General features: G+C 44.0%; 2 protein-coding genes across 5 annotated transcripts in view; one reads left to right on the top strand and one right to left on the bottom strand.

Annotated features, from left to right (window-relative positions):
• Positions 1-44,908: 44,908 nt before the first annotated feature.
• NF2 (NF2, moesin-ezrin-radixin like (MERLIN) tumor suppressor) lies at positions 44,909-161,691 on the bottom strand. Of its 4 annotated transcripts, XM_088443531.1 has the most exons (18): positions 161,420-161,691; positions 160,066-160,384; positions 144,634-144,759; positions 142,642-142,764; positions 142,457-142,540; positions 140,657-140,725; positions 139,341-139,423; positions 139,153-139,228; positions 137,854-137,988; positions 127,437-127,511; positions 116,868-116,981; positions 86,255-86,377; positions 85,276-85,493; positions 76,348-76,453; positions 68,866-68,999; positions 59,572-59,719; positions 59,099-59,145; positions 44,909-46,426 (listed from the first exon to the last, which is right to left on the bottom strand). In XM_088443531.1, exons 2-17 carry the CDS (start codon positions 160,177-160,179, stop codon positions 59,122-59,124), a joined length of 1,752 nt encoding a protein of 583 aa, XP_088299657.1. In that variant the 5' UTR covers positions 160,180-160,384; positions 161,420-161,691; the 3' UTR covers positions 44,909-46,426; positions 59,099-59,121. The 4 variants fall into 4 exon arrangements, with proteins under 4 accessions (XP_088299657.1, XP_088299655.1, XP_088299656.1 ...); XM_088443529.1 differs by lacking the exon at positions 59,099-59,145 and having other exon boundaries at positions 161,420-161,690; XM_088443530.1 differs by lacking the exons at positions 59,099-59,145; positions 161,420-161,691 and adding an exon at positions 161,246-161,411.
• A 43,070-nt stretch (positions 161,692-204,761) lies between these two features.
• The window catches only part of NIPSNAP1 (nipsnap homolog 1), a 21,475-nt gene continuing 336 nt past the window's right edge, over positions 204,762-225,900 (top strand). Inside the window, exons 1-10 of the mRNA XM_088443528.1 lie at positions 204,762-204,926; positions 211,584-211,711; positions 212,574-212,619; positions 214,737-214,831; positions 214,897-214,967; positions 216,558-216,698; positions 217,172-217,203; positions 225,174-225,268; positions 225,515-225,598; positions 225,795-225,900. The exon at positions 225,795-225,900 is cut by the window's right edge and continues 336 nt beyond it. Coding sequence (XP_088299654.1) covers positions 204,844-204,926; positions 211,584-211,711; positions 212,574-212,619; positions 214,737-214,831; positions 214,897-214,967; positions 216,558-216,698; positions 217,172-217,203; positions 225,174-225,268; positions 225,515-225,598; positions 225,795-225,859 — 840 coding nt within the window. The 5' untranslated portion in view covers positions 204,762-204,843 and the 3' untranslated portion in view covers positions 225,860-225,900. The remainder of the gene's footprint in view (positions 204,927-211,583; positions 211,712-212,573; positions 212,620-214,736; positions 214,832-214,896; positions 214,968-216,557; positions 216,699-217,171; positions 217,204-225,173; positions 225,269-225,514; positions 225,599-225,794) is intronic.

Raw genomic sequence — 225,900 nt, 5'->3', positions numbered from 1 at the left:
TGAGTGCAGGGCTGGCTGAAACTTAAGAGATGCAAGGTCCAATCAAAGCAGCTTTTCCTAATTACAGGCTAGTGTGCACCTGAGCTCTGCACAGAGACAGATGATTAATTAGTGAGCACCTGAGATTTGCACACAAACAGGCAGGAATGACAGACTATGAGCTGCACATAGACAAGACAGGATTTCCAGCTGCCTGCAACAGCCGGAACATGGACAAGACATAATGCAGTGTCCCAGTCACAACTATGGCTGGGACCTGTCACCAAGATGATCAGCTACCCGCGGTTCCTAACAGCAGTCTGGTCAGAGGCGGGGGAGTTTAATGAACCACCATAAAGAGGTTTTACTGCAGAAGGCCCACAGGTGGCGGCCCTATGACATGCACTTTGGCTAGCTATCTGCCAAGTGAGGCTGGTAAGCTTAGATTGCTAGAAGGATCTGAGAAGCAAGTGCAAACCAAGCACAGGTCAAAGCCAGAAATCATGGTGCAAAGTGATAAATCAGAATGTGGCGTCAAGGTCTGGAGCATGCTGGAGTCAGAAATGCTCATAACCACATAAGAAAGCTACAACAGTACCTGGAAAACATGCACTCTTAGGGATCCCTGAGGACTATGGGCCTGATTCATTACGGATCGCAACTGTAACAGCGTATGCAGTCGGCCGATTGTTGCGTAATGTACATGCATATGCATCGCAGTGCGCGACGGCTACCCTGAGATCGCACTGCGAGCACGGTTAGCCATCACAGAGTGATTGACAGGTAGTCAGCATTTGGGGGTGGTGATGGGAGAGTGGTCGGAGAAACGCAGATGTGTCTGTCCGTTTGAACGCTGTTGCATGGGCGTGCATAAATTAGCCACTGCGACGGCATACGCAGCCTGTGTTATGAGCAAGGTCAAACCTGTTGTAATTGTGCGTGAGGGGCAGATGTTACTCAATGTTCCCGAAGTATACGCAGGACTGCAAGGTATTACGGATGTGAGACAGCAGTAGTGGGCCGCAGTGGGTGTCTCTTTGCTGGCTGCGCGATGGCATTGTGATAGCATTCATTAGCATATTTTCGCAGCGTGTCTGCATGCATAATCGCAGCTGCGATCGCAATAGCGATCCGTAGTGACTCAGGCCCTAAGTTTGAGAAACACTGCTATAGACCATCTATATTGTCAATTATTGATACTGTAAAAGAAGGCTGATGTTTGTGTGTATGATATATAAAGACATGGGGCTCCATTTACAAACGAGTTTCAGCTGTTAAAACTCATTGCACATGAAAAACAACACTTCGTCCTATCTAGTATTGCATGTTTAGGATTTGGGCATAGCAGTGCTATTTGTTAGCGTTTTATCATGAAAACAAATGGCAACCTTTATTTACTAACGAACAGTAATGATAACTTACCGTTCGTTTTCCTTAAATGAACTCTCCAGGTGCTGGCTTCTGTTAAACAGTGCTCACAAGCGCTGCGGTCCGTCCCATCCAATCAGTGTACAGCACCCGGCACCCGCCCCCTCTCCCCCCCCCCTCCACCCCCCCCCAAGTGTACTGCACTTGGCACCTGACCCCTCCCCCCCCCCCCCCCGTAGAGTGCACATCAGCCGGCACCCTCCCCCCATCAGTAACTGGTGGCCCCCCTTCCTCTCACAGCAGTCAGAAGCCTCCCTTCCACCCTCTCAGTGGGCCCCTTCCTCCCTCTCTTCCGGCAGCGGATAGTGGGCATCTGCATTGCAACTAACAGGTCTCCATTAATTTGTATCATTGATTGGTTTTATCAGTTGTTAAACACAAATGCTTCAAAATGCCCTGACAAGTGAAAAAAATGACACATCAAGGATTGACACTGTTACAGCATCTCTTCTGGGTTTTTATGGTGACCCAGTGTGTGCAGGGATTATTTTTTATTTTCTGATGATTTTAGAGACAGTACCCTACAGCTAGCTGCTTCAATGTATGGTTGGCAATGAGCTGTAAGGAGGCTATGGAACGATGTAAGATTATGGCTACCTGACTAATGTGCAAGGCTTAGTTGCAGGACATAACATGGCAAGTTATTTGTCATGGTTCTGCCTGGCAGTAACCACAAGATATTATCATTGTATGTAATAACTGTATTCTCTGTATTCTATTGACCTTTGTGTGACCTATTATGAGTTTGACCAGATGTACAGTTATTTGTCTGACTGTAAGCTACAGTATGGCAATCAGCGTGTCTCTAGGAACCAGCTCACCATCTATGACCCGTTGTAAGGGATTGTGCGGTCTATTTACTAAGCAGTGTTAGGAGACAGAGTGAAAAGTGATAAGGTGCCAGCCAATCAGCTCCCAACTGTCATTTTTCAAAACAGCCTGTGAGATGACAGTTGGGAGCTGATTGGCTGGCACCTTATCACTTTCTTATCACTTTTCACTCTGTCTCCTAATACTGCTTAGTAACCCGACCCTTGAGTGTGAAGTGACCACTGTCATGATACATACTTCAAAGTTCAAACAGCATTCTTTTTTAGATCGGAGGATCCTCAGATCCCCAAAATTGTATATTGAGAGAATCTGCCAGGAAACCCCCCAGGAACCTAAATAACCAAAACCCTATTTGAAGATCAATGTGTTCCATATTCCCTGACCAGGGGCGTATCTACCCATTGGCCAGGATGGCACTCGCCAATGGCGCGGCCAAAGGGGGGGTGCCGTCCGTCAGTGTCACCAGCAGCCAAAGGGTGGACTACACCGCTAGTCCCCTGGGCCGTAAATGTAGGGCAGACCGCAGTGAGAGCGGTCTGCCCTACACAGCTTACAGACACACAGCCGCCAGCGGCGGCTGTCTGTTTGTTATAGCAGCCAGCCAATGAGAGTCAGACAGACTTTCATTGGCTGCTGCGTCCACGGAGGGAGCCCGCTGGAGCTCACTCATGAGGTCCGCCGTCCGGCTCCCCCCCGCAGCGGGTGATGGGAGAGACGTCATGATGTCTATTCCATCCCATAGTGCAGAGCGAGACCGGGCCCGGAGGAGTGGACAGCGGCGGTCGTCGGCAGCAGTAGGGATCAGGTAAGTTGCTTTTTTTTTTTTGCTGGCACAGCACAGTGGGGGAGTGTGGCTACTAGGGGGCACTGTATAGGGGGTGCCCACTACTGGGGGAACATTATAGGGGAGATGGATGCTACTGGAGGCACTGTATTGTGGGGGCCGCTACTGAGGCCACGTTATGGGGGAGGGGGATAGACGCTACTGGGGGTACTGTATTGTGGGGGCCGGTACTGGGGGCATGTTATGGGGGGGATGGCCGCTACTGGGGGCACTGTATAGGAGGGACTACTACTGAGGGCAATGCATAAGGGGGACTACTATTGGGGTCACTGCATAGGGGGGGCTATTACTGGGGGCACTGCATAGCGGGGGCTACTACTGGGGGGCACTTCCTGAAATTATGTGGGGAGGGGGGAGCCAGTTCATTACCTTGCCAGGGGCGCTTGGATCCCTAGATACACCCCGTCCCTGACATATTGAAGACAATCTTCCTATGCTGGTAGAGATGTGGAACTTCTAATAATTCATTGAAGCTGTGTAAATCTGCACCAATATGCCCTCCCCACAGAAAACTATGTACTTAGCAGGGGGCCACTTTACATCCACACAGGCCAACCAAAGCCTGCGGAGGAGGGGGCTGCGATCCATGAGCCAGCCTAGAGTGGTAGGCATAAAATACAGTGGAAAACAATAATCTAAGTAGAGATGTGTGGTTCGGTTTTCCTGAAACACTAACACACCCGAACTTAGAGGTTCGAGTCGAATCAAGTCCCAGTTCAGAAGCACTTTGGGAGTCAAATGAGTCCCGGTACAGTCCTGTAGTCAGTTCAGAACTCAGATTTAAAAACTGAACTCAGGTTTTGGATTGCATGTAAACAGGTCCAAATTACACGATTGTTGCTATTTTATCGATTTTTTTAATACATTTTTTAACAGATTTTTATCCTTTTTTTTTTTTTTTATGGAATCCAAAGCCAAACCAAAACAATTGAGGGTGGTTTTGCTAAAACCAAAACAAAAAAACACGATGAATTAGAACCAAAACACAGGGGTCCGCATACATCTCTAATTTGTCCATTTCTGAGAAAAAACAGACTAGATTGAGATGCACAAAGGTGTTATGTTATGTTTAGAAGAAACTGAGATATTTACAGTTAAAGGTAAATTAGATTTTTTAACATGAATTGGGCATAGCAATTTTATCCAAAAAATATATCAGTAAATAGACTACCAACATATACAATAACATTGTTACTATGATCCCTAGGTCACGACACTTTCAGCCATTAAAAAAATGCATTTTTTTTTTTCTTCAGAAAATTGTTACATACAGTATAACCTTTATCAACTCACCTCTTCATTTCCTTTTTAAGCTGGCCATCCACTATACAATTTTCTGTCAGATATCTGTCCAATCTGGCTGGTTGAAATGAAATTGGTTAAATTTGTGTGTTTTAACCAATTTGTCTGAACAGCCATTTTTGGCTATTTTCCAGTGTTTGTGAGCAAATGTACGATTGTCCTTTGCTCCCATACATTAGCAGGTTTTCATTCCAACCAGCCAGATTGGACAGATATCTGATAGATAATTGTATATTGGATGCCCAGCTTTAGTTTCTGAAACTCATTTGTATATATATTAATGTGTGTCATTTTGTAAGTATTTTTTTTTTAACTGTTAAACATTGGAGTACTTTATTCTTGACTTAAAAATCCTTAATTCTAGTATGATCACTGAAGTTGTTGATGAACCTATACACCTATAGGATTGCTAAGGTCTATGCTATATACATACTGTATGTGTGACACTATTGTTTGAACGTAAGGGCTCCAAATTTAACCCTTCGTGGTGGCAGCTTGAATTGTGTTATTAACAGTGGGCCTGATTAACTACCGTACACCACTGCGATTATGCACGCAATCAGACGATTATTTTGCATGCGTATGAATCGCAGTGCAGGTCCACGAACAGGCCGCTGAGATTGGGACTGCGATTGCAGTGGCTACGCAGACCCACTGCAGAGTGATTGACAGGAAGAGCCTTTTGTGGTTGGTTATGGGGGTGGTCGGGGAAACGCAGGTGTGCCAGTGCGTTCGCACGATGTTGCAGGGGCGTGAATAAATTAGCCACTGCGATGCCATACACAGTCTGACGTCTCACAGCGTCCAAGGAAGTTAGCAATTTCTGAGTAAGGTCAGGGCTTTGTGTACTGCTGCGAGGGCATTACATACTATCGCAGTTGAACTGTTTGTTATTGCATACGCAGTTGTGTACGGTAGTGAATCAGGCCCACTGAGTGCTGGTGTAACCATAATCACTGACAGGGGTTCTAGATTAATGTATCTGGGAACCGGCTGATCGTGACATAATTGCTTTAGCTATGAACCACTCCTCCAACTTTTGGTGGTGACACACTTTACCAACCAACAACAGTACTCAGCCGTTACCATTAAAACTACTTGGTCCAACTGGAATTATTGTGTTCATCTTCTATGCAGGTGAACCTTAACTTAATATATAGCTTACAGCTTGGAAAACTTCCAAAGACAACCATGATCACAATCCAATTCATTTCAGCTTCCTGCTCTTAACCTGGGTTCTGTACCCCACTTTTTAATATACAGTATATAAAATTGATTTTAATAGTTTTGCCAGCACATTTATGAAATCACCCATCTGTCTACTTGAGGTAAAGAGCTGAATTTCCAGGCGGTGTTTCTAACAGCAATAACCTGCTTTATATTTATTATGTGACCAATTAGTAAATCTTCTGGTTTGGGCCATCCTAGATATCACTATTGATGTCCTTAGAAAAGTGAATGTGAGGCCTTGTTTTTATGTTTAATCAGTCTTACCAGTGATGTAAGTATGAACAATTAGAAAGCAACATCATTTTAAGACGTGTGATTAAGTTGAAGCATATTAATAGAATTATACTAATTATTGTGTATAAACAATAATGAAGCCGAGGTTGAAGATAAACAGCAGTTACATATGTTGGGAGAGTTGGCAGTATGTAGAGGGATGAAGACTGGCAGAGATTGGCATGAAGAAGAATATTAATGAGAGAAGAAAGACAGACATGTAGCTCATTCTGCTGGGGGGTTGGCGATATGATATATAATACATCCCACCCTCCTCCTCCATATGATCTAATATTTACCTCCCATACAAGAACATGCCAGATCTCAATAACTTTGAACATGTGCAAGTTCTGCAATAGACCTAAAAACTCCTCCCTCCTTGTGTTCTGTTCTTGTGCTATTTTTTACCACCTGTCATGAAACTGGTTTTATTGTAAAAGTGTCAAGTTAGGAATTGAATTGAAGTGTACTAACTATACTGTTTATAGTGGCGTTTGTTTCTTTTATAATGACCATATGATTGCAGATGAAGCCACATATTCTAATTATAGAGTTACTGAGGCTTTCACAGACTGGTGCTAAAGATGACAATGGATCATTGACATTGTGCTTGTTATATATAACCTCTTTCAACTGTAATTAATTCTCAATTTATACAATGTTTTTTTACCCAACAACTACTCTACACAGAAGTGTATATCAAATTGGAGGCGGGATTATGCCCACAACAAAAAAATTGCACCCAATTTTGAATTCTTGCTGGGATACGTGCTCTCGATTATTTTGCAGGCAAAAATCCTTGGGGGAAAATGCGGCCACCTACACCCTACTGGCCTACACTGCCTGTGTTCCGGTCAGGGGCTGGCTGGCAACTTTTAGCCTGGGGGGCAAATACATGCAGGTGGCCCTGGCAGAGGAGTAGCGTGTAGCCAGGTTGCCCGGAGCACATGCGTGCTTAGGCACCCCCCCCCCCTCAAGTGTTCCAGGGAGGAGGCAGCTTCATACGGAATTAATGTAAAGTAAAAATAAAGATATGGGGCAGCCCCCTGTAGTGGTGCCCATATGCAGTGCCCCCTATGCCCCAGGAGAGGACCCCCTTATGCAGGCCACCAGTAGTACCCCTAGTAGTGATCCTCCTATGCAGTGCCCCTTATACAGTGCCCCCAGTAGTGGTCCCCCCTGTGCAGTGCCCCTTGTGTCCCCAGTAGTAAGCCCCTTATATAGTGCCCCCAGTAGCGGTACCCCCTATGCAGTGCCCCCAGTAGTAGTCCCCCCCTTGTAGCTTGTAGTGCCCCCAATAGTAGTTCCCCCTTGTAGTGCCCCCAATAGTAGACCCCCCCCTTGTAGTGCCCCCAGTAGTAACCCCCCCTTGTAGTGCCGCCAGTAGAAATCCCCCCTTGTAGTTCCCCCCAGTAGTAGCCCCCCTTGTTGTGCCCCCAGTAGTAGTCCCCCCCTTGCAGTGCCCCCAGTAGTGCTCTCCCCCTTGTAGTGCCCCCAGTAGTAGACCCCCCTTGTAATGCCCCCAATAGTAATCCCCCCTTGTAATGCCCCCAGTAGTAATCCCCCTTGTAGTCCTCCCAGTAGAAGTCCCCCCTTGTAGTTCCCCCAATAGTAGTCCTCTCCTTGTAATGCCCCCAGTAGTAGTCCCTCCCTTGTAGTGCCCCCAGTAGTAGCCCTCCCCTTGTAGTGCCCCCAGTAGTAGTCCCCCCTTGTAATGCCCCCAGTAGTAGTCCCCCCTTGTAATGCCCCCAGTAGTAGCCCCCCCTTGTGCCCCCAGTAGTAGCCCTCCCTTGTTGTGCCCCCAGTAGTAGCCCTCCCCTTGTAGTGCCCCCAGTAGTAGTCTCCCCCTTGTAGTGCCCCCAGTAGTATACCCCCTTGTAATGCCCCTAGTAGTAATCCCCCCTTGTAATGCCCCCAGTAGTAATACCCCTTGTAGTGCCCCCAGTAGTAGTCCCCCCTTGTAGTGCCCCCAGTAGTAGTCCCCCCTTGTAATGCCCCCAGTAGTAATCCCCCGTATAGTGCCCCTAGTAGTAGTCCCCCCTTGTAGTGCCCCCAGTAGTAGTCCCCCCCCTTGTAATGCCCCCAGTAGTAATCCCCCCCTTGTTGTGCCCCCAGTAGTCCTCCCCCTTGTAATGCCCCCAGTAGTAATCCCCCTTGTAGTGCCCCCAGTAGTAGTCCCCTCCTTGTAGTGTACCCAGTAGTAGTCCCCCCTTGTAATGCCCCCAGTAGTAATCCCCCCCTTGTTGTGCCCCCAGTAGTAGTCCTCCCCCTTGTAATGCCCTCAGTAGGAGCTGGCGGCTGTGTGTTTGTCACTGTGTAGCGCTGACCGAACTCCGCCCGGTCAGCGCTACACGCGCGGAGCAGCTGTGTCACAGTGACACAGACTGCCAGCGGCCCGCATGGCGCTGTGGCCCAGGGGGTACATGGCACCCTGCCCCCCGGCCCAGCCCGCCACTGGTTCCGGTACTACTCTCCCGGCTGACACACTTCACAGACACTAGCAGCACCCCTCACACATTGACACTGGCATCACCCCTCACACTGACTCCAGCAGCACCCCTCACACACAGACACTGGCAGCATCCCTCACACACACAAACAGAGGTACACACACTGATACACCTCACAGACACGAGCAGCGCCCCTCACACACATACACACACACACACACAGAGGACACACACACACTGGCAGGGGTCACACACCGCTGCAGAAGACGGAGGCAGAAGACTTCAAAGCAGAGGAGGAAGACAGCACCACAGAAGGTGAATATTATTAACACTGACACTGGCAGCATCACACACACACACACACTGACACACCTCATAGACACCCAGCAGCTCCCCTCACAACACACTCACTCACACACACACACACACTGACACACCTCACAGACACCAGCAGCTCCACACACACACACACACACACACACACACACACACACACACACACACACACACACACACACACACACACACACACCTCACAGACACCAGCAGCTCCCCTCTGAATCAGGCCCAGAGTGAAAAGTGATAAGAAAGTGATAAGGTGCCAGCCAATCAGCTCCCAACTGTCATCTCACAGACTGTGTTTGAAAAATGACAGTTGGGAGCTGATTGGCTGGCACCTTATCACTTTCTTATCACTTTTCACTCTGTCTCCTAACACTGCTTAGTAAATAGACCTTAGTAACGAAAGTCTAAAGCTGGGTGCACATTGTACGATATATCGTACGATATATCATTCCGAAAGTGGATCTGAACGATACATCGTACACATCATATAGTGTGTACGCTCGATCTGTTGTTCACGATGGTCGTTCATTGCATTGTCCCATCTGCTGTTCTGCACAGTTGGGACGATGCAATAAACGATGCTGTGCTCTTACATGCAGCATGTGATGACACATTCGTTACATCATTTTGTTACATCATAATAATGGTATCGTACTGTCACGTGGTATAGTGTGTACCCAGCTTAAGAGTATAGAAAAATACATATGATTTAAAACTCCTGCAAACACAATTCACTTGTCTACATAAATATTTATGACACTTATGAAGCCTACGATATTTATGACACTGATGATAGGGGCCTGATGCAGCGCTGCACACAATTCAGAATGCGGACAGATCTCATTGATTACGTCATAACCTGCATAATCAACTTAGATAATTTATGAGCAATTCTGAGTCGGCTGCATCTTGGTCATTTCTAATTTATGGCTGAATGGGCATTATTGGGTGGTAATGGGGCAGCAAAGTGTGTGCGCACGTAGAAGAAGCATCCTGTAGGTATGTTGTGGACATGTAGAGTAAGGCTGGGTACACACGTAAAGATTTTCTGTCCAACCATCCAACTAGTTGATTGGTTGGAATCAGTGGCGTTAGTTCACCCCAAATGCCCGGAGGCAAGGAATAATTTGGTGGCCCCCTCCCCGTCAGCAATTCACATGCAGACAGGCTATAGATCAGGGATGGGGAACCTCAGGCCCTGGGGCTGTATAAGGCCCTCAGAGTCATTTGGTCTGGCTCACTGAGCTTTTTTCTGCTAGGCTCATCTGGCTAGCAAGGTGCCTAGAATTGCACCTTGCAGCCAGATCTATGCAGCAGTGCCATCTGGACGCTTCAGACGGTCACACCGCTGCCCTTACAGCTCCCCGATGTACAAAATATGGTAGTTGCTCAATCAGCTTACTAATATACTACAGGTGCTTGTAAAGGGCGGGGTTTACACTGAACACAGTGTGCTGGGGGGCAATTTTCTTTTTCTGTGTTCAGTGTAAACTCTGCCCTTTACAAGCGCCTGTAGTATATTATTAAGCTGATTGAGCAACTACCATATTTTGTGCTTGCAGTTTGGAGGCATGAAGGGAGTCGGCATTAGGAGGAGATGCTGATCCTTATAGTGCCATGTGGAGGTTTTTTGGGGTACCTCCAAGGTAAGTTAGCTCTCAGCTCATTCATGTACTGTTATCATGCAGTACATCAGTTTGTAATTATATGACCCAGAGTGGGTGCTACTATTATGTAGCAATAATTATTTTTGGGTGAGCGTTTGGGAGTGGGGCCCCCGAGGTTGTTCTGGCTGGACCTTGCTCATGGCATCACCACTTAATCCACATAGAATATTTTTTCACTTCTCTATTCGTTTGTATATTATTTATGTCATTTTAATTCTTTTACATTTCATTAACACTTATTGATTTATCTTTACACATCTATCCTTTTACACTTCACTACTTTTTTCCCCTTTTCATGTGATGCCCTGGAGGTGGTCCTTGGCTGGAATTTTTTGGGGTGCCTTGCTTCTCGGACATGAACCCCTTAATGTTAGGGACGCTGGTATAGAGGAGCCTTGACGTCGGCCCAGCGCTTATTCATATATTTGCAAATGTATGTAAACCAATACCTCTGAATTTCTATTATCATGTAGGATTCAAGTATTTTTGATTTATCTGCAGTGTGCTGGGGGGCAATTTTCTTTTTTCTGTGTTCAGTGTAAACCCCGCCCTATACAAGCACCTGTAGTATATTATTAAGCTGATTGAGCAACTACCATATTTTGCGCTTGCAGTTTGGAGGCATGAAGGGAGTCAGCATTAGGAGGAGATGCTGATCCTTATAGTGCCATGTGGAGGTTTTTTGGGGTACCTCCAAGGTAAGTTAGCTCTCAGCTCATTCATGTACTGTTATCATGCAGTATGTCAATTTGTAATTATATGACCCAGAGTGGGTGCTACTATTATGTAGCAATAATTATTTTGGGGTGAGCGTTTGGGAGTGGGGCCCCCGAGGTTGTTCTGGCTGGACCTTGCTCATGGCATCACCACTTAATCCACATAGAATATTTTTTCACTTCTCTATTTGCTCGCAAGCGGGTCGATGGTGCCCTAGTGCGCATGCGCACGACGGAGGGAGCTCCGTCGTGCGCATGCGCGACACCCGAATAGCGACGGCCAAGCCATCGCTATGGGTCTCGCACCAAAGGGGGCGTGCTGTCGATGGTGATTGACAGCACGCCCTTTTTGGTGGGCGTGCCGGGGGCGTGGCTGCCCAGACGGAGGCGTTCCCATGGGTACGCCTACCGTCTGGGGCCGGCCCCACTGACATCACTAGTGATGTCAATGGGAGTGCTTTTGGCTCTGATAGAGCCAAAAGCACTCCTGGTGTAAGAGCGTCCGGCTCTGAATCAGGCCCTGAATGCACACCTGTGAGTCTCTCTGTCTGTGAGAGCTGATGAGTTTAACCTGAGCTGCAGAGATCATGTGGATGTACCATTCCAGTGCTTTAGTGCTGATCATTATCCCTGCATGGCTCCAGTGTGCCGTATTGTCAAAGGAAGCAGGGTCTTCTCTGAGGTTGCCAGTGTTCGGCGCTCTGCATGTGCTCTGGAGACTGGGCGCCCAACTGACCCGCATTCAGAGGGACAGTCCCATTTTTCTGGGTCTGTCCCGCTTTCCCACCCGCGGGCCACAGTGTCCCGCGGTGGGAGGAAAGTTGGGGAGAGCACATACCGCTGCTCTGCATAGCAGAGCAGCGGGTGTGCAGAAGGTGAACAGATGCCGTGTGCATGTGCACGGCATCTTTCACCAGTGTAGGGAGAGCCTGGAGGCTGTCTAGCATCTCGGTGAGTGCTGGGCACGTCCTCTATAATGGCACAAATGGGGGTTGCCGCGAGGATCCGACCCGTTTCTGAGAAGCAACGCCCCTTCCAGGGCGTGCACGCCGGAGGCGCGCGAAGTGTCCCTCTTCGAGGTGTAGAAAAGTTTGGAGGTATGCTTTCAGTCAGCTGACCACTGATCTTCCAGTCTCTGGCTCTGCAGCTTATGCAGTACTATAAAGAGACTTCCTGCTTCACAGTCTGGTTGCCAGTGTAACATCTTCCACAGCCCTGCCTGAGTCCAGACTATTTGTGCTCCTCAGAGACCTGTTCCTGAGTCCCTTATAGTGGATGCTGCTACAGTTGATGTTGTCACAATTCAGCAAATCACCTGTACTATTCTTAAGTCCTAGTCCGGATCCAGTCCGATTCAGCCCAAGTTGCCTGAAGAAGCCAGAGTCTTCAAGCCTCGCACATTTGTCCTTCTCTCTGAACCCAGGCCGAAAAACATCAGAGCGTGACACAGCGCTTTGCATGGGGTTCTGATCACTGGCAGCAACCAAAATTGTCAGCGCTTTATGTGCCATGCAGAAACACGCCCAAATCCCTAATCTTTAAGTTCCCTCCTTCCCTACAGTCTTCCATAATGAATGAATCCTTAGAAGCGCACCCAATAGTGGTCTTACTCATAATCACTGCAACCACCACTGTTCCTAAAATCGCGTAGCCTCTTAGTTCCAAATACTACTTATTGCTCAAAATATACAGTAAAACCTATAAAGCAGCAATCATTGGAAAGGATACAGCAAGTGTAAAGTTTACATTGATAAATTACTTTCGAATATACAGTATTCTCTTTTACATAGGGCCTGATTCTGAGATGGACGGAATTGCACAGGCACACACAAGCGTCTGTGCAATTCCGTCCATGTAAAATGCAAATGCAGAAGAAGGTGTCACACACCTCCTTGCTGCATTTGCGTGATCCCAGCGCTGCGACCACCATCGGTTGACCCTCTAAACAATCGCGACCATCAATTGCGATTGTTGTCGATGTTCCATTGAGCAGGCTGTGGGAGCTAAATTTTCCCGCAGCCTGGCTGGGTCCTGGCAGCTTGCAAGGCCAGGAAGTCTGCTTGCACCCACGCAGACCCTGGCCTCGCCCCACCTGGAAACGCCCCCGTTTCCGGGAATGCTGCCAGGGAACGCCCCTGCTCCGCCTCCCAAACAATGCAGCCTGTCAATCAGGCTGTGGCTGGGACACACTGCGAGCGGGCTCTATACCAAGGTTTAATGTGGCTTATCTCCCACCCATGAATGTATATGCTGGGCCATAACTAGGGTAGTCCCACCTGTGCCATGGCACAGGGCACCGCAGGGCAGGGGGCGCTGTTCAGGGAATCAGTATGATTTACCGGCGGCAAGGGTGAAAATCCCGATCGTAAATTCCTGTAAGTATCGCTAACCTTTCTAACCCCTCTAACAGTAACCCTACCTTAAAGGTGCCTAACCCTAACCTCCCTCTAAGTGCCTAAACCTAACCCCCCTTCCCGGCAGCCTAACCCTAAGTCTCCCGGGGGGGTACTTAACCCTAACCTCCCCCCAGGGGTGCCTAACCCTAACCTCCCTTCCCCTAGCCTAACCCTCCCGGGGGGATGCCTAACCCTTAGAACCCCCAGGAGCCCCTAACCTAAATCTCCCCCCCCCTCGCGGCTGTCGGCGCCCGGCTTACCTTCGTAAGTCTAATGACAGGCGTCAGGATTTTGATGCTTATCATTAGTACCTTGCCGGGATTAGACAGTCGGGAAGCCGGCGGTCGGAATTTCGTCTGTCGGCTTCCCGACTGCTTCCCCTGTTCAGGCATGTCCATTTTCCTGTTTATTATTATTCTCATTTGTAGCTTCCTCTTTTATCCCCAGCATCTTCTGGCTGCCCCAGGAGTACCCCTATCTCTTCCCTGGCCCTTCCCCATGAGGCCATGGCCCTTTTTCTGGTGCACTATCTTATGTCCCTATTTAAAAAAATTAGTGGGGGGGGCGCCAATGCTCTCTCTGGCACAGGGCACCAAAAAAATCTAGTTACGGCTCTGTGTATATGTATAACAGTACAATATGTGGTTAAACCTCTCCCCTTTACTTTTTTTTCCCTACCATTAATGTTCCATAAAAAATCTGCCTACCTAGAAAATGTACTTAATTAGCTATTGTCTATTCAACCTGTTTTTGTTGTCAGCAAGCTCTGCAGCTCTTTACTTTGTTCAGTAGTAACTTGACCTAGTTTTTTCTTACTGAACCCAAGCATTGATGTTCCATTTATGATTTACTAAATGTTCCAAAAACAGACATTTCCATTTTATGTGCTTTCTGGATGGAAATATATTATAGCTTTTTCTGTTTGTTTATGGTTCTCAACAGTTGAAACATAAAAACGAGGTACACACTGTGCGATTTTTTTGGATCGGGACGACAAATGGGGTGATTTTTCAGCAAATTGAAAGCCCAAATATCTGTGCTACAAGCTATGTCATTTTTTATTAGAAGCTACCGATTTTCCACCACACCACACTCATTTTGCATATGTCCGTCCTCAAGGAGGATGACATACAGTAGTGACAGAAAAAAGCATAGAAAATATGGTCAGATTATCACACACTGCTAGATATAGGGAAATTGAGGTCGAGATTTTCTGTCTTGACCGACATCGGATAATGGAAGGAATGCATTTGTGGACGCTTTCTAACCGTTTTATCAGTGGAATTCTGAAACATTCCATTCATAAACACTATGCCAGTGGTTCCCACACTGGGTGCCTTGGGGCACTTGCAGGGGTGCCACAGGTTGGTGGTCCAGGACCTAATCAAATTATTAATGGTGAATGTTATAGGCAAAACCAGTGCTTGTGGCTGCCAAACAAAAATTAAGAACGAACACAGGCACAATCCTGTCCACCACCACCACTTAACTGAACCTAAGGGTGACATGTAAGCAAAATGTAATAGTTGTTTTGGGTTGGGTATGAGATCCTGGCGGTCGGGATGCCGCTGGTCAGAATGCTGACAGCGGCATCCCGACAGTCAGAATCCCGACACCCACAAGTAAAGAAGGTAAGACTAACCCTTACCCCTACCTCTAACCCTAACCTCCCCCTAGTGGCTAAACCTAACCTTCCCCTCCCCACACCCTAAATCTAACCCTCCCCCCTAGTACCTAACCCCGCACCCTGACCCTACCCCTATCGCCCAATACTTAGCTTCGGGATGCCGGCAGTCGAGATTCTGATGCTAGGATCCCGACGCTGTCGGGATTTTAGCGCCGCTATTTCGACCATCGACATCCCGCACGCCAGGATGTTGACCACATCCCGTTGTTTCAGATTTCTTTTCATTAATAAAAACTGAAATTATAGGCCGCCACGATTCAAGAAAGTTTGGGAACCACTGCACTATGGAATAAACAAGGCAGATCATCCAATTATTGGCAAATCAGCCCGATAATTGTAAAGTGTGTACCTAGCTTTACTCTCTACAGTGGTGATCTATAGTACACAGGGTTCCACAGGTGAGCCTCTTTCCAAGACTAATTTCCCACCTCTAGTCCTATTCCTAATTACATAGGGCCTGATTCAGAGGTGGACGCTAATGCGATCGCAGCTGCTATTTTGCACGGAACACAGCTGTGAATATATACTAATAGTTCTAAAGTTTACCAGAGCATAAGGACGCCCATTGCTGCCTTCTCATATGCGTACGTCGCCTACCAGCGTAAATATCTGTAGCATCAAAGCACATCAACCAGTAATGCATGCCTTGTGGCAGGTCTGACCTGTCTTAATGCCTGACATGCAGAGAGCTCCCAATGCTGCGTATGTGATCGCAATGGCTAATTTATGCACACCCATGTAAAGGTGTTTAAACGGTCAGACACACCTGCGTTCTCTATGCATGCAATAGACCAAGACAATCACAGGGCATGCGCAGTGCAGCTTATACACATGTGCAATGGCAAACAATTGCTCAATCTGCATAAAAATCGCCATTGCGTCCATCTCTGAAACAGGCCCTTAGATATAACAGAGCAAGTACATTAACAAGAGAATCCATGGTAAAAAAAAAAATATATGTAGATACTGTAGCTGACAAGCGACTACTTACAGTGCCTGCTACAGTATAAAGAATAGACTTTTTTTAGTACAGTACATAAAGACTGAAAATAATTAATCAGAACGATATGGACAAAGAATTTTGTTTTTGTGTTTGTTTCTTTTTCTCTCGCTCTCTCTTTCTGTCTCCCTCCCTCTTTTCTCCCCTCTCTCTCGCACTGTCCTGATGTGCTGCACTGTATGACCACTGCCAGCTCTCGTCTCTGCAGCTATTGTGTTTGTATAAGTTGTCTAGCATTCTAAAAAATAAACCAGACTATTACTCCAAAGTTACAGCGTGAGTGCTAATTTGAAGGGGTCAGTATCACAATAGGTAGATAGACAGTCAGACACATAGGGGTGTATTTACTAAAGTGTGATTTTTTAGAAGTAGAGATGTTACTCATAGCAACTAATCAGATTCTAGCTATTATCTTCAAGAAGGTGCTAGTTAAATGTTAAGTAGAATGTGATTGGTTGCTATGGGCAATATCTCCACTTCTAAAAACTGTCACTTTAAAAAATATACCCCATAAATTAGTATTTTCCAAAACATTAAGGTAAAAAAAAATGCCTCTCTAAGGGGTATATTTACTAAAGTGCGGGTTTTTAGAAGTGGAGATGTTGCCCTTAGCAGCCAATCAGATTCTAGCTATTATCTTCCAGAAGGTGCTAGACAAATGTTAAGTAGAATCTGATTGGATGCTATGGGCAACATCTCCATTTCTAAAAAACCTACACTTTAGTAAATATACCTCTAAGTGTTACATGTTAATAAGCATCTGCTTAGGATCAAAATGTCCCTGGAAATAATATTTCTATATTGGCCAGTACGTGGTTAATATAATACACAATACGACAAATTCCTTTACAGTTGGCTGTACTGTGTGGTTGTCAGTTAGAAGATGTTTGCAATGACCCACGGGTGTCACTTTGAAGTCAGACATCTTGCGGATTAGGTATTTTAGGAAAGCAAGGGAATTCCTCCTCCGCCTCTGCTCCTCATTAGATGAGATTCAGGCAGAGAGATCAGGGGAATATGTCCATCCCTCCACACTGCACAGGGATTCTAAAAGGTGAACTGAGCCAGACTTTTCCTCTGCATCTGACACTTTGACAGCTGTACTGGGGATTCACTACCGGCCATTAAATCAGTAGTAGCACTCTTACAAGACTTTTGTATAATTGGAGAGAGGGGACAAATATGGATTAGACAGTGTGTCCAGGAAAAATGGATGAAAAACAATGCAGATATTTATAGGAGAAAAGGCCTGATTTAGGGTTTTCCGTAAATCCAACTGCAGCCCTATAAATTACCTCAAATATGGCCATATTAAGAGTTTAGCGTAACGTGCACTTGGACCTTTATACCTTGGAGGGGCTGATTCAAGGCGTGCAAGTGCAAATTGAATACAGAAGAGGCAAGCACACATGTGTGTACAGGTCACCTTAGACATTAGTGAAACATGGCTGCATCTTCAGTTAGTCCTCGTAGAGGCAATCTAATGCGGGTCTTGACAGCCTACTGTAAAAACTCATGCAGATGGTGACAGCTTCAGCACATACCTCTACCGAGTTTATAAAAAGAAAAAAAAAGTGAAATAAAGGAAAAGCCTGGGTGCTTCTCCGCAAAATTTTACTTACATTCATCTCTGAATCAGCCCTTCTGAGACTATCTTAATGAGCCCTCATCTAATCACTAATTTGTCAGCTACACATATATTAACATACAGCCATGGACAAAAGTTTTGAGAATGACACAAGTCTTGCTTTTCACAAAGTTTGCTGCTTCTGTGTTTTTAGACCTTTATGTCAGATGTTACTATGGTATACTGAAGTAAAATTACAAACATTTCATAAGTGTCAAAGGCTTTTATTGGCAATTACATTAAGTTTAGGCAAAGAGTCAATATTTGCAGTGTTGACTCTTCTTTTTCAAGACCTCTGCAATTCGCCCTGGCATGCTGTCAATCACCTTCTGGGCTACATACTGACTGATGGCCGCCCATTCTTGCCTAATCAGTGCTTGGAGTTTGTTAGAATTTGTGGGTTTTTGTTTGTCCACCCGCCTCTTGAGGATTGACCACAAGTTCTCAATGGGATTAAGGCAGTGGCGTAACTAGGGTATTTGGAAACCCAGGGCAAATTTGAAAAGGGAGCCCCCCCACCCCCATGTGCGCGTGGCAAAAAATGGGCGTGGTCACTTAAAAATGGGGCGTGTCAACATGACACCTCTTTATTTTCAAACTGAACATTCCTATCCATATGCACCTTAACCCCAGTAGTACCCCTTATACAGTACCCCCAGTATGCAGTTGTGGTCCCTCTCATGCAGGCCCATAGTAGTGCCCCTTATACAGTATCCCCAGTAGTGGTCCCTCTTATACAGCCCCCAATTAGTTCCCCTTACTCAGTACCCCCAGTAGTGGCCCCCCCAAATGCAGTGCCCCACGTAGTGTTCCCCCTTATGCAGTGCCCCCAGTAGCAGTCCACACAATGCAGTGCGCCCAGTAGCAGTATCCCCTTATGCAGTGCCCTTTTATATAGTGCGGTGCCCCCAGCAGTAGTCCCCCCCCATGCAGTTTTCCCAGTAGTGGTCCCCTTATGCAGGCACCCTGGAGTGATCCCCCCTATCTAGTGCCCCCTGTAGTGGTCCCCGCAGTGCCCCTAGCAGTAAGCCCCTTATATAGTGCCCCCAGCAGTAGTATCCCCCCCTCCCATGCAGTGCCCCCAGTAGTGGTCCCCCTGATGCAGGCTCCCAGTAGTGACCCCCCCTATCCAGTGGTCCCTGTAGTGGCCCTTCCTATTATTGCCCCCAGTAGTGGTCCCCCGAGTGCAGTGCCTCTAGTAATACTAGGCCCCTTTTAGAATGCCCCCAGTGGTAGTCCCCCCCCAAGTAGTAGTCCCCAGTAGAGTAGCCCCCCCCCAGTAGAGGTCCTCCCAATGGCACCCCCAGTAGATGTCCCCCCCAGTAGTAGCCAACCCCTCCCCCGTTGTGCAGATAGGTTTAAAAATAAATAAATATATATAAAAATATACTTACCTGATTCCACGCTGTTCCTGTCCGCGATGCCGCTCCCGCCCTCCAGTCCGCCCGGGCTGGCGCGCTCAGCATTATGGGACTGACGTCATGACGTCAGTCCCATTACCCACTGCAGGAGCCGGACGGAAGTCCGGCTCTTGCAGTGGGTGCTGCAGCAGTCAATGAGAGTCTATCTGACTCTCATTGGCTGCTGTTTAACACACGCATGGCCGCCAGCGCTGGCGGCGATGCGTGTGTTATGCACAGCCTGAGCCTGCCTCCTGGCGCTATTGGGCAAGCGCTCAGGGGGAGGGAACGGGCTCAGGCGTGCAGCACAGGACCGGCGCTGGAAGCCTAGCGCTGGTCCTGTGCAAATGTGTAGCGCTGACCGCACTCATTGCGGTCGGCGCTACACTGGCTATCTAGGGCGGGTGGGCCGGTACCGTGGCCGGTGGCGCCCCCCCCATGCCGCCGGTCCAACGGCGCCCAGGGCACGAACCCCGCTCGCCCTGCCCTAGTTACGCCACTGGATTAAGGTCTGGGGAGTTTCCTGGCCATGGACCCAAAATTTCGATGTTTTGTTCCTGAGCCACTTAGTTATCACTTTGCCTTATGGCGAGGTGCTCCATCATGCTGGAAAAGGCATTGCTCATCACCAAACTGTTCTTGGATGGTTGGGAGAAGTTGCTCTTGGAGGATGTTTTGGTAACATTCTTACTGTAATTGTCAATAAAAGCCTTTGACACTTATGAAATGCTTGTAATGCTACTTCAGTATACCATAGTAACATCTGACAAAAAGGTCTTAAAACACTGCGCAGCAAAACTTTGTGAGAACCAATACTTGTGTCATTCTCAAAACTTTTGGCCATGGCTGTACACTCAACTCAAAATACATAATTGCAGCCGAATATAAATTAGGCTGTAAGTATTGAACTGTCTCATAATACACAATTGCAGCCTAATATAAATTAGGTCCCATATATAGAACTTTATATAATTATTTAAGATTAATAAGCTATGGCTCCAGGGAACCAACCGCCAGGCACCCCCTTCGATACAGAGACTTAGACCCATGAGGCGCACCGCTGGGTGTCTGGTCTTTGAGAGGGGGCCAAGTCCAAAGGGATACTCTAGTAGCCCAGCTCATAACCCCGAGAAGACCATCCCAGGCATGAACAACAGCAGGATAATTCCCATCTAATACTCACAGACTACTAGTTAGTGAGACTAGCGGGACGACGCAGTCTATATATATATATTGAATAAATTCTACAAGTTTCCTATGTGCACAAATACACCATCCATAGGGCTGTATTCATTCTAACAAGAAAGGTATTTACACATACTGGGCCTTGCATGATATATACTTGGAGGTGTGCAACTCAATGGGCACGAGCACATTGTGATGTTAAGACAGTCATCATGGCATTTTGCATCCTGTAACAATTCATGAACATTACATCATGGTGTTTGAGCTTTTTGTATAACATTGTTTTTACTGCATTTAATAATAAAATATAGTGACTCCATATATTGACTCCTCATATCACTTTAGGCTGAGCGCAGCACCATCCCCACTCCTATAAAAATAGACCTGTCCAACATTTGTGGGTTACATACAAAAGTTGCCTGTAATTATTGTACTTGGGTGTCCAGGTACACAGTTACTTGTTCTATCTTACTCTACTCTGAATCAGGCCCTATGTGGATTAATTGGAGTAAGAGCATCCAAGTAGGTTGTCCTTAGGAGCCAAGTGAATGTAAAACTGCCTGGTGCATTATGTAGTATGTCTATAAAATACTGATGTATGTTTGCAATGTGTAGCTATCTGGAATTTTGTGTGCCAGATAACTTTCTGAGTGTATTTTTGAACACCTGGTGTAGGCTGGGGGTGCAGAATAAGGCGGTATACATTGTTTCAAAGGGAAACTATTTTAGGACACTTTCACCAAATTTGGGACAGGGAGGACAGAAACTTCCTGTTGAGCAGAAGGGCACAAGATCGCCATCATTGATCAGGAATACTGTAAATGGGAATATCACATGTACATGCTTGGGAACCATATGAAATCTATAGAATAATGCATGTTTGTATATCTGGAAATGTTCATTGACTCTAATTTGTTACCACTCTTTGGGATGTATGATCTACCCTATGTCCTCCTTCTATTTTAACTCATGGGCATCCATTGGTGTTTGGTTGTTTGTGAGTAATGTAACACCCCGAAAGGTGTAGTAAAAGTGTGATATGAGGTGTTCTGATCTAACCGAATTGAAATGGTATGCTTGATTCCTCTTGGTTCAGAGAGGTATGGAGGGTTATCCACATACAAATAAAATGATTTAATTTGCAGGAACACTACAACTTAGGTTTGCAGGAGTAATGAATGATTAGTTATGCACAACCCTTACTAATATGAAAACACAGTAACACTTTACAACTTAACAGTTTATTGTACAAATCGACTCAAATCGAGCTGTAGTGAATATCCCCCCTAAGCCTTTAAGTAGTAGTGCAGAAATCAGGGAGGGAGGGAAGTGGGGAGAATTTTCAGTTACCAGCAGCAGACTGAACCAGCCAGGGCTAGTGACGCTATGGGGCTGATTCAAAAGGATGCGTGCAGTGTTTTCTACAAACTCGCCTGCCAGAGCCAGGTCATTTATCTGGGCATGTTAGGGAGCACTTTTCTGGCAGTTTAGCGGCAGGTTTGAAAATCAGCCCTTACTGCAGTAAATCTGGGGTTCCTTGCAATGGAGGTGCACCCATCTTCTATTGTAAAGGCGGAGTGTCATCAGTTTGGACTTTAGTACATCCCTGGATTGCAAAACCACTGGAAGACCATTGAAGTGAAAACCCAAAACTGCAGCTTAGTAAATATACACCCTAGTATCTTTCTTATTTTTCACATTTTATTAAATAAGATTATTTTAATTGTATTTCTCAATTGCACACTATAGTCATCACATACATTGGTAAATATGTATCTGACGTAAAAATAAAAGTGCAGCATATTAAAATGTCACATGTTGAAGATAAGGATGAGCGTGGATACACAATTGATGGATTTAAAACACAAATTAAATGTTATGGTAATTAAATGTGCAGTTTATCTCCATTGAATTGACTGTATAAGATATACACTTAGGGAATGATTGTAAATCAGATGCAGTGTCGTCCATGTCTGTGGCTTTTGTGGGTCAAACATCTGCGACTTTATGCAAATGCCAATACAAGCCCTTCCCTGGTGTACAGCTGTGCGTCTGACTGTGCAAGTTCCGAGACTCCCACTCTGAGCGTCCTTAGACGCTGAATTACCGCTTGGTGCATCCTTATACGCCACCATCGGTTGCATCAATGAAACTTGCACCAGTCCCATATTAGATCAGATTATTGCCTCCAGTGTGAGAGATTGTGCATCTGAAGTGACAAATACTACAGCAACACGTACACTACGCTCCCATAACACGCCCAGGGCTGGTGCTAGTTTCGATGATGCGACCATTGGTGGCGTATAAGGATGCACCAATCGGTAATGCAGATTGCATGGATGCTAAAAGTGGGCGTCTCAGACCTTGCACATTCGGCCGCATGGATGTACACAAGGGAAGATGTTTGTAGCAGCATTTGCATAACATCGCAGACGGGCGACTGCCAATAGACGCTGCTGCATACAACTCAGAATCAGGCCCATAAGGTGCAGTGTAAAGCAGAGGAGTGGGTTCCTCGCTATCCTTATGGGTCCTATAGAGGAGGCAACCGGGAGGAGAAGTTACTGATATGGGGCCTGATTCATTACGGATCACTATTGCGATCGCAGCTGTGATTACGCACGGAGGTCCACTGCAAAAAAATGCTAATGTTTGCTATCGCAGCCTAACATAAAGATGCCCACATCCCCTTACTCACTAGCGATACCATTGGTAACAGCGAGCACCATCATAGCCTCACGCACAGTTGCACAAGGTCTGACTTTGCTTAGAAATTGCTAACCTTGTTGCACGCAGCTGGAGCTCAAATTGCATATACCATCGCAGTGGCTAATTTATGCACACCCATGTAACGGCATTCAAACGCGCTGACATGCCTGCGTCTCGCCGACCACCCTCCCGTCACGCTCACTTCCAGTCAATCACACTGCGATGGGTCTGCATAGTGTCTGTGTTTGCAGTGAGCCCTTCGCGCACATGCATTGCGATACATACGCATGCGCAGAACACAATAATCATCTGTCTGTGTGCAGTATCGCAGTTGCTATCGGTAATGACTCAGGCTCATTGAATCCTGCACCACTTGAGAACTTTAATTAACCCCCAAAAATGTTGCTTACTCAGCAGATACTCTGGATGCAATAACCAGAGAACATCTGCAATGTATCCCAGTTTACTACTGATCATTCTTAATGACCATGAACTTTTACTTGATCAAGAGATGCAAATACTTTAAATGTACAATTTAATTCAAAGCAGAAAAGCACAGTCAATAATATCTTTGAAATAGGCTGTTAAATGACAGAGATCATGAACAAATCCTATTTACAAACAAGGTGGTTGGACCGTGCTTAAACGTCCAACTGGTCGGCAGCAGGTGCATTGTGTTAACTGTTGCTGCTTTGCAGAGCTAGCAGAGCCTCTAGGGATCCTCAATGCAGCACAATGCTCCTGAGCTGTGCTACGCTTTTCAGTCAAATTAAACCTGAAGTTACTGTAGCTGGTGTCCAGGACAGACCTCTTTTAGATTAGGGCCATTCATACAGCCACGACTGCCAATGATTAATTGAATTTATGACTCCTGTGAACTATAGTTTCCCTATGTTGCTAAGAGATACATTATTAAATGCCAGAAGGGCACCTGTGCTGAGAACGTTTGGCTGCTGAATGGGGTTGCCTTTAATTCTACTAATCAGAAAAAAACAGAGATTAATACTAGATTATATGTATTAGGAACCAGAAGAAAACATGCTATTGCATCTCATCTAATCTGAGTGTTAGGAAGAATATAGTAATGTGTACATGCTTATTAATGGTACCTTGAGTGGTGTTTCTATAATGGGTACAGGGTGTACACCACACACCCTGCACCCATTTTGAATACTTACTTCTCTGGATCCAACGTTGGCAGCGGCATGGTCAGTAGAAAAATCTCCAGGGACATGGCACAGCACCAGAGCCCATACTCTTTGCCGGCTAGAGAGGAAGGAGCTCGGACTGGCACATGGGCCCTCTTCTCTCTTAATACGCCCCTGAGTACCTAACAGAAAACGGCATGGGTATTTCTTCTGCAGCAAGAGTTATGTGGCCAGTGTTCAATGAAACTCTTTGTTTTCAGTATTTTTTTCACCAGGCAGTCTCTGAATCCTGCTAAATGTACTATAAACTATTCTATGCAGAGGTTAATCTTGGCAGACCTCTTTTCACCTCACAGATGCCCCTTCCTCATTTTCAGCATCACATATCAATGAAATGTTAACTTTAAAGCATACCCCCAACTGTCCTGTGGTTGAGGGAGCATTCTCTAACCAGTGTGGTGGAAACCCTGGGGGTGGCCCAGCAGCACTTGGCATGCCCCCAAGGGGTGTGATGTGAGGCCATGCCACTTGCAGTGAAGCATGACCTCTCATGCCATTGCCGAGGAGGGATCCTATGGATCTGTCTCCCTGTAAATGGTGCTGAATAGGCTACTTTCCTGTCATTGGATATCCCCACCCCTCCATCTGTAGCAAGGTCACTGTAATATCATGTAATGTTCCCACCTACTAGAAAAAAAAGAAAACAAATCCCCTAGCACACTGCAATGGGCCAGCAAAATCTTAATGATAATAAAATGCTGGAGGGTATGCTGATCCTTGTAGTGCCATATTAGAGGACCCTGGGGTGATCCAGGTGACTTAGCTCTCAATGTAGAACGACATAAAGACTGTATATGACCAAAGTGGTGCTATTATCATGTAGTGTAGGACCACCAGAGCAGAGATGCCTTGATGTGACTGGTGGCTTACCATATTTGTGCGCAAATATCTGTAACATTCAGAGGTGTACACAAATCCCATGCGGTGCAATTCCATACGCAGTTGTGCGAAAATATGTAGGTGCCTCAGTCCCTGGAAATTGTACTGAGACCCACTAGTGCTGTCTTAAATCTGCCGCTTGTGTATAAAGGCCGATTTTCTGAGCAAACCTATGGTCGTTCAGAATGTCCATTGTGCTGCCATTACCATGGAGTTTATCTAACTTTATCAGCAACTGAATCCTGATGACATCTGCATGTATAATAAGCACAGTTGATTGCAATATGAAAATGACACGTCTAACAGACCCAACAACTGCTTCTCAAACCAGTCCCATCTTGGATCTAATGTCCTCAAACTTTGGCCTTGGCTTTGCTAAAACATCCGGAGCCGATACAGATCAGCAGAATGGGGAAATCGGGCCATAGCTGTATGGCCCGCATTTACCCTGTAAGATCCCATGTCTGGAGCTGTTATATAGGGCGGAATGCATGACGCGTCGCTTTTGGGATGCGATGCATTCCGCCACCCTTTGCATGCAATGCATGCCGTCGTTCGTTACGCCAGTATGCATGAAGAAAATCACAAAGGATAGCTCTCATGCGCAGAATGACACACGCGCCGCGGGGGTGCTGTGTTTGACCGCATTTCTCCCGTTTCTGCATCCCGACCCCCATCTCTTAATCAGCAGCTTTAATCTATTTTTCCATTTCAATGGTAGGCAATTTCTGCATCAGCATATGGTGCTGTCTATAGGCGGGTTTATCCACTAGACCAGACCTGACCAGCCTGTGGCTCTCCAAGTCCCAGCATGCTTTACCAGCTGATCGGTCGGAGGGTATGCTGAGACTTGTGGTTTCACAACAGCTGGAGAGCCACAGGTTGGCCAGGCCTGCACTAGACGATATGTTCCATGAGCTAGCTCCCAGCAGCTGGGACAAAAGTATTCACTATTAGGATGGAGGGACAGTCCCATAAAAGCTGCATTTTTAGCTGAATGTATTTAGAAGTTATAATAAAACAGACAAAAATGAAAATGCAACAACTTTATTTTATAAATTTTTCATGTAAATAACACAAATAAAAATAAATATAATTCAATTTTTGTTTATATATATATATATATATATATATATATCAAGTTTATCAAAGCTTTCCAGCTCTCTTCCTAACCCACTACTCCATGTTTCTTCCTCACTATCTACATCATCTGTGTCACCCCTGTCTGTCTGCCTCTCCCCTTTAGTATGTATGCTATCACGAGCAGGGCCCTCTTCCCTCGCGTACTTCTCCTTCCCTTACTTATACTATCATTTACTCCTAACTCCCTAAACAGCACCTAACACTTGGTTGCTGACGCCCTGCTGCTTATTTCTGTGTTATGCAGCAATGTTTATAAACCATATCCTTGTCCTGCATACTTCTGTAGTGTTAAACAAATGAGCACACAAGAAAAATAGTTATTATGTACTTTGTAAGGTGCTCCGGAACCTATGTGACGCCATATAAAGAAGAATAATAATACATTTGTTTAGTGATGAACATCGAAAGATAGCATTGAATGGTTGCTGGGCTTCCGGCATCAAATACAGCAATGCGATGGCTACTAGCCATAGCAACTATTCGATGGTATATCCATTGATGTTTTTAGTGTGCGCATTGGCAGAAGCATTCAGAGTTTCGTGCATGCGCACATTAGCTGAGCCACGGACACAACTTCCAGATGTCTGCAGCTGCATAGAAGCAGCCAATCATCGGATGAGCATCGGAAAGCTACATCCGATGTCTGGCAACAACTGAATACACACAATTTGATGGAAGAAGTACTTCCGTCGAATTGGAAACATTGATGGTTGCTAAACATTGGCTTCCTATGTCCATCCCTACCTCTGAATTAGGTCTAGACTGCCGTTATTGGTTTATGGAAAGATTTTTCTTGCCATTTTTAATTTTAAACAGCTTACACATTTCATTACTTGGGTGCAGGGATCAATCTTTATACCATTTGCATGATGATCTTGGGCTAATAATATTATAGCTTCTGGATTTTTGTGCCCTAGACGATGGTGCCATACGTGAATACAGTTAATATGCTTAGCAATAATGCATTTTCAACTTTAAATAGCACAACATGTCCTTACTTGGTAATTTTTCACAGACTACAGATTGGTGTCAAGATTTTGCAGTGGAACTACAGGTACCAGCAGCCCTGTAATGCCCCGAATGCTGGTACTTGTGGTTCTCCATGTACCAGCATGCAGGGGAGGCTTGCTGGGACCTGTAGTTCCACTGCAAAAGATAATATTTTTAACACTTTCAATCACACTACACTTTATATAATCAACCCGGCACCCACCTCTCCAGGGGTGCCGGGGATAGCCCCAGGCTATCAGCTTAGGCCTGGGGTGCCTTGGAGAGGGTGACCCCTTTATTGAGGGGATCCCTGGGCTGACTAGTGGTCAGGGGTAATGCATTAGCTGGCGGACTCGGTGAAAGGGTTCCCCTGGCTGTGGCATTACCTCCCCCCCCCCCCCCGAGTAAAAAAGTTTGGCGCTGGTTATGGAAATTACAGGGGACCCCTACACTGTTTGTCCCCTGTATTTACAGAACCTGGACTGGATCAGAGCCCAGTGCTGGTTGCGCTAAATACAGGGTACCCCATCGTCATTTGTCCCCTGTATTTTTGCTGGTTCTGAATAGCCTGGTGCTGGTCGTGCATAATACAGAGACCCCTACGTTGTTTGTCCCCTGTATTGTTGCTGGTTGTTCTTTTTGGGGGGGGGGGCTCGCCGTTTTTTTTTTAAAACACAGAAGCACAGACGGATCTCACTGATCCGTTTTTGCATCTGTGTTTATTTTTTTTATGCACAAATGCATGTATCATGGATCTCCCTGTCACTGATGGTTAAGTATGTTCATATGTTAAACTCGAATTTAAATAGGTGTTCTATTTGAGATTTCTATTTCGCATATTTTGCAGATGATTTGCACTATATTTCGGCCGTTGTAACAAATACGAATCCTTAGACAGCAATAGGACATGGAAATGTACTATGGCAAAAGGCTGCCGAGTTGGACCGATGGTGTATGTGTCCGAAAAACATGTTACCGTCCGAGTTTTGGGTGTTTTCGACTGATTTTTCTTTTTCAAATGGAGCAAAGTCGACAGAGTTTAGCCTTTAGTAAATTCCGAATATGCAGTTCACGGCTGATATTATGTCATTCGAGCCTAGTAAATTTACCCCATAGTGTACAAAATTGCATTGCAACACTGCACCTCCCTCCACTGTATTTTATGACATCACATGTGACTGCACCTGTTTTCATGAAGAAGCGCATGAAATTTATAGATCACTTTGGCAGAGTGGAAGATTTTGCACGTTCTAATGGGAGTTAGGCTGATTAGGGCTCCCTTGATGAGAGCACATTAGGCATTTGAATGTCTATAGTTATGCTAGTATATGCAGGAGATTATTTAAATGAGATTCAGTATATATGTAAAAGTACGCAATACTTGCCCACTCCACTCTACCAAAATGTCTGTGAGACTCACACATTTTGGTGAATTACACCGGACTTTCCAGAAGAGTAGCAGAGCCTGGACACTTCCTCAGCAGCAAAAAGTAGGTAATAATGATGTATACAGGAAAACACATTCAAACACACAAATAGGCCACATCTTATTAGGGCAATTCTCCCTCTCATTATTAGTTTAATACACAAATCAGGCAAAGGAGAGCTGTACTTTAGGTGAAGACTGAGAAGTTAAACTAAATAAATGGGGTGGTCCTAAAGTGGTAATAATCTGGACATTATTACATGGGTATTTTCAAAACCTGTCATGTGCTGACGTGGAAAATTAGTCCCATTATGCAAATAGAAAAGTTTTAGCTGTCCACAAGATTTTACTTTTCAAATTAGTTTATTATAATAATTTTTTTTTTTTTCATACAATTTAACTTTTTGAGTATTATAATAACTATAGTGTCATTTTGTGGACATTACAGAGTCAATTCAACTAGCCTGAGGCGGTGTGCACAGCAGCAATATGCCACACTTACGGTAGCTCTGAACTCATGGCTTTTTGTACGGAAAACGCAAGGGTGGGATGAGATCAGTCCACGAGGGGGGCGAGTTGCCTTCATTTCCACACTGTTGCAATGCCAACTCCCCTCAAATGGCTAATTAAATTGACCTCTACATATGGAGAAAGAACAAAAACATATATTGATACGGAAAGTTTTTTTTTTTTACACTTTCTCCCCTACAACATGTACTATAGACCAGGGGTCTTCAACTCGTGGCCCGCAAAGCTGTTCCCTGTGGCGGGTGCGGTCTGCACTACACAGAAACAAAGGCTGCCGCCAGCTGGTATACTCGTACTACTCGGCGGCGGTGTGTTTGTCTGACTCTCATTGGCTGCTAAAACAAACTCTCATTGCCTGCTGCACCCACGACCGGAGCCGGGCTGGAGCTCACTCATGAGCTCCACCATCCGGCTCCTGCAGTGGGTGATGGGAGAGACGTCATGACGTCTCTCCCATGGTGCAGAGCGGGCCGAGAGGACGGAGGAGTGGGCAGCGCCAGGCGCGGGGATTCAAGTGTTTTATTTTATGCCTTTGTCCTATGTATGTAAGGGGTACTGCATAGTAGTGGTCCCCTGGAAGACTACTACTGGAGGCACTTCATAGAGGGCATTATATAAGGGGCACTGCAGAGGGGGCAGTTATGGGACAATTGTTTGAGGATGGGGGCAACTATCTGATATAATTAATGGAGGAGGAGGGACAGTTATGGGGCATAATTCTAATTGTGGGAGGAGGGGATCGTTCTGGGACGTAATTAGAATTGTACGAGGGGCAGTTATGGGACATAATTGTCTGAGCAGGGGGCAGAGTCTAAATACCGCAGTATAGCTTAGTGGCCCTCGGGCTTTGTTGAGTCTTAAAGGTTGAAGACCCCTGCTATAGACGATCTATAGTTTTAATTATTAATAATGAATTACATACATACTAGCCAGTGGATAAGGAGGCCAACGTGTACATATTACTCCAGACTTGCACCAATGCGCTGCAGAACAGTGGACATGGCTTATGAAATGGTGCCCAGATCTGGGAAAAACCCATAGCATTTGGCTCAGGAGGGCTGGCCCTACTGCTGCATTTAGTGGCTTACTGTGATCGCTGGCCCTGTATATGTCTTAAGTATTACATACACTGCACACAGTGGTATTACTAGGGGAGGGGGGGGGGGGCACAGACCAAACCAGGTGACACCAAAATAGCAGTGCTGCTCTGCTATTTTGGGGTCACTCTCTCAGATGGTTTTACCAAGCAAAGCTGCAGTGGTGATGGATAGTGCGAGCATGCACGTATTTCACACTGTGCTGAGAGGGGCTGGGTCATCCCAGCAGATCCCCGAGCACTGGGCAACCCCCCAGGGTGACGAGGACAGAGGATCACGCCCCCAAAATGGCATATATCAGGTGTCACCATTAGACGCCTCTGGCTGCACATTGTACGAGTCTGACAATAGCTTATTACATGCTATTATGCCCCCCAAATGCAGCAGTTACATATTATGTGGAGTGCACTGACTTACATGCACCGACCATCCTTTTGCTTTCTGAGCATGTGCTTCGCAAGCTGTCGTAGCACTCACACTACATCAACCTCTGGGTTTGCAACAGGACACCTATAGGTTCTTTATTTAAGGTAGCTGCTGGCACAATAAGAAGAACAGAAATCAATGTGTAGTCAGAGACAAGACAATGCATGATGTCAGGAAACAAAGCAAAGGTCAGAGTAACAAGCAAACCTTATTGGATGAAAGATAATGAGAGATCAATTCAGGCTAGCACACAATAGCCACAAAAAAGACCTATTGCACAAACACAGTTCCATTTGATTTCAAACCCAGTGACTGCTAAAGTCAGAATATGCTATATTTTGTGCCCTATATAGCAATAAGGATGTTGTGTGCATTCAGTAACTGACTGCTATCATTTGGCCCATTGATCCAGTAGTGAGAATCCATATTGGACAGTGGGGGTCATTCAGACCCGCTCGCGAGCGGACGCTCGCAAGTGGGTCGATGTTGGGCGAATGTGCATGCTCACGACGGAGGGAGCTCCGTCGTGCGCATGCGCGAGACCCGGCGAGCGATGAGGAATATGTCGCTCGGGGTCTCGCACCAAAGGGGGCGTGCTGTCGATGGTGAGTGACAGCACGCCTCCTTTGGTGGGCATCCCGGGGGCGTGGCTGCCAGATGGAGGCGTTCCCATGGGAACGCCTACCGTCTGAGTCCGGCCCCACTGACATCAGTAATGATGTCAGTGGGAGTGATTTTGGCTCTGATAGAGCCAAAATCACTCCTGGGCTTGCGGCAGCGAGACCCTACCGCAGGGTCTCGTCGCAAGCCCGATGGTCGCAATGGTCAAAGACCATCGCGACCATCATCATGGCCGCTCGCTATATCTGTGGGTGGTCACCCACAGCTATACGAGCGGCCAGGAGGCTGCTCCATTTTTTGGGAGGATGGCCCTGATTCAGAGCGAGCGCTCTAGTCAGAGCATCCGGCTCTGAATCAGGCCCAGTGATCCTGTCATTTGGCTATAAAGCTAAAAAAAAATTGAAAGGGACCCCTGAAGGAGTGTGAGCAAAAGATCTCTAACGATTAATACAGGAAGTTTGGAAAGTCCCTTCGCAAAGACTGTGGGCCTGATTCAGACCCGGATGCTAAGCCGTGATCGCTTGCTATGGCCAATAGTTGCCTGTCTGTGCGTCACAGTGCGTGTGCGCAAGCCAGTCACTGTGATCGGGAATCGTGCGCTCGTTGTACACAGACTGAGCGCTACTTTGAGTGACAGAAGGTGCCATTTGTGGGTGGTAACAGTGGAAGGTCCTTTAAAACGGGGGAGTGGTTGTGCAAACGCAGGTGTGTCTGAGCGCAAAACAGCGTTATTTGTGCGTATATAATTAATATGGAAGCATCATTGTACACGTCACCTGGTTGTATTTCAGCCTGCAGTGATCGCAGTGCTTGCGATGGGGTAGGGTCTACCTTAAGGTCTGCGAGCAGCTCCGATGGCTCTCGATGGTACTGATTAATCATAGACTTCCTGGAGATGACGTGTGCTAAGAAAGAAAAGTGGGCGTCATTACACCGGCGAGCGTTCACCCTGCCGTCTCTCTCTAAGACATAGAGGGCGTCCTTTTGCCTGGACGTGCGATTGTGGAATCTGCATACCCGGCCCCTGACGGCAGCGAAAGTGCGCAGCTTAGCGTCTAGGTCTGGTTCGCCCCCTGTGTTTTAAGTGTGTGACAGTGGCGACTTCAGGTGTGGCTGCAGCGCAGTCCAAAATTCAAATTCAAATTCAACAACTGCCACCCCAAAAGCTGCCAAACATCGCCGGCTGGGACTCACTGGCAGTTGGTGTAGCTTCCCTATTTGAATTTTAGACTGTCAGACACTTAGCACTCCCTCTATATATACATACATTTCAACAGGGCTAGATGAACAATTGGGCAGATGGAGCTACAGCTCCAGGCCTCCACATAAAAATAGGCCCATCAACATGATAATCACTAGTCGCTAAACTGGCCACACAGTCGGCCATAAATCAGAAGGATTAAAATTGTATTTCCATTTTCTTCACAAAATGATGCAATATTTACTTTTACATATTTAGGGATACATTGGGGCTGATAGTGTAGGGGAGCGGTTCCTAAACTCTGTCCTCAAGGCACCCTAACAGTCCAGGTTTTAGGGATTTCCATGCTTGACCACAGGTGACTTAATTATTACACTAAGCCTTAGGGGTGAAACGCACGTTGGTCGGAAGGGGATACCTGCGCTGGGCATACCGGGTCCCCACTTACAAACAGCAGCTCCTCACAATCCTCATTCTTGCAAGGTAACTTACACTACTAATTCACTATATCTCTTTAGATATAGTGAGATCGATCTCATCAAGGGAATCATTCCCTCATACCTCACTATAGGAGACTGTAGCTTTCATCTCCTAGTATTTCTTTTATCTTCTGCCACTGAGCATTCACTGCATAATGCACATGCCACATTAGAGCTGCCATATGAGAGAAGAACAGAGGTTGTTTCATTTTCATTATTTCCCCTTCTCTATTTTACACATTTTGCATACTCCACATGATCTTCTCCTGGAGTTGTTACCTGCTGTATAAGCATATTCAGGTTTTTGTAAATAAATGTTGAAGCTAGAACATTTTCCATTTTATGTTGTATGCTTCATGTTAACTTCCCAAGAAGAAGTAGTTAACTACTATATATATATATATATATATATATATATATATATATAAAACCAACATAGGGTTAATTGTAGATGTAAGGTTATAGCGCTGTCTAAAACGGTGTACATTATGTACCACACAAGTTTTTAAACAATTTTTGAATGCATAATTCTCACCCATAATTTATAAATATTTCCCAGTGACACTGACCAGATAATCCCAGTGGCTAACAATTTTATTTACTATCTGTACTCTCATCAGCCCAATCTTCTAGGGCTGAAAGCAGATGCAGGGGATCTTTATTAAACACATGCATTGGAGTCCGGGACTCTCATTGATCATTCTCTGTCGACGGGCACAAGATTAAAAGCAGATCCCTACATCAGCTATTTGCAAGTGTTTTTCTAAGCTGTCTGTCTACACATAAAAAGTTATCTTGATATATGGACCTATATGAATTTTTATACTGACGCACACTGAATAAGGAGAATATGTGTTGAAATATGATTGACAATATTGGTGGAAATAATACCCACACTGATGGTTATTTTGAGACCCTCCTTATATTATTATTGTATACCACCTACAGACCGAATACTCTGCCTTAGGCTGTTCAATATCTGTGACAATTATTTATCTGTATAAAAGATTTAAATTATTTGTGAGAAATACACCTCAATTAATTTTGAGACGGTAACTACCCTTTGTAGTGAAAGATTTTTGCCAAAAAGATAGCCCAGGAAGATAATGAAAGCTCCACCACCATTCTCCTGGACTCTATGGATGACTCTGCATTACACATCCTAGATGAACCAGAACAAGAGAGTGTGAGAGGATCATAAGCTATAAGCAGAAACTATTTGATATCAATAAAAAAAGATTTTAAAGTAAAATCGGACCTTTCCAATTAGTTTTAAAGTAGCTGTGTTGAGACTTTTTACAAAAATACCCTGAACAGTTTTAGAAATGTGTGTACCTCGACAAATAAATTGGGAACCAACAATCTTAATAAGAAGCAAAGGCCACAAACATGTTTTACAAAAGATACTTCAATGAAGGAAGCCGATAAAGGGTTAGTCGTGCAAAATGAAGATGATTACATCAAGAGGCACTAAGACAATTGGAGGATCCTAAATTTTATTCTGTGCTATTGAGGGTTCCCACTACCCAATTTCTTATAGAATTAGAGATATTATTGAATGGTACACTGGAAGAAGGGGTTATTTCTAAGGAAGAATTTAAATTCCTTCTGCCATCCTTTCCCACTATTCCTATCTACTATCACCTCCCTAAAGTCTACAAGCCCCTCACTTCACCCCCGGGACGTCCCATCATTTCTGGGGTAAATTCTCTAATCTCTTTTCTTTCTGCCTATATAGACAGTCATTTACAACCACGTGTCTCTCTGCTGAGGTCCCACAGACAGTGCATCCGGAAAGTATTCACAACAGTTCACTTTTTCCACATTTTGTTATGTTACAACCTTATTCCAAAATGGAATAAATTCATTTTTGTCCTCAAAATTCTACACACAATACCTCATAATGACAACATGTACATTTTTTTTTGAGATTTTTGCAAATTTATTTAAAAAAAAAAAAAAACCCACTAAGAAATCACATGTACATAAGTATTCATGGCCTTTGTCATGAAGCTCAAAATTGAGCTCAGGTGCATCCTGTTTCCGCTGATCATCCTTGAGATGTTCAGCTTAATTGGAGTCCACCTGTGGTAAATTCAGTTGTTTGGACATGATTTTGAAAGGCATACACTGTCTATATAAGGTCCCACACTTCACAGTGCATGTCAGAGCACAAACTAAGCATGAAGTCCAAGGAATTGTCTGTAGACCTCCGAGACAGGATTGTCTCAAGGCACAAATCTGGGGAAGGGTACAGAAAAATATCTGCTGGTTTGAAGATCCCAATGAGCACAGTGGCCTCCATCATCTGTAAATGGAAGAAGTTCGGAACCACCAGGACTCTTCCTAGAGTTGGCCGGCCATCTAAACTGAGCGATCGGGGGAGAAGGGCAGTAGTCAGGGAGGTGACCAAAAACCCGATGGTCTCTGTGGAGAGAGGAAACCTTCCAGAAAGACAACCATCTCTGCAGCAATCCACCAATCAGGCCTGTATGGTAGAGTGGCCAGATGGAAGCCACTCCTTAATAAAAAGCACATGGCAGCCCACCTGGAGTTTGCCAAAATGCACCTGAAGGACTCTCAGACCATGAGAGACAAAGATTGTACTCTTTGGCATGAATGCCAGGCGTTATGTTTGGAGGAAACCAGGTACCGCTCATCACCAGGCCAATACCATCCCTACAGTGAAGCATGGTGGTGGCAGCATCATGCTCTGGGGATATTTTTCAGCAGCAGGAACTGGGAGACTAGTCAGGATAGAGGGAAAGATGAATGCAGCAATGTACAGAGACATCCTGTATGAAAACCTGCTCCAGAGCGCTCTTGATCTCAGACTGGGGCTACGGTTCATCTTTCACCAGGACAACGACCCTAAGCACACAGCCAAGATATGGCTTCAGGACAACTCTGTGAATGTCCTCGAGTGGCCCAGCCAGAGCCCAGACTTGAATCCAATTGAACATCTCTGGAGAGATCTGAAAATGGCTGTGCACCGATGCTTCCCATCCAACCTGATGGAGCTTGAGAGGTGCTGCAAAGAGAAATGGGCGAAATTGCCCAAAGATAGGTGTGCCAAGCTTGTGGCATCATATTCATAAAGACCCGAGGCTGTAATTGCTGCCAAAGATGCATCAACAAAGTATTGAGAAAAGGTTGTGAATACTTATGTACATGTGATTTGCTAGGTTTATTTTTTTAATTAAATTTGCAAGAATCGTTAAACTTTTTACATATTGTCATTATGGGGTATTATGTGTAGAATTTTGAGGACAAAAATGAATTTATTCCATTTTGGAATAAGGCTGTAACATAACAAAATGTGGAAAAAGTGAACTGTTGTGAATGCTTTCCAGATGCACTATATTTGATTCTACCCATTTTGTACAACTTTTTCAGGGTATCCATTTTAAGTCTTCCTACGCCTTCCTTACCCTTGATGTCCAAAGCTTATACACCAACATTCCTCATATGTTGGGAGTTGAAGTCATCTGGGAAATTTTAGATCACGAAGGGGACTTGAGCAAGAGACACAGACTGTTTTTTATACTCTCTCAATTATTTTATTTTTTTCTAACACCTTTTATCTTCAAACTATGGGGACGGCCATGGGGACCAGATTTGCGTTGAGCTACACCAGCCTGGGGTGGCGGGCTCGGTGACCATCTGGTCCTCTATGGCCACTACATAGACCTGTTTATTATTTGGGAGGGATTCTGACATGGCTACTGATTTTGTTTCTTCTCTCAACACTAACACTTTTGATTTACTTAGTTTTTACGCACCAGTATGACAGGAGGAAAATAAACTTCTTAGATTTGATCGTAAAAGTAACAAATAACCAAATAACTTTGAATTATACCAAAGAGATAGGGAATAATTCATACCTACACTTTAACAGCGCACATTATGCACCCTGGAAATCGAATAGCCCAAAAGGGTCAACTGTTGCACCTTAGGAGAAATTGCTACACATTAGATACTTTTATTGAGCAGGCAAGGGGGTTGGTGGAGTCCTTTAGGAGTCGAGGGTTTATTATCACAAGATTATCACATCTTGAAATGTGACTGTTCTTAAACAATTCTTATCAGCTAAACCAGAATTCAACTTTAGAACAAATAGATCGTTAAGAAATATTCTAGCTCCAGAGAAGGGGAGAAGCAAGAACTTACTTCACGGTTACCGTCCAAAACCTCATATTTTTACAAAGGATGTAGGAATAAGTGTACTATATGTACACATGTTGTGAATAAAACGTTATCAATCCCCAACACAATGGGAGACATAACCCATAGGATGACTAGCTTTATAAATTGTAATACAAGTTGGGTATTTTACAATGTGGTTGCAATCGCAAATATGTTGGATGAACAACAAGAGCTCTAAGAATACACTTCATGGAGCACACTAGAAATATTCTGAAAAAATTAAAAAACCACAACATTCCAAAGCACTTTGCGGAATGTCACAATAGTGATCCAAGCACCCTGACTGTGATTGGTTTAGAACACATTTCACCTACCTAACGAGGGGGGAGATAGGTTCCAAAAACTATGCAGACAGGAGATACACTGGACTTTCCACCTGAACTACCTGTACCCCAGTGGACTTAAAGCAGTGGAGTTAAATGTTGTTCTATGAGATTTATTGTATTTTGTATGGGTAACTGTTCTTTAAACTATCTGCATAAACTAATCTTAACAGTTAATTATTTCTATATGTGCATAAAAATGATTAATAATGTTTTTAAATCTAAGACCATGGATAAGTAGTGAATCCTTCTAATAACTTTAGAGTATCGTCCCTACGGCTTATGTTTATGCTTACATAAATATACTAAAAAAATAGGGGGTTTTCTATAATTGACATCTTACTATTCATGTATAAGGCTAAAAAATGTATGGCTAAATTATCACGGAATTTGATTGAATAGAGTATTATGGCATTGATTGTTCTGCTAAACAACGGATATTAGATTAATAACTAAAAAGTTTCATTGTATCTCTAGCCCATCAGGGCTATGAGATCACATGACCCAAACAATCTCTGTGCTGGAGTGCTTATTGCACTCTATGACAATGCCTGTAGCCAAAACGAGACTTGAAATATCTACACGACGAGAGCGTTCCAAAACAAGCAATCCTGATCATGTGACGATGCTCTATGTCCAATGGATGATCGAGGAGATATAGGACAGTCACATGACCGGCATTTGTTCTCTGTTAGCTTTTCTTTTTTGGGACTTTGTGTGTTATAAAGTAAGTTTTTACTTAAGAATGTTAGTATAAATATATTAGGTTTGCCTCCTTTATGCATGTGTTGTTAATATTATGCAATTGTTTGATCAGTTATAAATGTAATTACTATGTCAAACAGCTGATCATGTTTTAGCACTAATGAGTAACCCTTATAAAGGCTGACTTGAGACACAGCCACATACCTTTGAAAAAGCTGCAGGCTAGCAGCAAAACATGTTAGGTGGCGATAGATAAGGACACCTGGATACTGGATGTTTCTATAGGAAGCTTCCCTTCTTTAAAATTGGGACATTTCCATGATTGAACTACCAGCTACTACCATCCGGGATCGTGGTCAGAGATACCACTAACTTGCGTTGGACTCTTAAGTGATTTTGGACTATCGCTAATTAAGGATCCTTTTTCATCGATGCCACAAGCCGGTAAGCATTATTATTATAAATAGTTGGATTCTTTGTTTTCACTGGAAAACTTTTATTTACCAAGAACTTTACAGTTATTTATTCCCAAACACCCAGGTGTCTCATGAACATTTCAATCAAAGTAAAAGCAGTGTAATTTATACATGTAAGCTGTTTTTTATATTATTTTATATTGCTTTTTATATGATTAAATGACCAATCAATTTTAATAGATATTGCTTGTAGCGTAGCGCTGTTTATCTTGTTGTATTATATTGTTACCAGGAGACTATCTCGTATTTTAACAGTTGCTTGGTTAGACAGCTTATAGCAGCACCCATACATACTTTTTTAGTATATTTCTTCCAATATGGGTATATGTCATTTTTCAGCTTCAGCTACTATGCCTACATAAATGACTGAGGATCTCATTCAGAGTCGCTCGCTAGCGCTGTGTGCTCGCATGCGCCCGATGGTTTGCGTACGCGCATGCTTCGTTCTGCGCATACGCGAACTACTCTGTGCGATCGCATGCCACTCGCTCGCCCAGCAAAAGACAGCCCAGAGAAATGAGTGACAGGAGAGGCCGTTTGTGGGTGGTAACAGGGGCAGGACACTAATAACGGGGGAGTGGATGTGCGGACGCAGGCGTGCCTGAGTGTTTCGATGCCGTTTTAGAGGCGTGCATAATTAACACGCAGCGTCATAGTACACGTCACATGCCTGTTTTTTACACTGAAGTCCTCGCAGTGCTTGGGGTAGGGTAAGGCAACCACAAGCGCTGCGATCGCTTCCGATTGTCCTCGATGTCCCAATGTTTTAATACACTTCCTGGAGATGACGTGTACTGGTGGGCGGCTCTGCCTGTGCGATTGGGCGTACACTGGCCGCTCACTAAGACATGGTGGGCGTGCTTATGCCTTGCCGAGCGTTCGCTTCCCGTGCCGTCACTTTGACAAATTTGCATACACTGGGGCGAGCGATCGCATCTAGCGAGAGACTCTGAATGAGGTCCTGAGTGTGTAATCTGATGAGATTTTACAACACATCATAGGTGTTACTGGGAAAATTTCCCTTTATTTAATACAATTTTAGAATGCATATGGTATTTATAGCATTGTAGAAAACTTCTTTGCATATGAATACTCTGGTTCTTACATTAATATGTATTTGTTTTGTTTGCGAAAGAATTTAATAAAAGTTAAGTTTCAAACTTTAATTTTCTTCCAGAGCATGCCCCAAACGTACGTCTCATTTTCTATTTTTCAATTGCCTTAACTACTACCTCAGTCAATTTGATTTAACCCCCTGTGCTCAACAATGGATCTCTCGAAAACCTGAACTTTTAAGGTTCCTTGAGAACAGCATTTGGGAGACACTGGTGTAGGGGGTAATATTTGCCCACATGGCACTGGCCACACAATACTTATCACACCTCCTCGGTTTTCATAACAGACCCTTGAACATTTCCAGCCCCAGAGCCATGTGGCCTTTAATCCGGGCCTGCATTTCAAGAATATCACACAGGGTTCATCATGCACGGTGAGCATACCTTGCACATGTATGGATTGTTCAAATTTGTTACTGTAAAGAAGATAATCCTCATCACTCAGTTTATACTGTTGGAGGTCTGAAAGGAATGGAATTTACAGAAATATAAATCCCATGTCCACTTCATTTATTTTTATTAGAAATGTTTAGTTAAACGTGTAGAAATAAGTCACACTGTATCAACATACCGATTTCTCCTCAATTATTAATATAAGCAGAGACTGTCATAATGGGTAATAGGTGGGAAATTGTGATCTTTTGAAAATAACCATATTTAAAACAGGATTTGCAATTACAGAGTAGTTCATATTCTTAGAATTAACACAAAAGTCATTTTACAGTTGCATCCAATCTATTCATCAGAACAAGAAAGGGTGACCCATCTAGTGTGAGCTATAGAGGACTAGTTTTTAATTATCAGGTTTTGACCCAATAATTAAGAGTTTCTTATTGCCGCTATTCGTGGCAATAAGAAATTCTGTACTGCCCATATGTATTAGGAAATACATCCAGGGACACGGGCTCCGAGAGTTGCCAGTCCCTGCGATGTGCAAAGTAAAGTGAACGCTGATACAATCCCTTTACTTTGTACTGAGGAACCCCTGGCGACCTACTGCGCACATGGGGTCATCAGACCACCCATGCGTGAGAGGCAGGCATATATACAATATATACATAACTAATACACAACAAATAACCTTTAGTCAACGCTATATATCAGGAAGAAATTAAATCACCAATAAACTCCATTATCAATACACATCGTATTCTTGGCAAAATCAGCAGTAATGATTGGGACAGGTTGGACATCATTGCATAAGTAATATATCAGGAGACAAACAAAACCATATCTGAGAATCAATATAATAATAATAGTAACCATCAGTATCTGAATTAGCACATAACATGCATGAATGAGAACATAGGACATAAGAATATACAAGTGCTGTAATTTATGCTGAAGTTATGCAGAAAAAACAGAATATATATGTATACTGAATGCTAAAGGGACACTAGGGAAAATTTTAATATCTTAAAGTTGTTACATTGAGATTAACCTACTAAATATTGATGAATCTGGAGTGTAGGGTGTTTCCTTCTAGCTCAGCTGTTGTACTGATTTGTTACACTGCACAAGTCCTGCCAACTTCCTTAGGTCACTTACATCTATGTACTGTGTCAGGGCAGAGAATCGCTAATCGCTGTTGGCTGCAAACCCTTCTACAATCCCTTGTTAACCGCTTTAAATAACATTGCCTGTACATAAATTTCTGTGACTGCTTGAGCAATTATTTAAAGGGAAAGGGCAAGGGGTATCTCTAATCGTGACCACTTGTATACAAACAGCTTGTGCAATTATTTAAAGGAAAGGGCAAGGGGTATCTAATCGTGACCACTTGTACACAAACTGGTAGAGCGAGCCTGCTTATACCAAACCTGTGTGCATGCCTTAGTTATATACCTGATGTTCCCAGATATTTTACGTTTTTGTCTACTGCCTGTATTTCTGTATATTACAGTTGATCAAATGTTCTCAGAAATAAGTTTATTTAAGATGATGTAACAGTATTTGGCTGTGTAATAACCTGCCATGTTTTTCTTAAGCTCATTAGGGATTCAACAGCAGAACCACTTTCCTGCAATAGAGAATCATGAAAATCTATTTGTAAGAAACAACGCAGGGAGATTTTACATTCTGCCCAGGAGCCACAGAGGAATTTATTCCAGGACATAAATTAGATTAAATAAGGGCTATTTATATGGTGATGAGGGGACCCCGTTACTTTGGGAGATTGGGCATTGGATGTCTCTCCTTCAAAGCTCCCTCACACACACACACACATGCTGGCTCACTCGCTCTCTCTTCTGTAACTACATGTTCAGCCTGCAGATTAAATAACCGACAAATGTCCCCATGAGGACATTTTAAGGTTAACTCCCTCCCATCCAGAATGAGACAAAGGTTTTTTTTATTCTTCAACCTTTTACAAGTGTAAGAGCCAGCAAAAAAAAAATAGGTCTGGTGGAATCCCCTCTGTGCGCTTGGCATAGAGCAGTAGCAGACAGCTAATTTCAACATGCAATAGACCATTATTATTAACTCAATTATATTTGGTTACTCTGGTTTACATTCTGTAATAGAATTATGATTAGGTAGGAAATTACATGATATAGCTATTAAGGTACCAGTAATCATTTGAAATTTTGTACAATCATATGTGCAGTGTTATAGGTCACAAATTGCATCTGCGCTTTTGGTTGTGACAGTATGATTTGTCACATTATCACGTGTGGTCTAATAAAGATGCTGCAAGCTGGGACATTATCAGTTGGTTGCAAAAAAGATTTATTCAATTACTAGTTAGTTCCATACATATGCAGGTTATCGGATATGCGACAAATCACTAGTGGAGCTTACAGTAGCTCTAAAAACTAAAACTGGAATTGCTAAGGAACATGCTGAACTAATATGTATTGTAAAATCGGAATATGTTTTGGAGGGGTTGGGTATGAAATGCTGAGTGTCAGGATCCCGACAAGGTTAACATATATGTTGATCTATATGTTAACCGTCCCTCTTTGGTGTCTAACCCTAACCCCACCCTTCCCTATTGTCTGAACCTAACCTCCCCCTCGCCACACCTTAAACCTAACTCTCCGCCCTTAGTGCCTAACCCCTAAAATCTAACCCTCCCCCCAACTTACCTTCGGCATCCCAACCGCTGCGATGCCGAACGCATCCAGTTTTGGGGAGCTTTGTTGAATAAAGCAAGTGGTCTCCCCATTTTAATACATATTTAAAAATGTATTGTATGGTAAACTCAATCAAGTATTGCACTAATCGCTACCCATAAATCTACCTATATTGTGTTAAGCTGGGTACACACTGACAGATCTATCTGTCCAATCTGTCTGGTGGGAAGGAAATTCTGGTAATGTATGGGAGCAAATACCAATAGAAATTTGCTCCAAAACCCTGGAAGACTGACCAGATTTTCCTTTCCACCAGACAGATTGGACAGATATATCTGTCAGTGTGCAACAAATGGCTAAAGCTTGGTACAAACATGACTTCTTTGTTTTAGTTGATCTCCTTTGACAGCCCTTCCCTGATGCCAGTGGCATTGTATGCAGGAGAAGAGACTATCAGAGCCCCATTACACTGAACTGGTGACCTTGTGAAGCCCTTTCTAGCTCTAATACACATTGGTCTGTGATGATGTAATAATTGTTCATTCACGGTGTATTATAAAATCCAGAAATGGTTTGGTGTTATTTCGGCACCAATATACGTCTATTTAGAAGTTTACTGGCATTTTACATATGTAGTTTGTCTTAGAGCTTGCAAATATCTTCAAAATAATATACAGCCATATTATATAATCTACTATAAATTACATTATCTGAGTAATACGTTAACCTGCAGTTCTTTAAAAATGTATTATTAAATGCATAATATATCCATTAAATATAACCAATAGACCTATATAACTTTTTATTTATACAACCATCTATTCATATGTATATGCAGTACACTGTTCACAGATCTATCGCCAGGTGCCCGTGTCTGGCACAATATACAAGATGGAAGAAGGACTGTTAAATTAACGTGAACAAATAAAACAAATAAATATTAGATGACACTCCTGCCAACCCAGCTGTGTGACTTACTCTCATTGTTGGGCGTCTTGTCTCACTGTCACCATTCCAGTAGTAGCAATACACCCTGGCTTACATCTACATTATTATACATAATATACTTTGTAACATAACTATGGCTGACACCCTTTCTGTGAAACATTTGTTATTAGATATATAGTGAACACTAGCATTATTGATACGCCAATAACTCAGGTGCTTCTGACATTAGGCAAATATTAGCAACTGTGTGCTACATACTCCTGTACCATTAACCTTTGAAATTCAAAGGAAGTGATCAGGAAAATGTTCTACTTGGACATACATAAAGATGGATCCACTGACTGCACACCCCTAGCACCTACTGGGTTAAACTAGTTACTCCTTGTAATTTCATTTTCCTGCTGTTTTCATGTCTCCTTTCCCGATGATAGATGATTTTCTGAATGGCTCCCTAAAACATTAATCCTTCATTTCATGCATCATGCCACCCCAACCTTAGATTTAAACCTATATTTTACATTTGCATACTTGTGTTAATTATGCTGTAGGTGTATGTGGTAAGATGGTTTATGAATTCAAGCATGTTATTTTGTGGCTCCAGAATTATGCTGCTACTAAATCTTCTCATATTTGCTATATCCACTTTCTTCTCCCTCTGCTGACAGATTAATCATCCACTGCAGTGTTGATCACGTCTCACCTGATATAAGTTTATGGTGATTATCTGGTACTGTAAGATGAAGCAATGGTGTTTCCTTCATCATGTTCAGTGTAAACCTTTTCCCTTCATCCTGTGTTACAGATTCTTTAAGGATTGTTTTCCACATATACTTAGGTTTTCTATAACTCGCAGGTTTTAGTTTCTTAGCTCTCAAGGGTTACCTTTCCAAAATGCACAGAATATGCTCAGTCTCCTGTGTCTTGTCCTTAAACATTTTTCCCAAACGCACTAGCCTCTATATGTCAAGTCAGTAATGGTCACACGCTGATCTTCAGTTGTTTTTTTTTATTTAAAATCAACACTTCTTCGTTTTAACAAAACAATACTGAAACACTTCCCGCATCAGTCACACAACTTTAAGACTGACAAGATGAAAGAGAATATATATAAAATATACATATAAAAATACTGCAGTTTCATTTTTAAAAACCATCAGCACAAACTGAATTAGGTCAGTACAATTTCATGGCAGCATCCTCTCTTCAAACAACTCCCTCCCTTCCCTTCAGTCCCCTGCCTCACTTGCAATGTCACAGATTTAGAAAATGTTAAACATGCCAAGTGTGTAAGGCGGGCGAAGAAGCAGAATAAACAGGAATTTGCAAACAAAGAGAGAGTCACTTGTCATTCATGTAGGAGCAAAGGCAAAAGTAACAGGTAGCGATGGTCAGTTTTGACCTTTTGCACAAGTTAAAATAACGACTGCAAAACTGTGTAAATATATATATGTACAATAACTTTGAGTAGTGTAAATGCAAGGCATTTTCTTTTGTGCAAAACACTTTTGCATCAAACAACACCTATGAATATATTTTAGTGTCCAAAATAAGTCCATTACCAATGGGTCAAGAACCAAAAATGAGTTGACATTGTTTTGAATGGGTGAAAGATGATTATCATTTTTGTGTTACCACAAAACAACTGATACTTAAGCATCATTGGGCAAGTCCCTAATTGCTAACTGTTTTAATCCAAATAATATTTAACTGTTGAGCAATTGTGATGAATTGCAACTGAAAAAGGCCATTAACTAATAAAACGTTCTATTTGCACAAAACATTTCAGTAGCAGTATATGCTCCATAAGTGTGTAAAAAAAAGCCTAAACTAAGGCTTCAAAGCTTGATGTAAGATAAAATTGTGAAATATATATCACCAACCAATCAGCTCCAAAGTATCATTTCTTAAACACAGCCTGCAAAATGTAAGTTAGAAGCTGATTGGTTGGTGATCTATATCTCACAATTTTATCTCCCATCAAGCTTTGATACATATGCCCCTAAGTGCGGGCAAGTAGAAGGCAATTCCTCACTTATAATTATAATTGATTCTGGAGCATAATCGCTCAGTGAGAAGTTAATTGCAATGAATCAGGTCCTTCAGCATATGTGAAATCTGCTGTAATCTCTGACCACCTTACTAAAGGTAACATTACCTTCCCCTCAAACAGAATGGAAAGAATCAGCATCTTTTTTTTCCTTCTTTGAACCACCATGCCAGTCCTTCAAAAATTTATAAGAATAAATTCAGACCAAATACATGAAAATCAATCACATTGTACCTTTCAGTGATAACGGTGTTATGTCTACATACACACAGAGTTGAATTGTTAGAATAAAATAAGGTAGTTATTCATGGACCACCCTTGTTACACTTGTGTTGATATCTCCGTACTTCATTGTGACCCTTGTGGATATCTCCAGAGAACTAGTGATGTCTGCAGCTGACAGGTAATGGATCACAATTCTTCAAAGAAGGCTACTCTGCACTGTGTGCTCTGCAATGTGAGCTGTTGGGAAACAGAGAACATTAGGAGTGTATAGTAAGAAACGTGGCTACATTAATTCAGAAGACCAACACTGAGCAAGTACAGAACCAAACACATTTTATGACATGCAGGACCAGGAACCATAAAGCCAAGTGTGGACAGTGCTCTTGTAGATTGTTAGTCATAATAGTACTATTACTGCATATTGTAACTGATGCAAATGCCTAACAATGACCTTACACTCTTACATTCTTAAAATGTATTATCACAGTATTAATGCCATTGCTACCTCTGTCTGCTTGTAGTGACATTAAAGCTGCAGATACAAGCCTGTGCTAGTCATACTTCAAAATACTTATGCAAGTCTTTACTAGCCTTATCCCCAGGGACTTTGTTCCTTATTTGAGTTAGTCCCATCTCAGTATCTTCTAGTCCTTTCTTCATATTAGCTGCACGACTCCACGGATGATTGTTATCCATGGCTATGGTAATACATATGCTAGGCAGACCACACTATGTTTTGTCTCTAGATGACAAGGTTAAGTAATATTTGTCAGACTCAATCAAGATTTTGTGAGCTCTATAATACAGTGTTGGGCACAGGATGTTAGTCTTGCATAGACTGCCAGTAGGCTAACAAAATAAGGTCTTTTTTTTTTTTCTAGCTTGCAAATGCTCACGTACAGTTCCCAATAAACAGTCAGTGTGTATAGATCTATGTCCTGCCAAGTGTTTCCCTGCTGAATAAAACAATTATATTGGTGTATTAGAGAGTGGCTGGCTGTGATGTCACCAGGAACAGCTGACTTAGTGTTGGTTTGTATGACTATGTATTGAATTGACTCAACTAACACATTAAAAACATCAGGAAACACAACTCCTATGCTCTCACAATAAGAGGCACACACAGAGTTTTACAGCAGACGGAAAGTATATAGGAGAGTTACTTTTTTAACACACAACAAGAACATGGCATTTTAGTATTGTACAACAAGCAATCAATATGGCTGGAAAGCACATGCACTAATCACAGAAGACATTATTTTGTAAAATGTTATTTCCATAGTATTGACTGCAACCTATTACACTTCTTCTCTATGTCCCACCCTTATGTTCCCAGAGGAAAACAAATGCAATTTTCGCAACACATTAACTACTCGTTACCTATAGAAGCACAAATGTGTTGCTTCTAACTACAAAATAAAAACAAACAAAATTGATTACAAAAAATTGTAATTAAAAACATTTGTAAATTCAATTATTTATATATAGATGAAAAGGAAGCTGCAGCTTTAGCATTCCAGGTTATGAAACAAAAGGGATGGAAATCTTTCAGTCAAGTTCTTTTTATGACCTGGTGTAAATGCTTTGTATATGCATTATTTATATGGTAGCGGTTCAGAGTGACTGTTGAACCAGTGTTCTACTGTACACAATCATGACAGAAACAATTTCACATAGCAAAAACATTACAGGCAGTGTATGGTATAGAATGTCTATTTTCTACCACACTGTAGATATAAACTGTGATGAATAAGACCGTTTACCAATGGTTATAGGGTTTACAAAATAGAATATACATTGCATCAGAGTTCCGTACTGCTCACACGAGTCAAAAAAAAAGCTGGTAAATTGACAACTAACAATACTTTTAGGGGCCTATATATCAAGTTTTTTTTTTTTTTTTAGACAATTATGTAGAAACTGCATTTTCTGGCTTAATATTATGGATTGTAGCAATGTACTAATAGCACGATGCAGGATGCAGGATGCAGGTAGATTTCACATAAATCTCCAGCAGAGTGCAGTTCTCACTATTCTCAATGCGACTACGATCTCTGCCCTATGTACAAACTTCAAAAAGCAATGCTGCAATTCCACAATTATTAGCACATAGGCCCCTTAGTCTTTATACGATGCACTGTGTGTACTGTCAATGCATTTCTCAAAAGGAATCTATGATTAACTGTTCACCTCCAGTACAACAATACAGGCTAACCAAGAAAACAGATAAAATGTTTTTCTTTCTACAGGTCGACTATAAAATTTTACTTTCTAAGGTAAAATATATAATACAATTTTTTTTTCCCTTTCTGTGTACAAATGGATTGATCAAACAAACAAAAAAAGACTAATGTAAATGTAACAGGGAACAGCATTCACCACAAAGAAAATGCAGAGCATACCACTGACCAATGAGCACATGTGAAGTCACCTGATACTGAAGGTTACTTCTCTAAAAATGATTAATGCAGCTTGTCCAAGTTATAGACATTACAAGGAGAGGGCATCCACAGAAATTGACAACTGGCAGGCCTGCATACAGTGTCCATTTACCGATGCCTTCCCTGACCTCAATTAATCTTTGCACATGCCAGATCGAATTAATCGAGACTCCCCCTATGACCTTCATTAAACAGGTAAGGGAACCTTCCACTGTAGTACTAGACTTTGTAATTCTATTTTCTGTATCTTACATACATGGAAAGCAATCAGCTACTGCTTATTTGTATGGCTGACTGGAATTTTTTTTTCATATACGACTACACCATGAAAAGTTACGTTATGGTGACAGTTATACATCGTGATCGCGAAATACGGGCTATAGTGTGTTTTTACGCGATACAGGAAGTGAGGGACTAAATTTTTTTTCAAAATGACTGGGTCCCATAGGACCTGGGTGCGAGTCCCCGACTTGTGTGCTCGCCGCAGAGCAGCCAATCACAGCCGGCAGTGATTGGTTGGGGAGATGCTGCCGGCGGTTACTGGTTACTGCAGCGCACACACAGCGGCAGCAGCAGCCAAATCACCATCAGCAGCACCTCGTTCAATCACCGCCGGCAGCATTCACCAACCCATCACTGCCAGCGGCGACTCATGATCAAATCGCTGCCGGCTGTGCGTTTTACCTGACCTCCACGCTGCTCTGGTTCGTGCTTCCTCCTAACTTACCCCAGGGGTAATGGATAGATCCCCTTCAGTAGAAGTACCCTGATGTCGTCCTTCGTCTGTGTGACTGCAGTATCACTGTAACTGGCAGCAGGTAAATGGTATTTATTATAGCACAGGAGGAGCACAGACTGTGTCCTAATGTCATTTTTATACAGGGGAGCATTCTCTAGTGCTCTGTAGTGCCCTGTTGATTATATGTGGAGACTGACTTGTGTCCCATTATAATAATAGTGGTGCAAACTATTGTACCCCTTCTGCTCTCCTGTGTAGTCTCCTCTCCCACCCCTGTGCCCCTTTCTGTACTCCTCCTGCTCTCTTGTGTACTCTCCAGCTCCACTATGCCCCGTTCCCCTCTCCCCATGTCTGTACCCTTCTGCACCCTCTCTCAATGTCTGTTCCGCTTCTGCTCTCCTGTGTAACCCCCCTCCCACCCCTGTGCCCCCTGTTCCCTTCTCCCCATGTAATTCTCAGTGCAAAATATGCGCTATAGCGCGGTTTTACACGCTACAGGCAGTGAGGCATAATTTGTTATAGGACCCAGAGACTGGAGTAGGACCCACATTTTTTTTTAAAGTGAGGGGTCCCTGGGACCCATATTTGTTTTATTCAGCGCGATCACTGATATAGGTCTTTCTAATTTATAATCAGGATTCAAAACACAAATATTATTGAGGAAAAGCCTTGCTGTAACCCAACTGTAATTGTGAGGCTACATCCAGCCTGAGAGACAACCCGGTGGCATTACACAACAGCATGGCAACCCTACTTCATACGTCGTAAAATTGGATGGAGAACAGCACAGTATTTCCCAGTGTCCCAATTTGATTACTACTCTAAATGTGAATTGTTTCATGTTAAGTAGGCTACATTTCAAATCTAAAAATTATATATATAATATATATATATCTGAAAGAGCGGCACTCCCAGTAAAAGCTCAATCAAAGGGTCCCAGACCACTAGGTGAGTTCAACATTTCAAATTTTTATACAAATTTTTCATCAGGATTTTGTATAAAAATTTGAAACGTTGAACTCACCTAGTGGTCTGGGGCCACTTAAATTGAGCTTTTGTTATACCGGAAGTGCCGCTCTTTCAGCACTATCTATTTGGACATCCTATGTGGGAAGGCACCCAGGATCGCGTTTTTTTTCTGAGTCAGAGTGCCAAGCAGGGCAATGTGTGTGTGCATAATATTATATATATATATATATATATATATATATATATATATATATATATATATATATATATATATATATATATATATATAAAAGTCACTGTAGCCGGCACTCCACAATAACCACAAATACTTGCCCAGGTGCCATCTGAGGTGGAGAAGACCTGTTGAATAAAAATGCAAAACAGCGGCACTCACGGGGCTGAATAAATAAGAGTCAGGTACACAATAGGTGTATGTGATTTGACGTTTCAGTTGGTGAAGACTTTCATCAAGAACGGTTCTTCACTGAAACGTCGAATCACATACACCTATTGTGTACCTGACTCTTCTTTATTCAGCCCCGTGAGTGCCGCTGTTTTACATTTATATATATATATATATATATATATATATATATATATATATATTATACACATACATATATATATCGTACATGGCCAAAATTTTGCGGACACCTGAATATCACACCCATATATGCTTTATAAACATCTCACTACAAAGCTAAGGGCATTTATATGGACTAGGCTCCCCCTTTGCTGCTATAACAGCCTCCACAGACCATTATTGTTCCCCAACAGAACTTTACATCAGGCTGTAGCATTCGGGCAGTAAGCGTTCTCCTGGCAGCCACCAAACCCAGATTCATCTGTCAGACTGCTAGATGGTGAAGAGTGATTTATCACTCCAAAATATGCAGATGATTTGGCATTATGCATGGCAATTAGGGACTTGTGTGTGGCTGCTTGAGGATAACCTAATCCATCAGACTCACAATGAACAGTTCTTTTGTTGAAATTGCTTTCAGAGACAGTTGTGCAGGGTTTAACTGGCCCACAGGGGTACAGGGGAAATCCCCGGGGGACCCCACCGACTGTGGGCCCACCTCTCTCTTCTAGGTGTCAGGTTCCAGATTATAAATGATAGTTTGTTACTCTATTAGATGTCAGTTACCTGGTGTAGCAGGACCACTGATCAACATGGGGGCTTTGTTCCCTTCTATAGATATGGTACCCCAGAACCAGGGGCGGGCTGGGCCGGGGGGCAGGGTGCCATGTAAAGTAGCGTCCTGGGCCGCCTCCTTTACAAACTTAGTAAAAAACAAAACAAAAAACACTGATACTGTCGCGCATAGACGGCCGTATTACAACTGAAGTCTGCTGTCTGTGGCTTTGCTCACTGCTCAGTGAGCCAGAGCTGACAGCCTGAGCATGCCAAGCAGGAGGAGAGGGGAGGGAGGAATCACCTGCTGGGCCTAGTAAACACATTCGGAGATCAAGGCTTCCAGACAGGAGGCGTGGTGTGGGCTGAGCCACTCGCGGCTGCTGACACGCCCACACCACGCACACAGTATGAAGGCACTGATTTCTCAATGTGTTAGAGCAGAGCGGTTGCTTAGTCTGCAGCGGCGCAAGAGGCGAGAGGGCAGCACTGCCACTGAGCTCCTCTGGGAGGCTCAGACGCGCCCGGGCCATGCCTAGACGCAGAGGGTTGACATCACAGGTCACGCCTGCCGCTTTGCCTGTGCTGGCGCCCCAACACTTTTTTTCAGCCCAAGACCCACGGAGGTGCTCTGACAGTGGAGCAGGAGCCGAGAAGACAGGGGAACATGTGAAGAGAGAAGGTTAGTGAAGGGGCTGGGGGACACACAATAACGGAAACTGATGTGTAAGGGGGGGGGGGGGGGGGGAGTGCAGAATAACAGACAACGATGGGGAGGAGGGGGGGAGGGAGCAGAACAGACAAACATGAGGAGGGGGAGGCACAATAACAGATGGGGAGAAGAGGGGTGTGCACAATAACAGTTGAGGAAGAGGAGGAAGGGGGGATACAACAACACAGATGGAAAGAAGGGGACGATGACACAATCACGCAGATGAGGAGGGGGAAGCACAATCACACAGATGAGGAGAATGGGGGACAATAACACAGATGGGGAGGAGGGGGGAGCAGAATAACACAGATGGGGAGGAGGGGGGAGCAGAATAACACAGACAGGGAAGTGAACCAGAGCAGGAACTGTACGGCTGCAGCCAGTGACCCCTTCACAGAGTGTAATCATTCTGAAAATATGGGGGGGGTCTCTCAAGAGGCTGAAAATCACTGTTAGAGGCCCAGCAGGTGATCCCCCCACAGCTTGGTAAGAGCTATAATAGTGAGGGAATGTGATCTGTGTTAGTGGGGGGATCTGTATAGGTGCAGCTCTGCATGTTTGTGAGGGGGTGATCTGAGTGAATGGGGATAGCTGGGTGGGGGTCTGTGAGGTGGGAGATCTGAGAGGGGAGAGATGTGTGGGAGGGGGGGATCTTTATGAGTTCAGTGCTGTATGTGTGTTGGGGGTGAGCTGTATCTACAGTTTTTCCTCTCACGTCAAAGCACTGTTGCATGGTATGCAAATACGTATCATGATGACCCGTAATATGCGTGACAATTGGGGTGATGCCCCTGGAAGGTTATCTGCCTGTCTATCTATAAGAATCTTTGGGTTAAGCAATACCATGTTTCGTTTTGTCTTCTAAATATTTGTTGTACATGAAAATCATTTTAGGATAGGCCGTCACTTATGGGCCAGTGCTCTGTACGCCCCCAGGCTAAAAAAGTTGCCAGCCAGCCCCTGCTGAGAAGAGAGGGCTGTCTGGCTTTTGGTGGTGCTGAACACAGAGATCTGTCAATGAGGAACAGGTCTGTCAGTATTACAAGTCACAGCAGCACACCATTCAGGTCTGTCAGTACACATGTCACAGCAGCACACCATTCACGTCTGTCAGTACACATGTCACAGCAGCACACCATTCAGGTCTGTCAATATACATGTCACAGTAGCACACCATTCAGCTACTGTCACAGGCACATTCTGCAGGAGACACGTAGTAGTGACTTTCCCTCCTCTTGGCGAGACAGCTGCAGCATCCAGACACATGTTCTAAGCCATAACCTCACCAGGACTAGTATAGGGGAGCTGACAATCCCGATGTTATATTAACATCAACATCTCCTTTATGAGGTGCAGTGACTTTTATTCTAACAGTCAAACGTCATGAGGCAATTGCCCTGTCAAGCTGTAAGATTTTGTCATAGAATAGAAGTGCTCAGGTTTGCAGCTCTTCCAGGTATCTGAGGAGAACTCAGCCCATATAAGTTGACTGCCCGAAACGGGGACTAAACATTTAATACCCCAAGCTATTAAGAGTTTTAGCTGCACCAGGATGGAAAACAAACCTAAGTAGTCTTCAGACTCTGCAGCTTACAAGTATTAGCACTTCCCAAATACTGTTTAAACTTTTCGGATCCTAAGACATGAATGGACTTAGTAAATTGCTATAGACACAGAACTGAGGTTTCCCCTGCAGTGACTGTACGGTTAAGGAATTCTGAAGGGGTTCAGTGCCCATCATTTAAGTCATCTTAAACAGCAGGGAAATAAGTATCTAACAAACCCGGGTTTGCACCATACAAGGGTCCAACATAGCAACAACAGTCTTGCTACAGCCAGGATTCAGCGTCAGTTTACAGCCTTCTTTAAGGAAATCAATTATCTAACTCTGTGCACCAACTTAAAAGTGTCTGGCCAGAATGCACCAATTTTCATATTTAACATTACAGTGGGTTACTAGTTCTTAGTGTAGGTAATGTTACAGTTAATGCAGAAGGACACTTACTTATGATTTAGGAAAGTATTTATGTTATAACTTGTGTATCTAATGTCAACTACTAAAGATGCCCACACACATGCCGATGTGCGCACGATCAGCCGATGTGTACGATTTCCCTTGAAAATCTCCCCGGCAGCTCTGCACACGATCTGCACATAATTTGTATCCAATCTTCATATGATCTCTCCTGCATGCAGACTTTTCACTGTGTATTGTATCCTAGATTGTCAGACCTGCCCTACAGCATGGCATATCTGACGATGCGATGTACGACCAAGCGTGGACGCGAATCGCATCTTGATCGTGAGTGGGGACTCACGATTTCGGCATATTTTACACGATCTGACATTCCAATGCGTCAGAATTGGCCAGATCGGGTAAAATATTGCTATGTGTGTGGGCAGCTTAACTCAATTTGCCCCTACAGTAAATGCACTGAAGAAGTTCCAGTTTAATAAATATTTTGTTTCTATTTGTAACTGAGTGTGTTATACAAGTGTGAAAAGTTTGCATTTAAATACTGGTGTATTGTGAAAACCCATCTATGTTAAACTTAATGTATTGTTCCATCGGAGAACTAAATTGTTCTTGAAAAGTAAAGAAAATTACTCTTTAAAAATAAAGTGTTGGTTATTGTACTAAGGACCACACCATACTCCTTACCTCTCGGTTGGAACTGAAAGAAACAATAGAAAACACAACAGTGCAGAGGAAAACACCCTTAACAGGTAACATACGTTAAAATTTGTGATTTCACCATCTACCCCACCTGACGGGTTATCACATAGAGACTACACTAAGATTTGCCTAATGGTTAGACAAGCATCTGTGGTGACTGGCCACACCCCTCTGGTGGATGACTATGCCCCTTAAGCATGGGCCCCTACCACTGCATTCCCCCTATGGTCTCTTCATGCCCCAGTCCGACTGCAGTTGTGAGTGATACAAATGAGGAGAGTATGTGTACATGCTGCATGCTTCAGCACCACTCTACAAGCTTGTGCGGCCTACCACATTGCAACTGTGCTGCTGCAGTTCTTTGATGAGACCACTTAACAGTGCCACAATGAAAATATATTAAAAAGTCCAGTACTCTTGTAGTACATGTGTGACATGGCATGGGCCCTGTACTGTACATCACAGAATAGTTTGCCCGGTGTAAATTTGCACTCTTTTGTCCGACAGTGTTACAGTCAACACTTTCTGTACTCTTCTGTTTATCTTCAGTAATAGCTAAAAATCCTCACTGCCTTTTGATACAGCAACCATTTCACATTGCCTGGTTAAAGGACTTTACAATGATCGCTGCATACACACAACTAACTTTAATCTAGTATAATCAGCATGTAATGTTACATAATATTGTGGGAAATGATCACACTTCATTCATCCACATCACCAGCATGTGGTTTATTACACTACGACAACTACACCAATACATGCTTTCCTCATTTAGGTTCTGTAACATTAGCATCCCATCAAAGGGATACCCTCAGTCTATGAAACTAAAACATCAAGGGAAGTGGTTGTACTGCAGCTGTATTATCAACAGGCCAAAATTAAATATTTAAGTGGTCAAACACAGACATGATACATATTTCAGGCAGTTCTCTGCTCAGGCCCATGTGACAGAAACGTGTTAAGGATTCTGAGTGGTTATTACAGGCAGCTGGAGCATACACTAGAATCTCAGAGTTTCCACTCTGGTGCACATCGCAATGTGAGCAGGGAAAGCAGGAGAGGGGAGGGGGATTCCCTAGGGGCGCCTCCAGCTGCCCCCATTCTCTGTCGGCCAGCTTTTGCTCTCGCATCCAATTAGGAGTGATGTGGGGCGGCTGGCTTCCCCTAGAATATGGAACACCTCGTGTGTGAGAAGATGAGGGCGGGGTGATGAGACAGAGCCGTGGTGGAGAGGAAAGCCCTGTATATAAGGGGAGGGGAGCGCACTGATTTATAATGCAGCTCTCAGTACTTCTTCTACCGCAATGTATAATCCACTGAACACTACATTTGGTGTACACAGGAATCAATCACTCTTTTTATTCAAGTGTAGGATATGAGCCTCACTATATTAGCCAGTAATACACAAATACTAAGATGCTGTAATGAAAAAAAACAAACCCCAGAAAAGATAATTAGGAGCAGCATTATTTTCTAGGATGCATCTGAGAGCCCGGAGGGGAAGAGCAGCAGCAGTGCAGAGGATTAGGAAGGAGAGAAGCAACGCTGGACGTGGAAACTTCAGAGGTAACGAATAAGAAGAAAAGGAGATAAATATGGTAAATGTAACGAGATCGGAAACCCACTTTGTGTGCAAAATTATGACAAACCCCCGTAGCAGGCACTGAGCAACTAGAACAGAATAAGTATGGTTAGAAAGTCAGAAACATGGCAAGACAGAAATACACAAAACAGTTAACCAAGATTTAATGAGGGCTTATCTCGGAGCTCAGGAAACAATAGTGTTATTAATACAGCAGTGCCTAGGTACAGTACAAGCAGCATCACAGAGAAACAGAAACAAGTATCTGCTGTACTATGACAAGAGATGCAGGAACCAAGAGGGAGGGATATTTACAACCCAAAATTATATTTGATTATATTATGGAGGTACAGTATCAGCGGTGACACTGTGGGGGCTGAGCTTTCCGCAAAGGGTACCTGCTGCTTCTGCAGTGCAGACACTGCAGGAAATGTGCAGAGAATTGTACATGCAAGGACCAGAACTAGCACCGCAGGGAACAGTCTTTAACAAAAGGACAGATGCAGACAGCAGTGTTCATTTCGCAGAGAGCAAGGTTACTGATAACAGATAAAATAAGCTTTAGGAAAAGGGGATGAGTACAGAGGAAACATCAGTGCTAGAATGCAGCGCTCACACACAGAAGATGTATGCGGCAGTGCCGACAGGACAGGGGGTGGGCTATCTGGAAACTGTGGGTGAATGCAGCAGTACTGACATGGAAGGGGCTGCAAACAGGTGCAGAGAAGCACAGTCTGATGACTCCTCTGTGCAGGACAAGTAGCACCATATGTTTTCATACAACACAATTTCAACTGTACCTTAGATGTCATGAGAGCCAGGACTGCACATTAAAAACCTTTTACAGTATATTGCAGCTGGTAGACTAGTCACACCACTTCTAATTCTCATTGCTCCCTAAGTACGTTTCAAAAGGTCTGATTCTGCAAAGAAAAGAGTAGATAGAGGGAGCAGTGCTGACAATGCAGAAGACTGGCTCAGAGAGCATTGTGCAGAAGAAGGGCTTAGAGAAGGGGTTCCCAAACTTTTCCGAATCCAGGCGCCCTAGTGTATCAGCATTAATTCCACGGCATCTCGGGGCCAAATGTTTCTTATTGAGAAATTCAGCAAAAATTAAATGAAGTACATTGTGCTCATATGTCACCCTTAGGTTTCAGTTATGTGGTGGTTGACAGGGCTGCTCTTCTTTATATATTTATTTTGATTGGCATCCATTAGTACTTGTTTTGCCTATCACACTGACTAATAATCATTGTATTTGGTTCTGGGACCACTGGCTTAAGAGGGAAAAACTTCTGTGTGGATAATGCATGGGGTATTCTAAAAAACAAACAAACACACACAAAACCCCCCAAAAAATGATAGGTTTAAATGTAAACGGGAAAGCTTATAATACTGTAGATGAGGCAAATTTTTCAACACTGCACATAAAGGAGGCATTAATAAAATCAAAGTACCATACAAAACCAAATAGGCTGGCAAGATAGGGCAAACACTGAACACGATGATAAAGCACCTCTGACCTTGACACTAAAGCATCACCAATTAAAGTCTGTCCATGAAAGTTAGCAAGTTCAGACAGTCATATTAATAACAAAGCAAAAAGGAAATAAGGTCTATAAGGGCAAAATCTGATCTTATAACCTGCAGGCTAGTTACTCTTTCTGGTGTCCCCTACTAAGGTGGCTATGTGGGTAATAATGATCACTCAGAGAACTCTTTGGGCTGATCATACCAGTGCAATGCAACCAACATATACAGTTGGTTCCACCATTTTCTTTCGCCCTACAACTGTTTAATTCTCACTAAGACCAAAGATATACGGCCTGATTCAGAGGACAACGTGTACGTGTCTTTTGGTAGTCCCGTCTGCGACTTTATGCAAATGCCACTAGAAAGCACTTCCCTGGATACAGCCATGCATATGATTGTACAAGGACTAATACGCCCACCTTGAGCATCTGTAGGCGCTGTAATACCGCCTGGTGCATCTTTAGACGCCATCATCGGTCGCACAGTCAAAACTTACACCTACCCTATGGCAGGTGCAGATTATTGCTCTGAGTATGGCTTCCTATGAGAACGATTCTGGTCTCTGTAAGCAACCACATGCCCATAAGACAGACCATCGCTGTGCGCCTGCTTCTCCCCACCCAGCACTATTCCAAGACATTCCTCATACTGTGCATCTCATTTACAAATGTGCCTGTGTGTATATACACTGTGTAATGCTTGCACCATAGAAGTTTTTAGGGATTTTTGCACACGCACAGTAGTAAAGAATTGTTCAACTACATGAACATCAGCATTCCACATGCTGCAAAATCAGCACCATAAAGTTTCAATTTGAAGGTTATTCTCTTGTTTAAATCTGAAAACCTACAGACCTTTATTACATATATGTTATTCATTTGGAGATCTGTATGATCTATTTATTTATTTTCACGGTTCGTTTACCTCCTCCCTTTGTAAATGCCCCTCGTTGTCAGCACATCGCACATAAACTAAAGAATCCCGAAAACAAGGACCACAATCTAATTTGTATTAACTAGCTACCCATACTGTTGGACAATTGCCCTCACATACACACACAGGTTAGTAACATTAGTGTTATTAACAGAACACGCACACACACATGTACACAATACCTGGCACACACTATGGATCACGCTCAGATGCAGACAGCTCTCCTCCCCTGACAGGAAAAAAGAAAAATGCCAGAGCATGTGAAGATGAATATATGAGAGTGGGTGAAAGCAGCATGGCAGATGTAGTATTCATCTCAAATAACTACTCATGGATCTGTCCTAGCAGCCATGAGTTTATCGCTACAACAAATTTGTATACCTATATGTTTCTCTGTGATATGCAAGCATATTAATTAAAAAATATTGTATATTGTCTACAGATGCATTGTTACATGCATGCATACATATTTAATAATGAATATGGACGCACTGCCCCACATACTAAACTTGACTGTTCAATAACTGAACCCACTTTGCCATGACCTGCTCAGATCCCACCGCTAAACTGGTTCACCCACAATAAGCCCCAGTATGCCCATGATCACAATCCACAGGCTTAATATCTGTTTGATGTGGTCCACTTTGTATCTCACCTTTTTGATTGTATTTTGTTTGCTGCCTGCATTCTCATGCATTATATCCATTGCGCTCTCACGCTCTTTGAGCTTGAGGGATTCTATTTCTGTTTTGAGCTCATTCAGCTGTTCTTGCAGGTGGCGGCTCTTCTCCATGTACTCTACCCTGTGGAAACAGAACAGGCACATGTGTGTAATAACTCTAAAAGCTGCCCATCCACTACTAGATGCGGGGACAATGGCACGATTACGACATCATAATCGTGCAGTCGTCCCCCTAGGGGTGAAGTGCATACTCTGAACGTTCAGTGTATGCAGATCAATCATCCCCGAACATGGCAACCTGACGGCGGTCGTCAGGTTGACCGCCATGTTTGGGCGATGATAGAAGTTAAAACGACCGGCGGGCACGAGCATCGCTGGTTGTTTTTAACATTTTACTGCCCGATTTGCGGGCGATTACCAAGCGATTGAGCGATAGCAACGATCGTTATCGCTCCATCGCTAGGTTTAGTCGCCTAGTGAATGGGCAGCATTGCATAAAAATAAAAAAACACCATTACCAGAAAACATATAGATGTCACCAAAATACCTTAATGGTCTGCATTTACCAAATTAAATACATTTAAATTTAACAAGTGTTATATTTACAGCATGGAAGACTAATTGCCAGCCACACATGGTGTTCTAAATGTAGAGCTATAGGATAGACCAGTAATTGTTGACCCACACACTATTATACTTTACATTGAAAATAAATTTAACTGGCTTAAGGCCGTATTCAATATGGGAGCGAAAAGTCCGTGCTGGACTTTTCGCTCCACATCGCAGGTTTTCCGGGGATAACGTATCGGGCGTGTGCCCGCTTTATCCCTGTATCCAATTAGGAATCAACGAAAACGGGAGCCGGCGGAAAGGCAAGTATCGCCAAAAAACAGGAATGTTCGGGAAATATTCCAGGGACCCCCCTAATGATGTCTAGACATGGGGGATCACTATGGGTACCCCCATTTTTACCTGCTGAAGGAAGTCGGGGTTTCTAACAGCCGCGGCAGATGCATATTTGCGGCTATGAAGAAGGGGTGAAGAATAGCACTTAGATTTTTTGTTTTGTAAAAATAACTTTTCCTATCAAATTTGGGGTACATGAAAATGGGGGTAAGTATATTTTTAAGTTCCTAAAATGATATTTTAAAAATTCTGCAAAAATGCACCTGCCGCTACTCCTGCAATGAAGAAAACACCTGCCGCATTTAAGGGAACCCCTTTGGAATCAATTTTGCTATTTTTGAACTGTGTTCCCTATTTATTTTTTACACCCCGAAATTAAACAATTTTTTTGGGGTGTCCCAATTTTTTTTTTTAAAAAAAAAATATATATTTTTTTTTTTACACAGATCTTTTCTATTGGTCATTCCTAGGGGTGCAGGCTATTTTTTTTAAGCCTGCACCCCTAAACCACAATTCAGCACTTTTTTTTCGCCATGTAAAACATGGTGAAAAGTTATCCCCGTTTTTTTACAAAGACTTTTCGCACCGGCGAAAAGTCTTTATAATTGAATACGGGGATAATTGAAACATGCGAAAATGACGTCATCGGCGATCAATTTGGCTGCGATAAATTAATACGGCCCTTAGACTTTAAAACTCAATAGTGTAAGACCCTGGTGGGGGGGTTGATGGTATTTAAGTAGCTGCTTGACTTGACTATTGGTTTTTAACTCCCAGGTTAATTGCCTGGAGCTATTCAATTACTGCTCGTGGTAATACCTCCACTAGCTTAACATGGATTTCTGCTCACACCCTCCTGAGGTTACCGCGGGAAATAATTAAAAGGCTCTGGACACTTAACCCCGGGGGAAAAAACCATGAGGTAAGTACCACGGCTAATTGAATCTGCCCCTTAGTATTAAATAGCCCTATACTGTATATAATTCAAGGTACAAGTGTCTTTGAAATTAATATAATGATGATCAGAAGAAAGAAGTTATCTTGTCTCTCCTGTGTATGGGCCATAGGAGAACATTATAGACAGATCACATTTCAGAAATTATTTAGATCTACACAATACGTCCAAACTTAATTCAGAGAGGTAATAAACTTCGGGGACTTTATGTCCCAATTACTAGGAAGGTGCTCTGCAGAGCAGAGGTGAGCGTCAGCTACGCACACTTACCACTTTGTAAGGGAGTTTTCAGGGAAGGCAATGGGGGCAGAGGGGTGGCTTAGAGATATTAGGCACACCATGGAGGGCATGGCCAAATCCTTATAGTGACGCGGTTATGCCCCTGACCAGCTTCCAAATATTGCAGTGTTGGCAGGCATTCTTACACTATTGAAATAAGTACATTTTTAAAAACTACACTAAGGGACACAATTTAAAAAAATCGTTCATACTTTCCGGGTCCAACTTGTTCAGTAAAGCTGGGCACACATCTAAAGATTATCTGTCCAACCAGCCAACTAGTTGATTGGTTGGAATGAAAATCTGGTAAGGTATGAAAGCAAATGACAATCAGCAATTTGCTCCCAAATGCCGGAAAAAGGACAAAAACTGTTGTTTGTTAAATGTTTGATTTAAATAATTTGTTCAAACTTGTCTGAACGACCATTTTCATCTGTTTTCTGGCATTTAGGAGCAAATTGCTGATCAGCATTAACTAGCACTATTTTTCCAGTGATAGATTTGGAAAGTTGGCACATGTGCAGATGAGAGCACAGTGCCAGAGTCTTTGCTAGCTCCTGTGCTGCACGGAAGGCACAGTGGTCGGTCCTGGGAACCATATGCACTGCACACCCTGTACCCATGATAGATATACCACTGAATGAGTGTTTAGAGGGGAGGGTGAGGAGCTGAACTCTCCGCCGTTCCCCTACTTCCTCCAGCAACTCAGTTTTTTATTTAGTGAATAAGGAGAGGCACAAAGATTTCTTGGGAGTGCTTGTTCATTTATAGTTTTTTTTTTTTAAATTATATTAGGAATCTCCTTCTGGGATCAGGCTTTTTGAGGAGCAGGTCTATGTCAGCGCTGGCAGCCTGCTCCTTAGGCACCCGTTCTAAACTGGGGGCGATTTTGGAGAGTGAAGCTTTACGTTGCCATCCGATTCCAGTTTCTTTTTTTTCCCAACCAGTTTTCAATAGGAGACACCATCTTGGGAGCAACCCTAGAGCAGGGGGAGGTCCATGCTATGAGATCCCTCCTGTCTGTTTTACTGGAACTGTGACGGCAGACGTCACTTGCTGTGACGTTCTCCAGAGTGCTGATAAGTAGCATCTGCCACATTCTGGGTAGGGCTGGATGGGTGGAAAAGCACTGATGGGGACTGAAGCTGGTTTCTGGTCCTACCCAGTCATTTTGTTTTGTCAATCTTTTAAATATAATGTGCATAATCGTTTGCTGACGTTTCTGAACGCCATCCTAGCTTGTATTGCACTAGAGGGGGGAAGTCTTAAACAGGTATACAGCAGGACCGCAAGAACACTATCATCCGACTGCGTGGCCTTCTAGACCTGACAACAATAGTGACTCCAAGATTGGAATTTACCCAGACAGTCTATGAGATTGCCCACCCCTCATCCCTAGCATTATCTTTAGTATACTTTCCCTCCTCTGGTAGAGGGTCATTGGAGGGTCCTTCCCATGATTCAACCACTTCATTGGCTCAGATAGTGAATTTTCACAGGTAGTCTCCCCACTTTCACATTTCTTAGGCCACTGTCACCTCTCACACAGTGTTGGTCTTGTGGCAGGCAAGGGTAGCATGTAGTCATTCCAAAGGATAAGGCTTCAGTTGCAAAGGTGTTTCTGCCCTCGATTTTTCAGTGTCCCTGAGACTGACTCACAGCATCTGTCTAGGTTTTGAACCTAACAAGGGGGTTGTGGTTCTGTCCTGGATGAGCATTGGCTGCTCTTCATTGTGGCTGTTGGACACAGGGCTCTTGCATCTAGCACGTGCTACCTGATGTTTACGGTTTTTGGTCTCTTGGGTACAACCTCTGCGCCTATCGAACCAGTTAAGCCATATGTTTATTTTTTGGATGCAGCCCAAACTGTTCATTTTCAAACCTAATGGGACCATTATTCCAGTACTTTTGGAGATTAGCTTCTTTCTCCAGGTCTGGGAAATCCTACCTGGTTTGTCAAATCTGCACCTTAGGTTGCTGAACTTTTCCTCACCTTTTTGGGGTTTGAGATTCTGTCTCCCTAAACTGGCCCTCTGAGGGAAGTCTGGGTACCTCCTTGAGATTGCGGTTATTGTCTGTCTGTAACGTGGGCCCGGATAGCTAGCCGGTATTTCCTATGCAGGGCTATCCCTCCTATTATGCTCCGTATTCTCGGAAGGTGCAGGTTTGGCTTTACATTTCTTAAGAGATGTTGGCCTGCCTTAATGCACATCCGTTTATGGTAGGGTGTTTCGATGTGCCCTTGAGGTTGCGCTCCTGGGTGCAGGTTATACTTGCAATGGTCGGGAACGTCCTCACATTCGCGTATGTACATGATGCTGACTTTTCTGTTTGGCTTCTGCAGTACTTGGGCACTGCTCAGGTTTGTGGGAATTTCCATTTTCTATCAGGGACTCTAGGTTGCAAATATGCAATATAGAGGTCAGGCCATCAAAGTCAAATTGCTTTTGGACATCATTCTTGGTTGTGCCATGTTGCGGCCATAGTTCTTGCAGCTCCGCCAGGGGTTCACGGGCTCTTGCTGTTTGATACAGCTATACTCAACTTTCACAGGATGGCTTTCTTTGGGGTTCTTAGTTAGCTCCTGGGCTTGGTAGTTATGCTTCCTGTGTACTTTTCCATAGTTCAGTCAATAGGCTGTTATATTGGGGACTAAGGGCCTGATTCAGAGCCGGACGCTCTGACCAGAGCGCTCACTCTGAATCAGGGCCCTCCTACCTAAAAATGGAGCGGCCTCCTGGCTGCTCGCATAGCTGTGGGTGACCACCCACAGCTTATGCGAGCGGCCAAAAAGATGGTCGCGATGGTCAAGACCATCGGGCTTGCGACGAGACCCTGCGGTAGGGTCTCGCTGCCGCAAGCCCAGGAGTGCTTTTGGCTCTATCAGAGCCAAAAGCACTCCCACTGACATCACTAGTGATGTCAGTGGGGCCGGCTCCAGACGGAAGGCATTCCCATGGGAACGCCTCCGTCTGGGCAGCAACGCCCCCGGCACGCCCACCAAAGGGGGCATGCTGTCAGTCACCATCGACAGCACGCCCCCTTTGGTGCGAGACCTATAGCAACAGCTTGGCTGTCGCTATGCGGGTCTCGCGCATGCGCACGACGGAGCTCCCTCCATCGTGCGCATGCGCAATAGGGCACCATCGACCCGCTTGCGAGCGCTCAGCGTTCGCGAGCGGGTCCGAATTAGGCCCTAAATTTGTTGCTTAACAGGGTGGGCCGTTAGTGTTCGATCCAACCCACTTTACAATTGCAGCTTGTAGTTCAGTGTGGGAATCTCAGCTTCACTTCAGTTGTCGCTTCTTTCTTTTTGTGGATCGGGCTGACTCAGTTTCCGTCTTTCTTTTCTGCAAGGGTAAGTTTCTCCCTTGTCTTTCCTGTTTCAGGAGCGTCTGACCTAGATTCTGGATGTTCAGGTGTTTATATGCTGGGGGTGCCGCATATACAGCCTCAGGTTCTGCCAGTCTCACTTTGGGACCTTAATTTGGTCTTGGTAGTGATTCCACGGGCTCCTTTGAGCCTCTAGAATCGGTGGCTCACTTAGCAGGTGGCTTATCTGCTGTCCATTGCTGCTGCTAGGGCGGTATAGGACAGGACTGTTCAACCAGTGGTTGTGAAACTACAAGTCCCTGCATGCTTTACCAGCCAGTCGGTGGGAGGGTATGCAGGGACTTGTAGTTACACAACAGCTCAAGAGTCATAGATTGGCCAAGCCTGGTCTAGGAGCTGACGGCTCCTTCTGCTAGTTCTCTTCTGCTGCTCTTTTTTTACTCTGACTGGGTGTTGCTCTGCAGTACGCAGTCTTTCCTGGCCACAGTAGTTTCTGGTTTCACCTGACCCAAGAGATGGTGTTCCCGGCTCTGCGAAGTGTGTGGCTCGCTTTTGCTTTTTAAGTAGACTTTTGTCTCTTTGGGTCAGCTGGTGTCTGACACTATCGGGATCATTCTACTCAGGCAGTGAGTGGTTCTCGGGCAACGTGGCTGGGTGCCTTGTTTGCGCAGCTATGCAGGGAGATTCCTTAGGGGTCTTCAACCCGTGGCCTGGCACGTGGAGCTGTTCCACGTGGCCACCGATTGTGTGCAGGCACACCCTACTGTCACCCCATCCAGGCCCATTTCAATACGTGTAGGGCAGACTGCAGTGAGTGCGGTACGCACTACACAATAATAAACACATCGCCGGCTGCGTCGGTGTGTTTGTTTTGGTAGCCAATGAGAGTCAGACAGGGCGCAGGAGCAGGGATTCAGGTGTTTTTTTTTTTTCTTGTGTCTTTGTCCTATATATGTTAGGGGCACTGGCCCTGGATGGGGGGGGGGGCGCTGCATAGGGGGGAGACCACTACTGGGGGCGCTGCATAGGGGGGAGACCACTACTGGGGGCGTTGCATAGGGGGGAGACCACTACTGGGGGCGCTGCATAGGGGGGAGACCACTACTGGGGGCGCTGCATAGGGGGGAGACCACTACTGGGGGCGCTGCATAGGGGGGAGACCACTACTGGGGGCGCTGCATAGGGGGGAGACCACTACTGGGGGCGCTGCATAGGGGGGAGACCACTACTGGGGGCGCTGCATAGGGGGGGGACCACTACTGGGGGCACTGCATAGGGGGGGACCACTACTGGGGGCACTGCATAGGGGGGGACCACTACTGGGGGCACTGCATAGGGGGGGACCACTACTGGGTGCACTGCATAGGGGGGGAAGTTATGGGATGTTTGAGGATGGGGGCAACTATCTGGCATAATGAATGGAGGAGAAGGGACACTCATGGGGAATAATTATAATTGTGGGAGGAGGGGGTACGTTCTGGGACCTAATTAAAATTGTAGATGGGGCCAGTTATGGGGCATAACTGTGTGAGGAGGGGGCAGAGTCTAAGTACTGCAGTATAGCTTAGTAGCCCTCGGGGGCTTCGTTGAATTTTTTAATGTGGCCCACACTGTCTTAAAGGTTGAAGATCCCTGCCGTAGTCCTTCATGCACTTCTTGATTCACTTTTCTCGGTTCAACACATTACGGCCCTGGCTGCCAGTTTTGGGTGTAATGTTTGGCTGCTGCGTAACCCACCCACCCTCTACTCCTCAAGACTTGCTTTGGAAATTCCCACAGTCTGCAGTAATCCCCAGATAGGACGGAAGGGGAAAGAAGATTTTTTTTGTTCTTCCTGTAAATTAATTCCTATGTCCATCTGGGGGACACTGCATATCCTCCCTCATTGTTTATTGTGTTGTTAAACATGGAGTTCTCCTTTTGACTTTGTTAGATACATTACGGAGTTGCTGGAGAAAGCGGGATGGCTCCAAAAGATTAACGATCTACTCCTCAGTCTCCACTCTAAATCCAAAGTTTGCAGTGTCCCCCAGATGGATTAGGAGGAATTCATTTTACGGTGAGTGCAAAAAAACCTTCAATTTTAAACCCAGGTCCAGAAGATGACTCTAAGCAAGTGTGTAAACTCATTTATGTGCCGCAATGCCAAAAAAAATTATTCAAACATCAGATCTGTGAATCATGAAAGTTCCCATTTTACTAGAAAAATGATCTGCAAGTCGGCTGATTGTTACCATACATTAATATACAACCCCGATTGGGCGGTGAAATCTAACATTTTGGATAACCTGATTCACCTATTCCGATCACTTTTTGGTCGGAATTGGAAATCTGTGACATTTTTTTTTACACAACCATCTGCAAAATGCAGAATTGCCTTAATTGATTGCTGATGTATGGGCCCCTTAACACGAATTACCTCCAAATGACATGTGTTTCCTAAAGACTGTATTATATTATAACATCCAGCCCAAGTTGATCTTGCACCCAGGGCAGACATGCACATGAGGAAGCTGATGTCACAGAATGGGAGGAGCCAATATAAAACGTATACATATACTATAACTAGCTGTTGCCCGCAGGCCCACAATGAAATCGCTTCTGCCAAAATGTATTTTTTATTCGGGGTGTTGTAGTTGTATTGCTTTGCCCACATGACCAGCAGTGCTATACAGACTGGTGGCAGCAGCACCTTCACCTACCACACACTAATGTCACTGTGTGCCCTATGCACAGACTGCTATGTAGCCTAGCCTATTCAAGTGAACGCGGGCCCAAAGCACCTCTTCCCCTCATCCCTTACTGGCGGTGCCATGGTGCCACACTTATCTCTTTTGTTTTTGTTATTACTCAGCTTTAACTTGAGGAATTGATACAAAACAAAGTGCAGGTTATGTCTAGGAGTTTCCACTACAAAATAATGCAGCTTTAATGAAAATAGGTTGAGTAGTTTTTGCGCTAACTTGGAACAGACACAATGTTCTTATTATATTAGTATAGATAAATACAAGAATATGCTATTTAGCACATACTGCATTACATTCCAGAAAGTTATTTTCCACACCTTACAAATCAGGCAGTATTTATTATATGACATAACAAGGCATGATTTTGGAACCCTATATAATCAGGCTACTACCTGGATACGCTGTAGCTAGCTTGGGACAGCACTGACAATAGTTTAACATTGGTGTGACACCATCTGTTTTGTAATTATAACATGGCAAATGTTTGAAACAATTGTCATACCCCATTATTAGTTATTTGTTTAGAAAAATTAAAATTTTTAATTTCAGCTTAAAATAAATAAAACTTTCAGAAAGTGCTATTAACCCTTTGGCTGCAGGGTAGCAATATATTGTCATTTGTTTGAGGAACTCTAAGTGCAAGCATGAGGGGACATTTTACACCAATGTGTTGGTAGCTACAGAGTATGTTGGCTGCTAGAAGTGTAATTCAGATAAAAATGCGGTGGTGAATCCAGCTGAAGCAAGTCTCAAATTATCTGAAAGTAATGTAATAAACCTAACTGTTAATGTCAGACAAAGATATTTTACCTTATTTAAATGCAATTAATAAGTATAATCACATGACAGGCATGATATCTGTATATCTATCAGTTCTATGCTATTTATAGTCTCACCTCATCTACAAAAAAAGTGCCTGGGTTTAGATTTAGGCTGTCATGCACAACGCCCTATGGCCCTATCATCACTTAACAGACAAACATGGCAACATACAGAGACTGAAAGCCTAATAAAAAATATTTGCTAAGCTATTGTTCACACTCTTACTTTTCTTTCTCAATTTCCATGGACAGGCGTTTCATATCAGTGTCCTTGAAATCATAGGGCAGGCTGTCACTGAACATGCTGAAGCTTGGCACATCTACAGGAGGCACAGAGCTGCTGCTGGTTCCTGCTGCTTGCTGGAAAGGTAATTACTTACTTTTAGAACAATTCCAAATTTTAGAAAAGAAGAAAATGAATAAATAAAATTATAAAATAATCCCAACGATAACAATGTTCTGGGGAAAAAAAATGCTATTCTCACAGTTGTTGAGCAGATAGATGCTAGGTCCAGGAAAGCTTGGCAAAAGTTCATCACCTTTGTAGACCAATGGCATTCTCAGGCCAGGTGATCACGTAATAACTACCCCATACTCATACAGTGCTAACATTATTAGCTGCGCACTAATATGTTACTCTCTGCACAGGCTACATAGTAATCAGAGAAATATCTGTATTACACTTAGCTATACTTATTGACAGGTTAGGTTAATGTTGAGTTTGTCTGTGGTTAATAGTAGCTGAAGGAAAAAGCTTATATCCCTGCATTCCCACGACTAGGCACAAGACAGAGAATGTCCTTGAAACAGCAATAATTATCTTCATCTATCCTTTTCATCAGTGTTCACTTCTATGAACTCGGTTTAAATTGTGCCCACACTTGAATACTGCTCAGTAAATATTATGTGTGGCACAATTGCTGCTTTAAAATGACATTTGAGGGCAAAGAATAAAATGCACTTTTCATACCCCAATCCCCTTTAGCACTGCACCCTAAAATTCACCAGGCATTGAATAAGTGATACAAGGCCAAATACAAAACTTTCTGCCAAACACTACGACTCTGTAAGGCAATGTTATCCAGTCTATAATGATTTATATAAGGTGTACTATGCTTGGGGTTTTTTACTGTGGCAAAGAAGGCCATTTATGCAATGGTACCAAAGTGAGGCGATGGAAACGATTAGCCCAAACGCCATGACGGCTGACTCATCAGCCATAGTATGCTCCTGACAAGGGTGCCTGAGTGCACGGAAACGTGTTGAGCCATTTCATCAATAATTATACTGAAGGGAATTTTTCAGCTGACAGCTACAGCACGGACCTTCAGCTCTCAACCATCCAGCTGCCAGTGTGGTCCGTGACTGCCTCCCTTACATTGCCTTATTCCAACTGCACCGGCAAAAGTTGTTCCAGATTGACCGGTGCACAGGCAGTCACACATCACAGCTTACATCTATGTGGTGATAGCGGAGGACCCACAGGATCCCAACTGCTTACTGCTTTTATTGAGTCTTTTTATGTGAGAGATTCACAATATATCACCTTATATGTACAAATAGTTGTATAAAATAGCATTTTTTTATATTAATAAATCACTTTTAAATTTTGCGGGACTACATGTGGTGACGATCGAGCAGCCAATTCCATTTTTGTAATATTTTTGACTTTTTTTCACTATATTCTTAATTGGCAGCAGCGCACCTCCACCCAGGTTACTCTGGGAGCGCCATTTTCTTTCTTATAGTATGGACCAGTTCATCAGCAGGCACTAAATACCAAGCTTGTGTGACCTTCCATAGACTTGCTATTTATGCATATATACAAGTATCTTTTGTCCAACTCACACATTTGCCAAGCTACTGAAATGATATACAATTTCTGAGTAAACACACACAAAAAACCATCTGAAATGATCTTTAGTCTGTAGACTATAATCTCCTTCTTTATAGGGATAACCCAATGTCAGGATTCAGTATCCCAACAGTCATTCAATTAACAATTATCTACAGCTATACAGAGAAGACAGTGAAGATAAATCAATGTCCACATTCTATAAAAAAATGATGTCCTTTATCAATGCTACTGTTATTTATAGCTCTTAACTATACTTCTATATTTTTAAAAAAAGTATTCTGCTGTTGCTCTTATTTCAAGAGTCATGCAGTGACTGGGACATAGTGGAGAACACAGGGTTGTTGACGGGATGTTATGTGTTTAGGATTTGGTTATGGCTATGTTTAGTGCGTCAGGAAGATTAAATTCAGCACATCTCCAGTATACCTATTTAGAGTTATTAGAATTTTTTATACATAACTTTTACCAATGTAATGTACAAAGTGACAATGAACAGGACATTGTAACTCAATAACTCATAATGAACTAAAGCTATTATGGTAAAGAATCACAGGGGTTAAAAGAAATACCAATTGCCCAGCCTTAGAAAAGAACCGGTCATCATGGATTGGATTCTAAGACTTAAATGGATGAGAACTTGGTGGCAGAATAGGAAACAGAGTTGTAGTAAATGGAATGCAGTCTCAGGAGGGAACTGTTACCAGTGGTGTACCCCAAGTTTCTGTACTTGGACAAGTACTTTTTAATATCTTTGTTGGTGACATCGCAAATGGTTTAAAGGGAAAGTATGTCTTTTTGCAGATGATACAAAAATATGCAACAGGGTAGACACACCAGGAGGGGTAAGATGGAGGATCTAGGTAGACTAGAGGAATGGTCAAGAACATGGCAACTACAGTTTAATGCTAAAACATGCAGAAACCATGCACTTGGGTCTCAAGAACCCAAAAGATAAATATAGTATTGAGGGTACTCTAATGGAAACTGCAGAGGAGGAAAGAGATCTAGGACTCACTATTTCAGGTGACTTAACCACTTAACTGACGAATTCTTTTTCCAAAAACTGCTCCAAAATTGTCGGTTTCTTTTGTGATTGAATTAGGTCACGAACATAATTTTAAACTTATCCATCACTATTTTATTTTTAAAAAATATTTTTTTAAAACACAGTATAACATAAAAATAGCAATTTTTATGTTATACTGTAGTGATGGCCACTGACGGCTGTAGCATCGATGGTTCAACCATCAATTGTTTCGCGATTGGTCGAGATCTGTGTAGACCACAACTGCCGATGTTTCCAAAACATCGTTTGAGGGTTACCATTGATGGTCAGTTGCCATCCTTAATCAGAGGCTCTGCGATATCCATCAAGAGATATATAGATATATATATATAAAAATCACAGGGGCTCTGCACTCACCATAATAACTAATAATAAACATTATAAACAGTGGGGTTTTAGTTCATGAATTGATCAATGCATTTAAGCTTGCAGCCCATCGTCACGGGACCCCACTTTACTGCAAGTCCCTACTCTATTGCTCAGAATTATAACATGGACACAGCCATCACATTAGTGTTAAACTCAGGGTATGCTATCAAGGTTTAAAGCTCATATTTAAACAATGTGGTCTAGGAATGGTGAGTGCCGTGGATTAGTGAGAGATAGATAGATATATATATATATATATATACACATACATACATACACACATATATATATTTATATACATACACACACACACACATATATATACACATACATACACACACATTATATATATATACATACATATATATATATATATATATATATATATATACACACACACACACACACACACACACACACATATATATATATATATATATACACACATTTTTTTTTTACAATTGTTTATATACAGTCAGGTCCATAAATATTGGGACATTGACACAATTTTCAGATTTTGTCCTCTATTCACCACCACAATGGCTTTGAAATGAAACAAACAAGATGTGATTTAACTGCAGACTTTCAGATTTAATTTGAGGGTAATTACATCCAAATCAGGTGAACGGTGTAGGAATTACAATGGTCAAAAGTAATGGGACAAACTAAACAATCCTTATGGTGCATACACATGGTCAGATTTTTCCTTCAGATATGAACGATAACGATTTAAAAATCGTTCAGTCGTTCATATCTGAAGGAAAATCTGACAAATCTGAAGTACCTGAACGATGGACGATGAACGATGCGCATTGCCGATGGTCAGATAACGATATCTGACATCTTATGTGTTTGCAGTCAGACTTGGACGATTCCATTCATTTTAATGCAGTCAAAAATCGTTCAAATCGTTCAATCGACAAATCTGACACATCTGAGAAATCTGACCGTGTGTATGCTCCATAAATCTAACTTTCACTTTTTATTACTTCGTTGCAAATCCTTTGTAGGCAATTACAGCCTGAAGTCTGGAACGCATAGACATCACCAGACGCTGGGTTTCATCGCTGGTGATGCTCTGCCAGGCCTCTACTGCAAATGTCTTCAGTTCCTGCTTGTTCTTGGGGCATTTTCCCTTCAGTTTTGTCTTCATCAAGTGAAATGCATGCTCAATCGGATTCACGTCAGGGGATTGACTTGGCCATTGAATAACATTCCACTTTTTAGCCTTAAAAAACTCTTTGGTTGCTTTTGCAGTATGCTTCGGGTCATTGTCCATCTGCACTGTGAAGCGCCGTCCAATGAGTTCTGAAGCATTTGACTGAATATGAGCATATAATATTGCCCGAAACACTTCAGAATTCATTCTGCTGCTTTTGTCAGCAGTCACATCATCAATAAATACAAGGGAACCAATTCCATTGGCAGCCATACATGCCCACGCCATGACACTACCACCACCATGCTTCACTGATGAGGTGGTATGTTTTGGATCATGAGCAGCTCCTTTCCTTCTCCATACTCTTCTCTTCCCATCACTCTGGTACAAGTTGATCTTTGTCTCATCTGTCAATAGGATGTTGTTCCAGAACTGTAATGGCTTTTTTAGATATTGTTTGGCAAACTCTAATCTGGTCTTCCTGTTTTTGTGGCTCACCAATGGTTTGCATCTTGTGGTGAACCCTCTATATTCACTCTTGTGAAGTCTTCTCTTGATTGTTGACTTTGACACATATACATCTACCTCCTGGAGAGTGTTCTTGATTTGGCCAACTGTTGTGAAGGGGTTTTTCTGCACCAGGGAAATAATTATTTTGTCATCCACCACAGTTGTTTTCCGTGGTCTTCCGGGTCTTTTGGTGTTGCTGAGCTCTCCGATGCGTTCTTTCTTTTTAAGAATGTTCCAACAGTTGATTTGGCCACACCTAATGTTTCTGCTATCTCTGTGATGGGTTTGTTTTGATTTTTCAGCCTAATGATGGCTTGCTTCACTGATAGTGACAGCTCTTTGGATCTCATATTGAGAGTTGACAGCAACTGATTCCAAATGCAAATGTCACACCTAGAATCAACTCCAGACCTTTTACCTGCTTAATTGATAATGAAATAACGAGGGAATAGCCCACACCTGTCCATGAAATAGCTTTTGAGTTGATAGTCCCATTACTTTTGGCCCCTTAAAAAGTGGGAGGCACATATTGAAACTGTTGTAATTCCTACACCATTCACCCGATTTGGATGTAATTACCCTCAAATTAAATCTGAAAGTCTGCAGTTAAAGCACATCTTGTTTGTTTCATTTCAAAACCATTGTGGTGGTGAATAGGCGACAAAATCTGAAAATTCTGTCAATGTCCCAATATTTATGGACCTGACTGTATATATTGGCCGATCACTGTGGCCAGCAGTGATCGGGACACATGGGCACTTGGGGAGGCGGAGCTGAGGCCGGAAAAGAGTGGGCGGGGGCGGCGGAGGACATGGCAGCAACCGCTGCTATCAGAGCCGCTGCTCCTGCTCCTACACAGTGATCTCACTGATCACTGTGACTGTATTCTGGAGCCGCAGCGGGTGGGTGTCCCGCTAGCGTCCCGGAGACATAGCAGCGGCGGCGGCTACCAGTGCCGCCGCTGCTGCTCGTACACAGTGATCTCACTGATCACTGTGTTCCGGAGCCGCAGCGGGTGGGTGTCCCGCTAGCGGCCCGGAGACATAGCAGCGGCTACCAGAGCCGCTGCTACGGCTTCTGACGGTCCGGCTGCCCGATCTCTGCTGGCCACAGTGATCGGGTCACAGCAGCAGCCACAGCTACATGAGCCGTGGCTGCTGCTTCTAGGGGGGTGCTGCCGGGGCCCGATCACTGTGTCCAGCAGTGATCGGGACACAAAGGAGGGGGAGCCGCAAATTGTAGAGGGACCAGCAGGTCCCTCTGAGGTGGGCGGCTGCTGGAAGTTAACTTCCAGCAAGCTGCCCACTGTGTGTTTCTGACTGGTCGTATCAGATACGACCATGTCAGGGAAAGCCCACTCTGGTATGGTCGTATCTGATATGACTGTGCCAGGCAAGTGGTTAAAGGAAGGTAAGCATTGTAACAAAGCAATGAGAAAGGCAAGTCAGATGCTTGGTTGCATAGGGAGAGGAATCAGTAGTAGGAAGAAAGAAGTAATAATGCCACTGTATAGGTCATTAGTACGGCCTCATCTACAATACTGTGTTCAGTTCTGAAGGCTGCATCTACAGAACAATATAAATACATCAGAGACTGTACAAAGAAGGGCAACTAAAATGGTGCATGGCCTACATCACAGAACTTACCAGGAAAGACTAAAATATCTCAATATGTATAGTCTGGAGCAGAGAAGGGTAATGGGGGGACATGATAAAAACTTTCAAACATATCCTGGGTTTTAACAAGGTGCTGGAGGGAGACATTCTTCAAAAGAAGAGAAGTACTAAAAACACGAGGACATTCACTGAGCCTGGAGGGCGGGAGGTTCTGAGGAAAAATTACCGTATATACTCGAGTATAAGCCGACTTTTTCAGCACATTTTTTGTGCTGAAAAAGTACCCCCTCGGCTTATACTCGAGTGAAGTGTAGCGCTGACCGGACGGAGTTCGATCAGCGCTACACAGCACAAACACACAGCCGCCGGAGCCGGCAGCTGTGTGTTTGCTGTAATCAGCAGCCGCTGAGAGTCTGTCAGACTCTCAGCGGCTGCTGCTGCTCCCTCTGCGGGAGCCATCTTCCGGCTCCCGCAGTGGGTAATGGGAGACACGTCGTCATGACGACGTCTCTCCCATGCAAAGCGGCCGGAGGAGCGGATAGCGGCGGGACCAGGAGCGGGAGTTTCAGGTAAGTGATTTTTTTTTTAAATTCTTATCACATCTCTCTCTACTGGGGGGGGGACTACAGGGGGCACTACCAGTGGGCGATTACTACAGGGGGCACTAAACGGGGGGATTACCACTGGGGGAACTACCAGGGGAGGATTACTACAGGGGGCACTACCACGGGGGGGATTACTACAGGGGACACTAAAAGGGGGGATCACCACTGGGGGTACTACCAGGGGGTGATTACTACTGGAGGCACTGAAAGGGGGGATTACCACTGGGTGCACTACCAGGAGGGATTACCACTGGGTGCACTACCAGGGGGAATTACTACTGGGGGCACTACCAGCTGCTGCCATTTCCCACACTAGGCTTATACTCGAGTCAATACGTTTTCCCAGTTTTTTTGGGTAAAAGTAGGTACCTCGGCTTATATTCGGGTCGGCTTATACTCGAGTATATACGGTACTTCACGGAAAGGGTAGTGGATAAGTGGAATAGCCTCCCAGGAGAGGTGGTAGAGGCTAAGACAGAAGAGCAATTTAAACACATTAAGATTTCCTATGCAGTAGTAAAGTACCGTAAAGGCTGTTTTGTTGGTAATTTCCAGAAGCTTTTGCTTGGCTCTGCGCTCAGACTCCCTGGCCTCTTGTAGATCTTGTTTCAGCTGTTCTGCTTCTTTGGATCTTGGAGAAAGGGAGAGAGTCAAGCATGAAAACTACTAAGCTAAATGCAAATGCAGAATTTTGTTCTAAACTTACTACCAAAACGGCAACTCACCCAGATTTTGGACCAAAAAGGGATATTACACATTCCAGATATTGTTTCCCCGATTGAAGCTTTCTTATAGGGGGAACTTAAATTCTCGGCTGCATCCGCAGAACAGTGGCAAGTCAGACACCAACAATGCTAATTTTACTGTACCCCATAGACCAAATAAGCAATGTGTGGCTACCATAGGGATGTGCAGAGCTAAACATCGCGTCTGCACATCGCTGAGTTAAATATCTCCCTTATACCACTTTCATACAGAAAAAAGCCAAAAAAATGTTTTTTTAGCTGGCTATTGATGCACAGGTTTTTTTGCAGGTCCCAGTCTGTATCCCCCTTGTCACAGAAAAGCAAATTCGCGGGTCAAGCATTTTGACCCGATAATTTGCGAATCAACATGGGTATTTCTTCTGTGTGAAAGGGTCAACCCGGATGGCAATTCCTGGGATTCAGACCCTGGTCTCTGTTGTGTCCAGTACAGGAAAAAAATTGTAAAGATACATCTTTATGAGGAAGAGGGGAAAAAAAACTCACACGACCAGGGTGGCAGCTCTGTCTGGTGCCGCAGGTTGTGCATGGCAGTTCTAAGAAGTGAGTACTTAAAAAAAAATAAACATATAATCATCTTTAAACAAATCTTTGCTCCTCCCCTTCTATATCTATTCCGCTATTTGTTTAATCAAGCCCCACAGGACAGAACCAGAGAATCTAAACCAAGACAGACAACACAACCATCCCCGAATATAAGTGACTTTGTTAGACTTAAGAAAAAAGTGGGTACTAAACCCAAAGCAGCAGACATGAACCACAATTAATGTTTTATTTTTACACATTCAGTTTATTTTTATTTTTCTACAGCACTTGGTTATCAGATACGGCATACTGTGACTCCTGTCCACTAAATTGGTTCTAATCATTTGTTTTACAAAAACAGAGATATGGAATAAAGTTTAAATTAATAAATATAATTGAGTTACAAAGTGAAGTAAAGTGACATAAAAACAAGAGATATGGTAAGAACTTACCTTTGTTATCTCTGTTTCTACGAAGTCCATAGGGTCCACAGGGTTGACCTTGGGGTTATAGCTGGAACAGGATCCATGGGCACCACACAGTTAAGCTTTTAGCTCCCAGGATGCACTTGGGTCCTCCTCTATACCCCACCCCCGAGCCACAGGCACCTCAGTTGGTAAGCAGCCTAGGCCGGAGGAGAATATGGAACAGAGAGAAGGAAGACTGGAACACACAAGAAACCATACTCACAGCAATAGGAGACGGAAAACCGGTGACCAGCCACACAGCCCATTTGAAGCCAGGTGCGTCAGGGCGGGCGCCCTGTGGACCCTATGGACTTCGTAGAAACAGAGATAACAAAGGTAAGTTCTTACCATATCTCTTGTTTTCTACTTTAGGGTCCATAGGGGGTCCACAGGGTTGACCTTGGGGATGTCCCAAAGCAGTTCAACTAAGGGCGGGGACGCTCCTGTGCTGAAAGGAGCACCCGGCGCCCAAAGGAAGCATCCTGAGAGGCGAAGGTGTCAAACGCATAGAACCTCAAAAACGTTTGAATAGAAGACCATGTGGCCGCCTTACACAGCTGAACAGCAGAAGCGCCACGTCTAGCAGCCCAAGAGGGACCCACAGAACGAGTGGAATGAGCCTTAACAGAGGCTGGCACAGGTAAACCCTCTTGTGCATAAGCCTCACAAATAACGGAACAAAGCCAACGGGCTAACGTTTGTTTGTTGGCAGGCCAACCCCTCTTGTGAAAACCAAAGAGGATAAACAAGGAATCAGACTTCCTAACCGAAGCCGTCCGGTCTACATAAATTCTAAGCGCCCGGACCACATCTAAGGAAGTCTCACCAGCTGAAAGATCAGGGGACTGAAAAGCTGGCACAACAAGTTCCTGATTAATGTGGAACTTCGAGACCACTTTGGGCAAAAACTCAGGACGAGTGCGGAGCACCGCTCTGTCCTGGTGAAAAATCAGGAAAGGAGGGCGACAGGAAAGCGCCCCCAATTCAGACACCCTCCTGGCCGAAGCAATTGCCAGGAGAAAAACCGTCTTAAATGTCAGCCACTGGAGCTCCACCGCCTCAAGAGGCTCAAACGGAGGACCCTGCAGGACCCGTAGCACCACCGTCAAGTCCCAAGGAGCCACAGGAGGCACAAAGGGAGGCTGGATCCTGAGAACACCCTGGAAAAAGGTGTGAACGTCTGGTAGTATTGCAATCCGCCGTTGAAACCACACGGACAAGGCGGACACATGAACCTTCAGAGATGCAAGGCGTAAGCCGAGATCCAATCCTGACTGAAGAAATTCCAAGATCCTAGAAACTCGGAACACCTGAGGATCATAATGTCTGGACTCACACCACTGAAAGTAAGTGTGCCACACTCTGTGATAAATCCGTGCTGAAGCAGGCTTGCGTGCCCGGAGCATGGTACCAATAACCGAACTGGAGAAGCCCCGAGACCTCAAGACGGCTGTCTCAAGAGCCACGCCGTCAAAGACAGCCGACCCAGATCCGGGTAAAGGCAGGGCCCCTGAGACAACAGGTCCCGACGCTGAGGAAGAAGGTACGGAGCGTCGATGGAGAGGCTCCTGAGATCGGAGTACCAAGGACGTCTGGGCCACGCCGGAGCTACCAGCACGAGCATGCCGCCGTCCTGCTTGAATTTCCGCAGAACCCGAGGAAGCAGGGATAGCGGAGGAAACAGATACGCCAGGTGAAACGTCCATTTCACCGACAGCGCGTCCACCAGACTTGCGCCTGCGTCTCTTGTCCTTGACCCGTAAACGGGCAACTTGTGATTGTGACGGGAGGCCATCAAGTCCAGCTCCGGCAGTCCCCACCTGTCCACGAGTAGCTGAAACACCTCTGGGTGAAGCGACCATTCCCTGGGATGCACGTCGTGACGGCTGAGGAAGTCCGCCTCCCAATTGAGGACTCCGGGGATGAAGATCGCCGAGATCGCCGGAATGTGACCCTCCGCCCAAGTCAGGATACGAGACACCTCCGACATCGCTGCCTGACTGCGAGTTCCGCCTTGGTGGTTGATATACGCCACCGTGGTGGCGTTGTCGGACTGCACCTGTACCGCCCTTCCGTGAAGAGCGGGGCCGGACGACTGCAGGGCCCTGTATACTGCCAGCAGTTCCAGGATGTTGATGGGGAGAAGTGCTTCTTCCGCTGACCAACGACCCTGAAGCGACAAAGAGCCAGTCACTGCCCCCCAACCCCGGAGACTGGCATCCGTCGTGAGCAGGACCCAGTCCGGGATCCAAAATGGGCGCCCCTCGACCAGATGAGCTGTCTGAAGCCACCAAGCCAAAGATTGCCGAACGTCCGGAGACAACACCAGCATCTGAGAGCGGATCCGGTGAGGTAACCCGTTCCATTCTGATAGAATCAGCCCCTGCAGGGGCCGGGAATGGAACTGGGCAAATTCCACCATGTCGAATGTCGACACCATGGACCCCAGAACTCTCATAGCCGAATGGACCGACAGGCGGCAACGGCTCAGGCAACTGTGTATCCGCAGCTGTAGGGAGGCGACCTTCTCCGGAGTCAGGAAGATCCTTTGCTGACGCGAATCCAGCAGGGCTCCCAAATGAACCATCCGCTGAGATGGAATCAGGGAGGACTTTTTCCAATTTATCAACCACCCGTGTGCTTGCAGGCAAGCGATCGTCAGGTGGAGATGTTGAAGCAGTACCTCCGGGGAGCTCGCCAGCAACAGGAGGTCGTCCAGATACGGCAGCAGCCGTACATTCTGGTTCCGAAGATGTGCGGCCATGACCGCCATAATCTTCGTGAACACCCTCGGTGCCGTGGAGAGACCAAAGGGTAGCGCCCGGAACTGATAGTGGTGTTGAAGGATAGCGAACCTCAGATACCGCTGGTGTGAAGATGCTATCGGAACATGGAGGTAGGCGTCCTGGATGTCCAGGGACACCATGTAATCCCCCGGTTCCATCGCCAGAATGATGGAACGTAACGTTTCCATCCTGAACTTGGGAACTCTGAGGAATTTGTTCAGAGACTTCAAGTTGAGGATAGGGCGATGAGAACCATTGGGTTTCTGCACCAGAAACAGTGACGAATAATACCCCGTCCCTTGTTGTGATAGAGGAACGGGAACAATGACCCCTGCTTTCAGCAAGGACTCTATAGCCTCCTGAACCTGTAACGCCTTGGTCTTGTCCGGAGAAGGACTTGTGCAGAAAAACTGGTGGGGTGGTCTGTGCCGAAAAGACAGGGCGTACCCCTGGGAGACCACTTGTCGAACCCAGGCATCCGTGGTGGTATTGTGCCAGCACTGGGCAAATAGAAGAAGTCGGCCTCCCACTCTGAGGTCCCCCAGAGGGAGGCCCGTCCCATCAGGCCGCAGGTTTATCTTCCTGCTTGGAAGAAGGGCGCCGAGCACTCCAGGCTTGCTTCTTGGGTTTAGAGGCAGTCTTACTCGCAGACTGTCTCGGGAAGGACTGACCTTTCGCCTTACCCTGAACCCGAAAGGAACGAAAAGCCGAACTCCGAACCTTAGCAGGCAGTGCCGCCGAAGGGAGGAAGGCAGACTTGGATTTAGCCAGGGTGTCCACTATTTTGTCCAAGTCCGGACCAAATAGTACTTCACCATTGAAAGGTAAGGCCTCCAGACCCTTCTTTGAATCAGAGTCCGCTCTCCAGGACCGCAACCACAAGGATCGGCGGCCAGACACCGCTGCAGTCGATACCCGCGAGGTCAGCAGACTAGCATCTAAAGAAGCTTCACCAATGTAAGAAGCAGCGTCCCTCATTTGTCCCAACAACGCCCGCTGGACATCCGGAGCGTCGTCTGGGAAGGTATCTTCCAATGCATTGGCCCACCCCTCAATGGCCTTGGCCACCCAGGAGATGGCCATGGACGGTCGGGCCACCGCTCCGGAGAGGGAGTAAATAGACTTTAAGCAAGTCTCAACTTTCCTGTCCGTGGGATCCTTCAGCGAGGATATTGACGGTAATGGTAAGGTGGCGCCCCGAGTTAAACGGGTGACATGGGAATCCACCGCCGGTGGAGTTTCCCATTTTTTACAATGTGCCTCAGGGAAGGGGTAATTAGAAGCCAACCGCTTCTGAGGAAGGAATCTCTTACTGGGCGCCTGCCAAGCTACCGCCATATGATCCGTCAACTGATCCGACAGGGGAAACACCGCAGAAGCCACCTTAGTTTTTTTGAAACTAGGAAACTTCGACTTAGGAACCGGTGCCTCATCCTCTATAAGAAGAATAGCTCGCACCGCCCTAACTAGTGCTCGCACATTAATGGACGACTTGGTATCCATTTCCTGGACCGAGGCGTCCGAGTCAGTGTCATCAGGGACCTCCCCATCATCTGAGGAACCCTCTGAGTCCGACACCTGAGCAGCCCGTGTCATGAGTGGGCGTTTAGAAATCCTAGAAGGCATGTCAGTCTGCAACATTGACTGAAAAGCCTAGGAAGCGGCCGCCAAATTTTGCACGGAGTTGGAGAGCACATCCACCCATGGTGGAGGCGTCGCCATAGGGGCCTGAAAAGGTACCACAGGCTGCTGCGGCACAGGGGAAGCCTGTATATACATAGGCAACCCCGCATAGGGACCTACTGATTGAGACCCAGGAGGACTCCGCAATAACTGCGGGACACCCGGGGAATGGGGGATGGTCGGCTGGGGCACCGCCCTAGTAGGGAGAGCAGTTGGGACCGACAGACGGTCCGCAATAGACACCAGCACTTGAGAAAACATCGCCCACGGTGGTTCCTGCGCCAGAGAAGGTCTGGATGGGCCAGGAGCCACCTGGCATCGACTACACAGGCCATCCTGTGACAAATCCTCCCTATCTACTCCTGCAGAACAGCGTCCGCAGGAGGCCAACACCGGAGCCACTGAGCGCTCAACCTCCTCGTCTGACATGACAGAATATATTATATATCTGGCACCAGGGTAGAAGTAAAACGCACTCACCGGTGTGCTGAACAACAGCCCACAATATGGCACTGAGTAGCACACAACTGTATGTGACGGACCTCACAAATACGTGATCTATATAAGTGAGGTCAGTAGAAACGCCCCTCCCCCACACACCTGTAGGGCTTGTAGGAGAAGTAAAGGGATAGGTATAAGCTGACAGTAAGCGGAAAATAAGCACAGACAGGCAGCACTAGCAAAAGTCACATACCATGCAGGAAGATATACTCACTGCACCTTTACACTACAATCAACCTGCCCAGATTCAGTGTCTGGGAGGGCTATAGTGCTGTGTACGCTGTCCTTAATCAGGGGAGAGGTACACAGGGGGACCGGTCCGCGTGCTCCCTGAGATCTGTGCTGCCACTGGGAAAATGGCCGCTGGAGACCTCAGAGGAGGAGTGGCCGAGTAGATGCAGCTCAGCGACGCCAGACTGCGTGCTGAAAGGCGCGCTGAGCTGAGGGGAGGAGCCGCTGAACAGGGAAGGCTTCCTCCCCTGGCTGGCCATAACCCCAGGGATGCTGGCTTCCCGCTTGCCCCTTTATCCCTGGTGGTCTAGTGGTCCCACGGGTTATGGGGGGGGCCCGCCGCCACTGCCAGCAGCCTCCGGTCTGTCCCCAGGACCGGAGGCTAAAGGACTGCATTTAAGGCATTCCGCGCGCCGCCGCTAGCCAGCGACGCGCGGCTTACCTGAATCCCCGGCGACTCCGGCAGCAGTCCTGGGAGGTAGACAGAGTCCGGCTAGTACGGACTCTGCCCTCCCGCCGCGATCCCCAGATCAGTACTGGCGTCGTGGCGCCAGTCGGGGATCAGAGCGGCAGCGTGGGCGTCTGTACAGACAGCCCTTCGCTGCCGTCTGTAGTAAAAAGAGATTAAAAATAAATAAAATCTAACTTCAAATAAAAAGCTTCTGGGGGCTGCTCCTGCAGCCCCCCTGCGCGGTGACCGACTCCGGCCGGGCACCAGCTTACACTGGGGTGCCTGTGGCTCGGGGGCGGGGTATAGAGGAGGACCCAAGTGCATCCTGGGAGCTAAAAGCTTAACTGTGTGGTGCCCATGGATCCTGTTCCAGCTATAACCCCAAGGTCAACCCTGTGGACCCCCTATGGACCCTGAAGTAGAAATAGAACATTTAGGGCCCGATTCAGATTTGGGAATAGAGTAAGAAAAAACAAGTAACTGTGCATCTTGGTAAAACCATGCAGGTGGGAAGATTTAAAACATGCATTCAGAGATTTATGCCGGCCATACACAGTGCGATATAGTAGCCGATCCGACAGATTGGCACGATATAGCTGCTATATCGTACCGTGTATGGGCATGATATCAGCCCGTGTGAGCTCCCGTGGGGTCGTACATCGCATCCCCAGATTTTACGGAATATTCACTCGATCAGGGGATGCGATGTACGACCCCATGTTGCGCTATGCAGGTTAGGGAGGGAGGTGCCGGCATATCGGGCGATATGTCGAGCATCGGATCGGCCGTCGTCATACATGGTGCATATCGCACCGTGTATGGGCTGCTTTAGATTTAGGAGGGGTGTGTGCAACAAACAAATATCAGTGTAAAAATAAAGCTGTCCAGCACTTGTGGGCTACATGCAACAGTTGCCAGCATTTACCCCACATGCAATAAAAATGTATGTATTTGCACCCCTTACAACATGGTTTGTCCAGGTACACAGTTACTTGCTTTACTTAACTCTGGGCCTGATTCAGAGCCGCTCGTAAGCGGACGCTCTTTCGTTCCGAGCGATGTTTGCACAACTGCGCATACGTACGGATCGTAATACGCATGCGCGAACCAGTCAGTGCACCCGAAAATCGTTTGTTCGCTAAATAGCGAATGCCTGCTATTTTGAGTGACATGAGGAGGCGTATGTGGGTGGTAACAGTGGAAGGTGCTTGAAAACGGGGAGTGGAGATCCGAACGCAGGCGTGCTGAAAGGTCAAAACGGGCGTTTTATGGGTGTGCAAAATTAATACAGCAGCGTCATTGACCACGTCACTGGGTTATTTTATTGTCAGAACTGCTCGCAATATAGCGGTAGGAAAAACCAACCACAAGAATACGCTGGTCGATGTACTCGATTAATCTAATAAATAGCGGACATGACGTCAGATGCGAGCGGCCAGGGGGCGTAGTTTCCCAAAAAACGACCGCAAGTTTTGTTCGCTCGTTCAGACATAGAGGCGTGAACAGACCGCAAGAGCGAACGGTTCATTTGAATAGCCATCCCTTTTTTCTGAACAAGCGAGCGCAAATAGCGTCCGGATCTGAATCAGGCCCCCTATTCCCAAATCTGAAGCAGACCCTTATTTCACAAATCTAAATGCAGAACATGTAATGTTAATGCAAGATCAGTAGCCGCAGAGGAAGCATACCTAGGAGTAATAATATCAGATGGTAAAATAGGAGATATATGGGGAAATGTAATAAAGTGCAATTTGTCAAAAACGCAGCTTTTCAGCGATTTTTACCACAAGTTTTAAACCGACAAGTTAATTAAAATCAAAAACCCTGATGTTTTGTTTTTTGTAAAAAAATAAATAAATAAAAAATTGCAGCTTTAAATCCTGTACCAAAAAGTGTAGAAAAGCTGTAATTTTGATAAATTGCACTGTATTCCATTTCCCCCTACAATACCTACTTTGTAGTCTGATATTATTACTCCTAAGTTCCTTTGCTTGGTTGCTGTTTTTACACCAACTATCTAGACAAGCACAGCTGGACACACTTACCTTCGTTCTGACTCTTCTGCCATCTTTAGTGCCAACATCTCTGTCTCTAGTACCTTCTGCTCCATTAGCCGCTTGTCCTCCTCGCTGCGAATGGCTGTGGCTTTGATTCTCTGCATCTCCTGCTCAGCCTCAGCAGCTTTCTGGGCCAGCAGCTTAGCCTCCTCCTCTGTGATTTGAGCCTTCTCGGCGAGCAGGTCGGCCGTTTCTTCTGATCTCATCTGGGTAGTGAAGAAAGTGGTTAACAGTTATATCTGTACTGTGGTCAATGAGGACATGGCACTTATTTTCTAAATATGTTAGACATACCCAGTGGTGTAACTATAGAGGGTGCGCTTGCTATGGGGCCCGGCGACTTAGGGAGCCCGCCAGCCCAGCAAGTGTCCCCCTGCACACTCTGTAGCACGGCCAGCCAAGTTGCTGGTGCAACTGGGAATGTTGGTCACTGAAGCGATCAGAGACTAACGACACCTCTGATCAGAGGCCAGCGTTCCCAGTGATGCAGTGCGCGATGAGAGGAGCCTGCGCCTGCTGCTGGATTTAGTTAGATCCAGTCAGCGGCAGCGCCTGTGCGGGAGAAGGCCTGACGGCGTGGACTGGAGCATTGCCCAGCAGCCAGCTTGAGAGGTAAGTACTGCATAGGAGAGGGGGACCACAGCATAAGTGGCACTACTAGGACATTACTGAGGACACAGCATAAGGGGCATTACTGAGGGCACAACATAAGGGGCACTACTGGGGGCACAACATAAGAGGCACTACTGGGGGCACAACATAAGGGGCTCTAATACAAGGGGAATTGCATAATGGACACAAATACAGGGGGCATTGCATAATGGGCACTGTACAGGTAGATCTATGGGAGCCCTGAGAAAATTTTGCAATGGGGCCCCCCGATAACGCTAGTTACACCCCTGGACATACCTATTTAAGTTACAAGACCTTGATGTTTAAAGGTTTCCAACTGATTTAGCGCACTCACCAGAGCATCATTGGCCATTTGTGCCTCCTCCTTCAGTTGTAACAGTCTCCTCTCCAGCTCATCTCGCGTTCTCTCCGCTTCCTCTCTCAGCTGCTTTTCCCGGGCCAGCCTCTGGCGCTCCATCTGTAAAGGGTTTAGTTTAAAAATGTTATATAAAAAGATGTAGATACACATGCACTTTAAATATATTTATATATTTTTGTTAAAATTGACATTTTGTTAATGTTTTGAGCTTGATAACAGAAGATTTACACACACTAACTAGTCTATAATAAGAACATGCTTATTCAAAGCCAGTTTTTTGGAAATTTGTAAGGTATTTCAGCACAAATAAATTACTTCACTAAAGTTAGTTACATTACAGTTTAACTGTATAATTTCATTGACTTGAATGGCTCTGTAGGCTTGCGATGCTGGATTCCATTTAACAAAGGAGAACGCCAAGCATTATACAGTGACACGGTCCCTGAGAATATTAAGCTGCCATTTGGCACTCAATGTATAAATGCTCGTGAGACTATCATCTATGTTTAGTAGCCATACAAATATTGTTCTCTTATTTAACTTTAATAACTGCGGTTAGGACGCCCTAACAACGGGTTTCTCGCACATTTTTGCAGGCACCCTCCTGAGGGTGCAAGCACAAATGATGGCCCTGACGGCTCAGACGGAGCAACAATTGAATTGCTCCGTTGGGCGACTTAAAAAAATAGGCGCCGGCTAAACAATTGAGAGCTTTAAAAGCCACAAACATAGAAGCATGCCAGCCAATTTGATTGGCTGCCTGTCACAGGCATGTCTCTGTCAAGTTCAGTGTCGATGAGTAATTTCTACCCATTTCCACAGTGTCGGGTGCAGAAAAAAAATGGTAAAGATAGATCTTTATTAGATAGGTGAAAAAAAAAACACCACCACCAGGGTGGCGGCCCCATCTGGTGCCGCAGGTTGTGCATAGCGGTTCTAAGAATTGGGTACTTAAAAAAACATTAACATACATACATAATCAGCTTTAAACAAATATTTGCTACTCCCCTTCTATATTCATTCCGCTATTTGTTTAATCAAGCCCCACAGGACAGAACCAGAGAATACTACCATCACCAAAAATAAGTGACTTTGCTAGGCTTAAGAAAGACAGTTGGTACTAATTTTCACCAATATAAAAAGCCAGTTTGCTCATTCAGCCTTTGGAATACACTGTACCATATAAAACAAACTAAAGCCATCAGGGTGTGTGGCCTGGCTGGCTCTGAGAACAGACATGCTGCTCTCTGGCTCCCACAGCTGGGTCCATTAAGACCTTAATTTGGGGACACATTATCCCTCAACAAGACTTCTACTGCCTGTTCTACTGTTAGGACAGCCCAGACAGCTGCACTCAGGCTCTCCCTGGACTGCCCTCCCACCCGCAGCCTACCTGTATCCTGAAGCAGTGCCCACTGATAGCTGCTCCGACCAAGCTGCTGCTGGACTTCTCCTCTGATGCTGGCTCACTTCTGGGGGACCTTGAGGTAGGTACTGTGACCTGGTGCATACTTTACAAGTCTGTGGGGTGATATCTATATTTTGTCAGGATTCTAGCTGATGCTTTTTCCCCTTCTCCTGCATCACTTTGGCTGCGCTCCATTCCACACAGTGTTCAGTGTACTCATACTCGTCAAGTAACCCCTGCCTTGTTGCCAGACATACAGAAACTGTTCTTATAATTATAGGACTTCCTGTCCTACTGCCAATTTCACACAGTGCCCAGATATTCTCATACTCACCAAGTCACTCCTGTCCTGTTGCCGGACATACAGAAAATGTTCCTATAACTATATGACGACCTGTCCTGCTGCCAACTTTACACAGTGTCCAGCTATACTAATACTCACCAAGTCACCCCTAGCCTGTTGCCAGACGTACAGAAAACGCTCCTATGATCATGTGAGGCCCTGTCTTGCTACCAATTCCACGCAGTGTCCAGCTATACTCATACCTGCCTAGCCACCCCTGCCTTGCCATCGGTTGTGCAGAAAATGTTCCTATAATTGTGTGAAGTCCTGTCCTATGATGCCGGCCTAGCCACTTTATAGGGGGTATGGACTAGCGACAACCTTACCTGCGCTACACGCTGTGTCGATTATTTCCTATTGATGCCTGCTTTACAAGTTTTTCACCTGTTTCACCTACCTTCTTCACGGGGAAAGATAAGAATTCCCAGAGAAGAGACTCTACTCCCCTGTTACTTCTATCCCCTGTCGCTTGGACCTGTGGCAGTTTCTCCTACCCTCTGGTACTACCCCGACTGGTGGAATCATCTCCACCTCCCTATCTCCAGCTCTCCCCTGCCTCTGGCTCATCTTCCTAGGCGGGTGAACCCCACCTGAGCCAGGACACAAAGACGGATGTTGGAAGTGTCTCAGATTTTACAACTATTGCAGTCTATGCCGAGCAAGCAGTACTCTGAGCAGTTGGAATGTAGTATTCAGGACACTGTCCGCACGGAAATAGCCACCATTCAGTCTGACATATCGCATCTTGGTACTAGGTTGGCATCTCTGGAAGACTTTACTGCTGACTTCATATCTCAATATGCGCTCCGGGAAACTGTAATCCGGCAAGCAACTGAATTCAGACTCCTCCAAAATCGTCTTGAAGACTTGGATAACAGAGGTAGGAGGAATAACCTTCGTGTCAGGGGTGTATCAGAGGACATACCGCCTCAAGGCCTCAGCAAAATCTTGGGGCAGGACCCTGGTTCCATCATTCTGTTTGACAGAGCTCATCATGCCCTCCGGCCTAGGGGTGCTCCGACTGAACGCCCATGAGACATCAAAGGTCGCCTACATTATTATAAACCGAAAGAGGACATTTTACATAAAATTGACATTAGATGACATTAATGTTGATGGCCAACGTATCCAAATCTTCCAGGACCTTTCATGGGCGACCCTTCAGAACCAATGATTGCTGCAGCCTTCAACCTTGGAGCTCCATAACGTAAGCTGAATATCAAATATCGCTGGGGCTTCCCGTTTAGCCTGCAGTTCATCCAAAATGGGAAATTAGTAGTTTTAAAAGAACCGGATGATCTCTCCTCCTTCTGCTCTGTCATAGGCATCCCACAGGTAGAACTTCCAGATTGGCGGAACTCTCCCCTGGGTAAAGTTCATCCTGAAGGCTCTTCCCATGAAGGCAGTTGGTAACCTGTGGGTCGACGTCCTAGGCCTCCCAGACATCATTGTGAGGTCTCAGATTCGATCCCACTATGATGAACCGTTTAACCTCTGCCTGGGCTTTATGGCTCCTTAAACGCATCGCTTTAAATTTTTTCCACAGCTACCCTTTCTGGAGGTTTTTTCTCAGGTTCTCTTTCATTGCATTTATGGGAGTGAAAGACTTGGTGGAGAATATAGAAAGGGTAATTATTAAAAAAAAAATAGGAAGAAAAAAAAAAAAAGAAGAAAAACTCCCTCTCCCTTGCTGACTTTTTCTCTATTTCGCTATTATAGTGTACCTTCATTTTCCTACTGTTGGGTAATTTTTTCTACTTAGGTTATAAGTTAAAGGTTGTCGATGTCACCAACCCCCGGTGACCCCTACACCGCCTAGATTCTCCCATGATCCCGGTCATGACTATCATGCCCGAGCTCCCAAGGCGTGGTTATTTTTTCCTCCGTTCATTATATTGTGATATTTTATATCTTATTGGGATCACTGTTTTTGCTGTCTGTCTCCCTCCCCTTCCCCTTTCTCCTATTGTGGTTTCCCTCCCCTAGTGCCTGATTTATGTGATGGCAGTTAACATGCAGGTGAAGACTATTAAAGTACTCTCCCTCAATGCCAAGAGGTTAAATATACCTGAGAAACATTCTAGGGCCCTTCGTGATTTCTTTGCCGCTAAAGCAGGAGTAGTATTTGTTCAGGAACCCATTTTTAAATAGGGGATTGCTCCGAAATTCACAGATCATAATTACCCCATCTCCTTCAGTAACAATAGTGATGCCAAAACATTGGAGGTCACTATACTGTTTTCCATATTGCTCCCATTTCAGGATTTTGTACAGATTGTTTTGGAGGAAGGTAGAGATATAATGGTTAAGTGTACCTTGTTTGGGCAATCGTATTCCTTTATTAACATTTATGCTCCCTTTTTTCGATAATGTTCTTGATCGTATGGAGCCTCTGGTAGATGGTATACCCATCTTCGGAGGTGACTTAAACTGAACTATCCAACCGGAGATAGACATCTCAGGCACCTCTGCTAGACACTCCAAGTGGCACAGTCAGGTAAGTCATTTGTTACATGAGCACAAGTTGGTCAAATCTTGGAGGCTTCAGCACCCAGGAGATAGAGATTACACATTCTTTTCTAGGCCTCATAACGTGTATTCTAGGATAGACTATCTCTTCTTGCCACATAGGTTCCTCCACCTTTTTCGGCATACTGATATTGGTCTCACCACTTGGTTAGATCATGCTCCTGTCGCTCTGACACTGTTGACCTCTTGTCCTTCTACCAAACAATGTGTGTGGTGACTTAATGAGCAAATCCTCGCTGACCCTCGTAAATCCCAGCTGGAGGCAGCACTTCATAATTATTTTTCCACTAATGAAACGTCTGAGGTCTCCAGTGTCACGGTATAGGAAGCCCACAAATGTGTGAGGGAGAGGGAAGGCCAAAAAACTTGCTCTTTACAAAAACTAAAGTCTCTAGAAACGTCACATAAGGCTCTCCCTTCTGCCCATATCTCATCTGACCTGACTGCTACCAGAGCAGAGTTAAATAAACTTCTCTTCGACAATGTCAGATGGGACTAATCAGAAATGCAGAAATCGTTTCTTTCCGTGGGGTAAAAAATCAGGTAAGTATTTGGCCAGAGCCATTAGGGCACAGAGAGCCTCTTTTTATATTCAGTCTGTTAGGGATTCTACGGACAACACTTGACAATGCACTTTTGATATTGCAGCTGCTTTTCGTTCCAACTATATTAAACTTTACAATTTATGTGGCCCTCAAACCCCAGAGCAAATAGCATCTTTTCAGGCTCTGGTTGCTGACTATCTTCACGAAGTCAGCTTTCCTATGCTCTCAAAAGGAAGATCGGACCTGGTTGGACTCTCCTTTTTCTCTTACTAAGCTTAGGAGGTCCTTAAGTCGACCCCCTCTGGGAAAAGTCCTGGCCCTAATGGCTTTCCCATCACATATTATAAGACCTTCCTAGCTCACCTACTACCTAAAATGCTTATGGTGTTTAACGCGATCACAGGTGACCAATATTTCACACCCCAATCCTTGGGAGGCCCATATTATGGTTATTCATAAGGCAGGTAAGGACCAAGCCCAATGTTCCAGCTACCGCCCAATTACCTTACTTAATACGGAAATTAAATTGTTTGCTAAACTTATAGCTAAATCGGCTTCAAATTTTACTTCCTATGGTTATACATTCGGACCAGGTGGGTTTTGTTTCTGGGAGGGAAGCCCGGGACAACACCACAAATGTTATAGACCTCATACACCTGGCTTCCGGTAGCTCTGTCCCAGTAATTTTACGCTCAACCTATGCAGAGACGGCGTTTGATAGGGTTGATTGTTCATGCAGGGGGTCCTGCTGCACTTGGGCTTGGATCCTGAGAACCTCCATAGGATTTTGGCGTTATATCACTTCCCATCGGCCCTGACAAGGATCAATGGCATTTTATCAGATTCGGTAAGGATTAGCAACGGCATCAGACAAGGTTATCCTCTCTCCCCTCTAATATTCGTCCTCTGCATGGAAGTACTGGCTCGCTCTATCAGCTCTAACTCTATTGTCACGGGTCTCCAGGTTGCGGCAGTGGAATATAAACTAGCATTATTTGCAGACGATCTCTTGGCAGGTCTCTCCAACCCGGTCCTCTCTGTCCCTAATCTTTTTGCGGAATTCCAGAGGTTTGGCGCGCTCTCTAATTTTAAAAGTAAACTACTCAAAATCAATTGCTGTAAACTTGACGACACCCTCGCACTCTGTAGATATGCGGAAATATTTTGCATGGCATGACACTAGCCTTAAGTACCTTGAGTTGTCCTTGGCAAAGACCTCTCCAGTCTGTTTGCGGACAACTTTAGGCCTTTACTCCAAAGTCTTCGTTCTGAGCTAAGAAATTGGAGTGCAAAATATTTTTCTTGGTTAGGACGGGTTAGTGTTGTGAAAATTAATTCTACCCAGAGTTTTATATTTACTGCAGGCTCTCCCTATTCTTGTCCCTAAGCAGTGGTTCCGTAAGTTACATAATTTGGTGTGAGAATTTATCTGGGGGAGGGGGGGGGCAGAAAACCTCGTTTTAAGCATGCCATTCTGTTCAGATGTAAGCATATGGGAGGACATCTATTCCCAAACTTTTCCATATATTACAATGCTATTATTGCTTGGTAGAATAATGGACTGGACGAGGGACGGTGATGCAAAACAGTGGGTTCAGTTGGAGAACCATTCCGCCTCTGCTGCTCTTTCACTATACCCGTGGAAATCCAAGGTGCCTACTTTAACGTATCCGACGATAGGATCTACCTTGGTGAGATGGAACCCAACTGAGGAGAGACACATGGATCACTTCTCCTTTTTCACCTTTAACCCCTCTCATCAGCAACACTGACTTCCCTCCAGGTGCTTCTGGGGTGCTTTTTCATATTTGGCCACAAGCAGGGTTTCTCACGGTTGGCTGGTGGATTCTGGGAGGATTTTGCCCTTTCATTCTCTACAGTCTAAATGGGCTTTACCATATGCTGAGGTCTGGCGTTATTTACAACTCAAGCACTTTGCTCAAAGCTGTGAAATACGATTGGCCTGCAGTGGACCATTGACCCTTTTTGCCTGGCACCTACACGCCCATCACATCACCTCTCTACATGTTATAAATTATTAATTGAACACATCTATTGGGAATGTCCAGCCCTACGCCATTTTGGGAGAAAGTTATTCTCCTCTCCGCATAGTTTTGGATTGTGAAGTCGAATCGGACACCTCGTTTTGGCTCTTAAATCTATACCTTGGCCCCCTAGCAACTTACAAAAAATCTCTAGTTAAAATTCCTCAATTGCGCTGCAAAGGCGGTTATCCCTGTCCATTGCAAGTCCATAGTACCACCCTCTTTGAAGGAATGGTTTACTAGACTAGATCTATATATGGATAAGGAGGATCTCCGTCTCTGAGTGGAGAAAACAAGGAATTCTGCTCTACCTGGTGCTCTTGGCTTGAGTTTAAATCATCTGCGGGTTATAAGTCAGAATTAGTTTGAGTTCTTGGTGCTATAGGCAAGTTATCTACCATCCTCCCGCCCTTTTCGCCCTTCTTAATTTGTGTTTTGTCCTTTCTGTATTTGTAGTCTTTTTTTTCTTCTTTGTTTTTATATTATATGTTGTCTAATTCATAATTATTTAGTTGCTAACAATTATTTTGATATCTATATTTGATTGCATTTACTATACAAGGTAACATGCTGATGATATTGGATGTTTGTCTGTTGCTAAGATATGCTTGCTTTAAAATCTCTCTCTCTCTCGAATGACAAACTTTTGTGGAAATACACAGTTGTACTTGAAAGTTTGTGAACCCCTGAGCATTTTCTATAATTTGACGTTTGACCTAAAATTACCTCAGATTTCCACACAAGTTCTAAAAGTAGATAAAAGAGAACCAAAATGAAACAAATGAGACAAAAAACATGCAAATTTTTTTTTTGAGGAAAATTATCCAATATCACATATCTGTGAGTGGCAAAAGTATGTGAACCCTTAGGCTTAGCAGATATTTTGAAAGCGAAATTACAGTCAGGTATGACAAGCAGGTGTCTGTGGGCAACCTGTCTTTTTAAAAGAACAGGGATCTATCAAAGTCTGATGTTCACAACACGTGTTTGTGGAAGTGTATTATGCAACGAGCAAAAGGAGATTCGGAGGACCTCAATAGAAGAGTTGTTGATGCGCATCAGGCTGGAAAAGGTTACAAAACCATCTCTAAAGAGTTTGGACTCCAACAATCAACAGTCAGTCAGACAGATTGTGAACAAATGGAGGAAATGCCAGACCATTATTACCCTCACCAGGAGTGGTCAACCAGCAAAAATCATGCCAAAAGCAAGGAGTCTATTAGTTTGCAAGGTAACCTCTAAGCAACTGAGCTAATGTTAATGTTCATGAGTCCACCATCCGGAGGACACTGAACAACAATATGGTGCATTGCAGAATTGCAAGGAGAAAGCCACTGCTCTCCAAAAAGAACATTGCTGCCCATCTGCAGTTTGCTAAAGATCACGTGGACAAGCCAGAAGACTATTGGAACAATGTTTTGTGGACAGATGAGTCCAAAATAAAGCTTTCTGGTTTAAATGAGACACATTATGTTTGGAGAAAGGAGAACCATGCATTCCAGCATAAAAACCTCATACCAGCTGTGAAACACGGTGGTGCTAGTATCATGGTTTGGCCCTGTTTTACTTAATCTGGCCCAGGACAACTTGTCATTATTGATGGGACAATGAATTCTGAATTATACCAGAATATTCTACAGGAAAATGTCAGGACATCTGTCCATGAGCCGCATCTCAAGAGAACGTGGGTCATGCAGCAAGACAACGACCCAAAGCACACAAGTCATTTGACCAAAGAATGGCTAAAGAATAAAATTCTAAGTTTTGGTATGGCCAAGTCAAAGTCCTGACCTTAATCCAATCAAAATGTTGTGGAAGGACCTGAAGCGAGCAGTTCATGGGAGGAAACCCACCAACATAACAGAGTTGAAGCTGTTTTGTACGGAGGAATGGGGTAAAATTCTTCCAAGCCAAAGTTCAGGACTAATCAACAATTATCGGAAACGTTTAGAAGCAGTCAAGAGGGTCATACCAGATACTGAAAGCAAAGGTTCACATACTTTTGCCACTCACAGATGTGCGATATTGGATCATTTTCCGCAATAAAAAAATTAACATGTCTAATTTTTTTGTCTCATTTGTTTGATTTGGTACTCTATCTACTTTTAGGACTTGTGTGAAAATCTGAGGTAGTTTTAGGCCAAGTTTCAGCAGAATATAGAAAATTCACAAACTTTCAAGCACCACTGTACATAGGACAATGTGACTGCCTAATACAGCTGGCTCAACATAGGCTACATTGCCACACAGTCCTCAAATTACTCACTGATCTGGTTGAATGAGCACTCAGATACTATGGAGCATTCACCGCCCCGACGTAAACATAATGAATCACAAAAGAGATCCATCTAGCTATTGTCTATTGGGAAGCGTGCCAAACTCTTATGGGCATCATAAGGACCATAAGAGCATACATTTTCCTATTTATCATGAATTCTCAATGCAGCTCTTACAAGCATCCAAAAGATTGAGAGATCCCACTTGCTCTGAAGATGTGGTGTAACCAGGGTGCCATTATGTTGATAGCTGAATGCAAGCATTTTTCCACAATTTACTGTAAGATGTCCAGATAAAGGGACCAGTCTTTTGGGATACAGATGTGTCTGCTTAGGTAATCAGCCTCCCTGTTTTCCACCACTTGAATGAATTTTCTGTGCTGCCTAGAGCATAATCTTGCTTAGGTCAATTTTATAACGTACTTTTCTTTTAATAAAATGTAAACTAAATACAACAAAATATATGCAATGGCAAATAAAATATTCAGAATATACCAAAACAAAATACATGGAGTTGCATATGAACATGAAGGTACAAGAAGCATATTAAAATAGACTACAAGTAACTATACCAAACAAAGTGAGAACAAATGGAAATCGAAAGAGCATGAGAGAAAGGAGGATAAAGAAATAGGAGGAAGAAAAAAAAAAAAGGGGAAAGAAGGCTGTGGGTGGAGAGTATGGAGAGTAGAGAAGAGGCCTAGTCCGAGTCAATGTTACAAATTAGGGGAGCCTAAGCATAGTTCCCCAAATTTTAAAAAAGGAAAAGGGAAATCACAATGGTAGAACGGAAGAAAAGTAACATCAAAGCAGGAGGTCTGAAAAGCCAAAGGGTAGAGTGCCATGTATATAAAAACCAGTCACTCCAGACCATTATGGGAGGTGTTGTGGAGGTAAGCTGATATTTTCTCCATGGCTGCCACATTCCAGATTTTATTGACAAGGTTGCTGGCGAGAAGGAGGATCAGTGCACTTCCATTGTCTTGCAATTAAAGCATCAAGCCACAATTAAAATATGGAAAAATAGAGCTTATCGGCATGCTTGGTAAGGCCCTCAATTGGACAGCCAAGGAGAAAAGACACTCCAAGAACCTCTGACAGAAGATGGGTAACCCCGTCCCAGAATAGAACTATCTTAGGGCAAGACCACCATATATGTAAGTGCCCACCTCTCCAACACTGATTTGAGGCATTCTGTGTAAACGGGAAGGTAATAGGTACCCATCTATAGTATATCTTGTATGCGTTTTATTTGATTGAGGAGGAAATAGAGGACCTAGATACCCTTTCCTGTACCACAGACCTTGTGTCCTCATCAGTGGGCTACCTAGATCCTATTTCCACTGGACTTCATGGCCCGGAATGTCTGGTAATTTAACATTAAGCAAGAGATTATAAAGACCAGATATGATACCCTTCATAAGAGGATTATGAAGACACAGACTCAAATGGATCGGTTTATAGAGCTAAGGGGGAGGGAGTTGATAAAATTTCAGACTTTAATTTATGTAAAAGAGTTAATAGAAGGTTTGCTAAATTTACTTTGTAAGCACCCTAGAGAGGCGCATCCATCCGTACCGAGGAGACATGATACCACTGAAACACCTACCTGAGGAGAAACAAATGGAATTGAAACCCAGAGAGAATACTGGGTTAAACCACACAGGAGTAATGGGGGTGGATAGGAAATTACTTCGTAGTGAGCTTTACAGTGATCCCAAACAGAGCATGTGAAGGTTATAACCGGGTGTGAACAAGCAGACTTGGGTTTAATAGACGCAACTAGTCCTACAATAGGAGACACAAAGGGGATACCGCACGAGTTAGCTACTGTTTAGGTGTTTAATCACAAGGGAGCTCTTTTGTGTTTCTCTGGTGACTCATATATGCCACAACTGTGGCACTGTCAGACCGAACAATGACCTTTATTCGAAACAGGAGGTGTCCCTGATCTAGGGCATCTAGCTTAGCTTCTGCTGTGGATCATCAAGAGCAAATGGGTGTCAACTGCCACTTCCCTCCCCTAGCTGACTTACATTTTCATAAATTGTCCAATCATACATGGACGGTCCTGTTGGGATTGTGATCTCTCAACTACCAAATAAGTTGTTTGTAGTCAGAAGGAAGAGCCTGAAACTGGACACCTTCTGACTGAACCGCAAATATAAAGAAATTGGTGATCCTCCAATACTGTTAAATGCAAATACGCATTCTTGATGTTTAAGGCAACAATGATCTTGTCCCATTCCATATAACTGAACATAAGTGTTGAGGGTCTTGAGGTTCAAGCTGGGTTGAAAGAAACCTATTTTTTAACAAAAAATAGGTTTGGAATAAAACCCGGTGTCCCTCTGTTTTGCTGCCACTGGGGTGAATATACTCACTATGAGTAAAGAATGGATAGCTTCTGACAAAGTTTGGCATTGTGCCTGCTCCATTTCAAGTCAAAACAAATTTAGGAGGTGCTCTGAGGTCACTAGGATGTATCCACAATCTATAACGCCACTCACCCAGGAACTTGAAGTGGAACTGACCCACTGATCACAGAAGAGAAACAGACAGGCTGCCAAATTTCAGAAGGTTTATGCCACTGATTACTTTGTAGACCGGGCCAGTTTACCTCTATATTATTTTCTCAACACTAAGCTTCACCTTATCTGTCAGAAAAGACTGAAAATGAGGACCTTGTACGCTTGCCAAAATAAAGCAATGGATGGGACAGTACTCTTCTTGTCCATTGCCTGGCAAATAATCTTATACAGCTCTGTCCCAAATAAGATATCACCAGAAAAAGACTAAACCCTCCAAGATCTTAGACTCTAAAAGCTGACCATACTCTAGACCAGGGATCTTCAAACTTGGCCCTCCAGATGCTGTGGAACTACACATCCCAGCATGCACTGCACATAGTTTTAGCATGCTGTTATATCAAAAAGGTGGCAGTGCATGCTGGGATGTGTAGTTCCACAGCAGCTGGAGGGACAAGTTTGAAGACCCCTGCTCTAGACAAACTTTCCTCCAACCAACTAGTTAGTTGGATTGGAATGAAAATCCGGTAATGCATGGAAGCAAATGACAAATCAGCCATTTGCTCCCAAACACAGTAAAACGAACGAAAGCTGTTCAGACAAGTTGTTTAAATAAAACGGATTTAACCAACTTGCCTGAATGACCTTTTTCGTGTTTTCTGGTGTTTGGGAGCTTGTATATTCTCCCTCTGCTTGCGTGGGTTTCCTCCCACACTCCAAAAATATACTGGTAGGGTAATTGGTTCCCAACACAAATTAACCCTAGTGTGTACGTGTGTGCGCATGTGATAGGGAATGTGGATTGTAAGCTCCACTGGGGCAGGGACTGATGTGAGTGGCCAAATATTATCTGTAAAGTGCTGCGGAATATGTGTGTGCTATATAAATAACTGGTAATAAATAAATAAAAACTGCTGACTGTCATTTGCTCCCATAAATTATCGGATTTTCATTCCAACCGACTAACTAGTTGGAGGAAAGTTGGTCTGGCGTATGGCCAGCTTAAGTCCACCTCACGATCTTTGAGTCAGAGAATACAGGTGAGTGTACAATACAGAAGCTGAAACTCTAGCCTTAATAAGGCCCATTTCTACAGCCAAGTTTCTCAGTTATTAAAATGCCTATTGGATGTGCTCAAACCAAGGTCACAAGATCAAACCTAGGGAATATATTTACTAAAGTGCAGGTTTTTAGTAGTGGAGATGTTGCCCATAGCAACCAGATTCTAGCCAATATATTCTAGAAGGTGCTAGATAAATGTTAAGTAAAATCTGATTGGTTGCTGAGCGCAAGATCTCTACTCCTAAAACCTGCACTTTAGTAAATATACCGCTAGGACTCCCAGACTGCAAACTATACAAAAGTTGCTCCGAATACACAGCCTTGTTTACCAAATACCTTTTTCAGATATAAAATCGCGGCTTCAACCGAGCTCGGACCCGGGACACCGAGCATGGGTTGAAGCCAGGATACCCCTTTCACACAAAGGGACATGACCTGGGTTATATCAGCTTGTTTAAGGAGCACCTATCACACTAGAGCCAGGCTCTCTACCCGGGTTGCAAGTCCCTGGAAAAACCCTGCTAGACCAGGGAATGTCAACCCAGGTAGCACCTTTCAGACTTACGCTAGAACCGGGCTGATGCACGTTCACGCGCAAAAACCTGGGTTTTTGATATAAGTCTGAAAGGGGTATTAGAAGGAGCCAAAATTAGTCTCAGAGAGGCACCAGCAGCTCTATAAACATACATAAAAAAAGTAAATCTTCCTATCTGTATGATCCTTAAATACTGTGGCTCTCAGAAACAGAATAGTTGAAGCCTAAGACAATCCTGCAATAAAAGTATTCACCTAAGGTGAATATTTCCATTTATACTGGTTAAGTGATCAAAGGTTTGTAATGTGGGTTTAATCCATACGTGTCAAACTCGCGGGCCACATGGGTTCCCTATTGCATATTTTTGAGGGCTGCTTTAGCTATACTAGTGAAAGTGCAATGTGGCACACCAAGTTAAGTTCCGGCTGCCGCGAATGCAGCTCCGCTCTGATTGGGCAGCATTCACTGTTCTGCACATGTACATTATGGCAGAGATGGGAAAATGTCTTCTGTGCATGCCCAGCTGCCTTGACTGTTCTAACTCTGCCCCCTGCCACATCCCGCCCGCTCAGGAGCACTGAAGACGTATGCAACCTCAGTGTGTGCCAGCTGCCCGCGAAGAGCAGGAGCTGGAAGATGAGCAGACGGATGTGTATGATTATGAAGAAGGTAAACTGGAAGGGGGTCACAAAGCAAGCGGGGACACAGGGGGCATGTGGCTGGACTGGAGGAGGGGACCATACAGTGATATATGAGGAGAATACCATAGCTTCCAGCACACACTGATATGCAGTATTATTATATAGGGGAGAGGGGACTGTATAGTAATATAGGAGTGGGAAAAACACAGCCCTCAGCTCACAATGATATGTGGTGTTATTATATAAATGAGATTATTTCTTAATAATAAACCTTTCAAAATTGCATACAAGACTTTTTCTTGCAGCCCACACACTCTTAGACCTTGAATATTCGGCCCTGTTGAGATTTTAAGTTTGGCATGCCTGGTATAATCTAAATCTTCCATTCAAGTTTAGTCCTTTCTTCACAAAGCAAATTATTCTATTGATGAGATAAAGGAAAAGAAAATGTGCTGCTTCATTCTCGTATTAATGTATTTTGACCACATTAAACATCATGCTGTCTGTAAAACAACCTCGGCAGGTTTGCTGGAATGCAGCAGACCTCAGGAGGAATCTGAGAGTTATGGTGAAGAGAAGGATAATAAGTATTCTGTGATATTAGGGTCTAATTTATGAAGATAAAGGGGTATGTACATAACGGGCAGGTCATAACCCGAGATCATTGGATTTTGACTTTGTTCATGCCGATTTAAATTAAACTTAAAAAATAACAGTACTCATAGCGTATACAAGAGCATCCATGATGCAAGGTACTGATTCACCTACAACCAAGTAAGAAATACCAGTTTATAAAATGTATGATACAATGTATGATACAATATAAAATGTATGATACAGATTTCTAAATTTACATTTTCCAGTGGCAAATATGAGTAAGAACCAAACAGGCCTATAAATAGTACTTTTCAATACACACGAGTTCTCTATTCTCATTCCTGTGCACATAACATACTTTGTTCTTTAGCTTCTCCAAGACTCAAGTCCTATAGTCTTGCATATTCTTGACTTTGGTTAACCCACAATGTGACTGCAATGCATGACCATTAGACTCATTGTCAGACTGAGTTGTGGTGATCCAGTACAAACTATTATAAACACAATCATATCTTTCCTTTACAAATTTTGGTTGATGAATGCAAAATTCTCTCCACAATGTTTTTCTTTTTCTTCTTCATATTAGACAATAACATCCATTTCTGCAATTTGTTTATGATTACAGATTTCCGTGCCTCTTAATTTATGGGGACCTGTCATCTACGTAAAGTAGAGACATCCATTTTGCGTTGCACCATAAATATTCAAGACCATGTAGATTAATCCATTCACTTGGATGCATGATAAATGTAAGTCAGGTCTCATGAATATTAGTCTGTTCCTCAGTAATGTCACCGTGCAAATGATTAGGCTGCTTATTGGTTCAGCCAACAAAATAGATGGCTTTATTGCTTAAAGCAGACTTGTTACCTATATACAATAATCTATGGGAATACCTTCGGGTGAATGGGACTATAGCAACAACATATGAATTCATCAATGGCATGTCTACATAGATAAAAAGCTATTGTATGTCTTCAAAAGAATAAAATAATTATAAGTGTAACATGCATACAACATTAAATGTGCTTTACAAATCAGAGCAGTGATATTTCATTGATTGCGCTGGAAGTGGAGTACACATTAAGGCAGTGGTTTTCAACTGCTGTGCCGTGGCCAGTTGTGAAGTGTGATGCGGCGGTCACAGCTGCCGGTCACACATTATAGTACTGCATGCTGGGCTGCCGCTGAGTTCCTCTGGGAGACTCAGGCACGCCCAGGCCGTGACCTGCCTAGCCGTGGCGGCGTGACATCACAGGTCACGCACGCCACAAACCCGCCTGCTCCGCCAGCTGGAATACAGCAGACATGTGTACATTGTCGTTTATTCAATTGCCCATATATACCCTCGCGTCCGCCTGCACACTGCTGACAGCTCTGCACTGTGTGAAGGACAGGTTTTGTTTTTTTAATTCAATACATTTTTATCAAGATTTTTAGTTACAAACAGAAAACATTAAAGAAAACAAACATAGCAAACAGTATATAAGAAATGTGGTATATAAAAAAGTACTTACACCAGTATAGCAGGCAAAATATAAAAAAAGACTTATGGATATATTCAAAACCCACTGACATAACAAAAACAAAAAACAAAAAAAAGTATACAAAAACCTGAAGGCGCCATTCGGAATATTATTATCCTTTATTTATATGGCGCTACAAATGTTCCGCAGCACCTTACAAAGTACATAAACAAATAATTTGACAACTGACTTACAGTACAAAATAAGACAAGGACATGGATAATATACGTTGCTACATTAGTGACCATAACACCTAGATGTGCAACAGAGCGTAAGCAACCAAGTGTGAGGTGCCCTGGTTGGGGGTAAGAAGTAGATGAAAGTAAAGTAAGGAGAAGCACAAGAGGTTAGAGACCCTGCTCGTAAGAGCTTACATTCTAAAGGGGAGGGACAGACAAACAGGTGTGACACAGATGGGGTAAACAGGGAGGAAGGAGCATGTTGCAGCAAGTTAGGATGGGAGCTGGAAGGCTTTGATGAAGTAGTGGGTCTTGAGAGCCCGTTTGAAGGATTGTAAAGAGGAGGAGAGCCTGATAGGGAGAGAAAGAGCGTTCCAAAGGTCGGGAGCAGCACAGGCAAAATCTTGGAGGCAGGAGTGGGTAAAAGTAATCAGTTGGCATGAGAGGCGGCATGCATTAGTTGAGCGAAGGGGGCGGTAAGGAGAGCGGAGGGAGATGAGGTCAGAGATGTAAATGGGAGAGGAATGGGTGAGGGCTTTGTAAGCGAGTGTGAGAACCTTGAATTGGATTCTAAAAGGGAAGGGGAGCCAGTGTAGGGCTTGTAGGAAAGGGGAGGCAGATGTAGAGCATTTGGAGAGGAAGATGAGTTGAGCACCAGCATTGAGAACAGACTGGAGAGGAGAGAGATGGGAGTTGGGGAGGCCAGATAGGAGAAAGTTACAGTAGTCCAATCTGGATATGTCAAGAGAGTATGAGGGTTTTGGTGGTATCCTGGGTGAGAAAGTGTCTAACCTTGGAAATATATTTGAGTTGGAAATGAGAGGACTGTGAGAGGCTCTAGATATGGGGTTTGTAGGAGAGGGAGTTCAGGATAACTCCAAGACAGCGCACTTTGGGCTAGAAGAGATAGTTTGCCATCAAAAAAAATAGTGGGAAGTGAGGTTGACTGATCTCAAAAACAAAAAAATTTGAGGAAGCAAAACAAAATATTTAAGTACATCACCAATGAAGTTGTAAATATATTAGCCAGATATCACAAATAAAAAATATACCCCAATATCTACCAAAATATTGAAATAAAACAAAAACATACACCCAAAGCAAACCTCCCCAGAGCCCCCCAACCCTGTGTAACCTAACCCAACCTGGTTATACCTGGATCCCCTAACATCCACCCCCTCTAGCTATAAATCCCCAACCCCCCCAAACCCAATTAGCGGATGGTAAACTTACATAAATGCCAAGGGCAATATAGTGAATGACATAAGCTTGGCTAGACCCAGCTCTCCCGCATTGTACAAAACTGGAGTACCTCCCATAGAAAAACATTGACCATATACAAATATTTATAGAGCACAGAGCATATAAACAATAGAAAAAGGAGAAAAACAGGGTATGTAAAAGACACGACAACATTAGCAATTAGTAATGTCTGATCATGGGCTGCACATTTTCAGACATTTGACATTAGTCTGGCCAGGCTTCATCCCCTTGAAAGGATATAAAGTAGAAGAACAGTCCCGTCCCAGCTCACTCTGGGAGAAACAGGAAAGCTCATATTGTACTTAAACAGTATATCCCACAATCTTGGTGAACCGAATAGAATTATAGAAGGAATCTGTTGACGACCCACAGCTACTTCAAACGAAACCAGGATGCAGACAAAGTCTCTGTGAGAACTGCACACTCAGAAATCAGACACGTGTCCAAATTGACACCTCCACAACACTTCCGAGCGGTACTACAGGAAGAAATATCCACTGGCTTAGTATCAAGCTTATGGTGATGTTTCTGTGTAGAGGCATTGACAGCCTGAAGGATTAGTTGCAGAGAACTATGCATGTTTGAGATATACATACAGCCACGGAGATTTATAGAACCACTATAAACAGAATAAATGTCCCAGAGTAGGAGCCTCAGCAAAGCAGGGAGAACAAGCCTGCTGCCTAGAGGAAGCCCCCGCGGCAAGATGGCGGTGGCTGGCACACCACCAGGACTCACCCGCAGGAGCCACCAAGGAGACATACAGACAAGTGCGCGTCACCAGGCTGCAGATACGCTGGGAAGTAACAAGGGAAAAGTTCCAATGGTCTGACAGGTTTGATTTTTGCTGGTTGATATTTTTCTGTGGGGGCCAGCCATGGTTAATTTTTTTCTGTAGGGAGCAATGTGTGGTAGTTGTTTTTTCTATGGGGAGCAATGTTAGTGGGTTTTTTTTTCTGTGGGGAGGAATGTATTTTTTGTTGTTATTTCTGTGGAAGCAGCTTATATTTTTTCTGTGGGGAGCAATTAAATTTTTTGTTTATTCTGTGGAGGCCACTGTAGAGTGTTTTATTCCTGTGAGGGCAAATGTGTTGTTTTTTTCTCTGGGGCCAACGTATGTGCATTTTATTCCTGTGCGGGCCAATGTATGCGTGTTTATTTCTCCCTTTGCCAATGTGTTTTGTTTTTTTTCCTGTGGAGGCCAATGTAGTGTGTTTTATTCCCGTGGAGGCCAATGTAGTGTGTTTTATTCCCGTGGAGGCCAATGTAGTGTGTTTTATTCCCGTGGAGGCCAATGTAGTGTGTTTTATTCCCGTGGAGGCCAATGTAGTGCGTTTTATTCCCGTGGAGGCCAATGGGTGTGTTTTTTTTATGTTGGAGCCAATGTGTAATTTTTTTCATAGGTCGCGCACGCCATATGGCCGGATGGTGTGCCTTGAATATTTTAAAATCTTGCATAGTGTGCCTTGAGTTGAAAAAGTTTTCAAATCACTGCATTAAGAGGTACATTCATTAAGTGACGCTTTTAAAACAGCTGCAGTGTTTAAAGGAGCAATAAAACAACACATGCCTGGTTCTGTAGTTCATGATTCTGTAGTTCATATTATTGCCCTTTTAAAGCCAGCACCTGAAACCGCCAAAAACACGGCTTAGTAAATCTACCCCTAAGTGGCGTTCATAGGTGGTGGTTAAGGATTCATTACACATGTCTAATAGGACAAATGTTGATGATTACAGTGGCTGTATGTCAATAAATATGGGAAGAGCCTAATGCTGGGTACGCACTTGCCGATGTGTACCCGGATATGTTGGCCCAACATATTGTACCGCGGATACACATTGAACGATGTAATAAATGGCAGAACAATCCTTTTTTCCATCCTTCATTACCTGCAATGGCTCCGCATGTGATATTGTCCGGTTTGCCATGCATCATGCGACCACGGCATAGTCCGTTCACTATGCAGTCAACAATATCTATTGTTCCAATCCGCGTCGGAATGATAGATCGTTCAATGAATCGCATAGTGTGTACCCGGCTTAAGAAATGGTGATACGCAAAATAAATACATTTTCTATATGCAACTGGCAAAATAAGCAAACGAAAAATAGTCTCTGAATGCAAATTTAAGAGTTTACCAATTGACTCTGCTTGCACGCCACGTAAAAGGTAAATGAGAAACATCTCTGTTCTCCACTTACATGTTAATAAGTAGAGAAATGCAAAGTGCACTTCTCTCCTGATTAGCTGCCAGCCGGTGTGTGAGGAAGATAAACTTTGTAACCTTCCTGCTGTAACAGTGCAAGTCAGACACACTGTAAGATGAAATCATAGCAGGTAATCTCTAGAGCTATATTCTTCACCCAATACACTCTAGTGCCTTTCTAACTCGGTTCCCAGGGTGTATACAATCCAATAAAAGAGACTATGCCAGACAACTTAAACTGGGTACACACCTGACAGATTTGCCAAATGATGCTAGGGACTAGACAATTTTTGGAGCTTAAAAACAAACCAGAGATCACTTGATTTTGAGTGTACACACTACACAATCATTGTGCCAAGAGAAGGCACGTCATTGCAGATTTAAATAAATACAGACAAAAGCGACGTTTTATCATGAGCTATCAGCAGGTTTCTAATCCGACAAATAAGTCAAAGAAAACTTTCCACATAAAAATTTGAGAATTTTAGTTATATCAAAGGGGCATATTCAATTAGACGCGAAAAGTCTGAAAGGTTTCGCCTGCTGTTCTTTTCGCCGATTTCGCATGTTTTGGAGGCAAAAACTTAAGTGTGTGGCCCTGCTATTTGCCCTATTCAGTCCAAAGGGCGCGAAAACAGGACCCGGCGAAACTCAAACAGGTGAAAAATGCTGTCAGATTTTGGGAAATCAGCCTGCCCCCCCCCAAAAGATGCACTAACATTGGGGATCAATGTAGATGCCCCTGAATAGACCTACTGAAGGTATTTGGGGTACTTAAATGCTCTAAATAGCTGCTAATTAGAGTCTCTGCACAAGTGGTGAAGAATAGCATTTATCAGTTTTTTTGGTGAAAATAACTAGTCCCATCAAATTTGGGGTACTTGAAAATGGGTGCAAGCATGGTTAAAAATCGCAAAAGTTAAGTTTTAAAAAAACCTTAAAAACGCACCTTCAGCAAGCAGCTGCAATAAAAAAAAAAAAAACACCCCCCATACTTGCAGACCCCCCCAAAAGCTTATTTCACTCGTTTTTAAGTTTGTACCCCAACTTTTTTTTTTTGCCCCCTTTTTCAATGTCTTTTTTTGGGGTGTTCCATTTTATTTTTTTTGGACACAGGTAACCTTTGGGGACCTGTGTCAAGGGTGCTGGGTGCTTTCCCCACCTTTGCACCCCAAAACCGCAAGTCTGCACTTTTTTCTGCCTGGTTGCATAGGCGAACCTTTTTCGCCTATGCCAATGCATTGACTTTCCGCATAGGTGAAAAGTCTTTGGAATTGAATAAGGGGATAAGTTTTCGCCTAGCGAAAGGACATCATTGGCAAAACTTTTTTGCAGAAAACGGCTTATCGCAGCTAATTGAATATGCCCCTTAGAGTGATTCATTGTCTTTCTTACTCTGCTGGTGTAATGGCTAAATATTATATGAATAGGACACCCAGATATGTGCCTGTAACAGTTGTGGGAAGATTGATAATAAAGTGCAAGATTCCATCGGGAACTTGGCATGATGTGCACATAGCTAGTAATTAAAGTATGAGAACTCTGCTAGTATTTTCTCGCCCCTCTATAGGTTGCAAGCAAGGTCTTTCTGCCCAGATACCCCAAGTAATATTTGTTTACGAGGCTCCGACAGTAAATTGCATCTAATGGAAACAGCCCCTTGGACTTTGTATTGCTAAGGTTGTGATTTGCAGAACACGTCCGTGTGACAGCATCCCATATTAGAGATGCATCTGTGTGTCTACTTGCTATCTATTGACTATATGACATTGTTGTAACCTTACTGCAGCCAGCCAGAATCCACACACTGAACAGTGACTGCTGTGGATACATACAGTAATGCCATAAACAAAATTAAAATATTTATTACAACAAGGTTAAAATGTTTTAGCATCCATAAATAACTGCTTTTAAGAAAAAATAAATAAATAAATGGCATAAAGTGGATTTTAGTATACGGTTAATAAATAGTGGCCCCTTGTGGGCAGGATTGGAAGTGCTGAAAAATGCAGTGAAACATATCTGTATGCTAGTCATGCAGAGTCAAATGGATGAGCAAGCGGAAGGAGATGAGTCAATGGCTTAGGCCGTGCGTTTGAATGCTAAGTGCTGCAGAGGCGTCATACTGCAACAGCCCAGTCCCTCTGATGGCATTAACATTCTTGTCCGGCTGTATCAACACTTAGTGCAGCTGTCATCAGGGGATTGGGTAATTGCGGAGCACATTAAGACGCGGTGTGTGGAAAGGACTGGACCAGCCATCTAATTGTGAATGTGCGATACCCTGCCGTTAACAGAAGACAGATTGGAGCAAGGGTTAAATGCAGCTACATTATGGAGAGGTGTCTAGAAATCCATCAAATTCCTGAACGGGAAATGCCACCATTTCCTTTTAATGGAGAAATGATGGATCACAAACACAGTTTTCAGTCTCTGAGTGGGTTTTTCATAAGGATCACTGGGTATTGTGAGCTGGAAGTATTCTGTCATTTGATTTGATTATGTTAATATTGTTAATGTGAAACATATGGAGTCCTGATTCCGCTATCTGAAACATAAGGCCACATGGCTTTTTCCTCTTTGACGATTTACTAAAAACCAAGTAATCTTATATTGCTGTCAAATTACACTGTAAGGAATTGCTACAATTCTGTCTCTTCAGTTATAGCCACCACTGACAGCAATAGTTGAAAATCAATAACTATTACTCAGAAAGCTCTCAACAACACTGTCACATCTTACATAAAGCCTAAATATGCCAGAAATGGCCATTCTGCTGTGCATGGGGCTGGTGAAGATATTCTTTTTGAGCAGTATCGCATTCTAGTGTGTCACCGATTTTATCGACCCACAGTATACGAGTCACAAATGTTAACCTTTCCTTGCCCAGCCCCCTACAATGTGTATCTGCGAACTGTAATATTTTTCTTTTTTAAATTGAGTTTATTTACAAAACTTTTTTCACATCAAAAACTCAATGCAAGAAACACAATCCCCCACCCCTATGAAACCCCCCCCCAAAAATAAATACATTAAAAAACAAAACAAAAAAAAAAACCCACAATAAACAGCCATTTACATATAGTCTCAATACCAATGCACAGTCAAATCCGATATATAAGTAATACAGAACAAAATATCTGCACAGAAGAAATCTCAGCTATTCAATGTAGCAGAAAAGTCATAAACAAAAAAACCCTCAGAATATCAAGACATTATTGTGCCGTCTCGCTGGTCGCTAACCCATCAGCATCTGAAATCACCCCACCTCCAGTAACATAATGGGAAGATGAGATCCATGGGCCCCAAATACGCTCATATTTGAGAATAGTTATGCTTAGTATATAAAAAACGTTCATGCCCCACCACTTCATTAATCAACCCACACCATTCAGCAAAAGTAGGGTCCCTAGATGCCATCCACGTATGGTCAATACAAACCTTTGCCAGAGTCATTGCATTAATCACATACTGGACCGTCAAACGATTAGCCCTGTCCACAAGACCCAATCCAAAAATACACACGAACTATAATATTTAATCCTTTCACTAACAGATGTTTTTTTTTTTTTTTATTATTATTATTATTATTATTTAAAGCCATATCCACGACACTATTTTTTTCTGGAAATAAAGAATACTTGTTTGTGTATGTCAGCTATTTCACTTGTTATCTGGATCAGCTGGTACTCAATATGTAGTCTCGTATTGTGTCACTGATTAAAAGGTTGCAGCTTTTGCTACACCTTGTGTATATATAGATGTATGTATGTGAGGAAGTAATCAGGTGATGATTGTTGTGTGAAAAATAAATACATTACCCAGGATGTGTGTGAAAACCGAATTTATTGCCAATTAGTGGGAGAGACAGTGCTCCTGAATTGATAATATGCTAATCAATTGAGTGAATTAGAAAACAGTAAGGGTGGTTGATAGTTTTCTGGATTGTAAATTAGCTTCATTACAGTGGCTCTTTTCCATGATACAGTGTATCTACATTTCCCTATACAACTGGATGCTTTAGGGCAATTAAAATTGATAGGTAATTAACTACTGCACCCAACATATACTGCTGCTTGGTTTTTCTATTGCACAACCTTTAAAATTGATAGGTAATTGACTATACAGTATTTCATATTATTTTAAAATCAGTATCAAGGCAGGAAATTACTCTGTGTTGGTATATTGTCCTCTCACCATTTATTTACTTGATTGCTGATACTTTGTTGTGTGAGGAGAGTGTTAGGGGTGGGGTGAAATCCGTGTGGACACCTGGTTTGAGCCATATTTATTAGTTAATGAGCAAACACACACAACGATTTAGGTAATGAACGATTTTAGTAAATGATTTTCTACCTTGAAAAAATGAACTAAAATCGTTTACTAAAGTTGTTCATTTACATGTAATGAACGATTTTTATGAACTACAAACGATTTTTGCATATTAACTTAATGAAAATAGTTGAGTTGACAAGTCTGACTGAACTACAAACGTGAACGCGCATGAACAATAATCGTTCGTTTGACTCAGAAAGTGAACGATTTTTTCAAACGATTATCGTTAAGCGATATAGTTTAACGATAATCGTTCAAAAAATCGTTGTGTGTGTGTGTACCTTTACTATTAGGCTGCCATAGACGAGGCTGCTCTAGCAACAGTTCTTAGATTTGAAGTGCTTAATTTAAAGTGTAAACAGAATATTTAAATTGAAGCAGGAGTTATTCAGGAATTAAACAGGAGGAGAAATTAATAAATGAGCAATTTCTGCTTTTAAGGACTGTATTTATCTACCACCACATTTCCACCATGCATATGGATTGTGCCTGCACCTGGATCCCCAATGCTGCCCGCATCCCTTCTGATCTCCCCATGCAATCTGCTTATCCACTCCATGCCATACCGAACGACGCAGCAAGATGACCCCTCAAATGGACTTTGGTTGTGGCCCCCATATCATGAGGCTTGGTGCAGTTCTGCTCAACTCATTCTCTTTTCCTATTAAGTTTAGACTAACCTTTCCATAGATGTTATATTACTTTGACCCTTGTATCCAGCCCATCTGTGTCACCCGTTTGTCTGCCCCTTCCCCCTTTAGAATGTAAGCTCTCACTAGCAGGGCCCTCTTCCCTCATGTGCTTCTCCTTCACGTAATTATACTTTCATTTACAACAGCTCCCAACCCTTGGTTGCTGACACCATGCTGCTTATTTAAGTGGTATGCAGCAATGTATAAATCATGTATTTGTCCTGCATTGTTTGTACTGTTAATAACTTTTCTTGTGTGCTTATTTGTCTATGTACTGTGTAAGGCGCTGCGGAACCCTTTTGGTGCCATATAAATAAAGGATAATAATAAATAAAGATACAACTACCAACCAACCCTCACCTTTTTCTAACCAACCCCCTCCACTATAATCTTATCTAAAATTAGAACAACATTGTGTCTGTTGGTATGGTCTAAATTGGAACAAAAACTACTACCGTATATACTCGAGTATAAGCCGACCCGAATATAAGCCGAGGTACCTACTTTTACCCCAAAAAACTGGGAAAACTTATTGACTCGAGTATAAGCCTAGTGTGGGAAATGGCAGCAGCTGGTAGTGCCCCCAGTAGTAATCCCCCTGATTGTGCCCCCAGTAGTAATCCCTCCTGGTAGTGCACCCAGTGGTAATCCCTCCTTTCAGTGCCTCCAGTGGTAAACCCCCCTTTCAGTGCCCCCAGTAGTAATCCCTCCTGGTAGTGCACCCTGTAGTAATCCCCCCTTTTAGTGCCCCCAGTAGTAATCCCCCCCTGGTAGTACCCCAGTGGTAATCACCCCTTATAGTGCCCCCTGTAGTAATCCCCCCTGGTAGTGCCCCCACTCAGTAGAGAGAGACGTGATAAGAATAAATAAAAAAAAATTAGTGACCTGAAACTCCTGCTCCTGGTCCCGCCGCTATCCGCTCCTCCGGCCGCTTTGCATGGGGGAGACGTCATCATGACAACGTGTCTCCCATTACCCACTGCGGGAGCCGGAAGATGGCTCCCGCAGTGGGAGCAGCAGCAGCTACACTTCACTCGAGTATAAGCCGAGGAGGTACTTTTTCAGCACAAAAAATGTGCTGAAAAAGTCGGCTTATACTCGAGTATATACGGTAAACTGATTTTCATGAAAACGGCATCATTTTGTAATGGAAACTCCTAGAAATAACCTGCAATTTGTTTCATCTCGATCCCTAAAATGTTAAAGTTGAGCAGTTGGCATCATCAATGCAAGAGTTAGGTGTGGTACCAAGCGCATGGCCAATATGGGGTTGGAGGAGAGGTGCTTTAGGCCCACATTCACTTGAATAGTATAGGTTATATAGCAGTCTGTACACAAAACACACAGTGACATTGGAGTGAGTGGTGGATGAAGGTGATGCTCCCAAAAGTCTGTATACCGCTGCTGGTCACATGGGCCACTCCCACGACAGTGCCCCTATGCAAAGCAATACGACTAGAACACCTCAAATAAAATTGAAAATAAAAAGCGTTGGCAGAAGCAACTTCATCATGAACGAAGTTGCGGGCAACTGCTAGTTGGCAATAAATTTGGCTTTTACACTTATCCTGATCCACATATTTTCTTTTCACACAATAATCATCACCTGATTACACCCACATACATCAACACTTACCCAAGGTATAACGCTGGGTACAACCTTCTAACCTATAGAAACTGGAGATTACCAACCCCTAACCTGGTCTCTGGCATCTCCATGGCAGCATACACAATGGTCTTTCCTTTCCTCAGTCTGGAAGAGGAATAGAGTAGAAGGTTTTATAGGACCACATCTCCCTACTTCCATATGTCTTCTGGTTCTCGATAAATTGTAAGATATTTTCTATTAGCAGTAATTGAAGTTATGGAGGGCAGCATACTACCATAGAGGAGTCAAGGAAATCAGATTAGCAGGTCATCTCTAATTTTCTCTTCCACTTCCATGGCAGCATACACAATATGGTGATGCCAAAACAGAACTTTGCTTAGGATAGGCCCCTTATGTACCTCAACTAAAGCTTAGTACTAAGCTTATATTCTATATTATTTTTTTATAGCAGCACAAAGCACTTTTCTTCCAAATTAGAATGTGTGTACAGAGGACAATACTGCAGATTTGCAGGGTTCTACAATGGATGCAGATTGTGTTTCTGCACGATCAGTAGGATGTGCATGCAGATGGGGTGTCTGTGCCAGATACAACAAGAACAATAGAAGGTGATAGAAGATGTTAGCTCTGCACTAGATACAACAAGATCAGGAGGATGCAGACACAGATTGGATCTCTGTACAAGATACAGTCATAGCTCTAGTAGGATGTGATACTTTATACTTTCTGGCACAGCTGCTTTCTTGACTCTGTATACTTCCTCAATGCAGGATATAATGCATTCTGCAAATGATGCTTTTGAGGCTGCTTCACCTTTATTTTTGCCATTAAAACAAAGAATTGCTTTTTCTTAATAGTTTTGTTCTATGTAAACACTCTTATAGTGCATACACACTTCGCAATTTTACCAATGACCAAACAATACAGTATATAGTTCGTCGTTAACGATTTCCAAATCATTAGATTGCCAGCCAAAACACCTAACAACCATCTTAAAGATTTCTGCTAAATTTAAATAGGGGGCTGTACTATGAGACACAGAAGCATATACAGATCAGTGAGATCTGTGCATGCATCTGTGTAAAAGCTTGTAAAGTGTTAAATAAATAAAAAAATTATGTTGGGTCCTCCCCAAAAAGCAGCCCCAGAATTTTCAGAGCCAGTCCTGGTCGTCTAAGTACGGGAGACAAAAGACATAGGAGTCCCCTGTATTTAGCAGAACCAGCACTGTGCTCAGTTAGCCGGTCCTGGTTTTGGAAATACAGGGGACAATATTTAGTGGAGAGGGTAATGCCACAGCCAGGGGAACCCTTTCTCCGGGACTCCCGGCCAAAGCTAGCTAGTCATCCCAGGCAGTGGATCACTGGGTAGGTGGGAATCGGCCAAATCGTTAAAGATATCGTCTAGTGTGTAGGGCCCTTTAGGAGCTGTAACCAAGTAGAAACAATGTAATAATTTTTTTCTTTTGGGTGTTTGGTTCAGTATATAATGAGGTGAGAACAATATCCTGGTTCATATGGGATTGAAAGACTACTTTAGGCAAAAATTAGAAATGGCTTCTCTGCCCGGAATGACTAATGACGATGAGGATATAACAGGAACCAGTGATATAACATTCATTGTAAGATACTTAAAAAAAAATGTCTTGTACAGGCTCAAATGGTGATTCTGAGAATGTCTTCGACAGTCTCCCATGGTGCTACAAGTAGGAGAAAGACCTTATTTTATTAACACATACCCATAACTGACCAGCTTTCCATGCGGAAGTGTTCCTAGAGTTGAAATTTGAACTTTGACAGTACTTACAGCCAAGCATTTATTAAGACTGAAGCTGCACAGTAGAACTACAAATATTCCCTGAAAATCCTTCAGACAGCTCCTTGTCACAGAAGGCATATTCAAGGTTACCAACATAACAGACGCCTCAACTGTGTCAAGTGAAGTCCAGTCTTTAGCCACAGACCTACAATCAATTAATAAAACAAGACTAAGCTGAAAAATGTAAATAAAATAATGCACTAAACTTTGCCTGGGGCTTACAAGGTTCTTGATTAGGACAGTTTTTCTATCAAAGTTCAAGCTACAGATCGTTCAAGTGAAGTTCATCTCAGAAGATTTCGACAATAGCTGACTGAGTATTATTCCCAAAGTTGCAGGAAACCCCTTGCCATAGAATTTTCTTTTAGCCATTCTAAAATGCTCCCAGTGTGCTCTGCACTGATGCTATGAACCATAATGCACCAGCCTTAAAAGTGGTAAGTTTACAGCAGTACAAATGTGTCCACATACACCTATCCTCAAACTGCGCCAAATTTTATTTATTAACACTTTCTTATATAGCGCAGCATATTTCATTGCACTTTACAACTGGGAACAGTAAAAGAACAAAACTGAGTAATAACAGACAGAGGCATGAAGGCCCATGCTCGGAAACTTACAATTTATAGGGAAATCGGCATTGATACACAAGGATAGGTGCTACCTATTGCATAATGTCCAGCCAGATTGCAAGGGTTCTTAATGGGCTGTATGATATAGTCACACAGGAATGTTGGCGAAGGGACAGCAGGAAGTGAAAAGAAAAAATAGCAAAACTAAGTAGAGTATGCACCACAGGAATCGCACCAGACATCTCAGTCCATATGGTGCAAAAAAAGGTATAGGTGAATGGGGACACATCTGTAATTATCGGAGGATGCAGTTCAAAGAAAAGGCCATGCTCTAAAAACAAGGCTGGCCCCACCACCTTCCCCCATTACTGATGTAGGTACATGTGCTTAATGCAGGAAAAGAGCCTAACAATCCATAGCTTTTCCTGGCAGCGTCACAGCCACGGGTAAGCCCCACATCCTAGACATGGTTATTTTTTTGTTTGACTCAAGAATGAAAGGACAAGAAAGAATACACAGGAAGGAGTGAAGGTGTAGTCCAATATACCCTTCAGGTGTGTGCCCTCACTCTGGAGGTGGAATAATCCCAATGTGTATGCGGTCTTGAATTAGACAGAGGAAACATAAATTTGATATATCTATTCACATCTACACATTAGTTAATATGATATACTTTTACGTATACGGCAGCTTGGATAACTGCTCAGCCCTTCAATAAAGTAGTTGAAATAAAAAAATATCATCAATGTTCACATGATAAGATGTTATTACAATTCAGCTTCACAATGCAATGGCTGACTGATTTCACCATCATCCAGAGAAATTTACACCTTGTATCCATCAATTAAAACAATTAATAAAAGAATCCAGATTTTTACAGGTTAATAAAACGTAGAAAACTGATAGCAGACCAACACCATTAGACTAGACTAAGAAGTACCCTGCCACGGGTTTGGTACGGAATGCCAGCGCTCGGAATCCCGGCGCCGGTATCCTGACTAGGTTAGAATGCCGACGCCCCCAGGTAAGTATCCTAACCTAACCTAACCCTCCCCAGTGCCTAAACCTATCCTCCCCCTAGTGCCTAAACCTCTCTCCCCACAGCCTAATTCCAACACCCCCCCTCACCCCACGCAGCCAAAGCCCAATTCTCCCCCTAGTGCCTAACCCTAGCCCCTTACACTCCCCCTAATCCCAGTACTTACCTTCGGGATTCTGGTGGTCGGGATGCCGGCGTCGGCATTCTGACTGCCAAAATCCCAGCAGTCGGCATTCTGACCGCATTCCCCCCTGCCAATTGTTTCCGTACTGTACAGCATTGTCAACGCCTATAATCCCAGATAAACTTCAATATTTCACTTTTAGAGGGGAAAAAAAAACAGTAAATTATATTAAATTTGTCTCACATGTAAATAATTGATCAATTTAAAAAGTTTAGTAACACTGGCTTCAGTTTCATTATATCTATAAACTCTTGCAAGCACTGCCCTGGTTATAAACTGCATCAGGGTTCTCCGTTGAACCACCTGCTTTTCCATAGCACTAATATGTTATGCTGGCTATGTTACAAATAGGTGATGCTTGAAAATTATTATATATGCTTTTACAGCCTATCAGGAGACAAGCTAAGGAAGTCATTTGGGCTCATGCTGCACCCAAGCTTTTTCTTAACAACAGGGTCAAGGGGAAATTATCAGTATAACAAGAGTATACCCACCAGAGACACCCTCAACCATCATTGTAAGCCATACTTTAGTAACAGCGACACAGACCAGGTAATACTGCTAGTTTTATAGAACTTCAGTGCCTTGCTTGCTAGAGTTTACAATCTCACATTACCTATAGTATCTGGAGGTGACAGCAACAACTCATGATTCACCTGCTTTCTAGCCTTCTCTTCCCGTGCCTGTGCTTTCATTTGCTGCACCTCAAGGGAGTCTGCTTTTCTTCTGCGCATGAACAAGTCATGGTTCCCTATACAGAGCTGTAGAATCTGGAAACAAAGATCTACATTATAACATATATCATGCAGCGAGAACATAGATCTAGTTTAAAAGAAAATACTGTGCCTTCTCCTTGTACAGTACTACCTACTAGGACCAAGGAGTGCCCAGTTGAACTTACTGTAATTTGAAAGGACTTGCAAACCCAAGTTAGGTACAAATATGCTTCTATATTCTTGACAGGGTTGTTCTGCATCTTCATAAGCAGAGTGGATGACTTTCTTCTTAAGCATACCAGTGAAAATATAAGTATACTCATTTTTATTTTGGCTTGATATTGTGGTGCATGGCCGCAGAAATGAATGCAGTGTCTTAGAATGATCCTATACAGATATAGGGTCTCCTATGCCAAAGGTCAGACCCGCTGCAGCCTGCAGACGATGGTCGTTCAGTGTGTATGAACGACCATCATCGACAGATCACCCAATCTGCAGATATATATCGCTATAGTGTGTACCCACCACATTGACGAGCAGAAAAACTGAAGGGAGCTAGCGGGGTTTCTAATGGTGCATACACACGGTCAGATTTTTCTTCAGGTCTGAACGATAATGATTTAAAAAATCATTCATGTCTGAAGGAAAATCTGACATATTACGACATGTTTGACGATGCGCGTTCCCGCTTGTCAGATAACGATATGTGACATCTGATGTGTTTGCAGTCAGATTTGGACGATTCCATTCATTTTAATGCAGTCAAAAATTGTTTGTAGTTCAAATCGTTCAAATAGTTGGTCAGATCGTTCATCTGACTGTGTTTATACACCTTAAGGGGTTGGATGCTGAAGTGGTCACATATGTGCCCAAAAAAGCTGCATGTAAAAATTGTCTATTTACATACAAGATAAATCTAGCTCTGCATTAACATGTGTCAGATTTACGTCAGGCTTATATACTCCCATACACACTGCTGTCATAAGGACAAGAAAAGTTTTTTTAACAATTGTTTTGTTAACAAAAAAAGTGTCACTATTTTGTCTCCTTTACATAAAAAAACCCACTGTAGTACAACAGCTATAATATTGCATATGAATTAAAGTAGCTAAAAATTTGTTTGGGAAATATACAAACAAAATCATAATATATGCACGATAAATGTAGAAAGCACCCATCAGCTTCAGGGGTAAGTCATCATCAGTGTGTATTTGCACCTGCCCTCACACACCTGCAGTTTATAAGGATACACACTTACTGTGCCCGGCCTATGTTAAACCGCCACCCCATATATATGTCCTGTATTTTTTTGTGGGCATGCACAGTTCAAATTCCAACTTAGGGCGGTATCCTATTAACCGCAGCGGCAAATTACCGCCGACGGGCTATCCAATTATCCTCGATGCCGGCACTTAATGGGGGTTTTGTTTCGCTTGATAAAAGCCCCCTTTTTTTAATGAGGAAAATGACCACAGGTAATAGGATACCCCCCTTAGCATGAGGCCCTATGTGTCCAACATTTTACTAGAGACAAAATGGATTTATCATTTGAAAACTCTGCCACCTAATGGTCTCAACATTCAATTTGAACTACGATCATTTTTTTTAAAAATCTTCAAAAATGTAGTATCAATTACATTTCGATTTTCTTAAAAAGACAATATTTATGCAGCAGACATAAGTAAATAGACCAGCAATACAAGTAAAACATTAGGAAGCAGGTACACACAGGAATTCCCGAACACTAAGAACAGGAGACACAAATTGCAGGCCTAACAAGTTGTTACAGTGTTTAAAATTTTTACTGAAAGAAGAGAAAGAGCAGGAGTGGCGGACTGGCACTCTGCATGATGGAAAATAGGGGAGAGGGAGGCAGAGAAAATGGAGGACTAAAGTTGCAGATGGGGAAATACAAAGTCCAGGGGACCCACTTTATACAGAAAGTTAAGGACTAGTTTACAATACTAGACGTAACTTACATTTTATTAACATGCCAAATCCTGAGAAGAGTCGCTTGCCAGGGCCGTAACTAGGATGGTGCGACATGTGCCACAGGCCGGTCAATTTACTGTTTATAATCATTCTCACTTGTAGCTCCCTCTTTTTTTATCTACAGCAACTCCTGGCAGCCCCCGTCTCCTCCCTGGCTGACTCCCCCTCCGTCTGGTCACCTCTCCAAGTACCCTCAGTCACATCCTCTTTTATTTACCACACATTTCAAAACACTGTCATACCCGGAACTCAAACCGGCTGCCATGTGAGAAGTTATCTGCCCCATAATTTCTCAAGGTAGCCCTGAACACAGCCACAGATTGCCGATTCAGGTGTTGCCAGCACACCTCAAATAACTTAGCCGGCAAGTTCAGCTGCCAGGGCAGGGTACATATACAGATCTCCCCTAAGCTGTTATTTGCTGCATATACACTACAAGAACAACTCTTTCTATAACTTCAGTCAGTGATCTACACTGCCAGCTCCAGGCTTGTGCATGGCTGTTCAGATTAACAAATCCTGCTGCAGGTGCAGCTTCACCAATGCTCTCCTACATCTAGAGATGGTGAGTTATACTGTATAATTATCGTATATCATCACTGCAGCCACTGGATTCAGTGTATTTGGCAGTGACACCTGGATAACAGTGGTACAAAAGGTATCGGTACCCCTTCATCATCGTACAGGACAAATCAGATTTGTCATGGCCCCTCCCCATTAGGCCATGCCTCTATTCAGGCAAGCGTCTTATATGTCCCTTGAAAAATAGTGTGTGTGAGAGAGGGGGGCTTCAATGTTCTTTCTGCCCCAGGCCACCAAAATGTCTAGTTAAGGATTTGAAACGAGCAAAAAAATTCCTCCTGTCAGCTGCGATTTGGCATGTGTGGGCTGTCATCAGGTTCCTGATGTCTGTCCAGAAAGGGCAGAGCTTGGGGCAGTGCCACCATATGGGAAGGAAAGAGTCCTTCCATGTACAACCCCTACAGCAGCAATTAGGCATATATAGATTCATTTTATTGAGACAAGTTGGTACATAGCGCCACCTGTAAAGTTTTCCATGATACATACCCAAATGGAGCTGCAGACAGCACAAGCCTGGATCTGCCCCCATTTGTCCCCATCTAGAGACCATCTCCAAGGTCCACCACCCTTATACATTCATTAGAGTGCATGCTATCTGAGAGCGAGGATTGAAGTTCTGAGTATAGTATAGACAATAGGCCCTTGGTAGAGATGTGTGTGTTGTATGCAGTCTAATGACACTATGCAAAGGTCTCATTTGAAGGTATTGTTAAAGGGATAGGAAATGTCTTGTAGTTCCGAAGAGGTACCTACTAGTCATTTCATTTAGAAATCTAATTCCATCTCCAAGCTTGGGCCCGAAAGACATTAAGTAGTGGCTCAAAGAAAAATCTGAGTGGTTAAAAAGTGACACGAGTGGACTTAGAAAGAGAGCTATGCCAAAACTTTGAATGACAAAGTCCCATATTGCTAAAGAATGCTGAATAATCAGATGTTTGAGGACGGATTCCAGATGCCTGCATCATGGAAGTCACAGGAGAAAGTAGCGTGGGGCAAATCCCAAACATACTGGCCCAAATTCGCAGACCAGTCTCTCTCTGATATAGGACAGTTCCTTAAGACACACTGGGTGAGCATGGTCGCCAAATAATATGGTCTAAAACAGGGAACGCCGAAGCACCAGCACGAGATCTCCTCAGATTGTGTGTCCCAGATTGTTGGTCATCACCTCGCACATCAAATCCGGGACTTACACTTGGACGATCTTCCTTTGTCGGTCATCGGCCGTGTTAATCTTTTTAAGATGCTCACCCAGCTCAAATATTTATATGTATTGTAACACTTCCTTTATGTATACTCAATATATTCTTTTCAGCTATTTATTGTAATATTTTAAGGTTTACGCACTTTGTGCATGTCCAAATTAGCCATTGGTTTGGTATTACCCTGCCTTAGTCTCTACTATATGGCCTCTCAATTGGAACATTTGGTGGGCTAGATGATGGGGTTACTAGACTTTCTCGTTTTCCTCACTGAGCAGACTGGGTCCCCACTAACTCCTTTACAGGTTTAAGTCATGGGGCAGCATTCTACAGGTGTTGCTTGCTGTGTGTCTTGCTTTATGCATAATCTGCGACTGGTACAGTGAGGATCCCTATGCCCTGCTATGGTCCAATGGCTCTTGCCATGAGAATGGGCTTGCTTTTGCTGATTTGTAGGATCTCTGCCCTGGGTCAGATTTTCTATGATGGTGATCTTAAATCGTTTGAACAATTGGGATTTAATCTCCCTTGCACTTTTACAGATATCTGCAGCTTTGTCATGCTGTGCATGCCAAGTTAGGTACAACCTCCTTTCTGGTTTCCCCTTCCACAGTAAAATCCATGATTTTATGGTAAGGCACTAGAATTTTGACTTCATGTCTTACAGCGATCTTCAATCATTTTTTGAGGGATGCACTCATTCCCCTAAATGGAAAAAGGAATCTGACCTGGGTGTTATTACTGAGGAGTGGGATAATGTTAGCTGTATTAGGGATACTTCACCCTGTGTTAGATATCAACAAGATAATGTCTATGTGGGTGGCGTGGCCACAGCCATGAGTCTGGTGAGGTCTCAGACTAAGGTGTCCAGTGGTCGCCCTTGCTGCCTTAACCCCCGGAGTACCTGCTGAGTGCTTTGGGGGAAGTCTTGTGCCGGGATCTGCTGCAGCCTAAGCTGTGACTCTGTGCCCGCATTGGAGCTCTGGCCTCAACGCGGCTGCTGCTCCTTGACTGCTGGACCAGATCAGCGGTGGAGTACCCGAGTGTCTGTGCCCTGCCTATTCCCCTCGGCATACACCATATCTCTCCCTAATGTGGCCAAGGATACATATTGGGCACGGCTAGACTGGCGGGGTGGCCATCTTAATTTCAGCAGTCCACTCTGCCTGTATGCATGTCTTCTGCTGCCAGGATCGCAGGTGACAGATTTTAGTGGTCTGCTGTCGCCTGTGCTTAGCAAGCAGCTATCATCCATTCTGCTAGATATTCTCAGGGACTTGCCTTCTGACATTATGGGGAAATCCGTCCATGCTGCTGCTGCTGCAGCAGCAGCTAAATTAGAAAAGTCTGCCTGCACTTTCACATCATAGGCCCCACAGCCCCCACTACAGGGTGAATCTCCTGCTTCACAGTCCACGGAGTTCAGATGACGCCGGCTCCATCTGCAGTTACTTTGCAAAAAGTCTTGGAGGTGATAACAGGAATTAAGAAGCGTCTCAGATAAAATTGAAAAAGTGCAATGTGATTTGTCACTGCTGCGGCAGGATGTAAGAGTGGGCGAAGTGGAAACTTGCATTTCTACTTTGGAGGACTCAAATCGATCCCTAAAAGATAAAGTTTAATCTTTAAGTTAACAAGTGGCCACTATGCAATCCAAATTACTGGATGTGGAAGGCCGGCTGCTTTACAATAATGTCCTGTTTGTTGGGTTGCCTGAGGGGGGAGTCCTAGCTAATTGAATCCTACGGCAGAGACCCTTTCTCCTTACAGTTTGCTGTGGAAAGGGCACACCGTGCTCCAACTCGCCTTTTACCTCCTGGTGTTCCTCCTCGTTCCTTTATTGACAAATTTTTGCACTATAAAAGGACAGGGATGCGGTGCTGCGTCTAGGACGTACTAGAAGTCCTCTAGATAGAAATGGAGTGAAGATTCCTGCCTTCCCAGACTTCACTATAGAGCCAAAGTCCTCCCTATTAAGAGCAGACTCCAGGACGTAAATATTTTATATGCTATGCTTTTCCCATACAAGTTCCGGTATTGTGGCAGATGGTGTCCAGATTCTTCACTACCCCATGTGAGGCAGCTGCTTGGATAGATCGCTATGCTCCTGGTGGTCGGCAAATTGCTACCTGAAATCCTTCCCTTATTCTATACTGCATTTTCCCATTGCGCCTATTAAGGGTGCAGGTTTACATTAAATTGAGCTGCATATTCTTTAACAGTTATGTGTGATATATTTTGCTCCATATTGTTTTATATGTATTGACACCGAATAGCTGTTCCTGGGGGGCTCCCTTGTAATTGTGGGGGGGGGGGGGGGGGGGGGGGAGGAGGAGGAGGAAGAAAAAACACCCTGGAACAGGCTGTCTGCTGAGAGCGCGTGCCCAGGGGTGGGGGGAGGGGCTAACAGGAAGAGCCTGTCTCCCCCTCTGGTGTGGACCCCAGGGACATGGTCATCACAGCAGTAAGCGGTGTCCTGTTCCCCCGTGCCTTGGTGGTCTAGTTTATGGAGCGGAAACACCTGGAGCCTACACTACCAACACCACCGGTAGCCTGCACACCTACACAACTGTCGCCGGGAGTCTCGGGAGGGAGCTGCTCTTACCTGTCCCCTGCGGACTCCAGGAGTGGTGGTGTGTTGTCCCCCGGCAGAAGTCACCGACCCAGTCGCCAGTGCTGCCACCACTGGCGTTTGGGTTGTAGGAGTGGCAGTGACAGCGTCCTATAAGACGCCCTTCGCTGCCAGCTCTGCAAAGGAAAAATAAAATAAATTGAAACAGTTTAAAAGTAAAAGGGGGCTACATAAAAGCAGCCCCCACAAAATGGTGCCCGCTCCTGCTCGGCACCAAACAAACTGGCTGGCCGGTGGTGGGGGAGCCTGGGGGCTGCTGGGAAAAATTAGTAACTATTTGGTACCCAGACTCTTCTCTCCAGGCTCTACCCAGAGAGATCTCTGTGCCCCTAGTGGAGAAAGAAGAAAATCTGTTGTGTGTTTTTTTTATTAAGTTTGGCCGCTAGGATGAGAGTCCACTTCATCTCCCTTATTGTAAAAGCGCTGGTGGAGTTTTTGGATATGAGCTGTTCTGCGAAATTAAACTGTTTTTAACTGACCTTTTAGGGAGTCAATATGTGCTTGTAAGTCACAATGGGAGGAAGGTTTATGTTGCGGGCTGTTGTAATCGTTTATTGTGGGCTGATAGTGCCTTTATGAACCTCCCATTAAAAAAAAAACAAAAACCAACAAGTGAGAAACTGACTGCTGAGTTAAGCTCAAAATATTCAGTGATTGACATTTTCATTTAATTAAAAGTGAATGGATTTAAGAAAATAGTGTCGCCCAACAACCATTTACAGCTGTGAGGAGCAACAGTAAAAAGACCACAGTCCGTCCAAGACAAAAGTGTGATACCTGCCTTAGAGACTGTATGAGCAATTGATTAGAATAGACATGTGTTGTCTCTCTGAGAATAATCGGCGAGGTCCATAAAACTGGTATAGTCTCTTACAAGTGTCATATGCGGCAAGATTCGCACAACTTATTTTATACAAACATTTAGAGGAGCAGAATTTGACCAATAGAATTATATGGCCCTGCGTCATTCGTCCAATGCAACCCTTAGGGGTCAAACCAATTAGGCGAGTCAGGTCCTGCGAGCTGTTCGAACAGGGAACTCGCACTGCGAGTGACACTTAGTCCTATTCCAAACTAGCATTGATTTTCTGCATAAAATTCATGGGTTTTTTGGGCACAGCCCCCGAGGGTGTGAAATGGTAGGGAAAATCTTTATTTTAAAAGGTAAAAATGTCAGGACTTGATTCAGAACTCCCCATCCCAATGACTAGCTGGGGAATTTAAAGTTATCAATTAGGTTAAACTGGGCCAATAATTACATGTCAGTCTTATATATAAAATTTGTTTGTCTGCCCAGTTATGAAACCAACTAGTTGAATCCTGGCCAGGTTGTAGGGGATTAGGATCCCGTTCGGACATCCCGTTGGTGTATGCTGGGCAGAACTATGACCTGGGGAGCCTGTTCTGAGCCTTCCACTGGATAGATTTGGGCGGACACTTCACAGAGTGGTAACATTGGATCCCAGAAGGCATACTAGGGGGTTAGGTCCCGGTTGGACCTTCCGTTTGTGTACGCTGGGCAGAAGTTTGACCCGGGGAGCCTCTTCTAGGCCTGCCATTGGATGGATTTGGATGAAAACTTCACAGAAGGGTGACAATTGGTCAGGGATGCCTAACTTAACTTGAAGATTTAAACCTGGGCAACGCTGGGTACTTCAGCTAGTTTTCTATAGAATGTGACTTTGGAGAAGGGCATGAAAAAGTGGGGAAACTATCCTGGACCCCATAAAAGTAAGCAGAATCATATAGAAGGCTGTTAGTGGGCATAAGGAAAATACTGGAGGTTTTTAAATACAGGTAGTATCAAATGGCTGATCTGTGCATTTAAAAAAAAAAATAATGTAAAAAAATTAGAAAAAGCCAACTTTTCGTTTAATCAAGCAAATTAAATGAAAACAGCAGAAATTAAAAGTAGAAAAAGTGTGTTAATTTGTGGCAACTTTTTAAAAAAATGTTTTAATCAAAATATGATAAAAGCAATTTTTCATTAAAAAAAAATATACTAAATTACATTTGTGGTGCATAAACATCAAAAAACTTGATTTGGGGGTTATTTGAGGCCTTTTTTTTTTTTTTTTTTTTAAACATTCAAAAAATTACATGTAATTATTGGTCCAATTAAGCTAATTGAAAACTTCTAAATGTCCAATTAGTCATTGGGAGGGGGCTGTCCAAGGGGCACAAAAAACAACCACACAGTTTTCCTCTGAAAAAAAAATGTGAGTGTAATTGGAGCCACGCTCAAGCCAACTCTTACCAAATTGGATTGATCCCTTCAATTTTTGTTTCATTTATTTGAAATCAAACGAAAAAGTTTTTTTTGTTTTTTTTACAAAAATGCACAAATCAGCCATTTTCACAGTTTAAAAACCACCAGTACTTTCCTTATTCCCACTAACAGCCTTCTACGTGATTCTGCTAATGACGCTGTCTCTTTTTTGGGGTCCAGGATGGTTTCCCCACTTTTTCATGCACTTCTCCCAGGTAGCATTTTGTAGAAAAATTGTACACACTTGCGGAGATTACCATGAAGAGGCATTTTTAATTGGATCTCACATTTCTCTGGAGTGTGCATATGTGCGTTGTTTTGCTAGTTTCATGAAACAAACTCATACCTAATTGGAATGACCCATTAGACTGTAAGCTTATTTGGGTAGGGTTTTGTTTTATGTCACTGTATGTAATGGGTCATGTCAGGGTCCTCACAATGAAGAGTGATGCGTAAGAGATCAGTTATTTATAAATAAAGCTATGAAGAATTTATTTGTGCTTATGGAATTATATAAACATTTATAGATAAAACAACATACTTATGAATAGCTAAATAACATGACAAAGACTGGATGTATAATTAGCTTGCCTGAAAGAGTATAATAAAGTCCTGTCAATGTAAATTAATTCAGGAAGAAACACATTGGATAATACTACAGGACAGAACCATACCTAATACAACTGTTCACCACACTGGTTTTACAGCAAGATTGCATAAAAAGCTTATTGAGGTTTCCTCCATCTGCTGCCATTACATTAGTGGAGAAGCCTTAGAAAGCATGTTCTGATTTAACACTACCGATTTGGGAGCCCTGTAGGAGGCTATAATTAGCTACAACTAACTGATGCTCTGCTAACTCTAAAGCTGCATACACACGGTACGATAAAACTGATCGATTTGAACGATAACGATATCGTTCATATCGTTAAGTTTTTGGCCTCTCCCAACCATCCAACAACCTGCGACGCGCGTCACGTATGGACGATAGCGATATTGTCCATCACCCTTGCGTGCAGGTCAACTTGCTCGATATCGAGTAGGTTACTAGGGACCCAACGATCGCGGGTCGTTATAGTCGTTGGTAACTTGGTGTGCTGGATGATCGATATCGATCATCCAGCACACCAGGAGGGAACAGGACGATCTGACAGCAATATCGTTAAATCAGGATCTGTGTAAAAGACTAATAATACTAGGTCAACCATACATAATGTTATATTCCATTAAAGGCTACAACTATGAACAATATGATATATTATTTGATCCACTCATACCCACTCCCAGTTTGCCATATCTCACATGCGTAAAATAGAAAAACCTCATATACCAAGCATTGCTAGAGCTGAATGCCAACAAACTAAAATGAATATCAGTTTTAGGATCCTACAAATGTACTTTAAGGGTTCTATTGTTTTACAGATACTCTTGTGAACGAATATTAAGAAATATTGTGTTATAGCTATTCAGATTACATACATAATTCATGATTTATTAGTCTTTTTAGATTATACATATTATAGTAAGTCTATATTACTGTTTAAGATTAAGTAGTACCAGTATCCGCTTTTAATAGTCATTCAGCCCCCTATTTGTGCCTTGATTATTCCTTTGTATATGTCTAAGTGGGATTCAAATACTCAATAAGATTTCCTAGCGATTTTAAGAGTCATGCAGACTATTTTACCCTATTGCAATGCTTCATCAGTAACTACCAAAGTGACAATTAACATACAAATACAATGTTTTGGTGAAAATTATAGTTATGGTGATTTCTAATCATGAGGAAATATTTTAACAGTCGCAAATAAAGTATTTAACAAGGAACCTACCAGCTTGTTGACTCTCAGCTTGGAGGAATTAAATTTGAAGATATCAATCTTCTTATCAAGTGGTTTGATGGTAAACTGGAAAAAGAGTAAAGTAAGGTGTAAAAGGGATCGGTTTTACTTTCCATCCACATGTACATGAGTTCTCAGAGCTTCGGGTCTTGTATTAAACAATAAAATAATTACATTACAATACCAACGTTTATCTGTCATTTGCACCCATCTCTATATTTTAAGTATTCAGATAAAGTAAAAAGAAGAAAATAAATTCTCTAACAATCTAAAATTAGCTACACATTTCAAAGCTTCATCAGAAATGTATAATACATTCTGAAGGTTTGAGATATTATATGCATAAAGGGAATTTTTGTCCATGGGGGACACTGAGAACCATGGGTATAGAGTGGAGCTGGGGAGCTTGTGCACCAACTAGTTAATCTTTTTTACCCAGCAGCAAAGGCTTCCTCTCCCCTATATCCTACACCCTCAACCAGAGAGCCAGTTAAGTTAACAAGCCCAAGGAGAGGGAGAAGGAGAAGGAAGACTGGCACACATACCTCAAGCACATGGTCAGCTAAAGAGAAAAGAGCCGGAAAAGACCAGAAGAAAAAACCCCGCCAGCCAGGGGCTTCAGGGTGTTCCCCACGGTCTTCAGAGAAATGGATTTAACAGGTAAGGACAGAAAAAAACCTTCTCTTACAGCCATGGGGGAGACTGGGAACAATGGGACTTCCCAGAGCAGTCCATCTAAGGGAGGGGACGCTCCTGTGCTGTGCTCAATACACTACGCCTAAACCCTGCATCTGAGGGAGGCAAAGGTGTCAAGCAAATGAATTTGATAAAAGTGTGGGCGGAACACCACTTGGCTGCCCTGCAAAGATGCTCAGCAGATGCGCCATGCCTAGCCGTCCACAAAGTCCCCACCGACCTGTGCCGGTTGGTCCGCCAAAAGATAGGCATGTCAGATAGTGAAGTGAAGCCACCGGGTCAAAGCTTGGAGGCCGGCCAGCCCAGTTTGTTGAAGTAATAAAAAACAAATAGGTAATCAGATTTTCAAATAGCTTGCGTCCTAATTACATAAACACGGAAAGCCCAAACCACGTCCAGGGAGGCCACCTCCAGAGAAGAGTCAGGAATGGAAAAGGAGGATACCACAATTAACTGATTAATATGGAAACGGGGAACGAGCTTTGGAAGATAGCCAAAGCGCGTTCTGAGAACCTCCCGATCCGGGTGAGAGATAAGGAAGGGAGATCAATGGGATAATGCACTCAAATCAGAGACTTGCCAGGCCGAGGCAATGGCGAGTAAGAAGACAGTTTTCAGGGTAGGTCAACAGAGGTCCACTGTTTAAAAAGGATCAAGGGGAAGAAGCCTTAAGGGCAGTCAACACCAAAGCCAAATCCCACATGGCCAACGGAGGAACGAACATTGTTGAAGGTGAAGCACACCTTGTAGAAAAGTCTGAACATCCAGTAAAGAGGCAATTTTCTTTTGAAAGAGAACAGAGTGGAGACACCTGAACCTTAAAAGAAGAAAGCCGAAGGTTCAAATCCAAAACTGCCTGCAAAAAGGACAGGATCCAAGAAACAGAAAACCCAAGGGTTAAGGTGGAGGACCACACGCCAATCATAGTAGGTCTGCCAGACTCAGTGATACATTTTTCCCACTGGATGGATGTCTCAAGAGCAACCCCATCAAGGCGAGATGGCAGGGGTACAAGTGCAGACAAAGACCCCGAGACAGGACGTCCAGCTAGAGATGGAGACGCCACGGGCTGTCTACGGACAGAGCAAGAAGGTCGGCATACCAAACTTGATGTGGCCAATCTGAAGAGACAAGAATTGTCGTGCCACCCTCCAACTACAATTTGCAGAGGACCCGCGGGGATCAGAGAGATCGAAGGACAGACGTAGAGGAATGGTAGGGTCTATTTGACGGGTAGGGGATCTACCAGAAAGGCTCTCGGATACCTGGTGCAGGAGCAGTACAGAGAAAGCTTGTTGTTGGGACAAAAGGCTATCAAGTCGATGTCCGGACACCCCCAGCAAATCACCAACATCTGGAGCACTTTTGGGTGAAGAGACCATTCGTCCAAGTTCACATCCTGGTGGCTTAGGAAGAAAGCTTCCCAATTATGGAACCCCTGGGAATTGAATCGCTCGGACCAATGAAGAATGCAGCTCACTTCCCTTATGGCCCATATGCTGTGGGTTTTGCCATCATTGTTTATATATGTGACAGCCGTAGGATTGAACCTGGACCTGCTGGAGAAGAAACTTAGCCTGACACAGGGCTTTTGTAAACTGTGTGAAGCTCCAAGATGTTGATCGGGAGTAAAGCTTCCTTAGTTGACCGTCAACCCTGAAAGATCTGAGGGCAAGTTACAGCCCCCCAACCCCGAAGACTTACAATGGTGGTAGAAAGGACCCAGTCATGGATCCAGAAGGGATGACTCTCAAGGAGTAGCGCATTTCCCGAGACAAGAGAACCCGTTGAAATCGAAGATGACGGTTGGTGCGGGTCCATCAGGAGAGAAGCTCCAACTACAAAGGCCTGGAGTGAAAATGGGCGTACTGCACCATGTTGAAGGTGGATACCAAAGTGCCCAAGATCTGCATGCAGGAGCAAACGGACACCCTGAGAAGATGAAGGAAACAAGAGTTATGGTAAACTTACCTAGATAACTCCTTTTCTTCAAGGTCCATAGGGTCCACAGGGAAACCATGGAGATTATGATGGTTGGAAGACCAGGCACCAAACAGTTAAAGCTTTGGCTCCCAGAATGTCCCAGGTCCTCCTCCATATATACCCCGCCCCTAGCCATAGAGCTTCAGTTTAGTTAGCAAGCCTAAAGGCATGAGAAGGAAAGCATAAAAAGGAAGAAAGATCGTACACCAGAAACACTCTTACACCAGATGAGGGAATCTGACCGGAAAAAAAAAAAACACCCAATGAAGCCAGGTGTGTCAGGGTGGGTTCCGTGTGGACCTCGAAGAATAGGAGTTTTCTAGGCAAGTCTACCATAACTCTATATTTCGTCTTCGGGGTCAATAGGGATCCACAGGAATACCATGGGAAGCTCCTACAGCAGTTCCCCTAGGGTGGGGGATGCTCCTGAGCAGAAAGGAGAACTCATTGACCAAAGGAATACCAAACTCTGTAATAGATGCGGGCAGAAGCAGGCTTCCTTGCCCTAAGCATCGTCTGAATACCCAAACTAAAAAATCCCTTTAGCTTTGATGGCGTGGCTTTTGATATTCCCATCCTAAAGACAGACGGGGCAAGTCCGGATGTTGGCAGGGACCCCCCTGCGTTAGCAGATCCTGCCACAGAGGAAGAGTATACGGACTGTGACAGACTCTGTATGTCAGTGAACCAATGACGTCTGGGCAAGCTGGAGCCACCAGTATTACTATTCCACCTTCCTGCTTGAAGTTCCTGAGAACTCTTGGAAGCAGGAAAATTGGAGGAAAGAGATAGGCCAACCTGAAGTCCCATCTTACTGTGAGTGCGTCCACGAAGGCTGCTGATGGGACTCTGGACCTGTACCCGTACCTGGGGACCTTGTGATTGTGACATGACGCCATGAGATCTCTCTCTGGTAGACCATTTGTTTATCAGGAGCTGAAACACTGCCGGATGGAGCGAACACTCTCCAGTGTGTATGTCCTGGCGACTTAGGAAGTCTGCTTCCCAATTGAGTATTCCCGGAATGAATATTGCAGAGATGGCCGGAAGATGACGTTCTGCCCAAATGAGAACCTTTGTCACTTCTTTGATGGCCGCATGACTTCTTGGCTACCTCAATCATCAAGGAGGCACAACAGTCGTCACGTTGTCGGAGTTGATCTGGACAGATCTGCCCTGAAGCAGGTCCTGTGCCCTGACAAGTGTTTTGTATACTGCTCGCAGTTCCAGAATGTTTATTGGCAGATGACTTTCTTGATCTGTCCATCTCCCCCTGAAAGGTGTGACTGCCCCGCATCTGCGAAGACTGGCGTCCGTGGAGAGGAGCACCCAATTTGGAATCCAGCATGGGCGCCCTTTGTTTAGATACTCCTTTTTAGCAACCACAAGAGGGAGCAACGAACCTTTGAGATGAGAAAGATCATCTGGGACCGTATTGAATGATTCTCTCCAGGTGGAACGGATAGTATCAACCTTTGCAAAGGCCTGGAATGGAACGGAGCATAGCCCACTATGTCGAAAGTCGATACCATTAATCCCAGCATCTGCATTGCTGACAGAATACATACTCTTTGCCTGCGTATCAGCTTGTGCATCCACATTGATAATGCCACAATCTTGTTCTTTGCAGAAACACCCTTTGTGCCTGAGAATCTAGCAACGCTCCCAGATGAATCATCTGCTGTGTTGGAGAAAGTGATGATTTCTTCCAATTGATGGTACAGCCGTGCCTTTGTAGGCAGGCTATGGTCAGCTGAAGAGGTTGTTGCAAGATCCCCGGAATCTGTGCCAATATCAGAAAGTCATCCAGATATGGCAGTATTCTGACTCCTTGACGTCTGAGACAGGCCGTCATGACCGCTATTATTTTGATAAATACTCGGGGAGCCATAGAAAGGCCAAAGGGTAGAGCCTGAAATTGGTACTGTTGCTGAAGGACAGCAAACCTCAAAAATTGCTGGTGGGATGGGATAATTGGAACATGCAGATATGCATCCTGAATATCCAGGGAATCCATGTAATCTCCGGGCTCCATAGCCAAAATAATTGAGCTGAGAGTTTTCATGCGAAATTTGGGAACATGAATAAACCTGTTGAGGGTTTTTAGATTCAATATAAGGCGGCATGCCCCATTTGGTTTCTGGACCAGAAATATATTTGAATAGTAACCCCTTCCCTATTGAGAAACAGGGACTGGAGTTATCACCCATACCTGCAGCAAAGAGTAAATTGCTTCCTGAAAAGCCAAGGCTCTGCTCACATCCGATGGAGGCTATGTGGCAAAAAAAACCTCTTGGGGGGTTTCTACTGAAAGTGAGGCATACCCCTGAGAGACCACTTCTCAGACCAAGGCATCTGTAGTTGTTTGATGCCAACAATCTGCAAACTGAAGAAGTTGGCCCCCCACCCTGGGATCCTCCAGGAGGATGCCTGCTCCATCAGGCCGAGGGCTTATGGTCTGGCTTAGAAGCTGAACGTCTTGTCTGGCCAGACCCCTTAGTTTATCGTTTTGACTTACAAAAACTATTCGGCTTGGAAGAAGTCTGTCTTTTGGTTTTCCACTGAGGACGAAAAGACTAAAAGAGACTTGCCTAGTTCTATTATATGACGTAGATGGCCAGACCTGCTGACTTTGACGCCGCCAGAGTAGAGATTATGCTATCCAGCTCTGCTCCAAAGAGTACCTTTCCATGAAAAGGTAAGACTTCCAGCGCCCTTTTTGATGCTGTATCAGCTTTCCAAGATCTTAACCATAGGGCTCTACGTGCAACTATGGATGCTGCTACTTAGAAGTGAAGATTCTAGCATCCACTGCAGCTCCACCCAGATAGGAAGCTGCTTCCTGTATATGGGAGATATTCATCATCTGTTCTCTGGTAGCATTTGGTAGGGAATTTTCCAATGCCCCAATCCATTCTTCAACTGCTTTAGCTACCCAGGCTCCAGCTATAGCTGGACGGGTAACTGCTCCAGATGATGAAAACAAAATCACCTTAAAGACAAGAGTCAATCTCTTTATCTGCAGAATCCTTCAGAAAAGAAGCTGATGGAACAGGCAATGTAGTTTTTGATTAAATGCAATACATGAGCATCCACAGTAGGAGGTACCTCCGACTTAGCGCATACCGAAAGTGGGAATGGGTATAACAATTTTATTCTCTCATCAACATAAAATCACTTATCAGGGTTTCCTCATGCCTCCTCAATAAGCTCAGTGAGCTATTCAGACTCAGGAAATACCGTTTAAACCACCTTTCGGTGGTGATTAAACATTGGAGGGTTCTTACTAGGAGTTGGTTCATCATCCTGAATATCTAGGACTGATCTAACTGCCCTCACCAAAGTAGTAACATCCACAGTAGATGGATGATCCTCCTCTCCAGAAGTAGATCCTGGATAGAAATTCTGTGCATCATCAGACTCCTCTGATGAGGTGTCTGAATCCATATGTTGAACAGACTGAGATAAAGACAACTTACGTTTAGGTGCTTTAGTCACTACAGGTCTGTTAACATTAGCTAGCGCCATACTCTGACTAAATGGCTATCAACATCCTTAATAGAGGAATGCCCATGAGGTGAAAACATATATGTGGACACTCCACCCAAGGAGGCATCGTTGGAGTAGCCAAACGATCCACCACCTGTATCATAACCTGGGACAAATAAGCAACCCAAGATGGCTCTTGTCTAACAACAGGTAAACCGGACGGGCGAGATGGTTCTTTATAACAGACAACACACAAAACCTCCTTTATGTCCTGTGAGATCACATATGCTGCACATGAATTACATGAAGCCAACACAGGTGGCTCCCCCTCCTGCTTCCCTTTATCTTTAGACATGTTTAAAGTAAAGGCAACAATTGCAAAGTAATGGGACAGCCTTCACAAATTCTAAATGAAAGTGATGCACTCAGAAAGAAATAATAGCGACAGTTATAATTGAAAGATAGAAAGAAATCCTAGTCAGTCAGTAGCTAGCACACAGTACAATGCATATGTAATATAATTACAATGGGCTCAAAATAAACTGCAGCAATGCAAAGTAATAGTAGGATATAGAGCACTGTATACCTTGACCAAAGGAGAGGTATACAGGTAGACTGACCCAGACCCTCCTGAGACCAACAGCTACCAGGTGCACTCCACTCCATGGACCGTGAGAGTCTCATACACGTGGGGGGTAGGCGGAGCAACCCAGAAGCACAAAACCTATTTATCAGGACTGCATCAGGGTCAGGGGAGGAGCTGCCGGGGGAGCACCTACCTCCCCTATGCTGCATTAGCCAACGGGTACGCTGGCCTCGTGGCAGCAGATAGGAGTCGGCTGCCGATCCCCGGTGTCAGACGATATGGCCCCGGCTGGTGTAGTAAGGACGCGGACAATCCCTGGTACTTACAGCAGCGGCTTCTGTTGTGTCTCTACACCGCAAGCAAGGACTTCCGTGCGCGACTCTCCACAAGCGAGGAATACCCCTTTCACACTGCCAGCAAATAACCCGGGATATTGCACATGAAACATGAGCGACCCAGCATTTCAACTAGGGTAACGAGCAGGGTTGAACACGAATTCAACCCGGCTCACAGTACAGTGTAAATGGGTAACCCAGGTCGAGACGACCTGGGTCCTGTTCACTACATGGAAGAGCCGGCGCTTGGAGATGATCTTATCTCCTAGCACCGGCTCAGCAGAGATGGCATCAACATCATCGACCCAGTATTATTGCCAGGTCGGGCCGCCAGTCTGAAAGGGGTCTTAGACCGGGTCGCATCCGGGATCAAAGCGCATACAAATCCCAGGTCCAACCAAGGAATTGCGATGTGAAAGGGGCATAACAGAGGTTAAGTAGTGAGAACACAGCTTAAGAATAGCCACAGGTGTAAGAGAAAAAAACAAAAAAACAGTACTATATAAACACTGGCACACAGACAAAACATTCAATGCTGGATAATGCAAATACTTGGTAATAACTGCTTAACAATCAAACCCAAACAGGAGAGAAGGGAGCATGGTACTATAATCTGATTCCTAGTTGTGAGGTATAGGGGAGGCAGGAGCCCATATCTTTCTCTCTGTGCAAGGCAGGCAATGTGAAAATGGCCACCTAGCGTATGCAGAGGGGAGGAGAGAGGAGGAGGAGCAGCCCTGTTGTGGATAACCTAGGGCAAGAGACACGTCAAGGGATGGGGGAAGTAGCTGGTTTTTCCCCCCATCTGGACGACCCCAGGGAATGACTCCACTCAGAAAGAGCGCCCGCTTCCCTGGTGGCCTAGTACGGGTGCGAGACTACTGGACCTCACTGACAGGGCCTGCCTCCCTGATCGGCGGCAATTAACAGACAAGATGTGGCTCGCTGCAAGCAGAGAGCTGCCTTACCTGTCCTTGGCTTTACAACTGTGCCTTGTCTCCGGTCTGTGTGAGCAGGAGCCAGCCGGGGTCACTGACCCCACCACCATTGCCCTGGCCCCCGAAACAGGGAAGGTGGAGCGGCACTGTCAATGACACTGACCTGCTGCACGCTAAATCTAAAACAAAATAAAGATAAAAGAAGCTAAATAGAGGCTACTGTAGCAGCCCCTAAAAACTATCCCACTCCTTAGGGACCAAACTAAAAATGTGCCAGGCTGGATATCCCGATATTGATCCAGTTTTACTGGCAGTTCCTCTGTTGGTGTACCTCTATCAGTGGAGCATCTACTCCTGCGCTTCTGGAGATCTGTGGTGAGCTGTTTGTGCGATTCCTCCCGGCTATTTCACCCTTGTCTGTGTGTCCGAGTCATCTGCCTCCCTCCTCTGGTTTTCCTGCTTCCATCTCTGGCTCCCGCGGCTGATCTCTGCATGTCCTTACCTGTGAGTCGCCTCCGGATGTCTTGAGAGTGAATCCTGTGGTCCACATCCTCTTTGGCTCCCACCTGCAGGTGTCGGTGTTTGGGGTGTGCGGTGTGCTAGCCGCTGCCATCTTGACCCCAGACTTCATTTTGAGTGCTCCACTGGTCTTCCTGCTGCTCCGACGCTCCTGGGTTGCAGTCTTCCTCTCTGATTGACTTACCTACTGTACTTTTGCGGTGCCTTTGTATATATGCTGCCCCTGCTGTGACTTTCTGATGATCTCAACATCCTGAGGACACCTTCAGGTACGGGTGGCTATTTTCCAGTTAAGTGATCTATACTTGCTCCTGATATCCCCTGGCTGTTACCTGGTGTGGCTGTGTACCAGGTGCCCTTCCAGTTACTATTTATCTTGGACTCTGGTTATCCGTTCCGCTCCTCAGTGAGTTCTCTGGTTGTCCATTACCATCATGGCTCCTCTTCAGTTGATCCTTCAGGCTCTTATGGACTCTAACTAGAGACTTGTGGACAGGATTGGAGAGTTGCAAATAGATCTCTTCCTTGATAATCATGTGGATGAGCCCCTGAACCCTGACTCTGACGTCCTTTCCCCTCAAGTTCAAGATCAATTACCCACTTTGGTGCTCCAGGTTCGATCCAAGGTTGTCTATCACCTTGCCTCCGGTCATCAAGATTCTGCTCTAGTGAGTCTAAAAATCCTTTTTCCATTTCCAGTATTCATGATGAAGCTTTGGGATATATTATGCAAATGTTTTTTGTTTTTTTGTGTATTCTCCTGGGTGATATGTGACAGATTGTTTTATCTAATTTTTTCCCTGCAGGAGGCTAAAGCCTGGCCCGATTAGACCTTTGGAACTTATATATTTGTCATAATGTTTTATTGCTTTATATGGCATTTTAATTTATTTTTTTTACACTGTTATGATTTTATATATCTTGTTTTATTTTTATTTTCTTTATTTGTATATGTCTGATTGGGAGGAACTCCATATTTCTTTTAAACGGGAGAACTGGGCCAGCCATGTTTTTAGTAATTTTTTGTTAGTTGCCCCTGTCGATTATGTTTTTTTATATCCTTTCATTAGGGTTGGGGGGTATGGGTTCTTAGATAATTAGTTTTAGTTAGGATATTTAGGGGGTATCCAGGTATGCCTAGGTTGGGTTAGGTTATACAGGGTCGAGGGTTATGGGAAGGTTTGCTTTGGATGTGTGGTTTTTTTTTTTTTTTGTGTATTTGTTTAGTTTATAGGTAGGGATGGGCTGTGGGCTATAGTAGGCAATATTTTGGATATACATATTTATGGTGGGTGTATAATATTTGTCTTTTTTTTTGTATAATTATTATACTATGTATATTGTATGAACCCCATTGTTGTTTTGATTTCCTTTTCCTGTGCGCACACGAATGGCGCCTTTGGGTGTTGCCTGATCATCTGTCATTATTATGGGGTATTTGGTAAGTATTTACCCTGTAGGTATTGTTATTTTTATTTTTTATTATATCCTATGTCTCATTGGTTGCTCATCTAATTTCTCTACTATATGTGCCTCTGTATGCAGTTTCATCCTTACCATATGCATGTTTTCCCTACCTGGGTGTAACATTTTAAAAATGTAATAAAAATACTCAATTTAAAAAAAAATAAAAAAAGGTTCCAGGCTCCCCTGTTCCACTCTATACGCATGGTTCCCAGCTATAGGGTAGGTATTACACTAAAATGTTTTTATGAAAACACGACTGGACATATTACACACACACCTGCTCTCACTGAAACAGAATTATAAAAGAAGCAGAAGAAATCATGCTACAGTATAATGATAAACACGCAGTACCTCCCAGTGGCTACCTGAGAACAAAGGGGTGGAGGGTGACTCACCTCTTTGTCACTGTAAGAGATATTTCGAATTTCATTCCAAGGGAAGGAGGTTTTAGGGGTCAGTCTGTTTTCAGGATCATAAATATGGAGTCCTAGAGCATCTACCCCAAGCAACAATTCAGTGCCTTTCTTATTCTAACATTGAAAATACAGGAACAAAAGAAGATATAGACTATATAGAAAACAGGAATAATTAAAATAATTTGATATTAACTTTTATAAGTTGGCTGCAGCAAAGTTATATATTTATAAAAGGCAAAAGCATGGAACAAAAGAACAGTATGAGAAAATACAATGGGGCAAATTTATAGCATATGGATTTATAATGGCTTAGGGATTCTCCACTAGACTACTGCAACCTCCTCCCATTTGGCATCCCTATTCCCATCTCGATCCTCTCCAATCCAACCTTAACAGTGTTGCGTCACGCCTTTTTATTTCCAACCACACTGTATCTGCCTTCCTTTTTCATCAGGCCGCACACTAGAATTGCTTCACTTACAGTGCAATTCAAACTGGCCCAATCCTCATCCCCCAACATCACTAACCTAATCTCCCTCTACATACCAGTCTGCCTACTTCCCAACTGATTATCTCTTCCCACTACCACCTCCAGGACTTCTCCCACGCTGCTCCGCAGCACTGGAAATCTCTCTTCTTATCAGACACTCCCTCTCTCTAAAGGTTCAAAACCAATTTCTCTATCAAAACTAGCTCTCCTCCTAAACCTCCCCACACTAACTAAACCCTGTGCCATTCATGTCTTACTGTTCCTTCTGTACAGGGACAGGACCCTAATCTCTCCTGTAATCTTCATTTCCTTTCATATGCCATCATTTCCTATCCCTTTCTATTATTTTTGCAATCAATCAATGGCACAGGTCAGCACTAGATTTAAAGCTATAGTAACTATGTATGCAAAGATGTGTAGCCATTGACAGCTAGGTATATGCTGTTTATGTCCTATTATGTTTGTACTGTACATTGATATGAACGTTCTACAGCACTGCGAACCCCTTCTGATGACAAACAATAATGAATATAATAAATATAATGGAACCTCAGAACTTTATGGTTGTTCCTGTATCAAGTACAAAAAAATAATAATAATTATTATAATAAATCGTAAATAACTATTGCTGCTCAGTTATAGACATATATGATCTCCAGCATAGAGAAAGAAGGTCCACTCTGAAGGGTTATTTTGTACATTTTAGGCATTAGAGCAAAAATGAATATTATCCAAGATAAAATTTCATATGCATATCTGCCATTGACAACATCCTTTCATTTTCTCACCCTTATGAGGAAGTAATTTACTCCATACATCTCTGTATCTTGTGCTATTTTCAGGTATTCCATTTCAGCCTCATCTCTGTTAAAGAAAAAGAATATAAAAACAGTAATCTGATTCCAGGGGTACTTCTCACATAGCGCCCACATTTAAAAAGCCATATCAGCATCCAGCTCAGTGGTCGCTGTCCTACCTGGTGCGTCCACGATGCTCTGCATACCAAGCAGTGATTCTTTCTTCCCACATCTCTGGAGTCATCTGATAAAGGTTTATTACCTGATTAACACAAGCAATCAAGAAGAGTGTTAATAACATAATGAAAGTCATTAAGCTTGTAATTCTATTTCGTGTAAGTAAGTGCACTTTGCTTTCCCCTAGTATATCAATATACGCTACTCTTAACTGTATACAAGAAAGGTTTGTTTTCTGCCAATATGTAAATGAAATTACTTATATACATATTGCTGCTTACATAAAACTGTAGGAGTGGCATTAAATTATACACCTTTTCCATTGTCGCAATAACCCATGTTATTGCCAGGTCTACTCAAGTCGTGGCTCAGTGGAAAAGGGTCCCAAGAAAATAGCCGAGGTCCAGTGACCCGGGAATCCAACCCAGGTAGTGACCAGGGTTGGCCATGGGAAGGACCCAGGTTAAGGGGCAGTGTAAGAGTAACCCGGGTTGGACAACCTGGGTCCCGCTTACAGCATGGGGTGATACTGATTTCCTGGATCTGGAAAATGAGGTCATCTCCAATCGTCGGCAGAAGAGTTCGACTGCACATGGGTACAGTGTGAACGGCGCCAACACGGTTGGGAAGAGTGTTCCAAATCCCAGGTCGGACCGGGGATTTAGGTGGAAAAGGGGTCTTGGATGGAATTATTTCAATTTTATTTGAACATATACAGGTTTAGTCTCACATATCCAAATCCTCCGAAATACGGATTTTTTTTTTTAAGCATGCCTGAAAGAGTAAAACCTTTGCTTTTTGATGGCTCAATGTACACAAACTTTGTTAAAAGCACAAAATTAAAAATAAAGCATAAAATTACCTTCAGGCTTTGTGTATAAGGTGCACATGAAACAAATGAATATCATGTATGTACACAAACTTTGTTTGAGCCACAAAATTATTGAAATTATTGTATAAATGTATCTGTAAGGTGTATATAAAACATAAATGTATTCCTTGTTTAGATTTGGGTCCCATTCCCAAGATCTCATTATGGTATGCACATATTCCAAAATACCCCTGGTACCAAGCATTTCGGATATGTGAGACTCAACCTGTAGCATACAATTCAGCTAATGAAATGTAACTTTACGTTCACATAATTTAAAGAGTCCATTTAAACACTGCAAATTAAATATGCAGTATAGATTAAATTAAATGTTGCAAGATCTGAGTTTTAAACTAGAAATATTGGTTTTTACACATGGACTAGTCCCGAATTAATATAAAATGCACATTGTAGTCAAAATTATGTAAAGAAATGGCTCATGCTCACCCTCTTTGGAAGTAGCTCCTCCTCAGCCAAGAACCCACGTTTATGTACAGAGGCATCATAATCACCATACTAAGAGATAGCCAAACAAGAACAAGACATTAGCTACAAGACTACGCTTGCAAGCAGGCAGGGGAGGACTAGGCATGTCTTAAGATCTGGCAAAATGTTAAAAAATAAATAAATAAAGCAAAAAAAAAAAAAACACACAACAACTTTCCACAGCAGGGTGATCTAAGAATCACTTCCCAACCTTTAGAAGCAAGTACCAACCACATACATAAATAGCTGGGTTTGTTTAACATTTGCATCATTATCAGTGTGCATCTTAAGCTCATACACAGTTAAAGGTATGCTCCATGAGCGATATAGTTAAGTGTTTTCCCTGCACTGCCGGGCTCAAGTTAACAACATCGTTAAAATTGATCATACACACGGAACGATATCGTTAATAATATCGTTCAGTGACAGCACCCTCCCTCATCCCTGTACATGCAGAAAAGACAGACAATGAAAGACATAGTTAACGATCCGCGGAAGTGCAAATAGTTAATATCGTGTAGTGTGCATAACACAAGTGTTTTAGTACCCCACAACCCCGGCCCCTCCAGGCGACTACATTTACAATTTTTTGTCAGTAATTTCAGTTGCACTTCGCACATGCATGCCAACACCATGCTCTTACTGTACTTTAGCTATGCTTGTACCTCACTGCCCGTGTCTGCATGCCCATTCCTGCCCTGGTTCCCTAGTCGTATAGTTACAGGTCAGGTGTTGGCGTGAAAAGCGATGTGTATGCGCACTCAAAAAATGCAACTTGCAGTCAAAAAGCCAGAAATCATGTTTACTTCTTAGTCTGAATAAGGCCCATACTGTGCACATTAATCTGCAGTGATGATAGATAGCTCCTATCTATTATCTATGACTGATCGACAGTCTGAAGGTAGGCATTTAGTTCGACAGGTTCTGAATGTCGACATGGTCATTAGGTCAACCACCAATATGTAGACCTGGGGTGGTGTCTGATGATAATATCTACATTAACTGCTACTGGCAGATGCTACAGAGAATTTTAAGAAAGTTTTGAATATTTTCCTAATAAAAACAGAATACACTGGCATGAAGAACACAATATAGGGCCGGTTATTCAATTATGGCCCGCAATCTGCAGTTAACACAGGCGGTGCAAACTAAAATCCAAGTTAAGTGCCCCGACCGTGCTATCCCATAGCTCCGGATCCTATGGGATAACGCGCATTAGCGGTAACTTTACAATGGGAGGAATATTGGTTATAATTGAACAGCCCTGGCTGCCACCCTTTTCCTGGCGCGGTAATTAGACGCGGGGAATTGAATCCGGCCCATAGTTTGTTGATAAAGGCAATTGACCGATTGCAAAGTTGGAGAAAGGAATATTGTTCTTCCCTATAAAAGGCATACTAGTCTATTATAAGGGTTTTTTTGCCTGTATCAACTAATGTTTTTGAGGATATGGTAAACTTGAAGGACATATTTAATTTCAACCTAAATTTTATGAGGTTGAAATCATCCTATTTAGGTATATTTTGCAGTACATTTAAATTTAGAAAACTGCTGGATAGAGAAACAAGGTACAACATAATAATGGACATAGATGAACAGCAAAAAAAAAAAAAAAAAAAGGCATAACAACCAGTCATAAAAGTGCCATCATTTTATTTTATACAGCTTGTAAAGTAACTTATAGTTTTGCTGGTTGTTGTAGTTTTCTACAGCTTTTAGTATGTCCAGTTTTTCATGACTGATTTGTCCCGCACCATTTACCTTTGCTTGTACAGCATAAGAAGCTAAAAGCACAGACGCCTCTGGCGGGCAGTATATTTTCTCATCCAAAATCTGCTTTTTCACCTGCTCAGAAAAAAGCAAGAGAGAAATATATGATTGAAATCATTAGTGGGTAAATAAAGAAATACAACTTTGCCAGAACAAGGTAGGAAGAAGACAAACACCTGTAGGAAGAAAAGGTGCTGAGTAATCTCTTGTACCAGCTCTTCTTCTACATTTTCAGGGTAAAACTTGGCTAAAAAGTGGAATGTCACTGGTTCTTCCTTTGGGACATCATGATCCAAGACCTTTAGGAAATGAATGACAAATAGTTAGGGAAGAAAAAGAGGCATGCATTACAATATAATATATATTTATTTTATATTATATTATGTATATTATACAGTCAGGTGCATAAATATTGGGACATTGACAGAATTTTCATATTTTGGCCTCTATTCACCACCACAATGGCTTTGAAATGAAACAAACAAGATGTGCTTTAACTGCAGACTTTCAGATTTAATTTGAGGGTAATTACATCCAAATCAGGTGAACGGTGTAGGAATTACAACGGTTTCTATATGTGCCTCCCACTTTTTAAGGGGCCAAAAGTAATGGGACTATCAACTCAAAAGCTATTTCATGGACAGGTGTGGGCTGTTCCCTCGTTATTTCATTATCAATTAAGCAGGTAAAAGGTCTGGAGTTGATTCTAGGTGTGACATTTGCATTTGGAATCAGTTGCTGTCGACTCTCATATGAGATACAAAGAGCTGTCACTATCAGTGAAGCAAGCCATCATTAGGCTGAAAAATCAAAACACACCCATCAGAGAGATAGCAAAAACATTAGGTGTGGCCAAATCAACTGTTTGGAACATTCTTAAAAAGAAAGAACGCACTGGAGAGCTCAGCAACACCAAAAGACCCAGAAGACCACGGAAAACAATTGTGGTGGATGACAGAAGAATTATTTCCCTGGTGAAGAAAAACCCCTTCACAACAGTTGGCCAAATCAAGAACACTCTCCAGGAGGTAAGTGTATATGTGTAAAAGCCAACAATCAAGAGAAGACTTCACAAGAGTGAATATATAGAGGGTTCACCACAAGATGTAAACCATTGGTGAGCCACAAAACAGGAAGACCAGATTAGAGTTTTCCAAACATCATCTAAAAAAGCCATTACAGTTCTGGAACAACATCCTATTGACAGATGAGACAAAGATCAACTTGTACCAGAGTGATGGGAAGAGAAAAGTATGGAGAAGGAAAGGAACTGCTCATGATCCAAAACATACCACCTCATCAGTGAAGCATGGTGGTGGTAGTGTCATGGCGTGGGCATGTATGGCTGCCAATGGAACTGGTTCCCTTGTATTTATTGATTATGTGACTACTGACAAAAGCAGAATGAATTCTGAAGTGTTTCGGGCAATATTATATGCTCATATTCAGTCAAATGCTTCAGAACTCATTGGACAGCGCTTCACAGTGCAGATGGACAATGACCCAAAGCATACTGCAAAAGCAACCAAAGAGTTTTTTAAGGCTAAAAAGTGGAATGTTATGCAATGGCCAAGTCAATCCCCTGACCTGAATCCAATTGAGCATGCATTTCACTTGTTGAAGACGAAACTGAAGGGAAAATGCCCCAAGAACAAGCAGGAACTGAAGACATTTGCAGTAGAGGCCTGGCAGAGCATCACCAGGGATGAAACCCAGCGTCTGGTGATGTCTATGCGTTCCAGACTTCAGGCTGTAATAGTCTGCAAAGGATTTGCAACAAAGTATTAAAAAGTGAAAGTTAGATTTAGGATTGTTTAGTTTGTCCCATTACTTTTGGCGCCTTAAAAAGTGGGAGGCACATATAGAAACCGTTGTAATTCCTACACTGTTCACCTGATTTGGATGCAATTACCTCACATCTTGTTTGTTTAATTTCAAAGCTATTGTGGCGGTGAATATTCTGTCAATGTCCCAATATTTATGCACCTGACTGTATATTAGGGATGTGCAGGCTCGGTTCTACTCGGTTCCGTTCGTTTTTTTTTACCGAATCTTATTGGCTATCCAAAACTCGTGACAGCTGATACCCAATAAGATTCGGTAAAAAAAAAACGAACGGAACCGAGTAGAACCGAGCCTGCACATCCCTACTGTATATTTAAAATTACCTTTTTATCCATTTTCAACCATGCTATGGTGTCCTTAATAGTATATTGCAGCCCAAAAAACCAGGTTTCACGAAGCCCCAAAGTACGACATACCAAGTCAAAAAGGTCTTTCCCTTTCCATTTTACCTGTGGAATAAAATACATTTAACAAAGAGAGGATATAAGATTACTATATAACTAAATGTTTAAGTTAACAAAACCCACATAACTACACTCAGAAATGTTATGGATACTCAAAAATGATGTTGCTCACTACATGTTGTCATGTTTTGGCAGACGTGCATCCCTTCTCAAACTGCCCCTTAGCAGCAACTTAGGCTATAAAGGTTTTTTTTTTTATTAAGATTTAAAAAAAAAAAAAACATATCAGGAGATAATAGAGGTGGGAGAGATGGATGCTGTGGAATCACAGCAACAACACTGCAAAAGCTTAGGCTGTGGACCCAACTCAGGGAGGGAGTGGGTGGGTGGAACTCTTGCGAGTGACAATAATACATGCAAATAGTGGAGTTCCTGGAACAGACCTTGTTAGTTGAATCCAGAAACATGGCTCACAGCATTTGAAGACTCAATATAGAGGTCATTTCTTATTTTGGTGCTAGGTATGTGCCAGGATAAAGTCACATTTAAAACATTGACCAGGCTACTTAATTTTCCACTTAACTGTACAATGTAAAATTAAACACTCTGATGCTCTAGTCTAATCTTGTCATCTATAAATAAAGTATAAGAATAATTATGTCTGGGCAGGTTTCATATTCTTATGTTGTGCCTTGTTATCTTAAGACATTACAATTAAGTTTTGCCACTGAAATTCATCAAATCTGGGTGCTTCCTATAACAGAACAAAGGAGGATCTGGGAATATTTCCTTTATGTCATTGTTCTTGTACACCACTGATTAAGGTTTCTTCTTACTAGATCAATGTGGGCTACTACCAGATAGGATCAGATTGAATCGTTATCCCTGTAGATGTCATGGGGCCACCTGAAATTTGGCAACCTGGGCTTATTGGGGAAAGCTGTGGACTAGGGTTCTGCCGGCTGGCTTTTTCGCAGACTCCAGCCACTATAGTATCAGCCCTGATCTTAAATATGAAACTGGTTCATTTAATTTGGGGGGGGCGAATGGATAAGCTTAATAAATATATTAAGCCGGGGACACACTAGACGATATGACATATCATCCACATCGGCCATACCTGCTATGTCGATGACAATGCTCGCTGCCGGGCGATATCGTCAGCGGGGACCATATTGCCGGCATCGGCAAGTGTGTATGCACTTGTGGATGCCAGCACCCCCGTCAGGTCCTGCCGCAAACAACATTGTGTGTACCCAGCATGACAGTTGGAGCTGGGTAGAGGCGATTGGCTAATTATTAAACAATATTAATAACCGTGAGTATTACGGATATCGGGCCAGTTGTTCTTTAATTGCTTACCATTAGTTTGCCGGAACCTTCATATTTTATTAAACCACTTCATTAATGATTACAGGTTTTTAGTTAGGGCTAAGTTCGCAATTACACCAGTTATAAAAGCTTTCATACCAATACAAGCAGTGATGACACATTTACATGTACTAATTACAGGAACCAGCTGTTCCTTCTATTTGAGCACAATATGGATGATATTATGGTCATAGGATGTATAATAATCAAACACTATTTTTGATTATGAATTTATATTCAAAGAAATTTATAGAAAAAAAAAAAAAAACGTATCAGCTCTAACCCCATTGTCTCCTTGCAGTACTGAAAATAAAAGACATACTCACACCAAAAGAGCTGTCGCACTTGATTTGTAAGCAATTTATATTCATGTCATCTGTTTACTTTGTGATGTTTTAAGTGCACTAATTAAGCTAATTGCCAATTGAAGATTATTCTCTGTATAAACAGAGAAGATTCACTCATCTGCAGCAGACTGAGCTCTGGGATATGCATTAATTGGAGAAGAGATACCTATATCCTGGACTGGATACTTATTTCCATTGTGGTTTCTCATACCTTGATACTTGTATTACTTTTGTGAATGCAGTAGATCACTCAATTTGTATGTAATATTTGTCTATTTTAGAATAAAAACTAATTTTTGCGATGAACAAAAATATATAATTTCTCCTATTGAGTTTTTAAAGTGAATAACAAGAGATATGGTAAGAACTTACCTTTGTTATCTCTGTTTCTACGAAGTCCATAGGGTTGACCTTGGGGATATAGCTGGATCAGGATCCATGGGCACCACACAGTTAAGCTTTTAGCTCCCAGGATGCACTTGGGTCCTCCTCTATACCCCGCCCCCGAGCCACAGGCACCTCAGTTGGTAAGCAGCCTAGGCCGGAGGAGAATATGGAACAGAGAGAAGGAAGACTGGAACACACAAGAAACCATACTCACAGAAAAAGGAGACGGAAATACCGGTGACCAGCAACACAGCCCATTAGAAGCCAGGTGCGTCAGGGCGGGCGCCCTGTGGACCCTATGGACTTCGTAGAAACAGAGATAACAAAGGTAAGTTCTTACCATATCTCTTGTTTTCTACTTCAGGGTCCATAGGGGGTCCACAGGGGTTGACCTTGGGGATGTCCCAAAGCAGTTCAACTAAGGGCGGGGACGCGCTCCTGTGCAGAAAGGAGAATCCTGCGCCCGAAGGATGCATCCTGAGAGGCAAAGGTGTCAAACGCATAAAATCTTAGAAACATTTGAACCGAAGACCAAGTGGCTGCCTTACACAGCTGAACAGCTGAGGCACCACGTTTAGCAGCCCAAGAAGGGCCCACAGAACGAGTGGAAAGAGCCTTAACAGAGGCTGGAACAGGTAAATGCTCTCGTATCTAAGCCTCCCTAATAACAGAACAAAACCAACGGGCCAAAGTCTGGTTGTTGGCAGGCCAACCCCTCTTATGAAAACCAAAGAGGACAAACAAGGAGTCGGACTTTCGAACAGAAGCAGTCCGATCAACATAAACTCTGAGAGCACGGACAATGTCCAACGAAGTCTCCCCTGCTGTAAGATCAGGGGACTGAAAGGCTGGGACCACCAGTTCCTGATTGATATGGAACTTAGAGACAACCTTAGGTAAACACTCAGGACGAGTGCGAAGCCCTGCTCTGTCCTGTAGAAAATAATTAAGAAGGGGGGACTACATGAAAGTGCCCCCAACTCGGAAACCCTCCTTGCTGAAGCAATAGCCAGGATAATCCTGAGAACACCCCGGAAAAAAAGTCTGTACGTCCGGTAACATAGCAATTCTACGTTGGTACCAAACCGATAAAGCAGACACGTGCACCTTCAGAGAGGAAAGGCGTAAACCTAAGTCCAAACCCGACTGAAGAAAAGCCAGAATCCTTGAAACTCTGAATACCTGAGGATCATAAGTTTCTGGACTCACACCACTGAAAGTACGTGTGCCACACTCTATGGTAAATCCTTGCAGAAGCAGGCTTGCGTGCCCTCAGCATGGTGGAAATAACGGAACTAGAAAAGCCCCGGGACCTTAAGACGGCCGTCTCAAGAGCCACGCCGTCAAAGACAGACGACCCAGATCCGGGTAAAGGTAGGGCCCCTGAGACAACAAGTCCTGCCGCTGAGGAGGAAGGTACGGAACGTCGATGGACAGACTCTGTAGGTTGGAGTACCACGGACGTCTTGGCCACGCTGGGGCCACCAGTACCAGAGTGCCTCCGTCCTGCTAGAACTTGCGCAGGACCCAAGGCAGAAGGGATATCGGAGGAAACAGATATGCCAGCTGAAACGTCCATCTGACCTACAGAGCGTCCACCAGACTGGCGCCGTCGTCCCTTGTCCTTGACCTGTACACGGGCAACTTGTGATTGTGACGAGAGGCCATCAAGTCCATCTCCGGCAGTCCCTACTTGTCCATGAGTAGTTGGAATACCTCTGGATGAAGCGACCATTCCCCTGGATGCACGTCGTAACGGCTGAGGAAGTCTGCCTCCCAATTGAGGATTCCGGGAATGAAGACTGCAGAGATCGCTGGAAAGTGGCACTCCGCCCAGGTTAGGATGTGAGACACTTCTGCCATCGCAGCCCGGCTGCGAGTTCCTCCCTGGTGATTGATGTACGCCACCGTGGTGGCGTTGTCTGACTGCACTTGCACCGCCCTTCCGTGAAGAGTGGTGCCGGCCGACTGCAGAGCCCTGTACATGGCTCTTAGTTCCAGAACATTGATGGGGAGAGCCGCTTCCTCCGCTGTCCAACGACCCTGAAGTGACAAGGAACCTGTCACCGCCCCCCAACCCCGAAGACTGGCATCTGTCGTGAGCCGAACCCAGGCCGGGATCCAAAATGGGCGAACCTCGAGGAGGTGAGCTGTTTAAAGCCAACAATTCAGGGACTGTCGTACATCCGGAGATAGCACCAGGGTCTGTGACCGGATCCGGTGAGGCAACCCATTCCAGTTTGCTAGAATCAGCCTCTGCAGAGGCCGGGAGTGAAACTGGGCAAATTCCACCATATCGAATGCCGACACCCTGGAACCCAGCACTCTCATTGCCGAGTGTACCGAAAGACTGGCACAATCCAGGCAACTGCGTATCCGCAACTGTAGGGAAGATACCTTTTCTGGAGTTAGAAAGATCCGCTGCTGATGAGAGTCTAGGAGGGCCCCCAGATGGACCATCTGCTGAGATGGGATCAGGGATCACTTCCTCCAATTTATTAACCACCCGTGCATCTGCAGACAAGCCACCGTCAGTTGGAGATGTTGCAGCAGAACCTCCGGAGAGCTTGCCAGCAATAGGAGGTCGTCCAGATACGCTAACAACCGTACCCCCTGGTTCCGAAGGTGGGCAGCCATAACTGCCATCACCTTGGTGAACACCCTCGGCGCTGTGGAGAGCCCGGAACTGGTAGTGACGGTGCAACAGAGCGAACCGCAGACACCTCTGATGGGACGTTGCTATCGGCACATGGAGGTAAGCGTCCTGGATATCCAGGGAGACCATGTAATCCCCTGGTTCCATAGCCAGAATTATGGAACACAAGGTTTCCATTCTGAACCTGGGAATCCTGAGAAACCTGTTCAAAGACTTTAAATTTAGAACGGGTCGATGGGAGCCATTGGGTTTCTGTACCAGAAACAGCAGAATAGTACCCCATCCCATGCTGAGATTGTGGAACAGGTACAATGACCCCTGCAGTCAGCAAGGAGTCTATAGCTTCCCTGATCAGCATAGCCTTGGCTATGTCCTGAGAAGGACTCGTGCAGAAAAACTAGTGAGGCGGTCTGCGCCGAAAAGACAGGGCGTACCCCTGGGAGACCACTTCTCGCACCCAGGCATCGGTGGTGGTATTGAACCAGCTCTGGGCGAAATGAAGAAGTCGGCCTCCCCTCTGGGATCCCCCAGAGGGAGGCCCGTCCCATCAGGCGGAAGGCTTATCTTTCTGTTTGGAAGAGGGACGCCTGGCACTCTAAGCTTGTTTCTTGGACCTAGCCAGTCTATCCACGATCCTATCCAAGTCTGGACCAAAAAGTAATTCCCCATTAAAAGGTAAGGCCTCCAGGCCCTTGTTTGATCAGCGTCTGCTCTCCAGGACCTCAGCCATAAGGAGCGGCGGGCATGCACAGCCGCAGCCGACACCCTAGAGGTTAGCAGACTAGCGTCCAAGGAAGCTTCTCCAATATAAGAAGCCGCATCACTCATCTGTTCTAGTAATGCCCTCTGGACTTCCTGAGTATCCTCAGGAAAAGTGTCCCCTAAGGCATTGGCCCAACCCTAATGGCCTTAGCCACCAGGAAATGGCCATGGACGGGCGAGCAATTGCTCCCGAGAGGGAATAAATAGACTTAAGGCAAGCCTCAACCTTTCTGTCCGTGGGATCCTTTAACGAGGAAACTGACGGTATTGGCAGCGTAGCACTCTTAATAAGGCGTGTGACATGGGAATCCACCGCCGGTGGAGCTACCCACTTCCTACAATGCGCCTCCGGGAATGGATAATTGGAAGCCAACCTCTTTTGAGGCACAAATCTCTTACTGGGTGACTGCCAAGCCACCGCCATATGATCCGTTAATTGATCAGATAGGGGGAATACCGCCGAAGTCACCTTAGTTTTTTTTTTTTTTTTTTTTTAAACTAGGGAATTTCTACTTAGGATCAGGTGCCTCATCCTCTATTAGGAGAATGGCACGCACCGCCCTAACCAGAGCTCGTACATTAATAGACGACCGAGATTCCAACTCCTGAGCCGAGGTGTACGAATCGGAGTCGTCCTGGACATCACCCTCATCTGAGGACCCCTCAGTGTCCGAAATCTGCGCCGCATGCAACTTATGTGCACGCTTAGACGCCCCTGCAGACCTGTCATTGTGCAGCATCGACTGAAAAGTCGAAGATGCAGCTGCCAGACTCTGGACTGAACTGGAGAGCACGTCCACCCATGGTGGAGGAGCTGCCACATTGGTCTGGAAAGGCACCACAGACTGTTGTGTAGCAGGAGTGGCCTGAAAATAGATAGGCAATCCTGAATAAGGGTCCACAGTCTGTGACCCAGAGGAACTCTGCAATAATTGCGGGATACACTGGTAATGGGAAATGGTAGGCTGGGACAGAGTCCTCGTAGGGACAGCAGACGGAGCCGCAAGGCGGTCCGCCAGAGACACCAGCACCTGTGAAAACATAGCCCATGGTGGCTCCTGTGTCATAGGGGGTCTGGATTGACCAGGAGTCAACTAACACCGCTCATCAAGGCCATCCAGAGATGCCTCTTCCCTATGTGATCCCGCAGAGCAGCGCCTGCAGGAAAACAACACTGGGTCCCGGAGTGCTCAACTTCACCCTCAGACATAACCAAATATAATGTACAGACAAAATATATATGGCAATAGAGGAAAAAAGAACTGCACTTCCCTGTGTGCTGAACAACAGTCCTGAATATGGCACTGTGTAGCACACAACTGTATGTGACAGACCTCACAAATACTTGATTTATATATGTGAGGTTAGTAGAAAAGCCCCTCCTCCACACCTGTAGGGCTAAGGAAGAAGGAAAGAGATAGATATAAGCTGACAGTAATAAGAGAAAAATACAGACAGCAGCACTAGCAAAAGTCACATACCATGCAGGAAGATATACTCACTGCACCTTTACACTACACTCAACCGCCCAGATTCAGTGTCTGAGAGGGCTATAGTGCTGTGTACGCCGTCCTAACAGGGGAGAGGTACACAGGGGGACCGGTCCGCGTGCTCCCTGAGGGATCTGCGCTGCCACATGTAGAAAAAAATGGCCGCCAGAGACCTCAGAGGAGGAGTGGCCGAGTGAACTGCAGCTCAGGGACGCTAGACATGCAGGCTGAAAAGCGCGCTGAGCTGAGGGGAGGAGCCGCTGAACAGGGAAGGCTTCCTCCCCTGGCTGGCCATAACCCCAGGGATGCTGGCTTCCCGCTTGCCGGTTATCCCTAGTGGTCTAGTGGTCCCACGGGTTATGGGGGGGCCCGCCGCCACTGCCAGCAGCCTCCGGTCTGTCCCCAGGACCGGAGGCTAAAGGACTGCATTTAAGGTATTCCGCGCGCCGCCGCTAGCCAGCGACGCACGGCTTACCTGAATCCCCGGCGACTCCGGCAGCAGTCCTGGGAGGTAGACAGAGTCCGGCTAGTACGGACTCTGTCCTCCCGCCGCGATCCCCAGATCAGTACTGGCGTCGCGGCGCCAGTCGGGGATCAGAGCGGCAGCGTGGGCGTCTGTACAGACAGCCCTTCGCTGCCGTCTGTAGTAAAAAGAGAAACTAAAATAAATAAAATCTATTAGAAAATAAAAAGCTTCTGGGGGCTGCTCCTGCAGCCCCCCTGCGCGGTGACCAACTCCGGCCGGGCACCAGCTTACACTGAGGTGCCTGTGGCTCGGGGGCGGGGTATAGAGGAGGACCCAAGTGCATCCTGGGAGCTAAAAGCTTAACTGTGTGGTGCCCATGGATCCTGATCCAGCTATATCCCCAAGGTCAACCCTGTGGACCCCCTATGGACCCTGAAGTAGAAATCTCACATATTCAATGTGAGCAATTTACTGTGTGTTACAGATGTGTCCTCATACAGCTAGCCTCAATACGCAATGTAGTGCGAGATGCCTGGTATAAGTGAGCCAACAGGTTCTGTGGAACTCTGCTAGCGCCAAGCGTCTTTTCTGACCAAAAATGCGTCTTTTCGCAATGTGATGTGACTAGGAGGCACCATGAGACTGCACTGATTAATTTGATATGCAACACTTTTATATCTGTGTGCAACAGAGTCTGTATACGAAGCACAACGGAACTTGGCGTGGAAAAAAGCTGCAGCATCGTAGTACTTCATATACAGAGTCAGACGCACACACATATACAGTCTCGTGGTGAATCTTACATTGCATCACATTGCGACTAAGACGCATTTTAAGACTTTCGGCGCTAGCAGAGTTACACAGGACCTGGCGCACCGAAAAAAGACTGTTTGGTGCAACTGCAGCAATAGTGTATGAGGACACATCTGTATATAGTGTTCCCCGCCCTGCTGAAACAGCCTGCGGGTACTGTCCTCCACCCGCGGGCCGCAGTGTCCCACAAGTGGGGAAAACGGCGGGCACATGAGCCATTCTCAGTAACCGCGGTGCTTGGGGGCTGCCCGGCATGTCCACAAGTGCCGGGCACGCCCCAAGAGTGACGAAAGGGGACGCGTCATAAAGACACGCCCCCTTTTCATTGGTCACGTCCGCTTTTCTAGCACGCACAGAAGTGCCCTTGCTCTAGGTCTGGCGCCCTGCCTGTCGCCGGCCCTAGAGTGAACGCTATAGTATATTTAACATTTGATTTTAGAGTACACCAGGTCTATTCAACTAGAGGCCCGAAACATGATTTGAACTGGCCCATGAGTGCTTCTTCCACCAGGAGCGAAAATTAAATTTCAGAATAGCTTTTATTTTATCGTCCCATGGGTTGTGGGGTCTTTTTTGCCCCCTTTTTTGTTTTGAACACTGCACATGCATGAGTGGATGAGAATGGCCTCATGACATCTCATCCCCCAAGTGAAGAGAAGAGCCAGACGCAGAGTTAATGGCACCTATGCAATTAAGTAAGGAAGTACTTTAGGGAGGTCCAAAAAGACCTCTGCAATTCGCCCTGGCATACTGTCAATCAACTTCTGGGCCACATACTGATTGATGGCCGCCCATTCTTGTCTAACCAATGCTTGGAGTTTGTCAGAATTTGTAGGTTTTTGTTTGTCTACCTGTCCCTTGAGTAAAGGCTCCTAAGACCATTCATGTGTGGGGTTGCTTCTCAGCCAAAGGAGTGGGCTCACTCACAATTTTGCCTAAGAACACAGCCATGAATAAAGAACGGTACCAAAACTTCCTCCAAGAGCAAATTCTCCCAAACATTCAAGAACAGTTTGGTGATGAACAATGCCATTTCCAGCATGATGGAGCACCTTGCCATAAAGCAAAAGTGATAACTAAGTGACTCTGGGAACAAAACATCAACATTTTGAGTCCATGGCCAGGAAACTCCCCATACCTTAATCCCATTGAGAACTTGTGGTCAATCCTCAAGAGGCGGGTGGACAAACAAAAACCCACAAATTCTGACAAACTCCAAGCATTGATTAGGCAGTATTGTGCGGCCATCAGTTAGTATGTGGCCCAGAAGTTGATTGACAGCATGCCAGGGCGAATTGCAGAGGTCTTGAAAAAGAAAGGTCAACACTGCAAATATTGACTCTTTACATAAACTTAGTGTAATTGTCAATAAAAGCCTTTGACACTTATTAAATGCTTGTAATTTTACTTCAGTATATCATAGTAACATCTGACATAAAGGTCTAAAAACACTGAAGCAGCAAACTTTGTGAAAACCAATACTTGGGTCATTCTCAAAACTTTTGGCCATGGCTGTACATCGATCAGCCATAACATTAAAACCACTGACAAGTGAATTGAACATGGATTATCTGGTTACAATGCAACCTGTCAAGGGGTGAGATATAATAGGCAGAAATTGAATAGTCAGTTCTTGAAGTTGATGTGTTGGAAACAGGAAAAATGAGCAAGCATAAAGATCTGAGCCACTTTAACAAAGGCCGAATTGTGATGGCTAGATGACTGGGACAGAGAATTGCCAAAACTGCAGGTGGAGTCTTCCCGATAGGCAGTGGTTAGTATCTACCGAAAGTGGAAAAAAGAAGGACAACCGGTGACAGGGTCATGGGCGCCCAAGGCTCATTGATGCCCATGGGGAGCGAAGGCTAGCCAGCCTGGTCCCACACAAAAGTTACTGCAGCAAAAATTGCTTAAAAAGTTAATGCTGGCTATGATAGAAAAGTGTCAGAACACACAGTTCATTGCAGCTTGCTGCATAGTCACAGACCGGTCAGAGTGCCCATGCTGACCCCTGTTCACTGCTAAAACCACCTATAATGGGCATGAAGATGTTACCTTGACACGTACCACTTACCTAAACATTGTTGCAAACCAAGTACACCCCTTCACCGCAACAGTATTCCCTGGTGGCTGTGGCCTCTTTCAGCAGGATAATGCGTCCTGCCACATGACAAAACTGTTCAAGAATAGTTTAAGGAACATGACAGAATTTAAGGTGTTGACTTAGGGGCATATCCAATTGGGTGCAAAGCTTTAATTCAGAGCAGGTCTAATTTTTCCTAAAATCCAAATCTTAAAAGGAAATATTGCCACTTACTCAGTGTGCACGGAACTAAACGCACATATTCGTCCGTATGCGGAGTTGTATGCATTTCGGTGGAAAGACAGCCCTTATCCTTATGCATGGTTTCATAGTCGTTTGATTGATATCTATATATCAATCAAACATTTTACTCACAAATGAGGCGGTGTTGCTATTGTTAGAAACAGGGTCTGAAAGAAGTCATGCGCTGATGCCCCTCCTGCTGTTTGGAGGCAGAGATCAGGCACACATGGAGGAGCAGAAGCCAGCGGGGCGGTAGAGTGAGAGCGATGAAAGAGGATGGAGAGTACTGCAGCGCATCTGGCCCCAACAGTCCCCGGCTTTCTGTCTCCAATCCCCGCTTCAGCTCCACATCTAATACCCAGTGGCCCCCTCTCCTGTACATGTTTACTCCTGCGGTCCCTAGCTCCCCTCCAACTGTACATGGCTCCCCTCCACATCTAATACCTGACACCCAGCCCCTTCTCCTGTCTCTGCTTACTCCTCATGAAACCAGCTCCCCTCCACCTCCTACACCTGTTCCCAGCTCGCAGCTCCCCTCCACCTATACTCTGACTCCCCGTTTCTTCCTGTTCCCGGCTCCCCACCTCCGACTCCTGTTCCCGGCTCCCCACCTCCGACTCCTGTCCCCAACTCCGCCCCATCCCAAAAAGAAAGACAGAACAGTACACAGCTAGAAAGAGAATTATTTGAGCATTTTTGTTCAAAGCTAAGAGAAGAAAATCTATTTGGTATATTTTTAAAATGTATTTATTGGTTCATGGTTTTTCATAAAATTATGCAGAAAGTACAGTTTCTGCATAATTTTATGTATCACCGCTATGTAAGAACAGTCTAATGCAGAAGATTTCACAGAAATCTCCTGCAGAAGGCTAACTACCGCAGCAGACTGCAGTCCCCATTATTGTCATTGAGCACTGAAGTCTGACATTATGTACAAAACTGATGCTATCAGGGGTATCAGATGGGAATTCTAGGGGTATGTGGGGAAGTGTGAAATGGGGAAATGGTCAAGTAGGACCCCATTTATTTTTTTTAAAGTTGCGGGTCCCTGGGACACACATTTTGTTGCTAAGCGTGATCACTGTGTTTATACATACACACACACACATATATATATATTATATACACACACACACACACACACACAGTGTTGACATCTATTAAGCAATCTTTACAATAGATCATTGGTCTGATAAACACGTTACAACATGATGCTGATTCCACTAATTAATTCTTATGGATAGCTTATTTGTTATAATAGCCTTTGTTTCTAGTTCTATTTAGTTGTTTGAATAATGTCATCACACGCTGGCTAACACATGCTAATATGTGCTCACTGAGCATTTGTTACATAAGTGATTATACACTCTGGCTAGCATATACTCAAATGTTTTTGTTACATAAAGGAGTTTGCACTCTGGTTAACATATCCCGATATATGCTATTTAAGCATTTGCTACATGAGTGAAGTTCAGCATTGATTTACTGATTTTCTAGACCAGATACAGGATGTCTCATCTCATTTGCAATTTTTTTGATATTTGATAAATGTCATTTTATGTATTTTAGTTACAGCATAACACAATTAATGTTGCATATTGACATTTAAAAGTTCTGATATATAACCAGATAAGGGCCTGGGAGGCATTACTGTGCCTTATGTGACACTTCTTTGTTATTATCTCTTTCGGTTTTAGTCTTTTGTATTCTTATGAAGCCTTAACAAAGGTTCCGGAATGGAACCGAAACGTTGGCTGGATTATGTGCATGCTAATAATGCTTAAAGTATGTCTTTGACTTCAAAAGTCTGGCGAGTGCCTTTATCTCTACATATAGTAGATGTGATATCCTTCATCGTTGGGTTACCCACAGTTCAGTTGAAACTCTAAAGGAGCACCTCAGCAAATTACAAGATCAAATCCAAACAGCAGGTAGTAACGGCTGTAAGAACAGTTAGGAGAGGGACTGTTTGCCAACTGTCCCATTTATTTCTGTATTGTCTAACCCAATCATAACTTTGTCCAGACTGCAGGAATCGTTAGGTGCTTGAAGCAAAATGTCTCCCAACAGTGGTGGGTACATCATTGCTGGCGTTTGACAGGGAGATGCCTAGAGGGGGGCCTAGATATGTCCAACGTGATGACTATACCCACTTTGGGTATTATAAGAGCACCCACATCAGTCGCATAACACCACTATGTAGCAGGATATACATTAACTACCCGATGATCTGATCTTCCCCTACAGGCAATTTGGTCTCACTTAAAATATGTGGTCACTTTCAAAACATTTTTTCAGTTTGTATTTAAATTTCCAACCAGTCACAGGTCATTGATTGTTTTCTGATTGCGGTTTGTATCAGGAGAATTTGTTTCAGTTTAATGTTGGTGCTGATATGATAAGTTGGTGAAAGTCTATTCAATATTTTTCAGAGGCAGTCCAAATTAGTAGCATGTTGTCTAAGTGAAGAAGGCCAGAGTATTAACACACGAAGTGGACAAAAAAATAAAAATAAAGCCCTTTCTCGTTTTGCCACGACTAGATTTACATAAGGTGGTGACTATTTTCCATAGTTACAGTATGCCTGTAAAAGCATTAAAAAAGGGAGTGGTGAAGGTATATGCCCCCATTAATTTATCATTAAAGATCCAATTTTCTCCATCGGCCATCTTTGGAGTTATATACTAACGGGCACATCCCAAAGCAAATAATTTGGGGAGCAAAGGGATGACTGAGAATGCCAAGCCACCCTCATGAAATCCAGACAGCTATAAACACTGAACTATGCAGGATGAGCAAAACTCAATGGCCTCAAATATCAGGTAGGAACAGAATACTCATTTCTCCATGCCCAGAAGGACCCGACTACTTCAGTGGAAGAGCAGAAGCAGCAAACCTTATGGTCATATGGACACAAAGCAAGTAACGGAAACTGAGTTGCTTCTTCTCATTTTCAAGAATGAATTATGAATCCACAAACCTCACACAGGGACTCAGTGTAAAACAGCAATTGTTAAACCACAAAATGGAATTTGTCTCAGCATTTAGAAGACAAAAAAAGATGGAGGAGTAGCTAGCTCTCATCCCAACATTGAAAAGAAGCCGAATATAGCAAGCCCAAACAGCCTATGGAACTAAAGAGCATGTTCGTAAATCCAAAGACGGTATGTAGTGATGCCACAGACCTTCCCTGCTGAAAACTATAGCAAAAATGATAATGGGACATCAGCAATGAGACAAAACAAGTGTCAGGCTTATGATAGATTTGCAGGAGACTGCTTCTGTATGTTGTTTTTACAGCACTGGTTTTGTTTCATAGTAACCTCAATATCACGAAGGCACAGGTTCTCCAAATTCCGCCATTACAATGCACGTTTTAAGGATATCCATGCTTGAGCAGAGGCGACTTAATTAGAACCTCAGTCAATTTGATTTAAGAATCTGGACTCAAGCATGGATATCCCTAAAACCTGGACTGTAATGGTGGAGTTTGGGAACCTCTGCACTAAGGCAAGGGGAATTGTGAGCTCCAACAGTCAAGAAAATAAAGTCCTGATGTAAATTGCCTTGCACAGTGTTCCTTGCACAGTTTTACTGCGTCTAAACAAATTCAATGAAAATAGTCTTGCATTGAGCTTCCCTCATTTTTGCTTGTACCTGTGTGGAAAAGGGGAATGAGAGAGTAGCAGTTAGGAGACCAGGAAACCATCCCAGGTGCAAACGGTAGGGCAAGAATATGCATTTCCTCCTAGCCACACTCCAGCCAGTCAATTCAATTGAAGCACACCAGGTGAGTAAGTGCGGCTATATGCAGCACTTACAGTAACTCCAGACTCGACGATTTTTGTTTGCAGCCGCATGGGGCTCTTAAAAGTCACCAGCAAGTCCAGAGCAAGTTCTGCATTTCTACGCCATTGCAATAGCAATTCTCCCACCTCGTATGTAATCAAAATAAGCCAATTCAATATATTATTACGGTATCACTTGACTGCTCGCTGCAGATTTGAACCAAATGCCTGCTTCCTTGTTACAAAGACTACTCAGCAGCATTTGTCATGTTTAGTGGATGTAATTTATGATTAGTGTTCGTCACAACTCCTGAAGATCAATCACTAAGGCAGAGTTTCCCAAACTCTGCGTTTGCAGTCCAGTTTTAGGGATATCCATGCTTGAGTCCAGATGGTTGTCAAATTAATTAAGTCACCTGTGCTCATCCATGAATATCTTTAAAAACTGGACTGTAATGACGGAGTTTGGAAACCTTTGCACTAAAGTATAGCCCTGGATATCAAGCTTTGGTGTCTGCTTTCTTTCTCCTGACCCCATTTCTCAACTCCACCTGAGCAGCAAAATTCTCAGTATTGGCAAACACTTATCACTAGCCCATCTGGATGTCATTCCTCTCTTCCCATTATTCTCAGTTAGCGGTAAGCCACACTACACCCCTCAAGTTCTCTCCCTCAACAATCGGTTTACCCTCATCTTATAGATCATTACAGTCCAAGTAGTGGATACCGGTTTAGTGTTTTGATGAGATCTGGTGTTAATTAGTATATATTTATTTTTTACATTATATACAGTCACTGTTGACCTAATAAGGTTAAAAAAACAGCTTTAAGATTTTCAATAATATTAAATGTACAGCAGTAGGAAGCACATGCCATGGTTATAAGCATAACAGATTAATAGAAAAAAAAAAAAGAAGATATGAACCAATAGCAGCTCACTCTTACCTCACAGTTAAACTCCATCTCTGCATCCATTGTAATGATTCTGACAATAAATGTTTTAGGCTGTTTTCGTTTCAAAGAGGTGAAGCTCATTCTTGATGCGATTGCTCCAGCCATGTCAAAGTTTCAAAGTTCTTATTCCAATAGAACAAGCCCAGAAGAGCTCTTTCCTGTTATCGGATATAAAAACAAGCCTCCTCACCCATGCTTTTATGTACTGGCGTATCTATACTGAAAAGAACAAACATTTGGGTTCATCACTGACAATTTTGTGAAACATGGCATTTGCTTGTGAGCTCTCCGTTCTGGTGGCCCAGTACAACTGTGAATAAAGAAAAGAAAGTATGTCATAGGGGTGCATGGCAGCTTGCATCCAAGACTCTTGACACAATATTTGAACAACCGTAAATGCCCCATTCTAATGGCATAGATGAACCAGTGCCACGCTTTCCTAGAATTATGAAGTGGTCAGTAATAGTCTCCTCCAGAGTCACAGAGAAACCAACTAGTGCTGTCCAAACTCCCAGAGGAACCAGTGCCGTCCACCCACCAGTCACAAGTGCCACCCAAACTCCATAGAGACCAATGCCACTCACCATCCTGAGTCACAGAGGGACCAGAGTCCCCTCCAGAGTCACAGAGGGACCAGTGCCACCCAAACTCCATAGGAGTACCAGTACCGCCCACCCCCTAACCTAGAGTCCCAGAAAGGAAATAGTGCCACCACCACCACTCTCATATAGGGTGTTGTCACCTCCCCTTCAAGTGACAGAGTGACCAGTGCTGCTCCTCCTAGCCATCCACCATAGCTGTATCTAGTCCCACAGGCACTATTGCTTATCCCAAAAGTCACAGAGAGACCAGTGCCAGCCAAACTGCATAAGGACCAGTACCACCCACCAAAGTCACAGAGGGACCAGTGCCACCTAAACTCCATAGGGGCAGTACCGCCCAACCCCAGAGTCACAGAGGGACCAGTACCGCCCACCACCCAGAGTCACAATGAACCAGTAAAATAGTGCCACCGTCACCCCCTCATAGGGTGCTGTCACCTCCCCTTCAAGTGACACAGAGGAACCAGTGCTGCTACTCATATCCATCCACCATAGCTGTCTCTAGTCCCACAGGCACTATTGCTTATCCCAAAAGTCACAGAGGGACCAGTGCCATTCCCGATACTCACAAATGGATAACTGTCGCCCCCTATCAGTAAAAATAGCAATGGTCCCTGCCCATACTCAGCATAGGGCCAAAGTAGTAACGTTTGGAAAGACAAGCATCAGCGTTACACGGATGTAACTACGGAGCACAGGGACCGCTCGGAGTGTTATGTGACAGCTACGCCGGAGATACTCACTTCCCGACTGTGCGGCTCCGGCCGGCGGTCACTCTGTAACGGTGATTACCGGAAGCTGGGTGCCAGGCTGCCTGCGTGACGCGCCGTGTTTGTCTCAGCCCGTCGCCCGATCCCAGCCAATTCTCGTCCTCCGGGAAACCACCAATAGCAGCGCTCCTCTCAGCTGCCTCCTCCTCCCCTTCCGTGAAACACACAGGAACGCTGCGATTTGCCCAGTGGTGGGATGTGCGCGTTGTCTCTAGCAGCTCCAGGTCTTTGTTTCTGGAGAGTAGGGATGTCCATCGGTGTGTTTTCCATCGCTGGAGAGCACGAGAAGAACCATCGATGGTATGAAACTATGTAACATCATACCATTCATGGTTCTTACCATCGAAGTTCGCCGCAGATTGCTGAATCCCATACATTTCTCCGTGGGAGTCAGACACCACACCCATGAAGGCGGGGCAAGACGAGAGTAGACTAGCCATCCTTCCATCTAGTATGAATGAAAGAGTGGTCGGGGGCGGGACTGCAGTGCTGATTGAAAGATGAGACGGTCAAGCCGACACACAACTACAAAAGAGTGGCGGTTGTGATACTTGCATGTCAACTCATCCCGACAGCACGGATGAACTGTAAAGGCCCCTATACACTAGACGCATCATAGATTAGGTGTATACCCATCTTAAAACTGGAGGAGCCGATGTATGCGTTATGTGACCTCCTCTGCACGTTGATGGAAAGCCACACAGCAGGCCAGAAGAGGGAGGACAGCGTGTTCTGCCTCCTGACCGATATTGAAATATTGGATGATCATGTACCACATTATTTTTCAAACCATTGTAAGAATATTTGGGTACATATATGAAACATGTATGGCTAAGAATAAGAACACATTTTACTGCACTGCTTGTATTTGAAGTGTATTACACATGAAACTTACGATAGTTCTAGGACTCTGAAAGAGAGGGAGTACTTGTACTAGAGTGCAGTGTTCACTTCCTTCTCTACGGGCTGGACAGAGCTAGCTGTAAAAGGCAAGAAAAAGTGTGTATGGGGGCGATGTAAGAGGCATGTACAAAGATTCGATGGGCATGCTGGATGATGGCAAAGTAGGAGAAGCACCTGGATTCCTTTTCCATGGATGATGCTGAAGGAAGGGATCCGTCCACACAAGAAATGAAAAAACTGTAGGACCACACCTAGATGCTGCCCAGTGGATTCAGGAGCTCATTTGGACTTGCTCGATACATATGCAGATTCGGCAAGGCATTAGCACTCCCACTATGTCTTGGCGTGCGATCGCTTTGTGTATGCAGACGCCCACCAGCCTGTCTTAAGACGCCCACTTGCGCACATCATCTCCAGGAAGTGTATGCAACCATCGGTACATCGGATGCGATCGCAGTGCTTGTGGCTGAGCAGACCATACCGCAAGCACTGCGAGCCCTTCAGTGTAAAATCCAGCCAGGTGCGGTGTACTATGATGCTGTGTCTTAATTATGCACGCCTATGAAACGGCGTTGAGATGCTCGGGCACGCCTGTGTTCGCACCTCCACACCCCCGTTTTTAATGGTAAGCCCCTGTCACCACCCACAAACGGCTTCTCCTGTCACTCACTCTGCTGGGCAGTCTATGCGCAGCGAGCGAACGATTCCCGATCTCTCGCACTGGTTCGCGCACTTCAATGCATGCGCAGATTGCAAAAATCAGCTTGCTACGAGCGAACGCATCCTAGCAAGAGGTTCTGAATCAGGCCTCAGTCCAGGGAGGACTGAGGCAGACCAATAAAAAGGAGTGTGGCCTAAAATAAAGGGGGCATTGCCTAGCGGTGATCCCTATGACTTCACTGGGCTGTCAGCACTGTCGGCTCCTCTTCTATGACAGGAGCCGGGTGCTGCAGGAGAATGTCACTGCAGTACCCAGCTGCTGTCACTGCAGAGAAGTTGGTATTTTGGTGACACCCAGGAGTGGCCCGCACCCTCTGAGCTCAGTGACCAATAGCCCCACACTGGGTCCGCCACTGAGCTCAGCTCATCAGTAGCGAGCTTCAAACACCAGGTTATCCTCGGATTTCAGCTCTCTTGTGCAGGGCTGGATTAATGAAGGGGGGTGACGGGCTGTCCCGGGGTTCCCACACCCACCAGGGGTTAAAGTAGGCCGAAACGGGAGACGCCTCCTCTGGCCCACCTAACCCTGGCGCCGCAGGGAGGCTCCATTTGCTGAGGAGCGGACGGACGCGGGAGCTGGGCTTAAGGTAAGTATTGTGTTTTTTGGGGGTTTTATTTGAAGCGGCTTTACTGCTGGGGGCATCACTGCTGGGGCACTACTATTGGCACAACTACTAGTGGCATCGCTACTGGGGCATTACTATTAGGGGCACCACTCCTGGGGGCACTACATAAAAGGCACCACCACTGTGGGCTCTGCATAAGAGGCTGTACCACTGTGGGCACTGCCATTACTAGTGGCATTGCATCAGGGGCACTACCACTACTGGGGGGTACTGCATAAGGGACACCACTACTGGGGGCATTGCATAAGGGGCACTACTGCTGTGGGCATCATGTGTATTAGGAGCACTACTACTGTGGGCATTGTGTATAAGGGGCACTACTGTGGGCATTGTGTAATAGGGGCACTGATGTGTGTCATAACATGAATAAGGGCCACTATGTCGTGTAATGTGAATCGGGACTACTGTATGTGCGGTGTAATGTAAATAAGATTCCGCAACTGGTGAGTAATATTTCATGTGGGTGACTATATGTGTTTATTTTTCCAGTGGGTGTATATTGTGTTTTTTTTTATATGGGCCCCATTTCACAATGAGACATAACCCCTTTAGCACTCAATAAAGGGGTTATGTCCTCCTTTCAGAATTTAACAAACAGCGCTAAGCGTAGCTTATCGCTGTTTGTCAATGTACTGCTTACGAGCGATACCGTCCCCATTTCGTCCATATTTAATAGGGGCCCCCACATGTTTGTTGCCCAGGGGCCCCCACAGACCTTAATCCGACCCTGTGTATGTGCTGAAGAAACCTAGTGAGTACAATATAGTTTACCACCTATGGTCTGGAGTATGGAGCCTATTCATTATAGGGGGCCTATTGGCCCCTGATAAGTATCCAACTTGCCACGAGTTGCAGCAGTGTATACTGAACTACAAGAGCTTTACAGAATTGTTCCAGCAACAGGACAGCTGTCCGGAAAGCATTTGTCTCACGATCCTTAACACTAAAGGGGTCTATTCATTATGTTAATTATCGGGGATAATTAACCTACTAACTCGCAACGAGCACCGTAATCCGAAATAAGATGTCCGAAAGGCGTCCTTTCGGAGCAGCAAAACTTAGCATTGCCGAGTCTGACTCGGCAATACTAGTGCGCCTGCGTGAACTAGAGTTCATGCAGGCATACAAAGCCCCGACATACGATGGAAGAGCTGGACGGGTGGAGGGATCCAAAAGGATCCCTCTTCGCACTATTTCCCATAGGGAAGGGGCAGGGTGAGCACCAAGTGCGGGAGCAAACGCCATCTGAAGATGGCGAATGCTCCCGCAGTCAAGCTCCAAAAATATAGTATTTTCAGAGTTTGATACATATCTATCCTCCATACTAGTGTATGGGGACAGCAGGCCACATCGGAAATGAAAGGTAAGCAGGAGATATCTTGATATCTCCTGTATTACCTTTGTGATGATTGGCCCCAAAACTTAATTTCTACAAAAGCAGATGACAATTTTAATTTTCACCTGCTTTTATAGAAATGAAGTGATAATGAATAGCCCCCTAAAAATGAAAAGTGGTGGTTTTGTAGGTGTAACGGAGCCTATAAATAAATAGGCTCCTATATGACAAAAAAAAACAATACCCTATACCAGCTTGTTTATGACAAAACCTTTATCTCCTGCCTTTGTGTAGGTCTTGGGAAATGTCTTTGTTATGGTATCTATTTGGGAGCTAATAGAATAAATAAGATGGGTACTACAAGTGTCAGCAAGTGGGACAGGCTTGCTGGGATCTCTAGTTGGGAATCAATCGGGAAACCGGCTGACGTAAGCCCGACAGCCGGCTTCCCGACTGTCATATCCCGGCGAGGGTGAAACGCCCAGCGTCTAGATTTAGACGCCTGTCATTTTTCCGACGCCGGGAGACCGGCACCCGGCATCCCGATCGAAGGGATGCCGGGCGCCGCGAGCGGACAGCCGCGCAGGGGAGGGTTAGGTTTAGGGTCAGGAACCCCCCGGGAGGGTTAGTGGAAGGAGGGGGTTAGGGTTAGGCACCCCCGGGGGGAGGTTAGGGTTAGGCACCTCCCCGGGGATTTAGGTTTAGGCAGTGGGGAAGGGGGGGTTAAGTTTAGGCACTTAGAGGGGGGATTAGGGTTAGGCACCCCTTAGGGGGGTTAGGTTAGTTTGTACTTACCTAGGGATGATTGGGATTTCCAGCGCTGTCGAGCTGCCTGCTTACTATACATTCGTGGGTCGTTATAGTCGTTAAGGGGTTACTGCATGTGTTGGATGAACATCCAACACATGCAGGACGATGAGACAACAACCGTCTGATCGTGATCTGATCATTGCCATTGTACCGAGTGTACGCAGCATTAGAAACACAAGTTCTGGTTATTGTAATAGGAGATATCTTAATACACACACAGTAAGGAACATGAAGAAAAAAAGGACCACATGCTTAATATTCAGAAATGGTTTGAACGCAAAGAGAAGTCATCTAAGCACATACTTGCCTACTTTTGAAAACTAGTTTCAGGGAGAATATAGTTGGTTATATACGCTATTGAGGTGGCTTGTCATGCTCCACCCAAAGGGCTGTCTAGCTCCACCTATGGGCGTATCTTAAATGCTTGTTGCAAAATATTTCTATATAACATTAGTAACAATATATTTTGGGAAATTTTGTAAGTATTGATACTAACACTGCTGCCTGCAATACTCAATTTCTTATTTACAAATATCCACTGTGATATTTATTTTCTTCTCACCACAATATACATGACAAATGTGCTGCCTATGCAGTACATTCCAACTACAGTTTGAGCTTGTGTGAACTCAAGCCATAGCATATGCATATCTTGCTGGGTCGTGTGAGAAGATGTTGCTAAGTATGTTTTTTGTGTATTAGATGTTATTTCATTGTGAATATTGGACTGCCTGCAAGTTGTATGCCCTAGCTATAATTATTGGCTGTGCTGTTTTCTATACCTTTATAGTATCCTCCGTATCTTTATGGACAGATACTCTAATTATACACAACTTACTCCAATCCTAGGGATGGATTGTTATCTGTAATACTACATCATACTTATCGGTCACACGAGCTACTTTTAGGAATTATGTTTGGCATCCTGATAGTATTTATTTAAACAGGCTGCTTATAGTCCACCACAAATAAATATATTAGCCAGCTACATATATATACTTACCTTTAGATCATGCTTATTGAGGCAGCTTCCTGGCCGTTCCAGGAGGTAGGCAAGTATGCATCACAAGAATAGAAATATTGGCACAATGCATTTAAAAAGGGGTCATTATTTTCACACAGTGTTTAACAATTCTTACCCTAGTTTATAATGGAACAGGAGTCCAGCTTTACATAGCAAACTGTGAAACTGTTCAGATCAATAATTTGTCTGCTTGCAGCTTCCTATTGGTCTCCAGTAACATACCATCACAAAATAATCCCCAAATTGGCAAAGTGAAAATGAAGCCTCAACTGTTACTGGTAATTTTATCTGTAATGCATAGCATAAAGTAGAACTTAGATGAGCCTTCTGACTGGAACCCACTGTCTAAAATGTAGAGATTCTCTAATAAGAAAACAGTTTTAAAAACTTCTCTGTCCTTATATATCTTGACAGCACTGCAGTCTAATCCTGCCTCCCAAATGTGTTTTTCTTGTCTGACCATCCTAACCTTGGTCATGTTAATAACTACAGGTAAGAGAAATGATTTTCACAAAACTGCTATAAATATCGGTAAAGTAATATCCATGCTAACAGAAAGAAACCTTTACCGCAACAAGGAATAGGAGTATTACTATACTTTGAACAGTTTACTACTATATTTTCATTTATTCTCATTTCAAAGTGCTAAAACAGCTGTACATCTAGTGGTGTCTGCTGCCTGTCATGACCTCAGCTATTTGCTCTCTGCTGCCTGTCCTGACTGCTGCTAGATTACGAAAACCCATTGTCTGCTGAGTGTCCTGACCTTGGCATTGTTATTGGAAATCTACTATCTGCTGCCTGACCTTTCCTATGTCCCTGGAACACCACTGCCTGCTACCTGTCTTAACCTTCATACCTGAAAATCCACTTTATGCTGTGTATCCTGACATTGACTATGTTACTGGACATCAGCTGTCAGCTGCATGTCCTGACCTCGACTAGGTTTTTGAAATCCACTGTCTGCTGTCAGTGACCTCGGATATGTTAATGGAAATCCACTATCTGGTGCCTATCCTGACCTCTGCTATGTCCTTGGAAATCCACTGCTTGCTGTATGTCCTGATCTTGGATAAGTTAACCAAAGTCCTCTGCCTGCTACTTGTCCTGACCTCAGATACTTTTCTGGAAATCCACTGTCTGCTGTCTATCCTGACCTATGCTATGTTAATTAGAATCTGCTGTCTGTTTTGATCTTGGCTATGTTTCTGGAAAACCACTATCTGCTGCTTGTCTTGTACTCGGCTATGTTAATTCAATTCCACTATCTTCTGCTTTTCATGCCCTTGGCTATGATAATGGAAATAGACTGATTACTCCCTGTCCTGACCTTGGCTACATTTCTGGATATCCACTGTCTGCCGTATATCCTGACTTCAGCTATGTTAATGGAAATCTGCTATTTGCTGCGTGTCCTAACTAGGTTAGTGAACATCTGCTGTCTGTTTTGATCTCAGATTTGGTTTTTTTAAATATATTATTGGAAAGGTTCACACAAAATATCACAATAAATTCTAAATACATAACAGTCCTAAGGGTGGGTACATACCAGAATGACTGGCAATCATGGTGATGTTTAGGGTGATTTGCCTTCACCCTGAAAATCTCATGATTACCGGTGTACACTACACGATTTAATGAACGACGGAATGATTACTTGTTACGTCCATTAACATATATGGTGCCGCATGCAATATCGTGTGATTGGCCTGCAGCAGGCCAATCACACAATATCGCATGTGACTGTGGGGGTGTGCAAATCAGGAATACACACTTCACGATATGCTCAATTTGTCTTTCCCATTTAACTAAATCGCCCAAATTGGGCCTATATCGTGCAGGTGTGTACCCGAAAAATTCCAATCTGATCTGCAGATAATAGAGTAACCAAACAGGTAAATACAGATAAGTGGAGATATGGTAAGAACTTACCCTTGTTATCTCTTTTTCTATGAGGTCCATAGGGTCCACAGGAAACCTTGGGGTATAGGTGATGACAAAGACATCCGGGCACCATGCAGTTAAACCTTTTCTCCCAGGATGCAACGGGGCCTCCCTCTATACCCCGCCGAAGGCTCCTCAGTTAAATAGCAAGCCAAAGGCTGGAAGAGGATAAAAGAGACAGTAGAAAGTCTGGAACACACTAGAATCACATTCCCACACAGAAGGAGATGGAAAACCGGTGACCAGAGCGAAGCCCATCTGAAGCACAGGTGTGTCAGGGTGGGCGCCCTGTGGACCCTATGGACTTCGTAGAAAAAGAGATAACCAGGGTAAGTTCTTACCATATCTCTACTTTTCTACTTCAGGGTTCATAGAAGGTCCACAGGAAACCTTGGGGATTCCCAAAGCAGTACCCTCAAGGGCGGGGACACTCCTGTACAGAAAGGAGAATCCGCTGCCCGAAGGAAGCATTCTGAGTGGCAAAGGTTTCAAAGGCATAATACCTTAAAAAGGTCTGGATAGAAGAACACGTGGCTGCCTTACAAAGCTTTACAGCTGAGGCACCACGACTAGCTGCCCACAAAGGGCCTACAGACCGAGTAGAATGAGCAGTAACAGAAGGCGGGACTGGAAGGCCCTCATAAATGTAAGCCTCAGAGATAGTCATGCAAAGCCATCTAGCCAAAGTTTGTTTATTGGCTGGCCATCCTCTCGTGGAAACCATAAAGAACAAACAAGGAGTCTGATTTCCGAAGAGAACTGGTACGATCCATATAAATCCTGAGGGCACGTACCACATCCAATGAGACCTCCCCTGCTGAGAGGTCTGAGGAATTAAAGGCCGGCACAATAATTTTTCACTAATGTGGAAACTATAGACCACCTTATGAAGGAAACCAGGGCGAGTTTGATGCACTGCCCTGTCCCTGTGAAAAACTAGAAATGGGGAATGACAAGAGAGAGCCCCTAAATCAGAAACTCTTCTGGCGGAAGCAATGGCCAAAAGAAAAACAGTATTTGTAGTAAACCGTTTGAGATCCACTGCTGGAACCACACTGAAAGGGACGAGATATGGACCTTCAGTGTAGCAAGGCAGAGACCAAGGTCTAAACTCGCTTGCAGGAAAGCCAACATTCTGGGTATCCTAAATACTTGGGGGTCATAACCTCTGGGACGACACCATGCAAAGTAGGTATGCCACACCCTGTGGTAAATCCTGGAAGAGGCAGGTTTCCGTGCTCTGAGCATGGTGTTAACCACAGAGCCGGAAAAACCTTTGGACCTTAGGAGGGTTGTCTCAAGAGCCATGCCGTCAAAGACAGACAACCCAGATCTGGGTAGAGGCAAGAACCCTGAGACAACAGGTCCAGACGTTGAGGCAACAGCCATGGAGTGTCGGTGGAGAGACTCCTAACATCTGAGTACCATGGACATCAGGGCCACTTTGGAGCCACTAGCAGGACAATGCCTCTTGTTTGAACGTCCGAATTACTTGAGGAAGGAGGGAGATTGGAGGAAACAGGTACACAAACTGGAAGATCCACTTGACTGACAGAGCGTCCACCAAGAGAGCACTGGCGTCTCTTGTCCTAGACCCATACTGAAGCAGCTTATTATTTAGTCAAGAGGCAATGAGGTCCACGTCTGGAAGGAGTATGGACCCATCACTGCGCCCCAGCCCCGAAGACTGGCATCCGTCGTCAGAAGGACCCAGTGCGAGATCCAAAAGAGACGCCCCTTGGTAAGGTGAGCCGTCTGTAGCCACCAGGTTAGCGACAGGCGTACCTCCGGAGAGAGCACCATCATTTGAGTCCGCATATGTTGGGGAAATCCGTCCCACTTGGAGAGGATCAATAGCTGCAGAGGCCGGGAATGAAACTGAACTTACTCCGCCATGTCGAATGTCCCAGCAACTGCATTGCTGAGTGGACTGGCACTCGGCGATTGTGAAGGCATCTGCCTACACGCATCTGCAAAGTGGAGATCTTTTCTGCTGTCAGAAAAAACCTTTGCTGTTGTGAATCCAACAGGACTCCCGGATGGAGCATCCTTTGAGACGGAATCAGTGAAGACTTTTTAGAAATTAATCAACCACCCGTGTACCTGGAGCACAAATATCGTTAGCTGCAGGTGGTGGTGAAGTACCTCTGAGGACCCTGCTAGTAGCAAGAGGTCGTCCAAGTATGTTAACAGGCGGATCCCCTGCAGCTGCAGATGGGCTGCCATTACCACCATGATCTTTGTAAGTTGCAAGGCCAAACGGCAGAGCCTGAAGCTGGAAATGTTGTTGTGAAACAGCAAACCTGAGAAAACATTGGTGAGCTGAAACAATCAGAATATGTAGGTATACATCCTGAATATCCAGGGATACCATAAAATCCCCAGGATCTATAGCCAGTATAACTGAGCGTAGGGTCTCCATTCTGAACCTGGGTACCCTGAGGAATTTGTTCAGGGTCCTGATATTGAGAATAGGACGGTAAGAACCGTTTGGCTTCTGGACTAAAAAAAGGCTGGAATAATACCCTGTTCCTCTTTGGGACATCGGGACCGGTACAATTGCTCCTGTCTGTAGCATGGATTGCACCAACTGTTGAACATCCAAAGCCTTGTCCACGTTTTTCAGAAGCCCTGTGCAAAAGAATTGATGGGGAGGCCTTCTGCGGAAGGAGAGGGTGTACCCCAGAGAGATCACTTCCTTCACCCAGGAATCTGTGATAGTTTGACACCAGTACTGGGCGAACTAAAGAAGTTGGCCTCCCACCCTGGGGTCCTCCAGGAGGAGGACCATCCCGTCAAGCGGAGGGCTTGTCATCAGGCTTGGCAGCCGGACGTCTGGTACTCCAGGGCTGCTTCTTAGGCCTGGCAGATTTCTTGGTGGTGGATGGCCTGGGAAAGGACTGAGTTCTAGCCTTACCTGGGGCCCGATAGGTCAGAGAGGATGGAGTCCGAACCCTCAAAGAGGCCAGAGCAGAAGACAGACAAGCCGAATTAGCTGCTGCTAAGGTATTCACAATCTTGTCCAGATCATGGCCAAACAAGACTTTACCGCCATAAGGCAAACATTCCAACCCCTTCTTGGATTCTGCATCAGCTCTCCAAGAACGGAGCCACAGAGAACGGCGAGCCGCAATGACCACCGAAGAAACCCTGGCATTTAGTAGGCCAATATCTAAAGCTGCCTCATTTATATAGGTAGCTGAATCTCTGAGATTTCCCACCAGATTCAGCTGTTCCCTGGTAGCATTAGAGGCTAAGGATTTTTCAAGGCTATTAGCCCAATATTCCATGGCCCGAGCTACTCAGCAAATGGCCATAGCTGGTCTGCACGCAGCCCCCGAAAGGGAATAAATAGATTTAAGGCATACCTCTACCTTCCTATCTGTAACATTTTTCAGGGACAACATGGAAGGCATAGGAAGTGCTGCACTTCTTACCAAGCACATGACATGAGAATCCACGACCGGTGGTCTCCCATTTGGAAAAATAATTCTCAGCAAAAGGGTAAGCAAAGGCTAGACGGTTCTGCGGTTGATACCACTTTCCAGGTGTTTTCCAAGCTACCTCCAAGTGATTCACCAATTGGTCAGACAATGGGAATGTAGCCTAGGTCACCTTTTCTTCCATGAAATATGCATGCCTAGATTTAGGTGCAGGAGGCTCATTCTCCTCAATGATCAGGGCTGCTTTTACAGCTTGTATTAGCCCTGGAATATATATATTAGACTTGACCCCCACCTCCAGAGGAGGTAGCTCAGAGTCAGACTCATCCAAAAGCAGTCCATCATCAGATGACATATCATCATCGGGATCCTATAGAGTAGATAGCGACGATAGCAAGACCCTTTTAGCTAGTCTGCTGATAGGTGTGTCCTGCTGACGCATCTCTGTTGCACCCTGCAATATAGCAGGAACTGTATTAACCCACTGAGGGGGCAACACCTGTGAAGGTTGCAGCAGGTTTTGCACTGGCAAAAGGTACTCTTATTGAAAACTGAACTGTGGACACATAGGAGGGCCTGCTAACCGCCCTGCAATGGTTGTTAGTGCTTTTCCAAAGCACTCCCATGGTGGCTCCTGCTGAATGGCAGAAGCCTCAGAAGGACCCAGTGCAGTGTAACACCGGAAACATAACTCCTCAGAGGCTATGTCCCCTGCCCCTAACACCGCTGTACATTTTTTACAGAGCAGGTTAATAGGGGTTAACTTAGTCATATCACTCTCACTGCCAGACATAGTAAAGAGGATCACTTAATCAGAGACTGAGGGCCTGATTCAGACCCGCTCACAAGCGCTATGTGCTCGCAAGCGGGTCGATGGTGGGGCATTGCGCATGCGCGGCATGCGCAATGTGAACGCGCAAGCCCCGGAGCAAGAGAGAAATTCTCTTGCTCCGGGGCTTGCTACAAACGGGGCGGCTGTCGATGTTGATCGACAGCTCGCCCCATTTTGTAGGCGGGGTGGGGTGTGGCTCAACAAGCGGAGGCGTTCCTGAAAGAACGCCTGCTGTTTGTGGGCGGCCCTACTGACACAACCACAAGGGTCTCGTTGCAAGCCCGATGGTCGCAACCATCACCTGGCCGCTCACTAAAGCTATGGGTGGTCACCCACAGCTTAGCGAGCGGCCAGTAGGCCGGGGTTTTAAAAACAAAGTGGCCGCCCTGATTCAGCTAGCGCTCGCTTTTGGCGAATGGCTCTGAATCAGGCCCTGACTCTCAGCTGCGACTTGTGCCACACCCGCACCACACCGGTGCTTATGGCCCAGAATAGGTACAGGGATAGCAACAAAAGAATGATAGTTTATAGCAAAGAAAACAGACAGACAGTGCTAGCATACAGTCGCAAACAAATGCAGAAAACAATAATACCTGCACTTAATGGCACTTAAATCAACTACAGAGACTTAGCATCTAGTAGGACAAAAGTGCTACATACACTGACCACCAACAAGAGGTATGTAGGGGGACCTGTACTCTGCACTGCCTGTGGAGATCAGCAACACACAGCCAGGAGGCTGACCGTCGAAGCACTCATGGCGGAGCCAGATACAGGAAACTGTCACAGTGGAAAGGCGTGTTCAGCAGCAGGGAGGAATCGGCTGTTAGAAGGCTGCCTCCCCTGGCCAGGGTTTAACTCCTGGGACGCTGGAGTGTTCCGCAGAACTCCAGTTCCAAGTCCCAGGCGGCTTAGTGTGGACGCAGGACTCAGTGCCTGGCCACACTTGCTGTCATCCCCAGGGTGTCCCCCAACCCTGGAGGAAAAAGACTGCGTCTCGGCATGCACCACTGCGGTGCATGTCGCTTACTTGTGTCGAAGCTGGATAATTGGCGGAGACAAGATCAGTTTAAAATTGGATCGCAGCGATGCCATCTTGCGACTGGCCGCAGGACGCCATCTTGGAAATGAGATCGCAAGACGCCATTTTGCGAATGGCCGCCTAAGCGCCATTTATATAAACTCACACTTTAGTACATGTGGCGATATTACTATTAGCATCATGCAATTGCATCTGTGACCATCGCCATAAGTTACGGTGATTCATCAAAAGCCCATTTCATGACTTTACGTAGTTTGGGTGCTCTGGATAAAATGTGTGTATTATTATAATTCCCCTAAAGGATATATTTCAGAAATGGCTGTACAGTATGTCAAAATTGGATTGCATTAGCTAAACAGAGCAAATGGCCACGTGACAACTAGCCTGTGAAGACAAGCTTCATGGACATAACGTCTGCTTTCACTCTAGGTGGCCCTGCTTGAATACAGCAGGAGGGTCGTTTGTAGCACCTTACATTAGCAGGCTTCCTACAATAAAATACCTTTAAAGCCAAGAGTGTTATCTGAGGTTTGGGTCTTTTAGCTATGCTAATTTGCATCCACACAGGCCCTGGGAGAACAAAGACCAGTATTTTGGAGCCTGAAAAGGGTGGGGGCTGCTGGGGCATGAGCAAGTCATGGAACTATAATGCTCAGCATTCCACACTGCTAGGTGTTCTCATACATTAATACGCACAATTGCGCTTTTAACTAGTCGCATATTAGCGAATGCATAAGACCCTGTATGAAAACGCTAAATGTTAGCTTCATGCACACGCATCCGCCCAAAGTTAACTAGCGTCTTTACATCAAACCCCACATACTCACACAGTACATATTCACATACAAGGTTCCATAAGCTTTAAGGTATAAGATTCAAGTATGCACATTTACTATAATTGCTATGAAATAAAGATTATTTTGTAACTAAGGTTTTATACGTGATAAGTAAGCCATGTTTGGTATTGTACTGATGCGGACTAATTTTACAGTATTCCGGTAATATCGATGGAGAGATCGCAACATGCATTCTCAACTTATGGACCGCAGAGACTTCAAGCAACAAAATGTACATTATATGAACAACTGTTAGGATTTGCATGGGGCGGGAAACCAGAGACCACCAGTTGTTAGAGGCTGGATCGTGTCTATTTGAACCAACCTGTTAAATGCCTTGTAACATATGCCCTCTCCTTTAGGACCAATGGTATTAGCAACAAACTTCTCTATTGTGTTGTTTATTTCTGGGGGGTATAAATATGTGTGCTCTGACCCTGGGTTCCTAGTCTTCGTGCTGAATGCTGATTGACGAGGGGTTTCTTGCTGATGCCTAACATCTAGACCAGAGAGCGCTGCGTATGTTTAATTGTACTTGGGTCTGTATAATCTCTTTGCACTAAGATTTTATGAGGATCATAATAGTGTGTAACTGCTGTACTTTTACTTGAATAATACTTTGTGCTTTGGAACCACAGGTTCTAGGTCTGGAGTCTTTATTTACTGGATGACTGTGTATGCAAATTAGCGTAATCCTTAGAGGTTTATAGGCAGGATATTAGAAGGTATAGGCAGGGGTATATAGAGGTTCAAATGCAGTATCTTAGTTAGGGGCTCATAGTGAAGTCACTTACCCACTCACACGGCACTTATGGTTATCGATTTCTCACCAAAGGGTGGAGTGGCCACATGCAGGGTTTACCTGCAACCGCTTGGTGCTGAGAGATCGCTACCCATTTTCGTGTGAGCCAGGGACGCTGACTAGAATCCAGGGACACGAGAAGAAAAAGTTTGTTTTCCTTTGTTGGTAGAACCTAACATTTAAAGGGGTGCCGCAGTATTGAATACGCGGCTGAGTTGCAGTTTTGCGCACAGTAAAGACGCACTTTTGTGTACGCAGCTAAAGGTTGTCATACAGTTGTGTGGTAGTCGCATGATTGTGTATGCGACTGGTCACACAATAGCGTATACGTACTTCCGGTCGTGCTGCCACGTGTTTAAACAAAGCCATTGAGGTTTACATTCTTTTCAATTGTCAATATCTGGGTTAACGTGTATTTTTCTGCGCAGGAAAAAAGTGTGTAACAGTGAGTATTTGTTGGTAGGGGTAACTTGTTCCCTAAAGTTAGAGGTACCGTATGACCTTTAAGGGCTAAGTGCTAGCCGCTCGGTAAGCAGCTTACCGTTCTATACACAGTAGCAGGTGTACATGTTGTCTTTGTTGTAGAGAGGTGCGTGGAAGTAGCCGACTTAAACTTCCATAGGTGTGGAAGTTGCCTTCTTAAATCTTATCCGAGTGGGTTGAGTAGCCTTCTTCAAATCTTCACAGGTGTGTGGGCGCTGCCGTTAAATCGTCCACAGGTAAGTGGAAGTATCTTGAATGTCTTTCACCAGTTTAAATCTTTACTGAAAAACATAGGAGTTGTCTCAGAATGGGAGCCATGCAACCAATAGAGATGTTAGACAATGATGTGCTGCTAATGGAAGCGCCATTTGGATCGGCCCATCGTATTATGCATACTAAGTACGGTGGAGATGGAGAGTGTTAGACCGTTTCCCAGAATTGGTAGTTTTGATAAAGATGTATTAGATAATGTCCGGGATCACATCAGTCTGATGCGCTCCCGAGAGAAAAAGGTCAAATATTATGAATGTTTAAAGTTGTGGCAGCATGAAGGGGATGCGTGGCTTAAAAATGCGTAAGCAACGTAAACTAGCGTCGCGAGCACATTGCCAGAGAATATATTCGCGATGCTGAATTGCAATGCGGGCGAGCTGCAAAATGGCGCACACATGCGGCAAGGTAGCGTTGTAGAAGGTATTGCCAGCAGTTCACGCACACCATCTCCACCTTATGTGGATGGAGGTGCAAGTACAGTTATCAAAAATACCCATAAAAATGTAATGTCTGCCATTTCCCATGCTGTACAGATGATAGATGCTGCATCTTAACAATCACGAGTGGTGCTGCCATCTCCATCGGTAACAGCAAGGGAAGTGCTAACACCCTCTGCACCCGTAAAGGAAGTTGTTAATACCATTCGTAGCAGCAACAGATTAAACCCCCAGCCAGATAACAAGGTCAAAGGTAGCAGCGCTACCAGTCTGCATCCCATTCAGACAAAAACTGTTCCGAATGGAAATGAAGATGCGAACGGTGTAGTGCCCACAAGGGAAGTGGTAATGCATTGTCCTTGGACAAGAGCAGAACTAAATTCCATCATAAATGATTTCCCCGATCCCAAAAAGGAACTAGCCAAATGTCAGAGATTTTTGAGGAATTTGGGTAGTGCTCATGAGCCAACTAATAAAGATTGGCATGTGGTGTTACGGGCCTGTCTACCACGCAATACCGACGTGACAAAATTTGTCATGGATTGTGTATTGGATGGTGACGTTTTCTTAAAAGACCAAGTAAACCAAGATAATATTACCCGGGTTCAGACCTCACAGCCTGGCTGGAGGGGGAGTCACAATAGACACCCTCATAGAATCTGCCATAGAACATGATAAAAACATCTCAAAGAAGAGAGAGACCAAGAGTGAAAAACTAGTGGCTGTCAGTATCCAAGCTCTGGAAGGAATGACTGTAACATCACAGCCAGTAGATACACCTGCACTATACACACACTTGCACCTGAACAGTTACACGTCCTCACCAATCCCACACCACAGCAAACACATCCTTACCCCACATATCATACACAACCACAGGTCCCATGCTACCCACAAATTTCATAACTCCCACCATACCCTTATCATCCATATTCCTACCCGTACCCACCATCTTTCCCTCTTGCTCAACTGCCACAACAATCCTTTCATCCACCCCGTTCAAAAAAGATGTTTTAACTGTCACCAAGTGGGACACATAAGTACTGCAAAGTGAAGAACACCGCACATGAACACGGGTTTCCCATGGGTTCATAGGCAACCCCACTATCTTCTCCCAGGCCTTATATGACTGTTTACAATCTTTTCAACCTGCCAATGGATCTGTTCTAATGTAAAATGTGGATGATTTATTGTTGTATTTAGGTCATGTTTAAATGATATTTAACTGTTGTGCTTTATCTCACACACAGGACACAAGGTTGCTAAGGATAAACGGCAGCCATGCCAGGCTAAGGTCAAATACTTGGAATACTATCCAACCCAGGGGCCCAGGCATTATTTAGAGCAGTAGCCATTAATAACAAGATTTAATTGCAAGAACCTGTATGCAGATATTATGGAGCTCATTCAGAGTCGGTCGTTGCGGCCGCACGGTCGTACGACCAACGACCGCAAAATCCGATCGTACGGCAGGGTTATCGTAAACAAAGTGACGCCCATTCGTTAGCACTTCACCTCCTCTAGCTACCAACTGATCTGAATGACCGAACGAGTCAATCGTAGTCAGGCGCTGTCAGTCGCTGTATGCTAATTATGTTCTGATGTTTGCGGCCGTATGTGCTGTTTTGATGGTCACGTCATGTTTACATGGACTATCGATCAGCTTGTTATTAGCTTGTTGTCAATTATCTAATTAAGTGTTTAACTCTTGCTGTTCTTTAAAATGAGTTTTTTATCATGTGTCAATAAACTTTATTGTTCATTTCGTGGTTTTCTCCGTTTTTTTTTTTCACACAATTTGAAAAACAAAGTAAGGTTTATTAACTGTGAATGTATGTTTGCTACTTGTGTTAACTTTATAAATGCATGTGCATCTTGCGTTAGGATCATTTGCACTCTTATGTTTGCAATTGCACACTGCGTGTTGTAGCCAATCAAATGTGACCTTATTTTTCGGGACACATGATTAAAGGATTGGCCAATAGTGTTTTTTTTTAGGAAAGTGTAAATATTTTAGCCAATCATATTTTTTGTACCCCATGTATATTTCATGTTTTCTGTAAAATCGGCCATTGCCATCATGAGAGCCGCAGCCTTTACCAGGAGAGAGTTGCTTGTCCTGGTAAACATCCTGGACAGGCAGATTACCCATGCTGTGCCGCCCATTTCCAACCGCATAAAGCGAGTGGCCTATGTGGAGGTGAGGCGAGCCCTCCGATCAGCGGGGTACAGGCGCAATGTTGCCCAATTAGAGAGGCGTTGGTTGGACTTGCGCTGCCAGTCGCCTGCGCTCCTCATGAATTTGCGGGCGCAAATACGCAGATGTAAGTATGCGTTTGTTTAAAAGTAATAATTAGTGGATTGTTAAAAATGTATGTTCCTTTGCCAATTATTTTAGTCAATGTAAAAAACCCTCCTGTATGTTGTCCCTATTATCCAGAATGTGTAAAGTGTACTTGTATTGTGTAGCCGAAATTCTAAACTAATTTTTTGGGGGGATTTTATGTTTACATTTTAGAAGCACAGCGGAGACAGAGAAGGGCACGCAGAATGCAAAGACATACTGTTGGAAACCTGCAGCCCTCACCAGCATCTCAACTCAGCCCTCCCTCCCCACCAGTATACTCCCCCAGTAACCCTCCCTCCCTCTTCCAATCCTGCCCAAGTATTCCTCCCTCCCCTGCCCACTCATCCCAAATGTCTCAAATCTCCCCTCCCTTGGATCTTTCCTGCTCCATTTCCCCTTAAACCATTCCCCCCACTCCCGAATATTCTCCTTCACCGGAAGGATCTCCGCCCACATCTGTTGCTGTGTCCGACCACTCTGAGGGTATCTTTTTTTTTAAATATTTTTTTATTTTTGGGTGTTGTTGTTATCCATGTATTTGTACAAATTTATGACCTTTTTTTTGGTTTAAAACTTTTCTGTATGGGGTTCCAAATCATTGCGCAGTAATGCTGTTTTTTAGAATTACAACCTTAGGTTTTGTGGCTGGGCCTGTTTTTTATTGTGGACCACAAAAATATAGGTTTAGTGGTTTATTAAAAATGTTTTGTATTTTTAGGAAATAATGATTACATTCGGATTAGTATTTTACAATGTAAAAAAACATGTCACCAAACTTGGCAAGGTGCTAGGAACCAGACTACCCTTGTTGATGTTGTGTACACTGTGTTTAAAATGTACTAATGTACTTAGGCAAAGTGATGTTTTCCATAGCAAACAAACACATTGTATTTTAGGTTTATCCACAACATTCTAGAAGTGAATACGTGCATTTTGTTTTAAGGATATGGCCATCATGACTTAAGAATACACCTCCCATTATTTGTAACATCATAGTGGTCTTTGGCTTATGCCACATAGTTAGGGTTTCCAATTAGTTTAACAACATAAATGTAGAAACCTATTAATAATGTTGTGTGGCTGATACTTTCAAACACACCGTAACATCATTGTGTTTAAACACTTTTTGGTACATTGAATAATGTGTAATGTTCAAATGTTTGTAATTTTAATGAAGTATTTAATCCTCAAAATTTTTATATTTTCCACAGATCTAACCCACATCCTGAGGGGAATTCGGGAGGAGCTCAGAGAAACCTCTGGATATTTAATGCAGGCTTACTGCTGCCTCCAAAGAATAGTGGGGCGTTTGGAGGATGTTTCGTTTTTTTGTTTTCATATTTTTTCATTTTTCTGACAAAAAAAAAGTTTTTGTATTTCAAACATTTGTCCTCTTTTTTGCAACACATTAAAGGGTGTAATTCTGCATGTAAAAAAATTTGTGAACAAAGGTGGGTGCCTTTCCATAGTGTAAGAACTTAAAAAATGTATTAGTAAACCTTAAGAACATTTGCAGTAATGTTGTATATTTTTTTAATTATGTGTTGGCATACATTATCCACCTCAAAATGGCTTTCATTTTTTTTAAAACAAAAAACAACATTTGTATTTAATTGAAAACATTTATTAAATAACAAACATGTTGCCAACAGGCTTTTACTGGTAAAAATTATTTCATAACAGATTCACACATAACAAATGTCCTCATGGTTTGGGCAAATAAAACATCGGGCTTAGTCAAACATAAACAACTATAGTAAAAAACGAACAAATTTTTGAATGGGAAACATACAAATGTCTAAAACAAAAGGCAAATTAACTAAACATGTTGGGGGATATCCGTGCAAAATGTGTTAGTTGTCCAAAAACATACAGGGAATTGCCAATGGGATCCATTTTTTCTGCAGGTTTTGGAAAGTGTTGTGATTTGGTTGGTAGGAAAAGAAAACAAAAGAAAAAGGTACACATTAAAATACATTTGCAAAAGGTGTTTTTTTTTTAAATAAAAATGTAAATATGCCTACCTAAAAAAACGTGAAACAACATCATTGCGTCTGGCCCCCCCCCGACAGCATCACAACACCTTCCTCCGGGGGGCCATCCTCTGGCAAGGCCTCCTCTGGCTGCATGGGTACTCGACTCCTTATTGCAATGTTGTGTAACATCCCACACAGGACCACAATGTGAGAAACCATATCCGGCGAGTACATGAGTGCACCACCAGAGTGATGGAGACACCGGAACCGGCCCTTTAAAAGGCCGATACAGTGCTCCACCACCTGCCTGGTGGCAGTAAACGCGGCATTATAGTGACTTTGGGGCCCTGGTGTGGGAGTCGAATAAGGAGTCAGCAGCCAGGGTGTGCAAGGATATCCACTGTCACCTGATGGAAATGGGACACCAAAAGATACATACATTTACCATGAGAACCTGTTTACACTATTACTAGAAATACATACTGGATTTTTACTTACCAAGAATCCACACGTCACCAGGTTGCAGTGTGCTTAATTTTGGCCAAATCCCTGAATGCTGGATCACATATGCATCATGGCTGCAGCCTGGGAATTTGGCATTCAGGGAGAGGATCTGGAGGGAGGCATCACATAGCACTATTACATTTAGGGAATGGTAATGTTTTCGGTTCCTATATATTTGTTCCCTGCATGCAGGGGGCTGAAGTGCTATGTGAGTGTCATCCACTACACCTATGACGTGTGGAAAGCCTGCAATTTCAGAAAACTTCTGCTTTACCACATCAAGGGCTTTCGTATCCAAAGGCATACTAATAAAATGTGCTAGATGATTGAAAAATGCATCTAGCACATGCCTCAGGATCCGTGAAAATGAGGGCTGGGAGAGGCCACCCACCAGCCCCACAGTGGTTTGGAAGGACCCTGAGGCGCAGAAATGTAACACCGCCAACAACTGTGTAAGTGGTGAGATTGCTGTAGGAATGTTAATCTGACTTTCTGGATCATTCTTTATTATTGAAAGAGTGTCTAGGATAATATTTGGAGGCAGGCGATAAGTGGTTACAACCACATCATCAGGCATTCCAAAAAGGGTGACACGTGTTCTATATATCTTGGCCCTTGGACGCCTCCTATGCCTACGCCCATGAGGAAGCTGAGGAAGGTTGGTGGGGGTCAACATGGCCACTATTAGCTGTCCAACATCGCTCTGTAAAGTTAAATATATTTTTTTAATTGGTTCTCCAGAGTGTATTGTGAAATATTGTGCAAAAATACTTAGCTTTATAATAATGGGGCATATTCTTACAGGGTTGGGCAGTGCCATCTTTGGAAATCACTACATGTGTATTTGTTGTTCGATTTAAAAATGAGGGAAAAATTAAAAAAAAACATTTTTTAAGGACAAACCAATATTACTACTTTTAGTGTTAAAACCATGCTTAATTTTTAATCTCGCAAATATGAATTGTTGTTAAATGTACCAAATTAGAATTTAAAAATAGAACAATAAACAATATTCCCTCAAAATTTTGTTTAAAAAAATAGATTAAACTAAAAATTAAGTGTATGTTTTAAAAAATAGACACTTACCTGATTCCAGACCAAAAAGGAGTGTTAAACACCTTTAAGAAATATTTTTACAAAAAATTAGATTAAAAAACAAAAAATAACGAAGATTATGATTGTTGATCCAAAAATAAAAACAAACAAAATGCAGTAGGCTGGCATACCTACTTGATTCTTCAAATAACGTTGGATTTAGGAAGACAAAAGGCCGGCCAAACAAACAAAAAAAGTCACCGGATCAAGCCCAAAAACTAACGGTGTTTTTCAAACTCCAAAGCAATCAAATTTTACTAAACAAAAACAACACCAAGAACAAAACACACACAAAAAAAAAATAACCCAAAAACTAACACCACAAAAAAAGGAACACAAAAACCAACAGCTCAAAAAAATGAACACAAAAACCAACACGACAAAAAAACGAACACAAAAAAACCGACACCACAAAAAAACGAACACAAAAATCAACACCTCAAAAAAATGAACACAAAAACAAAACCACAAAAAAACAAACACAAAAAAAAACTCCACAGAAAAAAAAAGAACACCAATAAAAAACCAACCCAAAAAGAAAGGAACACAAAAAAAAAAACCACTAAAAAAATATTCAAACAAAAAAAAACCCACAACCAAAATAAATTAATACCAAAAAATATAAAACACACAAGCACCTCTCAATCAACTTCAAACAAACACCTCACAAACTACACACACAAGCACCTCTCAATCAACTTCAAACAAACACCTCACAAACTACACACACAAGCACATCTCAATCAACTTCAAACAAACACCTCACAAACTACACACACAAGCACCTCTCAATCAACTTCAAACAAACACCTCACTAACTACACACACAAGCACCTCTCAATCAACTTCAAACAAACACCTCACTAACTACACACACAAGCACCTCTCAATCAACTTCAAACAAACACCTCACAAACTACACACACAAGCACCTCTTAATCAACTTCAAACAAACACCTCTCAATCAACTTCAAGCAAACACTTCACAAACTACACACACAAGCACCTCTATCAATCAACTTCAAACTATTTAACTATTATCCAACACCTCCTGCACCACCAAACACTCCAACTACAACCCACAAGTAAGGGAACATTTGGCTTTGCCTTAAATAAAGAAACCAAACACCAATTATTGAAACATGCAGGAAAGGTATGCATTTGTAGTTAGGGAAATAAGGATGCACGGGTAACCAATCCAGGGATGCGCTCATATCTAGCCCAACCCACGCAGCGATTACGGCATGCAGGAAAGGTGTGCATTTGTAGTAGGGAAATAAGGATGCACGGGTAACCAATCCAGGCATACGCTCACATCTAGCCCAACCCACGCAGTGATTACGGAATGCAGGAAAGGTGTGCATTTGTAGTTAGGGAAATAAGGATGCACGGGTAACAAATCCAGGGATGCGCTCACATCTAGCCCAACCCACGCAGTGATTACGGAATGCAGGAAAGGTGTGCATTTGTAGTTAGGGAAATAAGGATGCACGGGTAACCAATCCAGGGATGCGCTCACATCTAGCCCAACCCACGCAGTGATTACGGAATGCAGGAAAGGTGTGCATTTGTAGTTAGGGAAATAAGGATGCACGGGTATCCAATCCAGGGATGCGCTCACATCTAGCCCAACCCACGCAGTGATTACGGAATGCAGGAAAGGTGTGCATTTGTAGTTAGGGAAATAAGGATGCACGGGTAACCAATCCAGGGATGCGATCACATCTAGCCCAACCCACGCAGTGATTAGGGAATGCAGGAAAGGTGTGCATTTGTAGTTAGGAAAATAAGGATGCACGGGTAACCAATCCAGGGATGCGATCACATCTAGCCCAACCCACGCAGTGATTACGGAATGCAGGAAAGGTGTGCATTTGTAGTTAGGGAAATAAGGATGCACGGGTAACCAATCCAGGGATGCGATCACATCTAGCCCAACCCACACAGTGATTAGGGAATGCAGGAAAGGTGTGCATTTGTAGTTAGGAAAATAAGGATGCACGGGTAACCAATCCAGGGATGCGATCACTTCTAGCCCAACCCACGCAGTGATTAGGGAATGCAGGAAAGGTGTGCATTTGTAGTTAGGGAAATAAGGATGCACGGGTAACCAATCCAGGGATGCGATCACATCTATAAAAAAAGTCTGCAGAAGCAGTATTCTTCATGCTCTCTCACAGGTTAGCAGAATGGCAAGCGAGGAGCATGGTGAGCAGAGGCCAACTGAGCCAGGTAAGTTCCAATCACATTTTCTACACAAAACAAGAACTGGTCATATTTCCCATACAATTTAAAAAAAAATTTTACTATTTTATAAATTTTGGTAGGTGCTGGGAATCAAAGTCCAGCAGTAGAGGAGGAGGAGGCGGGCCCAAGCAGGCCAAGAACCCCTCCATTTTCACAGATCGAGCTTGAGACATTGGTGACCATGACAATGGAGAACCTAGTCAATGTACTCAGAAATATGGGGGCTGGAGCCAAAGACAGGATTTGGGAGGAGATATCCAGGGCTGTTAATGCTGTGGGGACAACCTACAGAACACAGAAAGTCGTAAAAAAATGGTAAGAAAATGATATTGAGAGTGTACTGAACGCCAAAGCTTGATCTTATTTAAAAAACTAACACTTATTTTTTCAAAAATAACATTGACAGCTGGACGGATTTCAAATACCAACTGAAGAGGAAGCTACGGAGTAGGGTGGACCATGCTGCGGGGACAGGTGGTGGTCTCATCCCTGAGGAGCTGGCCTTGACAAGGTTGGAGACGTTGGCTCAGGGATGTGTGACGGAAGAGGAGATAGTCGGCGTGTCCACTATGGACACTGACATGGCCGACTTCAATGCTCCACATGTGCAAGAAGGTAATTTAATTTTGTAAGCCAAAAAGTATAAAGCTGAAACGTCTGGGGTTTTTTTTGGGAAAAACAAATAACATTTTTCATTTTATATTCCAGATTCAGAGGAGGTAGTGCCTGCTCCTGAGGTCAGGTCTGGGTCCAGCACAGATGGGGACTCTGCAGGGGAGGATCCAAGTACTCCATCTGGGGACCCTGTGGAGTCTACTCCAGGGCAACCATCAGACCGAGCAGTGCCTCTCCTTACCAGGTTGGTCTCCCAAACTAATAACACATGTGTTCTTCTGAGGATGGAGACCACTCTGGTGAGGGTGGCGTTGGCCCTGGAGACCATTGCTGGGGCCCTAGATCGTTTGGCCAATACCCAGGAGCAGGCCAACCCACCTGCCATGATGGAGCGAGACTCCCTTCCTCCCAGGACCAATACCTCTGGCAGCCCAACAGCCACCCCCGCAAGTATGGAGAGCCCTATGCCTAGGCCAGAGGAAATCCCACCTACCTCTGGCCAGGCCAGTTGGCGTGTTACACGCCAGTCGGTTGTCCGTAGCTTACCTCTTCCTCCGAGCCGGCCCAAATGACGCAAGTAGCCCTGGATATCTCCTCCCTCACCTGTTGTCCAGTCCCCATATTTCTGGTCACCAATGTCTCAAGCTCTTTTTTTTTAAAACCCAAATTTTTTTATTTTTTTTATTTTAATTATATACAAATGTTGCCTAAACAATTATTCTTGACATTGTGATGAAAGGCAAATTTCACAAAAAAAAAAAATTTTCATCCCAAAAATGTCTATCTTTAACTATATCAATGTATACAAGGTTTAAACAGTGTGGTATCTGAAAAGGCTGCTACGCAAAACACAATGCTAGATGTTTTAAAAACTGTTTGAGCAAAAAACTGGTTAAAAAGCACAAAGAAACATTTTCGTTATGAATTCACTAATGCACATGCAAGTGAAATGAGTTACAAGGTAATTAGCAGTGTTAATAGTTACAATGCAGCAATCTTAGCTGCTTGGTTTGTGTGGTTCAAAATCGAAACATCGCAGGGATCAGATTAACGATTGTACTGTTGTGGCTTACGGACGCTTCTTGCCTACCTTAGCCTGGACGATCAGCCTGTTCGTAGAGTGATGTTTTCATGCATCCGCAATTCTTGGTCGTATGAAGCAGGTAATTTATGCACTCCCCTAAAACGCCTGGAAACGCTGAAGAACGCCTCCGTTTGCAGACCACCACCCCCGTATACTCCCACAAACGGTCTTTCCTGTCAATCAACTTTAGCAACCCACTTTCGTGTCGGAAGCCCTACGACCGACAGTATTTGTGATCGGTAGAGCTCGTACGCACATGCGCACTGCTAGCCGTGCGCAGGCGCAGAAAGAAAAACATCGTACGACCGTGCGGCCGCAACGACCGACTCTGAATGAGGTCCTGAATGTGGTACTTGAATAACAAGTGGATGATCGAGGACTATATCCGAGACTTTATCCTTTAAAATTGCTGCTACTGCTTTGCTACAGGACGGAGTTCCCTGAACAATGGGATCAAGCTGGTGTCGAAGCCAGATAATTGGCTGAGACAGGATCGGTTTAAAATTAGATCGGGGTGACGCCATTTTGCGAATGGCAATGAGACGCCATTTTGCGGCTAGCCGCCCAGCGCCATTTTAGTGAAACTCACCATTATAAGTACTTACGGCGATGCCATTTTTTAGCGTCGTGTGATTCCAATGCAATAAGAAGTTAAAAGTCCTCACTATATAAATACAGACAGTCACCAAAACATATAAAATGATTATCCCTGTAAAACACCATGGTGTACTCCACAAACACATAGTCGCACAATGCTAACTAGCGTCTTTTCTCAATTCCCCAATACTTACACACTGACCCCAGTTGAGAGTCTTCTTGCTGTGCTGTTGACGGAGGTTTCTATTGCTGATGCCGGTATCTGGGCCCAGAGCAAGTGCGTATGTAACAACTGTACCTTGGGTCTGTATGATTTATTTGCGCTAATTGTCTTTAGATCACAGCGTGTAACCATCTCTTTTTATATTGAATAATAACTTTTTGTGCTTTGGAACCACACTCAATGTCTGAAAGCATTTATTTACTGTGCGACTCATTATGCTAAATAGCGACAATTTTAGAAGGTATAGGCAGGATTTTAGAAGGTATAGACAGGATTGTATAGAGGTTTTAAATAGGTATTGATACTGGGCAGAGTAATATGCCACTGGTCTTTGCTTTGTTCCATGTGTCTGAGTGAGAACTCCTACGTCATGTTCTTTCATTTCATTGCAGAAAAGATTAAAAGGCTTACTGTAGTCTGGTAGTCCCAATGGTGGTGCGCTTGTAATAGCACGTTTAAGTACCTGGACATTCTCTTGAACTTCATATGGATTGATAGGTTCATTTTGTTGTTTCTTCTTGAGGGCACCATACAAAGGTTGCATAAGTAGAGAGGCAGATCAGAGCCGTTCTCTACAATATACTATAAGTCCCAAAAAAAGCTCTTATCTGTTTTATAGTCTTTGGAAGAGGTGCTTTTTGTATGGCCTCAGTTATGCTGGTTGTAACCTTGTACCTTGAACAATACAGTGTCCCAAAAATAAAACTTTCTTTTCTACTGCTTGCAATTTGTCTCTGGATACCCTGCAATTCTGTAGAGTCAGAAAGGATAGTAAAGATAATGGCCCTCATTCAGAGCCGTACGCTCTGAGCAGAGCGCACGCTCTGAATGAGGGCCGCCCTCCATAATTATGGAGCGTCCTCCTGGACGCTTGTATAGCTGTGGGTCACCACCCACAGCCTATACGAGCGTGCAGTTTGATGGCCGCGATGGTCGTGACCATCGCGACCATCGAAACTGCGAGCCGGAGCCTGCGGTTGAGATTTTCAACCGCAAGGCCCGGAGTGATTTTGGCTCTATCAGAGCCAAAATCACTCCCACTGACATCACTAGTGATGTCAGTGGGCCGGCTTCTGATGGTAGGCGTTCCCTTGGGAACGCCCCCATCAGGGAGGCACGCCCCCGGCACGCCCACCAAAGGGGGCGTGCTGTCAATCAACATCGACAGCACGCCCCCTTTGATCAGACACAACGAGCGAAGGACTTTCCTTCGCTCGTCGCGTCTGGCGCATGCGCACGACGGAGCTCCCTCCGTCGTGCGGATGCTCAGTGCAGACCATCGACCCACTTGTGAGTGGACAGCCGCTCGCGAGTGGGTCTGAATCAGGCCCCATGTTTCTTCTTTACACTGATCTTCAGTTTCTGTTGCCAGCAACAGGTCGTCAACATATTGAATCAACTGTGTGGTTGTGTACTTAGGTCTCCATCCTTGCAATATCAAGCTAATGGCTTCTGAGAATTCTGATGGACTGGAGGTGTCCCCTTGAGGCAATCTTGTCCAGCAATACTGATGTTCGTTATGTGTGAAGGCCAATATCTGTTGACATTCTTCAGTAATAGGTATGGAGAAAAATGCATTTGCTAAATCAATGACAGTAAACCATTCAGAAGTTGATGGTATCATATTGAGCAGGGTGTGTGGGTTTGGAACAATAGGTGCATTGATCACCAACCTTTTGTTGACTTCTCTGAGGTCATGAACCATCCTAAAATGTTCCTGTGTATCTCCGGGGATGGCCCTTTTCTTAACCGAAAATAATGGGGGGTACTCCATGGGGATCTGCATTCTTTTAATACTCCCACATTTTTATATTGTTGAATAAGTCAATTGCAGCTGTCTGTCTTGTATTCAGTGGGTATTGTTTGATGCTGATAGGTTGAGTACCTGGTTTAAGCCTTAGCACTACTGGGCTTACAGTCAATAGTGCCACATCATTCTTCCCTTTACCAGACCTGTGTTGGGACTTGCTGAAGCCATGCTAAATCAGACTCTACCCTTTGTTTGCCTGCTTCGAGGAAACATACTGCAGCCTCGATTTGTGTTTTAAGTCTTTGGTCTCCTCCGGCTGCCATGATGACTCCATTTGGTGTATAATTGACGTTAGCTTGCAATTTGAACAGGACATCTGCTCCCAACAGATTATATAGACAAGTGGGTAAAGTAAAAAACCTTATTGGGACTTCAATATGGTTATTTCCAATCTTTACTGTTGTTAGAGTACTTTCCTTTAAAGGGGTTGGGGATCCTGTTAAACCTGTGGCTGTGAGGGTTGAAGTGTTATGGCCTGGAAGTGCATTGGTGAGTCCTGAGGTTGTGGAGGGTTACATGGTGTTGCATCAGGGCGTACAAAATTATCACAAAATGGGCATTTTTACCATCCACTAGGTACACATTATCCACAGTATGAGCATTTTCTTTCTAGGAAAAATGGGCCAGGTGTCTTTATTGGAGTCTGCATAACAGACCATGGGGTGTCCATTCCTCTCAATATTTAAAGGTTCAACTGTTGGTGGCAAAGTACCCCTTTGGAGTGGACTTTCTTGCTGTAATGACTGATAATGGGGCGGACTTGGGTACAGAGAAGTACATGGTGTACTAGGACCTGGTTGAATGGGAATCGATGGTTGTACAGGTGCACAGGGCTGTGGGTATGGTGTTGGATCTTGCATAAAATCATCTTCATCACTGACTTTACAGTTTCTATCATCCTTCTTATATTTACTACAAACTTTTACCCATAAATCAACTTGTTGTTCCTTATTATGTTTCTTTATCCATGCTTTGAGTGTGCTTTGAAATAATTTCCATGCCTTCTCCTCTAAGCATCCTGTAGGTGGAATTCCTGCCTTCTTGAATAACCTATGTATTCCTTTAGTGGCTACCCTTCCTTCCCTGTCTTTCATAATCTATAGGGGTGATCCCACGAGAGGGGGATACTTACTGTAATGTGCCCCCATTTCTGAGTTACTGGTCACAATTCTGAGATTATGTACTGTATTCTAGGGATGGAATTATCCTTAAGGGTTGCCCTGTGATGCTATGTCTTGCAAACTGTTTCTATGCATCCCATATAGAACAATATGGGCAGACCCCTTCAACCCTCGTCCCATAAGTAGTGGATAAAACTGTGATAATAATGTATCACCTGTAAAGCGTCTAATGACTGTAAAACCCTCAAATGTAGCAGAAGCCCTTGTTCACTGTTAGGACAGGTTATAACATTAATAGTATTAAAAGGCAATGTCACCAATCCATGGGAATAATATAACACTGCCCATGGACAATCAATATAAGGATCAAGATAAGTTGGATCAGGCAAATGTGTTCCTAAGACAATATGAGCATTATTTTTAGGATCTCTCAATGAGAATGAATACACACCTGGTTTTGCCATTATGGGCAAACTACCTTGAAAAATCGGTATTTCTGAATTATCAGTTATTATCAATAAACATCCCAGACAACTTGTACATGTGAATGGCGTATCAGGGAAATCTAAGAAATCATACAGACTCATTTATACAATATCTTGTGATCCCTTCAGCCCAGTTTTTAAACACCACAATAATATAACAATAAGTATAGTTATAAACACACTTCCCAGAAAAATCACAATTGCCTCATATACTGTCATTTGATCTTATGTATTTAACACCCGTTATACAGATTATTCCTCAATGGTTTCTTAATACCTTCTGGAAAAAATTACGTATATGGACATATATATAATGTAATTTACAATAATCTGTAACTGCAATTATAATATACATAGTTATTCCTGATGGTTTATATTACACAATGTGTTTTACACTTTGTACAGTATGCCGGTTTTAGATGATAACAATAACAATGCCTATGCACACAGTTATAAATTCATCAGAACACATCTTTCTTGTTTGTTATCTTGAAAACTACAATACAAGTATTCAATCAAACTGTTAAATTATGTTTGCCTAAACCAAAACCTAACATATGGACATATTAAATCATAAAAAGGTTTGTAATGATTAGCTGGCCAGGTAGCCAGACAATTAGACCACTCTTGCCCCACCCTTTGCTGTGAAATATCTTTATTCAAATGACTACTTAAAATAGTTATAGATTGTTTATGCACTGGATCAAATACCTGTGTAGTCCTACAGACATCAGTCACTGCAATTATGTGACATGCCTTTATACCACTAGGTTGTTGCAACACAATACAGCATTTACATTTAGGACAGTTTCCCTACAATGTAAATCCTGCTTTACAATTTATCCTAATAGAATTTCCCTCTGCCAGTTTATAGCAAAATAACACTTATGTCCTCAAAAACATTGGGTTCTTAGGATACCCGCTTAATCTCAACAACTGGACACCTAAAATACCTCTAGGAAGAACTGAAAATGGTAAGAAGGTTCAATATGCACACTGTGACTTACCCACTGTACGGAGTTTATTCAGCTTATTCCTGGGCACTTTGAGGTCTGTTCTGCCAGTTGTAGAAATTGATGGGGTATCCCAGATGAGCCCCCAGAAAAAGTTGGGGTACTGGGGGGTCCCAGCACTTTTATCAACCACCTTCAATGTTCTGTGAGGATCTGAAAATGAAGACAACAGTATGGCAGTTGACTGGAGAGCAGAAAAGGCACTTAACACAAGTGTGAGTTTTAATTGCACTGAACTGCTTCTAAGGGCTCATTCAGAAATAAACTATATTTATTGAAAACATAAACGGGGTGTGGTACAAATTTTAGCAAATCACATTACTTTTCAGATAAACAAAGTTCATAAGTACATTCTCATAGAATTGTTTAATATTCCTTTGTTCAAGGTTTGTGATTTAGGAACATAACAATACTTGGTACATTAAGAACAAAAAAACAAAATAATGTCCCAGAAGGTGTATTGACAAATTCTGCTGTGGTTTCACGTCATGAACGCTGATTGTGCTGAGAGCACGCAGATTGTTTTGAGAACATCGAATTACAGGCCTTGAGTATAGGCATTTCTCCTGATAACATGTTCCAAGGTTTTTGTGATCTTGTGCAAGAATTTAAAGCATAATTTCTTAAGGAATAGAACCACAAATAAGAAAAAGGTTACTTAAAGCAGAATAAACAGATGATTTAAAAAACCATATAGAAATGCTTTTAATCACACAAAATCATATAGGAATACCCTCATAACTGCTACTTCAAGTTCATCTCAAGTTGCTATTTAATCAAGCTGCAGCATTCCACCTATTCCTACATTCACTGCTAATTCAAGTTCAACTCAAGTTTCTCCTTAATCAGACTGCAGCATTCCACTAATTCTTGCATAATCCCAAATTGCTGCTTAATCAAATGGAAGAATTCCACCAATTCCTGCATTCACTACTTCTATAAGTACATCTCAAATTGCTGTTTAATCAGACTGCAGCATTTCACCTATTCCTGTATATTACGCTACTTCAAGATCAATTAACATGGCTCTTTAATCAGACAGCAGCATTTCACTCATTTCTGCATTATGACAAGCTTCTGCTTAATCATTGAAGATGTCATATACCTGAATTAACTGCTTCTACAAATTCATCTAATTAAGTTAATTTCAAGTTGCTGCTAAATCATACTGCAGCATCCTACCTATTCCTGTGGTTTAAGCTATTTTAAGATAAACTCAAGGTGTTCGTTCCTTAATCAGACTGCAGCATTCCACCTACTGTATTCCTGCATTTACTCCTACTTAAAGTTCATCTCAAGTTCTGGGGTAGATCAGCTCAGGATCCTGCAAATCCCTGTGTAGTATGACAAGCTAGAACAACAAGCCCTTCTACTGGATTCCTTCCACACTAATAGAGAGATAGAAATTGGGCCAAGAGTCGGCAATCAAGGTTCTAGGAATAAAAGTGGCTGCAGTTTTCTGGTCTGCAGTACAATTAATAGGGTGTTTGTTAAACCCACCTGGTGTTTGTTTAAAGGATATGTCATTCTGGTGTATGTAACAATAAACAATACCAATAAAAGTATTTTTCTATTTCTAACCTTGTCTGAGTGATTGAGGGACTCCAGAAAGAACTGACAACTCTTCCCTATTATAATAAAGGACCTCCAGGGTCCAGCCAGTGTAAAACACGTACAAGTGGGTAAGATAAACACACTGGGCCTTAACCTGAGTCACATGCCACTCTGATGAAATTCAGTGAACGGAAGTCTAATACTTGTATCCGCCCATGTTCTGAGTTGCACTGATCTCTGCAACTGCACCAGCCCCAGCAGCTGTCATCACTATTATTGCCCATGTTATGTGCAGGAGATTAAAATAGGTGTCTGCTCTGCATATGCACAACTCAGAATATGGTGTAAATCTTGCTATGCGCCCATGTCTTATGTGAGTATGCCCAGTTGCCACAAGTAATGCCCATTTAATGGATGGAGAGAAACTACTGAGATGTGTCCAACTCAGGATCCCTCAGAGATACACAACGATGCATATAATCTCTGTGACACATGTGCAGTCTGTACAAAATTGTGGCCGAATTTGAACTAGTGTGTGACTCACAATCAGACCCACTTTCTTTACACAAATTATTAAAAAAACTTCATCGTACAACCTATTCTGCATCTTACATATAAGGGAGCGAGTTTTCTGATGGTTCATCTCGGCTTAAGAAGTTTTCATATTGCAATCGGCACCAGTGCTAGCTCATCATAATACAGCTGATGCAGCTTTTTGTAGAATGTGAAAGACTATGTAATGCGCATACAATGTATGCTGGAGGATCAGAAGCGGTATCACCACACCACATATACAAAATATAATATATTATGCCTACCGGAATCCAGCAGGACAGTGATAATCACAGTATTACCCTGGTGAATGTCCCAGGATAAATGGTAATAAACTGCCACAGTCACCATTCTATCTTAGTGTCTGAAGAGTTACATCACCTAGGCCCATCACTGACACATTTCCAGCTGCTGTCTCTGTCAAGGTTATCCTTGGACCTACATAACATATAGAGATGTTGAAGACTGTGCAAGCCACACAATCTCTATGGTCATATGCTGCAAAACATGATGATGTTTCCATCTTCTACACACATAATCAAACCCTACTGTGTAAAGGAACCTCATCTGTGTTACCATCGACCATCTGCGGCCAGCACCTGACAAATGGAACCCAAGCATCCATCCACATGCTGTGGGGAAGTTCTGCCATACTGGAAGTGATATCACAGGACCGAGGCTGTCAATAACCTGGCAGACAGAAACACCTGTTCAGGCCACCCAGCACTGGTGGATACCAAAGAATATAGCTGGAGGTGGCATCGCAGAGCACCATGTAAAACAAACATCATACATATATTAAACATTAAACAGCATGAGATATAAACACCACTAATGTGAAAAAATTGGGCTGTGTATCTATAACAGAGAAGCACAAACTATCAACCTTCACTTCTAGCATCAAAAATATAACTCACATATCTACTGGATTTATAACTGCAGTATGCACCTAAGCCATAGCATGCCACTAATGGCATTGGCAGTATTTAAACAATATGTTATTAGCAACATTAGTAACACTACTATCTCATGGATACAATATTACTAGCATAATAGCATAATGTAATTAGCAGCTGTGGCAGTATCACCAGAGATGGCGTTGGTGAGCAGCAGATTCTGTGTGGGGCTGGAGAGATCCTCCCAGGCAGGGTAGAAATACTGAGTTGTGACACACCTGTGGGCTTCCTTGTGGAGAGAGCTCAGGTGTGGGCTGATGGGAAGGCAGACCAGTCATGCTTCTGTTGGAAATAGTCTATGTGGACTGTGGCAGCCAGAGAGCCCAGTGAAGCTAAGCATGCCATTGGGGGCCAGGAGGCCTGTGTCTTGACCTTGCAGGAGGGGACCATAAACCTCCCAGACTATGTAACATTAAAGCAGCTGGGCTGCAAGCTGAGGAAGCCAGGGCCTACTGTATACCTGGAGGATACAGGGAAGGCCACCAAGACTGATGGTGTTTGTATAGCTGTGGCAGCCAAGCCAGGCTGGAGCTGGCAATAGACCTGCAGAGAAGCAGGCAGAGACTTTATTGGCAGACTAGCTGCACCTTGATAGAGAGGGTTCATGAAGTGAGCTAGTGCCCTAAGAGAGGGCTAGGTTGTTTGTTATTTTCTATTTCTGTTTCCTGATTACCATGCTGGAAGTACAGCACCATTTTCATTTATTTTACTGGAATGCCATGTGTGGACTCTAATTCTGCACCTAATCACTGCACCACTGACACCAATCTACAAGTTATCACACAGCATTAACAGAATATGTATAACATCACATATATGGAACAGACAGAAGGTAAGACAGCAGCAACTTCGCAATCTGGTGGTAATGAAGCATTAACAACATTAGACAATATATTTAGCAAAATTAACAAAATTAGTGTCTCATATATACAGCGTTATTAACAGACGATATTATGTAACTAGCAGCATTAATTCAGAATTTGGTAAACACCGCTCTGATTAAATCCTTCTAAGGAACAAATGTGTTTGAGAATCATACATGTTGGACTTTTGAACCGGGTGCAGTAGCACAGATATCCTCTCCAGTTTGGCTGCCATATTGCCTTCTTGTTACAAGTCGCAGTCACGACTTGTCTCCCTCGAGCAGTTTACTCAGTCAGGATGAGGTTACTCCAGTTTTCACTGTTGCTAGGCGATTGGCACGCCTCAGGAAGTGACGTGTAATTCACAGTGCAACATGATTGGTGGGTCCTCCTATTTGTACACACTAGACTTTTGCCACCTCGCAGACTATAATGTTCCTGAAGATCTACTCGGCTCTGTTACACCAGCAGTCTCAGTGCTGTTAATGGATCGTCTGTCTCTCATACGGCTCCCAAGTCGCACCAGCAGCTTCTGTGCTGCTATCGGTTCACCTGCCTCTCCTACAGCCCCGAAGCCGCACCAGCAGCTCAGCCTCAATACATTATTTAAACACAAACTTGTGTGTCAGCTCCCAAAGCCGCAACCTTGTGAACAAACTCCTACCATCAGCCCCTGCCACACCATCGGCTTTAAGTCATACCACCGGCTCCCAAAGCCGCAACATTGTGTACATCTCCTATCATCGGCTCCTGCCACACCATCGGCTTTAAGTCGCTCCATCAGCTCCCAAAGCCACATCATTGTGTACAAACTCCTGCTATTGGCTCGTGCCATATCAATGACCTCAAGCTGCACCATTGGCTTCCATAGCCGCATCATTAGTCCTGTCGACTCTTAAGTCTACCAGTAAGTGTATTTATTCCTGCCACTTCTCTCATCACTGAATCCCATTGTAGCTCCATGTGAGTCACTACTACCCCAAGTTTTAAGACCAGACGGCCGCCTAAGTACCGGTGAATGTGTCTCTGTTCTAAGGGAACAACAGGCGGTTGTTATTGGTGGAAGACCTCGCTAGCCTGGGTTCTAGGGGGTTCACACGGAGCGGTCTTTGGGATTCTTAACACTTCTAAGACGAGATTCCCAAGCGGCGAGTGTTAACTATTGAGAGACACATGTAGTGGGAGGGGACTTACTCTCAGCATAAGGCAGTGTTCTTTCTCTGCAGTGGGGGAGCAATATAGGAACTTGGAGCTGTTTGAACCCCATTTCTACAGCGGTGAGTGCCCACATGACACATACCTGTGAGTGCACGCTGTTAGGATCCCAATCTGTTAACAATAAAGGAACATTCTCCTCATATATCTAATATAGGAGTAGAGATATTAACACTTCTTCAGCCGGAAGCGGCTGTAGCAACACACTCCATATACCTGAGTGTAATCATTTCCACCTGCCATACAAGCTTTTAAACTGAAAAAGTGTTTCATATTTACTTGCTTCTCTTAACAAACTGGAAGAAATATCTGTTACCTTGTGCATGTGGACTCATGTGGATACAAATTAACGATCAAACACAAGTTGACACATCATTGCAGCTGCAACCCAGTACATTATGAGCTATTTTTTATGTAATACTAAGTTAACAATTCTTAGCCAGATTGTTTTAGTGCTGTAGTTTAAAGTTTGTGTTAAATATATATCATATTGTAAGAGAACACATTATTGCATAATGGATTTTGTTATATGTATTCTTATTTTAATTTATTCACTTATCTTTTATTCTTATTTATATTGTTAATTGTTCTAATAAATTGTTATATTTGCATTTTATTTCTTATAATGATCTTTCATATCAGATAATATACAGCGAGTAAAATAGGTATTGAACACATCAACATTTTTCTCAGTATATATATTTGTAATGGAGCTGTTGTAATGAAATTTTCAACAAAGATCAGCAACAACCCATGCAATCCACACATGCAAAGAAATCAAACCATAGATGTCCATGGGTGTAGTAGGTATTACCGCCGGACATTAAATCCCGACAGCGGTAGCCCGGCAAGGGTGAAAAACCCGATCGTCCCTAAGGTAAGTATCGCTAACCTAATTCCCCCCTAACCCTAACCTCCCCCCCAAGTGCTTAACCCTAATCCCCCCTCTAAGTGCCTAAACCTAACCCCCCCTTCCCCACCGCCTAAACCTAAATCTCCCAGGGGGTGCCTAACCCTAACCTTCCCCCGGGGGTGCCTAACCCTAACCCTCCCTTCCCCTAGCCTAACCCTAACCTCCCGGGGGGGGTGCCCAACCCTAAGTCTCCCCTGGGAGCCCTAAACCTAACCCTCCCCCATAAACACACAAGTTGTGTCACACATTGGCGCTTAAGTCAAATAAGATCATAAAACATTACTTTCTTTTTCAAAAGTTCTTTTAGCCCTGAAGTCTGTTCTTATAGGACTTCTATTAGGTATATGAAAATGAGGACAATGATATGGTTCCTTCCAGGTGCTTTAATATCTCCAAGAGAAAGAAAAATAAAGACTGATAGTGCTATATTGTCATAAAACATAAAGCCTTTAATAAAACATATTGCACTCACATTTCAATGTAAAAAATTCAGCATATATCACCAACAGGTGAACACTTGAGGATCCACATTCAGATGAAGTGGAAAAAGATGATATAATTCCTTCCAAGTACTTTAATATCTCCAAGAAAAGGAATAAAAAACATGGAAACATTTATTTAAACATATTGCACTCACATTACATATAAAAGAAAACAGCATATATCACCAAATGGTGAATACTTAGGTGTCCACAGTATACAAGGTGCAGTCAGGATACCCCTTAGATGTAACAACAGTTCCTTTAGATCATCCACAGCATGTCCCGGAAACCTGCATGGGAGTTCCAAAAAAATGTATCCTGCGTTCCACCTCTGCTTATGAAGTCCCTGTCACAGCTTAAACCCTCCCCCAACCACGGCTGTCTGCGCCTGGCATCACTTCGATCAGGATGCCGGGTGTCGGTCTTCCGGCGTCTGGTTAATGACAGGCATCTAGATTTAGACGTCTGTCATTAGTACCATGCCACGATTAGAATGTCTGGAAGCCGGCGGTCAGGATTTAGACCGTCGGCTTCCAAACTACATCCCGTCCCCAGCATCCTTATGTCTGTGTCCCCAGCACCCTTATGTCTGTGTCCCCAGCACCCTTATGTCTGTGTCCCCAGCATCCTTATGTCTGTATCCTGACCACTTGCACCCTGTCTGTATCCCCAGCACCCTTATGTCTGTATACCCAGCATCCTTATGTCTGTGTCCCCAGCACCCTAATATTTGTTTCCCCAGCACCCTAATATTTGTATCCGCAGCACCCTTATGTCTGTGTCCCCAGCACCCTTATGTCTGTATCCCAAGCACCCTTATGTCTGTGTCCCCAGCACCTTTATGTCTGTATCCCCAGCACCCTTATGTCTGTATCCCCAGCACCCTTATGTCTGTGTCTCTCACTACACACAGAAGCCGTCACAGGCGCCAGGCGTGGCTCGGAGTGAGTGGAGGAGTGAACATTATCAGAAGAGTTGTCCAAGAATCAAGGACCACTTGTGGAGAGCTTCAGAAGACCTGGAATTAGCAGGTACAATTGTTTCAAAGAAAAAAAATAAATAATGCACTCAACCGCCATGGCCTGTATGCACACTCACCACGCAAGACTCCATTGCTGAAGAAAAAGCATGTTGAAGCTCGTTTATTATATAGTATACTGCACAACATTTGGACATGCCTGTGAAATACTGGGAAAATATAGTCTGTTCAGATGAGACCAAAATGTAACTCTTTGGATGCCATAATACACACCATGTTTGGAGGAGAAATGGCACTGCACATCACCCCCAAAAACAACATACCAACAGTGAAGTTTGGAGGTGGAAACATCATGGTGTGGGCTGTATTTCAGCATATAGTACAGCATACTTCATGTGACTGAAGGATGAATGGAAAAATGTACCGAGACATTCTTGATAAAAAATCTGCTGCCATCTACCAGGATTCAGAAGATGAAACGAGGGTGGACTTTCAGCAAGACAATGATCCCAAACACACAGCCATGGACACTCTCAGAGAAAGAAAATAAAGCTGCTAGAATGGCCCAGTCAATCACCTGACTTGAATCAAATGAAAATCTATGGAAAAAACTAAGGATCAGAGTTCATAAAAGAGGCCCACGGAATCTTCAAGATTTGAAGACTGTTTGTGTGGAAGAATGGGCCGAAATCACACCTGAGCAATGCATGCGACTAGTTTCTCCATACAGGAGGCATCTTGAAGGGGATGTAGTCGAGATCCTGGCATGTGGGATGCCAATAGTCCAAATACCAGTGGCAAAATCCCGTCAGATCGGGAACCCGGCACCAGTATCCTGACCGTCGGCATCCTGAAGGTAAGTATCGGGGTGTTAGGGAGAGGTTAGCATTAGCTAGTGGGGTCAGGATTAGGGGGAGGGTTAGGGTTAGGCACCAGTGAGAGAGTGTTAGGATTAAGATGCAGGGTGGGGGTGGTTAGGTTTAGGCACTAGGGGGGGAGGTTAGGTGTAGGCACCGGGAAGGGGGTCTTAGGTTTAGGGTGTGGGGAGGTTAGGTTTAGGCACTAGGAAGGGGGGGTTAGGTTTAGGCATCGGGGAGGGAGGGTTAGGGTAGGGGTAGGGAAAATACGTGCCATGCTATGGGTGTCGGGATTGTGGCTGTCGGGGTGCCACTGGCGGTATTCCAAACATACGGGATTTCATACCCAACCCGTTTTGAAGCTGTCATTACCAACAAAGGCTTTTGTACGAAGTATTAAATAAATTTCAGTCAGCATGTTCAATACTTTTTCCCTGTGTCACTTCACATTATTACACATAACTTAATTTATGGACATCTATGGTTTGATTTCTTTGCATGTGTGGATTGCATGGGTTGTTGCTGACATTTGGTGAAAATTTCATTACAATAGCCCCATTACAAATATATTTACTGAGAAAAATGTTGATGTGTTCAATACTTATTTTACCCGCTGTATACTGTATATTTATTTATTAAGGGACTATTAATTACTTTTCCAGTTCTGTCTTTTTTGTTAATTATTTATTTGTGTCTTTTGTTGGTAACTTTTAAGAAAGCAGCTCGGTGTATCTGTCCCAAACTGTCATTTTTTTGTGATACTGATAATTTTATATTTGTTCCATAGCATCTAAGTTTATTTTTTATTTTTTAGATTTTGGTAATCCACCTGCTAATTACCTGTTAGTTTCTTTAGATGTTCCAAGTCTGTATACAAGTATAAATCACAGTCAGGGCATAAAAGCTATAAGGAGGACGATCTCTGGCAATACATTGTACAAGTGTCCACCAGTAGATTATTTTTTACTTTTGATGGAGATTATTTTGCATAAAAATTATTTTCTTTGTGATAATGTGTTTCATCTCCAGCTCAATGGGACTGCTATGGGGTCCAATGTGGCCCCATCGTATGTGAACTTGTACATGTACAGCTATGAAACTGCCCCCATTATATCTATTACAGTATAATCTAAATGTATTGTGCTTTACACTCTTTTCATGATTTGGATGGGGGCAACTGTTGGTTTAGATATGTTTGTACACAAATTAAATAAGAAGGGGGGTACAATTAAGTTCATGCATAAGAGCAGCCCATTGTTACAAGTTGCTGGCGCAATTTGTCACACTTCAACACTTCAGTGATCTCTCTTACTACTTCTGTCTGCTGTGCGGGAACTGCACCAACTGTTGCTAGGTAATCTGGATGCTGGATGACATCACGCATTACTGGGAACACAGGATGATTGTTCGTAGTTCTGAATGGTTCCTCACCTTGTTTATGCCTAGCAGGGTCCTCACGGCCTTGCCAGCTATAGCGTCTCCAAACATGTTTTCCGGTTCATGCTGTATGGATTCTGTCTCTACATCACTGTATCAGCTCATCACTCCTGGCAGCATCAATACAACTGTCTGTATCAGCCGCATCATGGCTAACTTAGCCACACCACAGTCACTCCTGGCCACTTCAATACAACTGGCTGTACCAGCCGCATCATGGCTAACTTGGCCGCACCACAGTCACTCCAGACCGTATCAATTCAACTGGCTGTACCAGCCACATCACGGCTAACTTAGCCATACCATGGTCACTTCAGGTCGCATCGAGACAACTGGATGTACCAGCCATCTCACGGCTCACTTAGCCGCATCACAGTCACTCCAAGCCGCATCACGGCTGATAAAGTCACATAACGGTATTAACCACACTCCGGCGCTCACTATCATCTCCTGACTTGTCTGCTCTTCCCGAGCATAACCAGCAATTCCTGCTCACCTGTCACTCCTCTTATTGGTGTCACGTATACCCTGGTTTTCCTGGGATATCTGTGTATACTCCATCCTCAGACCCGCAAAAGGGGTCTCCCTTATTTGCAACTGATTAGAGCTGCTAGGACCTCTGACACAAGTAAACTCCCTGAGACCCTAGAAAAAATGTGTCAAAACTTCATCCAGAGGGCATATGATAGAAGGGAGGTGAATGATGCCAACCGGAAATGTTTACTAAATAAAAGAGGATTTGTTGGTTCCATGGGAGAAGATACTAATAGATTGATGTTTCCAACCACATACTCCATCTCTTCTAATGTGATCAGAAAAGCTATCCTTAAATATTGGCACATTGTGCAGTCTGACCCAGTGATTGGTCCCAGTTGGCAAAATGTTCCGCTTTTCTGTTATAAAAGGAGCCGTAATTTACCTCTAGATTACAGATTGACATGTTAGCAGCCACCACAGCCCAAACTTTGATCATTTTTTTAAACTGGTTTACACACCATTGAAAGAACAAAAGAAAAGATAGGATTTTCCCAGGTGCACTAATAGGGTCAGAATATCATATTCATATTAAAACATAGCTTTTATTTAATATTTCTTAAAATAATAGTAGCTGAGTTCAAAATTCAAGGCGAAATATAATTGAAATAAAGAAATATAAGTAAAGTATGTGTACATATGTAGAAAATAGTAATAAGGTGATTTAAAATGCCACCTGGCGCTGGACTGTTACACGTATTTTATGGTACCGGATGCTAAAGCAGTGTAGCTTATTGCATGTATTCACAAAATCAATGTTATTAAATTGTGATAATGTCACAGTTTTGCTACACTTGAAAAGTAATAATAAATGGGGAATGTGTTTTATTGGATATTTTTAATGTGATTCCAAGATGATTTTATTTATTTATATACATGTTTTCCCAACTCCTGTAGTATTATATGGTATGATGGACACTTTCCAAATAATGTTGCTTCGATCCAGCAGTCATTGTTACTAGGTAAAGTAACTGTCCTTAATATCAGTGTTTCCAGACTGCTGGTATTTGTTGCTTTTGATACTAGCAACAAAACTGCAACAAGTCCACCTAAGGATACTCTAGCAGGTATGTTTCAATCACAGACCCCTTCACAGATCGTGTGTAATATATTCAGCTGCTGATCTTGTATGTAGCCGCTTTCATATAATACAGATATTCTTATTCTTTAGTGCTACAGTATTTGTTATGAAGCATATACAATCTATACTGGCTTTTCAGACTCGTGTCTTACAATCCACCAGCTTTCCTCTTGCATGCGGTGGTAGGTTATATAATCTCAATTGGTCTGTTAGAGCCACTCGCAGCATCACAAACATCCCCCAACACAAACAGTACCCCACAGGCCCGGTTTGACATATATTATATGGTTTGTTATTAGTAACGTGTATAGCATGCAATTGATACCCTACCTCTGTTGAAGCTCAACCCACATTATCCACTGCAATACCCACCTCTGAAAAATGTCACTCCCCCACTCAAGAGGAGGGGCCCTGCCTATTTTGTGAGTCCCGCACTGCACAATGGGGGAGATGTATGAAGCCCAGAAACGGTATCAGCGCACGTTATGTGCGCTGATACCGCTTCTCCCCGATGTATGATCGGGGATCCAGGCGGTAAATGACAGGGGCGCTATGCGCCCCTGTAATTATCAGCGCTGCTATCTACAAGATAGCAGCGCCGTGCGGCAGGGCCATGTACGAATGGTCATACCGCATGACCGTTCGGCCAGCTGTAGCTGTCATTATCGACAGCTACAGCCTGGCGCTAGCCTATCCCCACAGCAGGAACAGCGCCGTCCCTGTTGCGGCTGCTGCCAGCTCCAGGCTGCACGCGGGGATCTTGCGATACTTGGGAGATCCCGCACATGCTCAGTGGAGCTGGCCGGGACAGAGACACAGCGCATCAGCACTAGGCTGATGCGCTGCTGTCTCTAGCGGGTAGCGCCGGAGGGGGCAGTTATCGCTCCCCTTCTCCGGCCATCTCATCGGTAGTGCTTCCTGCTGCGCCTCGGTAAAGAGGCGAAGCAGGAAGCGTTATAGTGGCACTTAACGTGCAGCTTTCATACATCTACCCCAATCTCTAATAGCAGCCCAAGGTTCAGGTGTATTTTACGTTTTTCACAAATTGTATATAGCGCCACAGACTCAGGTTCATTGAATGAAAACCACCCATAACAGCTGTCAATTCCTCAAACTGAATGTACGTTTCTATTAAAAATGTTAAATGACTAGTAATAGAACCTGAGCCTGCCATTGCCAGTAAGCAGTACACTGTGCTCTGTCAGTCAAGGACGCGCATTTTCCCCAGTGTGTGTACAGTACATGCGCAGCAGCAGGAGTCTGAGAACAGCGGGAGTGCGCACGTACGTGATAAGCTACCTGCTGGGGCTCATCATTTATGTGACTGTGCCAGGGAAGTTGGAAACATGCTGTCACGGACGTCCTATATCACCGCTTTGCGCCAGTGCTACGGGCCAAGACGGAGAAGTGTGACCGAGGTGACGTGTTGGTAAGATGCGGGGCATGGGAATACCTGTGTCGGAGGGGAGGCGTATCATTCACCTGTCATTATTGGAGTGCTGCGAGTAATTCTCATTTAAATACCACAGCCACAGAGATGCACATTACTGCAGAGGGTGTTGATTTCTGCGCTGCTGGAGGTCTGTGTCACATACATCTCGACATCTATAGCCAGTTATTGTTACTTAGAACAATTAGAGCCACCAGATGTATATTTGAAATGATATATTTATAGCTACATGTTTGCAGCAGAATGTAAAGTTGCAGTGTATTACACATTCATAAGCACTTGCAAGTGTTTGCATATTTACATTCCTATGTCCTCAGGCTGAATATGACAAATTACATAATAATTTTGTTACATTCCTTTGCAAAATACTTTTTTTGTATTTGTTTTGCTATGGTAAGTCATCAGGGAGGTGAAATATTTCAGATTTTTCAATGGATAGCAGCAAATTTATTAACTAATTATGTTTGGCACTAGTTAATCAGTCAGTTTCTGTGTGGAAAACATCACATACCCATGTGAGCGGTCGCCTCACATGTTTGCAGTTCATAAGGCCTGGTGGTTGAGGAGGTTAAAGGTTGTGTTTTCTTTCTGAGCAATACCATTTTATGCTGCTTCATCACTGTGAGTATACAGGTATATCCAGGTTTATGTGCCCATGTCGTGTTTACTTTTTAATTATTTGCTCCACTTTAAAACTAGTAACTACTGGTCACTTTTTTTTTGTTGGGGGGGAGGGATAAAATGCTTATAGCCATTTATATTTTCCAGTTTTTATTCAATTCAATAGAAAAATTGTCTCTTAAACTAAATAAAATTAAAGTCGGCTTATTAAATAGCCCTTTAAAAAGAGTGTTTTTTCGTCTCTGTGAATTCAGTCCGTCTCAGTTATTTAGCGGCTCTTCATTCAGTTGTGAATCGGCCATATACCCTATCGTGGCTTTCCAGTTGGGCTGGTGGTCTGATGTTGCTGCCAGGAAGCCACAGATGCATTTGATTCTTGGTGGCTGATCCCTCTTTGGGGTCAAGCAACCTTCTTTCTCCTTTTTTTTTTTTTTTTTCTCCCCAAGGCCCGAGCCACCCACCTCCCCATCAGTCTCAGCTTCAGAGCCTCATTCATGTAGAGCACAGATTCTCAAACTCGGTCCTCAGGACCCCAAACAGTGCATTTGTTTTCTGGGTCTCCTCACAGAATCACAAGTGAAATAATTAGTTCCACCTGTGGATCTTTTAAAATGTGTCAGTGAGTAATGAATGCACCTGCTGGGTGTCCTACAAAACGTGAACTGTGGGGTTCTGAGGACCGAGTTTGAGAACCACTGATGTAGAGCTATGATCAGAACCCAACTCCTCCTCACACAAGACTTTTTGACTCAACCTCCCTCCTACCCAAACGACTCTGCACATAATCTAACATTATAGCTCAATAACCCTCAGAAAAGTTTTAAACTTCTCATGATTAAATGCATGAAAAGGAAAGGAGTTCTCATTGTCTAGATTTAAATTAAACTCTTCCATTGTGTAAGAATAATATGGTAGTCCAACAAGGCCTACCTTTTTTTTTTTTTAAACTAGAAAATCTACCGCATTAAGGGGTCTATGTACTAATTATCGAAGCACTACCACGATTATTATGTATCCATTTTGCCAGGAATATTTTAATTGTTAATGAAAATATTCCAACTATGTACTACCGGGGACTCGCAGGGACAGCGGTTGCAGTAACCACTGTCCCTGCGAGTTATATCCCCGGCATTTCAGAGTAGTTTTTCACAGAAGTGAAAAACTTCCCTGGGGGAAGCTGGCACTGCGCATACGCATAGCGTCAGCTTCCGGAGCCGGCCAGGGGCTGCAGGGGAGAGATCGAAAGATCTCTCTCCTGCCAGTGGAGCACCCATAGGCAAACAGTAGTTTACACCATCTGAAGATGTTGTAAACTACCGGTGTTAAACTCCGAAAAGCTTTGCTTTTTGGAGTTTAGTACATATGGGTCAGATCGTAGTCTCCATTGATAATAATCGGGACTGCGATCTGAATGCTAATAAGCACTTTGCTGGAGATTTCACAGAAATCTCCTGCATTGTGTCATTAGTACATAGGAACAATACATACAATTATACAGAAACTACAGTTTCTGCATAATTTTATGTAAAAAAATGGCTTCATATATAAGCCCCGTAATGAGGTAGCTTTTTATTTAATTTAACACAAAATAGAGGAGTGCTGGGATTTAAATTCCCCCTCCCCCTTCTCCCATCTGTGGAAAACTGTATTTTTTTTCCTCCATCTGGAGAACACTGCCACCATGGAATTGTGCTAACTAGGGATGCAGGGACTGGCAGTAGGTTTACTTAAAAGTATAAGGCTCCTTCTCTCTCAAACAGCTTAGTAAGTTGTCTTTAGGGCAGCATTAGGGTTTTATTATTATTTCTCTTTATTAGTAAGGATTTGCATCCTATGTGACCTTGTCAGAAACACCCACTGGGTGCTGGTGAAAGGTAACCTTCTAGCAGCGCATAGTGCCGGCTCCTCTGCTTCCATGGCATGGCACCACCTCCGTGATGCTAACATATATATAATATATAGTCAGCCCAGTCACAAACAAATTCAGCAACCTTCAAACTTAATATATATCCAGAAAGTATCAAAAATACTTATTGCCACACAGAGGCCCTGATTCAGAGCCGGACGCTCTAACAGAGCGCTCGCTCTGAATGAGGGCCGTCCCTCCTCCTTTTTGGAGCGGCCTCCTGGCCGCTCGCATAGCTGTGGGTGACCACCCACAGCTATAGCGAGCGGCCAAAATGATGGTCGCGATGGTCAAGACCATCGGGCCTGCGACGAGACCCTTGCGGTAGGGTCTCGCTGCAGCAAGCCCTGGAGTGCTTTTGGCTCTATCAGTGCCAAAAGCACTCCCACTGACATCACTAGTGATGTCAGTGGGGCCAGCCCCAGACGGTAGGCGTTCCCATGGGAACGCCTCCGTCTGGGCAGCCACGGCCACCAAAGGGGGCGTGCTGTCAATCACCATCGACAGCACGCCCCCTTTGGTGCGAGACCCATAACGACGGCTTGGCCGTCGTTATTCGGGTCTCGCGCATGCGCACGACGGAGCCATCTCCGTCGTGCGCATGCGCACTTGGGCAACATCGACCCGCTTGGGAGCGCTCAGCGCTCGCGAGCGGGTCTGAATCAGGCCCAGAGTTCATAGGCCAAGCAATACAGCTCATGTAGGGGCATATCAGCTTCTAACTTACATTTTGCAGGCGGTGTTTAAGAAATGATAGTTTGGAGCTGATTGGTTGGTGATATATATTTCATTTGGCCCTTAAGCACCATCATACTCACCTGTGTATCTGCAGCCACATACTGTATGCATGACTTGACAGCTGTTTTAGTGCAAAGCACATTTCTCAAGGAATATAATAGCTGTCGGGTCATCCATTTGTTGGCACAGTGACACAGATGAGTATGATGGTGCTTAAGCTGCTATATGTATTTCTTGGCCTGTTAACCCTATGTGGCAATAAATATTTCTGATACTTTTTACATATACAGTATAAAGATTTGTCCTCACACATCTTTGCTGCAGTCGCGCCAAACAGCCCTTCCAAGTCCTGCGAGACTCTGCTAACACCAGCCATCTTTTTACGGCTTATTTTGCTGACTGTAGCTTGACTCTAGAATGCCAAGATGGGCAAATGTATGGCTACAGATTACCTGTTATGCATAATTTAGAAGGTGTGCGGGCAGGAGGGGTTTCAGTAGAATACAGATGTGACCTCATACATCTAGCCTCATTACATCACGCAGTGCGACTTGTCTGGCGTGAGTGAGTCACCGGTCCCATGCAACTCACCTGCTAGTGTCAGGCCTCTTTTCTTTTTTTTTTTTTTTTCTAGAAAGTGTTTGTCGCAATGCGTTGTGACTAAGACATACCAGGGGATTGTTCTGATTAATTTGATATGCAACACTTGTATATCTGTGTGCAACTGAGGGCGCCTCATTTATCAACAAGTTTTATCATTCACAACGAGTGATAAATAATAATATAATAATGGTGCTCCAGTCAATCCGCTCCCAACTGTCATCTATTTGAAAAATTATAGTTGGGAGGTGATTGGCTGGAGCACCATTTATCATACGCAATGAGTTTTCTCACTCGTGATCGATAAAACTTTTTGATAAATGAGGCCCTGAGTCTCTGAACCTGTATACAAAGTGCTACAATGTAGTGGTCGCAGCTTCTTTCATTCCAAGTTCAGTTGTGGTTCACATACAGACTCTGGTGCACACAGATATACAAGTGTGGCATACCAAATTATTCTGCACAGTCTTCTGGTGCTTCGTAGTCGTAGCACATTGTGACTTAGATCAAGTTTCGGTGCCCTACACTAGCAGAATAGAACAGGACCCGGCGGCTCACTAATACTATACAAGTCCCGCTACATGGCGTATTGATGGTTAGATGTACAGTATGAGAACACATCTGTAATGGCTCAACCTGTTATGTCTGGATTTAGCACTCTTTGGGCCTGATTCAGAGCCACTCGTAAGTGGCAGCTCGTTCGCTCCGAGCGATGTTTGCCCAACTGCGCATGCGTACGGATCGTTATACGCATGCGCGAACCAGTCAGTGCGGCCGAAATTCATGTGCTCGCAAAATAGCGAATGCCTGCTAATTTGAGTGACAGAATGAGGCGTATATGGGTGGTAACAGGGGAAGGTGCTTGAAAACGGGGAGTGGAGATCCGATCGCAGGCGTGCTTAAAGGTCAAAACGGGCGTTTTATGGGTGTGCATATTTAAAACAGCAGCGTCATTGACCACGTCACTGGGTTATTTTATAGCCAGAACTGCTCGCAAAATTGTGGTAGCAAAAACCAACCACAAGAATAGCGAGCAGTTCATACCCTGTTCGATGTACTCGATTAATCTAATAAATAGCGGACATGACGTAGGATGCGAGCGGACAGGGGGCGTAGTTTCCCAAAAAACGACCGCAAGTTTTGTTCGCTCGTTCAGACCTAGAGACCGCAAACAGCGAACGGTTCATTTGAATAGCCACCCCTATTTTCTGGACGAGCGAGCGCAAATAGCGACCGGCTCTGAATCAGGCCCTTTGTTATTTAAATATATGTAGTTTATTGCTATATGATGACTTGCAACTAAGGCACAATATAAATAAATGTACCCATTTAAATTGTGATGAATTCTTTTTAGAAGTTTCTGCTAAAATATGCTACATTAAATGTAATTCTATTTAATCAATTTTACTTGTGTACATATTAGTTTCTGCAATATATATTTTTTTATCTTCTATTTTCTATTATTTAATAAGACTCCTATAGCAAGGTTTTTCTTTTTCCTATGAGTTTTTTTTTTTGTCTAATTCAATTGAACAGTTGCACTCTATCACCAGGTGTAACTATGTACATATTGCTGCAACATTGTTTCAGAAAAATAAAGAATAAATACAGTAGTGCAGGGGTTCCCAAACTCTGATCTCAAGGCTGTGGTCCGAGTTTGGGAACCCCTGCACTACATGGATATCCTTAAAACCTGGACTGTTAAGGTGCCTTGAGGACAGAGGGCCTGATTCAGAGCCGCAAACAAAAAGCGTGCGCTCGCTCTGAATCAGGGCGGCCGCTTTTTAAAAAAAATCCGGCCTCCTGGCTGCTCGCATAGCTGCGGGTGACCACCCACAACTTTTGCGAGCGGCCAGGTGATGATTGCGACCATCGGGCTTGCGACGAGACCCTTGTGGTAGGGTCTCATTCCCGCAAGCCCCAGTGAGCTTTCGGCTCTGATAGAGCCAGAAGCTCACCCACTAACATCACTCGTGATGTCAGTGGGGCCGCCCCCAAACGGCAGGCGTTCCTTTGGGAACGCCTCCGTTTGGCCAGCCACTTTCCCCTGCCTGCGGCAGGTGTTTTCTTTTTCAACAGGGAAGAAGGGGTGAAGAAGAGCACTTAGATTTTTTGTTTTTTAAGAAAAACTAGGTGCATCAAATTTGGGGTACATGAAAATGGGTGCAAGCATATTTTTAAAATTCTTCAAAAATGCACCTGCCGCTACTACCCGCAATGAAGAAAACACCTGCCGCATACTTGGGAACCCCTCCTGAATTAATTTCGTTACTTTCAAACTTGTTCCCCATATTTATTTATTTTTCACCCCAAATTTAAACTTTATCTTTTGGGGTGTCCCGATTTTTAAAAAAAACAAAAAACTTTTTTTGACGCAGATCTTTTTTAGGGGACTCTCCCAGGGGTGCAGGCTATTTTTTTTTTTTTTTTAGCCTGCGCCCCTAAACCCAATTCTGCACTTTTTTTCGCCACCTATTCAGTAGTGAAAAGTTATCCCCGTTTTTTTTTTTTTTAAAGGCTTTTCACACCAGCGAAAAGTCTTTAAAATTGCATACGGGAATAATGAAAATAGGCAAAAATGACATCATCGGCGATAAATTATCGCTGATAATGGCTTGTTCGCTTCAAATTGAATATGACCCATAATGGGTTACTGCACAGTTGTGCTATTTCAATTCTGTGTGTAACACGCTTTTAGAATAGTGTAAGGCAAATAGTGAACTGGCACCTTCTAATGGCATAACACTACTTGCTACAATTTCTCATGTCAGGTATTCATCCGATTCCAGAGAGAGCAGCTGGCTGCGGTCACTTTTTGTGCGAAAGGTGGATCCTCGCAAAGATGCACATTCAACCTTGCTGTCTAAAAAGGAGACCAGTGGCCTGTACAAAATTCAATGTAAGTTCTCCATGCTCCGTTATTAAATTGGGTGGAAATTGAGAGGACATTAGGATATAATAATAAAAAATAAAGTTTTTAGATTGTGTAACTCTGTTTAGTATAGGATAAGTGGGACGGGAAAAAGTGCAAGGGTCTTCATATAATAAGCTTATCGATGTGATTGTTACTGGGCCTGATTCAGAGTTGAACGCTATGCCGATTTTCAAGCAGTTGAGTGATTATCGACGGTCTGTGCATGCGTCACAGCCGTATTGTGCACATGCTGCAAATTAATTGCTATCGAGCTCACCGTGAGGATTCACCCGCATTTGATTGACAGGAAGAGACAGTTTTGTGGGTGGTTATGGGGAGTTCCGGCCAAAACACGTACATGTTGGGCTGTTTTTTGGGCCTGTACTAGCCAGCGTCTGTGATCGCGCATGCAGAGAACTAAGCTCCAGCCTCTCAGTTACCGCGACCATTCTGAGTGACCATAGACTTGAGGAGTTGATGTTTTCAGGATCTGCGTCCAATGCTGCATTTGTGTACACAGTTGTGGGCAGCTGCGAGGGCTCCAGTAGGCGTATCAGTACACATTCCACCGGCTGATGCATCAGCACATTTTAGCAATTGCTAAGCTGCAAAATTCGCAAATGATTTGCATTAGTGTACAACTCTGAATCAGGCCCACTGTTTGAATACACTATTACACTTGCTGTTTAAATGCTTTCACTGCTTACTCCAATTCAAGTTTAGCTGTGTTGATATTGATATGGTTTTTATAGAGGGTGTGATGCAGATATAATAAAGCAATCAGATGCCCCTAATCTTAGAATGAGCTTTGCACTAAAAGGTAACTTGCTGCCCTTTTTATTTACAGTTCATAATGTGAAGCCAGAATGCCTGGATGCTTATAACAGACTGACGTGAGTATCCGGTCTTGTGCTGTGTGTGGGGACCTGTGCTGCTCTTGTTGTTTTTCCTATATATAAGCACACAGATAGCTTTGCATAGAGACGTCGGAATCCCAACGTCAGAATCCCGACCCGGGACTAAAGATAGGCGTTGAAATCCCGACCCCTATTTCTAGCCTGACGACGAATTCCCAACAGCCAGCATCCCGAACAAAGGGTAAGGCACCCATCGGTGAGGGTTAGGCTTAGGTACCCCAGGAGGCAGGTTAGGTAACCCCCCCCCCCCCCCCCCCCCCGAAAGGGTTAGGTTTAGGGCGTAGGAAGGGGGAGGTGAGGGTTAGGCACCACTAAGGGAGAGAGAGGGGGGGGAAAGGGGTAGGATTAGCATATTTACCACCCCTGTCTGCATCTTCATCCTTTGGGCTTCCAGCGTCGTGATATGATTAGCCGCTGGGACGTCATACCCATTCCTTTGCATAGTATGAAGTATGAACGATATTGTGTCCTCTCTGAAATGAATGCACTGATGTAGCAATATCCTGAGTTAATCAGACATCGGCCTGTAACTACATATTAATGACGCCAATAAACTCAGATTATACCATTCCAACGCAGCTTGTGAAACTTAAGCAGCCAGCAGAAAATAAGAAAGAAATCCTACATGGAAAGGGTAACAATGACTATTAGCATTTTTCTTTCAACTTAATTTCAGCTGAAGTCTGCCAACACACAGGTACATTATTCAGAAATAACTTTACAGAGAACAATTCACCAAGTTTTGAGGGGGCTCAGCCACAGTTACGCAGCTCTCTCGCTACTTCTATTCCTATAGATGTACAGTATCAGCACTTTTAGCAGTTAAAACTTAGGGTCCGATTCAGGTGCGGAGGCTAGTGAGGGTATTAACGCAGTTTTGGGATATTTAGAAAACTGTGCATGAACCATTCTGCGCATGTGCAGGGTCCTGTGATCTCGCTCACAGATGCCCCCAAGCCGCAGCCTTATTGACATGCTGCAACATTTGGGGGTGGAGCAGGGGTGTGCCTGGGCAGCGCTCCCGGCAACCGGAGGCGTCACCCTTTTTCCGGGAGTGACAATAGTAATAACATGTGTGACCACCGTGTGGCGCTAAACTAAGCCACACTAGCGCCACAAGGTGGTCACACATGTTATTACTATTGTCACTTATTTTTGTTTAGGGGTTTAAGGTACCCTAGTGTCTCCTCTGTTGGCAGCTTTACTTTTGATGCGCTGAGGTGTTGTATTAAACAAAGTTTGATCACCTTTTTCCGGGAGTGCTCAGGTCAGGGCCTGCGTTGGTGGATGCAGATTTCCTACCCTCGCAAGCTGCCAGTCTGAGTAAGCTTCAGCTTACTAAGACTGGCCGGTGCTGTTGCCATCGCGACTGTTGGTTATCCAATGCAGCATCTACGGGTGCGCTATTGCTGTCAGGAGGCATTTACTTCCTGCAGTATTTAAATATTTGCTGGACGGTATGCACAGGTGCTTCCTTGTGGCTGTGCAATACTGTTAACATCTGAATCAGGCCCATAGTTCCATACTGGCCAGACCCTCCCTTACCATCATGTTTGTGTGTAGTCTCTGGTGACCGGTCTTGGTTATGTTTTCACCAGAAGCCAATGGGCGGAATTCAATTGTTTTCATCCCCTATCGCGCCCGACGGAGCTATTCTATTCTTGCTCCTGTCGGGCGTGATCAGCTGCCAAGCGCTACATTTCAGCTCGCAGCCCCTGGGGGATGAGAGCTGAAATGTGCGAAAAGTGACATGTTTGGGCGCCCAAACATCACTTTTCGCAATCGCGCCCAGCACTTTGGTCGGGTTTAGCTGCTTTACGCGGCTAAACCTGACCTCTATGGGCGCGATCAGCGCGAAGAACGGCAGCAATTGAATGGCGGCCTGCGATCTCCTGTCACTTTAGACGGGAGATCCGGACCGCTTAATCAATTGAATTCCGCCCACTGTGATTTTCCCATGAGAAACTGTTCATGTTTACCAATGTGTGCGCACGTGTGTATAACATTGAATATAAGATATTCCCATGTTATGAGACTTGCATTTACATCCATGTATCCCATATTTGCCTTTACATGTCTCCTGCTATGTGAAGAGAGGAGGTGTTACCCAAGCTGCATCAGGACCCAGATTACCCATGTGACCTAGTGGGTAATTGGAATACATGGTATGGGGAGCAGGACCAAGCAGGTGAGTGCAGGCTTTGTGGGAGGGTATTGGCACTGTTGCTAGTTAAATACTGGTTTTCCTTTCAGTGCATCTATGGCGATTCTCTGGGGGATATCCTGCACTAATGGACTGTATGAATAAATTGCGGAATAACAAGGTAATGAGCGATGACAATGTTATAGATCTCTGTATGAATTTGAAAATACGCAGTATAAGGGTATCACTCTCAATACTTTATTTACGTACGCTAAATATAGTTTTCTCTTCACCTTGGTTTTGATTCTACTCTTTCTCCCAAACTGTCCCCCATTACTGGAATGTTCTCCCTCATTCTACCAGACTATCCCCTTATCTGCATAGCTTCAAACAGGTGCCGAAAACACACCTGTTCATAAAGGCATACCAGCCTACTACTTATCATGTTGCCATAAAGTTCACCTCACCCTCTTTCGTTCTCCATCTCATCCACTCTTACTTCCTGCTCTCAGCTCCCCTGTGTCATCCATTTGTCTCTCTGACCCTTTACTATGTAAGCTCCTATGAGCAGGGCCCTCCTCACTACTGTCTCATGATCTACTACTCTTTCCTTCATATCCTCTTGCAGTGCCTCTTCTAAACCTGTTAGTTGCATTCTAGCCTATGGGTACAGGTTTCAGCTTGTAATGAATATTCCCCTTGCTCTACTGGCATCAGTAGCTAAGTGGAGAGTTGTAGTGTTATTTGTTAATTGTATACATTGTAGTTGGGGTGGCCAAAGCATTGATCGCAATCTACCGGTCAACCATGGACACGCGCCTGTTCGATCGTGGTGGACGTCCGGGAGCAGCCAGCAGCAGCCAGTAAGAGTCGAGAAGATTTTTATTTGCTGCTGCACCAAAGCTGAAGCCACAGCTGACATGTACTATCTGCGGTCAGGTGTATTACCAGCACACTGATTCTCATTGGCTGTTACGGCGAACTGAAGCCGCGGCTGTCACTATGACCGCAATAGTCAAATGTAATCAGACTGATTCTTATTGGCTGAGGCCAGGGGCGAGCTGGGCCGAGGGCAGGGTGCCATCTGCACCCTGCGTTGCTGACAAACTGAACGGCCGGGGAGTATCATCTGCATGTCTCTCGGCTGCCAGACATGTGACTAGGGTGGTCACCCAGGATCCTTTCCCCGATGGCACCTGGCTGGTCCATCTCCTTTCAGGTTCCCTTTCCCCCGCCAGCACCACTTACTGCCAGCATGTTTGCCTGTGGACTGGAGACCAACACTGACTAAAGTGAGACTCTGCTACAGGAGGAAAACAGGTAAGTTAACTACTGTAGGGGAGGGAGCAGAGAATAGAAAATACTCGGAGGGGGACTCTGTGATTGAGTTTTTTTTCTGTAGCGACCAGTGTGCGTGGGTTTTTTGTGGGGGCCAATGTGTGATTTCGGCAGGACAGAACCCACGCCCCTTGCTGCGAGGTTACGTCCCCTTTTTGCATGCCACGTCCCCTTTTTCGGCACGAAAGGTTTTTAGCTTTATAAGTAGATAACTGAGTCCAAAAGTCTGGCCACCCCTGCTGTATAGCTTATTGTATTTGTGTGTTACCATTTACTGTCTTGTCATATGCCCTCTGTACGGCTCTTTGGACCACATGTGGCGTCCTACAAATAAAGCTAAATAAAAGAAATAAATGTTTTTCCTTCTTATAGAACATGCATGTGATCAGCTTTCCAATTCTAGTTATGCAGAGCAGGTTTCCTTCTTTTGCAGGATTATCTGGCTTTCCGTGAGGAACGTAGTCGTATGCTGCTCTCCCGCAGAAACCAGCTCCTCCTCGAGTTCAGTTTTTGGAATGAGCCAGTACCTCGTAAAGGACCCAACATATACGAACTGCGCACATACAGACTTAAGGTCAGTTTTTTAAGTATAGGATGTCTTTTTTTTTTTTTTTTTTTTTTTTTTTTATAGGGATAGATGTGCGGAGAGACTTTTGTGCCATACTTGTAGAGATGGTAGTCGGGAACTTTTTTATTATTATTTACAATATACTTTTTGGAAAAAAGACAAATTCATGGATATTTAGGGGTAAATTTACTAAAGTGAGAGTTTTTAGAAGTGGAGATTTTGCCCATAGCAACCAATCACATTCTAGCTATTATCTTCTAAAAGCTGCTAGTTAAATGTTAAGTAGAATCTGATTGGTTGGTATGGGCAACATCTCCACTTCTAAAAACTCTCACTTTAGTAAATTTACCCCTTAGTGTAATGAGTTCAAAATAAAATAGTGAGAAGTTACATTTTTTTTTTTTTTAATGTTTGCAGCATTGGGGCACGCTGACATCATAATGCTTCATTCTCATCTTTTTTTCCTGTTTACTTTACAGCCAGGAACAATGATTGAATGGGGAAACAATTGGTGAGTTAGAATATTTTCCACAATTTTTAAATAGTAAAGCATTTATTTTCTTTGAAATGTCTATTTTAATTCATTTCTACTGGACTTTTTACTTCTAACTTCTATTAACACCTAGCAGTTGATGCAGAGTTTTACACAAAATAATCGCATTTTCTGGCAAAGAAAAGTGTACGTAAAATCTGCGTACATGCACACACATTCAGAGCTGCATGTATCTTTTAGATCACCTAATAGTTCATCCCAGAATCCGGATAGTACAGGGCATTCCCACCAGTTATGTAGGCAGGACCCTCTCTGTCCACAGGTCCGCCAGTATTGAATGTTGGTGATATATATAGATTGTAGATTTCAGGGAAACATGTATCACCTGGTATAGATTTTGTAGATGTTTTCTTTAGCCGCTGTGCTGAGTGAAGATTTTGCTATGCATTGCTTCTGCAAGGATCACGGATTCATTTCAATTCTGTTCAAATTGAGTTGGAGTTTAGAGGATTTTATTTAGGCTTGTATAAAACTTTATAGCTGGCTGTAATAAAATTTCAGATTATATGGGAATTTGTTTCTTTCACGGATATCTGTGTTGGAGTTTGATATCTTTATGTGTAGAAACCTTTTTAATCCCTCTGCAGTCCAGATTTGTGGTAAGGCTGAAGTGTAACCTAGCAGGAAAAATGGCTGCCTCCAAAGTGGTGTTTGCGGTGATGGATCCAGACAGGGCCGGCTCCAGGTATACTAGCACCCTGTGCGAGAAATGTTGGAGTGCCCCTCCCCCACTTCTTTTTATAACTAAACAAAATTAATATATTTCCTATCTTTTAATTAAATAAATAAATTCACAGGAAACAGAAAACACAGGAGTCAAAAGTAGGGGGTCAAACCATTTATTGGGAAGACGCAATTCTGGATGGCTGTATAATATATAGTCATGGATTAATATTCCCACTGTTAAACAATGTGTTAGGTATATAATGGCTGGGTGCTGATGAGAAAAGGGAGTGTATGACTTGCACATACTAACAGTGGGAATGTTCATCCAGGACTATATATTATACTGCCATCCGGAGCAGCATTGTGTCTTAAACTGTTTGGCCCCCTACTTTTGTTTTATGCCTACTTTGTTTCTCATAACATCTACCCCCACCTCCTACCCGCGTCCTTGGCTCTCCATCCCTGTAACCACCCTCCTTATAGAGCGCACCCCTCTCCTATTTCTAGCCTTAATACAGCAGGACTAGATATTCCTGCAAACGGTGCAGCACTCATATATCCCCATACCCACCCCTTGTACCCATATAACCCCCTTCCAATACATTTTTTTTTCTTCCCTTCCCCCATCTTTCACCACTGAACACCACACTGAGTAGCGACACATTCCCACCCCTCCTGACCAAAGAGCACGGTTTTACTTTTTTTATTCTCTCAGGGCACTGGTAGGCTCAGGCTGCGAGTGTGACGCAGTCAGAGTCAGCACTCCCCAAGTCTCTGGGCCAGCGGTCAGTCTCCTCCGTCCTGGGGTCACGACACTGGTGTCCACCTGACCGACCTCAGTGTGCTCCAAGTCTGCTTACTGTTCCGTGGCCGCGTACAGCTACCGTCTGCCCGCTAGCAGCAGCCCAACCACTAGTAACGTCCACTGCCACCAGAGACTTTGCAGGCAGGGATGGCGTATGATGTCACACCCCCCAGCACTGCCCAGTCCTGGCTGGCTGGGAGTGGTGGCTTAGTATAGGGTGGCGGCCGCGGGTGGGTGTGTCCTAAAGCCGAAGGAAACTGGGTGGGCAGTCGGAATGTTTCTTGGAGACACCCAGTGACGGTTAGGGTCAGGCTGCTATCAAACAGGGAAAATAGCGGTGGAAAATCATCACGCCCACTGTAGGTGGCGCCCTTGTGCGGCCGCTCAGGTGGAACATGCCTAGTTCCAGGGCCAATTCCAGTTGTTTGTATCGGCTCTAATGTGAAGTTTATGGAAGGTGTACTTTGTGCTTAAGCTGCTCTAATGTTCCTTGAAGTTCAAGATAGAAAGTGGACTCAGCGCATCCTCTATGTATTGATACCCAAGCCAGTGTTCCAGGTGAGAGGTTAAGTAATCCTGAATTGGAATTATTAACTTTATAGCCAATTTCTTGAGTTACATAAACAGCTTAGGAAGGAAACCAGGGCGAGTCCGGAGCCCCGCCCCATCCTGGTGAAAAATCAGAAACTGAGGCAGACAGGAGAGAGCCCCCAAATCTGTGGTTCAAAATAGAGGTCCCTGGAGAGACCTCAGGACCACAGCCACATCCCTAGGAGCCACTAGAGGGACAAAGGGAGGCTGAATGCGAAGGACACCTTGCATAAAGGTGCTGATATCAGGAAGAGGAGCAATCCTACAGTGGAACAACACCGACAGTGCAGAGACATGCACCTTCAATGAGGCAAGATGGAGACTTCGATCTAAGCTTGCCTGCAGGAAAGCCAGAACTCTGGCTCTCCGAAACACCTGGGGATCATATGCTTTAGGACGACACCCTTCAAGTAGGTATGCCACAGCCAGCGGTAAATCCTGGCAGAAGCAGGTTTCTGAGCCCTGAGCACGGTGTTAACCACAGAGCAGGAAAAAGCCTTTGGACCTCAGGAGGGATGTCTCGAGAGCCATGCCGTCAAAGACAGACGACCCAGGTCCGGGTAAAAGCAAGGACCTTGAGACAACAGGTCCGGACGTTGAGGCAACAGCAACGGAGTGTCGACATAGAGAATCAGAAGATCTGAGTAGCCGTGACTTCTGGACCACGCTGGAGCCACAAGCAGGATCGTGCCTCCCTCTTGCTTGAACTTTTTAAGTACTCGAGGAAGAAGGGAGAATGGAGGAAACAGTACGCAAACTGGAAGGTCCACCGTACTGACAGAGCATCTACCAAGAGAGCCTCTGCGTCTGTAGTTCTGAACCCGTACACAGGCAGCTTATGAATGTGTCGGGAGGCCATAAGGTCTACTACAGGAAGGCCCCACTAGTCCATTAGGAGCTGAAACACTTCTTGGTGAAGAGACCATTCCCCTGGATGCACGTCTTGACGACTGAGGAAGTGCGCTTCCCAGTTGAGTACTCCTGGTATTAACACTGCCAATATGGCTGGGAGATTGCCTTCTGTCCATGTCAGAATGTGTGACACCTCTGTCATTGCTGCATGACTACGAGTTCCTCCTTGACGGTTGTTGTAAGCCACTGTCGTGGCGTAGTCTGACCGAACCTGCACGGGCTTTCTGTTAAGTATGAGTCTGGCTTGCTAGAGGGCCCTGAAGACCACCCGAAGTTCCAATATGTGAAGGGCAGACTCCACTGCTGTCCACCGATTGTACATGCTTTTATCCGATGGGATAATCCGTTCCACCTTGAGGATCAATTTCTGCAGAGGCCTGGAATCACACTTGGCAAATTCCACCATGTGAAATGTCAATACCATGGATCCCAGCATCTGCAGAGCTGAGTGGATTAACGCTCGGCGACTGCTTAGGCATCTGTGTACTTGCGTCTGCAAAGTGGAGATCTTTTCTGTGGTCAGAAAGATCTTCTGCTGTTGTAAATCCAACAGAGCTCCCAGATGGAGCATGTCTGAAACACAGACATAGGTAGCTGCAGACGGAGATGGAGTACTTCTGGAGACGCTGCCAACAGCAAGAGGTCATCCAGGTAAGGCATTAGACGGAAACCCTGCGGCCACAGATGGGCCGCCAGGACAGATATAACTTTGGCCTCTTTACTGCACCTCGTGTGTTTCCCAAACGGCAGAGCCCGAAACTGGAAATGTTGGTGCTGTATAGCAAACCTGAGAAAAAGCTGGTGAGAGGAAGCAATTGGAATTTGCAGGTATGCATCCTGAATATCCAGCAACACCATAAAAACCCCAGGTTCCATAGCCAGTACAATGGAGCGTAGTGTTCTCATCCAGGACCGAGGTACCCTGAGAAATTTGTTCAGGAACTTGAGATAGAGGATAGGCCGATAAGCTCCGTTCGGTATCTGAACCAGAAAGAGAGTGGAGTAATAACCCATTCCTCCCTGAGGGCACGGGAAAGGTACCATGACTCCTGCTAGAAGCAAGGATTGTATTGCTCTCTGGATTTGTAGGGCCTTGTCATAGTCTATAAAGTGCTAGTGCATTGTAATCCATTGCATGTATACCTGAAAGCCGTATGCAACCGTATAATGGAACTCCTCACAGCACAGACATCAGTTCGCGGCACACATACCTTTTCCCCGCTGTTGTGCTGACCAGTACTATTTCTTCTCCCTCATGAGACTCTCATCAGTTGCCGGCTAAACACTTTAACGCTGCAATGCTATGGTAAAAGGGTGAGTGTACTGCCCCCACTGACAGCAGAGAAAGTACTCTATTGTTTCTTCACTGTGCCCTGGGACATAGACTCTCATTTCCAGTCCAATGGCAATTACAAGACTGGTAAAAAGCAGATCTATGTTCCTCTAAGTGCACAGGCACTATTGTCTGTTTCTCAGCACTACAGCCGTAACTAGACTCTTTGGTGCCCTGTGCCAGAAAGAGCATTGGCGCCCCCCTCATTTTTCAAAGGGACAGAATGCACCCAAAAATGGGCCATGGCCTCATGGGGAAGTGCCAGGGAAGAGATGGGAGAGGCTAGGAGATGCTAGGGATGAAATAAGAGGAAGATACAAGCAAGAATGATAATAAACAGAAATTTGACAGGCCCAAACAGCGCCCCCTGACCTGTGGTACCCTAGCTACGGCCTGCTCAGCACACTTTAATCAGGGGCATACCATTAAAAGGTTTATGCAGAGGGACGCCTCATGCTATTATAGTTTATTAATTTAGAACTATAATGTCCATGGTGTTATGGCAATTATCTGTCATTATATTATATAATTATTGAATGGTGACATCTGTTTAATATTACTGCATTTTCACCTTGACATAGTCATATTTACTAACAGCAATTGATGTTATCTTATGTGCTTTTCCAGAATGTGACTTATATATAGAATTAGAAGGTATGCACATTCCTGACTCTGTTTTCCAGGAATCATTTATGTAGCATTCACATATTTATGTAGCATTCACATATTCCATTATACAGTTGCATACGGCTTTCAGGTATACATGCAATGGATTACAATGCACTAGCACTTTATTGACAAATTGCTGCTATTTATGTGTGTGTTTTTCTGCTCAGGTATACATGCAATGGATTGCAAAGCACTAGCACTTTATTAACAAATTGCTGCTATTCATGTCTTTTTTGAATATCACTATATTTATTTATTTTTCATGATTGTTTCACGTTATAAATGTCTGTTTGCAAACCGCAAATATATTATGTTGCACAAGCACTTTTGATTTGCTCACAATACATTTTTTTCATATTTTTATTTATATTGATTTAATATTTCTGCATTTTTCGCCATCTGCATGTACATAGTGAATACTTTGAGAAGCAATCCTAATATTTATCTTCACATGTACAATTAGCAGATGTGTGAGCATACTCCACATTATATGATGGTATAACTCTCTGTCTTTTTCAAGGTTTAAAAAATAAGTTTGTTTTCAGAGTTCCAACTAATTAATTTTTTATATATAATAATAAAAGTTAATTGTTAATAATAATATATGACTCAGTGTGCCCCAAACTAGGGAGTTGTTCTTTTTCTTTTCTTCTTCTCAGTATAAACTAGTTACTCCCAGGGAGCACCTCAGTCACCCACATTAAAACCATAGAAATTATTTTTACATTTATCCCATTGGGTATACATTCCTTATTTACCTGTGTGCGTTCTCTTTTCCCATTCCCACTCCCTTGATATATTTGCCTTGCCATAGTCTGACAGAGGGCCTGCGCAGAAAAACTGATGGGAAGGCCTTCTGCGTAAGAAGAGGACGAACCCGTGAGAGACCACTTCTCTTACCAAAGTGTCTGTGGTGGTCTGACACCAGCACTGGGCGAACTGAAGAAGTCTGCCTCCCACCCTGGGATCCCTCAAGGGGAGCCCGTCCCGTCCGGCTGAGGACTTGTACTCCAGGACCGCTGCTTGGGCTTGGCAGTTTTTGAGGACTGTCTGCCTAGGAAAGGGCTGACCCGTAGGCTTACATTGGGGCCGAAAGGACGAGGTCCAGGATCCAGAAGTAATATATAATGAAGGCAGACACTCATACTTAGCCTCTGCCAACGTATCCATAATCTTGTCCCATCCGGACCAAACAAGATTTCACCATTATAAGGCAAAAACTTTAATCCTTTGTTAGAGTCCACGTCTGCTCCTCAAGAGCGCAGCCATAAGGAACGGCGAGCTGACACAGCAGCAGCCGAAAACCAGGAAGCTACGAGACTGACATCGAAAGCAGCCTCTTAATATGTATATGCGACTGATATTACAGGACAGCAGGACTGGGGTGGAAACATACACTGCATCCTCACTGACTGCCATAGCAATGAAGGAAGTGGGCACTTTTTTGACAAACCACACAATAAGTATATATACAAATGTGAGGTATATTAAGTACCCTGACAACACTTGTTGTGAGGGCTACAGAAAAACAGAAAAGGATATTGTTATGTAGTCTGACTGACAGAAAAAGTACAGACCGCCAGCGCTAGCATATTAAAGTCACACATAATGCACACATCTGCATAATGGCACTATAATCAACTACACAGACAGTCTGGTAGGAATAGTGCTGCACACATTGACCTTATCATTGACGAGAGGTATGCTGAGGGACCCAGACCGCGTAGCCACCAAGGAGACCAGTGTTCTGCCTATAGAAAATGGCCGCCAGCAATTCAGAGGAGGCAGGCCCGGGGGAGGAACGCTGCCACAGCCAGCCAGACCGCTGTGGAAAGGCGCTGTGAGCAGCGGGGGAGGCGCCGGCTGTGTGACCGGGAAGGCGCTCTCCCCTGGCCTGCAATTAACCCCCCGGGATGCTGGAGCGTCCGCACCAGCTCCAGCCCTATGTTCCTGGTGGACCAGTGGGTACGCAGGACTCAGTGCCTGGTCCCACTGTAGGCTGTCCCCAAGGAACCCCCTACCCTGGGGACAATAAGACTGTGAATTGGCGGGTAACCGCTGCTTACCTTTAACTCCCATGAAGCCGGCCACAGTACAGGGATCCTCCGGGGTCTCCGCTAGCTGAGGCCCCAGAATCCTGCCAGGATCCCCGAATCAGTACCAGCGTCCTGGTGACGGAGGGGTGGAGGAGCGGCCGTACGGACATCTGTGATATCCACTCTAAGCTTGTAGCAAGAAATCTTCAGGGGCTGTGTTAAACAGCCCCCTTCTGAATAGTGACCCGACTCCGTGCCGGGCACAGACTAAACTGAAGGTGCCCTGGCCTGGGGGCAGAGTATAGGAGAGGGACCCCAGTGCATCCTGGGAGATGAAAAATAACTTTGTGGTGCCTGATGACTACAGCCATCACCTATACCCCAAGGTATCCTGTGGATACCCTATGGATCCTGTGTGTATGTATGTGTATGTATGTATATATATATATTATTTTTCCCAAGAAAACTAGGTATGCTTTATAAGTAGTTTGTGCTATACTGAAAACAATACAATTTCAAAAGTGAATGGTCCACTCTAATGCTGCATACACACGGTCGGATTTCTTATCGGATATGAACGATAACGATTGTAAAAATTGTTCATATCTTTGACATGTAGGGCATGCATCAACGAACGATGCGCGTTCCCGCATGTCAGATATCTATCTCTGACATCGACTGTTTGCAGTCAGATTTTGACGATTTCATTAATTTTAATAGTCTCAAATCGTTCATCGATCAACAAATCTGACCGTGTATATGCACCATAAGAAAAAAAAAATCTTTAACATCCAGTTTTACAAAATAATTCTTTCAGTCTTCTCTTCAGATAGAGATTTTATCCATCTATCTTATACATTATTTTTTCTTACCATTCTTCAACCTCTACTCCAAGTATTATTTTCTATGCCATCAGGGCTCGTGCTATCAGGCATCGCCAGGAAAATCAGGAGGCTGTGGGTGGATTCTTTTCTCAGATTGGAGAGTTATATGTGGTGCACCACCTTTGGGGTAAGTATTATGTAAGACTATAAGCCGTTTTTCTGTTTGTTCTATTAATTGTATTTAGTACTGGACTGCTAAACCTATACATTTTGTCTTGTTACTGATCTTTTTACTTAATACGCTGTGAAACTCTAGGTAAGATGACCAGCAGATGCAGTATACATTTTATTTTGAATGTATTGTATAGTTTAATCTTATCTTAGTTTCTATATGTAATAAGAGGTGTGTAATAACGATCCGTGCACTTGTCAGCTTACAAAGACCTACAGTCCAGAGAGGACACTAGAAAATCAGCATGGACCAAAAGCGGATGGGATGAAAATGTGTATTACACGGGTAAGATGAGTATACATGAATCTGAATTTACTAATTTCTTTTCAAGAAGTACCACATCACCTTTTATTAATTTTAATAAACTCATGGGAAGAAAAACAAAGAAATGTCAAATTAAATTGTGTTCACAACCTGAATGAAGATGGGAAAGTATTTATATAACCACTACAGTTCACTATTTGCATTTTTCTTATTGCAGTCCCCCTAGTGCGGAACATGGAGTCTCGAATCATGATTCCACTGAAAATATCCCCTCTTCAATGATGTGTCGTCATTACTACAACCAAATGCCAATTTAATTTTTT

Source organism: Taudactylus pleione, unplaced genomic scaffold, assembly GCF_031769625.1.
Source record: "Taudactylus pleione unplaced genomic scaffold, aTauple2 ptg000330l, whole genome shotgun sequence".
Classification (NCBI taxonomy): domain Eukaryota; kingdom Metazoa; phylum Chordata; class Amphibia; order Anura; family Myobatrachidae; genus Taudactylus; species Taudactylus pleione.
This window is presented reverse-complemented; position numbering and strand designations above follow the sequence as displayed.

Bases quoted from the DNA above. Each gene is read 5' to 3' on its own strand.
- NF2 (XM_088443529.1), bottom strand. From the start codon at position 160,179: ATGGCTGGAGCAATCGCATCAAGAATGAGCTTCACCTCTTTGAAACGA. The intron at 116,982-127,436 runs GTAGGTTCCTTG...CTTTGTTTCCAG, and splicing joins AGCTGAGAGTCAACAAGCTG to ATTCTACAGCTCTGTATAGG. The intron at 76,454-85,275 runs GTAAGTGTGTCC...CCTTTCTCCAAG, and splicing joins GCAGAAGAGTCAGAACGAAG to ATCCAAAGAAGCAGAACAGC.